The 274,380-nt window shown below is 40.4% G+C and overlaps 13 protein-coding genes, 3 long non-coding RNA genes and 2 other non-coding genes across 31 annotated transcripts; 12 read left to right on the top strand and 6 right to left on the bottom strand.

Annotated features, from left to right (window-relative positions):
• Nucleotides 1-10,457: 10,457 nt before the first annotated feature.
• On the top strand, nt 10,458-22,058 carry LOC116049075 (bromodomain-containing protein DDB_G0280777-like; the record flags this gene model as incomplete). The annotated part of the gene is made up of 6 exons (XM_035994256.1): nt 10,458-11,210; nt 16,005-16,055; nt 19,161-19,517; nt 21,650-21,714; nt 21,805-21,940; nt 22,044-22,058. Coding segments are annotated over 6 exons (1,377 nt in total), but the record flags the coding sequence as incomplete, so codon positions are not given.
• A 10,500-nt stretch (nt 22,059-32,558) lies between these two features.
• Nucleotides 32,559-43,387, top strand: LOC116049060. Its single transcript, XR_004104801.2, has 3 exons — nt 32,559-32,572; nt 35,883-35,887; nt 42,167-43,387. It is a non-coding gene; the product is annotated as an uncharacterized LOC116049060 (long non-coding RNA).
• On the top strand, nt 35,935-43,387 carry LOC116049050 (claudin domain-containing protein 1-like). Of its 2 annotated transcripts, XR_004895577.1 has the most exons (5): nt 35,935-36,733; nt 39,644-39,751; nt 39,987-40,124; nt 40,847-41,319; nt 41,396-43,387. XR_004895577.1 is itself a non-coding variant. In XM_031298440.2 (4 exons), the coding sequence occupies exons 1-4, from the start codon at nt 36,442-36,444 to the stop codon at nt 41,065-41,067; spliced, it is 759 nt and encodes a 252-aa protein (XP_031154300.1). In that variant the 5' UTR covers nt 35,935-36,441; the 3' UTR covers nt 41,068-43,387. The 2 variants fall into 2 exon arrangements, 1 of the variants encoding a protein (XP_031154300.1); XM_031298440.2 differs by having other exon boundaries at nt 40,847-43,387.
• LOC116049044 (N-acyl-aromatic-L-amino acid amidohydrolase (carboxylate-forming) B-like) lies at nt 42,976-46,552 on the bottom strand. Of its 2 annotated transcripts, none has more exons than XM_035994105.1 (7): nt 46,458-46,552; nt 45,507-45,757; nt 45,231-45,426; nt 44,986-45,079; nt 44,798-44,905; nt 44,563-44,675; nt 42,976-43,679 (listed from the first exon to the last, which is right to left on the bottom strand). In XM_035994105.1, exons 2-7 carry the CDS (start codon nt 45,755-45,757, stop codon nt 43,434-43,436), a joined length of 1,008 nt encoding a protein of 335 aa, XP_035849998.1. In that variant the 5' UTR covers nt 46,458-46,552; the 3' UTR covers nt 42,976-43,433. The 2 variants fall into 2 exon arrangements, with proteins under 2 accessions (XP_035849998.1, XP_031154293.1); XM_031298433.2 differs by having other exon boundaries at nt 46,106-46,534.
• Nucleotides 46,553-49,683: 3,131 nt separating this feature from the next.
• LOC116049074 (oxysterol-binding protein 1-like) lies at nt 49,684-55,130 on the bottom strand. The gene is made up of 9 exons (XM_035994255.1): nt 55,119-55,130; nt 54,016-54,120; nt 52,608-52,853; nt 51,518-51,638; nt 51,141-51,244; nt 50,660-50,755; nt 50,230-50,413; nt 49,940-50,057; nt 49,684-49,714 (listed from the first exon to the last, which is right to left on the bottom strand). The coding sequence occupies exons 1-9, from the start codon at nt 55,128-55,130 to the stop codon at nt 49,684-49,686; spliced, it is 1,017 nt and encodes a 338-aa protein (XP_035850148.1).
• LOC116049024 (oxysterol-binding protein 1-like) lies at nt 54,458-71,484 on the bottom strand. The gene is made up of 17 exons (XM_031298385.2): nt 71,114-71,484; nt 67,450-67,616; nt 66,934-67,142; nt 63,824-63,992; nt 63,272-63,383; nt 62,903-63,086; nt 62,488-62,605; nt 62,126-62,183; nt 61,690-61,854; nt 60,249-60,494; nt 59,146-59,266; nt 58,769-58,872; nt 58,288-58,383; nt 57,866-58,053; nt 56,738-56,973; nt 56,555-56,593; nt 54,458-56,451 (listed from the first exon to the last, which is right to left on the bottom strand). Exons 2-17 carry the CDS (start codon nt 67,578-67,580, stop codon nt 56,309-56,311), a joined length of 2,319 nt encoding a protein of 772 aa, XP_031154245.1. The 5' UTR covers nt 67,581-67,616; nt 71,114-71,484; the 3' UTR covers nt 54,458-56,308.
• Nucleotides 71,485-72,239: 755 nt separating this feature from the next.
• Nucleotides 72,240-72,328, bottom strand: trnar-ucu. Its single transcript is given in 2 exon segments — nt 72,240-72,275; nt 72,292-72,328. It is a non-coding gene; the product is annotated as a tRNA-Arg (tRNA).
• A 927-nt stretch (nt 72,329-73,255) lies between these two features.
• coro1b (coronin, actin binding protein, 1B) lies at nt 73,256-85,387 on the top strand. Of its 2 annotated transcripts, XR_004104794.2 has the most exons (13): nt 73,256-73,525; nt 73,635-73,779; nt 75,732-75,937; nt 76,213-76,335; nt 77,219-77,348; nt 81,835-82,016; nt 82,136-82,255; nt 82,520-82,624; nt 82,735-82,880; nt 83,217-83,274; nt 83,421-83,750; nt 83,846-84,334; nt 84,391-85,387. XR_004104794.2 is itself a non-coding variant. In XM_031298405.2 (12 exons), exons 3-12 carry the CDS (start codon nt 75,734-75,736, stop codon nt 83,966-83,968), a joined length of 1,521 nt encoding a protein of 506 aa, XP_031154265.1. In that variant the 5' UTR covers nt 73,256-73,525; nt 73,635-73,779; nt 75,732-75,733; the 3' UTR covers nt 83,969-85,387. The 2 variants fall into 2 exon arrangements, 1 of the variants encoding a protein (XP_031154265.1); XM_031298405.2 differs by having other exon boundaries at nt 83,846-85,387.
• Nucleotides 85,388-87,499: 2,112 nt separating this feature from the next.
• si:ch211-119e14.1 (sodium/potassium/calcium exchanger 1) lies at nt 87,500-91,425 on the top strand. Of its 4 annotated transcripts, none has more exons than XM_035993643.1 (4): nt 87,506-87,624; nt 88,057-88,138; nt 88,510-88,655; nt 89,855-91,425. In XM_035993643.1, exon 4 carries the CDS (start codon nt 89,857-89,859, stop codon nt 90,463-90,465), a length of 609 nt encoding a protein of 202 aa, XP_035849536.1. In that variant the 5' UTR covers nt 87,506-87,624; nt 88,057-88,138; nt 88,510-88,655; nt 89,855-89,856; the 3' UTR covers nt 90,466-91,425. The 4 variants fall into 4 exon arrangements, with proteins under 4 accessions (XP_035849537.1, XP_035849536.1, XP_031154303.1 ...); XM_031298443.2 differs by having other exon boundaries at nt 88,057-88,168; XM_031298444.2 differs by having other exon boundaries at nt 88,057-88,224.
• A 127-nt stretch (nt 91,426-91,552) lies between these two features.
• On the top strand, nt 91,553-91,624 carry trnaa-cgc. Its single transcript has one exon. It is a non-coding gene; the product is annotated as a tRNA-Ala (tRNA).
• A 298-nt stretch (nt 91,625-91,922) lies between these two features.
• On the top strand, nt 91,923-104,502 carry dtx4a (deltex 4, E3 ubiquitin ligase a). Its single transcript, XM_035993641.1, has 10 exons — nt 91,923-92,149; nt 92,365-92,500; nt 92,718-92,932; nt 94,620-95,805; nt 101,436-101,497; nt 101,822-101,983; nt 102,085-102,146; nt 102,242-102,562; nt 102,666-102,755; nt 102,856-104,502. Exons 3-10 carry the CDS (start codon nt 92,725-92,727, stop codon nt 103,084-103,086), a joined length of 2,322 nt encoding a protein of 773 aa, XP_035849534.1. The 5' UTR covers nt 91,923-92,149; nt 92,365-92,500; nt 92,718-92,724; the 3' UTR covers nt 103,087-104,502.
• Nucleotides 104,503-106,966: 2,464 nt separating this feature from the next.
• msantd1 (Myb/SANT-like DNA-binding domain containing 1) lies at nt 106,967-110,125 on the top strand. Its single transcript, XM_031298437.2, has 3 exons — nt 106,967-107,554; nt 107,649-107,942; nt 109,156-110,125. The coding sequence occupies exons 1-3, from the start codon at nt 107,301-107,303 to the stop codon at nt 109,445-109,447; spliced, it is 840 nt and encodes a 279-aa protein (XP_031154297.1). The 5' UTR covers nt 106,967-107,300; the 3' UTR covers nt 109,448-110,125.
• A 1,262-nt stretch (nt 110,126-111,387) lies between these two features.
• On the top strand, nt 111,388-156,281 carry LOC116049014 (regulator of G-protein signaling 12-like). Of its 4 annotated transcripts, none has more exons than XM_035993776.1 (19): nt 111,388-111,606; nt 112,688-114,560; nt 118,489-118,581; nt 136,397-136,418; nt 137,999-138,031; nt 139,680-139,849; nt 140,708-140,800; nt 141,710-141,853; nt 142,950-143,132; nt 143,257-143,407; nt 144,358-144,455; nt 144,711-144,896; nt 145,133-145,206; nt 145,324-145,450; nt 146,735-146,831; nt 147,140-147,198; nt 147,678-147,789; nt 147,987-148,538; nt 155,170-156,281. In XM_035993776.1, exons 2-19 carry the CDS (start codon nt 112,770-112,772, stop codon nt 155,454-155,456), a joined length of 4,272 nt encoding a protein of 1,423 aa, XP_035849669.1. In that variant the 5' UTR covers nt 111,388-111,606; nt 112,688-112,769; the 3' UTR covers nt 155,457-156,281. The 4 variants fall into 4 exon arrangements, with proteins under 4 accessions (XP_035849669.1, XP_035849668.1, XP_035849670.1 ...); XM_035993775.1 differs by having other exon boundaries at nt 147,137-147,198; XM_035993777.1 differs by lacking the exons at nt 111,388-111,606; nt 137,999-138,031 and having other exon boundaries at nt 112,770-114,560; nt 155,170-155,456.
• LOC116049069 lies at nt 156,020-157,643 on the bottom strand. Its single transcript, XR_004104809.1, has 2 exons — nt 157,514-157,643; nt 156,020-156,647 (listed from the first exon to the last, which is right to left on the bottom strand). It is a non-coding gene; the product is annotated as an uncharacterized LOC116049069 (long non-coding RNA).
• Nucleotides 157,644-157,650: 7 nt separating this feature from the next.
• Nucleotides 157,651-171,927, top strand: LOC116049029 (hepatocyte growth factor activator). 2 transcript variants are annotated; one of them, XM_031298400.2, is made up of 14 exons: nt 158,219-158,284; nt 158,384-158,447; nt 158,836-158,929; nt 162,255-162,328; nt 162,431-162,574; nt 163,251-163,382; nt 165,079-165,189; nt 165,578-165,752; nt 166,377-166,474; nt 167,606-167,870; nt 169,017-169,156; nt 169,532-169,672; nt 170,405-170,547; nt 171,608-171,927. In XM_031298400.2, the coding sequence occupies exons 1-14, from the start codon at nt 158,219-158,221 to the stop codon at nt 171,779-171,781; spliced, it is 1,821 nt and encodes a 606-aa protein (XP_031154260.2). In that variant the 3' UTR covers nt 171,782-171,927. The 2 variants fall into 2 exon arrangements, with proteins under 2 accessions (XP_035849672.1, XP_031154260.2); XM_035993779.1 differs by lacking the exons at nt 165,578-165,752; nt 166,377-166,474 and having other exon boundaries at nt 157,651-158,284.
• A 3,955-nt stretch (nt 171,928-175,882) lies between these two features.
• Nucleotides 175,883-211,088, top strand: LOC116049021 (protein Dok-7-like). Of its 4 annotated transcripts, none has more exons than XM_035994149.1 (13): nt 175,883-176,127; nt 176,239-176,284; nt 177,567-177,797; nt 183,155-183,355; nt 187,296-187,415; nt 192,815-192,919; nt 193,336-194,141; nt 196,774-196,822; nt 196,988-197,620; nt 199,244-199,332; nt 200,752-200,821; nt 207,491-207,670; nt 209,592-211,088. In XM_035994149.1, the coding sequence occupies exons 1-13, from the start codon at nt 176,074-176,076 to the stop codon at nt 209,726-209,728; spliced, it is 2,721 nt and encodes a 906-aa protein (XP_035850042.1). In that variant the 5' UTR covers nt 175,883-176,073; the 3' UTR covers nt 209,729-211,088. The 4 variants fall into 4 exon arrangements, with proteins under 4 accessions (XP_035850042.1, XP_035850041.1, XP_035850043.1 ...); XM_035994148.1 differs by having other exon boundaries at nt 192,821-192,919; nt 196,970-197,620; nt 209,592-211,087; XM_035994150.1 differs by having other exon boundaries at nt 197,012-197,620; nt 209,592-211,087.
• Nucleotides 201,731-207,805, bottom strand: LOC116049066. The gene is made up of 3 exons (XR_004104807.2): nt 207,753-207,805; nt 203,261-203,434; nt 201,731-202,499 (listed from the first exon to the last, which is right to left on the bottom strand). It is a non-coding gene; the product is annotated as an uncharacterized LOC116049066 (long non-coding RNA).
• A 37,766-nt stretch (nt 211,089-248,854) lies between the features above and the next one.
• Nucleotides 248,855-251,104, top strand: LOC116049034 (alpha-2 adrenergic receptor). The gene has a single exon (XM_031298407.2). The coding sequence runs from the start codon at nt 249,207-249,209 to the stop codon at nt 250,506-250,508; it is 1,302 nt and encodes a 433-aa protein (XP_031154267.1). The 5' UTR covers nt 248,855-249,206; the 3' UTR covers nt 250,509-251,104.
• Nucleotides 251,105-274,380: the final 23,276 nt, after the last annotated feature.

Below are 274,380 nucleotides of genomic sequence, written 5' to 3'. Positions count from 1 at the left end.
CTTCTCACAGAATGGAATGTGGAATGTAACATTATTCAAAACAGTGTCCATGCAAACATTATTGTTTTGTTCAATATGCAATTCTTTTTTTTCTGCATTTCTTTTTTTACCACTTAACTACAAATCTATATTCAGTTGTTTGTCATAACTTACTGTCACACTGGTCGAACCTCTTTCAACATTCACATACGTAGGTGGATTGCACCAGGACAAAAGAAGGGAGTGTGCCATTATATTAAGCCAAGAAACTGTCAGTGACAGCTGAAATTCTGTATGCAGAGATTTTGTTTTGTTCATCACTAAGAACATTTCTGAAAATCAGTTATGCGTCAGGTCATTAGCCTTTACTCTGTTCCAATATAAAAGCCTTAATGGCCTAGATGTGGACTGTCACAAGGTGAAAGGTTTGCAGTATCACAGATGTGAACAGGATTTAATTAAAATACATGGACCAAGTTTTAAACATTGAAAGCAGATAGCAATTCAGTGGAATATAAAGCCTTTATTGCTACTCTACAGAATACAACAACATTAGGAGCATTACTCCTGATCAGTGCAATAAAAGACAGGAAAAACATCACAAAGACAAACAAACATCACAAAGACAAAGAAACATCCCCAGCCGACAACACAGAATTGGATTCAAACATAAGTAAAATAAATAAATCCAATGTGATTTTGCACTAGAATAAGAGTTTGTATTGCACTAAAATAAATGTAAACATTTCACTGGTATGAATATAATTATTGCACCAGATTAAATGAGATTATTGAAAGACAAGTCATCATATTGCACGTGGGGTGCGTGATTCAATATTTTTAGGAGTTAAGTGTGCTTATGGCCTAGGGAAAAAAACTGTTCTTTAATCTGGTGGTTCGTACTTTGATGAACCTGTTGCGTCGTCCAGAGAGCAACAGGTCAAACAGGAAGTGTCTGATTTAGAAGAGTCCTTTAAAATGTTTTTTAGCTTTGCTAAGGCCACGAGAGCTGAAGATGTCTACCAGGGAAGGCAGAGGGCAGCCTGTGATTTTCTGTGTCATGTTGATGACCCTCTGAAGAGCTCTTCTGTCTGATGCTGAGCAGCCGGCGTACCACACTGAGATGCAGTGCGCCAGTACACTCTCGATGGAAGAGCGGTAGAAGGCCACCAGCAGCCTTTTTCCCAGCATGTTTTTCCTGAGCATTGTCAGGAAGTGTAGTTGCTGCTGTGCCTTCTTGACAACCTTTCAGTCAGCATCATTAAACCTGGAGCAAACACTGTGGCTACGGCTAGCTAGAGTAGATAGGAAGCTGACTGACCCATAATGGGCAAGTGTCAATTTAAGCAAAAGCTTCGATAAACTTGAATAAATTCATGATTTTACATTGGTTGAACCATCGATCCATTTAATGGCACTTATCCGAGTCCAGGTTGTGTTCATTAATTAATCTTATCATTAAGAATTATTCTTATATGCTACTGAAAAGTATTGAAAAAGTGTAATATGTCAAATAATTTAGGCTATTTCTTGCCTACTGGTTTTCCATCATTCTTTGGCCAGTATAATCAAAATGTTATTTAAGTTAATTGTGTGTGGTATTAAAAAAGGTCTTACAAAAAATAATGAACAAAAAAAACTTTGAATTTGGAAGAAAAATACAGGTAGACATTCACCATTAATTAAATATAGTGATTTCATACTGGGTGATATTAATGTCATGAACTGACACTTCAGAAGAATATGAGGAAATACCTAAGATACATATCCTTTTGATGTGTCTATATATATATATATATATATATATTATAAGATCTTAATTGATGGACAAATAATTTCAAATCCGGAACAGGTAAAATATTTAGGTGTCATATTGGAACCAAATTTAGGTTTTAAAAAACACATAAAAAAGTTATCAAATACAATTAGATTTAATATGGCACAGTTTAGATACATTCGAAATTCCCTTACAATTGAGGCCTCAGGGGCCTATCTAAATGCAATGATTGTTTCACATTTTCGTTACTGTATGACAAGTTGGTCACAGGCTACTAAAACTGCCCTCAGGCCACTTGGGTCATTATATAAATGCTCTCTAAAGAGTCATGATAAGAAAGGCAGACAATTCCATCACTGTCATATTCTTGTAAAATACAAATTTCTTAGCTTTGAAAATCTGATAATCCACACAAATCTGCGCTTGATGTATAAAATCCTTCATGACACCGCTGCTCCCCCACTAAAAGAATTCATATCTTTGGGCTCTGAAATAACGACTCGAGGAACTAGATCTACAGTGCGAGGTGAATGTAGGATCTCTAAACGCAGGACAACATTTGGAATAAATGCTTTTTCTTGTGTGGCAGCTCGTCAGTGGAATATGTTGCCTACAGAGCTGATAAGAAGCACAAACTTTTACACGTTTGCAAGACAGGTAAAGACATGGCTTTTGTCAAATCAAATTTGTACCCACATGTGACCGGATATATGTATGTGTGTGTATGTGTGTGTGAGTGTGTGTTCTGAGGTCTAAAAGAGTAGATTTGAGTGCATGAAAGGTTTAAATACGACCTTTTTTATATTATTTATTTGGTCAATGTAAATCTCACTATTCATGTATGTATGATGTATTATGTATTTTAGCTACGATCAGCCTGCCCAGGGACTACGGGTGAAAATTAGCTCTTGAGCTAAAACCTGGTACTATGCATCTCTCCTCTTGAGGTTAATGTTTATTGTACGCTGTTTCTCTAAATAAATAAAATAAATAAATAAATAAATATATATATATATATATATATATATATATATATATATATATATATATATATATATATATATATATACTGTATATACTGTTTTGTACTCATCTATTTTCATATTTACTATGATAATTCCAAATAACATGTACACTATTCGTTCAACATGTTTGAGATGCAATTCTTTTTTTTGTTCTTGCTTTTTATTTTGCTTCATTATCTTTTTGTTGGAAATCTATATTTATTTGTTTGTCATAACTTACTGTCACACTAGTGACCTCTTTAACATTCTTATAGGTGGATGCACCAGCAACCGGTTTCACAGGACACAAGAAGGGAGTGTGCCATTGTAGGCCTATACTGAGCCAAGAAACAAAACAAAAAAACAAATTGCTTAAATTCTGTATCCTGTTATTTGGTTTTTGTTCATCACTAAGGTGTCACAACATCTCTGACTGTCACCTATGAGTCACATCATTAGCCTTTCTTCTGTTCCAATATAAAGGCCCTAATAGATGCGGGTTGTCACAGAAGGTGAACGTTTTGGCAATACAACAGATGTATACTGGACTGAATTAAAAGACATTGAAAAAGTTTTAAACATTGAAAGCAGGTAGAAAGGGGGAATATATAACGTTTCATCTTAAATCTTTTGGGTAAGTACATTTTTAAGTCTATATGTAATGTTATCAGGAGATGTCTTTCACTTATAAACTAAAAGTGGGATTGGTGTGATAGTGAATTGTGTGTTCAGGAAGCAGTTTAATCCTTTTTTGTGAAGTTTCAGTCAGCATCATCAGAAATCATCATAATAAACATCATAATCATCATCATAAAATGGAATGTGGAGGAAAAATACAAGTAGACATTAATAATAATAACTTTTATATAGCACTTTTAAAAACAAAGTTTACAATCTGCTTTGACAGACAAGCAAAAGAGGTCAGTAAAATAACAGACAGCTAAACAGTGGGGCCAAAAAGCACAAAACAAGGTAATGAGACAAAAAAGCATACACGGTATAGAATAGAGATCAATAGCAATAACAGATACAGATCAAAAGTAACAATAAAATGAGACAATAAAAAGGGAATAAAAGGAGAGTAAAAAGAGACATCACATAAAAGCAAGTCTATGAAAATGAGTTTTCAGAAGTGTTTTCAAAAGAGTCCACCGATCCTGCGAGCCTCCTTGGGCAGGTCGTTCCAAATTCTAGGGGCCCTGATGGCAAAAGCACGGTCACCCTTAGATTTAAACCTCGACTTTGGAACGGCTAAAGGGGCCCTGCCCAAGGATCTAAGGCTGCGAACTGGCTCATACAGGGACAACATCTCTGCTGTGTAGCTAGGAGTCAGACCCATACCAGCTTTAACAGTCACCATTTATTAAATATAGTGATTTCATATTGGATCATATTGATGTCATTAAATGACAAGAATAATAAATAATAAATAAATTAAAAAATACAACTTTGATATGTTTCTTTAGATGTGTCCATATAAATATTATTATTTTCTACTTTCACTGGTCTGATAAGTCTGATAACTCCCAATATCATATATAATATTAGTTCAGTATTTTTAAATGCAATTCTTTTTTTCTTGCATTTCTTCCTGCACCATTACCACGACACTAGAAATCTATATTTAGGGCCCGAGCGCCGACAGCGGCGAAGGCCCTATTGAAACTGTAAACGATTTGCCGCGCAAATGCACGGTCGCAAGGAGCGGCGAACGCCGGTAACCCCGATGCGCGCAGAGGAGCGAGGGCCCGTCCATCGCTGCTTGCAGCTTTAATTATTATTTCACATTCACACTGGTCCAACTAGTTTTAACATTCACGTAGGTGGAATGCAGCAGGACAAAAGAAGGGAGTATGCCATGATAATAAGCAAAGAAACTGACAGATTAACAGCTGGAATTCTGTACCTGGATATTTAGTTTTGTTCATTGTTAAGGTGTAACAACATTTCTGAAAAATGTTTTATGTTTTAGTTTTAGCATTAAATTCTGAAGACTCAACATGGTTTATTTTTTGCATTTTTTAAACTTTTGAATTGGCTTCAGCAGACTGAAAGGAGGTGTTGTGAGAGGAAGTCATCAGAAGTTGTGAATTATTTGCAAATAGTGTTTTTAAATCCTGGCTGCAGATATTATGGCCAGTGTTAATTATCGGCCCATTTCCAAACTCTGCATCTTAGCCAAGGTTCTTGAAAAGCTGGTTTCAGAAAACACAGCACAGTAACTGCCTCCAAAGTGTTAAAGTGTGTTGTGGATCCCTTGGATTCCAAAGAATACTGTGCTGCACTGTACATAGATATTTCCAAAGCATCCAATACTGTAGATTACAGCATGTCAGAGGCTTTCAGATGTAGACTTCTTAGACCAGGCTGTTGCGTGGTTTGTAAACTACCTTTCAGGTTGTACGCAGTGTATGCAGCTTAATGGTCTCTTGTCCAGTTATTTTGAAGTCACCAAAGATGTGCTGCAAGGTTCAGTTTTAGCACCCACTCTCTTCACAATTTATGTTAGAAAAGTGGGTCAGAATGTTTCTGATGCATCTTTACAACTGTATTCTGATGACATAATTGTTTATTGTCTTGCAAACACTGCTGTCCTGGTCTTTGAACATCTGCATGCCATATTTGACAGTCACACTTGTTCCCTCTCAAACTGGTGTTAAATGCTATGGTACATTAGTTAACATTAGTTAATAATAAATAAATGTATTAAATATATTGTATTATTAATAAATAATAAACATTAAAGGACAATTCTGGCGCAAAATGAACCTAGGGGTTAATAACACATGATTACCGAGTCAACCGTTCTCTGGGATATGTTTTCATGCTAATCGAATGTGTCTCTAGTTTGAAACAAGATAGCGCCAACCACTGATTAGCTTTTAAAGCTATTCGTCAAGGGGGTAAGCCTCTCCTCGGACCGCAAACCTCCTATGGCGCCATTTTAATGCTACAAAGCGATCACCCCCCGTTAGCATTCCATTGACTGCCATTCATTTTGGCGCCACTTTGACAGCAAATAACTTTACATCTGAAGCGTTTAAAGACTTTATTTGTCCATTGTTTATTTCTAAAGAAACACGACAATGTATAAAAGGCTCCATTACCTTGTACCTCACGTTATGGCTCTGTAGCAGACGTTTTTATAAAAATAGGCTAACGATTGTGTCATAACCAGGCGACTTACTGTCGCATAGTAGAGAAATTACCATATAGTACAGGAGAAGCGCGCAGGCAGTTTCGTCTCACATTAGCTGTTTAAGTGTAATTACTAATGTTAACTAGCATTTTAGTTAGCATTAATTAGCCTGTGCCTATGTTATCTCCTTACATATACCTACGCTCTCCGTCTCTGAAATATTCGGAATGATTGAGATTTCTCTTGGCACAGCTACCAGAAGACTTACAACTTCCAGACACGTTGCTCACGGCACATTTACGTCGTCTCTCTCAGTTGGAGGCTGCGCAGTAACGCTCAGTGCTCACCGGAAAAGTGCTTCTAATGGCTTTCACTGGTCTCCATCCAGAGCAACGGGATCTGTTGGTCCATTCTTATATACAGTCTATGGTCGGGGCATGGGTAAAGTAAAAGGAAATCGCTATTTCTATACCACTAACAAGTAGGGTTGGGTATCGTTTGGATTTTTACGATTCCGATGACGAACCGGTACTTTTAAAACAATTCCGATTCTTAAACCAATTCTTGAAAAACTGAAAAATGACATCAAAGATGTAACATGTTTACTAGCAATCACGTGCAGTGAATGGTTAATATGCTTTTACATCCGTTTTGGTAAGCCTAGAGGGAAAATATGGCATTTTAAAAGTAGCCTACATTTACGGTAGCTAGCTAACGGTAGACTACAGAGAACGTGTGATATTTTTACATCCGTTTCGGAGCGACATAGGGAAAATATTTCAGTCGACACATTAAGTGGAACCGAAATAAGGAACAGAAATTTGCGTTCTAATCTGGTCCGATTCCTACCGGTTTTGTAGGAACCGGTTTACGGTACCCGACCCTACTAACAAGGCTATAAAAAGCACCACACTTCAACGATGAACACCGTGCAACCATGGAAGTATTACGACAACCAAGGAGATTTAATAATTATGTTGTGCTACTAGCTAGCTAGCTACTAACTAGCGCTAGCTAGCTGTTAGCCTGCAGTTTCGTGAACAAAGCTCATCCATGGCTTCAGCTCTCATCCACATTACAAGCTTTACAGCATACGGCCCTCGGATGTATCATAAGAGAGAACCATGGCGATGTAATCACTATGTCTGTAGTAACGTTATGTAGGCATATAGCTAGCTATGTATAGATCTTAATACAGCCATGCTAGCTACCCCTGATGTTAGCAACTAGCTAGCTAGCCGATAGCCCGCCAGTTTGGGAAACGCTAATGACGTTACATCCACGTAGCTAACAGGCTTTACAGCAGCTACATACATCCCTCGGATGTATCATAACTTCATAAGATAATACCATGGACGTATTCATAGAACACATGGTGAATTACAACCATTAGCTATATCCACTATTACAGCTAGCTACATGAGCTCGGGAGAACAGTCATATGAGCGGGCGGGCGCAGTCCCGCGGCTCAGCTCGCGTCCACTATGCGCGTTCATCATGCCAAATTTCATAATTCTGGATTCGCTTCTAGTGAATGTTAAAAATGTTAAAAATGTAACGTTTTAAACAAGGACCCTTTCAGTGTTCGGGCTGGTAAGTTGATATACCCAGAAACAAATTATCCGCTGAAATATAGATGTTTCTTTCGCCATGCAAAGTCTATGTGAAAAGTCTTTCTGGGCCATGGGGTGTAGTACCACCGTTATCCGCTAAGCCCATGGTGGCTTTTAGACTCGGCGCTCGTCCTGCTACGCCCTGCCATGCTCGGCTGTGCCCTGCTACGTCCTGTAAGGCCCTGCAGTGCCCTGCTATGCCATGAACTACTACAACTAGTATCTGGTCATTGTTCCATTATATTTATTTTGACTATTATTGCCATTGTTCATCACACCCCCAACCGGCACCGTCAGACACCGTCATGTTTCTTCCTAAAAGGAGCTTTTCCTTGCCACAACATGCTTGCTCTTGGGGGAATTACTGAAATTGTTGGGTCTTTGTAAATTATAGAGTGTGGTCTTAGACCTACTCTATCTGTAAAGTGTCCTGAGATAACTCTTGTTATTGAATTGAATAGCTCAAGCACGGCGTTCGTCATTTGACTGGTCATCACTGTTTTCCCAAGATGGCGCCTGCTTGTATACGTGAACGCTACTGTCTTTATAATCTATCTTTTTAATAAACTGTCTGTACACTTACAAAGTTCTCAATGCTTTGGTTTACATGTAGGGACCATCATTATGCTACCGTTGAAGTGTGGTGATATTTTGAGCCTTGTTAGTGGTATAGAAATAGCGATTTATTTTTTACTTTACCCATGCCTCGACTACTAGCTTTATAAGCTAATCAGCGGTTTGCGCTATCTTGTTTCAAGCTCGAGACACATTCGATTAGTATGAAAACTTATCCCAGAGAACAGTCGACTCTGTAATCATATGTTATTAACCCCTAGGTTCATTTTGCACCGGAATATTCCTTTAACTAACCATTATCAACACTTAAAGGGTAACTATCGTTTTTTTCAACCTGGGCCCAAATTGGTCCAGTATTGAGCGAGATCGCAATTAAGGGCCGGCGCGAACCAAGCTTCAATGTAACCTAACGGGGCAATTGTGGAGCCTTGCTTTTTGTCCAATAAAATTGATTTTTCTTTCTTATTGATCTCAGGACGTAACTTTTTATCCAAAGACAGCGGTGTGGAGAGTGAAACACGAAACGAGAAAAAGGCGTCCAGTCTGTTGTTTGGGAGTAGGCTACATAAATTATAGGCTCCTGTTATCTAAAAGATTTTCAATGTAATATTTTGTTACAGAGGACTTATTTTATTTATTTGTTCCAACTTCCAAGTGGCCTACGTTAGTCATAAATAAATGACGTAAATTTTTTTTATAAATGACTCATTCTTGACAAAAGGCAAAAGAGCTGTGTGCTTGCGCACATTTGAATAATGTCGGGCTGTAAACGGGTTCGGGCTTTTCAAAAGCTGTCAATCAAAATGTACTTGTCGGGCTCGGGCCGAATTCTGTCGAGCTCGGGCCTTGTCGGGCCTAACTTTTAAGGCCCAATTACAGCTCTAATCCAGATGTATTTATTTGCAGGATTGTAACATCAATCTCGTGCAATCAAAGTTTCATGGCCAAGCCCGGACCAAAGAAATGAAATTAACCAAAGTGAAATTTTTTTCTCCAAAAAAACATTATTGTAATATTGTTTTTAGTATTTTAGTGTTTAAAGTCTACTTGGTACTTCTGTTTAAATATTGTATACACTACATTACTAAAAGGTAAATAAAAAAAATGAAAATCGACAGAACCATTTTCTTAATTTTCATCAACTTCAAAGTGGTTATTGTGATTGTTGTATTTTGTCAAAACACCATATTACAATAATGAAAATGTGGTAAAGTATACGGAAACGATTATTTACACAAAATTGTAAGATTCATTTTTTCACAGTTTCAAAGTATAAAAATCTACAGTATACAGTTCAGGATAGACATAATTAGGTAAACAGATACTGTATTATAATTATTTGCATTAAACAATTTCCCTTTTGATGTTTTCTGTGCCATGAGTTATAAAGGCTAAACGAACTGCTATAATGACTACTGTCATTTGGAGATTGAGTACTGTGTGAACAGTTAAAAAGTCTAGTAGTAGTTACTGTAGTAAAAAAGCTGTCCACAAGTTGCTTCTGTTAATAAGTCTCTATATTGTTTAATTTCATAGACTCAAAAGAAGACAAGATGGCTGTCGTGCGGATCATATCAATGTTCCTGTTTCTTATGGGTAAGCGGAGCGATGTTTAACGGATTGCCTTTGAAAGGTCTTGATGGGAAATAACAGAAAAGGTGTAACTTAACGTGACACAAAATTAAGGGCAGTTCTTGCGCACACTGCATGAAATATTTGTTATAGAAAGACAGACTAAGTCTATTGCCACCTTTATATAATTTAGTTGATTCAGGCAAGCTCTGTTTTGCTAACTAATTTTTGTGTGTTAGCAGTGACCGCAAATTCTCAAGTACAGAACACAGCTGACCCAACAACAACCACAGAAGCAGCAACGACAACCACAGCTGCAGCAACGACAATCACAGATGCAGCAACGACAACCACAGCTGCCCCAACAACAACCACAGCTGCTCCAACGACAACCACAGCTGCCCCAACAACAACCACAGAAGCAGCGACAACCACAGCTGCAGCAATGACAACCACAGCTGCTCCAACAACAACCACAGCTGCCCCAACAACAACCACAGCTGCAGCAACGACAACCACAGCTGCTCCAACGACAACTACAGCTGCAGCAACAACAACCACAGCTGCTCCGACAACCACAGCTGCTCCAACAACAACCACAGCTGCCCCAACAACAACCACAGAAGCAGCAACGGCAACCACAGCTGCCCCAACAACAACCACAGAAGCAGCAACGACAACCACAGCTGCTCCAACGACAACCACTGCTGCAGCAATGACAACAACAGAAGCAGCAACGACAACCACAGCTGCTCCAACGACAACCACAGCTGCAGCAACGACAACCACAGCTGCCCCAACAACAACCACAGAAGCAGCAACGACAACCACAGCTGCAGCAACGACAACTACAGCTGCAGCAACAACAACCACAGCTGCTCCGACAACCACAGCTGCTCCAACAACAACCACAGCTGCCCCAACAACAACCACAGAAGCAGCAACAACCACAGCTGCTCCATCAACAACCACAGAAGCAGCAACGACAACCACAGCTGCAGCAACGACAACCACGGCTGTTCCAACAACAACCACAGCTGCTCCAACAACAACTACAGCTGCTCCAACAACAACCACAGCTGCTCCAACGACAACCACAACTGCAGAATCAACAACCACAGCTGCCCCAACAACAACCACAGCTGCAGCAACGACAACCACAGCTGCTCCAACAACAACCGCAGAAGCAGCAACGACAACCACAGCTGCTCCAACGACAACCACAGAAGCAGCAACGACAACCACAGCTGCAGCAACGACAACCACAGCTGCCCCAACAACAACCACAGCTGCAGCAACGACAACCACAGCTGCTCCAACAACAACCACAGCTGCAGCAACGACAACCGCAGCTGCCCCAACAACAACCACAGCTACAGCAACGACAACCACAGCTGCCCCAACAACAACCACAGTTGCTCCAACAACAACCACAGCTGCCCCATCAACAACCACAGAAGCAGCAACGACAACCACAGCGGCTCAACCGACAACCACAGCTGCAGCAACGACAACCACAGCTGCCCCAACAACAACCACAGAAGCAGCAACAACAACCACAGCTGCTCCAACGACAACCACAGCTGCAGCAACGACAACCACAGCTGCCCCAACAACAACCACAGAAGCAGCAACGACAACCACAGCTGCAGCAACGACAACCACAGCTGCTCCAACGACAACCACAGCTGCAGCAACGACAACCACAGCTGCTCCAACGACAACCACAGCTGCAGCAACAACAACCACAGCTGCTCCGACAACCACAGCTGCTCCAACAACAACCACAGCTGCCCCAACAACAACCACAGAAGCAGCAACGACAACCACAGCTGCTCCAACGACAACCACTGCTGCATCAACGACAACCACAGCTGCTCCAACGACAACCACAGCTGCAGCAACGACAACCACAGCTGCTCCAACGACAACCACAGCTGCAGCAACGACAACCACAGCTGCTCCAACGACAACCACAGCTGCAGCAACAACAACCACAGCTGCTCCGACAACCACAGCTGCTCCAACAACAACCACAGCTGCCCCAACAACAACCACAGAAGCAGTAACGGCAACCACAGCTGCCCCAACAACAACCACAGAAGCAGCAACGACAACCACAGCTGCTCCAACGACAACCACTGCTGCATCAACGACAACCACAGCTGCTACGACAACCACAGCTGCAGCAACAACAACCACAGCTGCCCCAACAACAACCGCAGAAGCAGCAACGACAACCACAGCTGCTCCAACGACAACCACAGCTGCTTCAACAACACCCACAGCTGCCCCAACAACAACCACAGAAGCAGCAACGCAAACCACAGCTGCAGCAACGACAACCACAGCTGCCCCAACAACAACCACAGAAGCAGCAACAACCACAGCTGCCCCATCAACAACCACAGAAGCAGCAACGACAACCACAGCTGCAGCAACGACAACCACGGCTGTTCCAACAACAACCACAGCTGCTCCAACAACAACTACAGCTGCTCCAACAACAACGACAGCTGCCCCAACAACAACCACAGCTGGTCCAACGACAACCACAACTGCAGCATCAACAACCACAGCTGCCCCAACAACAACCACAGCTGCAGCAACGACAACAACAGCTGCTCCAACAACAACCACAGCTGCCCCAACAACAACCACAGAAGCAGCAACGGCAACCACAGCTGCCCCAACAACAACCACAGAAGCAGCAACGACAACCACAGCTGCTCCAACGACAACCACTGCTGCATCAACGACAACCACAGCTGCTCCAACGACAACCACAGCTGCAGCAACGACAACCACAGCTGCTACGACAACCACAGCTGCAGCAACAACAACCACAGCTGCCCCAACAACAACCGCAGAAGCAGCAACGACAACCACAGCTGCTCCAACGACAACCACAGCTGCTTCAACAACACCCACAGCTGCCCCAACAACAACCACAGAAGCAGCAACGACAACCACAGCTGCAGCAACGACAACCACAGCTGCTCCAACGACAACCACAGCTGCAGCAACGACAACCACAGCTGCTCCAACGACAACCACAGCTGCAGCAACAACAACCACAGCTGCTCCGACAACCACAGCTGCTCCAACAACAACCACAGAAGCAGCAACGGCAACCACAGCTGCCCCAACAACAACCACAGAAGCAGCAACGACAACCACAGCTGCTCCAACGACAACCACTGCTGCATCAACGACAACCACAGCTGCTCCAACGACAACCACAGCTGCAGCAACGACAACCACAGCTGCTACGACAACCACAGCTGCAGCAACAACAACCACAGCTGCCCCAACAACAACAACCGCAGAAGCAGCAACGACAACCACAGCTGCTCCAACGACAACCACAGCTGCTTCAACAACACCCACAGCTGCCCCAACAACAACCACAGAAGCAGCAACGCAAACCACAGCTGCAGCAACGACAACCACAGCTGCCCCAACAACAACCACAGAAGCAGCAACAACCACAGCTGCCCCATCAACAACCACAGAAGCAGCAACGACAACCACAGCTGCAGCAACGACAACCACGGCTGTTCCAACAACAACCACAGCTGCTCCAACAACAACTACAGCTGCTCCAACAACAACCACAGCTGCCCCAACAACAACCACAGCTGGTCCAACGACAACCACAACTGCAGCATCAACAACCACAGCTGCCCCAACAACAACCACAGCTGCAGCAACGACAACCACAGCTGCTCCAACAACAACCGCAGAAGCAGCAACGACAACCACAGCTGCTCCAACGACAACCACAGCTGCTTCAACAACACCCACAGCTGCCCCAACAACAACCACAGAAGCAGCAACGCAAACCACAGCTGCAGCAACGACAACCACAGCTGCCCCAACAACAACCACAGAAGCAGCAACAACCACAGCTGCCCCATCAACAACCACAGAAGCAGCAACGACAACCACAGCTGCAGCAACGACAACCACGGCTGTTCCAACAACAACCACAGCTGCTCCAACAACAACTACAGCTGCTCCAACAACAACGACAGCTGCCCCAACAACAACCACAGCTGGTCCAACGACAACCACAACTGCAGCATCAACAACCACAGCTGCCCCAACAACAACCACAGCTGCAGCAACGACAACCACAGCTGCTCCAACAACAACCACAGCTGCCCCAACAACAACCACAGAAGCAGCAACGGCAACCACAGCTGCCCCAACAACAACCACAGAAGCAGCAACGACAACCACAGCTGCTCCAACGACAACCACTGCTGCATCAACGACAACCACAGCTGCTCCAACGACAACCACAGCTGCAGCAACGACAACCACAGCTGCTACGACAACCACAGCTGCAGCAACAACAACCACAGCTGCCCCAACAACAACCGCAGAAGCAGCAACGACAACCACAGCTGCTCCAACGACAACCACAGCTGCTTCAACAACACCCACAGCTGCCCCAACAACAACCACAGAAGCAGCAACGACAACCACAGCTGCAGCAACGACAACCACAGCTGCTCCAACGACAACCACAGCTGCAGCAACGACAACCACAGCTGCTCCAACGACAACCACAGCTGCAGCAACAACAACCACAGCTGCTCCGACAACCACAGCTGCTCCAACAACAACCACAGAAGCAGCAACGGCAACCACAGCTGCCCCAACAACAACCACAGAAGCAGCAACGACAACCACAGCTGCTCCAACGACAACCACTGCTGCATCAACGACAACCACAGCTGCTCCAACGACAACCACAGCTGCAGCAACGTCAACCACAGCTGCTACGACAACCACAGCTGCAGCAACAACAACCACAGCTGCCCCAACAACAACCGCAGAAGCAGCAACGACAACCACAGCTGCTCCAACGACAACCACAGCTGCTTCAACAACACCAACAGCTGCCCCAACAACAACCACAGAAGCAGCAACGCAAACCACAGCTGCAGCAACGACAACCACAGCTGCCCCAACAACAACCACAGAAGCAGCAACAACCACAGCTGCCCCATCAACAACCACAGAAGCAGCAACGACAACCACAGCTGCAGCAACGACAACCACGGCTGTTCCAACAACAACCACAGCTGCTCCAACAACAACTACAGCTGCTCCAACAACAACCACAGCTGCCCCAACAACAACCACAGCTGGTCCAACGACAACCACAACTGCAGCATCAACAACCACAGCTGCCCCAACAACAACCACAGCTGCAGCAACGACAACCACAGCTGCTCCAACAACAACCGCAGAAGCAGCAACGACAACCACAGCTGCTCCAACGACAACCACAGCTGCAGCAACAACAACCACAGCTGCTCCGACAACCACAGCTGCTCCAACAACAACCACAGAAGCAGCAACGACAACCACAGCTGCAGCAACGACAACCACAGCTGCTCCAACGACAACCACAGCTGCAGCAACGACAACCACAGCTGCATCAACGACAACCACAGCTGCTCCAACGACAACCACAGCTGCAGCAACGACAACCACAGCTGCTACGACAACCACAGCTGCAGCAACAACAACCACAGCTGCCCCAACAACAACCGCAGAAGCAGCAACGACAACCACAGCTGCTCCAACAACAACTACAGCTGCTCCAACAACAACCACAGCTGCCCCAACAACAACCACAGCTGGTCCAACGACAACCACAACTGCAGCATCAACAACCACAGCTGCCCCAACAACAACCACAGCTGCAGCAACGACAACCACAGCTGGTCCAACGACAACCACAACTGCAGCATCAACAACCACAGCTGCCCCAACAACAACCACAGCTGCAGCAACGACAACCACAGCTGCTCCAACAACAACCACAGCTGCCCCAACAACAACCACAGAAGCAGCAACGGCAACCACAGCTGCCCCAACAACAACCACAGAAGCAGCAACGACAACCACAGCTGCTCCAACGACAACCACTGCTGCATCAACGACAACCACAGCTGCTCCAACGACAACCACAGCTGCAGCAACGACAACCACAGCTGCTACGACAACCACAGCTGCAGCAACAACAACCACAGCTGCCCCAACAACAACCGCAGAAGCAGCAACGACAACCACAGCTGCTCCAACGACAACCACAGCTGCTTCAACAACACCCACAGCTGCCCCAACAACAACCACAGAAGCAGCAACGACAACCACAGCTGCAGCAACGACAACCACAGCTGCTCCAACGACAACCACAGCTGCAGCAACGACAACCACAGCTGCTCCAACGACAACCACAGCTGCAGCAACAACAACCACAGCTGCTCCGACAACCACAGCTGCTCCAACAACAACCACAGAAGCAGCAACGACAACCACAGCTGCAGCAACGACAACCACAGCTGCCCCAACAACAACCACAGCTGCCCCAACAACAACCACAGAAGCAGCAACGCAAACCACAGCTGCAGCAACGACAACCACAGCTGCCCCAACAACAACCACAGAAGCAGCAACAACCACAGCTGCCCCATCAACAACCACAGAAGCAGCAACGACAACCACAGCTGCAGCAACGACAACCACGGCTGTTCCAACAACAACCACAGCTGCTCCAACAACAACTACAGCTGCTCCAACAACAACCACAGCTGCCCCAACAACAACCACAGCTGGTCCAACGACAACCACAACTGCAGCATCAACAACCACAGCTGCCCCAACAACAACCACAGCTGCAGCAACGACAACCACAGCTGCTCCAACAACAACCGCAGAAGCAGCAACGACAACCACAGCTGCTCCAACGACAACCACAGCTGCAGCAACAACAACCACAGCTGCTCCGACAACCACAGCTGCTCCAACAACAACCACAGAAGCAGCAACGACAACCACAGCTGCAGCAACGACAACCACAGCTGCTCCAACGACAACCACAGCTGCAGCAACGACAACCACAGCTGCATCAACGACAACCACAGCTGCTCCAACGACAACCACAGCTGCAGCAACGACAACCACAGCTGCTACGACAACCACAGCTGCAGCAACAACAACCACAGCTGCCCCAACAACAACCGCAGAAGCAGCAACGACAACCACAGCTGCTCCAACAACAACTACAGCTGCTCCAACAACAACCACAGCTGCCCCAACAACAACCACAGCTGGTCCAACGACAACCACAACTGCAGCATCAACAACCACAGCTGCCCCAACAACAACCACAGCTGCAGCAACGACAACCACAGCTGGTCCAACGACAACCACAACTGCAGCATCAACAACCACAGCTGCCCCAACAACAACCACAGCTGCAGCAACAACAACCACAGCTGCTCCAACAACAACCACAGCTGCCCCAACAACAACCACAGAAGCAGCAACGGCAACCACAGCTGCCCCAACAACAACCACAGAAGCAGCAACGACAACCACAGCTGCTCCAACGACAACCACTGCTGCATCAACGACAACCACAGCTGCTCCAACGACAACCACAGCTGCAGCAACGACAACCACAGCTGCTACGACAACCACAGCTGCAGCAACAACAACCACAGCTGCCCCAACAACAACCGCAGAAGCAGCAACGACAACCACAGCTGCTCCAACGACAACCACAGCTGCTTCAACAACACCCACAGCTGCCCCAACAACAACCACAGAAGCAGCAACGACAACCACAGCTGCAGCAACGACAACCACAGCTGCTCCAACGACAACCACAGCTGCAGCAACGACAACCACAGCTGCTCCAACGACAACCACAGCTGCAGCAACAACAACCACAGCTGCTCCGACAACCACAGCTGCTCCAACAACAACCACAGAAGCAGCAACGACAACCACAGCTGCAGCAACGACAACCACAGCTGCTCCAACGACAACCACAGCTGCAGCAACGACAACCACAGCTGCTCCAACGACAACCACAGCTGCAGCAACAACAACCACAGCTGCTCCGACAACCACAGCTGCTCCAACAACAACCACAGAAGCAGCAACGGCAACCACAGCTGCCCCAACAACAACCACAGAAGCAGCAACGACAACCACAGCTGCTCCAACGACAACCACTGCTGCATCAACGACAACCACAGCTGCTCCAACGACAACCACAGCTGCAGCAACGTCAACCACAGCTGCTACGACAACCACAGCTGCAGCAACAACAACCACAGCTGCCCCAACAACAACCGCAGAAGCAGCAACGACAACCACAGCTGCTCCAACGACAACCACAGCTGCTTCAACAACACCCACAGCTGCCCCAACAACAACCACAGAAGCAGCAACGCAAACCACAGCTGCAGCAACGACAACCACAGCTGCCCCAACAACAACCACAGAAGCAGCAACAACCACAGCTGCCCCATCAACAACCACAGAAGCAGCAACGACAACCACAGCTGCAGCAACGACAACCACGGCTGTTCCAACAACAACCACAGCTGCTCCAACAACAACTACAGCTGCTCCAACAACAACCACAGCTGCCCCAACAACAACCACAGCTGGTCCAACGACAACCACAACTGCAGCATCAACAACCACAGCTGCCCCAACAACAACCACAGCTGCAGCAACGACAACCACAGCTGCTCCAACAACAACCGCAGAAGCAGCAACGACAACCACAGCTGCTCCAACGACAACCACAGCTGCAGCAACAACAACCACAGCTGCTCCGACAACCACAGCTGCTCCAACAACAACCACAGAAGCAGCAACGACAACCACAGCTGCAGCAACGACAACCACAGCTGCTCCAACGACAACCACAGCTGCAGCAACGACAACCACAGCTGCTCCAACGACAACCACAGCTGCAGCAACAACAACCACAGCTGCTCCGACAACCACAGCTGCTCCAACAACAACCACAGAAGCAGCAACGGCAACCACAGCTGCCCCAACAACAACCACAGAAGCAGCAACGACAACCACAGCTGCTCCAACGACAACCACTGCTGCATCAACGACAACCACAGCTGCTCCAACGACAACCACAGCTGCAGCAACGTCAACCACAGCTGCTACGACAACCACAGCTGCAGCAACAACAACCACAGCTGCCCCAACAACAACCGCAGAAGCAGCAACGACAACCACAGCTGCTCCAACGACAACCACAGCTGCTTCAACAACACCCACAGCTGCCCCAACAACAACCACAGAAGCAGCAACGCAAACCACAGCTGCAGCAACGACAACCACAGCTGCCCCAACAACAACCACAGAAGCAGCAACAACCACAGCTGCCCCATCAACAACCACAGAAGCAGCAACGACAACCACAGCTGCAGCAACGACAACCACGGCTGTTCCAACAACAACCACAGCTGCTCCAACAACAACTACAGCTGCTCCAACAACAACCACAGCTGCCCCAACAACAACCACAGCTGGTCCAACGACAACCACAACTGCAGCATCAACAACCACAGCTGCCCCAACAACAACCACAGCTGCAGCAACGACAACCACAGCTGCTCCAACGACAACCACAGCTGCTTCAACAACACCCACAGCTGCCCCAACAACAACCACAGAAGCAGCAACGCAAACCACAGCTACAGCAACGACAACCACAGCTGCCCCAACAACAACCACAGAAGCAGCAACAACCACAGCTGCCCCATCAACAACCACAGAAGCAGCAACGACAACCACAGCTGCAGCAACGACAACCACGGCTGTTCCAACAACAACCACAGCTGCTCCAACAACAACTACAGCTGCTCCAACAACAACCACAGCTGCCCCAACAACAACCACAGCTGGTCCAACGACAACCACAACTGCAGCATCAACAACCACAGCTGCAGCAACGACAACCACAGCTGCTCCAACAACAACCGCAGAAGCAGCAACGACAACCACAGCTGCTCCAACGACAACCACAGCTGCAGCAACGACTACCACAGCTGCTTCAACAACAACCACAGCTGCCCCAACAACAACCACAGCTGCAGCAACGACAACCGCAGCTGCCCCAACAACAACCACAGCTACAGCAACGACAACCACAGCTGCCCCAACAACAACCACAGCTGCTCCAACAACAACCACAGCTGCCCCATCAACAACCACAGAAGCAGCAACAACAACCACAGCTGCTCCAACGACAACCACAGCTGCAGCAACGACAACCACAGCCGCAGCTACAACAGCAGCACCAATAACAGCAGCACCAATAACAGCCGCATCTACGACAGCTGCACCTACGACAGCTGCACCTACAACAGCAGCACCAACAACAGCAGCACCTACGACAGCAGCACCAACAACAGCCGCACAAACAACAGCCGTGCCTATAACAGCAGCACCTACAACTGCTGCACCAACAACAGCAGCACCTACAACAGCAGCACCAACAACAGCCGCACCAACAACAGCCGTGCCTATAACAGCAGCACCAATCACTTTGGCCCCTGAACCAGTTTATAGCCTCTCAGTAGGCTTGACAGCAGTACCTTTTTCACCTGCCCTTACTGACCCCAACAGCAATGATTTCAAAACTCTTGCACAAAAAGTCATAAATACTGTGAGTGCATTTTCAAATGATACACTTGTCATTGATTGCGTCAGCGTTTTAAATGAGGATTGCATAGAATATTTTACCTAAAACTCAAATCTGTTAAGATTTGTATACATTACATTAATTACAGTGAAATTGTATGTACTTGAAAGCTACTTAAGGTCCCTCAATATTGTTTTCTTGCAGCTGACTGTGATTTACCTAAAACAATATGGAAGTTTTTTTAACAGATGCAAGGTGCAACAGTTCAGGTAAAAACATTTTTCTATAGTGGTTTATTGATTTGAATTAATATGCAGGGTTTTGATCTTGAAATTAGTATAATCTAATGTTAATAGTGTCCTGTGTAAATCGCACATGACACCAGGCAATACAAAAAACAGTCATATAATTTATTAACTCTTGTCCCGTTTGGTTTGTTGATACAGGGCCTTACCTTCACGAGCAAATGGAACTGAAGCAGTATTTGAGGTTGTGTTCAATAGCACTACTCCTATTGCAGATCTCCCACAGAATACTGAAGTTGCTAATGTCTTAGTAACAGCTGTGAGTAATCCCAACAATACCTTCGAAGTGAGCATAGATCCAGGATCAGTCATACTATTAGGTAAGTAACCATAAACGTTTCGCTCTTATGTAAAACCCCTTCATAAAGACAACTTCCGTGTTGTACAGTTCAATCCATGAAGGATGAGCTATTCTCTAAGCTACCTTGTATGCAGTCAGAATGCTTGTTATGTAAATAATGTGTCACTAACTTTAACATTTTATTTACATTGGCCACTTCAGGATTACATAAGATGCCAAACTATTTGTAAACATTTTATGATGGTTCTTATAAGTCTGTGAAACTGGCACCAAAGTCAGTTCGACAAGAAATCCTTTTCGTTTGGGCACCAATCATTTCTTTAAATATGTTTTTACAGCAGGTCCAGTTTCAAATGCAACTGCAGAACCTACAACTGCTGCGCCTACTACAGCTGCACCTACAACTACTGTATCCACTACTGCTCCACCTACAACTACTGTATCCACTACTGCTGCACCTACAACTACTGTATCCACTACTGCTGCACCTACAACTGTAGCACTCACAACAGCTAGGGTGTCTTTCAGATCTGTTAAAAGCACTTTTACAAACGACTTGCTGAATCCATCATCAACAGCTTTTAAAAATCGAGCTGCAATAATAAAGGGACAGGTAAGTCTCACCCTTAGAATGAAATATCCTTGTACACCTATTGAATTTCTTTATCAGAGAGTTCAAGCACTCACCAAAGAACTGAACAATCCCTTGACAGTCTACATATAAAAACGTCACTTGTTCAAATTTCCAGAAAGAATCGATGACAGAGACATTAAGGGGAATACGTTAGCAAGATAAAACTACACCTCCAGCTCACTGTACAACTCATATGTACACACACTTCACTGTTCAAAGTAAAAAGTCTTTAAATACAACGTATTTTGTTTCTGCAGCTTGAACCTGTCTTCCAAAGGACATTCTCTTCCTCCTTCAGGTCCTTGACAGTGGTGGCATTCAGGTAATTTAATTTATGTTCAGGTAATATAATTTAAGAATAGTGGACTTAATCTGATATTTAAAACTATATTATGTGTTTCTCTTTCTGCAGCAGTGGATCAGTCATCAACACCATGGACCTTAGCTTTGTAAGCACGTTTGCTCCTAATAACACTCAGATTGGAAGTGCTTTGATCAACGCAGCTTCAAGCGTCAATGGCTTCGACATTGAAGGCAGCTCCATCAACGTGAATGGCATCTGTAAGCAATACTGAGTGCTACTTGATCAAAACATTTTTTTAAAAGGTACACAACTGTTTGTTAAACTAATGTCCTTCTCCTCATTTACAGCTTCGGGTGGAGTAAGCCACAAAATCAGTCTCGTCACTGCATCCTGCCTGGTATTGTTGTCATGGCTACTGTAAAGCAAGCAATAGCATCCGTGTTGATTTCCAATTTAATTTCCAGCTTTGGATAAATTGACTATAAAATGTAACTTTGTTTTTAATTAAGCCCTGGGATGTCAAAAACAGTGATATAGCAATATTTAACTTAGAGACAGTTACTAATGCTGTCCTGTTTAGTCACTGCAAAAACTAAACAAGTACAAGTATTATCATATGGTGTACATGATATATATATATATATATATATATATATATATATACAAAACAATGCACTGTCAATGTTCTTATTTATACAAAGTGTATTTATGTAATCATGCATATCTGTAGTCTGTGGATTTCTTGTAGTTTGTACAATTTCTGATAAACTGTACAATGATCACAATACAAAGAAGAAAATAAATTGTCTCTTGTGTGATGTTTTGCAATGTATTTGAGTAAAGAGAAAGTTTATCAGGGCATGATGACAAAGACAAAGTTGGCAAAGAAGCCACTTCTGTTATCGTTAGAAATAAAGGTGCAGATTACTTGTGAATTTGTGACACAAATGCTTGTAAGGTAGTTTATGAGCTAAGTCTTAGCAAGACATACATTTTTAGTAAGAAAACAAAGACTTTGGGTTAGTATTATGGCGTACCACATCTTTAGTCCTTACAATCTTGACTATTATTTTTGAACAGCGACTACACCTGCTCAAAAAATCTTAACCATATACTAAACTGTAACTGTTCCTTCCACCCACAAAACAACCTTAAAAAATCCAAAACCCATTTTCCAACTACTTTTCAAAAAAAAAAAAAAAAAGGAACCAAAATATCCTAAAGAGATTCAATACAACAGTCAAAGGTGACATGTCACAAATTTGTGTTACAGCACCAACTTAAAGCGAGTCTATGTGACATCATGCTAAAGAATAACGTAGCAGTAGCACAAGTAGATATAGGTCATAAACCCAACGAGCTGGCTCGATACCGCAATAGGCCTATGCAGGCTTTGCTAACATTAGCCATACCAGACCAAGTGACACTTATCAGAAATATGAGTTTTAGCAACCTGGGAGAATTCTGCAGTCAAAAATCACACATGGGAGGTTTTAATTGGCTTAATTCAGATTTTTTTTTTTCTTTTTACTTAGAACAACAAAATAAACAGGCAAGGGATTCACTATTTCCTCACCAGAATGTTATTCCTGGCAGTGTAAAGAAGGTTTTGAAACAGCATTGAGACATTTGTGTTGGAAAATGCTATTTATATAAAATATAAGGTCCAACCAGGGTCAGCTAGCGTTTAAATAGTTACTGCATTCCAAATTCAATACTGGAGAGAGTCATCTCCCCTGCTCCCTCCTCCCCAGACTCGAAGTTTACAGTGATTGCCAGGTTGAGAACACAGCATCCAACAATGTTGATCAGCGGACTAGCTAAGTTAAATGCTGGCTATGTTGACAATCATAAAAGCCCATGCTCACGCGGAGCTCTGTTCCTGACTGATAAGCACCTTATCTCCGCTTAAATTTAATGCAACAAATGCTACTCGCCATCCTCTCTAACCGACTGACAGACACACTTTCTTGGTGTAAAATTACGGCATCAACTGCTAAAAACACCACTACTTCAGACAGACACACTTTCTTAGCTTAAAATTAAAGCAACCGGTGGCCAGGTTGGCTCAGTGGGTAGAATAGGCGCACATATACTTCGAGGCTTATGCCTCGACCAGAGCTCCAGGATTCGAGTCTGTGACGATTTCCTGTATGTCTTCCCCCTCTCTCTCCCCTTTCTCACCTAGCTGTCCTATCAATTAAAGTTGCTGTAGGTAGGATTGCGAAGATCCAGTACTTAGCCAAAAAAATTGAACATAGACAACTTCTCAGTCCCTCCCCCCTTAGCACTAAAGCTCAAATGGTCTCCTAAGCCCCTCCCCCCACAAGGGAGAATTAATAGGCTTGTTCGAGATGAACTACGCCTCGCCTGTAAAGTGGACGAGAGCAGGCGGCAGCAGCAGGGGGCGGTGAAAAAAATCCGCTGTCAAGTCGGACAGTTTCTGTTTCCAGCAGCCTTCAGGCTGAACAGGAAGTCACAGAAACACTGGTCCGATTCCGATTTAATGAAATGGTATCAGACCCATATATCATCTTGTACACAGTCTCCAGTTGTTTTAATTATGACAGAGTAGCTCTCAAAATGCTCTACATGCGATCTGTTGCTGGTTTTAATTAACAACACACTGTAGATGATCCGTAATCTGAACAGATTTAGTCTCTCTGATTTCTACACAACATGTGGTTTACAGAATAAGCCTTTAAATCAGACAAATAGCAGTTAAAACCCCTCCAATTCAAAATAAAAGAAAGTTTATGTAAAACATCATCATGTCGAGTCGATTCTGACCCAATCACCTGTTAGATCAGCTGAGAGGCCGGCATTTCCCAGCATGCCCTGGGTCCGCCTGGGTCTTGCAGTCAGTGAAAAGCAACTGCGCTGCCTGTGTCTCAGAGTCTCAGTGAGGTTATCGTTGCACACGTGTGCATGACATCAGAGCAAGCGGCGATCGCCGGTGATAGATTCTGCGCAGACCTGGCTCATCTCGAACGAGCCTAATGCATGTGCATGAGCAGTGATTGACATGCAGTTAGACACCCCCCCCCCCCTGGCCCTGATTGGTGCATCTGAGCAGGGAGCTATGGATTTTTGCAAATCGAACTACAGGCTGTAGTTGGTGCCAGAGGAGCCGGATTTTTTTTTAAATTACCTGCTTCATATAGTTCTAGGGTGACCAGATGAGAATGGGTAAAATTTGAGACAAGACGGGGACGAGACGGGGGGGGGGGGTAACATGAATTTCAAAACTCTGCACCAAAATGATTTTTTATTTTTATTCAGGAATTCAACTGTCTGTCATGTAAACCCTAAAATACAAATAAAAAATCATTAAAATCATGAACTCAAGTGTCATTATGAAACAAATAAAACAAACACAAAATGTTGGTCTGTACAGTTGTGCTGTTATAGTTACATGTAGTTTGCTGCTAGCATACAGCCTGACGTCTGACTCCCCCCCGTGTGAAATACCAAACCTTCCTACATACATTGCAAAACACTTTGTTTGCATCACGTAAAACTGCAGTAATCCAGGGGTATTTCCCTACCCAGTCCTCCCGGTACCTGCAGAAACATTTTTGCTTTTTAGCTACGTGTTCATCGGGCAGTGGTGGAGGAAGTACTGAATCTCGGTACTTAAGTAGAAGTACAAATAACCAGAGATATATTTACTTTAGTAAAAGTAAAAGTACAACAATGAAAACCCTACTTAAGGAAAAGTAAAAAGTACCTGATTTTAAATGTACTTTAAGTATTAAAAGTAAAAGTACTTGCATAACGATTTATTCTCTTAAAGTGCCCATATTATGAAAAAATCACTTTTTCTGGGATTTGGGGTGTTATTTTGTGTCTCTGGTGCTTCCACACACATACAAACTTTGAAAAAAATCCACCCATGCTGTTTAGAGTGAGATACAGTTTCTGAATGTGTCCTGCCTTCAGTCTCTGGGTGAGCTGTTCAAAATCGGCACGGCTTCTGACGTCACAAGCCGAAACGAGCAGGCTAACCGCAACCATTAGCTCGTAGTGTTAGTATGCTAACGCTATGGCTAACGCTAGCATGCTAACGCTAGCATGCTACCTCGTTCTCAATAGCAAAGCACTGCTACAACACACACAAGTTCACCATAATCTACAAAAGAACTACTTACATGTGCGCCCTCATTTAGAAGTCTCCCAGCTAATCCTGCCTTGTAACTGACCGAAGTTGTAGAAACAGCCTTTCTTTTACTGTCTATGGAACTAGCTAGCTGACATGATCTACATCTGAGCTACTGGGCATATGCAGTGCAATCAAAGATAGTACAGAAGAAGAAGAAGAAGAAGAAAAGAGGTCTCACTCTGTAGCTAAAACAGAGACCAGCTGAAAAGAGGATCTGCAGCAGTGAGAGAGAGCACTGCAGTAGAACACAAATATGGTGTTTTTTTGAAAATTAAACCATGTAAACTTATTCTGGTACAACCTTAAAATACAATTATGAACCTGAAAATGAGCATAATATGGCTGCTTTAATGTCTATATTCTAATAATTAAAAAAAAAAAAAAAAACAGTATGGGCTGTGGCATTTTAATTCAGTTAGTTTTAGGTTAATTTAATTGTGCTTACCATCTGTGGCCCAGTTTACATTCTGACATACAATTCTGGTTATCTATCAGGGTGATCTGCATGAAGCTCGACTTTGCATTATTTCCCAAGGGACAGTGAATGCTGCACACATTTATTTATCAAGAACACACGGGCTTGGACAACAAGTACGTGGCTTCACAGCTGAGGAGGAGGACCGGGAGCGTTTTTAAGATAAATATATGGGTTGTATATTAACCCTATGTGAACGGATGCTTCACATATGACCCAGCAAAGTATCGGGAGCAGCAGCAGTAACAGGAGCAGCGGTAGTACCGGGAGCGCTACGCGCCTGGCCAATAAATGCTATTGAAGGGCGGGTCTTGGCGTGGCCATAGTGGGATTCGTAATATCGGGAGCGGCACCGGGAGCTGGATAGCCGCTGCTGAAGGCTTCCCTGCGGACTGCAAACGTGTGACGGTCAGGAAGACGTTTTGGCACGGGAAAAAACTGATCAGAAAATGTAACGAAAATGTAACTGAACATTGTAGAAATGTAGTGGAGTAGAAAGTATAGATAATTGCTGCAAAATATAACGAAGTAAAAGTCAAAAGTATGCACTATTGATTGTACTTAAGTAAAGTACAGATACGTGAAAAATGTACTTAAGTACAATAACAAAGTATTTGTATTTGTACATTCCACCACTGTCATCGGTCCCGGGACACCAGCCTGAGCCTCCATTTCAACAATGAATTAAAGCTGCAAGCAGCGATGGACAGGCCCTCACGCCTGTGCGTGTGTCGGGGTTACTGGCGGACATCGCTCCTTGCAACCGTGCATTTGCGTGGCACTCAGACACTGCAAATCGTCACCAATGAGAAGGGAACTCCCTACTGAGTTCAATGATACCTCACACAAGACTCTACGTCATACAGTTAATTAGCTGTGAAAGGGGGCGTGGCCTAAGCATAGGGGTCAGGGCAAACCTTTACTAATAAAAAAAGGAAGTCTCTGCTGAGTTCATTGATACCTCACATAAGCCTCTACATTAAAGGGGTCACCAATTATGAAAGGGGGCGTGGCTTAAGCATAGGGTGCTTTTCAACTATCAAAATTCTCTGGATAACTTTTCGTCATGAGGGTCAACAGATACTACCTGCAAAGATATAATACCTGCCTATAAGACCTGCCCTAATAATAATAATCTGACCAAAAACAATAGGTTCCTTCGCATTTTCAGTGCAAGGCACCGTTGGGGCCTTGCACTTTCATGCTTGGGCCCTAATAATCTGACCAAAAACAATAGGTTCCTTCGCACTTTCAGTGCTCAAGCCCTAAAAATAAGTAAAATGAAAATTACAGCAACCACTAAAGTAGCTCAGTCCGTAGGGAATTGGGTTGGGAACCAGAGGGTTGCTGGTTCAAGTCCCTGTACGGATGGAGGCACAGAGGTGGAGAGATGCCAGTTCACCTTCTGGGCACACCAAATTACCTGTGGGTGTGTCGAGGCCTGTGTGTAGTGTGTAATTTCCCCATTGTGGATCAATAAAGAGTATAAATTATAAATTAAACTAGAACTGCAAGCAGTTGTGATGGGGCCCAAGCCACCCACGTCAGTCACCCCCGACGCCCTGGGGAGCGTGCGAAAGCGGAACCCGAAGCCAGGCAGCGGGGAGGCAAACGTCGGTAAATATCGAGAGGCACGAGCCGCGACGTCTGCGGTACGTTGCCGTTGCAAATGTAGCGGTCAACAGTTCATGCATATATACAGACTACCTTTAACAATTCTCTACAATAAACAATCTTCTTAATCCCCCTGACCGCAGGAGACAGCAGAGAGAAATGAGAGAGTAACGGAGAGGGGGGAGGCAGGTGTGGTTGTTGAAGGAGCAGGGGAGGTGGTCAAGTTGTTGCAAATGGCGTCATAGGTGCCGATTTATGTTTTCCTCCGTGGGTGCTTCGTGGGAAATTAAGTGTGAGCTGCAAGGTCTGTGGTACATTCCCATTGAAAATATGCCATTAACATTGATTGAGTAAAGGGGCCAAAACTCGTCTACGTTGATTATAGCACCCCCTAATGGCCAATATTCGCCAAATTTGGTACAGAGCCTCAGAGCAGCATGCCGAACGAGCACAAGTTTCGTGTTGATTGCATTTACTGTGGCAGAGATATTGCAATTGCAAAAATCCCATTTAAATGCATTGAGTTATAACAATAACAAATAAACGTTGCTTATAGCTTCCCCTAAAGGCCGATCTTCGCCATATTTGGCACAGAGCATCGTAGTGGGATGTTGAACAATGACCTCAACTTCTTTGCTGATAACATTTAATTTGGCCGAGATATGATATGTGTGTGGTAGATAGCTAGGAAAATTTGTTTGGTCGTCAAATGCGCATACTTTAAAGGGGTGATAGAATGATTAGGGTATTTTACACTGTTCCTTATGGTCTCCTACTAGGGTATGTAACATTGGTTGGGCTGAAAATTACCCAAATGCTATTTTATTAGGCTCTTAACTACCCTGTGAATATGGCTCTATTTGGAAGAAGAGCTTTTCTTCCAAATTTGGAATGCTCATAAATATTTAGATGAGCTGCGTGCTGATTGGTTTGAGCGAACCCCATAGAAACACATTGGAGACGAGACAGCAGCAGTATTGCCAACTTAGCGACTTTGTCACTAGATTTAGCGACTTTTCAGACCCACTTAGCGACTTTTTTTCAAAAAAGTGACTAGCAACAAATCTGGCGACTTTCTATAGAAAAGTCGTCAGTATTGTCCAGCGAGCACGCAAGGTATTTCTCTCCTGTAGCCGCCAAAACAGTCTTCTGTTCTGTGACTGAGGAGCAGCGGAGCGCACAGTGTGCAGGTAGTTAGTTAGAAGGGGAAGGGGACAGGGTGTGTGGGGGCCGATGTAGGTAGGAGAGACAGCGGGACGCGACGGGAGAAAGACGCCGCTGAGCTGGCCTGGACCTGGGCAAGCCAGCCTTCTTTGAGAATTCTTTATCGATCTTTTTCCCTCCCTTTGTAGAATTTCATTTTTTTTTTACTTCAAAGATAGGCTACCTAAGTAATAATTATAAGGTAAAATAAATTCCTATATTGAATTTGTGATTATTTGGCTAAAGAGTTCTATTTCTTTCTATCTACCTTGCTGACACAACCACTAAAGCCTGGTTCACACGGGACGATTTTAAAATTGTCGGCCGATTTTCCAATCCTGAGAGACTCCACACACGGCGATAAAAAATCACGGGTCTAACAGTTTTGGTCATACAGTGTGTGGTGCGCAGCACACGGCAAAATCAACACATCACACACAAATCGATTTGACTCCCAAGCATTCACAGGTCAGACGGGAAATCTCGCAAAATCCCTCGAGATCAAACGTGACTTCAGAGTAAACAATCATGGCGGACGAAGAGGATGCAGTGGCGATAGTTTGTAGTTTGTTTTTACCTGTGATAAAAACGTTATCACAGGTCGACGAGTTGGTCCTCCATCTCCGACGTCCACCGGACTTTCTGGTGCGCCATGCCGCCGGCTGTTTTGATTTTGTTTCCGGGTGCTTTCCTCGCCGCCTTGTCACCTCGCTTTCTGATTGGCTACACGCCACAGTCCACAGGCTGTGTGCTCGTTTGTCCCCGGGGGACACCACACACGAGGAGAAATCGGGCCAAAAAAAATCCAACATGTTGGATATCCCCGATTTGAGATCGGAGCGGTCCCGACGTCCTTCCGAGCAGACGAGAGCAGTCTTAACACACCACACACGGCAGGAATATCTGATCAGATTATTTTACGATAATCGGAGCATCCTTAAGATTGTTGGAAGGGGTGAATCGGGGCTAAAATCGGCCTAGTTATCCAACAAATGGCCGTATGACGTCATCTAGCGACTTTTAGCGACTTTTGGAGCTGGTGCTAACAACTTTCATTGGAAAAGAGTTGGCAACACTGGACAGCAGGTCTCATATTTCAGACACTGCAAAGTTATACATTGTTTGTCGGGCTATTTCGTTATTAAATTCACTTCTGAGACTTTTTTAAGCAATAAATCAACTATATAAAGCTCAAATATGGGCTGTTTTACGAAAATTTATGACTAATTGCAAATTTGGTAAGACGTGTCGGACTTAAGCTAGGAGCTCCACACAGTCTGACGAGAAAGCGGCAACCTCCATAGGCTACATGAGAGAGTGACGGTGAATGTGCTCAGAGCAGACAGCTGTCGGCTATCAGAGCTGAGAATACATCAGCAGTTTATTTGTTAAGTGGTAGTAAACGTACAGTGTAGGTTTCCATTTGTCTCTGAATAAATTCTCCAGAAAGAAAGTTCCCATGTCTTGCTTCTCAACATCACAACAAAACAAAAAGAGCCACGGCAGTAGAGGAGAGCAGCAGTCAGTTGAAAAAACTCCGACACAGAGAGAGGATACGAGAGGACGAGGAAGCCCGTCTACAAACCAATCAATTATAAGTATCTGGAGACGCAGCTCACGTATGTGATGACGACAGGACGTAGTTTTGTCACGTATAGATCTTTAGTGCGCTTGCATAACTGCAGTGTGAAACCAAAACTTACCGGATCAAATGTATATAATGTAACAAAAACATGAACCTTGGTCCGGACCTTGGTTCGGACTTTCATGTGTGAAAATGCCCTAAAAGCCACCATGGGCTTAGCGGATAACGGTGGTACTGCACCCCATGGCCCAGAAAGACTTTTCACATAGACTTTGCATAGCGAAAGAAACATCTATATATATATATATATATATATATATATATATATATTTAAATCCCACTTACAAATATGAAATTATATTTAATGCAAAAATATGAAGAAAAAATATATTCAACCTGTGTGTGCATGGTTAAAATTCTGAAGTGCAAAATAGTTCAGGCTACAGCACAAATATTTCCATTCATAGATAAGAATAATCAAGTCTAACCTCTTTTCGAAGTGCACTAGATTGATGCATTTAAATGTTAAAATAGACAAAATTTTCTTACAGGGGAGGATGCCCATGTGACCCCCCCCCCCTGGGGCAGTGTCCCCGTTTTAAGTTTTACAAAGATAAAAACATTACCTTTTTGGAGGTATTTATGCTTCTGAGCTGAAAATGTCCCCGGATTTTGTCTCAGAAATCTGGTCACCTTAATTTAGCTAGCTGTAATAATGGATATAGCTAATGATTGTAATTCACCATGTGTTCTATGAATACGTCCATGCTATGCTATGCTGTAAAGCCTGTTAGCTACGTGGATGTAACGTCATTAGCGTTACCCAAACTGGTGGGCTATCGGCTAGCTAGCTAGTTGCTAACATCAGGGGTAGCTAGCATGGCTGTATTAAGATCTATACATAGCTAGTTATATGCCTAGCTACATAACGTTACTACAGACATAGCTTTTGAGCACTCTCATTGGAATGTACGGGGCTTCCCGCCAAACACTGTATCCAGTTCTCTTAATACATCCATGGTATCAATGGGATTTTGAGCTATGTCCTATTTACCCACCGAACTGTCGTTATTCAACTATGACAAGGTAAAATCGGTTTTGCATTCTTTCACCCCTTTAACGTAGCAAAATTCCTTGAGTAACTTTTGGTCAGGTCCGTCTGGCGAAGCTACGTACCAGGTTTCGTGCTGATTCGTCGCACGGCCTATGACGAGTTCCAAAAAGTTGGTTTTGCGCATTGCACGATATTGCGAAAAAACTTTTAAGCGGAAATGGGCGTGGCCTATATCATGTGATTCAGCTTGATTCAAGGAACACGTGGATGTAAAAATTTGGTAGGTGTGGTCCATGGCCCATTGTCCATCTACCCTGTAAATTTAAAGTTGTTCACATTAGTGTAAGTGGTGAATCTAGACTTGGGTCCCATAGGCCACGCCCACTTTGACCCCTCAGTACCCCACTCTAGGGTTGGCCTCAAATCAGATGAGCCGTTCATGAGATATAAACTTTTTGTACTTGTACCGCCCCCTAGTGGCCAATTTTTGTAAACCACGTGGGTGACCTTCAGAGGGTCCCGGCAAACAAGAATCTAAAGTTTGGTGTTGATGTCATTTATTTTGGCCGTGATATGGCAAAGTTGGTGTTTTCATAGTTAGCTACACAAATTTGTTTGTGCGTAATATGCGCAATTTTTATCCTATCAAAATTCTTTTTATTAACTTTTTGTCAGGCCCATCTGGAGATGCTACCTGCAAAATTTCGTGCCGATCGGTCGCACGGTCTAGAAGGAGTTCGAAAAAGTTGTTTTTTGATAAATCGGGATTTTTCACGCATAAAAGTTTAGGCGGAAATGGGCGTGGCCTATATCACGTGATTCAGTTGGATCCAGGGAACACGTGGATACATGGTTTTTAAATGTCTGGTGTACGGTGTGGGAGTTATAGGGCCAAACCATGGATGTATTGGAACAAACGCGTTTTTTCTGCTATAGCGCCACCTAGTGGCGTAAGTGGGTCAATTGTTGCGCCTGAGGTCCTTGCGGAGTTTCGGACCAGTCCTGAAAATGGCAACCCCCCCACCATGTACGGTTTAGGCTGTAGTCGGAGTTTTAAGGGCCATTCACATTGTACGCGGCATGCGCTGCGCTCGCCGCTAGGTTGTCCTATTCCCAACTATATTTGTTGTGCTTGCTGCCGGGCTCAGCGCAAATTTACGTCATACATGCGCCAATATTTGAATGCACGTCACGTCTGCGTCCGGTGTTTACATCGGACGTGCAGTCGGCTACATGCGACATTGTGGATACACAGTAGTGATTTGGTGGAGACGATGTTTCTGTCTTTGAAACAAAAGAAAACCTTGGAACTTGTCCTGGTTGTGAGGAGAAGACGGAGGAAGGCAGCAAGAAGAAGGGTGTGGGTGCACGAGACCCTCAGGTCCAGAGAGCAGTTGGGGGCTGGTGAAGGAGCTCCGCTTTCACTGTGACCGGTTCCAGGGGTACTTTCAGCTCAACAGGGAGCAATTTGACAGTCTGCTGACGAGAGTAGGGCCTACGATACCCCGGATGCAACAACATTCCGAAAGCCCATTTCTACAACGGAGCGTCTGGCTATTTGTCTGTCCCTGACGTGTGGCTCCAGACAAGACAGTATGGAAAAGTACTTCCAAGTCTGCCTCTGCACCACTTTTTTGTCTCCTCTCCTTTATGTACCTGTCCCTTAGGTTCTTCCACCTTTTCTTACACTCCTCCTCTAAATAGATGAAGACGTGTGGATTATTTTCATTTCTAAATAAAATGTTGCATTTCAACACTATGTGTCATTGCATGTTTATATACTTAAGAGGTCTGCAGTCATTTCAGTTGGGTATAATAAAGCTAAGATATGAGCCTACATTCATACATGCATCATTCATTCTCTGGAAAACACTTTGTTTAATGCATATGTGCAATTAATTCCTCCAAAACTGGAGCTTACACACTTGGAAATGGGTAGTTATTCTGTGTAAAGGCCATATACCTACCTATATATCTACATATGTGAACTTCAATGAAAATTAACATGACTTGTGTCAATCAGTCCAAACATATTTTACATCATATAAACATACAAATACAATATTATTATTGTGTAATAACAACCGAGTATAAATTGTAATTTCCCCATTGGGGATCAATAAAGAGTATAAATTATTATTTTTTTTATAAAAAATACAAATATATCCTACAAATACCTGTATGGAGCTGTATAATCAACTTGGTATTTGGTTTTCGCAGCTCACAACAGTAGGCTACAGTTCTTCGCAGTTGCTTTGGCGTATTTCTCAGATCAGAGATGACAATAATGTGTAACATTGTCACATAGGGAATAGTGCTCCCTTTCCTGTGCATTGTTCATTAGACTATACTTACAGAGTGAACTGTTAAATATGGACAACAACACAAAGCAGACAGTCAGTTTGATTCATTGTTACTTGCTTTGGACATAAACAAAAGATTTCCAGAAAGATACACGATTTTTCAGGTCAGTCACTGTGCGGTGCAGTTTACACCAATTGTTTTAAGAAATGCACTCACTGTTGTGCAAATGCAATTATGATTTGACAAATGCATCAAAGTAACTGAGAAAAAATGTAACATAGGATTGTATTTCAGTGGAGACATATATGTTGATTTCACATAGCTAAAACCAACCTGAATGATTTAAATTAAGAGGCTACAATAACCTACACAGCTGGCATGCTTATTATGGTGAAATATGCTTCCACAGCATAGTTTTGCGTCCGAGGTCTCTGTACGAGCTCAAAGTTGTGTCGTAGCCTATACAGCTCTGTGAGATCGCTGGCGGCCAAAATCAACCTCTCGTCCATGTTCCGTTTGTGGATCCACGTGTGTTCGGTGTTTACTTTTTTTTCTTTTTATTCAGACACGTCACAGCGCAGCGCGGCTGCTCTTGCGCATGCCTCGGTCAAAGTTGAACCATGTTGAACTTTGACCGCGGCACGCGCAAGAGCGGCCAGCCGCAAAATGCCGCTTGCGCTGCGCTTTGCTCAGCGTAGCTCTTGCAGACTCGGACTTTGGACCACTAATTATAAAATGATCTCGCTGTCCTCTCTACCCGACTGACAGACACACTTTCTCGGCTTAAAATAACTGGTTTTGTCGGCTACAGCCACTGATAGGCTACACATTGTAAACAGCCGTGGCCCGCTTGCCTGGTCCTCCGGTAACGTTAACAGTTTTGGCGTTTTAGCATGGTGGCGTTAGCCAGGAGGACCAGTCGGGATAACTTTACTGGCTGTGTCTCAATTGTTTTTGCGGGTAACCGACTCTGGTACTATATAATTCAATGTGAGTACACAAATGTTGAAATGACATAAAATGCCAGTCTCCAGCTGTGATAAATAAGCCTGAAGCTTACCTGTTCAGGAAGAAATTAGCCAACTCAGAGTTCTTTTGGGCTCTAAGCTGGCTCCATCTTTCAAATACATATCCAATATTTACCCGGGGTTTGTTACGTTTCTGGCCATGCAACTGTTAGAAACATGCTGAGATTTTTTTGGGCCGGGTAGAATCTATCTCCGTTGATCCCGTTGTTTGTTTGCTGCTTCCATGGCTGTACTACAGCTGTAGCGAGCTGGGTTTACGTTTTTACAGGTATATCTGGCAACCCGACTGTCAAAATGGGCAGTTGAATACAAACTGATGACATAGTGTGGTCATTTATTGATTTAATACATAGGCTATTGGACCTTTAACTATTTAAAAAAAGACTACAGACAGAAAGACTGTAGTCTTTCTGTCTGTAGTCTTCAATCTAAGTTAGACTAGGCTACAGCTGTTTAACCAAGGTCTGGAACGAATAATGAAAAAGCCTAACCAAGCCTTTAATTGATATAGCCTAAATAGCTTAAAACGTTACAAATAGTTCTATAAAGCACAGCTAATCACACAGCAGAACCTCTCTAGCTGATCACAGAGCATGTTTTAGAATAACTGAGGTTAACAACTTAATCTTAATTATTTCTTTGAACAATTTGTCAAGATTTTATTTTGCTATTGCTGTGTTGCTGCTCATTTTGCTCCCAAAACGGTCTTGTGTTTTCTGCCCTCTCAGACGTCGATGGAATAAAAAGACACAGGCGAAAAGAAAAGGTTATTTTTATATCTGCTGATCAGCGGAACCGGAAGAGGAAAACGCATGGATTAGTGTGTTTACAACTCATATCATCCCGGGTGCACCCGGCATCACCCTGTCATCCAAAATAGAACCATGCAATTTGCATGTTCAGGCTGGTGCAGGATAGAACGTAGGCTACTAGACTATTTTATAATACATGCCTGTTACTGTACTTTCTTTGGTAAAGACTGAAGATTATTATTGCGAACTAGCTAGCCTATCTGTCGCAGCGTCAGGCCACCCACCATCTGTGGAAGTGGGACAAGGGAACAGATGGCGCATCTGAGCCGCCCTGCAGGGCTGCTGACGTTGACTGTTAGGACAGCACTGGAGATGAGTATCGGTCAATAAAATAAAAGGCTGTTGTTAGCTTTTGCACATAAGGCCAATTCTTTGCAGCCATTACAATGTCAGAGTGACTTGGATAAGAGTGTTTGACAAGCATTGCAGATTGACCAAATTGATGCGCGAGGACTCGACCACTGGCATCAACTTAATCCCATTTGACGTGTCTCCAGCTCGGTGAACAATGGTTGACAACCGCTACGCTACAGCTCTGGTCATCGCCTGTGTGCTGAGCATACTGGCCACCGTGTATCTTTCGGTGGCCATCGGGACGCAACACTGGTACCAGTACAGCAGCCCCACCGTGCGCGGAGAGGCCAACGTGTCCGAGCTGCGTTCCCTCTATGAGGAGTTCATGGACGGGGAGTTTGATGAGAAAACCTACAGCGACACCCTGTTCCGCCTCAACGGGACTGTGGGCCTCTGGTGGCGGTGTGTGCTCGTTCCTGCCAACGCACACTGGTACAAAGAGCCAGGTATGTTAACTGACCTAACCTGTCCAATGACACCGTATGTCACTTTTATACACAGGTGAGTCATGAGCTTCTGTCTCAGACGTTTCACACTGTAGCTGTTGTGTAACTATGAGTCCTACCTGGTCACAGGTAGATGCCACCAGATGTGGCTCATCCCCCAACAGATAGGAGCTGTATCACCCTTGGATTGTAGATAGCATCACTTTGTGCCTCTCGTGTATTATCATAGCTAGTCACAGAACTAAGCTGAATCGTTTAGTGTATGATCAGGGCTGGTTTGCCAACCAGGCAAACCAGACAGGGGCTCCAAAAGCCCCAGGTTTACTCCATCTCTGGTTAATTGCATTTCTTTTTCTTTCTTTTGCACCACTGAAGCACAATATCAACTATGAGTCACATCTTGTGGCACTGGTCTGGAAGAGGGTCCTTGTGTCAAAATCTAGTTTTATGGTCTGCTCTGCCCCTCTCCTTAGCTGGCAGGGTCAACCTAATCAAAATGACCATCCTCCCAAAGTTTCTCTACCTATTCCAACATACCCCTGTACTTCTCTCAAAGAAGTTTTTTGCCAAAGTAGATAAATGAATCTCTCATTTTCTTTGGGGTAATAAACCAGTGTGCATGCAGAAAAACATATTGCAGCTCCCTAAAAGGCCCGGGGGGCTAGCCCTCCCCGATTTTCTACATTACTACTGGGCTGCTAACATTCAAAAACTCCTATACTGGACAGTCGAATCTGCGGCCGACCAGCCAGCCTGGGTCCAAGTAGAATTTTCCTCCTCTAAAACCTCATTACAGTCATGGTTATGCTCCCAACTTCCAATGTCAGCTACTGACATTAGCGTTAACCCTGTAGTCATTCAATCGCTTAAAATATGGATGCAATTCAGAAAGCATTTTGGCCTGAAGCATCCCTCTATCCTTGCCCCTATAGCCCACAGTCATAGTTTCAAACCGTCTATTATGGATTCTGCCTTTCACCTCTGGAGTGACAGAGGTATCACGGCTATCAAAGACCTCTATGACAATGGCTCCTTCATGTCTTTCGCTGACCTGTCAGCCAAATTTCAACTTCCTTCTGCTCACCTTTTTCGCTTCTTTCAAATTAGGCATTTTGTACAAAGAAATTACCCTGACTTTCCAAATCTCCCCCCAGAGACTTTGGTAGACACGCTTCTCAAAGTAAACCCCAATCAGAGAGGGGCTATTTCTTATATCTTTAAAGCCCTTGATTCCACTCTCTCTAATTTCCCCCCAAAAACCAGAGATTTATGGGAGCAGGATTTTGGGGCATATTGAGGAAGACCAATGGAACCAGATTCTGGAGTTAGTCCATAACTCTTTCATCTGCGCACGGCACGGACTGATTCAATGTAAACTAACACATAGGACTTACTACACTAACCACAGATTATCTAAGTTCTACCCCAATGTTGCAGATGTCTGTCATAGGTGCAACCAATCTCCTGCAGACTTCATTCACATGTTTTGGTCATGTTCAAAGCTAGCAGACTTTTGGTTTAAAATATTTGACACTCTTCACACAGCCTACCATTGTGTAACTAACCCAAATCCTTTGTCTGCCCTTTTTGGTATATCACATGGCAGCACCCTAACAGCTGAAGCACAACATTCTTTGGCCTTCTGTACCCTGCTTGCTAGGCGACTGATCTTACTTAACTGGAAGCAGGCCTTACCTCCATCATATGACAGATGGATTAAGGAAGTCCTACATAATCTAAAACTTGAGAGGCTAAGGTTCTCCCTTAGAGGCTCTTTGAGGAGATTTGATAAAACTTGGAACCCCTTGCTTTCCATCATAGACTCCCTATATATCATGCCTGATGAGTGAAATGTTTATGTCCTCTGGATTTACAGTGTAACTAACCACCAATGCATTTTTTTTTTTGTATTGTGTTTGTTATCTAAGAGCGGGGGGCATCAGGGAGTGGGATCCCATGTAGGGGTCAGGGATAGTGTACTGTGGGGAGGTGAGGGGGAGTGTGGAAAAACTGAAAAAATGTGAGCACTGTTGCATATTTATAAGTACTGTTTCACATTGTGTACACTTTGTATGGTTGGTGCTCAATAAACATTTAAAAAAAAAAAAATCTAGTTTTAAGACTATTGTGTTAATTTGTAACATTCTCATAGTGCAGTGTTTTATCAATTGACTTTATTTTTTCTAATGCCTTGGGCAAGATAGTATTATTCAATTATAGGAGTACTGTAATGCTGTAGCCAACAATTACTTGCATTATAATTAGGTCTGACAGTTATTTATAACTAATTTATTGTTCAGTGTATAAAATGTTAGAAAATTGTGAGAAATGGCCATCATTATTCCCTGAAGCCCAAGTAAACATATTCAAATGGATGTTATTTGTCTTATCGAACCCCCAAAAAGTTTAATCATCATAGTAAACTGGGAAACTAGCAAATGTTCACATTTGAGAAGCTGGTACCAGTAAATTAAGGACATTTTTGATTTTAAAAATGACTTAAAGGGGGCACCCTGTTAGCTCACCTGTTTAAGCGTGCGCCCCATATACTGAGGCTCAGTCCTTACTGCAGTGGCCCATGTTCAAGTCCGACCCGCGGCCCTTTGCTGCATGTCATACCACCTCTCTATTACCCCTTTCCTGTCTACAAATAAAGGCCAAAAAGCTGAAAAATATTAATAAATGTCTTAAAGGATTAATCTATTATCACAATTGTTGCCAATTCAATTTCTCCCAATCTACTAATCATTTGATCACCTTAATGTAATGGCAATTAGCTGATTAAAAAAGTGTTTTGGTTGCAGTGAAATAGCATTTTAGCAGTCAGAACAGATAACAATAACAGTTTCCTTTATGCATGTTGCTATTGCAGTGAAATAAAAATTAAATAACGTACATAACCTTTTTCAGATGTCAAGATTATGCTAGAGTGTCGAAGCTTCACTCTACCTCAGCAGTTCACTCCAAAGTATAAAGAACCAGGCAACCACAACAGTGGAGAAGACATGCTGCGCACATGTAAGTTCAGTCACAACACATTTCCCCCTTTCTAAGTGATATAATGAAGCTGTAAGAACTAGCCTCTTCTCTGTGTAGTGCATTAATTATGACCAATATGTGGTGTTGAATAATACATTGCCCCCAATCAGGGCTGCTTCTTCTGTCATGCATAAGAAGGTGAGTAAATGAAGACTTAGTAACTGTGTTGCCCATGGACTCATACGTTTCTGTGTCTGTGTGCATGTGTGTATAGACTTGTGGAGGTGCCAGTTTCTGCTGCCACTGGTGTCCTTGGGTCTGGTGGTGTTGGCAGCCCTGACTGGGTTTTGTGCCTGCCTCTGCCGAAGCCTCACCCCCACCCTCGGCATAGGAGTACTTCACCTGCTGGCTGGTAAGACCTGTTCAGCTGCACCAAACCACTTGCTAGTAACTGGCAGATTTTACAATACAAGTGACCCAAGTGGTTAAATAAGCTTAAATAAGCTTGAGGTATCCCTTTGCTTTGGTGTTTAAGTCACAGGGGTTCCAGTTTGAATCCTAAAAGTAATGTTCAGAATGTAACCCATCCAAAACTAAACTAAATAGTCCGTTCAGGCATTAACATACAGAAAATCAAAACTGTGAGAAAAAAGTACTTTCCCTGAATCAATTAGGTGGAACACACCTGCTAAAAGAGCTAAGAGAACTGTATTCCTACAACCATGCTAGCTTTAACCTGACGCTGTGCTTTGAGCTAAATGCTAACGTCAGCATGCTATCATGCTCAAAAATAACAATGCTAACATGCTGATGTTAAGCAGGTATAATGTTCAACATGGTATAAACATATTACTAACATTTACAAATAAGTAATAAGCAGAAAGTAGAACTGAGGTTGATGGGAATGTCATTAGTTTTGTAGGTATTTTGTCATGAACAACAGTATGAGGCCAAGTGTGGGCTACATAATGTCAAATTCTACAACAACTAGACAATCAATTTGTTTGCACAGAGCCTTGTTGTTATTCCACAGTGCCAGTCAAGTCAGCAGGCAGCCACATGGTCACACCTTAACTTTAATCTTACTATTTATGGTGCACATCTGATAATCAGTTTGTTCTTTGTGCCCTGCAGGCCTCTGCACCTTAGCCACAGTGTGCTGCTACCTGGCGGGAATGGACCTGCTCCACAGGGTGTCGATGCTGCCTGATAAGGTGGATGGCTCTCTGGGATGGTCCCTCTACTTGGCTCTCATTTCCTCCCCGCTCCATATGATGGCCGCTGCGCTGCTGGTGTGGGCAGCACGCAGCCACAGTCAGAACTACTACCGTATGACTGCCTACCGGGTGGCATAGACTGAGATTCAGTTCTGGATCTTTGCCCTGTTTAAATTCATACCCCACTCTGTCACCAAGATGCATTTTATAATGTTCTCAAAGGAATGTGATGTGGGTTAATCTGTGCGTTTTGCCCTCTGATGGATTAAAGTGCATATAGTAATGATGACCCTGTCTGCTGCGTTAAAGGATTAAATTTGTATCTCTTTACGGGTTACGGGAATTGGTTTGCAAAAGGTCAACCAGAAAGATGTGTATAGTAGAACACATGTTTGCTTCAGAATAACTTAACACTAAGCTGTAAAGCATTAGCTCTGTCCCAGTTTCTTATTACACCTTCATTAAGTCCAGTTTCTGAATAAGAAGTGCGTTCACATTGAAAAAGTGAAAAGAAACAAAGTAATTGCTGACATTTAGGAATGCAGAAACATCATTAAAAAATAAATTAGACAGGAAAAACACGAGCAGGCAACACGATTAGACAAGATTTAAACAAATCCTTATAATAGCCAAATTTATTTGAAAGAGAAAATTAAGTCAACTGATTAAATTATTACAGAAACAGGTTCAACTTTGACCTATTTTTTATTATATTTTACTGTAGTTGTGCATGCACAGTTTCCTAAAACAATGAGGAATAATTACAGACATTTCATATGTTCTCTTATCTGCAGCTAGTTTCTTGCCCTGTCCGTTTTAATTGCTGTGTTCCCATTGTTCCTAATACAAAAATATAATAGCAGAAGCATAATAAGATCAGTTTAGAAACACAACGTTGTCTAGTTAAAGGCATTTGTGTTTGGGAGTTTCATCAATCTAATCCAAATTGTAATAGGAATTGTGATTAAAGTATGCAGTTTTTAGTATGCATGCTAAATTTGCAGGATTCCTGTTGTTGACTATATCCTACGATGTAATGTACAAAGCAAACGAATAAGATACTCACAACTGGATAAAATGTATTCAAATTGTGGACACCTGGGGATTTTTCTCTAAAAACAAAAACTATGAAATATTTTAAAACAACTCTTTAACTGGCACGAGTGTTTGAAAGTCAGATTTATTTGATGCTTAGAGATTATTACATACAGTAGTACATAATATATACTATATTAAGTCTGTGGTATGGCATTGGTACACACCTTTTGTTTTCCTGACCTCTTTTATTGCACCTCTGATCACACCCAGAATTACAGTTGCGTGTGGTGACACCTAATTACATTTATAATAACACAGCTGACGTAGGTGTACTGGCACTGAAGCAAGACAAAAACCGCGTAGGCATTCATAATATATTTATTTTGACAGGTTTGCTGTTGTGCAATAAGTCTTTTACTTTAGCTGCTTCAAAACACAGACTGGGACAGTGGGCATCAATGATTGAGAGTGACAATGAATATTATGTATATACGTTTCTGTTCTTGCAAAAAAGATTGACATCCCTTTTTTTTAACTTAAGTGACGTTTATTCATGGCCATTATTAGGGTCAGATTGTGTTTGTTTTATATTTCTTTACCCAATGAATTGTTTTCTTTGCTATTTTCAAGCATTACTAACATTTTGACTGATTCTTTAGGCTTTTGTAGAAAATATCAAAAAGTTATGCTTTAAACATTGTCATGGTTTTTAACCATTTCTTGTTTAGTTTAGTTGCCCTTACATGCTTATATACATTGGTTTCATTTTGTAAATATAGTTGTGTTTGTTATTATTTATTTGATTCATGTTTGTTCATTTATTTTTTATTCACTTGTTACAACCATTTCAATTCAACAGGAATTAATGGAAACAGTGTTTCCCTGTTAGGCATTATGAATGTAAATTAAAGGCCATATTGTGGTAATCTACAGTGTTCCTTTGCACTTAAATTATTTTGAACATATCCTGAATATTGCAGTAGTGGTCCATAGTGAATTTCTATTTTATGAAGATGTGTCCCAAAACAAAATAAATTTAGAAAAGAAAAACTATGCTATATATTTGCAGACATGTATAAATTACCACCAGTCTCACAGTTTCATAAAACTAAAGAATGTCTGTGAAATTATGCACTGTATGTGGTCTGATGGTCTGGCTTATGGTAAATTAGATTGTATTTTGCATATTCAGCCTTTTAAATCAAGAAATCGTTCTATCCCAGAATTCACTGTAGCGTAAATATAACAAATGTCCATGTATGACTGCTTTTGTGAATCTACAGTGATGTTCACTCTCCAGTTGTGAGCTGAAACAGTTAATAAATGTACACCTAAATATCGTGTGTGAGTGTAAGCGAGCGTACACGTGCGTGTTCCAAGCAACTGCTGTTGTTTCAATAAAAGCTTTTTGTAAAATTTATTTCAGTCACATCAGTCTCATCACGTTGTGTGTGTTAAGTCCATCCTCACTCCTCTTCTTCTGATGCAAATTCCTGTTTGTTAGCCTGTTGCTGCTGCTCTGTCTGCACCCGGATTGCAGGAATCATAACACGCCTTTTCCTTGCCAGGGAGAGAGCGATGCCCTTTTCGTAATATGCACATTCATTGATGAAGAAAGGATAAAGAGGTTCATTGCCTTTATACCTCAGAGTTTCGCCTGAGAAAGTCTGGAACAGTGGGTCTTCAGGGTGGAGCAGGCAGAAGTCTCGGTCCTGTGGGGAAAGACAGCCAATTAGGTTGATAGTTTATGAGCAACACCTGTGAGATTAAATATTTGCAAGGCAATCTCCACTTCTGTGTGTGAGGTTTAAAAGCAGCAGGGTAGAAAACAACAGGTCCAAACCAGCTGTATACTGCAGTTGTTGAAGCAGTGTTCATAAAAACTGCAAAATGATTAAAAGACCAGTTTTCAAAGGACAACCTTTTTAGGAAAGTTGCTCGAGTTAGATGAGCAGTCAGATATATATGGGAAGCCACTCTAATATCTGCATGCTAAATATGAAGCTAGAGCTAGCAGAAGATTAGCTGAGCATAAAGACTTAAAGCAGGGGGAAACAGCTAGTCTGTGTTTGCATTAGTGCTGACGGTGTGTGTGAAAATTAATATTGCCTCTAAAAGTTTACAATACTGTCAACTTTCCAATTCACCACTACAAGTTCCCCAGCGATTTAGAATTGCACTTTCATGAAACCTGAAAAAACAATTTGAAAACATGATCAGGGTTTTCTGTTTGATATACAAAGTAACCAGCCATTTAAATCCATAGTTAGTATTGGCCAGAAGGTCCTTTATGGTTGTGTGTCCTGATAAAAAAAAATTATTGAACTGCAGTGACACTTCAAACGTCACTGACTCACAGGATGACTGCCAAACAAATAAGTTTCAACAGAAACTACATTGTGAAATTTACAATGCTGGTTATTTATAGAAAGGCTGCAATACCAGTCACAGACGATGACAAAGCATTATTATCAGGCACTAACTTCAAACTCAATCTTTATTTAAATTCAGCTCAATTCAGCTTAGTAGCATTTCAATCTTAAGGGCATCTTCTTTTATAAAAGCTCGATGCCACAAATAGGTTTCAGAATGTACCTGGACTTGAGGATGAATGGCTGCTGTGATGTTTCGAGTCTCACTGTCTCTTGGGTAGTCAATGTGTTTGATCATAGTGAACACATCCACACATCCTCCTTCAAAAATAGTACCTGTAAATAAAAGAAGGGTTTAAAACAAGACCAAGAAGGACTTAAAAGATGCACAAATTTTGCAAAACTTGTGACATTTTGGAGTCAAATATACTTCATTGGTATTCTGATTTTAGTTGCACCTGAGTTGAAGATACGGACCCAATCGAGCATGTGCTGCACACCAACTTTCATTGCCGTATAGATGTTTGACCTCACCACACCGTGGGGCTGTGGGCCGATCTCCATGGCTGCAGGAAATGGATTTTAGATGACAAATATGATAGATTATCCAGCATTCAAATGTTTTTAGTAAAAATGAAAAACTTACCAAAGCCATGTTTTCCCACTGAATCAAGGGAATATGATTCTTTATTGGAGACATCAAAATGGATGTACCTCATTGGTACATCTGGCATCTGCCTCTGAAAACGACATGTCACTCTCAACTTTAGATTTCTGGCATTACCAAACTCAGTTCTTTGTTCCATTTAAGTGTTCTCGAACCTGGAAAAATTCTCAAACATGCAGGGTGAATTGATTTTACTTGAGTGAATGGGAACTGTTTGTGCTTGCCTGCAGATGTCTAAATATGTGCATGCAGATCCAGTCACAGTCAGAGTACGCGATGAAGCACAGGCCCATGTTGGCAGTGGTGTTGTGGAGGTCACAAACAAGATCCACCGCCTCTGGATTTCCTTTTGGACCCAGCGTGGCGTTCAGTTCCCTGGATCTGATTATCTCATAGGGGGCATCGTCTGGTATGGGACCACTGGGAGACAGAGAAACAATGTGAGCTCAACTCATCATCACAACCGTTACCAAGAGCATCATCAGCTCTCCTCGCCTTACTTGAGCTTGGCGTGGGTGAAGCAGCGGTTGAGGTCGGTGTCGACGTATCTGCGGCACTGCTGCATGGCCCGCGGGTTCGACAGCACCATCAGCACTGACAGGGGTTCTTCCTCCTCCTTCTCCATCACTTTCTTCTCTGCCTTCAGCAGCTCTCTCACTAAGTACACCCCAGACAGCTCGTTGCCATGTGTACCGCCGCACACAGCAACCCGGGGCAACCTTGGCAAACACACCACCTTGTCTACCTCCATCTGAGTGAGAGCAGGCAGAGATACAGTAGAGAAGGTGCAATCATTTGAGGATGTACGCAACAAAAAACAATATTTATTTAGTCCTCCTATATTACTGTATATTCTGCATCCTGTTTTGAGCAGCACATGCACAGATTGCTTTGCATGTTCTCTGATCATACACTATTTGTGTCTCTTTTTATTCCGTATGCATCAATGTCAAATGATATCAAATTGCACATGTATATTTGGTTTCCCCTTTTGTTTCACTTAGTGGGAGGTATCAGTTACTCCAGTGTGGATGTCACTGGGCACATTGTAGACAACAACTGCAACACAAAGCAGAGATATTGATTTGTGAAACCTTACCTCGCTGTTCTGGCTTGCTGGAAACTGTAAAGGGGCAGTTCCGGCTTTAAACCCTAGAAATGTAATGTACTCTAAAGCAGCACTGAGATTAAAAGTCTGTTTAAAGTCTCTTAACTCAAGGTAAAACAGGGTGAATGGTCAGCTCCACATTCACAATTAAGAGATGAAATGAATGACGAGGCATCGTACTGTACATCTTACCCAGTCTACCCTGTCCCTACCCTTTCTCTTCCCTCTCCCCCGCCGTTTACCCTCTTCCACCCTCTCCCAGGCTTTCATGCAGTTTCACTGATTCAGCATTCCCATCCCTCCCTCTGTACAGGCTGTAGCTGCCTGTTATGCAAACTCTCACCGTCTCTCTATCACCTCTTGTCCACTGCACTGCACTGTACTACACTGTATCGTAGGCAGGGTGTGTCCTGAGTGTGATGTGGTGCATCGGTTGCTTCCTTTCGTCCCAACCAGCTGTGAGGTCCGCCAAACTGTAAGCCCCTCCCAAACTCCCCATTTCTCTCTGCCCCATGTATAGGATGGTAGGTTCCAGTCTGCCTTTCAGAAAATTGGCTGAAAATAAATCTGCTGGCATGACACAGCAGGAGAGGCGCCTGTGGTGTGTACAGTGAAAGAAACAGTTCTTCTCGCAGGGAAAATAAATAGAGAACCAGCTGGTGATTTAAAAAGAACACAGATTTAATCTTAAACTGTAAATACAAGGAGGTTGACTGTGGAAGAAAAAGTTAGAATAACAGGTTTATACCATATAAAATCATCTATCCATGTATATGAGCTATTATTATTCTTTCTTTTTTCTTTTTTTTTACTTTAACTCATAACGTATTCAACCATTTTGATAAAGATGCCTTGAATAAATTTTTTTAATCTGACCAAGCTCGGTGAGGCTGTACTTTGAGCAAAATGCTAATGATATCAAAATGCTAACATGCATGTGTTTAGCAGGTATAATGTTTATCATGTTTATCACATTCACATCTATAGTTTAGTGTTAGCCTGCGAACATGTGCTAAAACACAAAGTACAGCTGAGGCTAATGGGAATGTCATTAGTTTTGCAGATATTTGGTCATAAATCAAAGTCTGCACCAAATCAAAGCTAGTATGGATAATAAAAATAAATCTGTCATGCTATCTATTGGACAAAATGTGTAACGGAGACACGGTAACGGCGTTAAGGCCTCAAACATATCTATGTCAGTAATGCAACTTCTTGGTGTTTAACGCTCAACATTAAGGTCAATACTGATTTAATTGTAATAAACTAATACTGGTCGATAAACTGGCCTGGCCCTGGATTTATCAGCCCGCCTTTAACTTTTACTTCATGCAGCTTTAATGCTTTCTATGTCTTTTGTTTTCCTAACTCTGAAAAGCACTATTTTGTTTAAAAAAAAGCTTTAAGGATCAAATATTTTAATATATTCATGACATTTGATGGTAAATTTAGCAATGTAACAATATCTGGCACAAATCAAATGGGCAATCACATTTTTAAACAGCATGTCATTAACTTTAAAGTCTGTGAAAATGCAAATTCAGTATATATTGAGTCAATATTAACTAGTTTACATATCAATAAATCAAGTGAACCACGAAACTGTTTCCATTGGGTTTTATTATTTTATTGACTTATCATTAGTTGTTATTGAATAAAACTGCACTAATGTGAGATTTTCTGTTGTTTTAAGAACATGTGCTTTGCCATTTTGCAGCTCTTTAGTCTTTTCCCAACTACTTCTTCAAAGTTTATAATGTTTGTACAAGAAACCAGCTACAAATGTCGGTGTCAAATCAACTCAGGTGTGATGTAAAAACAAGTGAGAGCAGGTTGCTCATTTCTAAGGCGAAGAGAAAGAGTGTTTAGGCCTTTAAGCCACATCAAAAATTTCACCATCATAATTTCCATCAGGCCTTTGTGAAGAAAAACAAATCTTCTAAGTATAAAAAATGACAGTGTGGAGGTTCAACCAGTATTTTGGACAATCATTACTTTTTTAAACACAGTATACTGCACAGTGGCAATACTGGATTTTTGATGCCAATAGTAATTTTTTAAAAACATTTACACATAACGTAAACCAAGTATCTTGATAAGGATCCTTTTTTGTCACCAATAAAAATAATGAGCAACTGCTATATCGGCCTGGCAAATTTATCGGTCTTAGTATTTTAGTAAGAAAGTACTGTTTGTATAATGAGTATATTGTATTATTGTATATTATATAATATAATATATATATATCTATATATATATAGATATATATAGCATGTCATTATGTCTTCTGTAATGTAGTAGATGCACAGCATCCTTGTCATGATTTGGGGCAGGCCAGGACCATTACGATAATATGTTCTATTAAAGGCAGGGTTGGTAATGTTGTAAAGCATTGAGCTCAGGCTCGTACACGGTTGGGGTAGAGTACGCGCAGCGGGGCAAGGAGGCATTTCATTGGTTCTTTCCAAGCAGACTGCAAGGCAGCGATTGCTGGCCGTTTTTGCAGGATTACAGCAGCTACAGATGACGGATCTTTTTTTGGGTTAACCATTTTTATGAATTTTCAGACAAGTGTGTTATGTGTGGTTTGTTTTTATGACAGAATAAAGCCAAACCAAACAATTACAGGTTATGTGCCACAAATATAAATAGGGATTATCAATGATCGTATTTCTGCTGTGTTGAGTGAAATGGGCTGATGTAGGAGCATATGCACAATATAACAGATTGTTATGGAAACAAAACAGGCAAATAAAGAAACCTAAATAAAGATCAGAGATATAATCCATCTATTCCTCCACTCTACGTCTATGAATGTTTTCTTAAAACAAACAAACACAACTTGTTAGAACTGGTCATCAATTAAAATGTCAATAGAGCTTTTAACCATACTGACTCTTACAGAATGTTGTTGAGCCAGTATTGCAGACAAGACAAACAGTTTTTGGATTGAACCCACGTCACAGGAGAATACTGGTGCCAGGAGTCTTTGATTTACTAAAGTTTCCTCGTCACACTGTTCTTTGCTTTTTACTGGCCATGCTAACACATTTCTTATGAGGTTACTCACAGGCATGGGAATCTTGGACAGCTCTTTGCCAATACAGTTCTTCATTATACTCCACAGGTTGAGAGAGTAGTTTGGCTTGTCTGGAATGCGTGTCCGCCTCTTCTTCAGGAGTATCAACTCCTGAGAGGGAGATTCCTGGTTCATCACGAGAGGCTCCTCATTAAGCTAAAAGGAAGATAATTATGTCAATAAAGAGCATAAAAGCTTCTGGAAATATGAAAGCTTTCAAAACAGGTTTACTGTTTTATTAAACATGTTTCTGATCTAATTTATTATGACTGTAGCACAATCATACCATTACTATTAAAATATCTGCCACCCTGCTGCAGCTTTCCCATAATACTGTGCATTTTTATCTATGATAATAAATGATGGTAAACAACATATTAATAAGGGTTTTAACAGTGAACCAGTCTTTGAACAGAATGAAACATACCGATTGATCATCAGGACACATTTCACTGTTCACAGGTTTGAAAAATAAAACAAAGAGGCACTGTCAGTGTTTGGAAGGTTTCTGGTTAAACAAACTGCCAGATAAACATACAAGGAAATGATTCAACTAACACTAACCAACACAATCAATTAGTGATTTCAGATATGAGGCCAGTGTCAGTAAACATCACCCGGAACAAGGAACTGGATTAAATAAATACAATTCCAAAAGAGACAATGACAGATGGAGGAAATTCACAATGTTAAAAGATTTCATTGCTGCATGTTGCTGCACGGGGTATGTGGGGTAAATGACTGACTTGTGGAAATGGGGATCTGCAGGTACAGTGATAAACTCAGGAGCCTCTTCCATGGCATCAAAGAACTCATTGTCGTCGTGCTCGTCGCTGGCCTCACCTTTTCCTGGCCCAGCAGAACCTTTTAACAAAGAAACAGTTCAGTCAGTGTAATATAGAGACTGAAAACCGATTCAGAGTTATAATTTACCCTTTTAAACTTGTAAACCTTTTCATGACAAGCATTTTCTCTTAAACGTTATATATATATATATATATATATATATATATATATATATATATATATATATATATAGGGTTCCTCCTCCAAACCTCTCTGGCTTTGAGGGTTTGATAGACCGTCTTCTGTTTGCCCTCGGTGCCATTCTCTCCTCCTCGGCTGCTCTGCATCACCCGGGAAAACTCCATCTTCTCATCCCACGTGCCCGACAGCACGTAGTGGGCCTTGCCATCCTTGTCCATCACCACACCTGTGACCTAGAGAGAGAGAGAGAGAGAGAGAGAGAGAGAGAGAGAGAGAGAGAGAGAGAGAGACTGGTCACAGGGTGGAGGGCAGGAATGTCTAACTGTAGTTTGGTTATTACTAAAACACTTCAGTGTAGATCTATTTTATACTACAGGAGCATATTTTTCTTTTTGCACAGAACCTGAAAACATTAATACAATAACAACACAATTAACATACAGAGAGGAATCTGTCAAGGGTCTTTGCATTTTTCTCACCTTCCTGGCCACATCTCTGGAGAAGTAGCTGTAAGGAGCAAACTTAAGGTGGCAGCGGTCTCCAGTGGTGTGGTTCACCACGTCAATCTCTCCTGACTGGCAGAGAGAAAGGGTTTTAAAGAAATCGCTGAGACTATGGAGACATTTTCATTTTTTAAGAAATAAAAGTATAAAATTCAATTTAGGGTTGGCAGTATGAGGATAAAACGCACTGTGGACGGACACATGGAAGTCTGGCACCGCTTTCAAAGGATTTTACTCTATTCGTCACCTCCACAAACAATATGTGTAGGGCAATGCAAAGCAGTATGCTCATAAGACCGCACAGACTACTGTGCTATCAACAATAAGAGAATAAAGCATTTTAAATATATGAATATTAAAATGCATACGTGTATACTGGGCCAGTGTGTCGGTGGGCTGTGCAACTCTTCAGTGTGTAAAAATGTACATGTCACAATTTTAACTCTGGCAGTCTCACCTGATCGATCCATAGCTTTCCTACAATGATGTTGTGCACTGTGGTGGTCACTTTCTTCCATGTGTAGTGATTGTTGCCCTTTTCAAAGATTGCGTGAATTGTGCCTGCGATGAAAGTGAGAATGCAGACAGCACAAGCAAATAAGCTTCATGTTACCAAACAAACCATTGCTTGTTATTCAATAGTATCCAACTGTTAACATTCCATACTCAAAAGGTGTGACTGCTACATTCCCTGATCTGGCAAAGGAACGATGTAATTATCTATTATCATTTGTGTTCCATAAATAACCGCAGTGTTTGCATCACATCCTGAATCTACACCATCAGAAGACTGCAAGGAATGCTTAAGAAGTTCTGAACTGCACCACCTCTTACCTAAAGGCATAATGGAGAGGTATTTTCCCCTAAATTTGCTGGCAACAGTGATTTCTTGTCTCAGGGTCCAGCCGCGATCAGAGATCGCATGATGCGCTGCTGCAGGGGGGTGGTGACTCACCTGAGAAAAAGGTAAAGACGTCAAGCGCACAATTTGTGTTTAAAAAAGAACAACACAAGAGGCGTCGAAATGTGGTCCTTGAGTGGTACTGCCTTGTAGGTTTGGATCCTTTCTAATAGTTACAATTCACATTTAGTGTCATATAGACCCATACATACTGACAGACCTGTCAACCATGCTGTTGTACTGCAGAGCATGAAAATCCCCATTGTAAAGCTCAAATCCAATTATAGCACTCATGTAAATTATAGTACTCTAATAGGATTTAATAGTTTCTCACACCTGCCTGATTTACTGCCCTAAACCACAATTCATTGGATTAGTTATTGAACTGGATATACGTGCTTGGTCTTTAGGAATAGAAACCTTTTTGCCAGTCTGATTTTCCAACATTCAGCCTCCATTCCGTTTCCTGCAATCGCCTTCTACAAATAATTTCTCGTCTCGGCTTTAAACATCCTTTATTTTTTTTCCCACCTTGCGCTTTAGAAAGAAAGAAAATGGAAGTTGCTTTGTCACTTTCCATGCCAGAGTATACACCAATATCAAAAAAAACACTAAGAATATACTTTCTTTGGCTTACGGTATTTTTAAGTTTTGCCACGACCACAATTATTTATTATAAAAAAAAAAAAGAGTGTGAATTGTTGCCACATAAAAATAGCTGGCACTATGCTATGCAACAGTTGTAATGGTTTTATTCAGCATTAACAGCTGTTTAACCACCACCACTCTTTTGACCCTCAATTATGATAACCCTGCTCTTCTATTCCTGATTTGATTAGATAACACACGACTGCTACTTCTCTGGAACATGTTCATCCCCAAATACATATATATACATAAATAGTCAGAAACTGACTCTCAAAATGCTGAGCCTATGGACTATCTATCTATCTTTTCATTCTTTGTTCAGTTTCACTTCCCCATTGGAAGGCCTCTATATCTGTGTGTTTCTTCTTGTCTCACCTGCTCACAGAGGGAGCGGTAGCCGCTCTCTCTCCGGCGGTCTAGCTCATACGTCTCTCCCAGCAGAGGGTTGAAGGGCTTGCCTGTGCGGTAGACGGTGGTCGAATAGGAGGACACGGAGAAGGCAGCCACGTAGCACATTTGCTCCAGCGAACTCTGGCACTTGGAGGCCTTATCCAGCAGCTCGTGGTACTCGAGGTCCTCCGACAACCGCTGCAGCATGGAAATGGGCTCGTTGAAGTTTACCTAGAGAGCCGAATGATTCGGATGTCTGATCATTTAAAGCGGCCATAACATTTAGTTTGAAATGTAAATTTTACACATAACGTAAACCAAGTATCTTGATGAGGATCCTTTTTTGTCACCAATAAAGATAATGAGTAAGAAAGTACTGTTTGTATAATGAGTATATTGTATTTTGTATATTATATATATCAGCATGTCATTATGTCTTGTGTAATGTAGTAGATGCACAGCATCCTTGTCATGATTTGGGGCAGGCCAGGACCATTATGATAATATGTTCTATTAAAGGCAGGGTTGGTAATGTTGAAAAGCTAGCAAGATTTGAAAGTAGCAATCATCGATACACACACACAAACGTGTACGAGCATCGCTGCGTCGGTGCTTCAAAGCAGAGCGGAGAAAGGACCGCAATTTCACTTCACGCCTCATGCACCGGTAAGCAAACACCCAATATTATCATACCAAATGTTTAAGACCAACATGACTCCTGGTAACGAAGCTGTGGCGACGACGCGCATTGAGCTCAGGCTCGTACACGGTTGGGGTAGAGTACGCGCAGCGGGGAAAGGAGGCATTTCATTGGTTCTTTCCAAGCAGACCGTGAGGCAGCGATTGCTGGCCGTTTTTGCAGGATTACAGCAGCTACAGATGACGGATCTTTTTTTGGGTTAACACTTTTTATGAATTTTCAGGCAAGTGTGTTATGTGTGGTTTGTTTTTATGACAGAATAAAGCCAAACCAAACAATTACAGGTTATGTGCCACAAATATAAATAGGGATTATCAATGATCGTATTTCTGCTGTGTTGAGTGAAATGGGCTGATGTAGGAGCATATGCACAATATAACAGATTGTTATGGAAACAAAACAGGGAAATAAAGAAACCTAAATAAAGATCAGAGATATAATCCATCTATTCCTCCACTCTACGTCTATGAATGTTTTCTTAAAACAAACAAACACAACTTGTTGGAACTGGTCACCAATGCAATCTGTCAATAGAATGTTATGCCAGTATTGCAGACATGACAAACAGTTTTTGGATTGAACCCACGTCACAAGAGAATACTGGTGCCAGGAGTCTTTGATTTAAGTTTCCTCGTCACGTTGTTCTTCGCTTTTTACTGGCCATGCTAACACATTTCTTGTGAGGTTACTCACAGGCATGGGAATCTTGGACAGCTCTTTGCCAATACAGTTCTTCATTATACTCCACAGGTTGAGGGAGTAGTTTGGCTTGTCTGGAACGTGTGGCCTCAAACATATCTATGTCAGTAATGCAACTTCTTGGTGTTTAACGTTCAACATTAACATCAATACTGATTTAACTGTAATAAGCTAATACCGGTCGATAAACTGGCCCGGCCCTGGATTTATCAGTCTACCTTTAACTTTTACTTTCTAACTCTGAAAAACACTATTTTGTTTAAAACATGCTTTAAGGATAACATATTTTAATATATTCATGACATTTGATGGTAAATTTAGCAATGTAACAATATCTGGCACAAATCAAATGGGCAATCACATTTTCAAATTCAGTATATATTGAGTCAATATTAACTAGTTTTCATATCAATAAATCAAGTGAACCACGAAGCTGTTTCCATTGGGTTTTATTATTTTATTGACAACATATGTCGTCCCGTCTGGAGCTCCTACTGAACATGAGGACAGAAATTCCCAAAGAATCGATTTGGCAAGTCTTTAATTGTGTTATCTAATTAATAATTAATGGAAATGTTGGAACATATGAAATTTAAAGAAGAGTGTGAAAAGCTATTTGTCTGACATCACAGCATTTGTTTATTATAGATTCTTTGTCTTTGTTAATACAAAGTACTGAACAATGTCATGTCTCCCCTCTCGGTTAAGTACGGAAACTCCCTTTTTTTCTGAAAATGAAGACAGTCCACTTCCAATGCGAGAAACCAAAAAATACAAGAAAAAAACTACCTTACAGTTATCAATACTATCTGAATTTCATTACATTTATAAATCATTGTTATTTTCAATGCTTTTAAACTCTTTGTTTCTTTATTCTTCATTTTTAAGTACACTTATAAACAAAATTATGCAATTCACACACGCTTGGCACACGCGCACACACACACACACACACATTATATCCCATTTTTTGGTGTCAAAATGTTCTTGCATATGTATGAACTCTTCAGCCAATACACAAAGGTTTATTTTCACCACTGCATTTACTTTTCTTCTTTTCTCATTTGTCTGTGTTCCTCTCAATACAAAAATCACACCACATATCCCATTCCATTTTTACTGCCATGTAACACAGTTACTATTCACTTATTTTATCTGCAAAATGGCTCAAACATAATTCCAATATTGTGAAAAGGGGTCATTTCATTAGTTATTGAATAAAACTGCACTAATGTGAGATTTTCTGTTGTTTTGAGAACATGTGCTTTGCCATTTTGCAGCTCTGTAGTCTTTTCCCAACTACTTCTTCAAAGTTTATGATGTTTGTACAAGAAACCAGCTACAAATGTCGGCGTCAAATCCACTCAGGTGTGATGTAAAAACAAGTGAGAGCAGGTTGCTCATTTCTAAGGCGAAGAGAAAGAGTGTTTAGGCCTTTGAGCCACATAAAAAATTTCACCATCATAATTTCCATCAGCCTTTGTGAAGAACAACAAATCTTCTAAGTATAAAAAAATGACAGTGTGGAGGTTCAACCAGTATTTTGGACAATCATTACTTTTTCTTTTTAAACACAGTATACTGCACAGTGGCAGTGTTGTAAAGTGATGGAAGAGCATATATGCAGTCATACACACAAGCACACTGGAACCTTCACTGCATTACATTAAGACACTAAATCAGAGAGATAAACAAGAAATCCTCACTTACGTCTTGAAGGCCACCAGTCAACATATTAATGAAATTATTTGAATCATAATTATATATAAATTTATATATTAACCAGGTCTTACCCTCTTTTTTTAGAGTTATTACCAAAGCACGCAATGCTGTGGATGGCAATAGAACACTACTGTTATCAGCATGAAAGCTCTTCTGCTCCTGATCGGAGAGGCTGCACAGACTTGAGCAGAGAGACTAAAAATGTTCTTACTAATGATTTTTTGGAAGCCCTGCCCATTTTATTTCCTCCCCCTTATTCTCAGCCTGACCCGAGTCAAAGCAGCACAAACATTTTCATTTCAGTCCTCTCACACGTGTTACAGCAACAAGGGGGTAGGTGCGAAGACGGGAACCAAAATGGGATGAGGGAAGCCGGAGGAAAACTCTGCTCCCCCTCTGGATCAGACAGCAGAGATCGTCCTGGAGATCTCTTAAAACAGAGAGCCACTGTTTTAAAACAGAGAGCCACAGCCGTCCAAGTGGGGGGGACAAGCCGGCCTTTGCAGTAGCTGTTCACTAGGCGGCTTCAATGGATCAGTCTCTTCAGGGGCAGTCAAAGCCGAGGTCAAAAGATGTCGGGACAGCCCTCCCAGCTGCCACGGTCCTTTGCTTCCCAGTAGCCTCCCTTATAGATATGTATTTGCTCACCTGTGATCCGGTCCTCACAGCGCTCGAACCAAAGTGCCTGGTAGCTGTCATGAGGTGCGCCTGAAAGAGAGAAAAATTGTGTTAACAAAAAAGACAAAAGAAAATAGAAGACTTAAACAGAAAAGCATGGCATTTGGCAGTTAAGTAGTAAAGGAGTACTTGCTTTTTAAGGACGGATCAGTAAGAGAGTCCTCATCGACAGCTGTTGGAGGAGAAAAGGGGGATCACAGAGATATATATATATATATATATATATATATATTTTTTTTTTTTTTACCCCTTTTAGATTTTCCCCATGCATGGTAGAGAGGAATACAGACAAAGTAAACACACACTAGACTCTCACCTTCTTCTGACTGGCTGGAGGTGCGCTGGCTGGCAGCTTCCCTCTCTCTCTCCCGCCGGACGCTGCGCTGCTTCTCCTCCAGCCGCTGCTTCTCCGAGTTGGCCTCTTCCCAGCGGCCGTCCTCCATCAGGCGCTGGTCAGGCCGGCGCCGGCTGTCAGTGGGCGCCACGCCCTCCTCAAGCTCGTTGAGGGTCAGCGCCAAGGCAGTGAAGTAGTACATGGTCTCTGCTCCCTCACTGTGTCAAAGATGAAAAACAGCAGCACTGAAAGTCAGAGGGCTTTATAGACCCATAATCAACATGCAATTCTGTCGTTACTGATGGGAAACTAGAACTGTATCGGACCATAACTTTTTTTAATGTAACTAACTTTTTAAGTAGCTTGTTGCTTGCCTCTTGCTGATTCTATTGAACTGCATCTTAAATTGTTTGTTTGCAGCCTTTTGTAAAGCACCTGAATTGTATGTATGAAAGGTGCTTTTAAAAAGAATAGTTTGTTGTTAATATTATAAAAAACATAATGGTAATTATTTTCTTATGGAGGAACACAAAATGAATACACATGCAAACAAGGAGATTAGTTTAAATACCACTGTGGACACTTAGGGCGCTTAGTCTACTCGGCTCGGCTCGACCGCGGTGTCCCGTCCACCTTTTTCCATTGCAGATTTAGTACCACCTCATGTGTGAGGCGAGCGTGGCTGGTCGTCATAGCGACGCCGCAGGAAACTGCCGTGGCCTAACGCGACACATGCACAGAACGTCGAAGGTGTGTTGTTTTTGATTCTCGGCATGTGGCTTTTGCCACAGCCAGAAGACACATTTTGTTTCAAAAGAAGCTGGAGGCAGCAAAAAAAAAAAAAAAAAACACAGCTGGCTAAACTATTTAAAAATGGCGGGTTTGTTCAGGACACACCTGTCTGTCGCTAGCAATGATGACGCAGTGATTAGTCACGATTCTCTCCGAACAATCAGTAGTCTGCAGGTTTTCACGTCACCTTTTGGTATCGCCTCAGCCTGCTTAGAACCTCGACAGTGGTGATACTAAAAAAAAAGTACCTGTTGGCAGGTACCAGGGATTTTTTTTCATAATGTCATGCACACCTAACCATGCAGTTATAAAACTCACGGTAAAGGGTTCCTCCTCCAAACCTCTCTGGCTTTGAGGGTTTGATAGACCGTCTTCTGTTTGCCCTCGGTGCCATTCTCTCCTCCTCGGCTGCTCTGCATCACCCGGGAAAACTCCATCTTCTCATCCCACGTGCCCGACAGCACGTAGTGGGCCTTGCCATCCTTGTCCATCACCACACCTGTGACCTAGAGAGAGAGAGAGAGAGAGAGAGAGAGAGAGAGAGAGAGAGACTGGTCACAGGGTGGAGGGCAGGAATGTCTAACTGTAGTTTGGTTATTACTAAAACACTTCAGTGTAGATCTATTTTATACTACAGGAGCATATTTTTCTTTTTGCACAGAACCTGAAAACATTAATACAATAACAACACAATTAACATACAGAGAGGAATCTGTCAAGGGTCTTTGCATTTTTCTCACCTTCCTGGCCACATCTCTGGAGAAGTAGCTGTAAGGAGCAAACTTAAGGTGGCAGCGGTCTCCAGTGGTGTGGTTCACCACGTCAATCTCTCCTGACTGGCAGAGAGAAAGGGTTTTAAAGAAATCGCTGAGACTATGGAGACATTTTCATTTTTTAAGAAATAAAAGTATAAAATTCAATTTAGGGTTGGCAGTATGAGGATAAAACGCACTGTGGACGGACACATGGAAGTCTGGCACCGCTTTCAAAGGATTTTACTCTATTCGTCACCTCCACAAACAATATGTGTAGGGCAATGCAAAGCAGTATGCTCATAAGACCGCACAGACTACTGTGCTATCAACAATAAGAGAATAAAGCATTTTAAATATATGAATATTAAAATGCATACGTGTATACTGGGCCAGTGTGTCGGTGGGCTGTGCAACTCTTCAGTGTGTAAAAATGTACATGTCACAATTTTAACTCTGGCAGTCTCACCTGATCGATCCATAGCTTTCCTACAATGATGTTGTGCACTGTGGTGGTCACTTTCTTCCATGTGTAGTGATTGTTGCCCTTTTCAAAGATTGCGTGAATTGTGCCTGCGATGAAAGTGAGAATGCAGACAGCACAAGCAAATAAGCTTCATGTTACCAAACAAACCATTGCTTGTTATTCAATAGTATCCAACTGTTAACATTCCATACTCAAAAGGTGTGACTGCTACATTCCCTGATCTGGCAAAGGAACGATGTAATTATCTATTATCATTTGTGTTCCATAAATAACCGCAGTGATTGCATCACATCCTGAATCTACACCATCAGAAGACTGCAAGGAATGCTTAAGAAGTTCTGAACTGCACCACCTCTTACCTAAAGGCATAATGGAGAGGTATTTTCCCCTAAATTTGCTGGCAACAGTGATTTCTTGTCTCAGGGTCCAGCCGCGATCAGAGATCGCATGATGCGCTGCTGCAGGGGGGTGGTGACTCACCTGAGAAAAAGGTAAAGACGTCAAGCGCACAATTTGTGTTTAAAAAAGAACAACACAAGAGGCGTCGAAATGTGGTCCTTGAGTGGTACTGCCTTGTAGGTTTGGATCCTTTCTAATAGTTACAATTCACATTTAGTGTCATATAGACCCATACATACTGACAGACCTGTCAACCATGCTGTTGTACTGCAGAGCATGAAAATCCCCATTGTAAAGCTCAAATCCAATTATAGCACTCATGTAAATTATAGTACTCTAATAGGATTTAATAGTTTCTCACACCTGCCTGATTTACTGCCCTAAACCACAATTCATTGGATTAGTTATTGAACTGGATATACGTGCTTGGTCTTTAGGAATAGAAACCTTTTTGCCAGTCTGATTTTCCAACATTCAGCCTCCATTCCGTTTCCTGCAATCGCCTTCTACAAATAATTTCTCGTCTCGGCTTTAAACATCCTTTATTTTTTTTCCCACCTTGCGCTTTAGAAAGAAAGAAAATGGAAGTTGCTTTGTCACTTTCCATGCCAGAGTATACACCAATATTAAAAAAAACACTAAGAATATACTTTCTTTGGCTTACGGTATTTTTAAGTTTTGCCACGACCACAATTATTTATTATAAAAAAAAAAAAATTAAAAAAAAAAGAGTGTGAATTGTTGCCACATAAAAATAGCTGGCACTATGCTATGCAACAGTTGTAATGGTTTTATTCAGCATTAACAGCTGTTTAACCACCACCACTCTTTTGACCCTCAATTATGATAACCCTGCTCTTCTATTCCTGATTTGATTAGATAACACACGACTGCTACTTCTCTGGAACATGTTCATCCCCAAATACATATATATACATAAATAGTCAGAAACTGACTCTCAAAATGCTGAGCCTATGGACTATCTATCTATCTTTTCATTCTTTGTTCAGTTTCACTTCCCCATTGGAAGGCCTCTATATCTGTGTGTTTCTTCTTGTCTCACCTGCTCACAGAGGGAGCGGTAGCCGCTCTCTCTCCGGCGGTCTAGCTCATACGTCTCTCCCAGCAGAGGGTTGAAGGGCTTGCCTGTGCGGTAGACGGTGGTCGAATAGGAGGACACGGAGAAGGCAGCCACGTAGCACATTTGCTCCAGCGAACTCTGGCACTTGGAGGCCTTATCCAGCAGCTCGTGGTACTCGAGGTCCTCCGACAACCGCTGCAGCATGGAAATGGGCTCGTTGAAGTTTACCTAGAGAGCCGAATGATTCGGATGTCTGATCATTTAAAGCGGCCATAACATTTAGTTTGAAATGTAAATTTTACACATAACGTAAACCAAGTATCTTGATGAGGATCCTTTTTTGTCACCAATAAAGATAATGAGTAAGAAAGTACTGTTTGTATAATGAGTATATTGTATTTTGTATATTATATATATCAGCATGTCATTATGTCTTGTGTAATGTAGTAGATGCACAGCATCCTTGTCATGATTTGGGGCAGGCCAGGACCATTATGATAATATGTTCTATTAAAGGCAGGGTTGGTAATGTTGAAAAGCTAGCAAGATTTGAAAGTAGCAATCATCGATACACACACACAAACGTGTACGAGCATCGCTGCGTCGGTGCTTCAAAGCAGAGCGGAGAAAGGACCGCAATTTCACTTCACGCCTCATGCACCGGTAAGCAAACACCCAATATTATCATACCAAATGTTTAAGACCAACATGACTCCTGGTAACGAAGCTGTGGCGACGACGCGCATTGAGCTCAGGCTCGTACACGGTTGGGGTAGAGTACGCGCAGCGGGGAAAGGAGGCATTTCATTGGTTCTTTCCAAGCAGACCGTGAGGCAGCGATTGCTGGCCGTTTTTGCAGGATTACAGCAGCTACAGATGACGGATCTTTTTTTGGGTTAACACTTTTTATGAATTTTCAGGCAAGTGTGTTATGTGTGGTTTGTTTTTATGACAGAATAAAGCCAAACCAAACAATTACAGGTTATGTGCCACAAATATAAATAGGGATTATCAATGATCGTATTTCTGCTGTGTTGAGTGAAATGGGCTGATGTAGGAGCATATGCACAATATAACAGATTGTTATGGAAACAAAACAGGCAAATAAAGAAACCTAAATAAAGATCAGAGATATAATCCATCTATTCCTCCACTCTACGTCTATGAATGTTTTCTTAAAACAAACAAACACAACTTGTTGGAACTGGTCATCAATTAAAATGTCAATAGAGCTTTTAACCATACTGACTCTTACAGAATGTTGTTGAGCCAGTATTGCAGACAAGACAAACAGTTTTTGGATTGAACCCACGTCACAGGAGAATACTGGTGCCAGGAGTCTTTGATTTACTAAAGTTTCCTCGTCACACTGTTCTTTGCTTTTTACTGGCCATGCTAACACATTTCTTGTGAGGTTACTCACAGGCATGGGAATCTTGGACAGCTCTTTGCCAATACAGTTCTTCATTATACTCCACAGGTTGAGGGAGTAGTTTGGCTTGTCTGGAATGCGTGTCCGCCTCTTCTTCAGGAGTATCAACTCCTGAGAGGGAGATTCCTGGTTCATCACGAGAGGCTCCTCATTAAGCTAAAAGGAAGATAATTATGTCAATAAAGAGCATAAAAGCTTCTGGAAATATGAAAGCTTTCAAAACAGGTTTACTGTTTTATTAAACATGTTTCTGATCTAATTTATTATGACTGTAGCACAATCATACCATTACTATTAAAATATCTGCCACCCTGCTGCAGCTTTCCCATAATACTGTGCATTTTTATCTATGATAATAAATGATGGTAAACAACATATTAATAAGGGTTTTAACAGTGAACCAGTCTTTGAACAGAATGAAACATACCGATTGATCATCAGGACACATTTCACTGTTGAAACCGCTGATATTACTGTTTGACCTTCTGTAAAGAGGTTTGAAAAATAAAACAAAGAGGCACTGTCAGTGTTTGGAAGGTTTCTGGTTAAACAAACTGCCAGATAAACATACAAGGAAATGATTCAACTAACACTAACCAACACAATCAATTAGTGATTTCAGATATGAGGCCAGTGTCAGTAAACATCACCCGGAACAAGGAACTGGATTAAATAAATACAATTCCAAAAGAGACAATGACAGATGGAGGAAATTCACAATGTTAAAAGATTTCATTGCTGCATGTTGCTGCACGAGCAGTAAATGGGTATGTGGGGTAAATGACTGACTTGTGGAAATGGGGATCTGCAGGTACAGTGATAAACTCAGGAGCCTCTTCCATGGCATCAAAGAACTCATTGTCGTCGTCCTCGTCGCTGGCCTCACCTTTTCCTGGCCCAGCAGAACCTTTTAACAAAGAAACAGTTCAGTCAGTGTAATATAGAGACTGAAAACCGATTCAGAGTTATAATTTACCCTTTTAAACTTGTAAACCTTTTCATGACAAGCATTTTCTCTTAAATATGAATATCTTGGAAACACAGCCCTCTTGCTGACAACAATTGTCAGGCAAACTACTATAGAAGCCCTGGAAGTTTCCAGAGTGCAAGGGAAGAAAAGGAGGGGTAAGTGGACAGAAGAATAAGTTGAGAAACTGACCATATCCTAACATGGGAAGTGGTCAGCGTCAGAGTCACATCTTACTTTTATTGTCTGCAGTAGCATTAGCCTGTGCAGCCCCTCTGAACGCTCGCTCCAGGTTGTTGTGCTGCTTGGCCAGCTGCTCTAAAGTCTCCTCCAGCCTTACCCGCTGGTCCCGCTCTGCTTGAAGGGCCTTCTGCCATCGCTTGCTGTGAGCCTGAGCCAGCGCAAGGAAGTCTCGGCATGCCTGAGGGTCAAAACCAAAACTATTGAAACCCAAGAGCCAATCAAAATATGCCATTTTGACCAGTTAATTTGGCCTGCACACAGTAGACTGCATGGAGTATAGAATTTACGAGACTCACTCACATTTACACATTATACATGAACAACAAAGCAGAAATAGATATACTGAGAGGAGGCGACACCTACATTAATCATGGCATTAGAGGTGATGCGGAACAGTGTGGCCCTCTCCGTCACCTGACGGATCTTATCCCCAGCCTCTCCAGTCAGACGCAGACTGTCCAGTTCTGATAAAGACCTGGAAATAATGATTAAAATATACAACATGAATAAACAGTTGGGACAATAAATCATCAAATCACATCACAGTGTAAAAGGCCATGAGCCTTTATAATAATGGGTTTATTATTATAAGTCATGCTGTTTTGTCTGTCAACTGCAGTACTTTTTATCTACCTAGTTTTTTGCAAATAGTGCAACACTACACTTAAACTCAGCCTGTAAATGTCAAAGCAAAAGTAACATGCAACAGTGATATGATATTCTGGACATAAGGATATTACTTCACGAAAGATTTTGAAATAGAGTTGTCATGAGAAACATGAGTATGTGCATGTTTTAGTCTTATGTGTTTTGGATTCTTCATTTCTTTGTTAAGATTGAAGAGACATGAGAAACTTTGGACTGCGTAAGCAAAAAGCAAAGCAAAAACAGAGCAACAGATTGTTAAAGCCTGACCTCTGGAGGGCAGAGCCATGCTTTGAAATTAGGTCATTGCATGTGCTCAGATCCTCCACCTTGCTGCCTAGCGTTCTGAGAGCAGACTGAACTTCTGAATTCTGTGTCCTGCCACCTTGTCCATGTGCCACCGGTGGCGATGATGGGGAAAAGTCATCCCCCGAGTCATCTGTTAATAATCAAAGCAACAGGAAAGCAAAAAACATCAGCTTTAAAAAAAATAAAAATATAACTTTCACAAAACCATACCATGTCTGCCACTCGCATTGCACTCTCTTAAAGGTGAACTCCGGCCAATTTTTACAGTAACCGTGATAACTATAAATATTCGAGATCTGTCGATAGAAAAAAAAAACGAGCCGACTTTTCCAACTCTTGTGAGGCTAGTTCTTCGTCTGTATACTCGGGTTCGAATAAATAAGGATGACCATCAAACTCAAAAGGCTCTTCCATGTGTTGTATATCTGCTATATTCTCCAGTTACGTTACTCCAAGCTTCTTCCCTTGTAAACAACTCCGCTCTTCACTCTTCACACACTACGCTCCGATCTGCACACTGCTGTTTACCTTTTCCTGCTACAACTGAATTCCCAGGAGACAGCGCGAGGCTACAGCTAGCCGTCTGTAACACTAGTCACAGACCCTAGTCATAACCACTACAGTGCTCAATTACCTATTTTTGAGGGGGAAATAAACTACAGTTTATTGCCACGAAGGCATGAACGGCTTTCTGGAGGACATGCACTAGGGGTGGAACGGTACACTGAAGTCACGGTTCGGTTCATACCTCGGTTCAGACATCACGGTTCGGTACAATGGAGGGAAAAGCATAACAAAAATGCAGAAGGCAATTTTTTTTATTGTGTATGTCTCAGGCTGTACCATCTAGTGTCATCCCGTCTCTCCCCTGAGCTAGCTGCAACAGCCTGAAGTGTATAAAGTAAGATGTAAACAGTAAACAATAAGTAGGCTACCCCACATCATCTCCAGACTCCATCTGGAACTTGTAAACAAAATAAGACAATCAGCTAGTAGTGTGATATGGGAGACAAGCGCTGCTCTCATATGTGAATGCACAGAGCAGGGGTGTTAAAAGAGCAGCTTCGGTTACACAGAGCAGTTGGCGAATTGTGGCGTTAGCTTCACACGCTAACAGCAAACAGCGAAGCTAACGGCGGAGCTAACAGCTAACGGCAGAGCTAAAAGCGGAGCTAACAGCGGAGCAAACAGCGAAGCAAATGGGCCTGGAAGCCATTTGTGGTTGAGGCAAGAAGGGATACAGCTACAGTACATCCGTGTTTGGTTGTATATGGAAGGGACTAGTTTGCTTCGTGTGGACTCACTCATTGACATATAGAGCTTATAAGGACTCACTGGACCGACTTGACATGTAGGCAGAGCTTGGGAGCTTCAGAGCCAAAGCCCATCTACGGAAAGCCGTTCCACTCCCTATTAAGCCCCATTGTACCTACTTTGGTTGCAGTTCCACCAGAGTTCCACTGGGGGTGATCACAGTCCAGTGCAAAATGAATGGGACCCTATGGAGCTAGACGGCTAAATTTGTCTCTTTCGCCTGATTGTCGTTGAGAAATCTCAGATTTGATTGTAGTTTTTGCAAGTTCAACATGGATTATAGGTCAAAAGTTGAATGAACGAGTACTTATGCCCTTTCGATTTGTTACAGGTTGAGTCGTTGTTGCCCATAACACGCTAGCATTCTGCTAATGAATGCTGATTGGTCAGTGAAGGACTGATTACGATCGGAGATCCCGCTTGATGGCATCCGAAGCAGAACCAGAATGCCAGAGTGAATATTTCGGTGTGGTCTTTAAAACATTAGCAAACCTCTTTCTAGCACGTGTATTGACAGGGAGTGTCTAACCTGTCAGCTGTGTTGTCGATGCCTCGAGAGAAAAAAGGAAGCGACTCAGAGCTTGCCGTAAAGCAGAATCTCTGGCCGTATATGTGTATGACGTCATTGACATTTTAAAAGGCATTTTAGAACAAAAAAGCCACTTTAAAAAAATCTAACACCCAGCAGTGTGTATTTTCTTAGCCTCCCCTTTCAAATGCAACATTCAAATTACTAGACAAAAAATTATATCCTGAGAAAAGTGGATTTTGAGGGGTATAGCTCCATAGAGTCCCATTCATTCTGCACTGGCCTGTGAGCGCCCCCTATTTGGAACTCTGGTGGAACTGCAACCAGTTCAGAAGCCGGAAGTAACGAGAGAGTGGAACTACTTCCCATATTAGAAATTCTTTGTTCAGAGCTAAGGCGGGGCTACAGATTAGGTGTCCCTGAGAAACGCGTATGTAACAGTAGTTCCACATTACATTAATTCATTTGCACGCAAGTTTTATTTATTTTTACACCGTGTATTCTCCGTGTAAATTCATGCACCGAACCGAGACGCCCGTACCGTTTCGGTTCAATACGAATACATGTACCGTTCCACCCCTAACATGCACCAGATCAGCGGCCGCTCCTTGGATTGTTGTCGGCTGCAGCAGGCGAGGAGGGCAGGGAGGAAGCAGAAGCAAGGACGCCGGCTGGGCCTGCTAGCCCGGCTAAGGAAACTACCACACCGATCGCCACTGCATAGCCTCCTGCTCACCAACACCAGATGAATCGCACACAAAATGGATATATATGCTACAAATAAACACAAGGAACTGCTGCATGATGATTATTACCGAAGCCTGGCTGAACACACTCACTCATCCCAGACGGCAGCTAAGAGCTAACAGGGTAGGTGAATTTAAACAATGTCTGAGTTGAAAACAAATCTTGTTGTCATGTAAGAGCCCTGTTCATGTTGCACAGACATTTTAATTGCATTTTGTGTCTCTTAAGAGGCACAAAGGCACTCTTTATCTTATGCCCCCATAATTGCCATTTTAGCTAACTGGGAGCTCTGGGCATTAGCTGCAGCAGCTCTGCGTTGCTAGCACCGATTCGGATCGTTTTTTTTTTCTATTGACAGGTCTCGAATATTTGTAGTTATAGGAGATTACCTTAAAAATTGGCCGGAGTTCTCCTTTACGTTTAAAGAGCAAGAAAACTGAATACAGTTTTTTTAATCTGGCCGTGTGTTTGTATGTTTTACCTGACTCTGCCTGCATGCAGGCGGCTTTAGCTTTAGCCAGTTCTAGGGCAGTTATCCAGCGCTGCCGTTCCACTTCACAGCTGGCCTTCAGGTGGTACGTCTGTGCCCCGCCATTGGAGATGACAAAGTTGCAGGCGTCATCCACAGTGATAGTTGCTGTGGCCAAGTTGATTGTGCCTCGACACGTGTGGCCCATTTCTGCCTGGGTCCTAATAATCACAGGTGTTTGATTTGACATTTTGGAAAACATTTAACTGAACAGAAAAAAGACAACATGTGCATCCCTTATGTTCCGTGATTACAATACTAGAACTAGGCTTTAATCTGTGAAGGAAAATTAACTAAAATAGGAAAGAAATATTGATAAGGTGAGGTTGACTGTTCCCTGCTTAATCTATCAGCTAGCCGAATGACATTAAACAGTAGTTACGGCAGATCAAGGCTAAGGGATTCCTCTGGTGACGTGATAAAGGCTATATTCTTCCTTCATTTTATCTATTTTACAGGAACGCTTACCTGTAGTATGACAACAGCCCATTGCTCAGGACAAACCACCTCCGCTGATAACCCTTGATGTAATTTGTCCACTTGAACACCCATCCTTTGTATGTGTCGCCAGCAGGAGTGGGAGTCTTGGGCTCCGACATCACAGCCCCCAAAATCAAGGGACAGATTTGAAGAACCTTAAAAAGAAAAATGAAAGTTCAAAATCTTAGAATTTACATCACAAGGCGTGTGCTCTCATGTAGGGCTGAACTGATTAAACAATTAGTAGGTCGCCACAACATTAACCAGCAATTATTTTGTTAACAGATTCATCGTTTAACTCACTCTTAAAGGTCCAATGTGTGGGAATTTCTCCCATCTAGCGTTGAGATCATATATCAAAATCAACTCTCTTGCGCCACGCAGTTCAAAGTACGTATTACAGCTACGGTAGCCTTCACGCTTCAAAAAGCCAGTCTCTTGCTCTTTTCAATATCCTTTTTCTTTTTCTGGGCGAAGAAGAAGACTCCTGTTCCTGAAATTTGGAATTTGAATACGTGTGGTCCTCAATGTTTCCTTCTTCAAACTTGGAAGAGCCGGTGCCGGGAAGCTGCGATACCCATTAGCAGCATTGGCATCACCTGTGAGTTTATCACAAGGGGGTAAGCCTCTCCTCGGACCGCAAACCTCCCATAGACTGTATATAAGAATGGACCAACAGATCCCGTTGCTCTGGACGGAGACCAGTGAAGGCTGTTACAAGCACTTTTCTGGTGATGGCTAGGGTTACTGCGCAGCCTCCAACTGAGAGACGACATAAATGTGCCATGAGCAACGTGTCTGAAAGTTGTAAGTCTTCTGGTAGCTGTGCCAAGAGAAATCTCAATCATTCCCAATCTTGCAGAGACGGCGAGCGTAGGTATATGTAAGGAGATAACATAAGCACAGGCTAATGATTGCTAACTAAAATGCTAGTTAACATTAGTAATTACACTTAAACAGCTAATGTGAGACGAAACTGCTTGCGCGCTTCTCCTATAATATACGGTAATTCCTCTACTATGCGAAAGTAAGTCGCAGTGTTATGACACAATCGTTAGCCTATTTTTATAAAAACGTCTGCTACGGAGCCATAACGTGAGATACAAGGTAATGGAGCCTTTTATACATTGTCGTGTTTCTTTAGAAATAAACAAATAGAAATAAACTCCCGTTAGCATTCCATTGACTGCCATTCATTTTGACGTCACTTTGACAGCGAATAACTTTACATCTGAAGCGTTTAAAGACTTTATTTGTCCATTGTTTATTTCTAAAGAAACACAACAATGTATAAAAGGCTCCATTACCTTGTATCTCACGTTATGGCTCCGTAGCAGACGTTTTTGTAAAAATAGGCTAACGATTGTGTCATAACCAGTCGACTTACTGTCGCATAGTAGAGGAATTACCGTATAGTACAGGAGAAGCTCGCAGGCAGTTTCGTCTCACATTAGCTGTTTAAGTGTAATTACTAATGTTAACTAGCATTTTAGTTAGCAATAATTAGCCTGTGCCTATGTTATCTCCTTACATATACCTACGCTCTCCGTCTCTGCAAGATTGGGAATGATTGAGATTTCTCTTGGCACAGCTACCAGAAGACTTACAACTTTCAGACAGGTTGCTCACGTCACATTTATGTCGTCTCTCTCAGTTGGAGGCTGCGCAGTAACGCTCAGCCATCACCAGAAAAGTGCTTCTAATATCCTTCACTGGTCTCCGTCCAGAGCAACGGGATCTGTTGGTCCATTCTTATATACAGTCTATGGTTTATCATGTGTGACAGCGAAAACGCAAAAGGCGGAGGAGTATGTCCTCTATGTCCCTTACCGGCTAACGTATTTCAAGATGGTGCATGAATATGGAGCGTCTCTTAATACATCCATGGTCTACCCCAGTTGATGCGGGTTGATGTAAAATTTCAAGCCAAAAGGAATACTTGGAATTGATGGTGGTGGTAAATATTCATGAAAAAGGACAAGTTTGTGAACAGGCAACACAGATTTTGAGAATGAACAACTAAACACGTTACACACTGGACCTTTTTAAGGAAACACTGCAACAATTTCCACAAATACACTTCTCTGAGCTTCTCAAAGGAGCATATTTGCTGGTTTTCTTGGTGATATGAATATTTATATTTTGGAATTTTGGACTTTGGGACATACAAGGCAAAGCATTTTCTCATATTTCCTGACATTTTGAGGCTGAAATTATTAAATGGGAGAATAATCAGCAGAATCATTAATAATGAAAATATTTGTCAGTCACAACCTTATTCTCATAAACCCAACATTTTATACTACACTACTATGATTCATTACTGGTGGTTAATATTGATCGTTCAGTGTGGTTTGACAGGTCAAAGATTAACCATAGAATCAATACAGATTCACTGCTGACACATTGTACTAACAAATCTAGTGTTTAAAATGGGATTAGAAATGCATAAAAGAGGGACTGACTTGTGATTAAAACACCTTAGTGTGATTCTGTCTTCTTAATTTGCCATTATTCATTTGCCACGAGGGCCCTTCGACTTTGGGACGAGCCAGGGGAGATAAGGCTCACAGAATCAGTTAACTCTTTTAAATCACTTCTTAAAATCCATATTTATCGACTTGCTTTCATCTGATGTCGTCTTTATATTTGACTTTTTCTCTTTATTTTAATTATTGATTTTATTGCTTTTACGGTTTTGTATTTGTCATACTTTTTTACTGTTTTGTTTTTATTTCTTCTTCTCTCTGTTTGCCTTCTTGTTTATATAACAACAAAACAGAAGTACTGCTACAGTCAAGAACATAATTAATAATAATAATAATAATTTCCCAACTGGGGATCAATGAAAAGTTTAAAGTATAAATAAAGAATATATATCTTAGAATAAAAAGTATGTAAAAGGATACAATAAGAAAATAACAAATATGTACAATACAACTGTTTTATAAATGGAAAGAAGGAAGGCTGTACAGTTTAGTGCTGGGTGTGCAAAAACTTTGATCAGGGGATGTGCAAAGGTTCACAGAATGTATAATATGTGCAATGGTCAGGGGTAATAGTCCAACATGTGTGCTAATGTAACGTGTCAATGTAACGTGTAGTGACTGAGGGTGGGGGGGTTAAGACTGTTTAGCTCTCTGTTGTTATATTGACCTCTGGATATCCTGCTTTTGCCTTGCTTTGTCTGTAACAGTACTTTGTAAACTCTGTTTTTAAAAGTCGCTATATAACTTAAGTAAATATGCTTATTAATTACCTATAAACTAAATAGTATCAATTGACACGCATACCAGGATTTAAAAAAAAAATGTGATTGTAATGACTCGATCAAGGAAATGTGACAGTTGTACAATACTTACAACAAAGAAACCTAGAAAATAACAACATAAAATGTATCAAACTCCTAACGTATTGATGAGCTTGACACAAGAAGCTAACCGACGTTAGCTACAGTTAGGCTACTGGGAGTCACGGTAATAACAGCCCCTAGAACAGGAGCTAAAGTAAAGAAAAACACAAATTCCACATGTTTGCGCGAAGTTTACCAACTGACATGGGCATATTTACAATAACGTTATGGTACAAGCAAGACAACGTAACGTTACGCTAAACAGCATGCTTTCAAACTCGCCGATGGCTAAATGTTTACCTTGACGTGTCCGAAATGTGAGATCAGGCAACCAGACACCCAGTGAAGTCACTGCTAACTTTGACACCCATACACTACTGTACCTAGCTAGCTGAAGAGGCTAACTAGCTAACTGACCAACACGGGCAGCTAATGATGAAAACAGCGTAACCGAAGACAACAGAAGCAGTGTGATTGTAAAATAAAGTGACACCAACGAGTTTCATCAGTATCACTCAATACTCGTGTTTTAAATGTTCATTCGACAGCTGCGTACACCGACAACAATCTAAACCTAGCTAGCTAGCTAGCTAGCTACATCTAACTAGCCTAACGTTAGCTTGTTGGTTACACCCGGTGCAACATAGAGATGGTCTCGTCTAGAAACACACAGCTAGGCATTGTGTTTTCGACGTATGGCCGGACGAAACTGTCTTTTTTGCCTTCAAAGTAATAGTACATTGTGTCAGTATTTGCCACTAAAAGTCATAATGTTCGTCTCAGTCAAAGGCCATCGAAATATACATTCTGTACTATATAGTTAACGTAATACATATATAATAATATTATATATATATATATATATATATATATATATATATATATATATATATATATATATATATATATATATATATATATACTACAGTAACACAGTACACTACAGTAATTTATATATATATATATATATATATATATATATATATATATATAATATATATATAAGAGTACACTACAGTAACAGTACACTACAGTAATTTATATATAAATTACTGTAGTGTACTGTGTTACTGTAGTGTACTCTTATTTTTATTCTAAGAATGTGATTTATTTTGAAGGATACAATCCAAAATCAACTTGATTGTATCTTGCTAACTTGACACATTCAGTTGATTCTTCTACTAACTAGCTAGCAACATGTACAACAAAAGTACATTAAACCTATTGAAAATGCTTTAACTAACGTTACAGATAGTAGCGAATGTTAATGATAGCTAGTACACTATGTTGATGTCAGTTGCAGGCTATGAGACTAACGAAAAACTGTAAATTGTTAGGTTTTCATAGTTTGGTCCCTACTTAAAAACGAAAAGGAGGATGTCTGTACTAGCTAAATGTCGAACCTGTTTTCGGTAATAGAAAAATGCGACTCCGGTGGGACTCGAACCCACAACCTTTGAATCACTTCAAATGTAACCTAGAAGTCCAATGCGCTATCCATTGCGCCACGGAGCCACCTGTTGCATTTTGTTGGGCCACCATATTTGAAGTACTACTAGATCGACTAAATATATTGTCAATTATTAATATTACTATAATACATCCATGCATTCGCTTCCCCCACTTCCACTCCACCGACTTCACAAAACTATTTCGTTTGGAAACAAATAATGAACAACATGACATGCATTGTGACATATTAAACACTAGGTGACGCTGAAGGGCCACGCACATTGGGCGGCTGTGACTCAGGAGCACTGAAAGGAAAGCATTTCGTCCTGTGAATGGCGATTCGATCCCCGTGTCAGCCGGTGTGTTTTTTATGTGTGTGAACACACGTTTAATCATAGAAATAAAATTAATCAACTTTAATCCAATAGAAATTTCTATGAGTTCATCATATTCAGCAGTGTAAAAGTCTTATTTACCACAATAAAATTGACCCTACTTATGGCGCTAGATAAGACTAATGAAAATGTACTAATACAAATTTTACATATTAAAAATTGGGAATCTGTATTAATGTATTAATGTGATGTGATGTGATTACAATGCATTGTTCTGAGCCCAATATTACCTGATTCTTTCTTACATTTTTCTTACAAATTAGGTTTTTGGGCAACATATTTTAGACTAAGTAAATATCTAGGAATTATCTTTCCAAAAGACATCTAACGCGTCCAGTGTGGGTATACGTTTTATCATAACCTTAACCATTGCGTAAACACCAAACACCGCATGGTTTCGAAGTGCATGCCTAACAATCTGTAATAAATTGTTCTTTTGGTATAGAAATTGTGGGGAAATGCGCTTTTGTTTCACGCATGTATGTATGGTGAAACCGGACACTTAAATTACTAAGGGTTTGTACATTAAACCAGCTAATTATTTCATACTCGCATGTGCGTACCCTACTGTATATAAAGAGGTGAGCACACATCCGGTCTGGCAGACAGGAATCTGGATGTAGACAAATGATCTCCCTCTTAACTCCGCTTGATTCCTGCGTGTCTTTGATACATCCTGCCATGAGCGGAAGTGTCTGGGATAATGCTGAATCCATCTCTTCCAATCAGTCGTTTGTAAAGAGAGACGAGGCGGACACCGTCTGAATTTCTTCCCACACCTTCACCATCAGCTTGGATCCATTCAGTCTCGCTGTGCACTATTTAATGTAGCCTAGCTATAACAGCACGGGACATGCGCTATCAGGTTAGGCTTTTACTACATCAGACATGCGTACCAATTGACAAACCAACATGAGAAAATTTGGTAATAATACGAATGGGTATTTAGTTCTAATGGACGTATTTTGTTATAGGTCTGCGCAATCGATGTGAACGCCTGCCTGGACACAGGAGAGGATTAAGTTACTGCTGCTGGCGGCGGATTATTTTATTGGCCTCCTCCTGTCACGCCCGAGTCTTTGGTGATCCTTTTTCCAATTAGGAGAGGCCGAAAGCCAGGTATGCTATTGTGCTCGAAAATGATAACCTTGCCTATTCATTGAAATGTCTCATTCTGGGGATAACTACGCATTACTGAACGCCCTTTGTTGCTCATGCCTTTACTCTTTGCAAAAGCCAACCACTATTCCTCGCATTGTGTGCAGACAACAATAGAAACCCCAACATAAACGGTGCAAAAAGTGCTGTGTGGATTTGGTAACAATAGTAGTGAAATAAAACCACCGTTATACAATAGCGTGACACTATTTAGTAACACAGATCTAAATACCTATGTTAGTGTTACAGTGGACTTTACAATAACAATAATTATACAAAGCTGCGTGGATGTGAAGCAGTTTTAGCCTCACAAGCTACTGGGAAAAGATGGAGACGACAGACAGCCTAGACTTGCTAAAATACAATTTGCTTTGACAACTGTGAAACATTAGGTAGATGGCATATAGAGTTACTGGCTCCCCTGCTTCAGCAGCTCTGACTTCCCAACCCCCTTTCCCTCACTGCCACAGCATGTTTTGCTTTCAGGCGGATCATGCCCTTTTGTCCACTGAAGCCTGGCTGTACTTTTCAGGACAGACCCGCAGTATTAATTTGCATGCTGTTTTGACATCACCTTTTCACTCACGCTGGCAACCTAAAGATGTTTAGGGGATTCGCTGAATAAACTGTATAATAACTGTATTTTCTGTCTTTCATTTTTTTAGGAATGGAAATGACTAAATCCTCAGTTAGCATGTGTGTATAGTTAGTTTTTTTTTTTTTTATTCAATTTACAAGTATTCAGTCATCACAGTTGGTAAACATAAAACTGCACATATGACATAATACGAAAGTAAGTATGAAAGTAATATTTTAAACAGAAACAAATAAAATCATAAATAAGTAAAGAAGTGACAGACTTGCAAACTTCATCAAAGGTATTGACAGCAGGAATTCTTAATTAAATAATTTTGAGCAGATATCAGTTTTAACACAGCTATTTAACAAACACCAAAAGTACAGCATGACGTCATCCAGTTACATGTATGCACAAATTAAAGAAAAACATAAATTTTAATATTACTGCTATATACTTTTAAATAACACATTTGTCTGTAAAAAATTATGTGAATAGTCAACTAAGCTTTTGTGCATCATCAATGTTTAAAAAAGTATTGTGTGGTTCCCAGTGAAGCAGATTTAGAAAATACAATTTTCCATACCAATAAGGTGGCATTTTGAAGAAACCAGCAGCAGTGCCTGTTAGGGCTGCTCAATTATTGAAAAAAAATCATAATCACGATTACTCAAAATTGAAATCACGATAACTCATCGACTTTTGGAAAGTTGTTGCATTTATTGAACTTAAAAAACAATGAAACCACCTTGAGCAACAAAATTTCCCTTTTTTACTTTTCCCCTTTTATACTTTTTGAATTCAGAACTCAAGACGAAATAAGAGTTTACTTACAAAACATAATGTGCAAGATAATTATTTTTCTTGATTACATTGTTTTAGTGATCGTTGGGAGCCAAAATCATAATCATGATTAAAATTTGATTAATTGCACACCCCTACCGCCTGTAATTGTAAATTTAACGGCCTTCAAATACTGAACTATCAAACAAATGTATTACAAAGTCATCTGCAGCTCATGTGTTTTACTTTGGCACAGGTAGTTAATTTCCCAGAGCCCAAATTGACATCAGTTTGACAACCAATAGTATTTACAATAGTATTAAACAAAGAAAACAAGCATTTTTTTTTACACATTTGAGAAGCTGGAACCAGAGAATGTCTTTTCAAGCATTTTTGCTTGATAAATAATTGACTTAAACTATTAATTGAATATCAAAATAGTTGAAGATTATTTAAAAGTCATGCTAAAAAGTACCACTTTGCTTTCTTGTTTTCTCAACTTTTTCAGATGCCACATACGTAATTCAGGTCTTGTTTTGTTTTTTCTCGACAGACATGTCTTTCCGGCGAGGTGTGGTCAGACAGAGCAAATTCCGCCACGTCTTCGCCCAGGCGTGGAAAGCTGAGCACTGCATCGACGATGTCAGGGTGTCCCGCGTGACGTGGGACACTTCCCTCTGTGCGGTCAACCCCAAATTCGTTGCGGTTATCATCGAAGCCGGCGGAGGAGGGGCCTTCCTCGTTGTTCCACTTAGCAAGGTTCAACATTACATTACATTCAGCATCAATTAAACAGTGGATCAATATTTTTTGAAAAGCATCTATCCGGTTTCCTATCTTGCACTCTGCTACTAAAAGCAAATACCTATGTCAGCAAGGCTTTGACGCCTCGCTCCATGTGTGCTAATGCATACGCAGCACTTTTACAGTTCCAAGACAAATAGTGGATAAAGGTTATACTCCTGTAATGTGTTAAAGTTTCTCTAGCCAGCTGTCACGCTGTCATGATCTTAACCTTTTGTTTTCTCCCACAGAGTGGCAGAATCGATCAGTCCTGTCCGACAGTGTGCGGCCATGCAGCACCGGTGCTGGACATCCAGTGGTCTCCTCATGACGACAACATCATTGCAAGTGCCTCAGAGGACTTCACAGTAAAAGTAGGTTATCTCTTTGACACGGGTCACCCGGACCCCATTTATGGAAACTAGGTCTCCAACACCTGCAGTCAATTTCTTTCTTTTTCAGTTAAAGGAAGTAACCTATTGTTGTTGCAATTAAAGAGCTGCTAGGGTATTAGTGTCCGATTATGTAAATGCTGTTTCAAAGCCAATTTTTATTCTGACAATAATAAGGCTAAGTGCTTAATCCAGGGAACCTTAAAGGAATAGTTTTGACATTTTTGGACACTCATGTCCGTGCAGGAAATATGAAGCTACAGCTATGAGAAGGTTAGCTTAGCTTGGAACAAACCCTGGAAGCAAGGTTAAACAGCCAGCCTGGCTCCATTCCTGTAAAGCACACTAATTCACACGTTATAGCTTGTTTATTGTGTAAAAAATAACAGTTTGTGGTTTTACGAGAGCTTATGTGCTGGACTAGTCAGGCAGGCTTTCTCCCTGCTACCAGTCTTTATGCTAAGCTAACCATCTCGTAGCTGTAGCTTCATATTGAACAGCCAGAGATGACTGGTATCAATCTTCTCATCTAACTCTTGTTAAGAAAGCGCATAAGAGTACTTATCAAAATGTTGAAGTATTCCAGAGCTTCTGTTAAAAGCCTCTATTTAGTTGAGTGTGATGGTTTTAAACTGGTTACAAACCCACAGTGTCTTCATGAGAGCAGAAATAAGGTCTAAATGAAGGCTTTCAACAGAACCTTTCTCCCTGCTCTGCCTGAAGATAGTTTAATTTTCTGTGGTCAAACACAATGTCAGCTATTCTATATCAATGGCAATGCATCACATAAAACATCAGTAGCTCTTTTGCACCTGAATGGATCACATATCACAAATAAATGTCTGCTGTGTCTGGTGGTTTGAAGGTGTGGCAGATCCCAGATGGGGGCCTGACGAGCCCAATGACTGAGGCCATTGTGACCCTCGAGGGACACAGTAAAAGAGTGGGAATCCTGGCTTGGCACCCAACTGCCTTCAATATCCTCTTGACTGCAGGTAAAGTCATTTATCACATTCCGGTGCCACATAATCGGTTGCAAAAGAACTGCTTGGATTGTGTGTGACTGCTGAAATATGACTTTAGACCCTGCTGTTTGACCTATGCCCTGTAGGGAGCTGTCAGGACAGACACAACAAGACCAATGTGGTTTCTATGTTTTACATAAAGTAAAATGAGTTTTATATATGAAATGATCCCTTTTTAACAAATACTGACTAACTATGACAAACATGGCTGCCAACAATACTTAGGTTATGTTAAAGGAGAACGTGATAAACCTGAACAATGATTACACTTTGTTGCAACGCTTCTAGATGTTGTTTAATTTTTTAAATAAATCATATGTGGATCCCAAAACACACAATTATACATTCACAAGCAGAGAAAGTAGACTTTGATGTACAAGACGTTTATCTCACATGACATTGTGAGCTTCTGTCTTCTGTTAAAACACGCTTTGTTTATTCCCTATATCTCAAGTAGCCACAGAGACAGATTGTTGAACTATAAAGATGTGTATTTAAAATTAGGCAAATAATGGAGGTAGCGGTGGCGTCAGGCTGCAGCAGGTCCAGTCTAACTAAAATGGAAGGAGTCTCTGTCTGTATAGTCTCACACTGCCAGACCTTCCTCCACGGCGCTGTGGAGGAGGGTCTGGCTAGTCCACACAGCATTCTGGGATGGGAGAAAAACATGCTTTGGTTTATTGGCATTTCTTTAAACCAATCACACTCGTCTTGGGCGGTGCTAAGTGCCGAGTGGAGCCACGGTGCCGCTGCAAAATAGCCTCGGGAAGGAACTTGTTTAGGTGTAACGTGCACGTTCAAAAGTTGTTTTAGTCGTGCAACAGAAAACTCAGATTGGACAGATAGTCTAGCTATCTGTCTGGATTTACCCTGCAGAGATCTGAGGAGCAGTTAACAATAGTCCTCATAAATTGACAGAGTTTAGAATGCCAACACAAAGAAAGCGGAAGGTAATGGGACATCTGAAATCGGACATCCGAAAAGAGTGACATCCGGCCAAATTTCCGGCAGAACGAGAGCAATCCCGGAAGTGGAATGTCGTGGATATGGACTACTGTCTTTATGTCTGTCCTTCGACTTCAAACTTGGTGGGTGTATTTCTGTGAACATTTTTATTTAGTAGGGCATTATGTACACAAACTGTATAGTGTATTGAGAGGGGTCCACTATTAACCGTTAACGCTGCCAGACGGCATGCTAGGTACAACTCGATCTCCGTCGCTAACTACAGTACATTCAAGACCAGATAAAGAGGAGAGACCGGAGATGTTGAAGCAACCTCAAACAGCAACGTAAACTGTTCAGAATGAGCGCTCTTGTTCCCGGAAATAGCCTAATCCCAGATAGCTAGCTGTCAGCAAATGACATGGATGCAACTATGTCATGGCAGGTGTATTGCTCAGGACCCAAGGAAGTGCAGTTAGATAAGGATAGTTGAGCGGTTAAAGCCTCTATAAACTTGATTTCAAATCTCAAGTCATTATCTGTAACAGCCACATTTGAAAAACCACCTCCACTGTATGGGTGAACCACTGTGTGGGTGTGGCTTGATCAGATTTTAATGACCGCGCTGGCAACATAGGGCTATAACCCCAACTGTGAAGAAGTAAATCCAGAGCTTCTCTTTTTAAAGACTCTAGTTGAGTGTGAGGGTTTTAAACTGGTTATAAACTAGGCCTGTACGATATTGAAAAAAACTTGCATTGCGATATTTTTTTTTCCCTGCAATATATATTGCGATATGAAAAAAAGACTAATTTTTACAAGATGACATAAATAGCCCTAATTAGAAATACTAAATCATTCTCAACTACTAGGGTGATTTTGTAGGGGAGTGCATCTACAAAGAAAATAAAAATGAAAAAGGAAATTTTCTTATGGGAACCAGTCTTTGTTGAACTTTAATGCTTTACAAATACCAAAGCAAGTAAGCGCTGTGATTACTCTTCTGAAGTGATTTTGGAGAGGGAAATTAGGTAGTCAATACACTGGTTGACTGACATGACACCATTGTATTCATATAATCTCAATCCAGGCTAAAGTGAATGATATTAATAATGCATGCATGTTGCTTCCTCTAAATTTCAGGTTGTGGTCGACTAGCGGGGCCTGCTTTGGTTGTTTGATAAATTGATTAAAATTGATCATGATTGTTGGTTTGCTGTGCATGCAGAGCCTGCATGTCACACTCTTGCAACAAACTGTGTATACAAGAGCACTTAAATTAGTGTAAATGACGTAATATCAGTAACAGACTGCTGTTGTAGATTAGTATTACGTTTCCAGCGTCGCAGCTCCGAACCATATCGTTATGCCGCGTTCTATTTACCTCGGAACTCGATTTTAACCAAGGGGGTAAGCTTCGCTTCAGAGCGCGAACCTCCTATGGTGCCATTTTGATGCTACAAAGCGATCACCCGACGTTAGCATTCCATTGACTGCCATTCATTTTGACGTCACTTTGACAGTGAATAACTTCACATCTGAAGAGTTTAAAGACTTTATTTGTCCATTGTTTATTTCTAAAGAAACACGACAATGTATAAAAGGCTCCATTACCTTGTATCTCACGTTATGGCTCCGTAGCAGACGTTTTTGTAAAAATAGGCTAACGATTGTGTCATAACCACGCGACTTACTGTCGCATAGTAGAGGAATTACCGTATAGTACAGGAGAAGCTCGCAGGCAGTTTCGACTTACATTAGCTGTTTAAGTTTAATTACTAATGTTAACTAGCATTTTAGTTAGCATTAATTAGCCTGTGCCTATGTTGTCTCCTTACATATACCTACGCTCTCCGTCTCTGCAAGATTGGGAATGATTGAGATTTCTCTTGGCACAGCTACCAGAAGACTTCCAACTTTCAGACACGTTGCTCACGTCACATTTACGTCGTCTCTCTCAGTTGGAGGCTGCGCAGTAACGCTCAGCGCTCACCGGAAAAGTGCTTCTAACGGCCTTCACTGGTCTCCGTCCAGAGCAACGGGATCTGTTGGTCCATGCTTATATACAGTCTATGATTTTTAACGAGGTAAAAGTCGTAAACACGCCCCCTGTCCTCGGATTTACGAGCTCGGAACTCGGACAACCTTGCAGTAGCCAGAGTTTAAAATCCAACATGGCTGCCCCCTGTATCAACAGTTGTGAAAAGCTGCAGTAACATAAAGTTATAAGCACTTCTGTCTTATTTGTGTCACTAAATCAGTCGTTCACACAGGCATGTCCAACTTCTATCTGTGGACATGTTGTTACGCTGTTTGCATGCACAAAAATGGGCGTAATGCGTTGTTATCAACTGGTATTGCTAACAATAGCTAAACGGGCTAGAGCTAATGAAAACAATGAAAATCCGACTTTTAAATAGAACGCTGTCTGTCATGACTCACATCGGGCAGTGACAAACACATTGAACTCGGGTATGACGTCATTCCCAGTTCCGGCTTCCGAGTTCCGAGGTAAATAGAACGCGGCATTAGTTGGGACAGACGCCTTGTTTCTTTAGGCTAACATTATGTTAGCTTTAGCCTGGCTGATAGCAGCTTTCTGTGGTGAAAAATGGCCCCGGAGATGTCGTGATAACGTTGCATTAATCAGGTGATTTAGTTTGTCTTTGCAGCGAACATAAAACACGGACTACTGTAGCTTCACTACCCATGGAAAAGCATGTGCATCACTGTGTCAGCGGCAGCTGCCGCTTACGGTACTTTTCTACACACTTGAAAATGGGAAGAGCCTCACTTCCCATAACAACCCCCCTCCGGACTAACGTTACGTCACATGACCACCTGTCTTAAAAGGGAAGGGTCGGCCGGTAACAATCATGGAAAAGGAGAACGGTGAAAGTTTACTTTTTTATCAAGCAGCAAAGAAGTTGTAGCGTCAACATCGCAACGTCCTGCGATGTGACTATCGCGCATGCGCACATCGCGATGTAGACGATGAAACAAAATATTGTACAGCCCTATTATAAACCCACGGTGTCTTCGTGAGAGCAGAAATTGGGTCTAAATGAAGCCTTTCAACAGCCGGTAACAGTCAAGTTTGAAATGTTGGAAAAAAACATTTGTTTGATCAGATTTTAATGACCGTGCTGGCAATCTAGAGAAATAACCCCAACTGTCATTTTTATTCAGATAGTCCTATTCTTAGATTGTGATTGGTGCTCAGAAGTACATGGCATCACCCTTTTCTAACTGAGCTCTGTCCACTTCAAACCAGAGAAACAAATGCAGAAATCCCTCGTGAAATAACCAGAATTGGTCAAACTTTGGGGGGAAATGTTGTTTTTTGTAGGACGCGATTGCTCGCGCGAAGTGAAGCTGATTGGGGGGAAAATAGGTTTTCAGGGCCTTGAAGTTAAGTGACTCATCCTTACAGTAAAGTAATCCTATTTTGGCCCTCTCCTAAAATTCTGTACTCAAGCTTCAAATGTATGTTGTGTCTTCCTCTCTCTAGGCTGTGATAATGTGATTTGTGTGTGGAATGTGGGCACGGGGGAGCTTGTGTACCAGCTGAGTGATGCCCACCCAGACTTGATCTACAGTGTCAGCTGGAACAAGGACGGCAGTGCTGTCTGCACTGTCTGCAAGGACAAGGCTCTGCGTGTCATCGACCCGCGACGGGGCACCATCCTCAAGGTTACTTCACTTTTTTTTGCTTTGTGTGCAGATGCATACAAAAGAAGTTATACTACACTACATCATGCAGGTACACATCCTCTTTTCTTGCTATGTTATGTCTCTTATTGTTCTCCCAGGTGAAAGAGAAGGTCCATGATGGCACCAGGCCAATGAGAGCTGTGTTCCTTTCAGATGGGAAGATTCTGACCACAGGCTTTAGCCGTATGAGTGAGAGACAGCTGGCATTGTGGGATACGGTAAGTCTTATGAATTACATTCATATTGAATGATTCTTGACTGCCTAACCCATAGCTACTTTCTTTCAATAACCTAAACCATGCTCTTTTTGTTATGTACAGACACTTTAGAAATGATAAAGTGTCACTGAACATAATCAGGTTTTGCAGATTTGTCCAATATCAGCATTTTGTGCGGTGGGTTAAGTGTACATATGTAAGCAATTACAAGTGATATTAAATCTCTGTCTTTTTTGCTTTTCTTTTCTTTTTCTTATTTTACAGAAGGATCTCTCTGAGCCAATGGCAGTACAGGAGATGGATACAAGTAATGGGGTTCTTTTACCCTTTTATGACCCTGACACGAACATGGTCTACCTGTGTGGAAAGGTATCAGGAAACACAGATTTACTAAAATCTTAAAATTAGTATCAATTCCCTTTTTTTTTTTTTTTTTTTGGTTCAATCGCCTTTTAATTAGATTGTCTTCTGGCTTTCAGGGTGACTGCACCATCCGTTATTTTGAAGTGACAGACGAATCCCCATATGTTCACTTCCTCAGCTTATACAGCAGCAAGGAGCCTCAGAGAGGTGCCGGCTTTCTTAGTAAAAGAGGTGTCGATGTCAACAAGTGTGAAATTGCCAGGTAAATATGTTTGGTCACGTTTTCCTTCCTTGATATTTAATTACTTTAAAAGATTTTTAAAGGGATGGTGATATATTCTATGTTTTTCTTATTGTCAAATAACTTTGAAAGAAAATAAATTGATCCCACTGAGTATTGCCTGTGTAGCCAAAGCCTCGTACAGATTATTGATCTGTGCCATAGAGCTCTATTGTTGTCCAAAAACTATTAAACACATAAAATAGCCATACCATTGTACTGGGTGACATGTTCCTTCATTACCCTGAACATGCTTATTATCACTGTACAGAATGTGCCAGCCTTTCAAGAGATTACTAATCTCCTGGTCTTCTGTAGGTTCTACAAACTGCATGAAAGGAAAGTGGAACCCATTTCTATGACTGTACCACGAAAGGTAAGCCAGGCACAGCATTTAAAAAAAGTAAAATCAATTTACATTACTTATTAGAAAAAGGAATTGAAAGCCTTCTGCATGCCCAGGAAGTCTTATCTATAAGCGTATCATTAAAACACTTTTCTGTCTCCATCTTGCCTCTCCAGTCAGATCTGTTTCAGGGAGACCTTTACCCAGATACAGCTGGCATGGAGCCGGCTCTCCTGGCTGATGAATGGATCGCTGGGCAGGATGCACCACCCCTGTTGGTCTCTCTGAGCGGCGGGTACTCAGCTCCCCCATCCAAGCACAGAGACACCCTCAGAAGCAAACCCAAGCTTGTCTCGCAGGACTCTGGGACTGGGGCTGCTCCGCCTTCAGTAGGCAATGCAGCAGCCACATCTAGCTCTGCCGCCAAGGAGATAGAAGAAGAGGTGCCACAGCCACGAGTTGCCACACGGGAGACAGATGGAAATACTGAGAGGCCGAAGAAAGAGGTGAGTTGGCAGAATGAGACATATTGACCGTACCAAATGTTTTTAATGCTCAAAGTTGTTTTCTGATTTGTTCCTTCTCTCCTCCCATCTTCCAGGATGATTTGTTGACTGAGTTGTTAGCAGAAATGAAGGCCTTGCGGGCTGTCGTCCTCGCTCAGAGCCAGAGAATCGAGTTGCTGGAGAGGCAGCTGGCTCGGATTGAGGATGGGGATGTATGAACAAGGCGGAGAACCACTACATTCAGGGGGCATTAGTACTTAATCCATAGACCATAGCCTAACTTGAATCAGCAGTACTTTGAGCTGTGTAAGTGGAAGAATGTAGTGCAGGGTAGCGACTAACTGAATCACAGTGGCTTACAGCCAGGTCAATTGTTGTGATGAAAACAAGACCACAATTTGTTTCTGTGATTGTTTTCCAGACTGCGGCTGAAAACGGGGTGTCATCTGCATAGAACGATTTTTGGCAGTGAGATAATGTTTTGTTTTTCATATGAAGGAGTATCGTAGCAGCTAATTGGTGGTGCATATAGTGCAGCTTTGCAAATTTTGCTAATTTTGAAGGGCTTTGAAGGTGTTACAATGGTACCATTGCCTCAAGTTAATGCACAAAGTAGTGATAAAAGCAAAAGTTGATTAAGGTTGACATACTATAGCAAAGTATAGTAAAAATGTGATTTTCTTTCTCTAAAGCACTCACAAATGTAACAGTTAGGGCTATTTATCAGGTAGTTGAAGCTGCTAAACTGTGATGTCATCAGACCCCCAATTGTTAATTCATTGCGTGACTTGTTCTTTGTTTTACTGCTTCGTTATATGTGTAAGGCTAACGGTAGGGAAATCTTTTGGTACACAAATCATGACCTTGACAGTGAGAATTATGTGACGGATAGCTGATGAGAGTCTAGTTGAATATTTGTGTATTGTAATTCTGTGTCGTCTTTGCAGTCAATGAAAAGGTAACACTTGTGATTTTTGCGTGATTTACCTAATGGTTTTAGGAGAGAGCTGCGGCAGATATTTGTCCACATTATCATTAGGATACAAATATGCAGAAATATTTGCCTCTTTCTTTTGAATATCTGGAAAGGCTGCAGTATTTTGTGCCCCCTAAAGATCCAGGATATTAGGTTTAGTCGTCACTACTTGCTGTAAGAGTTGTTTGGTGGACACAGAGCTGTAAGAGTTGTTTGGTGGACACAGAGCCCAAGTTGAGCTATATACAGTACATGCAAATATAACCTAACACTAGTTACAGTGCAGTCTTACTAAATCACACTAGTGTTTGCAGCCACGAGAAAGAGGAAGTTACGATGAAATGGGGAACATTTTCTACAGTTTGCAATTGCATTTATATTGGTGTTAAAAGATGAAAACATCTTTTTTTAGATTTTTTTTTTATTTTCATTTTGTGTTTTTTGCCATTACATTAAGAGGCATTTTTCTGTTAACCTCTCCATCAGTCAATGATTGTGTAACAATGGTACATTCCACATCAAGCTTATCCCTTTTAATTACTTTTGTGATTTATATTTCTTTATGCACTGACCTCTTAACACTAACTGTAAAACCAGTAGCAGGTTAAAGGAGACTAAATTGTGAAAACTTAATAAACATTCATTCCTCCTTTTGTATTAATGGAATGGCTTTTTATTTACACTAAAATGTTCTGATCTTGATTTCTGGTATTTGTGATAATTACTAAGTGTAGTTATGTTTGGATAGTGTACACACAGGAGTGTGTTGACTGTAAGCCAAGCAACTGCTGCCTACTCCCAATTTAATAGACATATGCGCAGCGCACACACAAAACACTTTGCCTCAATAAAGGAAAATGCAACACCCTGTAGATTTCTCACATTTTATATTGTCTGAATTTCTCGTATTTTACTATTGCTATAAATGTTCTTAAAATGTCTCAAACTGTATAGGGGCCAGTTAAATTGACTGAGTGACGATGAGGCCCTACAAATGACACTCTGTCACGTCAGAAACGACAATGAAGAGATGTCTGTAGATTTCAGAGAAGTGAAAGACAAAACATGTTTGGAGTTTAATATTGGCACAGCAGTCTCCATTAGTTGGAACTCTCGCCTTTTAGTAGGTCATCTAAACAAACTGAGCAACCAACCAAGAAGCCTGCGTGAAAGACGAGGAACCACTTCAGGTCAACTAATAGCATAACAGAATAATCTGTGGTCTGACAAAAAGAAAACTGAACTCCGCAGACTATGCAAAGCATTACATCGTGGCACCCTAGCCACCATCAGGCATACAAGTGGCTGATGGTGGTATCATAATTGATGGTGGCGCTGTAGTTTAGATTAGGGCGCTAATACAACCAGACAATCACTTTGTCCAGCAATCAATACTGAAACTGCTAAAGGGAAATCCCAGAACTCAGTCCAAGTTAAAACCTATTGAGTGGGACCTAAAGATAGCTGGAGCAATTCTCCAACTCTACCTGTATCAAGTCAAGTCAACTTTATTGTCAATTCTGCAATATGTGCCAGACATACAGAGCAATTGAAAATACGTTTCTCTCCGACCCACGGTGCAAAAAGGACACATACAAGTATAATATAAAAAAAGATGAGACATATATACAAATAAGATGAAGAAAGATAAGTTATGTATACAATTAAAAACATAAGTAATATGTACAATACAATAATACATTCTAAATAGTGCAAATGTAAGGCAAAATCAAACAGTAGAGAAAACTAAAGATAAAGATATTGAAATGGGCAATAGAATAGAAGGTAGAGTTCCTGAATGTCTTTATTATAAAGTGGCCAGTGCTGAGTCAGGGGGGGGTCAGAGTCCAGAGTTCTTGGGGGCAAAGGGGAGGGTGTTGAGCTTCCTGACACCCTGTATATTGTTTTTTTTTTTTTAACCAAAAACATTTTGTGACTCGGCGGGTATTCTCCATCTCAATCTGTGACTGATGTTTATGTCCTCAACTGGGTAACGCGATGTAAATTGACTGTAGAGATTTGGTACGGCTGTCTTTGTATGCTAGGGGCTGTGGCTGCCTGGCCCCCGGAGTGAAAACAGGATGTGGTCAACTTGTTTCACATTAAGAAGCCGAGAACATTGTTTGGAATTGATCTGTTTTTTTCTGATAGGTTCAAATCTGTAGAATATAATAATAACCTTAATGTTTTGCATAAATCAAAGAATCATTAGGATCTTTAGTTCTTGGGATTGTCTTGGACTCATGTAACACTATTAGACCCCTCTTTTTCAGTGTAATGTTAAAAGATACATATCTTCCACTTTATAAAACCTCAGTTGCCCTTATGGGAGTCAATGTGTTATCGACAACCCGCTGACATATCTGTATGCTTGTGCTAGGTTGAAATGTGTCACAGGAAATAAATATACTGTACATGTATTTCCTGTGAGTAAATTGTAGTCGACAAAGAGTATGAATGTTCCCCAAATGCACTTAATATATGTTGCATAATGTCACCTGCACCTGTGCTGCAGGCTGAAAGTGACACAAGTCAACTTTGCAGGAAAAAATTCAAATGTGTATGTCTTCCTCTTTCCATAAATAAATAGCACATTTTCCTATCTGTGCTTTCCACCACACCCTGCTTGACATTGTCTTTAATCTGTGTTCTCACCCCCTTCAGCCTCCACCTACCTCAAAGGGCTGCAGCGAGCTTTCTTCACCACATTTCATGCATCACCCACCCCTTCTCTCGTTTTCTCTCTGTCTCCTCTCTCACACACACACACACACACACACACACACGCACACACACATGCTGTTACACAGTTCAAAAGTACCTTAAATTACACAAGTGAGTCTCTTTACAGTGTTCATGTTCTGGCACCACTAACTTTTTCTTCTGCTCACAACTTTGGTAAGTGTTTCCTGCCTTTTTTAATAGTTTGCCTCTTTACTCGTTTTTGCTGCACACATTTATGTCTATTCTTAATTAATCATAATACGAATGCCTCATGGTTTGTCTGCTCTTCTGTGTTTATTACAGCTCTGTATATACATATTTTGGAGTTAAGATACTTGAATATTTGACTTAATAGACTTTATGTTTTAAATGGTTGTATAATTACAGTATTGAAGGCATTCATTTACCACCTAGGTCAGTTATCCTCATGCATTTCAGTGTTTATAGCATGTTAAGTTCACTTATTTCACATCCATATTTTAATTTTTTTACTAAACATTATGTTGTAATGCTTTATGTCCGATCTCTAGGAGTCTAATTAAGCATGACTAAAAAGTTCCCTCCCATGGCAGGTTGACTGATGCTGTTCAATTATCATTTTGACAGGAAACCAGCAACGCTGCGAGCGGTCTGCTAGCTTCCTGTCACCCCAGACAATGCACACAGTTTACAGTCAAACAAGATAAAGGCAATACATACTTCCTGTTTCATCTGCAGCGTACGTTTGTATATTGCAATTAAGAACCATTGGTTACATTTCAGCTAGCGTTGATGGTGACTTTTTTTTATTACAATTGTGTCAGGATTAGATGTCTGTATTGAAGTAATATATTGTAATGTTAAAATTGAGCAGCTTCCAAAATATAATACCACCATGGAGTGGATTTTTAAAACAGAATTATTGTAATTTCTTGGTAATCTGCTTAATTCTGAGTGTGTAAAACCTGAAATACCACAGCAAAATTAAATTGCATGGATAATCTTTTATGTTAGGCCATCTAAAGGTTTGGCTGGAAGCACCATGGACTGTTTTTAGTTTTCTAATTTTCTTTCTTCTAGATCCTGAATATACATTTCCAATGGATCTCCTTCTGATGAAAACTTCACAACTGCTTTAAAGTACGAGTTTGACTGCACAATTCTGCCTGAAACTGTGACACCAAGCCAGTGGGACCTTTCTACTCAACAGAGACTTTTCTAAAGCGGTAAAGTACATTTCTAAATCTAATCTGTCTCTGTTTTGTGGGATTTACAGCTTGATAACTGAAAGGATTTCTGGTGCTCTTGGAAAGAAATAGCAAAGGATTGAGGCCTGGTTCAAACAGCCCACATAATGTTCAGCATCTGTGTCAACCTGTTTTATGATGCCTCCAGTAAAATGTGGATTTATTTGCTGGAATCATCTAATAAAAGGGCTACTCTATTTTAAAAAAATCATATGACCTGTAAGAAAATACACTTATTCACTTTTATGCTAGATGAGAGGCTTGATACCACTCTCATGTCTGTACGGTATATATATATATATATATATATATATATATATATATATATATATATATATATATACATACATATATATATATATATATATATATATATATATATATATATATATATATACTCACTGTATAAAATAGTGTAAATATCAAGAGCATCCAGCCAGCCTAGCTTAGCATTAAGACTGGAAACAGGTAAACAGCAAGTCTGTTCAAGTTTAAAAACAAAAATTTGGAGTTTTACGGGTGGTTATGTGTTAGAATATTTTTTACTGAGCCTGGAGCCTTTGGACAGAGCTAGGCTAGTCGTTTCTCCGTTTCCAGTCTTTATGCTAAGCTAAGCTAACCAGCTACTTTGGCTACATATGCTGCCTTTAGGCTCGTGTTTAGCGTGTTCAAGAGTTCAAGAGTCCATATGAATACCCCCCTCTTGTTGTATTCACAACCTCCAAGTTAACGAGTTGTGTTTTCAGAAATGGCTGAGGCCATGGAAGTAAATTTTTCGGTGGATGGTTATTCAATATATTGTAATTTTAGTCTTATAGAGTATAGCTACTAAGTAACTGTTAATTTATACAAAAAGATGTCACCTTTGTCTTCTAATTTCTTGTTCCTCTGCATGGAGTTGAAATACAACGTGAGTCTACATTTCTTGGAAAAAAAGCAAAGAATGACAAGTGACCATGTTGCCGTTTCTTAGCAGCGGCGTTCTCACAACGTAACCACTTGAACGCCAAGCATAAATGGCAAACTATTTCTTCAAGAGACAGTGCCACTGAATAGACTCCAAAAATAACAAATAAATCCCAATGTGGATGATCCACTTTGGGATATATTTGTTGTTTTTGGAGTCCATCCACAGTGGATGGGACCATCCTAACCCCTTTTCTCTCTTTTCACTTCAGGCATGACTGACCCTGAGAACACCGGCATGGCACCCTCCAATCAGACTGTGCTGATCCTTTTTTTCTGCCTAATCGGCTTAATTTCATTGTTGATCTTCTTGTACAAGAAGTTGAACAGGGAGGCCAATGGAGAATATACTGTGCGCCGCTTGGTGTATAAGGAAGGAGGGATCAGGGACCGGGTGAGAGGTACAGCTTTAGCTCTAGGGACACGTTTCGGAGTCCAGCTGTGGCCTCAAAGTGATTCCGGGGAGGATGAAGAGGAAATGCAGGAAGTCCGATTTGAGGCTGTACAGTCGGATGAGGGTGGTAGCCAGGGGAGTTACAGCGAGGGAGATGACCAGGAGGAGGAGGAGAAGTCTGGAAAAGGAGGTGACACTTCAGATGATAACTCAAGTCTGGAGGGTTCGGAGGCAGGGGGGCAAGCCAGGCCAACAGATCAGGAAGAGGCAAAGGGAGACACAGAGGAGAAAGTGGGAGATGAGGAAGGTAAAGGTGAAGCAAGTGGAGGGGCTGGACTGTTGATAGATCTAAAGCCATTCTCTGGTAGTGCCATCTGGTCTGAGGAAGAGGGAGGTGAGGGCAAGGACAGTGATATGACTGCACTGTGAAAACAGAATTTAAAAAGAAACATTAATGAGTCATGAGTCCAAATTCCCTAATTAGCTGTTAAAATATGTTTTTCTGTAAATTTTATTTCCCAACATAAATGTGTAAATGCTGTTCTACACTGTGTTGGCCTAAAAGTACCGGAGCCACCCTATAAAACAAACAAGTTTCCATTTGCAGGTTGCTAAAACCTCATTAATTCTCACTAAAAAACATTTGTCCTCAATGGTAGCTATGGCTCTGGTCTTAATTCCACTTCCTGTTAAAAAAGGTGATTGATGAATGAAGTCGTTGTAAATATGCAGGAGTAGCCTACACTGGATTGGATTTTGAATGTTTGTGTAAGAGTTTACCTTACCTAAAGTAAACCCATATCAGTAAAACTGGTCAAATTAAATGTTTTATTACTGTGTCAGCGTATTTCATGCTGTATATTGTGGACTGTGGCATATGTTTTTTTACTGCTTTAAATGTGTTTGTCTAATTTACATGAAACTTCAAAACAGATAAACAAGACAGATTTGACTGTTTTTGTATTGTTCTTAATGTCAAAACAATTAGTCGATTGAATGATTGTTCGATCCCCAGAAAAGTTAAGTCATTTTTAAGCAAAGAAAACAAAATGTAAAAGGTTCCAGCTTCTCAAATGTGAACTGATGATGAGTCAAACTTTCCTCAAGTTAGTTAAGGTAGGCTACTGTTAGTTAGCCTACCTTGCGTAATGTGTAGTAAAAGTAGATCAGTAGAAATCATTATGTTGAATGTACTGCAAAACTATGACATTAAGCTCTATATATAGCTGTTAAAGGATGTAATTATGATACCATGAAATGAAACTACAATAAAGTTTCTAACTCAAAACCATTGACATAGGCTACATGTTTAATGAATATATTGTATTGAAAGGCAGTTCATGAACGGTTTTTTTTTTGAGACGTTGTACACTGTAAAAAAAAATTAATAAAAAAAAGAAGAAACTTTTTCTCGTTGGTATTGACTTCTTTGTTGAGACATGCATGATACATGACATGATCAACCTCGATGACGGAAGAACATTCAAAATAAGTTGTTGTACTTCCGTTGACCAATGGGGATGTAGCTCAGTGGTAGAGCGCATGCTTCGCATGTATGAGGTCCCGGGTTCAATCCCCGGCATCTCCACGCTTTTTAGATATCGGACTATAAAACATGTAACAAGATAGAAAACTATGTAAAGCTGCGAAGAAATGAATATAAAAACATTTCGAAATACAATTTATTCTAGCGATACAGTTAACAAAGAGCGTGTGAGATGATCACAGAAGGAAATTCGTGATTGGCCAGACGGAACACTTGCTCAAATGGGATTGGATGTGAGAGGTCTTCAAAGAGCGTGAGTGTGGGAGTGTTCACACCATTGACATATATATATAAAAGGTTCACACACGCGAATGTCAAACGTATTTTTCACCGGCCAAATTATCTTTAGTGTGAGATCCACTCGATCGAGACATTATGAACCAATAAGTAGACTAAGCCCGATTTAAAGTAAACATAACTGTAGTGACACAGCATCAAAGCAATTATGTAACCAGAAATCCGGGATTGTACCTCAAGACTGAAGACATTCTCACAGTGACAGATGGAACATTAAAGCATCCAAACTGTTCTACAAAGCAGTAATTTAACTGGAGACAATCTAACCCGGTAAATATTATTTGCTTTCAGGAATCTGATCTTCCCTAACAGATAGCACAGATTTGGTTAAAAAAAAAAAAAAAAAAAAAGAAGAAGAAAAGAGCAACCTTGCATTGCAACAATAAGAGCCAGTCTGTCACAGTAACCTACTTTAAGAGTGCCGCACCACCGTGAGCATCCAAGTTGCATTTTCTCCTCTCACCCTAACTTGATTGTGATTTCAGTAGACGTCACTCATCTGCATAGGGAGTAAAATGCAACCATCCTGCAAGGCTTTTGCGCCCTGAAACTCTCTGTAGCCTCGTCGTGTGATAAAAGGACCTACTAATTGCTGCATAACCGAAACTACAAACATGGAAGGTACAGTTTGCATGTAGTGTCATGCCAAATATATATATTTATATGCACAGATAGGAAACACATCTGGGTTGCAAACTGCCCAAGATGGATGCAGCGCCGCTGTGCGCAGGGATGCACGGCGGAGCAGCAGCAGGGTGTCTTTAAATGCCCACCATCCCCGCGGTTTCGGTTTTATTTATGCCACCCTATTGTCAGTTGTATTTTTTCACCTTTGCAGGAGTAGGATGTTACTAGCATCCGCTGTAGTTGTATGGGAATGGCTGAACGAGCACGGACGCTGGCGGCCCTACAGCCCGGCTGTCTGTCATCACATCGAGGCAGTCATCCGGAGCGACCCGCGGTGTGGTAGTGTTGTCCTCGGCCAGGTGGACTCTCGCCTCTCGCCCTACATCATCGATTTGCATTCCATGCACCAGTTCCGACAAGACACAGGTGAGAAGCAGAGAGGAGAGAGACACAGGGCGGAGGGTGTATACGGTGTAGCCGGGCCTGATGGAGGCCTTTTTATTGCTCATGTGTCTACTTTATCTTTGCAAGCCCTTATGTTGATTCTGCTCCAGAAGTTGATGCCCTGTGGAAGTGTTTTGCTGCAAAGTGGCTTCTTATTTCTCCAGCAATGACATCAGTGCTATTATTTTTATTGTGGATCCGTAAATCTTGTTTCCCATATTTTACACCTTTCCTGTATTATGTTAGCCTACATTATATTTAAATGACAGGGAGAGATGCTGTGTGTGTGTGTGTGTGTGTGTGTGTGTGTGTGTGTGTGTGTGTGTGTGTGTGTGTGTGTGTGTGTGTGTGTGTGTGTGTGTGTGTGTGATTTTAAAAGGTGTCAGTGGTGAAGTTGGACCTTTGTGTGTTTGCATGTGGCACCTAGGCCACAGCTGAAGTGTCCAGTCATAGCCACAGATTCATTTTATTTTTTACTGCAAACACTGTCATCAGCACCATTGCCTTTTATAGCAGAATATGGGCATAAGACACCATCCTTCACAAGTTAAAGCTTCATGAAAGAGAGGCAAGCAGAGCAGTAAGACAAAGCCAGGAATTGTCAGTTGTCAGATGTCTAACTTTGGCAGAGAACCCAACACCCCCCCACCCCCCCTCTCAACATTGGCTGACAAAAACCTTTGTGAAGTTTGTTTTCCAAATCCAGCAGAAACTGAAATAGGGGTGCTGTCTAAATATTAGATAGTGAGGAGGAAGGGGGGGGGGGTGTTCAGGAGTCTGAGGTCATTGTTAAAATGAGGTTGATGGGAGCAGATCTAATGAATGAACTCCCTTGTTGTCTTGTTAAATGTCTAGGCCTACTGTACCACACACACACACACACACACACACACACACACACACACTGTATGGTACACATTCAAACTGTTTCTATATGAGTTGTGTCATATATGAGATTATTTTTGTTCTTTACTTCGGAAATGTTTTGATATATGTTTGATCCTACATGTATTTCAAATGTTTAATTTTACAGTATACTGTAAAAAGTACATGAAGTGCATTTTACAGTTCTGACAAAACTGCCTTGTGATCCCAAAAAGGTTTCATCTCTCACTTCTAGATTCAAGCTCACTCATCTTTGAGAAATCTTTGCACCCCTTTGTGTTTCAGACACAGGGTTTGATATGTGAATGCTTTACAGTATAAGAACTCTGTAGAGTTTCTCTGGACACCCTGGGAAAGCAAACACAGCCAGCTTTGGGTCGGATCAAGGCTGCCAGCCAATCAGAATTCAGAACACCGTGTGCTGTTTCCAGGGGCAACCTGTTTGCCCAAATTCTTAGCAAGCAAACACAGACATGTTGAATTTGTTAAGGTTGCAATCTACTTGTCCACAGTAAATACGACAGTCAGCCACTTACCTCCTATTGCAGCCACCAAGTGTCATGATAGTAGTTCAGGCTTAAAAGAGAAAGATGATCAGACTTTATAGTTACAGTAGAAGTCTTGCACATGTAAAAATCAAGCAGTAAATCTGTCCAAAGTGCTATTCATGGTAATAATCCAAATGCAATATGACTGTATTACTAGCAGTTGTTGCACCTTTTTCAAATTGTAATACTGTGCATGAATCTTTTGCATTTTTCTGACCTCCTAATTACTGCCTTAGGTACCCTTCGACCGGTACGACGTAGCTTCTACGACCCCACCTCAGCGCCAGGCCAGGGCTGGTTGTGGGAGTGGGAGAACGACACTGGCAGTTGGACGGCCTACGACACGGAGGTGGGCATCGCAATCCAGGCAGCACGCGATCGTCAGCAGCCCTGGCTTGACCTGGCGCCGCTGGGTTTCTGCTACCTTATTGACTTTGAAAGCATGACCCAAATCAACGGGCAGACACAGCGCTGCCGCCGCATCCAGCGCCGCTCCGACCTGGCTTACCCGCTGGTGTCCGGGCCCCTGCCCAAATCCCACCACGCCTGGGGGCCCATGTCCATGCCCAGCCATGGAGGACTGCTTGGTGTGGATGTATCTGGAGTGGGCATGGGGATGCGGATGAGCAGCAGTGGGACTGGAAACGGCAGCGCATATCCCAGTGGGGCACTCCCTGCCTCATCCATCACCTCCTTGGGACAGCCCTGCGCCTGTCAGCAGTGTATGTTGGTGCTAAGTGTCAAAGCAGGCGCCATGTCTGCTCACACTCTAGGTCGACGACCGCCACAGACCAAACCACCTAGTCCCAAAATCAGCAGTTACCCTGTCCCAGGAGGGTCGTACTCACTAACCCTCCCTCGACCTCCTTCCCTGTCACGGTCATTTTCCCCCCACAGGACGTCCATAGTTGGGGCGACAGGTGGCTTTAGTCTAGGTGGTATGGGTGGTGCAGGAGGTGTTGGAATCGTCGGTGGTAGTGGTGTTGGCAGTGCCAGCTTTGGTTATGGAGGAGGCTTCACCCACTCACTTTCCCTCCTTGGCTCAGCCACCGCCGCCTTGTCCATTTCCTCCACCCGTCCCCCTCCTCCACCTCTCCCTCCTCCCCCTCCCCCACCACCTCCTCCTCCACCCTCCAGCACACTCTCATCTGCTGCCACCTCTCCCCCTCACCCCTCCACCTCGTCCTCCCTCTCTGCTTCCTGTTCTGCGCCTACAGTGCCCGCTCCAGGCCCACCTATCATCTCCACAGCCGCCTCCACCTGCACGCCCTCGCCTTCTGCCCGCGTCCTTGGTCCAGTGTCTTCATCTGGTGCTGCTGCCTGCGCAGCCCCTCTGCCACCCCGGTCCAGCCTAGCAGGGCTGAGCCGACCTGCACTGCAGCGTATCGCCATGGCTCAGTCACGTGCCCTTATCGCCTCTGGGTGAGTACACAACCACTGTATGTATATGAGTTCGCTCAAAATATTCATTTACAGTCAAAAGGGTTCTATCATCCAAGAAAATGTAAGAAACCTGCTGGAAATGTATGTATGAAATGTAATGTGTATGGATTTCCAATGGAGCATATTAAAGCAAGCTTTACATTCCTACAAAAACCACCCATCCAAAGAATTCAAAATTGTTACTTAGTACACAGTTTCAGTTTAGTCCCACATTAAAATCTTCTTCCACACAACTATTTAAAAAGGCTTTTATATTTATGTAAATGAAAAAAACAGGGTGTAGTGCTCATTGACTGTAAATGCAATACTGAATTGGTTAAATGATTAGCTTGAAGCTTAAAGCTGCAATAATCAATATTGTCATATTAACAGTGGATCAAATGACTATGTGCAACATAAAAAGGGTCGGTCAAATTGAGAATTATCACCCACTAGCAGCAGCAGACAGCTGCTTTCAGTGCAACACCAAACAAAATCCACTGTCAGCTACCTGCCCAGCACCAAACAGTTAGTGACAAGCTGGTGAGCATTAAGGCTAAAAAGACAACTTACATAATATAAGAATACAAACATATGTATAAACACATGTTGACAGACAAAACACGGAAAAGATGGACAAATTGTAAAATGATATTATAAAAAGTATATAAGCAGTGGGCAGTTTGAATGCCAGCTAGTTTAGGACATTTTAATGGTCACTTAATGTTTGTGGCATTCAAATGACATCTTCACAGAGACTACATCCCTTATCAATATACTGTATGAAACTAAATGAGACCAACTGAACAGGATTTATAAGACAATCAATTTAGACAGGACATTATAATTAGTTTGAACCCTCATTACACAGTGTCTGACATCAGCGCTCATTAGCATTCATGAGCCTTTAATCTTTGTGACAAAGTCCATCGGGCTTGTTCATTTCAATGGAAATACAATGAAAAGCATTCACATTGAACAAGCTGAGCTCTCACAAGTGTTTCACATTCCAGACATTTATCATGCAACCCCTTAATGATGGATTTATTTTACACACACACACACACACACACACACACACATACATTTACATAATTTGTATATTTTTCATGCAAACAATTTTTCGCTCGGGGGCCTCAAAAAATCAGAAAAGTCTGGAAAATACTTTATGGTTATGTGTGTGTAAGCACTTGGCTTTGTTAACCGTGGCAACCAGGGGCTTGTTTCACAAAGCAGGTTAACTGATGTCTGGATAACTTTGAAAATATGAAACATGGGCTGATTGTAAAAAAGGCACGCTGTGGGTTTTACTTAGCAAACTACATCTGGAACGGGTCTGTAACATCTGGGATGCCCCCATCGTTATGGAATGATTGATATTTCCATCAGTGGTCTTCTTGTCCTCAGATTTCTCTTTGAGTTTGAGCACAATCACAACAAAAAAAAATTTGAGAAGTTTTCAGATGTCTTCTTATGGGCCTTTAATCACAGTATGTGGAGGGGTGTATCTTCATTCTAGACACAGTGCTAATAAAAGTGCTGCTAGCTGTGTCACCAGTTATACTGGCAGATGTTATTCACTGGGAAATTAGGTTAAATGTTTGGTGACAGAAGCAACACATTTTGTCTGTGCTCACTTTAAATCTAAGTTTCAGACGTGTAGGGAACGAGAAGTGTGATGTGGAAACTTGAAGCCTCCAGTGCACAAAATAATCTGAGAATGAACTTTACTATGAAGTAGGAGACATCTTGTTTGTAGTAATATTTCTAGATTATGGACTTTGTATTGGGAGAGAAGGAGTAGGTTTTATTTTAAGATTTTTTACTAGTTATTTAACTTTTTCGTAGAATATCAGACTAGATTATTATTCAAAGTATTTATGGACGTCCTCAAACATGTCTAAAGATTCACAACATTTGTTAGCATCAGTGTTAATGAATGATGGAAGTATCCAGGTCCCATAGCCAGAGGGCGCTGGTTAGCAATATACATATGTTGTCAGTGTAGTAAAGAGGTTCCGAGAAGACTTTCGGACCAAGAGCACTGCTGTTCCTATTTTATCATTCCTTTTTCTGTTTTAGCGCCTTGTTGTGAGCATGCTACACATTTTTAGCATCTACATTTTACCAGATTCCAATTAAATAGCCTATCTTTTTGTAACATTTCCCTCCCAATCATTAAGTCTCATTGAAAGAGATGTTTCTGGGGTGCTCTAGATTGTTGTTATGCAGTTGCTTCAAATATAACATGCAAGAAATTCCCACATTGGTCAAACACATGCAGTCATTTTATTTGTGTTTGATAGCAGGTCTGCATGCAACTTCTTGTACTGTGATCAAACATTGAAAAATGACCACATGCTGTGGAGAATTTCCATGTTAGCAAACCCAACATCGCCCCAGCAGAGAACCCCAGCTTTCTGGATCCTGGCATTAGCAATCCAGCTAAGCTTCAGATTAATACCAAATACCACAGGCTTAATATTCATGCTTCAGTAATCTGCATATTTGTCAGGTGAGCTGTGTGACTGACCCATTCTTTCAACCCATCAGGTGAGAGCACCTGCTGCTAAAACAGCCAACGTCCCAGATCAAGAGTCTCTCTGATCCCATCAGCCTCTGATTCTTGCTCACTCCACAGCTCGCTCATCTTCTCTCCTTCTATGTGTCTAAGCTCCACTTAGTGCTCCTGCTGTCCTCATTTTATTGCTTTATCCCCAAATTCATAAGTGCACCACATGGGTACTGGAGCAGTGGAGAGAACACCTCCCTAAAGCTCTACCCAGTGGTAGAGTTCAATCATGGAAGTACATGTGGGTAATTAGGCTTACATTTTTGTTTTGAGCCACTTAAAGAAGAAAACAATTGGGGGAAAAAGTGGATTATTGACATTTCGAAGCATTTCTTCATCAGTTGACATTATGTTTTAGCAGTATGACCTCGCCAGACTGTCCGACGGCGTCGTTGGTGTGTCAGGGCCTATAGTCCACACACCTGCTGTGATACTTTCTCCTCTCACTGCGCTGGGTCCCTGGGTTTGATTTCTGTCTGTCACTGACACAAAACCTACACGTGTGTGTGTGTGTGTGTGTGTGTGTGTGTGTGTGTGTGTGTGTGTGTGTGTGTGTGTGTGTGTGTGTGTGTGTGTGTGTGTGTGTGTGTGTGTGTGTGTGTGTGGCGCAATATGCTGCATCTTGTATGTTTCTATCATCCAGCGGTCCAGATGGCGGCTGCTCTAATGCCACTAGATTAGCTGGGATTAAAGAAACAGGACGAACTGACTCTTGTTTCCCATCCTTTCTCTGCCTCAATGTCAGTCAGCCAGCATGTTTTTGTGACTTTGTGAGTCATGTATGGCACACACACAGGAAGCTGACAGTACAGCTTAGACACTTTGTTGGCAAACAAGCAAATATAGTAACAGAGTAGAGTGTAAGCATATTGTCAGGTAAAGGAACAGACTGTAAATTGTTCTGTGTCATGGTTGCATCATTTATAAGGACTCTTCCCGCTAGTGAAAACACTGTGCAGAAATGTGTTACTGTTTTTGTTTATACCAGAACAAAACATTCAACCTTAAAGCCTACACTTCAATCTACATGCCTATGTTACCTTATTGTTACCCTAAGAACAAGTTCGGTAAAATGAGATTTTCTATATATGATAACTGATCAACTGTCAAATAATAGCTGGACAGATCATTTTATTTAATATTTCAAAAGGAGATTTCTTCTTTTTTTCAGGTATTGCTTCCTTTGGGTTGTAAAAGAGCATTATCTGACATCACGCACCCTCTGCTTTGAATTTAATTGGGTTAAAAAAATCAAAAGCACCCTGCTAGTCATCATATCAATTAGAGGTTTTAGTTATAGACATAATCTATGGTAAAGTATAAAATATATATAATAGTAGTACAGTGTGCTTTATATAATATGAGAAAAATACTCACAAAAAGATAGATGCATTAAGTAGAAATACAAACAAACTTGTTTTGAAGGTTTTAAAATACATACTAAATGAACTGTAATCAATACTGTAGGGGGAGAAAGACAGTAAATTATTTTTAGGGAAGGATTTTTTTTTTTTAATAATGATGTATGCGCAGTTTTAAAATATATTTTATTTTTTCCCATTTCACAAATCAAGAGGAAAGACTAAATGGCAAGAATAAAGTAACAGTAAGACAAAATATTTAAAACACACATACATAAAAGAAGAAGAATGACCAAAAACATAGAATAAAAGGCATGAGGGTGGGTAGTCCTCATGGAAAAAATGAATTAACTAAATAGATGAAAGAGAAACAGATACAAATACCTTTACTAGGTAGTCGAGTAGCAAAGGCCCAAAACACATAAGTGTAGCTGGCCATTTGAATGATAAAAAGCATCTGTTTAGACATTTCTTTCCCCCGATTAGTGCTTGTGGGTGGCAATATGAAAGCCTTCTTTGTTGTTAGCATGGTGCACATTCTAAATAAATCTATAGGGACTGTAGGTTGTAATGCAAACATTACAGTTACAGTCAAAGTGATCACATAGCACAGCAAAGTTTTGAAATAACCCTGGCCAAATCCAAGGTTAGGATTTTATGATAGCAGGTGTAAGAGAAAGAAAGAAAGAAAGAGACGGGAAAGATGCTTTATTGGTCAATCAACAAAGGCAATTGTACACAAGGCAAATTAACACAAGGCAGTTGAAATGTATCTCTTGGCAGTGGCAGTGTGTTAGTAGGCTACGTCAACGAGTCGTATGTGCTCGTGTCTGTCAGCCTTATGGCAGCCAGTGTGACGTGGTAACTGACAGGTAATCCCTCCTGTGACGGATCTCTGCCCTAGAGTTTAGTCAACAGATAGAAACAGGTGGATTAGCCCTATAAAAGGAGGAAGGAGACGTGACACTGGCATACAACCATAGGAAGTGAGAGACAGGGACAGACGAGTGCCAGAGCAAGTCAACTGAAGCGACAAGTGGAAATTATTGCGGCAATATCTTGAGTTTGTCTTTGGTGCTTTCAAGCAGGAAAAATGACTATTATCAGAATTGGCAGTCCGTAAGTACACACCTGTTTTACCTGTTAATGAGCGGAGATATAGTACAGCAGTGGTTAAGGATGGTTTGACATTTCATTAAAATAAGGGAAAGTTTACTACTGTCTTAAATATTTTAATCAACAGATTTAGAGGGACTGACACTTTGGATAATCCACAGATCTGGTTGGCAGCAGTTTCATGTAGGAACTATTTTCTTTCTAGTATAGTTGTACACAAAGATAGCAAATAGCAAAATATCTGGTTTGCTTTAATTTGCCTTGTTTAATGCTGCCATACACATCCTAATCTTAAGTCTTACGTAGCAGGAAGTCCTAGCTGGCAATTATAGGACAGTAAGTCAAGTTGTGATGAGCAACGCCTGTTTGTTTCTCTACATAACTCGGCAAAAGCTCCTTATCCTGCTGACTGAGGTGAACAAGAAGCTAGCATATGCTGCCTGTCACTCCACCTGTTTACTTGTGACTCATCAGATTCTGACGCCATGAATCTGGGCTGAGGTGACCGGACAAGTTGCATGTCTGCTTTTAGTATGTCAGCAATCTGTAGATTCATATTTAATTATTTTCTTGTGTTTCAGAGTGCCAACTGTTCCAGTGAAGAACCTGAATGGATCAAGCCCTGTACACCCTGCGCTGGCAGGTACATTATTTCTCATTATCTTTAAATCGATCAGAAGTACTTTCTCTAAAATAGGTCTAAAATTCAGCTTTTAAGACTTTGAAGAGGCATCTTGTTTGTTAAGGTTTGTTGTACTTTACAGCTCTTTAAATAAATGTTTAAGTGGCACTGATGTACTTCCGTACAGACACCACAGTTATCATTTTTTACATGACTAGACTTATTCCACTGACCATACCTTATGAGTATGGTTAATAGATAATTCCCTGGATAAAGAGCTCATCACGCGCTGAGTAAATCTCAAATACAGTGTCTAACACCCCCCCCTCTGCTGGCTGTATCCAGGCATTACAGGCATCCTGATGAGCGCAGCAGGACTTCCTGTCTGCCTGACCCGCCCTCCCAAGTTGGTGCTTCATCCTCCACCGGTCAGCAAGAGTGACATCAAGCCCGTCTCCGGTCTGGGCCACTGCTGTCGCAAGACCACAAAGAAACAGGCTCGTAAAGGTGGGTTTGATGATAACTTCTGCTTCATGTTTTTCCCCCATATGCAGTCACCTGCATTTTGGTCTTAAACATATCATCATACTTTGTGTTCCGTCACGTAGGGAAGACCCCTGAGGAGGTGGTGAAGAGGTACCTTCAGAAAGTCCGCAATCCCCCAGAGGAGGTGTGTTCTGCTTTATGATTATTTTGATTTCATTCTTTTGAAAACACCTGTTTTCAATGGCTAAACAACATCCTTCGTACTTGTTTCGTACTCAGGACTGCACCATCTGCATGGAGGCCCTGGCCGGACCATCGGGCTACAAAGGCCCAGGCGTGGGTGGCATCTCCCGAGCCGAGTCCGTGGGCCGCCTGGCACAGTGTGGTCACCAGTACCACCTCCAATGCCTTGTTGCTATGTACAACAATGGCAACAAGGACGGTAGCCTGCAGTGTCCCACCTGCAAGACCATCTACGGAGTCAAAACCGGCAACCAGCCCCCGGGCAAGATGGAGTACCATGTCATCCCCCACTCGCTACCCGGCCATCCGGACTGCAAAACCATCCGGATAATTTATAACATCCCTCCTGGCATTCAGGTAAAGTCTCACCCATGCTTACATGACACTAGCTTCTAAATGATGAATACAGGAAGCGTTATTGGTTTTGCTTGGATAATGTAATTGCTGACTTGCTGTTTAGGGCCCAGAGCACCCAAATCCAGGCAAACCCTTCACTGCCCGCGGGTTCCCCAGGCACTGCTACCTCCCTGACAGCGAGAAGGGACGCAAGGTAAATGAGAACTTTTCTCTATTGTCGAACTTCCTGTATGGTTTGAAGTTAATGTGACTGGATAAAGCGTCATCTTTTCTTTCTTCATCTCTTCGTCCAGGTTCTGAGGCTTCTACTGGTAGCGTGGGACCGCCGGCTCATTTTCTCTGTGGGTACATCCAGCACCACAGGCGAGTCAGATACAGTCATCTGGAACGAGGTGCACCACAAGACGGAGTTCGGCTCCAACCTGACGGGCCACGGCTACCCCGACCCCGGCCACTTGGACAACGTTCTGGAGGAGCTCAAGGCTCAGGGCATCACCGAGGAGGAGTGCCTACCGAGAGACTGAACGGAGACATTCACACACAATCCTGGGAAGGGATCCAAAGCTGGACAGAGGAATTATTTTCAAAGTCTGATTAAAAAAATGTATTGAAACAACTTTAACCACCAGAGATGGAAAACAACTTCTAAAAGCAAAACTCTTTGCTGAGAATAAAATGTCTTCTATGACTGCATGAGTCAGTTTCGATACGTGGGAAATAATGTTTTTCTCCAGATGCAGTGTCAAGATCGCATATGATATTCAGTGAGACATTTGAGACCACTGTGCACATACAAGTAAGTGTTAGATTTAAAAAAAAATTTAAAAAATCTATACTGTGAGACTTCATATCAAGAATGTAATTAAGTGAATTTTGCTGAATTGAAGTGTTTACCACGCCTACTACTGCTGCTGCTATGTGGAACTAAAAGGAGGTTAAACTGGAGAAAAGAAGTGGAGGTCTGTACGTTTTGTCAAGTGTTAGTCCACAAGCAGAAGGAACTTGTCACTGCAGATAAATATTTCAAGTGTATAACTGGATATCTGAGCATGAATATTTGCTGACCTCTAGTGGTACTTTTCCAGAACTACATTCCTTTTTAGGTTTGATTTTTATTCAATTGTATTGTTGTAAATTATGAATACTTGATATATTATATGATATTGATTCCATTCTATCATGTTTTTTTATAATTTAATTTTGTTTTATATGGTGTTTCTTTGCATTGTTTATGGGTGTGGCGTGACTGAGATGTGGGGTGAAGTTAAGATGAACTGCTGGTGTACCAGAGTTTGCCTGACACTTTATATGCCATATACCAGCCCCCTTTCTTTAAAAAAAAAAAATCATTTTCAGTATTTTGTATTTGATAGGTTCAGAAACTGACATTCCTTAATTGTTCTGCCCTCAGAGCATGGGTGCATTTAATAGCTTTCTATGTCTTCTTGTATCTGCGTTAATGTTAAGGACTGATAGAGGAAAAGCTACTATGGATTACACCATTCCCCCCTGGAGGAGTAGATTCCCAAAAAGCTAGGATTGGACCTCCTGCTTGAGCTCAGACTTGCACAGAGCTTTCTACTTAGTATCAAAAAGAACCAGACAGCTTATATCTACTGTATAATTGTGTAGGATACACACACCAGCCTCAAATGCTCTAATCACACTACAAAATGTGCTCACCAATTGTTTTTGTCACATTACGTTTTTGTCATGAGCAGGTGCAGAAGATTATCTCTGGATCCAAAATGGTCAAGTCAGTTTGCATTTAGTCCGTTGTGGACTGGTGTATTATGAGGTACGTGTACGGTATGTGTTGACATACTGATGTAGGCCAACATTAAAAGCATTTATACTTTATAATACTTTATGTATGCACTGTACTGTATGTATGTGTTTTATGTGCACAAATTTGCATTAAACATTTTTCTAAGGTTCAATGAGATAACAGAACTTTATGCCACTTTACTCCTTCATTTTATGTAAGGTTGATTATGTGATGTTTCTTTAAGTCCATAAATGTGCCAGCCTTTATTACTTTAAAGTAAGACTATGTAACTTTTGATAAACAGCAGACACTGTGGCCACCAGTGGCAAATACAAGATCATAGTAAATGCTAAAACATTGTTTAACAGTAGCACAAGTAGAGAAGAATCCATTTGCTAACGTCTTCTAACATTAGCCACCAAACACTACTGGTCATACCAGACTAAAAGTTTTTTTTTTTTAAAGCTGGTTCACCTCATCCCTATGGGTTTAGTGTTTTAGTCATTGTCTGTTCAGCTATTGCAGTTTTGCTGTGAAACCACATTTTCATTTGATTTAAGCCTTTGTATAAATATTCATGGAAAGATTAAATAAACTGATGACAATGAATGCAGGTATTAGTTACAGTATGCAGCACAGGATATATGAAATACAAGCAACTTGCATACAGTAAAGTGCAGCGGGACTATTAAATTGAAAAATTAGAGAAGACATATTTTTTCTTGTGTGTTCACTGTTCTATGTTATACTCGGTTATTTGAATTTGTCATCCTGCAGTAACACACTGAGATCATATATTTCCACTGCTTGTATTGAAGATTACCTACTGTATATTTTCAGAAAGATAAAATCATGTGTTCTATCAAATCATGGCAACACTGTGCAGTTCCTCTATGTACTTTCCATAAAGAATTATAGCCATGGCCATCTTAAAACTACAGTGGTCGCATTCACTTTTTGCAAAGATTACTGTGTTATAGAGACATTTTCTTCCATTATGTGAAATTTATAAAAGGCTCTTGGAAAATAGATCCTGGTTAGTCTTGTCAAGTTAGTTAAATTATACAATGTTGTGTGATTTTATAGATCACCCACATTACTTCAAGAAATGAGCGGCGCGTAACCAGTTTATCTGTAGATTAGTCTGGCTCCTGGATTAGTGGTCTGGATTACTTCCACCTTAATGAATGAGAAAATGTACGGAGATAGTTAAACACAATTATAGTGGTCCCCAGCAAGAGGATTTAGTCACGATGTTGAAATACGCAAGGGTTAGTATGTCAGTGACTATTTATTTAAACATATGTATTTAAGTCTCACTTAATGTCTTATTTAAGACAATGTGAAATACGTGGAAAAAAAAGACCTACCCTGCTTAACTCTGAGCCAAAGGCAACAATCACAACCCTGCAAAAAAAAAAAAGTTACCTTCAGGAAGTCAGTAAAGCGATAAATATGAACCCATACCCAAAAGACCAATCAAATGTATTTACTTTTTGAGACACAGTCCTTTATGCACACTGGAGGCAACAGTGGAAAAACAATCACACACAAAAAACCTTTCACACCAACTTTCATTTGCCCTTCAACTTCTGTAATGGTGGAGCTTAAAACGTTTGTCTTAAGTGACAGATGTGATGGATTGGGCAAAGCGGCCAATTTAGTATGAAAATGCACCGGCCGCCTGTCAGGTTACTGCGGAGCAGATGGGTTAAGGGTCTAATCAGGCCAGAACTGAGTTAAGCCGGACTGACAACAACTAATGGCACCTTTGAAGATGAAGTGAGGGTGGGCTTGTGTTTTAGTGCATTACCACATCTGCACATTTTGGGGAGGCAAAAGTAAATAAGTGGAAGACAAATCAGGAGGTGAAATGCTCCATGGAAAAGGGGATTGGGTTTTTACTGTCTGTGTATTTGTGTAAAAGACAGTGTGGTTTTGATGGACTAAATATTCTTTTTTTTAAAAAAGGTGGTAACAGGCAGGTAGAAAGAAAGGGAGCAAGAGACAAGGGGAAATAAATGCACAGAATATGGTAGATTAGGGTGCTTGAGATGGGAGTAGACAAAGATCCGCCCCTTACTGAGAACTAAATGGGGGAGGGGTCTCCAACTGGTCAGAGAAACCCTTTCTGCAGGGGTCCATTGTCTACAACCCCAGGCTGCAAATAGAAAGCTGATTACAGATTACAGAGCAGTCAGCATTTTGTATTCGGTTGCAGGGGTGCCTATGGTTGATCACCACATGTTGCATTTTGTCTGATGTGTCTCCCCCCTGTTATTTCCCCCGAACACAGTGTTTCCCAGTTTTTCAGTGAAAGGTTTTTGCTTTTGCCTTTTAGGTCTACACTGCAGACTGGAAATATTTTCTCTCTTCTACATCATGCCAGATAAAGCTAATCCTCCCTCTCCCCTTCTCAAAATGATTTGTCTATTATTAAAAGCTTTTAAATGGAGCAGTGTGTTGGCTGACGACCAAATCCATTGCCTTGTTGCCAGGGAAACATACCCTCAGCTCTCCTTTTTTTCTCTCCCCAGAGGCTCATATTTCAAAGCTGTCAGCAATCTCATGCACTCACACTGCTGCCTTTCAGCTAAAAGCTTTTTGTGCTACCAGTGGAGCAGTGTGGAAGGGAATGGAGGTGGATGGGAGTGGTTAGAGGAGAGGGAGGGAAAATAAAGTACCACCTTCGCCGTTACCAAGGCAACTTGATGTCACGGTGACATCACACACCACTAAAAGCTTTTAACCGGATTCCTCTCCCGCCTTAGGCCCCATTTTGAGTCCTCTTTCAGCTAGGCTAGGGGGAAGGGCACAGGCAGGACGGTGTGTGTGCCTGCTTGCATGTATCACTCCCTCACTGCAGATTCATCACAGCTCTTAGCACAGTAAAAGACTTTCAAATTCACCCACTAAAGATCCTGTTTCTGCAAACCCAGCCAGCACAGGCCAAGAGAAAGCATTTAAAAAATGGCAACAGAGGACGGTTTCAGCTACCTCATGGCAGGTCACAGTGAGAAACACAGGCGGGCCCCGAACTGGACCGACGGTGAAATGAAAGCCCTCCTGTACGTGTGGGAGGAACACCACAACGAACTGAAGATGAGCAAGAGGAACGCCAAGGTTTACGAAAAGATGTCCCAGAGGTTTTTCCAGCTGACTGGAGAGCAGCGTTTCAAAGAGGAGATCAAGATGAAAATCACCAACATGTCATTTCAGTACAGGCAAGTGCACCAGATCCAAATGTCCAATTACAGGTATGACTTCAAACTCCAGCTGTTGCTGCATGACTTTAAACATCTATTGTTGATCCAACAGGCGACTGAAAACTGTAGCTGGTGAAAGTGGGGAGACGCCGGACTGGCCGTATTATAAGGCCATTGAGAAGATCCTCTCCAAGCCGCTGGAGAACGGGCGGGTGACCTCTTTGGAGTTTCAGGCCTCTGTTGCAGGTCCCTCCACTTCCTCCCAGTCTACAGACAATCTGGTGCCCCAGTCAGAGGAGGGCATGCTGGGATTTCTGCCAGAGTACACAGGCTCCTCAGATGAGATGGAGATAAAACAAGAGCTGGACTCTTTGAGCTCTGACAGTGAGCACACACTGGGCTCCAGGTAAAAGGAACTAGACGAGACATATATTGTGTTGGTGTGTGTATGTCACTGATGAAGGTAATAACAGTTTGACAAACTGACCTTTATATTCTATTGTGTCAGGGAAGCAATCCACCTAAAGTTGTTCAGTTTCAGCTGACTAAATGTCTAAATTTACTTGATCATGTTGTATAATAATAGTAATAATAATAATAATAATAATAATAATAATGATATTGTCAAGAAATCAAAATTAGTTTCTAGAATACATGTTTTTAGGATATGCATTCAAATTAATAATATATTAATGTTGTGTCAATGATAATATATATTTTTGAAGAAGAGAATGCCAAAAGGTAAAACATTTGGCAAAAACTCAAGGTCAGCTTTCAGCCCACAAGTTGCTCAGTTGTCATAGAGCTGGTTAGGGTGGTCCAAAACTAAGATGACAGTTACTCTGCTAAGCTAGGCTATAGTTACCTTTTTAGCAGAAGTAGTTTACTGTTTGGTTTGGTGTTTAATTGTATTTTGTAGTAATGAATACTTGGGGGGAAAGTAAGTACATTTACCTAGACGTGGATATCTTCAGCTAGCTTTAGCTTTTGGCTCTCTTGCTTTTGCTTAACTGTGTAGTTGACTGTTTGGTTCAGTGTTTAGCTGTGTTTAGTAGCTGGTAGCTTTAAATTCTATACAATGTTTTTTTTATTATACTGTACATATATGACATAACATATACTTTATATCTATCTGGTTCATCTGATCTTAATATTTTGACTTAATATGCAGTTACTGCATTTTGGGTTCTATATACAAGTGCCAATTCAATTATTATTATTTTTTTTGATATAGATAGATTTTTCGCATTTTTGACCTTTATTTGGTAGGACAGATGAAGACAGGAAAAGGGGAGAGAGGGGGAACGACATGCAGCAAAGGGCCGCAGGTTGGACTTGAACCCGGACCGCTGCAGCAAGGACTAAGCCCCTGTACATGGGGCGCACGCTCAACCAGCCAAGCCACTAGGGCACCCCAACCAATTCAATTAGTTTATTAAGCCTTTTTCATTATAATAATTATAATACTTTTGGTACTGTATGATTCTGGCTTTGGGAGAGGTTGCTGATGTAAACTAACAATTAGATTGAAGGACTAACAATTAGCTCTTGCACCCAGAGGTGATCTGATCTATTACAAGTCACTGCCTGCTCTAAAAGGCCCATTCTCTGTTCTCCAGCTCTCACCCTACTTCAGCCAGAAAAAGACATGCCAACAAGCACCTGTCCATGAAGAGAAAGAAACTGCGGGTGATGCAGGCCATGTTCCAGCAACAAAAAAGGTCGAGCCGGGCCATAGAGGAGACATGCAGGGAGGTCCGTCGAGTCATGCACCAACAGAACCTCCTCCAGGTCCAGTGTCTGCAGCTGCAGGAACGTATGATGAATCTTCTGGAGAAGATGATCCAGCCTCCCTCCGCCATGTCAGCATCATGGAGTCAGAGTGGGGTCAAAGATCCAGTGAAGCCATGACATGTGAGAGTTATAGTTGTCTGGGAGAGATTATGGTCTTGCCTCACCTATGTTGAAGCAAGAATAAAGCATATTTATTTTGGATTTCAGTTCGACATGGAACATTTTTAAGGTTTATCGTGTTGCATAGCCTATGTCACAGTGTAGCTCCTATAGTGCAGAGGTGGCATATAGAGGTACAAAAATATACTGTTACGGTTTTTTAAGGTGTCATCAGCCTGAATATCATTAATGGAAGATTACCATTATTAATGACCATTATGACATATGCTGGCATTTTAGCATCTAATGTGCGTCAGGCCCCATTGTGAGCTTTCATTGTAGGGATAGCTGTATCAGCTGTCACTAAGGGAACAACAGGCTTGCAAAAACAGTTATTTTGTCACTTCATTTTTTCACTGTGCCAGGATAATTACAAATTGCAACGTTTGATGCCAAAACAGGACAATTTGCATTATGAACCAGAAGATGAGGCAATAATCCCTACTGTTATTGATGTAATTGGAAGGAATCTGGCAACAAATGGCAACATAACCAACACGAATTGCAGCCCTCATGTCCTTTTTGTGCTCAATAGCAGCACAGCCAGTATTGACAAAAACATGCTGGCCTACCATATCCCACGTATGAGACAGAATTGCTTATAACCTTAATTATACATTATACAATACTGATGTGGCTGTACAGAAAACAAACCGCAATACATGAGCTTCTTATAATGAAGGTACTTCCAGCTTTCAACTGATGATAACTTTCAAGGTGAATCTTATTTAGTTAATAAATAAAAATCAGACAAATATTGAGTCCATTGACTCATTCTCAAATTGTGCGTCACTGTGACCACACAGATTGGCTCTCTGCCTGTACACTAATTGAACTGACTACCGACAAACAATAACATATAGTTTAATCATAGGTGGCATTGTGCTTTTAGCATTAGATAGAAATGCAAACTGCGAGACAGAAACAGAAAACTTTTTCTTTTACTTTAACATGCAAAAATGTCCTGTTCTTATTTGCATTTCTGCTGAATAAAACAACACACAGTCTCTTATTTATTGTCTTTTAATTGTTACTGCAGAGGAATTATTGAAAGGCAAAATACACAGAAGGTAAGGCCTGAAAGAGCCAAATGTTAAGGCATTTGCCGTTGTGTCTATTTTAAAAGGATGTGGAGGGGATTAAGTTAGTTCCATCAAACACTACACAAACTCCATGGAAGTCACTGCTTCATGAAAAAGCAATACTGTTTGTTCGAGATGTAAACCAAATATTACTACCTGTTATCTTGATGTTATCAAAAACTACATAAAAAAACTAAACAATTGCTTCATGGCAAGTAGCAGTAGACTATTTATAATTATTTATCTTTCAGCAAATGACTGTCAGTCATTTCCTCTTTTCTGCAAAGGTGTAGGCTGAACATGTGTAGTAAAACCATGTCCGTTGCAGCCCTTTGCCCCGAGTGGTATTGACACACAGTCAAGTGCTGCTGCTCCAGTGTGGAAGAGCCAGGGGGCGATCTACATGCACATTGTTTAAGGAATACTGCAGTAATAGCGAAACCATATGGGTAAGACTTACATTTATATATGTATAATAAACTTGTGTTTTTATTAGAACGCATCTGTAAATGCGTGAGTGTTTGCTGTTCGTTTTAAAATGCAACATGTTCCACCGTGGCATGTTTCCGGGATAATTATATATCTTACAAAGTGGTTTCAATCCCAGTTTTCCTACATTTAAATGGCGTTGTTTACTTAAAAAAAAACTCTATGCGTTTAATGTGATTTACTTAAGCGCAAAATAAAGACCGTCAACTGTCATCAATATTAGCCAATAGCGTCGCTCCAATCGTTTGAATATTGAATGTGACAGGCGTGGTGATTGGCCAGAAAGGGACGTCACATGTTCTAGAGACGTTACGCTGTCATGGTTACAATGAAAGACGCTTTGTGATCTCCGCCGCGGGTGAATGAGTGGAGGGCGGTTGTGGTGCTCTCGAGCGTTGCCATATGGACTACTGAATCACAACCGGGAAAAATTGCTTTGAATTATTAAAAAATGGACGTGTAATGTGAAAATGGAAACGTTTGGACGTGTAGTAGCGTGAATGTAATCGCTGGCAGTTTTTGTGGAACTTTTTACCCCTGGAAAAGGTAACTTAAAAAGTTATTCCTCACATAGCCTCGTTGTGGTGATAGTTTCAGATAAATTAAGTGCGAGCGTAACATTGGTTCAAACCTATGATTTAAACTATTTTTTTTTTTAAATAACTGGTACAAAATAAATAAGCCACAGGTCTTCGTCAGGTGTTTCCGGTTATGAAAGTGTTTAACTTGTGTGGTTAGTAGAGTACTGGAGCATTTAAAAACATTGGTTGACCGAAACTAAAGAGTCTGGTTGTGATTAAAGTGTTGTTGGTGAGTAGGGAGCCAGCTGGCATTCTGTTTTGGGGGAGTGGGTGGAGGGGTGGATACTTTTCAAGCTGTGTTTGGGCATAAAAGATGTCTGTCTAATCTCTGACAGATAATTGCTTAAATAAGATTGATAGTAGTGTTTAATTTGATTTATAATTTACTTTAGTTGGAGTAAAAAAACACCCCGCCTCTTATTTTTTGTTTGCTTTAAAGTATGTATTATAAAGTGTATTTGTAATTCTGTTTTTATCAAATGGTCTCAACAAAAAATAAGTATTATTTAAGTATAAAATAATAACAACATGATTAAACTGTGTAATGTAGAGCTGAAAAAATTAGTCGATTAATCAATTTGTTGATCACCAGGAAATTATCTACAATTTTGATGATTGATTAATTGTTAAGGTCAGTTTTGGAGCAGAAGAGCCTAAATTAGCTGGTAACAGCCTCTCAAAAGTGAATATGTCCTGCTTTATTTAGTCTCAAATGGCTTTCTCAAAGCTTTTGCTGTTTAGACATAATATCAGGAAACTGTGATGGGTGTTTTTCACTATTTTGACAAGACCATACTTAATTCATTGGCAAAGAATTTGACAGATTAAGCAATAATGAAATAAGTGTTGCAGCCCTAGTATAATGCTTCATATTTGTATTTCACCGCAACATGTCTCCGGTGAAAGCTGATTGACAACTGAATTATTCTGCAATTCTGTGTGATAATCTGGTGATAATTCTGTTCTTATGTAGTATAATTTCATGTATGGAAAACAAATTGCTTTTCAATTGTCTTCCTGATTTTGCCCACTTTGTGTAACTGTAGGATGACAACAACACAATAGTGTTGGCAACTTGCAAGTGTTTCGGTTCCCACACACTGGATCTCACAGCGCCCTACAACAAAGATGAGGATACAGGGACAGCCTGAGGGCGCAAGGAGGCGTCTGGATTTAAATGCAGTCGGTGAGCTGAGGGGTGTGGAAGTCATCCGTGGTCGGGCAGGATATGGATTTACTATTTCAGGGCAGAGGCCATGTCTGTTGAGTGGCATCCTGGAGGGAAGCCCTGCTGACCTGGTGGGACTCAAACAGGGGGATCACATCATGGCCATCAACGGAACTGACGTGTCCACTGCTTTGCATGAGACTGTGGTGCAGTTGATTGGCAGCTGCAAAGGACCCTTGCGGTTGGTGGTGCATGCTGCAAGCCGAATCATGGGGAACCCCATTCTTAATGATGCAAAATTTGGGATTGGCCAGAAAAATTGTATTTTCCAAAAGGCAGGTGTTCTCCGCACTATCTCATATGATTCAAGCAATTCCTCCTTTAACTCAAATCATGCTATCAGCAACAAACAGAGGCCGGTGTCAGAGCCTGATATGTCACAATGGTCACAACAGTGGAACTCTTTAGCTGAGCAGCAAAATGAGGAAACTTCCAAAGTGGGGGACACAGACTCTGTGTTTACAGACACAGAAGAAGCCAATTCAGACTGGAGTATGTTAAACATGACCTTGGTGGTGGGCTACCTGAGCTCCACAGAGCTGATTTTAAACACTACAGAATCGGAGGAGGACTGTTTAAAAGCCATTCGGGAGCGAATACGATTGTTGGGAACAGAGCAGAATACTCATACTCTGGTGATGATGAAGATCATGTTTGACTGCATCCGACTTTGTGACGACGCAGGAGCTGTTTTGGCAGCCTTTCCTGCTGAGAACCTGGTTTTAGGGGCTGTGTGTGCTGAAGACCCTCGTTTTTTATGCCTGGTCACTACAGCACATGTAATCAATGGCCGTGTACCAGAGGATGGTCCTCTGCGGGCCTCCTGCCATGTTTTCTTCATCGACCCAGAGCTGGGAAACCACGAGGACCACGTAGGCATTGCAGGACGCTTTGGCTTCGACTGCACTCCAGATCCAGATGCCTTGGGCTGCCTGGAATTTCCCCAGACTCCACCAGACGTCCTTCACTTTGTCACAGTCCTGTACAGTGACATGGGGGAGGCTGTGGAGAGGCTTCGCGTCAAACTGGACATGGAGGCTCAGCAGCAAGCCAAGGAGAACGACAGCACAGGCAAGCAAGGCAGCGCCAGCAGCAATGGGGACAGTGGAATTGGAAATGCGTCGCCCCCTGAGGAGAAAGCGGACAGGGATTTCCCTTCTGCAATCCGAAACCACCCTGGGGCCCACCTCCCCAGCTGTCCATGGGATTATCCCATGGCTGAAGACCTCACCCCAATAAACCTCTCCAAGAAGGGCCAAAACCTGAATCCAGAGAACAGTGCCAGCACACATTCCCTTTCAGAGTCACTACCTGGCCCTGATTCTCTTCATAGCTTTTATGGAGGTCCCCCACCCAGGCTGGAGTTCCAGTTTAAGCCCCCACCACCTCCTCTGCCTTTGGGTAAAAAAGCAAGTGTCTTTGGAGACCCTCTCAGAGGTAGCCAAAGGTGGTTCTCAAAGCCAAAGTGGCCTAAAGTCCTGAGTGGTGAACCGGACCCTCAGGTGACCAACAACTGGGCCTCCAGTGTTAGCGTTAGCACTGGCACAAATAACCTGCCCCCCCCCATGAGCCAGATCCCCTCAGACAGGTACTGCTCAGCAGAGGTCATGATGCTCCCTCCCAGAGAGGAATGGACCAAAAAGCTTCTTGAACAGAGAGAGAAACAGCGGAAAGATGGTGGTACCAAAAATGTAAGTAAGACACTTTTCCAAAAAAAACTAAAATCTGCAGCATTTAAAACATGTAGTCTGGTTGTGACCAGTTCAACTAAACAATAGGCCTATGTCACACTTCCTGCTTCCGGAACGCGGAGTAGGGAATAAGAACTTCCGGTCAACAGTCCCTTTCTCCATAAGGATTTAGATTATCAGCCATAATGTCTAAACCATCTGAGGTAGACTGACCACGAGCTACATGGTTGTGAAACGAAAGTTTCTGCTCCTGTAGAAGCTAGGAGTCTGTATGAAATCAACCTTGTTTTAAAGTGTTCATATTATGCTTTTTGCCTTTTTCCCTTTCCTTTATTATGTTATATATCTTTTTGTGCATGTTATAGGTTTACAAAGTGAAAAAGCCCAAAGTCCACCCCAAAGGGACTTACCATCTCCAACAGGAAACACTGTTCACAAACTGCTCCAAACAGCTCTATTGTAGTCCAGCCTTTACTTCCGTGACAAACGTGTCACTTTGTAACACACGATATAATGCTCGCCTAGTGCTAACATGGCACTCTCTCATACTCAAGGGGGTAAGCGAGCCTCCGCAAAGCGTACCTTCTATGGGGCCATTTTGATGCTAATAAGCCATCACCTGCCGTTAGCATTCCATTGACTGCCATTCATTTTGGTGTCACTTTGACAGCGAATAACTTTACATCTGAAGCGTTTAAAGACTTTATTTGTCCATTGTTTATTTCTAAAGAAACACGACAATGTATAAAAGGCTCCATTACCTTGTACCTCACGTTATGGCTCCGTAGCAGATGTTTTTGTAAAAATAGGCTAACAATTGTGTCATAACCACGCGACTTTCTGTCACATAGTAGACAAATTACCGTATAGTCAGGAGAAGCTCGCAGACAGTTTTGACTTACATTAGCTGTTTAAGTTTAATTAATTAATTAATTACTAATGTTAACTAGCATTTTAGTTAGCAATAATTACCCTGTGCCTATGTTATCTCCTTACATATACCTACGCTCTCCATCTCTGCAAGATTCAGAAAGATTGAGATTTCTCTTGGCACAGCTACCAGAAGACTTCCAACTTTCAGACACGTTGCTCACGTCACATTTACGTCGTCTCTCTCAGTTGGAGACTGCGCAGTAACGCTCAGCCATCACCAGAAAAGTGCTTCTAATAGACTTCACTGGTCTCTGTGGGAAGTCTACGGCGTCGCTTTGTCCATTAATTTTACTGTCTATGCCCATGCTCTGCAACTGACAAGCTAGCAGTACTTACTGCATGTGCGACTCCCAACAAAGATGGAACAGAAGTGAGATGTCTCACTCTGTAGCTTAAACAGAGAGCTCAACACACAGGGTGAAAAGAGGAGCTGCAGCAATGTGCAGTACAACAAAAATATGGTGATTTCTGAAAATTAAACCACATAAACCTATTCTGGTAAAACCTCTAAATGCTCTGCTTTCTTATGGAGAAAAACTACACTACCCACAATCCTAAGCCATATCTCTGATTGGTCCAACTGGCTGTTACCATAGAAACGTTTACCGTACCCGCGAAACCGCGAACGGCTAGAGCGAGCTTCTACCATTGAAGTCTATGATAGTTTCTGTACACAGTCTTGTACCTTTTGCCTTTTTTGCCGTTTTCAAAATGTTTTTTACTTTGAGAGTGTTCATTTATAATCCGAACCACATCGTCGTAGGTGACTTCAGGCAGGTTGCGGAGAGACTTGGTCCAGCAGTATCTATCAGGGTCCGCCATTGTAAAAAGCTAACCGGAAGAGCCGTATCCCCACTCAGAGACGTTCTTCCGGTCTTCAATTGTTGCGTGACATAGGCCTATTCTTTTTCATTTATTTGTCTTGTATTTTATTTTTAGAAGCCTGAAGAGGTGAAAAAAAATGTGATAATTAATTAGAACAAAGGCAAAGTTTTGGGAAGTCTGACAAGATAAATATAATTTTGTACAGCAGAAATATATATTATTCTGTCTGAATGAAGTGTCTTAGTGACATTAACTGGTCAGTCGATGCCGTTTTTGTTACTGCTTTGCAACAGTGAGGGGAACCAGCTTACAAAACACAACAGTAGATGCTCTGCCATCTTTGCTGCAATTTGAATATGTGAAAAGGTATGGATTGCTAATGTTTTCTAAAACATTTTACCCAATGGCTATTTACGTTACCTGAAAACTTGGTTTTGTTTATTTTTTTATAGGTAATATCGGATTTTTAATACTAGTGCAAAGTTTTGCTCACATATACTGTTTCCTCGCAGATAATTTCTTAGCCATGTGTTAATGAGATATCCTTACGTGACATTAAATAGTTCCATTGTAAGCACAGTCCCACTAAGACATCTGTTTCTGTACTTCATTCATGTTTAACACCGCTACACAGGAAGTATTAAATGGTCACATGGAGTTGAGTTTCCAGACACTGAGAGGGTGTGAGTAAGCCTGAGTTTGGTGGCACCTAAAATGAAATACAATACCACTTTTTCAAGAGTCAATTGGTGTTGAGTGTGAATTGAAATATCCGAAAGCACCTGTTTTAAGTGAATGCAGTCATTGTCATAAACATGCAGAGAGGGAAACTGATTTTTTTTTTTTTTTTACATTACTGTCCTCTCTGCCCACAAGATGGCCCTGTGTATCCATATAGTCCCAAAAATGAGGCTCCCTCAGGAAATCGATTATGTGTATGCATTATCTTTGAATTTATTTATTTATTTCAGCCATGGGGATCAATGCAGTTAGTTGACATGTAGGCAAAAATGTTTTTGTTACCGGTAGCTAAAAATAAAATTCTGGGCATTTTAGGTTATGTCCAAGTCAGCTACAAAATGTATAGTTTTTGAACTTCCCCTTTACAGCATTTATTAGTGTTTTCAACCTTATTTTAGCAAAGTATTTAGCTGTGTTTATAAATCAGAAGCAGATTGTGTTCTTGTCCCCCCAGCCTGCATTAGATCAGAAAGGAGACCATCTTGCACAGGAAGCCAAGCAAATTACAGGGTAGAGACCATGTCATGCACTGGTGATTATCTGCAATTTTTAAACTCTCGTTCAAACATTAGACACAGCCTCTCCAATCATAAGAATAGGGGTGGCTGGTGAAACTTTTCTAAAGTGATAGGCAGAAAACCATGGTGGTTCCGTCTGATCTCTTATGGTCTTGTGGTTTGACAGTTAGTGAGATTAGTGCTTTTGCCTCGGTACTTTTGAAACAGGGCTGTAGTATTTCAGGTTAACTTTAAATCTGCATGTTGTCAGACAGAACTGCGTGTCATGATGACCCCCGTTATATGTAAATGCAGAAGCTTTAGTAGGGAAATCTGTCAAATCTAGTAGAAAATCTCTGAGCTTTCCAGACAATCTACTTCAACTGACTAACCTCAAAGTCACCGCTCACTGGTCATTTTTGGTAATAGTGTTGTCATTTTCTCATACACTTCATGAATAACTATCATCTTTGGGTCTTAAGACAAAAAGTGCACACAAAGACTTTATGTCTTGGAATATCATTTCATTAATTCAGAGTCATAACACATTCTTAATGTTTTAAATTTAACTTTTAAGTGGATGAAAAAGGATACAGCAAACTAATATGTGATGTATGCATATAATTTCTTCTTTTATTTGAATTGAACAACTGTTTATTACAACTTCTCTTTTTTACCTTTTTAGTTTTTCAAACATTTAGCAAGATGCATTTTCAAGGCATTTCAAGACTATTAATTACAATACAATTGAATTGAATTACAGTAACTTGGACTCAGTATTGTTGGCTGACAGTCCATTAGTTCACATAAGCCGTATGCAAGATCAAAACCAGAATAAATTACAAATAGTACAAGGATAAGGGTGTTGATTATGCTGTCTATAGTATTGGTAGTTGTGTTTTTGCTAATCTGTTTCTTCTTTATTCTCATAGGGCTCCAGGTTTTGGGGTATGGGTGTTGCCCGTGCCTCTAAACGCCGCTCTGCCAAACGTCTCAGCCTGGCGCGATCACTGGACGACCTTGAGGTAGGCAAAAAGTTTAGTTTTTTTCATTGGTTTTCTTAGAGATTTAATTCCATTTTTCTCATTTAATTTGAACCAGAAAATTCAAGCTTTTAATTTGATTCCTTTTGCCATTGTTTGTCTGTGACAAAAGTTGCTTAAAAATGGAAAATCATCAGTGGTTTTTAGTGGTCTGCTACACTAATGTAGACATTCAGTTGAACCATTCCCCTTTCTCATTCTGCTCCACTTTCAGTTCTTTTTTAACCTTTCATTTCCGTTGCCTTGAACTCTGCGTTTGCTGCTACACTTGTGGCCCGGGGTGGCTCACAAAGTGGTCTTTGTGTGGGCCAGAGGCGGGTCCTGTTTGTTTGGCCTCGCTAATGAGCACTGCTGCACGACTGAATGTCATGCTCACATTTTCTCATATTAATGTTGCTGAGGAACTCTCTGCATGCATGCATTACTCATACACACTGATTTACATTCACACAAAAAAAAACATGCACACTGGTCCTACATCTCAAGATTGCTCTGAAAGCACAAAGACAGACACAGAAACAAACCAAAAAGTGGTATACTGTATTGTATGTCCACACATTAGACAACAGTCACACCTGCAGACCACACTTTGTACTCAAAGAGGCACACCGCCACACAGATCCCCTTAGGATTGTCCCAACACACACTAAACAGTACTGTTGTTGAAAAGCCCTAGGTTCTGAGCAGGTCTGCTCTAGATGTACAGCCACAGGATTAAAGATGGCTATAAAGGTTACGACAGCTGCAGTGCATAGCACAACTTTTATGCTTTCTTTCATAGTTGATTTATGTAATGGATCGCCCACCTTATCCTTACTGTATCTTGTAAAGCAAACTTTTAAACAAGTTGTAAATCATGTATGTTTTGTTTGGTTTGTGTGCTCCAAGTCAGCTAATGTGCAGTGATCTCCTCACTTTGTTTTTCTGTTGGTTTGGTGATGTGTTTCATTATATTTAGTTGCTATGGTTATGGCATCCCAGCAGTTGCAAATTAGTTTGCATCTATCAATAGTATAATTACTTTTGAGTTCACAATCATCCCTAACAACTGATGCAGCTGCATTGGTATATAAAAAGTTTAGGATGTAAAGAACTGAGAAGCTTCAGACTGCTTTAATCAGTTTTCTATTTTGCACTTATAATGTGGAACTATTTTTCATGGGACATAATAACATTGGCTAGACAGAAAGCTGGCTGCTTTTTTTTTTACTTGTAGTATTGTATGGAGTTCTCTTTCTTAAACCTTGAGTTTGCTTTGTTACACAGTGTTTTGTGCACATGTATTAATACCTGGACTTGACACCTACAGGAGCTGCTATGCCACAAACAGTTTTTCTAAGTGTAATGTCAAAAACACTGGCCTCTCATGTGCGAAAATCATGGATAACATGATGTCTGTACATTATCCAATTGAATTGAATGATCAAGCTCTGGCATGTTGAAGTAAGCTGAGTTTGGTTTGGCATATGTATTATGGAAAATAGAATGCGGTTGCCTGTATAATGACAGTTTGTGTTAGATTAAACAAGACTTGGATGATTGGGAGGCTGGAATTATTGAGTTATGAGAGTGAATTTTTCATTGTTCGCCATACATTGTGTAGAACTGGCTTTAAAAACGCATTAGCTGTTCTGCTTCGAACCTTTCATTGTCAAGTGGTTTTGTAAATCTGCATGTTTTTAGATGGATCGCTTCAATTTGCTTCTCAAAGAATAATAACATATATATATATATGTCCCAATCGGGATATTTTTACTGTTGAAAAATAAACGTGTCTGTGCTTTCTGGTGGACACTATAAGTAACTATGTAATGGTGACACTGTTTCTAAATTACCCCAAATGTATCTGTGGCATTTCTGTGCTGTAATGTCAGCAGAGAAACACACTGATATATCTCTGATTAGCTAATATCACTCTACTTCCTATGAAATAACATCAGAGAAATCAGAAAATCAGTTGTCATGGTGCATCTAGCTCATAGGTATTCAGACTGCATCTAATCAACAACAGTAATTTACCCCATGGTAGGCCTATACATTTCAGGTATTAACACCATAGGGATGTTTTATGGTTGTCAAAGGCAATTAGATCCTCACCTAGCACTTGCCCCTGGGCTCTTGTTTCAAGGGCGGAGCTTCACCCTGGGTTCATGGTCAGAGATCTGATGTTGCACTTCTAAAAGCCCCTGCCACAGCAAATCAAAGCCCATCCGATGGCATTACCAAGTGTGTCCTTATAAAGACATGTGCAAAAGTTGGTGTTTTTACTTCCGCAAAAGATTTGGAGAACGTCTCTATGAATAGCCTGTACATCAGACTGGAGAGACAGACTAGAAAGTGAAGCCTGAGAACTTCTGTTGTCTTCTTTCTGCTCTACTTCAAAGATAGCACAGATAAGAAACGATTAACCTATCAAGCCTATGAGCTGCACTGAGCTGTTGACCTTAGATGACTCCTTGCTTCTACGTATTCAGTGGCAGTAGTGCAGGTATGAACTTGAGGGGTTGAAGTGTTTGGTTTCTGCGGCTCTCTCTAACTTTGAATGTTGTTGTGAAGGATGTTCTAAGGGACTGTTCTCATGGCAGGTTTAGCAAAAATAAATGATAAGCTCTCAGTCAGTGCATGCATCTGGACTCACAAGGACACCGTGAGACTATTTTGGAGTTCACCATCAGTGCTAAGGGCAGACCCCTGTGGATAACCCCTGTATGTAGCTTTACTGCATGTTGTGGATGAGCCCATCACAAATTGGACGCGTGTGGCCGTGTTGCTTTTTCCATGGTCGGTGGTGTGCGTCACAGTGGCTATAGGAATGAGCAATTGCTTGTTATTTTATTTCACAGTACAAAGGCTCTAACACGTAGCTTTTGCAACTCGTGCATCAGTTCAAAACAGCATATATGTAATCCCGTGCTTTTTAAAACGTTTCAGTGTTTTGTGTCTTTTTGGTTTAGTAGAGGGGGAAACTGCTGTACAATTCTGTGTTTGTGCCGATTCATCTTTCCTGCATCTTGTGATGAAGGGTGTTTTGATGCACGCTAAGCTTTTGTTGTCAGATCCCCTTATGTTTGGGCATGTCGAAGAATGTGCTGCTTTGTACCTCCTTGTCATTTATTTCCACACAGAGCTCGTCGGAGCCCTGCCGCAAATGTACCCAAATCCCACCGCACCAATCCACCACTATGAGCCTATTTCTTACTCATCATAGACTCCTTGTTTCTAGCTCCAAACAGATGCTTGGCGCCTGCGACACTCTGTAGATGACAACACGTTCAACTTTGCAGAGGTGACACCATTAGCAGGCTGCTGTGCTCACGTTCACACTGACTCTGTCTTCTGCAGTGCTGCTGCGTGTTTAAATATCTGCTAATGTGAGTTAGTGAAAGCACATTGTTTTTTTTTCAGACATACAGGTGCCTGCTGGGAAATTCGGGGCACCTCTTTTGCTCCATGAGTGTGAAGTTTCTCCTCTCCTTCTAGGTGTGGAGACATTAGTAGCTCTTGTTTGCACGCCTGTGGGTAATAGATCTATCTTGTGGGCGTAGCAAAAACCAAGAGAAGGCATAAAGACACTGAGAGGGAAAGAGGAGGAATTTACAGGAGAGAGAGAGAGAGAGAGAGAGAGAGAGAGAGAGAGAGAGAGAGAGAGAGAGAGAGAGAGACTGGCAGCAGAGGAAGAGAGAGGGAGCTTTTGAACTCCCAATAGCTGTCAGGATTTGCGGCTCTCCTGCACGCTCTCTCCTCCCCCGTTGAGCTCCGTCTCTCTGCACTGCAAACACCGACTCACACACACAGCGCGGAGCTCCAGCGGATGGACTGGTTTACACACACCAGGCGTGTGGAGCAGCGCTGAGGACGAGCCAAACGCACGCACACAGCGCCATACATGGAGCAAACTTTGACTCTCAACTCTGTAAGTGTTGTCATGAAATCCCGGAGTCTTCATTATTTTGTCTGTCCTCACTTCTCTTCTGTTTTGGTGGTGCCATCTTCCCTGCCACCGTTACTACTCCGTCTTTGGGCTCTTTGTAGCTCCTGTTGTAGCCTTTGAGCGGCATACAGTGGTTAGCTTGTGTGGTCTGTCAGAGGAATGTTTTGACCAGTGCCAGCTGAACTCTCATGTGCTGTATGACACACACTGCGCTGCTCTATATAGCAAAATGTGGTGTAGCATCTATATCAGGATGCACGCTGACTTTAAATTAGATGTTATGCTAAAAGGGTTTTGTGAAGTGACCCAAGATTATTCTTGTAAAGTGGACATCAAGGGTCGCTTCATGGGCCTTTGAATGAAGTGTGCTCTGTTGTGCTCGCCCTGAGAAGTGACCATTTCTGCAATCGCTTGGTGACATTGGGAGAAGTTAGATCAGAGGTTGTTGTTGTCAGATAGAATTAAATCTTAATTGGACGTTCTCTTGCATCATGTAATAATTTAGTTTGAACTTGAAATGGTTGCCTGTGGTTTGGCCGTGCCCATATTTCCTTTGTGCAGGCATGTCCCTGCTCTGATTCACTAGCCCTCTCATTCACATATCTCAAAATGAAAACATCTTTTTGATGCTCATGACTACTGCATGATCTTTGTTGCTAATACAATATGTTTTAAAGAAACAACCATACAGCATATCCAAGCAAAAAAACTATATTCACTTACAAGTTGAACCAGGATTATTATTATTATTAGAATAGCTGCTACAATGAGATTCTATACTTTATTATATAAATTATAATTTCTTTTTTTGGTGTGGGTGTTATCATTTGAGAAGATGCGCAGGAATAGTGTGTTCCTGGGGATTAGCTGTAGAGGCAGGAGAACACGACACACTTTTCTCTGTCTGACATGGCCAGCTCTGGAGTGTGGGTGGACAGTTGCGCTCACGAAATGGGTCCTTAGGCGAACATTATAGGATGCAAAGACTAAACAGTCTGACATTTGCTAAATGTCTCCACTATGATTCCTTCTTTTCCTCTCTCCTCTCGCAAGAGGTTTTATTGCAATTACACAGACTTCTCTTTCCAAACCCACCGACTGGAAAAACAATATATTAACACAACAAAACCTGAGTGGAAGTTGAACTGTCCAGCTGCTTGGAGTATGAATATGCAACAGCCAATAACCAGATGACCAGATGTGGCTGTGGTTGCTGAGTTTGCTGTTTGACCAAACTGTGACCACGGAAAATACCCGCTGCCTCGCCATCTTTTGGACGGAGACGCACCGCAGCTCCACTCTTGGCTCTATCGACATTCAGGATTATGATGTATTTTTCAGCTTTTCATCATCCTTTTGTTGATTGGCTATAGGAAAGAGTGTCTGAACCAGGACGTCTATGGATGTGACACACAACTTCTGGAGGTGATTCATTGCCCACACACTGTTTACCTTCCTCAATCGTACTATTATTACATTTCTCTGCTTCATTGAAAGGGAATCGACTGCCAAGGGTGTGGAGGTTACTTAACAAGCAACGGTTTCAGAAGTGCCAAAGTCTTGTATCACCTCCCTGGTAACAGTTTAGACATGTCTGGGATACAGTGGGCTCATCGCCTGCTCAACTCTCACACCTGTTGCTTAGACGACGCCAGGGCGCGTTTGCTTCATGTCTTTGAGACATTGAGCAAGACGGATTGTCTTGTTTGAACTAGAGAGGATTGCAAGGGGGCTCGGAAAGTGAATGTAGTTGGTATCTTTTTGACCTTGTGTTGGCATAAGACACGGCAGGACCAGGCCAAAGCCTTGTCTACCTCACACTGTGGAAGTCATAAACATGGATTGTTGGGGCGGCCAAGTTAGCCTTCCTGTGATATTGTGAGGGATTGGCCTGGCGCTCTACTTTGGCAGTCTAAATACTAACTTTCCCTCATGAACTATTTATACAACATCTTCATCCTGTGGTCAACATCCAGAAATATAATATCTGTTTATATAGCTTGGTTATTGCATGACCTCACTGCTTTAGGTTGAGTAAAATACTCTACATTGTTCACGTTTTGTTGACGTGTCATGGTATTTCTAAAGGCAGTAGTTTAAGAGGTTGCCCTGAAATGCAAATTATGCGGTGCTAAATGAGTGTCATATTATGAAATACATGCTTAAGCAAAAGGTGACCATCACATTTAGTAGTACATATGATAAAGACAAAAAAGGAAACGTTTAAGGAAAGATGCAGATATTCATTGTGTAGACAAAGTGTCACAAGTCTCAAATGAAACCTTTCTGCCATGTTTTTGCCACTGTGAGCATTTACATGAACTGCAATGCCAAATACCCATAGAGAAATGCCATCCCATAGACCTTAGCCTAGAGCGATCAATTTAAGCCAACCTTGACTTCCCTGCATGACCCAAAGGATTAACAGTGGGGTGTTAGGTAGGATTTAACACAGGAAGTAAACAATTATGACAGTTCCTTGTCATTGGCAACATATAGCCTTGTACACTTCCAGGAGGCAGGTATTGATTCATATCATGGCCTTATCTTCACACAACAAATGTAACCAAGCACTTAGACTTTTTAAAACACTGTACGCTCTGTGTAAGTGAACTTTGGCGTAAAAACCTCACAGTGTCGGGTTTCAGGTTGGAAAGTCCATTTCTGGTGTTTTTTATGGAAAAGAAAGAGAGCAGTAATAGGGTGTGGTGGTATCTTATGTGGTTTACCCACCTCAAGCCCTCTAGGCTCATATGAGCGCAGCCCTTTCTCTATGATAATAAATTGAGATGGGAGGGGTCGTGGTCACTGGTTCTAGTTTCCATCTCTGAAGTTATTTTTGTTTAGCTGTGCCTTGTGAAGCAAATGTATTTTGTTGGTCATTTTGTTTAGCATTTCCTCCAACCTTCCATTTTGTTACTTCAATGCAATAAACATAGATATTACAACAACAAAGGAAGTTAACGACATGTATCCTGGCATGCTTTTAGGCTTCACAGTAAGCTACAGGTCCAGTGCCATGGGCTGTACAGGTTTAGGCCGAGTTAAGAAGATCAGAATTTACATTGTCGGCATAAGTTGGGAAAGACAAATTCTGATATTGGTTAAAGCGCCACATTCCTGAATTCTGCGAGAAGTAGGGCAGCAGAGGGAAAAAGGTAAACGTCTCCAACCAGAGGAATGCTACTACTCCTTTCAGCTTTTTTTTATCAGCAACAAGTGGTGAACACACACATGCACACCGGCAGCACTGCACAAATCATACTAATGCCACTTTAAACCAGATTGGAGCAGAGCCGTACCCATCTGCTGTGGCTAACCAGTTGGAGTTGGGGAACCGGCAGTAGATTACTGCCGATCAAGGGGATTAAGAGAAGAATCACATTGTGGCGATGGACTCTGTTTACATGCAAATCACCAGTGTCTTCAACCCATTTGTTAGCTGAGGGGGATTACACTTAAAAGATGCCTCGGCACAAGTCTGGACCCTCATGGCTCAGAGCCGTGGGCCCGACATGTATCCACCCAGCATCAATGTTTGATTGAAGATCTTTGTTTATTTGTTTAAAAGAACCCCCACAGATTAGTGTTTAGATTATACTCATGGTTGAATCACAAAGTGTTGGCTTTCCATTTATATTGTGGAATATAGTCTCTTCTGTTTTCATTGATAACAGGACAAGATTTTACATCTGAATTTATACACTGTGGGAAAATTCTTATGGTTTATCTGAGCCTTAAATTCTTTTCTATATCAATATCTACAATGCTAGTTGGGTAAGATAATGACCTTTGTTTCTTCCCCCCCCTGTATCTGTTTGTTTGTAAGATTTAAGAAAAAATATATAGAGATTTGGCTAAATTTAGGAGGAAATAAATCCCGTTGCCGAAGCACTTGTGAAAGGTGGATTCTCTTAATTTAGATTTTTCCATGAGACAAATCTTTTTTTATGTTTTGTTTTGCAATAGCAATAACACCGTTACACTTTGTTTAAAAATGAAACCCCAAATGCCCAAATCATGTCTTCTACGGTCACCTTTTTTATAAAAAAAAATCAAAATCAAATTAAGTTATATCCCAGAACATGTGAAACTAAATTAGATCATAAGTGAAGTTGAATTACTCCACTGGCATCATTTCTGAGGCTCTCTCATGGCAAAAATAGGATTTCTAAACAGAGCGTGACCGTAAGTCGCATATTAAGATATGCTATGAAAATACGTTGTCTGAAGTGACTCGATATAGAGTTTCACAGCCCTTGATCTATGGACATAATGCAGATAGGAAATCTAAGGGGAGGCTAATTGTGTTCATGTTGTTTACCATTTCTGGCCCCCTAGCGTCACATAATTATGCTGACCTCATCAGATCCTTGCTAATGTAATAGAGTGTCTGGCAGATTTGCTGTGACAAGATTTCCCACAGTAAAAACACTGGATCCTTCTTTAACCTCCTAAAATTACCCAGCCGGCTGTCTGTCTACACTATCACTTAGACACATATTGTCAGAGGAATTTCATAATTCTCTAAACCAGTCTCTCTCTCTCTCCCCCCCGCCCCCCCACCACACTCCTTGCTTGGTTGGGAAAGAAATGGCTTTTCCATCTTATCAGTCACCACACCCTCGCCCCTTTCTCTCTCAAAAGGAAGTTGCCTCCATACAAGGCTCTCTCTTGATGTTATTGTCAGGGAATAGTTTGTCCTCTGCCACAGATAGCAGGCCGAGATACATTTCTGTCATTGCTATAGATTGCCTGGTGGAGAACTTGACATGCAATTAGTTATGTCTTGTGACAAGCAGTGCTCGCTGTCGCTGTAAGGCCTCTTCAGAAAAGCTTTACAAATTGATTAAATCAAGTGGAGGCTCAGAACGCACGTGAAGGCTATTTACTTTGTGGCAGCAGACTCTTCGGTAAACAAAACTGAAGCAAGACATAGAAAAATGCTTTTCCTGAGGGCATTTTGGTTTGAAGAGTTCCATGATTTTGCTCTTGTTATGTGCTTGTAGATCACCTGGCTGCAGTGAACACAAAGGGCAAAAGTAGACCTGAAGGGCTGTAGTAGACTGTTGAGTATCCTGTGATTTTGTGACCACAGTTATGAATGACTCAGCTTAGCACCAAGAATAGCTTCTAATTACTGCACGGCTGATTTTATCTGCACATGAAATTCTGTCTTGCAATTCTTGCATAACATGTACATTATATTATTATCTGAATAGCAGAGTGTTTTAAATCAATGTCCCGATTTGTACAAACAGGAAATGAAACACGTGCACAGGTGAACATCAACTGCTTTGGAGAGCAACTGCCAATTTAAATTTGGAAAGAGAAAACAAGAGATTTAATACTTTATTTTATATTTTTGAGATGTTCCTGGAGCTGTATCAACCCTTTTTGCAATTAGTTTTTTTTTTTCAGCTATGAGTAGCTCGTCTATCAATTTTGTGTTTTACATTGTGGGACATTAGTGTCCATCAAAAGCACAATCAAAAATGAAGTTGAGATGTACTAAAAAAAAATCAGTTTGAAGTAGTATATACTGTAAAATAGAACACAGCTTCTTTCTCTTTCTTGAGGCGTCAGTATGCGTCAAATGAAGTCCTCATCTGGTGAACTTTAGCTCTGCGGCAAACAACGCGCTCCCTTCAAGTAATTGAGACTGACCGATGGCAGATTTGGGAAGGTTGTGTCTGACAATTTTTTCTAACTTTCTAAGATCTACAATTTCACAGTCGTGCTCACTAGGCCAATGGGTGTGCAAAGGTGGTGAAGTATTCAGAAGTTGATCTTCGATCTCAACATCTCTTTTTTTCAATCTTCATATGGAGCTAGAACAGTGACAGTAACCTGTGGTATTGAAAACAAAAATTGGCATTGAAACAACAAATATTGGCACTGAAAAATGTTGAACTGAAATATAAAACACAAACATCAAAAAGTTATAATCTCACAATGCTGTTATTTTATTTCACTTTGACATTTTTTTTTGCATTATGATAGGTTTTTCAATGTCAATCTACATTTTTTCTTGATGTCTGTCTTTTTTCATTGACAGTTTGTTTTTTACGCTGTCAGAATTTTTACAATGTCACTAGTTTTCAGTTTCAACTTTCTGTCACTGTTTTGGCGTAGAGGGGAGGGACAAAGAGGGCGTGGTTTACGGGTAATTTGCATAGGCTACTGGCGAGAGACCGCCATTGACATATATAAAATGGACCAACAGATCCCGTTGCTCTGGACGGAGACCAGTGAAGGCCATTAGAAGCACTTTTCCGGTGATGGCTGAGCGTTACTGCGCAGCCTCCAACTGAGCTCGAAGACGTAAATGTGACGTGAGCAACGTGTCTGAAAGTTGGAAGTCTTCTGGTAGCTGTGCCAAGAGAAATCTCAATCATTCCCAATCTTGCAGAGACGGAGAGCGTAGGTATATGTAAGGAGATAACATAGGCACAGGCTAATTATTGCTAACTAAAATGCTAGTCAACATTAGTAATTACACTTAAACAGCTAATGTGAGACGAAACTGCCTGCGCGCTTCTCCTGTACTATATGGTAATTTCTCTACTGTGCGACAGTAAGTCGTGTGGTTATGACACAATCGTTAGCCTATTTTTACAAAAGCGTCTGCTACGGAGCCATAACGTGAGGTACAAGGTAATGGAGCCTTTTATACATTGTCGTGTTTCTTTAGAAATAAACAATGGACAAATAAAGTCTTTAAACGCATCAGATGTTATTCACTGTCAAAGTCGCGCCCAAATGAATGGCAGTCAATGGAATGCTAACGGGAGGTGATGGCTTGGTAGCATTAAAAAGGACAGGCTTACCCCCTTGGAGACCGCACCTTCACAGGAATCCTCACAGATGTGTTATTACCCATATCTGCAATGGCTTACACAAGTTCACCTGGATCCTCCAAATCTCAAGTAAGTCTGTTTATCTCTGCCATTTTTTTCCACATAGAAGTGGGCTGGTTCAGTGTTAACTTTTAATGTAGGCCTAAGCTGTGCTGTTTTGGCAGAGGTTAGCACACGTCAGCTAACTTGTGGCTAATTGTAGCTAAGTCTCCCGCCGGGGATGTCAATCTATCTTCTATAATCTAGTATTTATAGTTACAGTAATTCCTGTCCTTAAGGAGTCCTAATGCCAGTGTTATTGCTGGTGCACAACAAGGCTTGACTTGCTTGCGTCTCTCATTTGCTCCGTCAGGGATGTTTCTAGGCAAATCATACACTCAACACGTTCACTGACATCTCCTAAAACTGGGAAAACACAGTTACTGACAAACTGCCTTAGCTGAAAATGACAGTTAACAATATTTTTTAACTGTTTAACTGATAGTGTTAATCGGTCAAAAATAGTATTGGTTAATGGTTTACTTGGACATCAATGTATAAACTTGCCTGTAAACAAAAACAAGTATTTCTGTAGTATTTCTGGATTAAAGGCATAACTTTTACATTTCTCATCCGATTTCACTAAATTGTGTATAATTACAGTCATCTTCGACTGGGAGGCAATTTATGGAGAGACTGCTGAGAAGGCTTCATGAATTTCTGCAACGTCAGCCTGTGAATTTTGACTATTTACACTTTCACAGTGTTTTACACTTACACTGTTTTAAGTCATGAAATGGGACTTGTACCCTTTTGCACAGGCCAGTAGACATTAACCCTCATATGCATTATCATTGTATTTACTGTAATTTGTTATGCAATATAGAGTCAAATTCTTACTTGAATATATGTATTTGTTATTCATTGAAACGGTACAGCTTTAACTGTTTTGCTGGAGTCCATGTACTGTAAATGCATATAATTTCAAAAACTGTTTAGGATTAAAATCAGTATTACATATAAAGTGGTATTTGTCATGTTAAAATAACAAAATTATTTTCCTGTGTTATCCTGCCATTGTGTATGTGTGAAGCATCACATAGTTAAGTGCAGTCTTGTAAAGCTATCCGCTATTGTCCTCGGAGGGAGTCATACGGTTAATGGCTGCCCTCAGTTCCGCCATAGTCTGTGGCCCCAGAGGGCATTGGATGGGTGGTAAAATTACTCCACTGGCAGACTCTTCTGTCTCTATGTCATGGTCCCCCTCCAAGAAAAATCTTGTATATCCTGTAATTGACAAGTAATGTTAAAAGACTCTGCAGTTGCTTTTAGAATACTTCACAAAACAATTACACTTTTTTTTTGTGCACTTTAGGTGTGCATTTAATTTACATAATAAATATCCAAAACAAAATTAAAAAAGGTTTAATTGAACATGTTTAAGCTGCACAGGGTCCTGGAGAAGTCTGGGAAAGTGTCAAGGTCCCACTGGAGACGTGGTACAAATATATATAGTGGGTATACAAAATAAATGCAGACTGATGGAGGGATCTAGCAAGCAATCCTCTTAAAGACTGACACATCATGGCACAAGCGCTCCACCCTACAAGATAAATACCAAAACTCAATCAGTGCACTATTAATATCACTTTAAACCCCAAGTGGGCTAGCTGATGTGGTATTAGCTAGCGTTAGCACTCGTTCAGCTAACCTCTGCCAAAACAGCACAGCTTACATTAAAAGTTAACACTAAACCAGCCCGCTTCTATGTGAATTTTTTTTTTAAATAGATAAAACAGACTATGGAGGTTCCAGGTGAACTTGTGGAAGCCATTGCAGATATGCGGTTCTAACACATCTGTGAGGATTCCTGTGGAGGTGCGGTCTCTTGCCAGTATGCAAATTACCCATAAACCTATCATAATACAAAATAAATGTCAAAGTGAAATAAAATAATAGCATCGTGAAAACTTTTTCATGTTTGTGTTTTATATTTCAGTTCAACATTTTTCAGTGCCAATATTTGTTGTTTCAATGCCAATTTTTATTTTCAATACCGCAGGTTACTGTCACTGTTCTAGCTCCATATATTCACACTTCTGACACTTTTTGTGTGTGTAACTGGATGCAACAAAGGAAAGCCTTTGAAGAGAGGCTGTCCAGCGTGCGTTGTTTTATCTTATATTCAGTACCTTTGGACTAGGGCTGGGCGATACGGAGAAAATCAAATATCACAATATTTTTGACCAAATACCTCGATATCGATACCGCAACGATGTTGTAGTGTTGACTATTGGTGCTTTCACAAAATATTTACTTAATGAGATTTTTGATAAATAATCATCCGTAATGTGGATATAATGACTAAGTGGGTAAAGGCAAATAATAGAACACTTACAACAGTCTGGTAAGTTCAGAAAATGACATCACTTTACTGTAATGCAGCCTTTAAAACCAGGAAAAGACAACACTTATGCCATATTACGATATTACGATATCCAAAATCTAAGACGATATCTAGTCTCATATCACGATATCGATATAATATCGATATATTGCCCAGCTCTACTTTGGACACATTGTAAAACCTAGTGTGTTTGAAGCATACTGAAGCCTTTTCTGTCCCTCCTTCTTTTTTCGAATCATCAACATAGCCATGCACATATGGGAAAAACCTCCAGTTTCCAATGTGATAGACCATGTGAAAATCCAATTAAACAGGACAAATCTACCATGAAAGCCACGCTGTTATTAAACACTGTGTCACGTCTATTATTTACGGCAGAATTAAGTCCAAAGAATGCTAGATCGTGTGCCACGGGAAAACCTCCGAAAAAGCCACCAATGTTTTAGGAATAATAGTCTGTCCAAAAACAGTGGGCATGCTGTAGAGATTTGCCAGAAATGTGGAGGCACAGTGCTGCATCGGAGACCAGGAGTGATGCCAGAATATAACCCAATTTTCTTTTGCTGGTACATGAGCTAAATTGCTCGCAGAAAACACCAATTGACGTGATTAACTGTGAAAGAGTAAGAATGGTACTCTGTGACAGCGGATAATGAAGCTCAGAGTTCAGCTTGTGTGCTACCAAACTTTTGTTTTGATTAAACAAAATTCATCTGGTTTCCATTTAAAATGACTGGGTATTTCTTCTCTCTTTCAAGTAAAGAGAGAGTGCCCCAACTGGAAACAAAAGAGGGGGGAAGGCCAATGTGGTTTTGACATGGCCAGTGTGTGTGTTTTTGTGAGGGGAATAAAGAGTGGGTTAATTCATCTGATTCCTTCCTGCCACTATGGCAGAGGCTGTATGTATTGGCGGGCGTATTGCCATGGCAACAGCTGCGGAGTAAGGAAATCTTTCTTTCCTTCTTCTCACCCTCCTCTTCTCTCTTTCTGTCCAGTACCTTGTCAAATTTCTGCCTCTCTCTCTCTCTCTCTCTCTCTCTCTCTCCCTCCCTCCCTCCCTCTCTTCCCCTCTCTCCGACTTGTACAGACATGGTTTGCAGAGTTTTGGGTGGAGAATGTTCAGGTATGCGTTCACACACACACACACATAATCTGTCTGTGTGCTGCTGGCGTAGCAGACTAGGGAACAATGAGTCTCAAAAAGAGACTTTCCTTCAAGAGGACCTGGAACTTCAACACTGTAAGTAAACTGTGGTTTGCCGAGCGAGCCTCCTATTCCTCCTCTGTATGAAGCGGGGAGACTCCTTTCGTTCAGTCAGCTGCTTTTCTCATTAATCTCCCTCTTTGTCGCTTGTCTCTCTCTCACTCAGAACAGCTGTTTGAAGCGGCGGGGACTCTTGGGTGTTTGTTTGCGGGGTGCTAGAATCAGCTTTGACTTGTGTAAAAGTTTAGAAGTTTTTTTTTTTATTTAACTGTGGGGAAGTGTTGAGCAGAATACATCTCAACCCAGTTTTTGAGGGCAGGAACATGCCTAAACAAGCCCAAAAGATAAAAGAAATCACTTCTTAAAAGATCAGAAATACTCTGTGAGAGGTGTTAATGGGTGGTATTGACATTTGTGTGAGTATGGCTTATCCTTCAACTGATTTAACCGGTCAAAGTGTATTTTTGTCGTGGTGACTCACCTCAGATCACACATAAACCTGTCTTGGTGGGATCATCTACGTTCCTTCAGTATGTGTGGTGTCTCGGGATGCCAGACTGTATGGCGTGCCATAGTAAAGCTGGGAGAGCGTTTTCCAACTGGAGCCAAATCCTGCTCTGTTTGAAGCCAGGCTACTCGCTGTGACTTGAATTGGGATTTTGTCCATTTGCTTGATAACAACCTAACGTGGACAGCTTTCAGAGGGATTCCAGCTGGGAAATGGGATCTCTCCTTATATGAAAAGGATCAAAGAGTTGCTGGAGTACCGCAGAGCCACCCATGGTGGACCAGCTCGTCACCAGAGGTGTCCATACAGGAAGGGAGTGTGTTGACAAGAGGTAATGGTGTTCCTGGCTCATCACTTCTTGTAGGGGACTTGTGGGCAAGGAAGTAATAACAAGTGGTGTGTGTGGTCTAACCCCTGCAGCCTCATACAAACAAACATACACACACCACCCTCTGCATATTTGTCAGCCCTACCTGGTCAACTTTTACAAGTGTGACGTGTGACCGTGATGTCGTTTTTACTTGAAAGTCCTTGATTAGTTGATCAACAAATTATTGCCGACAATAATTTTGATAATGCATTTATGATTAAGGTCGTCCATGCAAAAAAACACAAATATTTGTTGTTTCCAGCTTCTCAAATGTGGAGATTTGCTATTTTTCTCAGTTTTATATAATTGTAAACTGAGTTTGGGTTTGGACAAAACAAGCCATTTTGAACAGGTTACATTAGACTCAATAAACTTGTTATTTTATTGCCCAAAAATAATCTATTATTTGAAAAAAATAATAAGTATAATAAGAATTTGAAGTAAATCTAATAAATGATGTGTTGCAGCTGGTCACACTAGCAGCAAGATTTTGCATTCGTTTAGACGCTTCAGCCTGCTTACGCAACTTTGTCATCAATATCATATTTGTCATCAACATAATTGTCCTCTGACACGAGCATGCTTTAAAAGATGATACGGTATATTACATCAACTGTGTGTCAAGAGATTCATTATGATTTATTGTAACTCTCCCACTCGTATCACATGTCTGGGAATAAGAGGAAGTTCAACTTAAAAGAAGTGGATGTCATCATATTTGTCACCTTCAGAAGAAAAATCTCTCTATGTATATGTTTTAAAAGTAGTGTTGACTCTCAAAGAACGGATAGTAGTGAATACACCAATTCACAGTTTTAAAGTTTCAGCCTGGAGACCTCGTGTTTGTCCAAAACCGAAGTTTACGTCACATTGTCTGATGTCTGTCTCGTTCTTTAAAATGAGCCGCACTCTATATATTTAAGGTCTGAGGTTGAGCTGTTTTTAGACCCAAAGGGACAGACAGATGGAGTGGGTGTTCTCTCTTTTCTCTCTCTTCTGTTTCAGCTTCGTGTTGGTCCTCATCCTACCCGCCCATGATTACTGTACACATGCTAGCCACCACAGAAGGGGTGGCTTTTGGGTGTTGACTATATGGGGTTGGACCCAGCAGCAGCAGAGTTGTAAAGAGACTGTGACAGACAATTAGTGGTTTAGTGGTCGATGTCTGATAGAGCTTTTACATGTGGTCACTCCCAAAATAGAACGAAGCGTCACGTCAGTGCACATGACCGCGGTTACATCCCCTGCCTTCAGACGATCACTTGCATAACAACAACAAAAACTAAAAAGAATGGGCCAGTCCTCAATATGTCTGAGCTTGTTCTATGGCTGATCGATCAAGCTGAAAACTACTAATTAAATCCACAGCCAATTTAGAAATGATATTGTGAATAAAATCAGACAGGAAAATCACTTATCCTGTCTCATCAGGGTGCATCATTTCTGTTTGTTTTCATTGTTCTCTAATATTGCAGCTTTATAGTCCAATATTATGCAATTTCACCAAAGTACAAACTATATGTACTGCTTAAACCAAGGCACCAGCCTGGTAATAAGAGCCTTGTTTAGACGTATTATCAGCCTTGGATATTCACACTTTGAAGTGGCAGCTCAGAAAACACTCTTCTGGAAATAGTCTCCCCTTTTCAGATGAATCCTCCAACGCACCGATTTTTCGAGTGTTCTTGGACCAATCCCTAAGATGCGCCTCTCATATCCTCCCCTGCATTTAAATATATTTGGGACAGCACCTTTACAGTTTGGGCTACTAATCTCTCTTTATTAGCCAAACCAAAATTATGCTAACCGGTTTTAGAGAAGCCCAATGCTGAGGCAGTGATTTCAGATAGAAGTATTGTCAAATGAATATTTGTTGATCTTTCATCAGACATGTGTGGTGTTTAATTTAGATTTAGTCCTTGGCTATAATTGCACACAATTATAGAAAGTTGTCGCCGTGAAATTTCCATGACCCACCAGGGGTGCTTTTGCTGTTTGCCTTTTATTCAGGGGCATCTACACATGCATACACCACTTGTTCCTTGAATTAGCAAGTGAAAAGAGGACCATTATGGCCAGTGATGGCTTCTCAAGTAGCCCTGCATTGATGAGCTCTGATCTTTGTGTATGCAGGAATGTGTGTGTGTGTGTGTGTGTGTGTGTGTGTGTGTGTGTGTGTGTGTGTGTGTGTGTGTGTGTGAGTGTGTGTGAGTGTGTGTGAGTGTGTGTGAGTGAGATGAAGGGTGAAGGGTGAAGGGTGGGTCCTGGTGTGGAGGTGTGAACAGCTGTATGCGGTAGAGGCCTGGGGTCCACCCACTTAAAAATTAATGGTCTTGTGTAAGGACCCAAGATCCAACCCTTTCCTAGTAGCACACACAAACACACACTCTCTCACACTTACAAATCACAAAGACACACACCTCAGAGCGACTGGTGGGATGCCTGAAGAGACACTGCTATCTTCAGTCTCTGGTCTCAGGCAGCACAGGAGGTCATGAGGGCAGCCTCTCACTCATGTCTCTCTTTGTTCTCTTTCAGTCTGCTGCTTCTTCAGATGGTGGTGAGTACAATTCCTTTATTGCTACTTTTAAACACTATTCTGTAAGAAAAATAAAACATCTGAACATTTTATATGAAATGTAGAAAATAATGTCAGCTATGTAAGTGAAACTCTGAATTAAATCACAAGAGTAACAAGAATCAAAGGCTTCTTCTTTATCATCACTTTTTACTAACCCAGTAACACTTTTTGATCTTGTCCAGCTTGCAGTGCTTTGTCCAGCTTAGTCAGTGTCTGCGCTTTTATTTCTCATTTTCTGCTCCACCCTTAACACAGAACTTTGTAGTTGCTCAATAAAATGGTCTAATAAAAACACTTAGCGAGGATGATGTAGTCACTGTAGGCAGCATGCCTCGTTAACAAAGGTTTGCTGAGTGTTTTGGGTTACAGTCAGGGCTAGCGTGGATGCTTTCTGGTCCTCCCTTTCATAGCAGTTTTCAATAACATTTGCTAACAGGCTGACCGAGGCTGCGGTGAGGAGTGCAGCTCCTTTCACTGTGGATGTGCATCAGACATACACAGCTGTTTGCTTTCTAAAGCCATCTCATTACCTGAACAGCACACATTGTGGTAAACACGTCTCCCAAAGCCTCTGTCCTAATGCATTAAACCAAGTACAAACAAATGGCTTGTCAGCAAACTTTAGAAAGGGACTTTTGATGGCACAGGGAAAAAAACAGCCATTTGGGCTTATTGTAAAAAAACAACAACCAATCCCTCAGTTTCTAATGTCCTTCTTAATAATGCCGTATGTCCTTCTTTTCGGCTGGATGTCCGTTACCTTCTGCTTTCTTTGTGTTGGAATTTTAAACTCCGGCCAATTTATGAGGACTATGGTTAACTGCTCCTCAGATCTCTGCAGGGTAAATCCAGACAGCTAGCTAGACCATCTGTCCAATCTGAGTTTTCTGTTGCACGACTAAAACAACTTTTGAACGTACATACGTTCCACCAAACAAGTTGCTTCCAGAGGCTTTTTGGCAGCCACACCATGACAATTGTGATTGGTTTAAAGACATGCCAGTAAATCAGAGCATGCTTCTCTCCCCTCCCAGAATGCTGTGTGGACTAGCCAGACCCTCCTTTGCAGCGCTGTGGAGGAGGGTCTGGCAATGCGAGACTACTCAGATTGTAATATTTAACGTAATACCTATGCAATTTTATTGACACATCTTCTCAGTCAGTTGGAATGATTTCTAATATACTAGGATGTACTGTATGTGTTATAAGGTCATGTAGAGGCCACCTTAGTAATAATCTGATAGACCTCCCTGTAAGGCTGTTTGTGACGTCATATACTATTTACAGGACTTTTATTTCACCACAGTTGAACTACACCTATTTGTAAATCCACCCTATTTCTGTGCAGGCGTATTGGTAAGATGAAGATATGCAGCACTGTACCTTACTTGACCAAGCTAACGTTTCTGTTCTCAACAGCAAAGATAAATTCTGTTAATACCAGTTGCCCACGCCACCCAGTTGACTCTCAGCAGAATGACCACAGCTATGTATCTGTAACAAATCTCACTGTGACCCTTTTGTTTTGACTGTGCGCTTCCTGCCTGCCCGGCCCACAGCTCTAAAGTGGCCATCTGCTGCCATGATAGCAGGTACTATGGGTGCCGAAGCCCCCACTCTAGTTGACTAGCAGCTCCCGGATCCTTACAGACTCTGTCTCTCTCTTTGTGTCTCTTTAATCAGCCATGTCTCCTGTCTTTCTTCTTCTTTTATTCTGCCCCTTCTCCTCGCTGCCCCCTCTTTGCTCCTCTCAGACCAACTGAGTGACATCTGCTGTCTTCGAATGTAAACAGATCTGTTAGCTTTGTGCTCCACGCTTTCCACGTAACACATTTGAACTTTGACATTACACTTATTGTGTCACATTAACTGGTGAGAGGTGTAGCAAAGGGTACAGCAAAAAGCCTTTAGCTTTCCTTTCAAATCTTGACCCTTGACCTTTACCTTCTTTATTTTCTGTTTGTATATTTATGTTTGGTGCAGATATAAGGCACCCATAGAAATAAAATGGATTCTGGAGACATTTTATTTCTAAGAGGGCACCTTTTGCCCTCCCCATTGTGCCATATAATTTCATGACACCTTATTCTCTCTTAACTCTAACAGGATCAAGACTTTCATTAAATTGCTCAAAATATATTTGTTTTTCTCGTTTTCCTGCAATTTCCAAAAGCCAAACATGTACTCTTGAGGAAATTTTGTTGAAAAGATTGTAGTGAGATTTTTAGGTGTAGTTGTTGACTTAGTTAAATTAGCACTAGACCCGAATCTGATGTTGTTCCTATGTTAAAAATGTGCTGTTTATTGTGCTTTCTGGTCTACACGTTTACCAAAAATCATAGACATGTCTACTTTTGTGAGGCCCTTTTCAGGATGTGTACCAATACAAGATATGTTTTCTTTATGGTTTCTTTAAGGATGTCTAGGAACATATTTATAAAAGCTCGGTTCTCCTCCATAAATTGAATTAAAGGACAATTCCGGCGCAAAACAAACCTAGGGATTAGTAAGCGATGTGTACCCACTCGATCGTTCTCTGGGACATGTTTTCATGCTAATCAAATGTGTTGGTAGCTTGACACAAGCTAGCACGGACCGCTGATTAGCTTACAACGCTAGTATTTGGGGCACAGGGAAAGTAAAAACAAATCGCTATTTATACCACTAAAAAGGCTCAAAATATCACCACTTATAAAGACAGTCGCGTTCTCGTATACAGGCGGCCGCCGTCTTGGGAACTTCTGTCTTTCTAAACTATCTTTTTAATAAACTGTCTGTACACTTACAAAGTTCTCAATGCTTCGGTTAACATTTAGGGACCCTCATTTTGCTACCGTTGAAGCGCGGTGATATTTTGAGCCTTTTTAGTGGTATAAAATAGAGATTTACTTTCCCTGTGCCCCAAATACTAGCATTGTAAGCTAATCGGTGGTCCACGCTAGCTTGTTTCAAGCTACAATCGCATTCGATTAGCATGAAAACATGTCCCAGAGAACGATCGAGTGGGTACACATATCTGTTAACCTCTAGGTTCATTTTGCACCGGAATTGTCCTTTAACTCTCAAAAAGGTAAAATTGTCATGAGGAAGAAAAGCACACAAAAATGCTCAAATCTGCAGGAATATTTGGAAGGTTGAAAGGGCACATGGGAGAATGGCTCTAACATTCCCTCTGGCTGGAATTACCCTTTAACATTAGAGCCTTCTAACCCCTTGCATTTTGCTCTCTCCATCATGCAGACTATAGTGGAGTCCAGTTGCAGGGATGCTGCAGCCAGAGCAGCCTGAACAGTAATGGCAGTCTTCCAGGAGCAGGCAGCCTGCGAGGGGTTTCGGAGCAGCGCGTGGCCAGCTGGGCCGCCTGCTTTGAACGCCTCCTCCAGGATCCAGTGGGCGTGCGCTATTTCTCGGTAAGAAAATGAAAAAGTTTCTCAGGTTGATTGAATGCAGTCAGACTTAACCAAAAGTGTTGTGAAAAACAGCTGACATGGAGCGTCTTGGTCCTTCAGATTTAAAAGTAGAACAAAGTGGGTGAGCAGTACGGTTGTGTGTTGTTTAGATTTAATCGATTCTGCTTATTAATTCTGTTTTTTTTTCATGGCATTTGAGAAGGAAAGAAAAGAAAAATATATCAGAAGTGATAAAGAAAAGTATTCTTTTTAGTTTAACGCTTGTTTGCTGATCATCGACCATTATGACATGAAAAACTCATGCATTCTTGTACAGTGCTTTTTCATGTTAGACCACCTTCCTTTGGGCATTCAATTATTATCAATTATTATTCATTAAATTCTTTTGTTTCACTGCTTTTTTTTGTAAATCTTGACCCATGTGTTACCACTATATGGCTCGAATCACATTAAATCCAGATTATACGACCGAATTGAAAAGCACATTTCTTAACAAATCCTAGCTTTATATAGATTCGGGAATAGGTTCAAGTTCAGAACCAGTTCTCAAAACTGAATACAGGCACCTCATTTATGTTACCTCCCACATAAAAGATGTGTCTTTGAATTTAGCCCACGACACTTTCAGAAGGCTCAACATGAAGTTCTGGCGTACCACAACCCGCTCGCTCCTCACCTTCCATCACTGATCAGAGCTGCGCTGTGCGCCTACACTGTCCTGCGCCCACACTTACACCAATCTTGTTCACACCATTACACCCAATAATTTATTTTCTCACTACTGGTCTCAACAACAGTAGCACTGGAAAGAAAGAGTTTGAGATCATATAGAAACTCTTGTACTGTGTGACTCCACAGGAATTCCTCAAGAAAGAATTCAGTGAGGAGAATATCTTGTTCTGGCAGGCCTGTGAATACTTCAGTCATGTCCCTGCAACTGATAAAAAGCAGGTAAGTCCAAAGTATGAAGCACATCCCATTGCTGAAAACATATACACTGATTGGAATGGTTCCAAACCCATTTGTTTTATATCCACTTAAAATGAAAGAAACTCTATGTGTGACCTCTCCTCACAGAAATTATATAATTTGAATATTTTTAGAGGCTTGAATGGATTAAGAAAAAAAAAAATAATTTGTGAAAATACTACAAATAAATAATTTGTGAAAATAATAAAGTTTTGGGATTCTCTGTTCTCTTATTAATCAGTTCTGACCCCTCATATTTAACTTGAGACCCCTTTGTGGGTCCTGACCTTCAGGTTTGGAACCACTATTAGGGTCAATCCACATTAAATGACATTTTGATTGCTTATATAATTTTGTGCAAAACACATTAATAAAATAGTATATGAGAAGACATGTAGCAACATCATTATCTCGAGTTGTTCTTGAACAGGGTTTCCGCGGGGTCTTGAAAAGTCTTAAAAAGTCTAAAATTTCAAAAATTTTAGGCCTTAAAAAGTCTTAAATTAAATTGTACTTTAGGTCTTAAATAATTTTAAACTGGTCATAATTTTCCTATGTCCATGCAACACTACCTCATTATGCTCATTTTTTAAAAATTATGTAGTGTTGTAGTTCGTTCTTTCGCTAGTCCAAATATAATTTCACTGTATTACAACTACAAATGAGACCAACATGTAACTTATATTGCAGCCAATCAGCTTTCGTGTTATTGGTGCAAGTCTCTTTCGGATTGTACCACAGACATAAAACAAATATTATTCTTCAGCTATGGGGAAGTGCAAACTTCCATAATGGTCTTAAAAAGATCTTAAAAAGTCATAAGTTTGACTTGGTGAAATCTGCAGAAACTCTTATGAAATTGTGCATCATCAAACCCCTCTTCTCCTGCAGCTGTCCCAGAGAGCTGGAGAGATCTACAACAGCTTCCTGTCCAGCAAGGCTACCATGCCGGTCAACATCGACAGCCAAGCCCAACTGGCTGACGACGTCCTCACCTCCCCACGGCCCGACATGTTCAAGACGCAGCAGCTCCAGGTACCAACAAGGCAGTAGTAGTACTGGGCTCATCCTATTGGTTGGTACAGGGTTTCCACGGGGTCTTAAAACATCTTAAATTTTGAAATCAAAATTTTAGGCCTTAAAAAGTCTTAAATTCGCTAAAGTATTGTGTTCTAGGTCTTAAATAATTTTAAACAGGCCTTCATTTTGCTACGTCCATGTAACGCTACCTCTAATGCTCATTGAAATGCTCCCGCAGCAAAATGGAATAGAATGTTTTTTTTTATTCTGTAGTATTGTAGTTCTTTCTTTCGCTAATCCAAATATAATTTACTATATTATGACTACAAATAAATGAGCGGAGGTGCTCTGCGTCCTCCACACGCTGACTAGACACCAGTCCTATAATGAGACGATGTTACCAGACTCTGACATCTGACTTTTTTTTTGGATTGTTTTGAAGTTGTGACATAGGTCTTAAATTTCATTCATTATGGTCTTAAAAAGGTCTCAAAAGGTCTTAAATTTGACTTGGTGAAAGCTGCAGAAACCCTGTGCTAAATAACATGTTGCTTCCACAATTATTTAAATAGTTCATGTCTTTGGTTAATTTAGACTTTCTCATATTTAAATGATTCAGTTGTAACGTTTCAACACTGAAGATCAAGACATTTTTCCTGACACTAGGGGGTTTTGTTCTCATCTAGTCACTTTGCACAAGCATATTGGGTTTTTTCGGTGGCCATCTGGGTTTGTTTACGAAAGGGCTTTGAGCCTTTACCAGAGAGATAAACACAAACTGGCATACACCCACAGAGAATGTAGCGCATACTGCACACACAGACACATAGACATGCAGTTAGAGATCTGTATATTTTCAGCCTGCACACGAGCATGATAAAATGGTAACCGTAAAGACACCTGTCATAACATCAGCTGTAACCATATGTTAACACTGGTAGTTTCTTCTGTCTTGTTTCTGTCTATGTTTCATTTTCTCTTCCTCACTCCCTTATTTTTGAACATAACTGCTGTTTTGTGTATCTCACCTTGTCCTCTCCCATCACTTTCACTGTTATTTAAAAAATAATTTTAATTTGACTTACACCACTCTTTTACTTCACATCTACAGATCTTCAACCTGATGAAGTTTGACAGTTATTCGCGATTCCTCAAGTCCTCCCTTTACCAAGAGTGCATGCGTGCTGAGGTGGATGGCCGGCCCCTGCCGGACCCCTACCAGATTCCCTGCAGCCCCGCGCCCTCGAAACACAGTGCCAGCTCGGACCGCTCTACCCTCTCCACTCCCAAAAAGGTGCCACTATTTCTTTTTGACTGTATCACAGCAGCTGGTCATGGAAATAAAACAGTGTTGACACAGTGCTCATCCGTCGTGTACGGCAGGTAAAATCTTAGTTTTTTTTGTTCTCCATCAACAGGAGGCCAGAAAGCAGAAGTCCGGGAGGTCACTGAATGAAGAGAACAAGGATGAGAGCGCTGACAAGAAACGCAGCATCTTCTTTTCGTGGTCCCGCAACAGGAGCTTTGGGAAGGGCCCAAAGAAGAAGGACATTGGAGACATTAACCTCGGTAAGAAATTGATTAACAAGCCCGTTGCCTTCTGGCTACAGAGATCCTCCACAGTTTAAAACTTTTGCAACAAAAGCGTCCAAAGTACTGATGTGTCCTTGAACAAGACACCAATTCACTGCCAGCTCCAGGGTTACCATGAGCTATATGCGGGGGTGGCATGTAGAAACCCAGCTGCCCCGCAGTCATCCAAGTATTATACACACACACACACACACACACACACACACACACACACACACACACAGTGCACTGGTACACTAGCAAAAACATACTTGTTGCAACCCTGGCATTTTGACACATCAAAGCGAGTTATCCACAAAGGGCCAAAGTTTTAAAGGTGGTAAAATACAAAAATGATGTTGATATGATGATGATGTAAAACTTTTGTTATGGATTTTGATTATTATAATATCAAATTACTGTATAAAGTTTCTTATTTAAAGGCTGTGGTTGACTAAAATGTCTTTTTCTAATTTTTTTTTTTTTAGACTTTCAAGCTTTCTGAAATACACAAGTAATGAATTCCTCATTTTTTGGTTTGTAAATATCCTCTGAAAGCACAAGTAGTCATACAAGTATACACAATATTGCAGATAGCACAATTGTCGGTCAAAACATCGGAATAGCTATCGTCTAAATTATCTCTATTTCAATCATGTGAACTTCCTTTCTTGCATTTCACACCGGTGCTTTAACATAAATGTCTAACATAAAACCCCTTTTTGTCTACTCATACGCTTCTTTGATGAGTCATGACAAACACCTTTTTTTGCCTGCCAATATGTTGTGGTGTCGAACTATGATCACAAATCAAAAACGCTGTTTTTAGTCTTGCTATAGCTTGACGCCATCTTGGTGTTACTTATTGTAAGTGTCATTTAATGCAAGTAGTGCGCAAATGTCTCTTATCTGCATGAATTCATCATCCTCTGGGCTGTTTTGTGCAGACTACTGGGGCAGTAATGGGCGGAGGGAGTCCCAGGGCTCCTTGTCGTCCGGTACCAGTCTGGAGATGGCCACTTCCTGCTCTGCTGGCAAGATTGAGGTAAGATTTGTCTGGACAGATCCCAATGGCAACACAGAGCCCAGTGTCTGGTGAAGCCATCATAATAGGCCTAAATTATTATTATTTTTATTTGTCAGCCCACTCGTTGTTTATGTATGGCATAAATCAGAGAGTAAAGAAAAACTAACTACAAATACAACTGAATCTGTTTATTAACACTGGAAAGCCATAAACCAGTCCTTGTTAAAGTAAGCCTTTTACTCTTTTTTTTTCTCTCCAATCATTTATCCTTAGTCTGATAACCGTCACTCAGTATGGGAGCGTTCCCCTAAACATTGCACCGTGATGCTGTCCAACGGTTCCTGCTCTTCTGTCAGTCTTCGGCCCGGTGCCTCCATAAGAGAAGTCCTCCACGATCTCTGTCAGAGCATTAGCGTCAACATGGCTGCTGTTGACCTCTTCCTGGTGGGAGGGGAGAAGGTAAAGGGAGGCAGATGCCGCTAACAAATGACAAATGCTAAAAATTGCTGCTAATAGATCAGAGAGCAGAATACTGCTGCAAGCACCTCTTGAATGAATTCAACCAAAGTGAATTGAAAAGATTACAGAGGAGTGAAGTGGACAATATGTCTTTTAGTTACTGTGTAAAGAGTTTACAGTATGGAGTGTTTTGGGCTTCATGTGTTGCTAATGTGTAGTTTCATTTTTCCTCCCAGCCTTTGGTGTTGGACCAAGACTGCATGACCCTCAGCTCACGAGACTTGAGAGTGGAGAAGCGGACCTTGTTTAGGTATTAATAATAAATCAAAGTTTGCTTGAATCTGTCAATTTCCTTTGAATATCACATTGTCTGTCTATGCTTTTATGTCTGTGCTGACATTTACTTGTGCTCTTTCTCTGCTCCTAGATTGGACCTGGTACCCATTAACCGCTCCGTGGGGCTTAAAGCTAAACCTACCAAACCAGTCACTGAGGTCCTGCGCCCCGTGGTGGCCAAATATGGCCTTCACCTCAGCGATCTTGTGGCCAAAGTAGTAAGTCGTCCCCGGTGGCTACAATGCCTTAATCTTTTTGAAGTTCCTGTGTGTCCAGGGAGCAGCCTGTGCAGTGTGTGACAGTGCCACAGGGTGGAGTATCATGGTTAGGGGAGGGAAGCGACCGCATCCTTTTCCATCTCTACATGGTGGTTAGCACTCTGACTCAGCCCAGCCTCTGAAGATGGAGCACCAGGGCTATAATTAAGAATGACGACACTCCTCAAACATGCCAACTCTTTACTCCTCCCCTTAACCCCTGCCAGATGATTTATTTTAGTCCCGTGGGTTTCCAGGCATTATAACTGTATTATACAGTAGACCCGGAGCCGAAAGATGGTTTATAAATCAAGCAAAGGCTCGTGAACTCAAATATCAGCCGTGTGCTCAATATGCTAAGAGAAATTGTAACATCTTTAGTAGGGGTGGGAAAAAAAATTGATTCTTAGATGCATCGCGATTCTCTCTAGAGCGATTCGATGCTCGATTCTGATAAGTTAATAATCGATTATATATATATATATATATATATATATATATATATATATATATATATATATATATATACATATAAACATTTTTAAATGTGTTGATTTGTATTTAAAAGTTACTGTTTCCAGACAAGTACAAATCAAAAATCAGAAAGCCTGAAAGAGGATGGAATGATGGACAACAACTTAGAGTTTAGGCAAGAGTGCAGAAAAAAAACACACATAAAAATGGCCAAAAGGAAAAAATAAATACATTTTGTATATATACACATGATCTAATAAGACATACATGAAATAAATAGGCAAAACACATATAGGCTGTTCATCTACTTTATCACATGACATCTGACCACCTCATGTTTCGTGTTCTAAGAAGCCAATGATCCACCTTTAAACATGACTGAGCCTCTGACATGGAAGATTACTGAGAGAGAAGGTGACTTTCACGAGCATGTTTAAGGCTTAAGCATGGAATGACTACAAAATAAAAACCTCAGTAGACAAAACATTTCATTAAAACTTGCGTGTGACAAATACTGTATATGTCAAAAATCTAAGATTTGTCTAGCTGCTTTGTCTGGGAAGCAAACTCAGATTTATATGGATATTTTTTTAAATCACGCATGGAAATTTACATTAAAAAGCTGTTCGATAATCGGTTTAGAATCGAATCGTTGGCCTCTGAATCGGAATCGGATCGTGAGGTGCGTCGATTCCCACCCCTAATCTTTAGACTTCTGCACAACCGGTGAAAATAAAAACGCGCTGACCATCAAATTGTGTTTTGTTTAAGAGCGGAGAAACTGAGCCTTTGGACCTGGGTGCTCCCATATCGAGTTTGGATGGCCTCCGAGTTGTTTTGGACCGAATCGACCCAGCTTCAGGAAAAGGTAAGACCATCAAATACACTGTAACCCAATATTAAATACTTAATTTTACAATGCGTTGTTTTTCCCACTGGAATCTGTAATCTGTTTGTGTACTGACTGGGTTGCCCTTTCTAAACCGGACGCCATAAATGTAACTGCCAATTGTAAATCATGTCCACCTCTGTTATTCCATTGATTAACATATTCAAGCTTTGAAGAACATGTCTCTTACGTCTAAAGTGTCCGCTCCTCTCTTCTTTGTCTCACTTTCTCCTCATCAATTTCTCAACCTGATGAATTTTTCATGTACATCTCTCTCTTTCAAGTAGACAAATCCAAGTCGTCCTCCCTAAAAAACCACCCTCCAACCAGGAGTTTTTCTGCTACAGTAAGTACTCACGACATCTTTGTTCTCCTACAACATGTTGCTTATAAAGTCCAGTGTGTGATGTTTTGTCCTTTTTCTATTGCTGCGCTGCTTCTGCAACATTCAGTATCATTTATTAGCGGCCCACATTCATATTTATTAACATTTACAATCTTTGACAAGCTTTAAATTGGTGGAGTTCCTGATTTGTTTGTATTCTTTTCCCTAACACTGCCTGTGGCTAACTTGCTTGCTCATATTTTCCATGCTTGAGTTATTGCACGTATGTAGGCAGATAGCACTTGGTCTAGATGCTAGCTAGCAAGGTCAGTTAAGATACAGAGCCAACAAATGAGACGAGGGTCTCAGTAAATCTGGACACTCTGCTCAGTAGGGTGCTTGACAGCTCATGCTTGGCCTCCCCCTTACGATCCCCCCCCCTCCCCTCCCCCCATCCCTCCATCCCCTAACAGAGTGCATTGTTATTGTTGCATCTGCAGGGAGATGAGAGGTCAACACCAAAGGACTTTTCTGTGAGAGCAAGTGGACCAGACACAGCACTCCCAGGGGAAAAGAGAAAACAGAAAAAGATTAATATAGATGAAGCTGAAGGTAAATCCCTCTTTTCCTTCTTTCTTTTTCTCTCTCTCTTTTTTGACTTATTGGTGGATGTCTTAGCTTTGCTTTGCCTCGGGACTAACTGTCAGCTGCTACGCTGCATGTTAAACCTTAACTAATGCTTTTCTTCTTCAAGGTGTTCATCAACTTGGAAAGTTTAATCGAGGGAACTTGTTTGATCTGTTTTGCAGAATTCTTTGAGCTGCTGAGCCGGGCGCAGAGCACCCGAGCCAACGACCAGCGCGGGCTCCTAAACAAAGAAGACCTGGTGCTTCCCGAATTCCTACGACTAACCCCTCCCAGCTCCTCCTGCTCCGTCTCCTCTGACCTGGCATGCTCCACTCCTGACCGCCGGGAGAATGGCGTCTCCTCGCGGGGGGCCCTCACCGCCAGCCTTCGTTCGGAGAGCCTGGACTCCTCCCTCAGCTCCAGCGCCAATGGACACTCCGGGACCAGGCGGTGCCTGATGCCCCCTCCTCGCCACCAAACTTTTGGCACCTACCTGTCCCCCATCCCCCGGCCCTCAGACACCCGGCCAAATCTCCGCACCGTGGAGGAGGACACCCACAACGACTTGACCCTCGTGGGCGAGGGCGACATCAGCAGCCCCAACAGCACCCTGCTGCCTTCATCACCGTCCCTCATGGCGTCTTTCGACAGCAGCCTGCCTGAAGCCAACTTCACCCCGCCACCACCCTTCTCCAAGTCTCAAGACGCAGCTGGAGAGGGAAAGTCCAGTTCAGGTATTTCTACAGTGTAACAAACCAGTGCTCCGTGTGTTTGCGTGTGTGTGTCGTATGTGCATGTGTGCGCTCTATCCCTGGTGGTCTAAACCCGACCACCTTCGTGATTGAACTCCCTCTACACTGACTCTGATGCACTTTAATGACAAATTGATACTGACTCTTTTTCAGTTTGCCGTTCATTTAAACAGATTTGTTTCATTAAACTTAGCATGTGTGTGTGATTGATCTTAATTACACTCAGATCATCTTGTAAATAGGGATGTGTATATTTTGTTCAGTGAGTAACGTTTACTTGGATGTCACTTCCCACGCCACAAATTGTTGGGTTTCGCCACATGACTGGGATGAGTTAATTCCAGGGAAATATTTGAATAATATTTGTTTTGTAGTTTTGGGTGCATGAGAATGCTGATGTAACTGATTGCAGAGCTTATAAATATTAATAATATATGCATAGTGCATACAGATCCATGATCAATATTTGACAGTACTGTAGTCAGTGAATGTTGTGCTGAAGATTGTAATTCAGAACAACCGAACAATTGAACGTGATGACATTAGCAGCTGTGTTTCCTGGCATCATGGGGTCATTATGTACAATTAGAAAACATCGTAGCAAACCAGACCCATGTGATTGTTTTACAGTGTTGGACCTGCGAATGCCAAACAACTCTCTCCATCCCACCATCTCGAGTTAAGAGCAATTCAACAATGTCAAAAAGCTTCTTCTATTTTAACACAACTCTTTAAAACCGGTGAGTCATTAAACGATGTCAGCTCCTGCTGTAGCAATTTGAGCAATCGGGAAAATAATTAGTCAGTGGAGGACTAAGTGCTCCTTAGTGCTGGTGACATTGTTGAATTGCCTTGTCATTCTTTATCTGGGCCATTCACTCCTTCTCTAGATGCCTGTTGTAGATAATCACTGTCAATAAACTATGTACCTGTGATTGAGTAGATCTAATAAATGTTAGAATTGGAAATCACTCTTGTCTGTCTTTTTACATGTTTGTGAGCTCAGTTCTCCCCCCTCCGCCTCGCCCCCTCTGCATGCCCCCCTCCCCCCCGTTCTCCTTCAGCTCTGTCTCATGTCGTCTTGTGGCTTCCTCCTCTCATCTGCGCCCACTCCTTTGTGTACTTTTGTGCGTGCGCTCGTTTCAGGGTGTCGCTGCTCGCTTTGTGTGTTCTGCTCAGATTGCTCAGTGTGGCGTGTTTGTGCGGTGTCGTTAAACATTGCTTGGTCTACCTGCTTGGTGTATTGTTGTTTGATGGGGTCACTGCTCGTGTGTGTGTGTGTGTGTGTGTGTGTGTGTGTGTGTGTGTGTGTAGCTCTAGCGTGGCATTGTGGATCTTTTTTGAGTCTGTCTTCTTTCAAACTTGGGTTTTAAAAGCTTGGCGTTGTTTGTGCTGGAGTGTTGGCTTATTGTGTATGATTATAATCATCTCGCAGATGGATTTCATTTCTTTAATTTCCCGTCCATGTCATTTCCCCCCACTCCTCCACTCCTGTATGTTTCTGAGATTTTTAAGGTAAACAATCAAGTGGTGAATTGATTTGTATTGGTGATGGGTTTTTTTCCTACAGTAGACATTTTCAGAGTTGTCAGAAAAATAAAGCCAAAAGCTGTCTGTGTTTGGATATCCAATTAGAGGAGATGTTTTGATTCTTGAATTTAAAGAAAATCCCAGGAAACCTTCTTTGAAACCGTGTGAACTCTACAGAAAGGGAAGATTATCACGCTCAACATGTTTTCCAACAACAAAGCTGGTGATGTGGCGAGTATCTTGCACTTCAAAGCACTTTACGGAAGGTGCACAAACATGTTCTCTCTGACCTTACTGCCTTAGCCAAGCTTTAATCTAAGGTGATATGTACACAATATGATGAGGAAGGCGCGCAGCTCCTCCACAGGCTCTCTCCTCTTTTCTGGTTGCTAAGTGCATCAGCCTGATTCTTCCCACCACTGGGCGCCATGGTAACCTTATCCATGAGTTGACTGAGCTACAGATATAAACTGTCAGTGCTGGTTTTCATCTATTTCTCTCTCTTTCTCCCACCTGCTAAACTAAAAAACCATTGAGACATAGCTATGATTCAATATACCCATATTTCTAACACTGTTTGCCACACGCCTCCACCTTTTAGAGACTTTATGAAGTTGTTACTTTTAATTCTGGTGGAAAGTCACGCTCACGGGCTTAATATTGTGTAAGAGACAAACACCCACTGAATAAGTCAGAGGTCATCAGTGCAAACAAGTTAACAGTGGTTCAGTAGCAATTATGCTCTTTTACTGTGCCAATCTGCTTGATTTTGTCCCTCTCCAGTTTGTGTATTACTGTTAAACTGACGCCCTCTGCTGTTCCGAGGGAATAAATAATTGCTGCTGAGGTGGATCAACATGTTCCTCAGACATCATTACCACTATGCCATAAATAATAAAGTACTAAAGAAAGGAAGAGGATGAAGTCCAGCTGCTTACTCTTCTTCGCATGAGATGATGTGGATAAAAGAAATACTTTTTTATTTTTATTTGGGGACTTTATTGTTTCCTCTTCTGCAAATTCACCAAAGGGAGACACTGAAATTTGTTTATAGATTTTAGGGGGTACAATTTCTCTTTCACTAAAAAACAATATACCCTGACATCAGTATAAGCATTTGCATCTAAAACAGTGGGTCTATTGTACCAAAAGTACTTCTGGTCTTGTAGGTAGTTGCATTTATTGGGCATATCACGTATAAATTACCCGCTGATTAGACTGTTAAAATGAAAACCAGCAGGCCTCTGGTCTGTATCCAGAAGACCAGAACTGAGAATTGCTGCCCAATGTTATCAGGATAATTTCCTAATCATGGCTGTAATCACTTCTCCCTGTCTGGCAAGTGTTGGGTCCCTGGGCTTGGTTGGTAGGAATTAGGATGTCCACTAGGGGGTGACGTCACACAGTGTAACTCCATTGATATGACTGATTTGAACTCAATGCCTGGTGTTTTTAGTTTAGTCAGAAAAGCTAAGAAATAAGCCAGAATTTGTAGAAATGATTAATTCAGAAAGTTCATGTGGAAATTGCTTCCTTTTCCCTCTCTGCAGTGGGAGTTAATGGGACATCTACCCTAAGGCCAGGCTATCTACAAGTGCTCTGTAATGACTCAGCAGTACACCTGAGGGACCATATGGCTCAGTTTTCCTTTAGACCCGTTTCACTTTCTTCCCCCTTGTGTGTCCGCTCCAAGCTGGCAGCCTCTGACCCTGGGCCAGCCTTATCATCCATCTGTCGGTCGGAGGAGGAGGGCTCGGCTCAGATCTCTGGCAGTCAGCCTCAGTGAGGACTGTTCGCTGGGTTCGTTCCAGTCTGGCTGTTCTGTCTCAGCTCCCGGCTGCTGCCATGTCTGTGGACAGGACTCGCCACAGGAGGCGTGGCTGTGTTAAACGGGCTGTGTCAGGACATCACGTTTACACGTCACAGGAGAGTCGGCAAGCTTGAACATTGAAAACATGTTTGAAAAAGGTGTATGGGTAAATAATAATAAAGGCCTGAAGGAAAATACTTATTCTAGTGAGGCGCTGGGTTATGGAGAAGGCAAGATGTACAGAAACAGTGATACATAGAATTTAAAAAAAAGATTGTATTGGTGGTGTTAGCTCAGTTGGTAGAGCAGGCACACATATATAGAGGTTTACTCCTCGACGCAGCGGGTGCAGGTTTGACTCCGACCTGCGGCCCTTTGCTGCATGTCATTCCCCTCCTCTCTCTCTCCGCTTTCATGTCTTCAGCTGTCCTGTGAAAGTAAAGGCCTAAAAATACCCCAAAAAAATAATCTAAAAAAAAAAAAAAAAAGATTATATTGGAGGACCCCCTCCTTGCAAAGACATGAGTAAGCACAATCAGGCATTTGAGTCATTTATTGTAAAATAAATGTTTTTGTGGTGGTATGGTGGCTCAATGGTTACATTAGGACTCCTCTGGGTATCAACATCCTAAAGTTAACCTTTAACCCCTTGTCAAATTTATTTTTTATTAACTATTTATAGATATGCACATGAGGCAAAAAGAGATTTTTACTTTCACATATACTTTCATATGTATATTTTTTTAAATACATGTTGAACGCCTGAAGAGATAAAACTATCACTAAACTACCAGTATTTCACAGGAAAATTATAAACTAATGCAATTATAAACTAATTTTAGATCATAAAGGATTTTTTCATACTGCCTAAAATCATCTCCCGACCCTTATGATCTATCGTGTGACTCCTTAGGGGGTTCTGGTACCCAGGTTGGGAGAGGATGGATTGAGGAATACATTTATGACTGTAAGATTCGTAAGAAATTCTACAAAGCCCAATTCATCAAAATGCATCATCTAGCAGCTCTGCATACCAGCACTAACACATCACATCCTGTGGAAAACCCTGTGATGGAGATTTATGTTGATATATAATCAATTATATCTAATTCTAATCAATGTCACGCCACATTTGCCAAACACACAAGTATCCTTGAACTTCAGAGAAGACCATGACAGTTGTTAAAGTCCTTGAAAATGTTTCGTGTTCACCTTGGTGGTTCAAGTTGTGCCGTAGTCAGTTGCTGAGGTTTTGTATAAGGTCAGCTGTTGGAGCTCACAGGCTGTGTTTACATCTGAGCTGAACAGCAGTGAATCACAGTCAGCAGAGTTAGGAGAGTGTTGTATCTGAGTCACTCGGGCCTCTGTGTTTAGAGTCTGTGGGACCACAGGGATCACATGAGAAGTAGAGAGTTTATCAGTCACCATAAAAGTAATGCCAGCCTCCTGGTGTTTAGCCCCCCAAGTGTGCATGAGAAGAGGGAAATGTTGGAGTCCCTGTGCCCAACACACCCTTCTTAAATGTGAGTTTAACATTTCATTTACTTATGTTCAGGGCCTTCTGATGAGGTCATGCAGCTCTGAATTGTTTGAAATGAAGCACAAGTGGTAATGTTGAAATATACAACATGTGACAACAAGTCAGTGAATTAATACACTACCGGTCAAAAGTTTGGGGTCACTTAGAAATTTTCATTTCACTCCATTATAGACAGAATACCAGCCTAGATCAGTTGCATTGTTTTTTTTAACCAGGGCAGCAGTTTTCAGATTAGATTATGGGTTTACATAATTGCAAAAGGGTTCTCCAATGTTTTCTCAGTTAGTTTTTTTAAAAATGATATCAGATTAGTAAACAGAATGTGCCTTTGGAACACTGGATGAATGGTTGCTGATAATGGGCAATGTAGATATTGCATTAAAGATCAGCCACCCACTCAGATCAGCTGGTATTCTGTCTATAATGGAGTGGAATGGAAATTTGTAAGTGACCCCAAACTTTTGACCGGTAGTGTACGTTTAATCCAGTTGCAATTTCATTCAGATCTTTCCCATGATTTGGCAAAATGAGTTCAGTAAGTTTGAGCTGAAGCCGTTATGTCATCAAGTTTGTCTTGACAACAGCTGTCCAGATTACACAACTATACAGTTGTCAGATTACACAAACATATTAAGCTGGCGTGTTCATTTGAGCGCTGTAGAGTTAAACTTCATGTGCAGTGTGCCCCCAAGCCACAAGGTTTTGGTTTCTTAGATCCTCTGAAATCTCATACAGTTGTGTGCTCAGCATCTGGTCATCATGCAGTCTAATGTGAAGGCAATGTCAGTCGCCTGCAGATCCACATGAGTCAAAGTTGCACAGAGATGGAACAATTCTTTTGTATCTATGTTTAGTCATTGTTATATAAAAATACATATTTTTGACAACCATATTTAAAATGAAGATTGTTTGCCTGTTGTAATTTACTTATTTTTAGCTGCAGTGATCAATATTCTTATATAAACAATGGCTCAAATTACTGTGAAATGTGAAAGGGGTCACTCAGTGACAAACCCACAGAAAATTATCTGAACGATATAATGTTGCTTGTGTCTACTGGATGTGTAAATAGGTAACTATTTGATTATAAGGTGATAGATAGTATGTCAATACGTTTTTTGCTGCCCCCAAGTGGCCAAAACAATCAATGAATGCAGCTTTAAAGGCACACTGTAGCCTCTTTCTTACCAAGTAGTTACAGGAACGTAGTTATAGGAACAGTCCACTTCTATACAGTTCTACTAACTACTCTCCCCCAAAACCGTTTTTCTTCCATTTGTATTCACACTGGCCAAGTGGCCATAGGAACTGACCTTTTGTTATTATAATCACAGCCATCTAACCACCACTATGCGGAAAAGAGAAAAGACCCTGCCCTAAAGTAGGAGCTGAAAGAGTTACAGGAACTGTGGCCAGAGGAACTTAATAATCCCCAAATTGGTCCAGTCGGAACAGGAGAAAAAAAGGGTTCTAGGAACGTTATGTTCTAGGAACTGCAAAAATCCCTCCGGTCGGAAAGCGGCATATGTAACTATGGAACTACAGCCGCGCGAGCTGTAGTTCCAATGAGGCAACCTGTAGGGGGACCGAAGAGGGAAAAGTTACATAGTATGCCTTTAAGTGTTTGCCTCTGCAATTTCTCATGACATAAATATTCAAATATACCTCTTGGCTGTCCATAATACATCAACTAATCTTAAATCTCCAATGTCTTTCTTTTCTCCCGTGCACAGAGGGAGGAACAGAGTCAAGCTCTGACACCAAATCCCCCGCCGACAGAGCCGACGCTGCACAGACGCTTCAGGAGGTGATGGATGTGGAGGGGGTTCATCTAGAGGAGGGAACGCTGGAAAAATCCCTGGGAGAGGACTCTGAGCTCAGCTTGAGCTTCCACGGCTACGTGGCTGAGCTGCGGCAGTGCCAGAGCAAGCTGAGGAATGCCCAGATGCCCCAGAACGGCCGCAACCCACCAGAGGGCAAGGACTGCAAGACAGACCTTTACAAGGCCACAATTGTCTAAAGGGAACCCCCACTGCTGCACTTTTTAAGCCTGAGGCACTGTCTTTTGAAAGGGAATTAGTGAAATGCTGGGCTGCATGTACACTCCAAAAAAAAAATCAATATTATGGTAATACACATTGTATATTTGTTACAATTTCTGGCGTCTTCTTGTTGATTTTTAGTACTGGTTGTAATTTTTGGACAGTGATGTGTTTTTGTTTTTGTTATGGTTTAGTTTAATAATGAAGTGTAAAGCAGTTTGATTATGAGCCATGTTAGACCAAGGACAACCATGGAAGACGCCTGATATGAACTTTTGGGTGCTAGTTTCTAATTATAGGCATACATTACAAACAGTTTCTAAGTTGTAATCAATGGGTTTATTATAGATCCTAACTTAATAATAAGCCATAAAAATGAACTAAAGAGCTAACTAAAAAGTAAGTTATGTTAGTAAACAATATGTACAAGCCAAGGGATTAACCATTAATTAAACTATTAATTACAATTTAATGACTCAGCTGAGGAAGACTGTGAGATGCAGTTGAAAGCTCCAAAAAGTGAAGCTTGATTTAAAAAATCTTGTCAAACTACTGTTGCCCTGTTAGAAAGTGCTACCCACTTTTGTTGGACCATACATTACACGGGACTGTTTTAGGATCAAAAGGGAGGCAAATCAAAATTTTCTTGCATATTTAACTATTTCCTGTATATATCTTCTTCCTATGTTTTACAGATGATACATGACGGTACCTTTGTTTCTTGTACTTTCTGCTTTTGTGGTTTTGAGGTTGTCCATATGTTGAATGATTAAAAAGCTTTGATGGCTGTAATTCCAACAAAACTGAAACTTTTCTTTTGTAGCCTACATAGATTAATTCTGGTATTTCTGACAGCAGGGAAATCCTTACCATCCCTAACCTGTAAGCCCCCTTGTAAAAACAAAAACAAAACAAAACTTTAAATACTCCTCTGTTTTAGTTTCTAACCCCAAGTCAAGACATTTACAGCCCTGAATGCTCCTACTTGCAATATTTGACCAAGGCCCAGCCAAATGTATTTGCCAAGTATGTCCAAATTGTCAATAATTAACAGCATAGTTGTCTTAGTTGAACAATTCCTCTTTGAAAACACACTACCTTCACCTGGGGATTTGTTGCCAATGTGGACGTGCTGTTTAGTCATCCAGCCTCCTCTTCTAGCTGAGCATCTGGAGAGAGATTATTACAGATGGTGAAAATTAGAGGTTAGATTATGGGACTGGAGATCTTGTCTTGGCACAGCATGTCATTGCTGGAATGCTGACAACACATGGGGCCTGTAAGTGGTTGGTTGGGCTATTCACTTTTATACTTTATTTTTATTTTTAAGTACTGTCATTATTGAATTCTTCATTACAGTACTTCCCTCCAGATCCCTGATACACCCCCAGTTTGGATGTAACGTTATTTTATCTTAAAAAACTTGAGATATAACTCATGTGAATGTTTTCATTTCTAGACTGCTGACACTATGTATCATGGGGCTATTAGGGGAGAGCACTTTTAACCTGTTTTAGGACTTTTAAAAATCCCGAGTACCCTGGTGTGACATTAGCTACTTTTGCCTGGGTCACATCCTCTGACAGATAGTTAGTTACGATTGTTATCAACACATTGCAGGGGAAACTTAACCAACCAATGTTTTCTAACTTTAGTTAGCTTATCGCAATTTAAGCTAACTTCTAAGCATGTTAAAATGAAAATGGCACAAAACGTTACTCTCTGTGGAATTAATTATTAAGTTATCATGATGGTAACATTAACAGTTTTAGCCTGAGTTAGCTAGATAATACGATTTAATTGCCATTTCGAGTTTAAAATCAATTTACTTCAAATCGCTGAGGAAATATAGCTAACGCTAACGTTAGCATCTCAGTCTGGAAGTGAATTAACGTCGACGTTAGCTGAAGATAGCGTTAGGCTAACACTAGCTAACTAATGAGATTGATTTCAGAATTAAAATCGCTACTTTTCATGCTCTAATGTAGCTAAGTGTTGTAGTTATATGTGCCGTTATTGTATTGTGTTATAATACCGTAAATTGCTGGGTTGAATTAGCTAATGTTATTTCTCAGTTTAGGAACCTTATTCTAAACCCTTACAGCTGTGTGGTAATAATAATAATAATAGTAACCCTCGGGTTCAAGTGGTCTGAGATAAAACTAGACCTCCTCTTGGCTGTTTCCAAGCTTTAGTTAATATAGCCTGTGACGGACGACTTTGGCCATTGGCCAATCACAGATCATTTCAGAGAGACATCTTTATTAACTATAAATCAGAACAACCAGACATCACAGCTGAAACAGTTAAACAAGTTTATATTACCCAGGCAAAAAGTAACTTCACGCTGGACGGTTCCAGAGGCTGGAAAGGAGGGATTTTGCAGCACCATCTCCCGGCCCGGCCGCCGCCTCTGCCTCTGGAAAGTTTTGGTCTGTCCTCTCTCCGTGGATAACTTGCAATGATAAACCGTGGGCGTCTGCAGAGAAGGTTTTTACAGGGAACACCAGCCGGGGTATAGGATGCCTCAGAGATAGACAAGCCTAATGACGCAACAGGTTTACTCAATACAGTTTAGAAATTGTGAGGGACAGGATAATACTTGCAGGGTTTCCCACGTTTCCTATGACCAAAAGCAGGCTACAAGGACTCGGAAACTGACAGATATAACGTGACACAGGCACACAGACCCTCTTCCGACTTCTGGAAACAAGCTTCTCCGGACACCAGAGACCAACAGATGCAAACTTTCATTATGGCATACCTTATATTACTTTTTTTACCTTTTGTTTTCAGTACACGGGCGGTAAGTTTAAACCATCCTACTCACCTCCGTGCATCTTTTTTTTTCAATATTACGGAAAAAGCCAGATAAAGTGCAATAATTTCTCTCCCCTGATTTCAGCGCATATTAATAGCTGGATATGAAACGGTCATCTCCAAAGAGCCATACAAGGAGAGCCGGAAAGGTAGGTTTTACCTCTGTCCTGTGTTTAATTTAGAGGAGAAAAGAGGGAGGGAGGGGGATGAACATTGGACTGGCTCTGAATGTGATATATTTTCAGCTGTAGTAATAGAAAGTTGTTGGTGCAATATAAATCTAAAGCATGTGGGAGCTAGAGCGTGTATAGGTCTGTAACCTGCCTTATAACAGCATGATTAAACTTCCTGAGGAGAGGATCATGGATTTACTGTCCTCTGATCAGATATGTACAGTATGAGGAGTCGTTGTGTGTGAGGTACAGGGGGAAACTGCACAGATGTTTTTCAGACAGTTTCTGATTTCACTCTTTTCTTGTTTTGCCCATCTGTGTTCATTGAGAATCACTAACATGCTGTGTTTTGCTCTGTTGCCAGTTCTTACTACAATGGGAGAAGAATGCAAGTTCCCGTTTCGTCAGGGTGGAAGGATTCATCATCACTGCCTCACCATCCTATCCTCAAAACCATGGTGAGTCCCTATTAGCCTGCCCGCTCTAGACAAAGTCTTGACAGGTGGAAGTGCTGTCTTGTCATATTTGGTTTTGTTCATACATTCCACACACCTTGTCTACGTCACGCTCACACAGACCGCAGGTGTTAAGTCACAGGTGAGGTAATGAGCTAATTTTCTTCAATAACTTGCTCATTGCTGAATCGTATGTGGGCCTTGTAATGGATGAAACTAGAATACCGCTGTTATTATAAACAGCCGTTTGTTTTTTAAAGGTGACATAAGATAGAATGTAGAAAATCTTAAACTGTGACTATGGCTGTAGTCTGTAACACATTTACTACTTCCTACAGTTAATCCCAATGGTGAATAAACAGCTGTCACATTTAAACCCCCGTGGTGCTTTTTTATTACTTTAGGTTGTGACATAGCAGCAAAATCCTCTTTTTATTTTTATTTTAGGATTAAAAAAAAACTTCCTGAAGGGCTTTCCAGTCATCAGTCCTTGGAATTGAGACAATAAGGGTGGGTGCCAGCAAGTTGAAGTAACATGAATGCAATTATATATGGCACAACATCTCTGGTCCACCTACACATAAAGTTACTGCAATAAGACTGCATGTTTTTGTGATGTGCTCAGTGTTAAGATATGTTTGTCATGAATTGCAGAGTCAGTGTTGCAGAAGTATGCTGATGTTTCTTGGATTGAAGTAGTGGATGACTGACAGAGTTAGTGAGTGTCGGTTGGTTATGGTTTAGAGAGATTATCCTTTTTTTCTCAGAATGAAACTGGCCTCAAAAATGCAGCATTTCCATCACAGAGAAATTGTTAGAGCAGCTTGTTTGTAGTTGTAGGTTTGAAATGTGTCATTTTGGGGTGGATAAACCCCTCTCTCATATGGTATAGTAGTTTTATGTGACAATATCAGTATAGTACATTTCAGAAAAATCAATTGTGAAACTGTTAATGGATAAAATAACCAGATAGTAACGTCTGTTTTTCCCTTATAAAAAAACTAAAGCTATTTTCTCATATGAACTCCAGACAATGTCCGACGAATCAGGGGCAGACATTGTCCGAAGTTGCCCATTCACATGTATCACACAGCATGGGGCTTGTCTGTATTTTTTATTTTTTTTAAGTGCTCGTGCCGCCCTCCATGTGTCATGAAAAAATGCCGCCCTGGGCGGCTGCCCGCTTCGCCCGTGCCAAAAAACGCTACTGCCAACAGAAGTTCCCGAATCTCGTCGTCTCTCCAATGAAACATTTTCGTTGGCGTCTTTGTGTAAATGACCCTTCTTCTTCACCCTCGGATGTTTGTTTTCCTCCAGTTTCGCATCAGCTGCATGATAGAAACACGCCCACTCGCTCGCTGTGAATTCTCCAGACATTGACCTGCTCTATTCACGTACGGGATCAATCGGACATTACACAGATGTGATGATGGTGCACAAGGAAACGTCAGGTCATGAAAGTGGTACAGTAACAATTCATCCTCGGGGGGGACGTGAATGCCTGTACCAAATGTCATGGCAGTCAGTCCAAGTGGCAAACTGACCGCCTCAGATAGCCATCTATAAAGCAATATTGCTAGCTTGGCTTAAAGGGGCTCTAAGCGATGTTGGATGACGTTACTCCTTGTTAACGTTCAAAGTATTTTCAAACAAAACGAAGACTAGCTCGCTCCGCCCTCCTCCTCATCCCGTTCCCTCCCTTCTGTGCTTCAGCGCAACCCCCCCCCAAATCCTTCTTGTCCGTTATTGGCTGAACACTGGAACACGGTTTGTGTATGTTTGCATGGTCCAGGGGCCCGTTTCAGAAAGCAGGTTTAGTGAAAACTCTGAGTTTGTTAACCCTCAGATGAGGGAAACTCTGGGTTTTCCGTTTCAGAAAGAGAGGTAACTTAACCTTAGAGTCAGTTACTATGGTAACTGAGTCTGTAACCCTAACCTGGTCGGGAGCAGGTTTTCTTCAAGAAACCCCGAGTTTCTCTCAGTCTCCTCCCTGAGACTGAGAGAAACTCTGGGTATTACTTCACAGAGAGTTTACGTCGGGAGATGATATTGAGTCCCGACTAAATGTATTTTCATTTCCACATTTTTTCACAGACCTACAAATATGTAGGTAGGCTACCTTATCCGTCCTCATATCACCAACATCCACCATCGTGGACATGCTTTAACATCCCAGCAGATTCTTTGTGTCGCATTACGTTTTTTGCAAACGGCATTTTTCTTTATTGGTGATGTGGATCATACTGTAATAGTAAAGCCACTGTAGCCGTCAGAAAAGTGTGACTCGCTCTGAAACGTTTTTTAAATGTTTTTTGTAGTAAACCAGTGAGAGTCATTAAAAAGAAATAAATTATTATACATTATAGTTCTGTTAATGATCATGGTGCTGCAGCCTCAGAATGGGATATAGTAGCCTAGGCCAAGCTTACTTTTTCGCCCGCAGGATTGCACCCAAATGAAATTATAGGTGTAATACAATTCCAGTTTTCATCAGTAATATTATAAGTTAACTGTGATTAAATATGAAATTAATACACTGTTAATGCTTACGCATTGACTCGAGCAGCAATTTTCTCCCACAGCAATTCTCTCTCTGTTGCAGCAGAAACGCTGTCTTGCTTTTTTAACTAAATACATGTTCAAACTCGTTGTATGTGCACATGAGTATTTCCGCCGACCAGTTTGTTTGTGGTTGTTACCATGGTGAATCGTAGTATCATGGCTCCATTCATGTTGCCTTTTTCTTGTGGTGGTGCACACGCGTGAACATACTTGGAGTTGATTGAACCAACTCAAATCAGTTGTTCTGAAACCGAAAACTCAGAGTTTCCCATCTCAGGGTAAATCAACTCAGACATCAGGGTTAGACTCAGAGTTTGTTAAACCTCCTTCCTGAAACGGACCCCTGGTTGGACCACTTTGTTTTTGTTGGCATGTGTGGACCCTAGGCTGTCTACAGAGACCGCGTTTTTTTACAGTGTGTTTAGGGGACCGGCAGCTCGCGGATAGTGAGGAGATGTTTGCTGTATGTGACAAACAATGCTGTAGCCTAAAAAACGCGTGACATCGCTTAGAGTACCTTTAAAATCAAAAATTTCCATGAAGCAGTCCTACGCATTGATTTGCTCACAATGGCCTCATACATCCTGAGTTGTTAAAGGGAGAGATACCACAGAATAAACGATATGACACAACATCTGACAGTTGACAAACTTCTCACGGTATTATAGTCGTATTGCCCAACCCTAATTTAATTGCAAATGTTTCCCGTTTGTAATCCAGGTGACATACTGATGACTGTATAATATTTCTGTCTCTTCTGTTGTAGGTGCTCCCTCACACATAATTTTGATCGGGATCGGCGGTGGGGCTTCTGTGCACCAGAGAAAACTCAGCCAGATGGTTAGTTTACTGAACACAGTGCATTTCGGATAGTACAGTGTTTTATCATAATACTGTAATGTTTATCCTCTAACTGTGTTCTTCCCTGTTGATGTGTTTCAGTTTTTGTCCACACATCACGTAGAATCCCAGATCCATGTCGGGTGAATCCATGTCGGCATGGAGGCGTCTGCACGCTGATCCCACAAAGACACTCGTTTGAGTGCTCCTGTCCTGAGAGCTTCACTGGGAGACTCTGTGAGCAGAGTACGTCCATTATTATTATTTTATGAATGACAAGTATAATACTACTGTTGTGTTATGTGTGTCCTCCATTCAAACTTTTAAAATGTTTTTAAAAGGAGTTATTGTGTTCATATCATACTGCACATTAGGCTGCCTACTGTCAATCACCTGACAGCCACAGAAGAAGAAAACTTGTCAACTTACAAGACAGTGAGATGCATTTAAGAGCTTTGGAAAAAGCTGATAAGTAGACCTTAAGCGAGATTATTATGTCACACAATTTGGGGAAAAGCCTATATATGTTATTTGAAAAATATTTCATGTGACATGCTTTGCAATAATAATTAAGTGAAATCTTATTTGTCCAACATCAAATTTATTATTTCCAAGATCAAGAATTACATTTCATGCTCTACTGCGTCCCTCTGCGTCTTATTTCCCTTAAAGAAGTTTTGCCTTTGGTTTCAAAGAAGTCTGTTATGAGTCATTTGCAAAGAGGTTTCACTCTACAGTCAATGCCATTTAAAGTGCTCACAATCAAACCTAAACAAAACCAAAGCAACACAAAAATGGATCCACTTTGAATGCATCTTGCACGACTCAGCCATCAAACTTTGCTCTACACGCTCCATTGAGCTCTTCAATCTCCTCTCGGATTTCAACCTATTGCCTTTTATGTGTTTTGTCGGCTTTTCAGAGAAGTGCTATGAAACCGTACACCTGCGCCATTATGACATCGGAGAGTCTTGGGGACGAATTCACCTCCGTAATGTGGAACAGTGCACATGTGTGGCAGGGGAAAACCTGTGTGAAAGAGTTCAATACACAAGTAAGATGTGCTTTCAGCTGTTGTTGTGCTTCAATTGTGTCTTGTTTTTGCTCTGGGGTCTGCTTTTGTTAAGATGATGAGAGAGAAAACCAATAAGGGGATGTATTTACAATACCTTAAACACTAATGCACTTCCACAAACTGTTGAACAGATTGTCAGTTAAGTGAACTTTGTTTACTCTACATGTAGTTAGAATTCGCTAAATTGCACTAGACGCTGTGCATTTGTTAATACTTCAGATCATGTACACCTGATATATTAAACTAAACTACTACTACTAGACTAAAAATGGAGAATAGTGCAATCTAAGGAAAAAAAACCTCTTTAGGTATTTTTGATTGATGTGAGCCTCAAAAGATACAAGTATCAGGTCTCCTCCCAGCCCAGAGACATGCTTTTTCTCTTTGATTTCAGCTCCATAGTTACAAGACTAACCTTGCCATGGAAGAAAAGACAGATTATATGACTCACTGTGACTCAGGAATGGTGTTTTAGGACACGCCCCATGGGTCCATAAGGTGCTTTCATCTCAATGGGGGGCGTTCATTGGCATTTAACAGATTGCCTAGCATAAAAGAGGGAATCAGTGAGGTAGTTCCATGCTCACTGAGCTGAAACAGTTTTTTGTCATGATGGTAGGGGCTTATCTGACAGTGGAACAACATCTGTCCTTAAAGCTGAATGTCCTTTGACTTGGCTTTCAAATGAAATTTGACTATATTTTCATTTTGTACTGAGATCAAAATTTTCTTTTGGCTCATTCAATTTCAACTCCTCAACAGGCCTGTGATCTTTAGATTAGCCCAATGCACATGTGACGTCACTATTCTCCAGCATATTTCACAGGTGTTGCAATAGATCTTAAGGGAATACTCAGATATACTATTTGTACACACAGGACCAGTTTGCACTGTACTTTTTGGATTTCACTTGTGGGATTTTTGTTTGTTTAACCTGCATTAATTGATTTTCTTCCCACTTGAGGGCAGCACAGCATGCTGAAGATATAACATTGACACACAGTGTTATTACCTTATAAAGTTGACATGTTGGCAATCTGTTTCTTATTTACACAACAAGAAGACTAATTACTGAGGGAAATATCTGGCTCTTTAGCATACAGTCTATGCTCTTTAGCAGCTAAATGCTCCGATATTCACCAGCTAGTTGCTAACTTTGTCTGTCTGGTGTTTGGTGCTGGGCAGGTAGTGTACAGTCATTTCATCAGAAATTGTTTGTTGAAAACAGCTGCCTGCTGCATTAGGAAAACAACGCTATGAGAGCAGTGTGAGTAAAGAGCCAGATATTTCCCTCAGGAGTGGGTAGAGAGAAAAACAAGAGTGAATATTGGACATTCATTAGGCCAAATCACTTATTGCATGTTTAAACCATTTATAAAACATTACATTACATAACATGTCATTTAGCTGACGCTTTTATCCAAAGCGGCTTGCAACTGCTACTGTATGTCAGAGGTTGCATGCCTCTGGAGCAAGTATGGGTTAAGTGTCTTGCTCAGGGACACATTGGTTGATGTATCGCAGTGAGAAATGAACCCAGATCTCCCACACCAAAGGCATGTGTCATATCCACTGCGCCATCACCACCCAAAACAGACATATTCTGTTATGTAGCTTACTAATATACACTATGTGTGGTGTTAAGATGTGACCTGGTTTGCCTTTATGTGTCCAGTGTGCCGTTCAAACCCTTGTCAGAATGACGGAACGTGTCGCCTGATCACATCCACGAACAAGGAAGTGTGTAACTGCAGACGTGGCTACAGCGGTCCATACTGTAGCTTAGGTGAGAAAAAGCAGGACTGTAGTGACAGGTAGTGATGTTCTTTATGTGTGCCCTCCTTTTTGTCATGTATACATGTTTATGCAGTGCATGTTCATGCACGAGTGTGTGTGATAATGGTTTGATTAATGATGGCAGGTGAAGACATGAGCAAGCTGCTATACTTGTACTACTGAATTGTTGTAACTGTTGCTAATGCATACAGAGAGTTTTTTAGGACTTGTTCTGACTGGTTTTAGTGTGTAGGATAGAGATCTGTCATCACACTAGCAGAAATTGTCTGATTGCATTCCAATTATTTACATTCTTGTGATATACTGCGGAATCGATGATTGGGACATTTGTTTTGCGTGCTTCCGTCTGTGGTTTGTGTGTATGCATGTGTGTGCAGAGCCAGAGACAGAGTGCTACAACAGCAGGGGCACAGATTACAGAGGGCTAGTGGGCACCACGGTGTCTGGCGCCCGGTGTGTGGCGTGGAACTCAGACCTGCTGTATGACGAGCTCCATGTGGGCACGGTGGATGCCTCGTCCCTCAGGGGCCTTGGGGAACATGCCTACTGCAGGTGTGTGTTGAGACATCCTGCTATATTGGGTAGCAACATGACAAATAAAAGCTACTTCTAGTTATGCCACGAGTAGATTTTGTGTCAATATTGCAGTTGCTACGGTACCAACTGGCTTATCTGGAAGGCCAGATTTCCTTATACTTTTCCCCACAAATTCTACTTTGTAGAATTACTACTGCAGTATCCAACTTCTTACCCTGATCTGGCCAAGCTGCCTGCTAGTCCTAGCTCTTATCTGTAAAGTTCATGTGCCAACATTTGTTGCTCATGTGGATGAGTCTTCAGACGAAGTCTACTCAGAGGCAACTATAAAACCAGCCTGGGCCTTAAAGAAGCACATGGTGAATCTCCTCCTCCACATTTGCTCTTCTTCCATTTATTACTGCTTTCCTCAGTCGTCGTCGTTGCTATGACTACCGAGCAGCCATATGGCATGCCCACAGCAAATGGCATGTGCCCCAAAATGTCCTAAGAAAAACCCATTTCAAGGCACAATTACACAAGTTTGTGCGTCAGACTGTAAGCCATTTAGCTACTGTATTGAACTGAGTAATGTGTGGTGTTCTAAACAATGGTGCCATACCTACACACCCTCTGTCCGCTGTGTTTCTGTGTGTGCAGAAACCCAGATGAAGACAAGATGCCGTGGTGCTACACACTAAATGACGCCACCATCTCCTGGGAGTACTGTGACGTCCCCTCCTGTGTTATGTCTGTGTGTGAGTAAATGCGGCAGAGGAAAGGAATTTTGTAGTCTTTTTTTGTCGTGAGTGGGCCAGTGTATTCTGGCCTAACGTCTGTTGAAACATTTTGGCAGGCCAGATTAGAAATCATAGGGCATTAAAGAACCTAATGCATCTGTAATTAATTTGTAATGTAGTTAGTTTCATCACTGACCGGGTGTATTGATATACTTTGATGCTTAAAGCTAGGAGCGTGATATATTTGTTAGGTTGGCTAGACATATTGTCAAAACAGTTTGATTTTGCTTTCATCATTTGCTTCCACTGTTAATAAATTCTGGGCACTGCTGAATTATTTGCTCTGGTCTTTCTATTTATGGCCTTGGTTGTTATTGGTCTTGTTGTTTAGGTGAATCAAAACCCCAAAAAACTTTGTCTTCATTTGTACCTTATCAAGGATGGCATATTCGTTTAGCTGTCCTTATTATAGATCCCTATTTGAACGTTAAACTCATCATTATAAAGTATGAAAAGCTAAGACTGTTTACCAAGGCCACTCGCTGTATAATTCCATATCTTCATTCTCTCAGCTTTGATTATATTACACAGTCAGCAAAACATTCCAAAGAGCTCAACACCTCATTCAATGTCTCCACTTTTAATTAAAAGACCAGTGTTTGTGATAAAAACAGAAAACAGAAAGCTGAGAATACAGCTAATCTCTGTTGAGTCACGCTGCTCTGAAAAGTTGAATTCAGCCAAGTTGACTGGTTTTGGCAGAGCGCTTTTAAAAACGTGGGCTATGTGAGATAAGGGGAAATAAGGCATGACTCACCCTGCATCAACATGTCAGGTGCAGTCAAATGTTTATGTGTTGAGTAGGATTTAACACAATGTCATGATGCCAGGGGTATGCACAGAATCCACAAGCTTCTCCCATCTGCTGTGTCCTCCTCAATATATGATTTTAAGGATGAGGTTGCTCTGTAACATTATTCAGCAGAGGTATATTTAGGTAGTGTGTTAGCAAAATATTCTAGCTGTTAGACCAGTTTGTAGTAAGTTTGTTGTAGTTCTAGTTCTTGTTTAAAAAAAATGTAGCTTATAGTAGCAGTTATGCCTTTAAGTTTGAAATAATCATGCACTTTTACTTGTTTCCTCATGCAGCTTCTTCACGAAGGATTGTCCCATTTAATGGCCTGCCCGGCATTAAAAAACCTCTGCTCTCTATGCCTCCCAAAAAGCATGTGTGTGGAAAAAAGAACAAGAAAAGGTTACAGATAGCCAGGGGGCGGATATTGGGCGGAATCTCAGCTCTGCCAGGTAATCACCCCTGGATGGCAGCCATTTACATCGGACAGTCAGACTTCTGCGCCGGCACCATGGTCTCCTCTTGCTGGATTGTCTCTGCGGCTCACTGCTTCTTCCGCAAGTACGTCATGAACCCACTTCAGCTGCAATGGATGCTGATATTTGTATTTATGTCACTGCAGTGAAGGCAAAGGTGTTGTAGCCCTTTTGAGTCAACATACTGTACATAATGTAACTTTCACCAAGTGCCTCTGAAACTTTAAACTGAAACTCTAAAACTCTAAAAATAAATGTTATGTCCTTGGGAGCCATTTTCAGCCCGTCTGTAAAAGGCTGAAAACACTCAGTTTGAGTCAGCAATGTAAGAAACATAATCCTTCAGAAAACATGCATATATATCAGAGGGGGAGTGTTATTTTACATTCTTTTTTTTTTTACCTCAGCTGAACAAGAGGTCGCAACTTAAGAGGCACGGGATTCAAAGACTCCTCAGCATCACAGCTTTATGAACACACTATATTTAGACAAGCATCCAGTTCGAGGAAAACCTAAAAACGTCTCACGCACATGCTGTGCATACATTTACATGCATGTGCATACATGTCAGCAAACAGGCATCTGTTGTCATTGTACAAGTTCAAAGATCTTAAGCTAAAACGTTAACATCATTGAATTGGACATCACTAGCTGTGTGAAAAGCCATCTTACTTGTGTTTTAGAAGGATACAGTAAATGATCTCTGCAAGGCTTTCTTTTAAACATACTGTTAACTGCTAAACTGTTTTAGAATCAGCTGGGATTTGATTAAACTAATTAAAGCAGAGCAAGAGGCCACAGTGTTGTACCCACAGTACAAACACGTCAAACATAATGAACAACATACTGAAGATTTAGCTATTATTAGAGTCTTGGGTCTAAAAGTGTTCATATTTATCATCAGGGGAAGTCAACGGATCATTAAATCAGGTCCAAGACGGAAAGGGTTCATCCTCTGGGGAGCATACATGTACAAGATACGTTTAATGGAAATCTGCCCATTAGATTTTGATATTTCTTGTACAAACATGGCCATTTTAGAATGGTGATGCTAAAAAAAAAAGGTTCTGGTATCCCGGGATTCATCCTCTGTGGATCACAGTTCAAGGACATACAGCTGGTAGTTGTCGAGGTAACTTGGCTGACAGATGGACACGAGTATTAGGAGTACGTACTTACACATACCATACCATACAGCACCATGGACTGATAATAGTGTGTCTTCCCTTAGCCCCCTGAAGTCTCAGCTTCGAGTGGTGCTCGGTCAGCAGAGCTTCAACGTCACGGGTCCCAACACCAGGACATTCGGAGTGGAGCAGTACATCTTTCCTAAACAGTTCTCAGTGTTTAATCCAACACTACATGATATTGGTAAGCATTAAATACACACACACACACACACACACACACACACACATACACACCAGTGACTCATAAACTAGAGGACCTCCTGTCCCCATTCAGAAGCACACATACTCACTTAAGGGCCCACTCTGTGCACAGCTGTGCATCACTGAGCAGCTGTGTCCCTGTGCTCCCCCACATGAACACATACACATACACATACATACACACACACACACACACACACACACACACACACACACACACACACACACACACACACTCACTGACTTTAGGGTCTGGGGTTTTCATTGGGCAGCGGAGTCTCCAAGTCTACCACTTGTTTCATCGTTTTTTGTTGTCTCTTTGCCCGTTTCATAACATTACATTTCTGTTTGGCAGTTCTGATCAAACTGGCGAAGCAGGACGGGAAGTGTGTGAAGAGAACCCCGTTCATCAGACCCATCTGTCTCCCAGACAAAAGCATGACGTTTCCTGATGGGTACTGTTGTACTATTAGCGGCTGGGGACACATGCATGAGAGTGAGTGATGAGGAAATCATGGCAGTAATGTGTCATCATGACAACACCTATCTACATTCATACACTGGAACAGACTGTATTTTTTGGGGCTTTTCTTTTGGGCATGCATCTCTACCCCATCCTTGCTGTTGGCTAGTTGGTTTGTGTACAACACACAGAGTGGGGGTAAACAGGCAAGAGGCTGTGTGTTGCCAACTGCGGCAAAAAAAACCATTTGAGATGCATATTCTGAATGCGCTGTATACATGTCCAAAAGATTTTCCTAAAACCTGAAAAATATGGGTACATCCCACATCTTTTAATTGGAAAATTCTACATTTGAAATAAGGTCTAATTTGGAATATCCAAATGGAATATGCTGTTTAAATGACCCATATCAAATTCGGAATAAAAGTGGAATATTAGTGTGCATGTAGACATAGTCGCTGATGACAGTGTAAGTTGTTCCACCCTAACAGATAACAAAGCTAACAGGAGAATGTGAAAGATGTCAATCAAGCACAGTCAGTTCACAGCCACGCAGTTCTGAGAATCAGGCAACATAAGTGGCCACACCATGTGGGTGAACTATCAGTGTATTGGGCCCTAAATACAACTAACTGAAAAATCAAAAATAATAGTAAACATTTAGGGCTTTCTTTTTTGTGTCTTGGGGGGATTTGGCCAAGGCCCTGTTCAGGTTAAAAAGGTTTTCTTGTAACGTAATACGTTATTTGTGCTTTATTTTGACAGAGGCACAGGGTTACTCTAGTCTGCAGGAGGGTGGAGTGAGGCTGATTCCTCATGACACTTGTAGGAAGCCAAATGTTTATGGCAACCATGTCACTGCTGACATGATTTGTGCAGGGCTCAACGGCTGTGTCGACGCCTGCCAGGTAGGAAAACATTTTGAGACGAACAGTGATTATTAAATCCAAGACTGCCGAGGGGATGGTTATGTCCTACTATTAGAAAAAAAATAATAATCTTTTCAAATTCATTTTATTACACAAAGTCAAGGGATACGTACACACACACACACACACACACACACACACACACACACATATACAGTACATACACACACACACACATAACCATATACATACACTTCAATACAAAAGTGTCCAGTTATGCAAAAAACAAAAACGTATTTACATCCCAACATTAATTGACCTACGTCGACTTCCAATGTTTTAACTCAAGCCTGCACCCTGATTCAAAGTATACACCCACTTTCAAGAATGTAATTCTGTTCTTTATTCCTATTAACATCCATTTAAACAACCCACTAATATCGCACAAACAAAGCATCTTAGCTAGCTCATTTAATCTGACATTATTGGCATTTTAGTTAGGTGTCAGATTAAGTGTGTCGACCATAACCCATTACCTCTTTTACTCTTCACTCTCAACAGGTTATGTGTTAGCAAGCTAAAATGATCTTAATGTAAGAATTACTTTGTTTTAATTTACTGATCCATACACACCAAACAAGGCTAGGTTGAATTAAAACTTACGAGAGCTGGAGCATACAGCTCTTATTTTAGTTTTTGTCTTATTGCTCTGGAGTATTGGAAATTACAACTGATCTCAAAGTGTTCTGGGCAAAATAGACTGCCAGAGCCCACATAGTTGTTGACCTCCCTTGACTCTGAAAGGGTTGATATCAGAAGACTTGAGATATCAGAGTAATGGAATAGCACAAAGATGGCAGCAGGGATTCCCCTAAAGTGCAAGGGTCTGAAAACTGCAGAGATGTCTGCAGTGCCAGACTAACTACTTAAACTGCGGTGTAAAACATTCAAGCTCCTTCTTCTTAAATTAAATGTCACAGTTATCTGTTTACGTCATGGGTAGGATGCAATTTTTTAGTAATATATTAGGTTCCAAGTGGGTGACTTAGCTGTTTGTGCGACTCCACTTTGATGTGCCTGTATGTTTATGTTTCCCCAGGGTGACTCCGGGGGCCCTCTGGCTTGTTCGAGGGATGATGTCAGCTTCCTGTATGGGATCATCAGCTGGGGAGAGGGCTGCGGCCGCACTCAAAAACCTGGTGTTTACACTAAAGTTGGGAACTATATCGATTGGATCAATTCAGTGATCAGACACAAACCCAAGGCTTCATAAAGGGACATTACCTGGACATTAGTTTTTAATATATGAAATATTGTACTATATTGTATTTTGTTTTTATTTGTAATGCTTGTGGAAGTTTATAGGTTATATTTTTTAACTGTGAAACATGTTGTGACTGAATAAACCTTTACTGACTTGATAAAGCCTTTTATTTATATATATAAAATAATGGTCGTAGCATTAGTGATGTGAGTGAGTTTTTTTGAAGCAGAGTTTGCATTTTGGATGTTGCCATCTTGGCATTTTGGAGCCAGAAGAGTGACATATTTGGACAAAAGTCGTGTATGGTCCGTATGGTCTCAATGACGCTGCGGTCTGCGGTAAACTAAACGCTTTTCAACCGGCTGACACGAGTCATCCAGCGGGAAACCGCGGACCTCCGGGCAGTGCACTCACGCCGTTTATCTGCATGTACACAGAGCTGGTTAAAAATCAACAAACTTTTCCTTGATTTGCAGCTAACGTTAGTGCTAGCTAGCTAGCTTTGGTGCTTCCGAACGCTGGACAAAACATTTTTTGGCGATCAACTTGTTCCAATCAACTTTGATAAAGTAAAAACCATAGACTGTAGCTATGGACCAACAGATCCCGTTGCTCTGGACGGAGACCATAGACTGTATATAAGAATAGACCAACAGATCCCGTCGCTCTGGACGGAGACCAGTGAAGGCCTTTAGAAGCACTTTTCTGGTGAGCGCTGAGTGTTACTGCACAGCCTCCAACTGAGAGAAACAACGTAAATGTGACGTGAGCAACGTGTCTGAAAGTTGGAAGTCTTCTGGTAGCTGTGCCAAGAGAAATCTCAATAATTCCCAATCTTGCAGAGAAGGAGAGCGTAGGTATATGTAAGGAGATAACATGGACACAGGCTAATTATTGCTAACTAAAATGCTAGTTAACATAAGTAATTAAACTTAAACAGCTAATGTAAGTCCAAACTGCCTGCGAGCTTCTCCTGTACTATACGGTAATTCCTCTACTACGCGACAGTAAGTCGCGTGGTTATGACACAATCGTTAGCCTATTTTTACAAAAACGTATACTACGGAGCCATAACGTGAGGTACAAGGTAATGGAGCCTTTTATACATTGTCGTGTTTCTTTAGAAATAAACAATGGACAAATAAAGTCTTTAAACGCTTCAGATGTAAAGTTATTCGCTGTCAAAGTGACGTCAAAATGAATGGCAGTCAATGGGATGCTAACGGGGGGGTGATCGCTTTGTAGCATTAAAATGGCGCCATAGGAGGTTCGCGGTCCGAGGAGAAGCTTACCCCCTTTGTCGGTACACGATCCGATCTGCCTGCACGATCCGTTCTGCACATGCGCAAAATGTTCGCGCATGCGCGGTTGTACGAGGATTTACGACACTGCACGATCTGTTCCACGCTTCCGGTCGACAGCCAAGCTAACGTTAGTTTAGCTAACAGCTAATTTGGCTAACCGCTAGCTGATTGTAGCGGTCTGCCGTTAGCCTCCACAGGCAAGCTAACGTTAGTTTAGCTAACAGCTAATTCAGCTAACTGCTAGCTGAGACAGCATGTAATAACTTTAAAAGACCCTCAAAATAAAACTTGAAAATAAACGTTGACATATATAACACCTAACATATATAACAGCTGTTACGTCAGTTCTACTTTACTTGTGCTCATTTAAAATACAATCACTCAATACTTGTCTTTATTGTTATTACTGTGAAGTCTTAATTTAGCTGTAGCCTGCTTTTCCCATTACGTTTGAGTTAACGTTATTTTAGACTGAATCTAGCTGTCAGCTAGCGGTTAGCCGAATTAGCTGTTAGCTAAACTAACGTTAGCTTCCCGGTGGAGGCTAGCCATAGGCTAGCGTGGAACAGATCGTGCAGGTCGTATCCTCGGTAAAACAGTATTATCTTGCGCATGTGCAGAACGGATCGTGCAGGCAGAACGGATCGTGTACCGACACCCTTGACGGAGACCAGTGAAGGCTGTCGGTACACGATCCGTTCTGCCTGCACGATCCGTTCTGCACATGCGCAAAATGTTTGCGCATGCGCGGTTGTACGAGGATTTACGACACTGCACGATCTGTTCCACGCTTCCGGTCGACAGCCAAGCTAACGTTAGTTTAGCTAACAGCTAATTCGGCTAACTGCTAGCTGAGACAGCATGTAATAACTTTAAAAGACCCTCAAAATAAAACTTGAAAATAAACGTTGACATATATAACAGCTGTTACGTCAGTTCTACTTTACTTGTGCTCATTTAAAATACAATCACTCAATACTTGTCTTTATTGTTATTACTGTGAAGTCTTAATTTAGCTGTAGCCTGCTTTTCCCATTACGTTTGAGTTAACGTTATTTTAGACTGAATCTAGCTGTCAGCTAGCGGTTAGCCGAATTAGCTGTTAGCTAAACTAACGTTAGCTTCCCGGTGGAGGCTAGCCATAGGCTAGCGTGGAACAGATCGTGCAGGTCGTATGGATACGTAAAACAGTATTATCTTGCGCATGTGCAGAACGGATCGTGCAGGCAGAACGGATCGTGTACCGACAAAGGCCATTAGAAGCACTTTTCCGGTGAGCGCTGAGCGTTACTGCGCAGCCTCCAACTGAGAGAGACGACATAAATGTGACGTGAGCAACCTGTCTGAAAGTTGTAAGTCTTCTGGTAGCTGTGCCAAGAGAAATCTCAATCATTCAGAATATTGCAGAGACGGAGAGCGTAGGTATATGTAAGGAGATAACATGGACACAGGCTAATTATTGCTAACTAAAATGCTAGTTAACATTAGTAATTAAACTTAAACAGCTAATGTAAGTCGAAACTGCCTGCGAGCTTCTCCTGTACTATACGGTAATTCCTCTACTATGACAGTAAGTCCCGTGGTTATGACACAATCGTTAGCCTATTTTTACAAAAACGTCTGCTACGGAGCCATAACATGAGGTACAAGGTAATGGAGCCTTTTATACATTGTCGTGTTTCTTTAGAAATAAACAATGGACAAATAAAGTCTTCAAACACTTCAGATGTAAAGTTATTCGCTGTCAAAGTGACGCCAAAATGAATGGCAGTCAATGGAATGCTAACGGTGGGTGAGTGCTTGTTAGCATCAAAATGGCGCCATAGGAGGTACGCGTTGTGAGGAGAAGCTTACCCCCTTGAGGTAAATTTTAAGATGTAAACACGGACAACACCGAAAGCAAATTCACGACTATTATAAATGTACACAATTGGGCAATGGTTAGCATTGCTAAGCCTCTGTCCCCCGGGTCAACGTGTAGCCACGTCCTGAAGCATCCCTGCTTAGCTGCTTTATCGTCAATTTTGAAATAAATGGGACCATAATTTACTAAATGAATCATGCTGTATTGAAGAAGACTTAAAACTAGCGGTTAATAACATATTGGGAAAATGCTTACTGAAGTAATAAATCAAATGAGAAGGTGGGTCAATTTCCCATAGACTTATATGCAATCAGACTTCTTTTTGGAGCCAGTGGGAGTCGCTGTTGGAAATTAGATAAACAGTAGAATGCACTTCCGCACTGGCTTTACTGTTCAGGCCCAGGAAAATCCGATACATCCATGAGGAAAATATAAAGAAGGACGAGTCATAATTGTGCCAAGCCTGTAGCTTTCGACATGTATTTGATTGTAATAGAGCATCTTTAGTTGCCAAGAGTTATTTTTTCAGTGCTGAAGCTTTAACTTCATTCCGCTTATTTGACACTTCAACTTCATTCAGTGCTTACTTTACCTGAGATTTCAACTTTATTCAGCACTTCATTCACTTCCATTTTATCTGTTTCCACTTCTTTTAGTATTTCAACTACTATAATTCAACATTCAAGCATATTATACCTTTGATTTTACACACTATGAGGCCAAGAGGCCTTTTATGAATATAAACTTCTGCAGAATGTATTTCAAATACACATTTACACAATTGAAGCCACTTCCACTTTTTTTCAATTTTCAGGAGTACTTTGCGACATACTTCCCGTGTTATGAAATAACCATAAATAACACACAAAACTGTGTATATTTCTTCGTTTGTAAAGATACTATGGAATGTTGTATGAGAATGTGATTGTTTCCTCCAGTAGCAGGTGGTGTAAACCAGTCCAGGTGGCAACATGGTCGGCTGGCTGGTCCACAGACAGACAGATACTGGTCATGCCATTTTCCGTGCCTTGCTGGGGGCGAGTTTGCGCCCCACAAGCATAGAGAGCAGCTATTTTGAAAGTGACCCCTCATTCAGGCAGCGACTGTGCAGCTGTCAGGAACCATGACTGAAGATGACGGATTCTGTTGTCGTGGAGGGATATGCCAGACTCCGAGATGGAAAAAAGGTGTTTAGTGTGACTAAATTTGCTGACGGATATGGCTGAAGTAATTCAACGCACTTTCATCTGTGCTTAAAAAAAGTTTGTCTCTAACGTTACGTTTGCTTTCTTCCACAGTGGAAAACTAGGTGGCTCGTTCTTCGCAAGCCGTCGCCTGTAGCAGGTAAAAAAAACACCGTTTACTACCGGTCAGTTTTACACATTTCACATTTGTTTCTTACTGCGAGTTATCTATGAAATGTGTGTTAACAAATTAATGCGCATGTTAGCTGCGCCAGATTAAAATAAGCTAACATTAGCTTGTTGAACATATCAGGTGCTTCCCTGCATGTGTTGTTGTAACTTGCATGGACCCTTCCTGTGTTGATGAGGCCGTTTGTGTTCGTATATTCAGAACGTGGGCCTTGTATATGCGCTCAAATAAGGGTCAAACAGATTTAGAGCTTGTAAAATAAAGTAGAAAACGAGTTTCAAAACCTGTAGTTGTATTTCAACCATTTATAAACCTGTGACAAGACTACATGATAAACTCAAGTAATAGAAAAAGTTTTTTTTGTAGACAACAAGCTAATATTTGTGGGGAAACAGCGAGGTTACACAAAGTCTGAGAGAAAACATCTCTTTTTGTGAAGATCTGAGTATACAGATTCAAAGCAGGAGGTACAAATATATTTTTAAACGAGTACATTTAAAGTGCAACTGTTTGCAATGATTTCGGCTGCAAAAGCGGGGTTAAAATTCGTTTAGGTCATTTTAAATGTGCGTTCACGTGTAGTCATTTGTTGATTTGAATTTCACAGTTTGCTTTGAGTCTGTAACGTTACTTATGCCTTTGTGTAACCCGTTCTCTTACATCCATGGTGTAACCTCACTGTTATCATTTGTGCACAATTCGATTTTGATATTCTCAAATCAAATGTCTACACATTCACAAGCTTTCATTTTTCATGCAGAGATTTTCTAAGGATGCAAAAGCATCTGAACTTGATTCCACAAACTCAGAATCTTTCTTTGGATATCTGGTGCTGGACAGCTTAACATACTCCACAGGTTAGACTGAGGTTGAGTGCTGCTCCTCTTCATCTTTGATGTCAGTGTTATCACAGCTGTCTGCGCTCATGCCTCAGTTATGTGGGTAAAGAAGTGTGTGTGTGAAGGAGTGAGATGCACAAACACACAGTGTTGTTATGTCAGTTGACACTAATTGTTTGAAGGTGCCAAAAAACTACAGGACACTCCAACAGCTACTGTGTGTCAGAATACATCTTACTAGTACTTGACAGTGTAATTAATTATGGATTTAACTGTGTTTCCAGTTATTTCAGGTAACTGTTGCGTAATACAAAAATGTAATGTAAAGTGCAGTTTAACTGTGCAAATACATCTACTGATGCTGCTGGACGCATCTTCAGTGATGTTCATACCATCTCATTCTGACTCTCCAGACTGCCTCGTGCTGCTGGTTTTTAAAGACAAGTCTGAAAAAGCGCAGGGCAACAAGGAGAGGGCCAGTGTCATCTTGGAGGAGATCTGCGGTCTGGACATAGGACAGTGGTATGAAGGTGTTGCTTTTACTCTGGCCATCCTCTGCCTGAACCAGGCTGCTCTACTGGGCTTCGACAGCAAGGAGGCCCTGCAGGCGTGGGACGCTCGCCTACGATACAGCCTCGGAGAAGGTAAGGAGATCACTCTGTGCTTTGGTTTCAATGTCCTTCTGATGTGTCACAAGTGAATTAGTTCATGAATATAGCCGGGGCCCTTATTTATGAAAGCCTTAGAGGTGATCAGCCGTATCACAGGAAGAGTGTTGCTGCAGCATTTTTGAAAAAAGCCACAGTTTCTGGACTGATGATTCATTTAATCAAGGTAACAGCATGGTACAGATTCATAAAGTAATTCATAAAGTAATTCCTGGCTTTCATAATAACAAGATACATGCATGCGTCAGTTATAAATTCATGTTTATGCTTCTTTTAACTTGGCGAGATGCAGTTGGTTGCTGACATATTTGGGACGTTTTAGTTGAGGTTATGGATGATGTTCTAAACTACTGTTTGCCTTTAAGGCTACCTAAATTTACACTACTGATACATTACACATAAACGGTTACAGACCATCCCATATTACATGGTACCTGCTCGACTCGCCTCGACTCTACTCGCCTTTTTTGGTTTTCCATTACGAAACAAAGTCCCTAACAGACAGGTGTGTCCTGAACAAACCCGCCATTTTTAAATAGTTTAGCCAGTTTTTTAAATAGTTTAGCCAGTTTTTTTAAATAGTTTAGCCAGGTTTTTTTTGCTGCCTCCAGCTTCTTTTGAAACAATTTTTTTCTTCTGGCTGCAGCAACAGCCACATGCCGAGAATCAAAAACAACACACCTTCGACGTTCTGTGTGTGTGTGTCGCGTTAGGTCACGGCAGTTTCCTGCGGTGTCGCTATGACGACCAGCCACGCTCGCCTCACGCATGAGGCGGTACGAAATCTGCAATGGAAAAAGGTGGACAGGACACTGCGGTAGATACCATGTAATGGAAAAACGCCAATATGTCATCACCCCGTCACCTGCTTTTGCTTCATCCTACCTACCTAAAACAAATCAGTTTGCATGATGAGTGCTAATTAGAGGTCGACCGATATGGGTTTTCTCTGGCTGATGCCGATGCCGATCTTTAGAAATCAGGGTCAGCCGATTGCCGATTAATGCTGCCGATTTATTTTGGCCGATATGTGCTTGTTTTTAAACCTCTATTTGAAAGATAAAATGTAACACTAATATACACAGAATTTCTCAACAAAAACATTTATTGAACACTTCACCAATCTACACTTGTAGCCTATACTTCATTTAAAAATGTATATTGTAAAAACATACTGTAGCCTATATTGTATAAATAATGTATGAAAAATATATAAAATAAACGAAACAGGTAAGAAGAAAATAAACATTGTCAAATAAACCTTTCAATGAAAAAGTGCACTTAGCAGCATTTATTAAACTTCTGAGAATACAAATCTGCTTCACACAAAGTGACATGTTATTATTAATCTCAACACTATTTCCTCCTAACTCCTGTTGAATCACATAAGACTAGGGCTCTCTAAAGTCAGTTCTTGTTCACCTTGTTTGTTAGATCATTGTTCATTTGTAAGTGTTTTATCTGTGTTTTGGGGACCCTACTGTTAGCCTACATGTCCTGTTGCACTCATTAGGATCTTATCCGAGCAGATTTCTGTCATTCAAACAACTCTTAGTTGTAATTTAAAACTCATCCAGCCAATTTAATAAAATTAAGGGTTTTATTCGTGCTCAAGTCCATAGATGCAGTTAATGGATAGCCTACAGGAACGGAGAACTGAAGGCTCTGTTAGCAACGATTAGCTCCGTTAGCGGTTAGCTCCAGTTAACTCCGTTATAGGATTGGATGAGACTGCCACGGACAGGGGTAACAACCAGACTCTGATAAATGATATTCGGGGAGCTTCCACAGCGGTGTGGCCGCGGTGTTTTGTACGGTTTTATTAGTACAGTTAATCCCAAGGCAAGAACACCAGCAACATGCTACTGCTAACGGTAGCGTCTGAACCTGAAGTGGCTGCGCGAGACACACTGCGCAAGAATTCACGAGGGGAGGTGGTCTGGGCGCGCTGTAAAAAATGTCGCCTATTTATGTTTTTAACACTAGGCTGCCCGCAGATGCGCCTGCTTATTAATCGGCTTGATATTGGCCGATGCCGATTATGTAAAAAATTGCCAAAAATCGGCCGGCCGATTAATCGGTCGACCTCTAGTGCTAATGGTAATGATCTTTTAGTAGATCACGTCATGCGATCAACTTATTTGTCGGGTATGGTCATTTTAAAACTTTAAAAGTTGGTTGCAAGTTTTTTTTGTTACTAAGACTGATGGCATGATGGTTATTTACTATTTCTGACATCATAGAATTAAAAGTTAATTTATACCTAAGCGTTGAGACTCAATGTGTATACAATCCATTGTGTGGATCTATTGTTTAAGTTATATAAGTGATAAACATAAGATCTAATAATAGCGTTGGACTGTTCAGCTGGTGGCTGGGGTCCAGCTGAATTTTAAAGCAGTCACTAATGACTGTTGGACCTGATTGTGTGCTAGAGGACATTGTGCTAGAAGACAAATTGCATCGCAGTTAGGAGTGTAATTGTACACAAAAATCGAAGTTCAGTATGTAGTCCTACCTCAGTTTTGGGATCAGGGTTTGGTATGTTTTTGGGAAGTAGAAAAAAATGCAGTAAATGTATTTTTTATTTTTGAGTATAAACATTCAACAGTGGCTAAAATTCACAAACATTATAAACATTCAACAGTTAAGCAGGGTGTCCGCAGGGTTTAAAAAGTATTAAAAGGTAGTAAATCAAATTAGTAAAAATTAAGGCCATTAAAAGGTATTTATCGCCATTTTATGAGGTATTCATTTTTTGAATGTTTTTTCAACTATGAGTTGTCCATTTGTTTTATTATGTCTATTTATTTAAGTTGATCTTGTAAAGTTTGTGTGATATTATATCCTATCCCGTATTTTAGCCTGACAAGCCAGACCCACATCAAGATGTTGGGTCTGGGAACTCACCATTGGCAGGGCTCAATCCGATGGGCGGGATAAACGGTTGTCTTTCAACCAACCAGAGCAACGAAGAAGGTAGCGGAGCTAGTTGACAGATTAAACTTTTGCCGTATCCGGTCGGCAAAACTCCGGGGGTGTTGAACATCAAAAAGTAACGTCACCTGAAAACAGCGTGTAGTTTCTTTTTAGCATCTCGCATCACACTTTCAGTCACTATGACCACTACTACGGTCAGAAACATTGTGCCAAAATATGACTTCGCTGTCAACGGGCTTATCTACCTTACCGTTACCTTGAAACCATCCAGCAAATAGACGGTACCGTAGGGTGCCGTTACCTGAAACCGGCGATTTAACGTCACCGCTCATTTTACTCACAGTTTAACAACAAAATGCTGAGTGAACATTACTAGCTATGTTTTTCATGTTGGTTCTGAGCGGTATGCACCCCCACTAACCTGGAAAATGGTTGATTACTAAATCTAACACCCTCAGGAGGAGGCAGAAAGAAAAAGAGGAACTGGCGCAAGTTGATAAACTTGTGGAAGAAAAAGCAATTCAATTGAAGCACTTAACCATGAGATCACAGGTTCACTTAGTTTCAAATGGTTCTAATGGCATCACAAGTTCAGACAGTGAATGCTTGTCTGTGTCTGTTTTCTTGTATTTCACTTGCCTCATGGAATATTTTCCATGTGTACTTATTTGTGCATAAGGTGTCTGTACATACAGTACAGTCTCAGAGTCTCAGTCTATTCTGTTGACTTTCCCTATCTGCATCGTTCTATTGGCCAAGAGGGTGTAGTTTTATAAATCTCAAACTCCGTTTAATGGTTAGAAAATATGTTGCCGTATAAACCTGCAACTCAATGGCGTGTTGGTTTTAAAAAATATTGAGAAGGTATTAAAAATGGTATTAAAAGGTATTGAATTTACCTCCAGGATTTCTGTATATACCCTGTTAAGGCACTCAAATATTGGCATATTATCAATCAGAAAAATAAATAACACAAATGTCAGTCATTTTTCATAATAAGACTGACCTGTTGATAATTCCTGAACTGCAGCTTTTGCTCATTCATACACAACAGACTAACTGTTTTTTTGTTTCGTTAAGCTAATCGACACATTTGGGTGATGCCGTAGTAAATGTTTGAAGTTTATGCACACATATACTCTACTTCAGTTAAACAATGTCGGCACACAGTTTTAAATAAATTGTTGTCCATTGAGCTTGACTAACCCGGCTAACCGGACTAAGCCAACTATCACGCTACAGCTGATGGAGAACAACCAGTGCACTGCTAAAACTCTGAGTAAAACTTGCGCTCCAGAATGTCTGTGTAGTAGACAGAGACTATTTGACGTGTTGAGTCACAGGGCGTACCTAACCAATATCGCATACCAAATTAAATGTCCTGCACTGACGAATACACGTACTGTTAAAGCCATAATCGCATTTGTTCTTTCCAATCTGGCGTGTGTGCATCTGAAAATATACGCATCTGCTTGCTTGTATAGATGCGCCTGTGTCTGTGTTCTAAGAGAGCTAGATAAAATTGTGTGTTGTCCTTGAATTTGTGTGAGTGTGTCCAAGCCAGCAGAAATGTCACCTGCTAGGCTGTGGGCCACTGTGTGTTGTGTGTGTGTGTGTGTGTGTGTGTGACACCCTATGAATCTTTCTTAACCTGAGTCAACGCCTCTATCAATCTCACCTGGCGAAGTTTGTTGAGCTCAGTAAAAGTCTTAGGCTTTGTGCGGATGGGAAACTCCACACTCGCGCGCGTTGAATGAAGTTCCACAAACTCAGGGGCAGAAACACAAATGCAGTGTTCATACTTTGTTCTAATTTTACATCCAGCTTTCCTCATTGGTTTCTCGTTATCAACAGAACACAGACTCAGTTACACAGATGTTCATTAGAGGCTTTGATTGATTGCATTGGGCTTTAGATCTGAGCCTGCTGGGTTCAGAGCTCAGCTCGCTGATCTCATTCTCTGTGTGCAGCTGTTTTTCCCTTTTTTTTTTATTGCTGAATGAAATAAAATCCGTGCTGAAGTAATTATTTTGTAAGGACAGTGTGTTTTCTATCCCCTGTGAAACTGTCTGTTCTATCTATCTATTGCCTATCTGCAACTATTTTCAACCTGGACTCTCAGGCAGCTGGATTCACATTTGCATGATTTCAACTGTATTTTACATTCCTGCACACCTCCTTACAGTGAAAATCAATACAATACAAAGAACTTTTGATACTTTTTAGACAGACTTTACTGGTCCAGTAGAAAAGTATTGGAGCGCCATTTCCAGAAAAGAAGCCAGTCTCTCTACTGAGGAGAATGTATTGAAAAGATGAGATGGTTAAATGATGCTTGAAGTTTCTGTTGTTGGCCTTTCTTCATTGTTCTATTGGGTTCTCTGTTTTCTTAGTTCACAGATTCAGTGTTGGAGTCTTACCAGGGACCAAGTTGGAGAGTGGACCTGCAACTTTTCATTTGTGCAACAACCTACTGGCTCTTGCCAGGGATGTCCCTCCCGTTATTATCGGCCACTGGAACCTTCCAGACCTGCGCAGATATGGGCCTGTACCCAATGGATTTGTGTTCGAGGGAGGAACAAGATGTGGTTATTGTAAGTTTACTGCTCTTTATGTTGTTGCTTTTATGCTACATTTCGATGGGTTTAGTTTAGGTAAATTGGCCATTTAGCTATTATGTGACTCCATAAACTGGTATTTTGTGTTTGGCAGATGGTTCTTCAAGACATGAAACTGCACTCTTGTGTTTAGGAAGCATGAGGGCAACTAAAGGAACAGTTGCATGTTTAATACAATACCAGAAAAAAACATTTACTGGTTGACAAACATTTCAGGATTAGAAAACAGAAACTCAACAGCAAAATTGAGACAGAAAAATAAATAAAAGCAAGGCTAAAACAACAAAATAAGAGAAAAAGAGCGGACTATATCTTCATCATTTAAGGACAATGTCTCTGGAGTTAAATTGGGTCGCATCATTAGAGGCTAACAGCTCATTAAATAAGCATCTGAGCTGTGCTTTTCTTATGTCTTTCTCAAACAGACCAAATAATCACAGGCTGTGATTGCAGATGATTAATTTGTAGCTTTCATTCAACAGTTTCTGTAAAAGAGAGGCTCCTTCTCAGTACAATAATGTAAGGAGCAACTCTGAGTTAAATACATGCTTTACATGTAGGAAGAGGGAAAATGCTTTTGTGTAATTTTTTTCTGGGGCTGCTTTTCATGGTTTCAATTAGTTCCAATTAAGAGAAATTTTAATAGCATATAATTAAGTTTAAGACTAGTGTTTTTATTTTATTTTTTTATCTCCACACTCTTATGTGATGGGATCAAGTACCCCTGGTGTCAGTTGACATTCATACTACTCCTACTTGGAGTGGCAGAAGCTGGGCGTTTTAACCCTTTATCCATTACTAGGGATGTAACGGTATGAAAATTTAACCTCACCGTTATAGTGACCAAAATTATCACGGTTTTTGGTATTATCGCGGTATTTTTAAGTGTGTTCAATATGTTCAGAAAGCACTGATAGGCCTACACAAGCGGAAATAGTTTCAAAAGTGTAACAGTGTTTATTATATTACAAAAATATAGGAAATAGGCTTGTAAAAACTATTGAAAACAGGCTGCTGAAACACTGGCCCGCTGTAGGGTGTCTGGTGAGAACTTGAACCAGAGATGTCTGACTTTGAGATCCAGGAAGATTTATTTACATCTCCAACATGAAGTTAACTATGAAGTTGTATTTGACGTTACATGTGAAGTTGGATGTGGTTCTGAAATATAAGCAAATAATAATGCACATTAATAAGCATCTGACTTAGCATCTGACTTACTATGAACGTTATTTACCAAAACTAAATATCCTTTTTATTTATTTATTTATTTATTTGTATTTGTTTATTTTGGCTAACTACTGCATATTAGCTTTAGCTTGGCTGGTAGCAGCTTTCTGGCAACTCTGCAGTGAAAATGGCCATGAGACGTCGTGATAACGTTGCATTATGCAGGTGATTTACTTCATCCTTAAAACACTGACTACTGTAGGTTCACTACCCATCGAAAAGCATGTTCTTCATTGTGTCTGCCGCTTACGGTACTTTTCTACACACGGGAGAGCCTTACTTCCGAACAAACCCGTCGAGTCGGATAGTCGTCACATAAACACGTTGCCCACATGGCCACCTGTCTTAAAGGAGAAGGGTCGGCCGGTAACAATCACGGTAAAAGGACAACGGTAAAAGTTTACTTTCAATTAAGCAGCAAAAAGTTAAGTTATGTAGCGTTAACATTGCACATGTGCGCATCACGATGTAGACGATGAAACAAAATACCATGCAGCCCTAATTCAAAGTCTCATATTTGTAATCCCATTTGGGTCTTATTGGTAATTTGATTTACCTAGATGAGTAATGGCGAGCATATGATGTAAACAGCAGTCGCATATTTTTCACTTGTTCTCATTAGTGTTTTGTCCTCTCCGACTCCCTGGATTGTGCATCCAAAAAACAGCTGCTTCATGACAACGAGAAAGCTGCTGGAGGGAATTATTCGGTCTGTGCAGGCTCACCCCTGCTGTGCCCAATTCCACATCATGCGTCACTCCATAGAAGTTGCTTTTGAGAAACAGTAGTTAACCCCTTAGCTCCGTTATAATAGCCCGAGCTGTGTCTGTCCCTGTGATTGGGCAAACCACAGTTTACACCTTGGAACAGACATGAAACCATTAAAGCAGAGACGGGTGTATGTCATCACCTGGAGGGGACAGAGACAGACATGAGGGAAACGCCAGAGACATCCGAGCGTTACGGACACATGATAACCCCGCTGGAAAAATGACACTCACTGTATGTGGTGTGCGATTTATTTAGCTTCATTAAATCTTCAGCAGTGCATCTCGCATAATACGAAGACGGTCACATCTTCATGCACAGAAAAAGAAGAAAGGGAAATGTGTGTGAATGTGAACGTGCATCGAAATGTTTGTTGAAGGGCGTGCATTCCTGTGACATGTAATCTCTCAGCACAGTTGATTCACAGCAGAAAAAGAAGTGGTGTAACGGTGTCAAACCTCTCGCTTCTGGTTGAAGCTGCATTTGTCCGACCTTTTGTGTACGTGCTGCTTGATAGTTTGTCCTCAATTATTTTAGTTTTTCAGAAGGAAATGCGACCAAATTAGTAGGAGTGATGGAGAGAAGTGTTTCTTTTGAGTATTTATTGTGTGCTGTGTGTATATAAAAGACTTATCAAACTTGATATAGCGGCTAAAATGATTAGTCAGATGGACAATAATAGAAGGAAAATGAAAGCAAAAATTTGGAAAATCAACTGGATGGATACTTGCAGGAGTCAAGTCGCACATGTATGACAAAATAATATAGTGTATATAGTGTAATAATATATAATAGTTTACTATTAATTATGAAATTCATGTGTTTTAGAAGTTTAAGCTGGCAGTGGTTCCAAAGATTTGTGAGTTTTTCTCAGTTGAGAATAGAAAGAAATTGTGCAGTTTGCTCAAACTTCCCCTTTAAAGTTTGCCTGCTTGGATGACTTTGCTGTTGTGAAAATAGAAAGGCCAGCCTTCGCTCTTGTCAAGCTAATTTACACTTCCCACTTATCGAACACAATTTAAATTCTGTTACTTTGTAATGCCGCTGTGTGTTATCACTTTGTAGACGAGAGACCAGAAGGGTCCTCTTGAGTTGTTTTTGTTCCTACTCAGAATCTTTGCTGTAAACTTAATGAGCCCTGCCACCTGTCCTTTGTTTTGCTTTGTGTTTTTTTTTGTACTCAAGCTTTTGGCAGTGCACCTGATGTTCAGTCACCTGCTATCAAAAGCGACACACAAGTAGAAGTGGTTCCTTTTTTTAAAAAAAAAAAAAAAGATTTGAAGAGATTAAATTCAGCCTTAGAGTCTAACCAAATTAGTTTCTGTGCCAGAGTAGAGTACAATATAAGATGAAATGAATTAAACTTATTAGATCTACATCAGCAGGCAATACATCTTCAATTTCGACTGGTGCAGCCTTTACTGCTGACCTCTGAACCAGCTCACTGCGAGGGGAGTGTTGGGAATGTGATTGAGGACTGCCTTGACCTGGGTGGTCTCAGGGACAGGGTGACACAACCCCCCTTTAATCGTGACACCTTGTAACGGTCAGCCAATTGTGTTGTCAGAGGGAGGTCAAGAGACCTGTGGGGAGCATGACCTTTAACCTTTGCATTCTTATAGCACCTTTGATGACATTCTCAATGGATGTGTGACATACTGGTAGCAGTAAAAAGGACATATGAAATGTATAATAGCATCCACAACCAGCGCTGAGTGTCAAACCTCAATACTTTTCTGGAACAACATGTGTGTATAGTATCAAAAACTGAATGCTAGGTCAGATCTGTCCACAGCAAATCTATCTTTCTTATTCATTACCTCCTGTACTAATTACAGTGTATTTCTATTTGGCCTTGTGGCAGATATTTCAGTCCTGAAAAATCTAGCATGGCACTAATCAAGTCTGCTTTTTACAGGGGCCGGTGTTTTTTTGCTCGCATCTGCTGAGGGCGAGCAGATCAGCTTTCTATTCGACTGCATCGTCAGAGGCATCTCCCCCACCAGAGGCCCTTTTGGACTGCGGCCAGTTTTGCCAGGTCAGTACCAGAGGTGTTTAAAGCTGCTTAGCTGGAAAGGACTGGAAAACCAACTGTGCGCTACAGAGACAGTTTAGTTGTAAGGGCTATTATTTAAAGAGACAAGGTGGATCTCTAAGTGATGCATTATTTCAATAATGAATAGCCTCGCTGTTACCAAGGAGTATGAACAAACACTTAAGTCAACACTTACCATTTAAATTGTAGCAAACGGTGCATAGCTCCCCTCCTGTGCCTCCAGGTATTATCATAGCTGTTAAGTGTGTTGCCTTCCTGGCATCCAACCATTTTTGGCAGAATGAGTCAGAGGATTTGTCCGTGGATGGATGTGCTTTGATGTGACTAAATTATGACTGACAGCTGTGTTTTATGTAATTGGATAATCCTCTGAAGCAATTTATAATTTTAGTCTTTTTAGGGTCGCCTTAAACATCAGTAAGAGGATAACTTATGTACTAACTGTACTAACTGTGATTATGATGATTGGCAGCAAATTCAATTGTAGTCTATGTATAGTTGAGAGTGTAGTGCTACTGGTGGGCAAGCTGGAGGATGGGCCAAGTTCCAAATAGCCATTAGGTTTTTTTTGTACTCGTATTACAGCATGGTCATCTGACTTTAATTTGTCAAAGATGCCAAGCACGCTGGTTCATCATCATGATCTCCATTTGGGAATATTTGAATACTAAAGTATTCATTTTTCAAAATGATTAAATACTTACTGTGCAACAGTGAAGTTTTGTCTGTATAATGAGCCCTGACCTCTAGCAAGTCCACCCTCAGCTCCTCTGCTCTCCTGTTGTTCTGCCACCTGTTGTGAAGGCCTGACAGTATCTGCTTAGTTTCTTTGCTATAAAAAAGTTTATTTAATTTTAGTGCTGAAAAAAAAGAATCCCCAATAATTTAAATAATCTATTGATCATTAGTAATTTATCAAGCAAAAACGTTTTCTACCTCCAGCTTATCAATTGTAAGGATTTGCTGCTTTTTCTTTGTGTTGTGTAGGGGTTTGGACTGACAATTTGAAAACACTAATGTACCGTCCTACAGAAATGTTGTGGACTTGGGTATCTTCAAACTCTTATTTTCAAATGTCTCTCGTCTCTCCAGCCATCATATACTGTCCAAAAAATAGATTTTTTTAAAATAGATTGTCTCAGATACAAAGAATCATATATCCCTATACCTTATCTATCTGATTGCTCTTAGTTCTGTTATTTTAACACATTTGCATGCTAGATCTAATATTTCTAAAGCTGTTAAACATTATCTGCTCTCCTGCTGTCCACTTTAACACCTTCGATTTTCCACACTAGCGGTTTTATTTAAAAAAAAAAAAAAAATCTCACCCAGTGTGCAACTTAACAGGAAATGTGGACCGGGCAGCTGTGGGGTCTCGTGGATATTCTTGTTCTCACACATCTCGCTGTTCAATCACAGGTTGAGCTCATACTCCTATTATTGTGGTGCGTAGTAGAATAAATAGCAGAGAGGATGTCTGAGGGAGAGCAATGGGTCAAAGTCACAGTTCACACAAGCGGAGCAGCCAAAGCCTTCTAATCACTCCGGGCATGTATGTAACCTCATCCACAGGATTCCACTGCTGCCTCCCCCCTTCATTTCATACTCAATTACCCACTGCTCCACTTCCCCCTCCCTCTTATTTTATACTCTTATTTCTCTCTGCAGCCGTACTTGTGTCTGTTGTTCTCAGTTGTGGTTCACCTCTCAGTCCTTGTCTGTGCCTCTGTCCTACACAGCTCCTGACTAAATCTCTCTGCCTCTGTTTTGATTAAGTGCTGTTATGTTCCCATGCTCACTTATCCGTTTGCCACCTTGTGTGCTGTACTGTTTCCACCTCACCTCTTTCGCCTTTCACTCTCCTGCTCTGTTTACTCTCCAGGATACAAACTTTATTCCCATGGGGAGCATTTTAAACATATTACTAGAATGTTCATCTAGGAAATTTGCGTAGCTACCCAGTGGATGACATTATAGGGAATGAAGATTACAATAGCTGCTTTAAGATAAAGTGGATAATGTATATGATTATGATTGTTTCCAATCTTTATGCTAAGCTAAGCTACCTGGCTGCTGGCTGTAGTTGTATATTTAGCATGCAGATCAATGTCAAACCATTCTTTTAAAATGCATTTTTTATAAACTAAGAATGTGTGATTGGTTGTTAGAATCCTTTTCTGTATTTGTAAATAGTTGGAGTGCAATAAGTGCTGTTGGTGTCCGTTCAGAGACATGAGATAAATGTAGGGAGGACTGTTCTTTGACCAAATTAGAATTTTCTGGCTACTCTAACTGGCAAAGGGGAGGAGGGGTTAGTGGAGCTTAGCTGGGATGAGCAGGTTGCAAAAAAATACAGCGTGTGATAGGCTGCGACACCTGTCAGTGAGGCAGCTATTAACCCACTTCTTTCTCATCTCTTTGGCTGTGCTCCATTTGGTCGTGCTGGTGTGTTGCTTGTTACGTAGCGCCAATGGCAGGGAAACGTGTCATATGAGACGGAGCCATCACAACTGATGTCAAATATTTCTGTCAGTTTGTATTGTTTACGGTGATGCTGGTACACTTTACACACCAAGCCACCAAGACACTAGAACTGTAATCATTTAAAAAAAATGTTCTCACATTATTGTCATATTAAAATGAAAGGATGTTTTCAGAAAGAAAAACATCTAGAATTAATGTAATGCATTCGTTTTTTTAAATGTACAAATATTTTAGATCTTAGTTTAAAACATTGAAGTCTTTTTTGAATCAGTTTTGATGGTGAGTTTAGCTCTAAACTAGACTGCAGGAGTAGGTCTTCTCAGGCCAAATACATTTCCAAGTTCTATCTCTTTGAATTTTTAAGATGCATTGTTAAAGCCAATTACTTCATGTCCTGTGGTTCTGTCATTAAGGTCCAAGAATTTTGGACTGAGGTACATGATAACCTATGTCTGATTGCAGGGAGATGGGTCAATCCTAAAGTCCGAAAGTACCTGAGCTGTATGACTAAATGTTAGTACAAACAACATCATCCAGCTAGAGACAGGATTTCAAAAGTTAAGAAGTGAGATTCATATAATCAACATGTAACTATGAGGGAAACCAGTGGCAAGACTCACTGAAGTCCTCTTGTACAGGGTGTTTAAAAGTGTAAAAAAAAATCATTTTAAACAGGTCTTAATTTTCCTATGTCTATGGTTTTTTTTTATTTTTTATTCTGTGGTGTTGAGACCAACATGCAACTTAAATTGCAGCCAATCTAGACACCAGTCCTATAATGCCAATGAGGAAATCAGGATATTATTTCTGGACTCTGACATCTGACTTTGTTTTTAATGTTGTGATATAGGTCTTAAATTTCATTCATAATGGTCTTAAAAAGTCTTACATTTGACTTAGTGAAACCCTGTTGTAGCCCAATCTATTATTTTTTTAATTTGAGGACACTGACTGTTGTATACTGTAAATACTCCACATGTAGGATGTGATCTCAACCATTTGCAGAGTTCCGGTTTATTTACCACATTACTGCTTCAGGCTCAAAATCAATCCAGTGTTAGAGTTGACCTTGGTGGGCCAAGGTACAGTACATAAGATCCTTGAACAGCACTAACAATCTTGCTACCAGCAGCAAAGCGCGTACCAATAGAGCCACGCGGCAGCGCTATTAATAAACCTTGTAGTGTTGCACAAATACTGCAAGGTGTTCCCCTGTGTGACCCTTTCCTGTGCTTTCCCAAAAGCCAGTTACACTCACAGGCCAAATAATAGTACACAACACTCCTGCCAAGGTGTGTGTTAGTTATTCTTTTTACTAACATCTTGTGGTTGACATTTCCTGATGCTACAGTTTTCACGAGTGAGGCCCTTGAGGTTTTAAAGTGTCTCTTCTTGTTTGTACGGAGTTGTTGTTGGATGTGTTTTCACAGCTGTGCTTGTCTCACCACAGTGCAGAATCCTCAGCTGCGTCACATTTGATCCCACATCTCAGTGACCGTAGCAAGACTCACGAAACTTACTTTGTTGTGACTAGTTAGTTTGATGACGTGTGTGTGTGTGTCCCTGTCTCACACACACACACACACACACACACACACACACACAGTACTGTGCAAAAGTTTTAGGCAGGTATGAAAAAATGCTGTAAACTAAGAATGCTTTCAAAAATTGAAGTGTTAATAGTTTATTTTCATCAATTAACCAAATGCAGTGAATGAACAGAAGAGAAATCTAAATCAAATCGATATTTGGTGTGACCACCCTTTGCCTTCAAGACAGCATCAATTCTTCTAGGTACACTTGCACAAAGTTTTTGAAGGAACTCGGCTGGTAGGTTGTTCCAAACATCTTGGAGAACTAACCACAGATCTTCTGTGGATGTAGGCTTCCTCAAATCCTTCTGTCTCTTCATGTTATCCCAGACAGACTCGATGATGCTGAGATCAGGGCTCTGTGGGGGCCATGCCATCACTTCCAGGACTTCTTGTTCTTCTTTACGCTGAAGATAGTTGTTAATGACCTTGGCTGTATGTTTGGGGTCGTTGTCCTGCTGCAGAATAAATTTGGGGCCAATCATACGCCTCCCTGATGGTATTGCATGATGGATAAGTATCTGCCTGTATTTCTCAGCATTGAGGACACCATTAATCCTGACCAAATCTCCAACTCCATTTGCAGAAATGCAGCCCCAAACTTGCTTCACTGTTGCCTGCAGACACTCATTATTGTACCGCTCTACAGCCTTCCGGCGAACAACCTGCCTTATGCTACAGCCAAATATTTCAAATTTTGACTCATCAGTCCAGAGCACCTGCTGTCATTTTTCTGCACCCCAGTTCCTATGTTTTCGTGCATAGTTGAGTTGCTTGGCCTTGTTTCTATGTCGGAGGTATGGCTTTTTGGCTGCAACTCTTCCATGAAGACCACTTCTGGCCTGACTTCTCCGGACAGTAGATGGGTGTACCTGAGTCCCACTGGTTTCTGCCAGTTCTGAGCTGATGGCACTGCTGGACATCTTCCGATTTCGAAGGGAAATAAGCTTGATGTGTTTTTCAACTGCTGCACTAAGTTTCCTTGGCCGACCACTGCGTCTACGATCCTCAACGTTCCCTGACTTTTTGCAAGTGTACCTATAAGAATTGATGCTGGTTTGAAGGCAAAGGGTAGTAACACCAAATATTGATGTGATTTAGATGTTTTTTTGGTCGCTCACTTTGCATTTTGTAAATTGATAAAAATAATCATTATTTATATTTTTGAAAGTTTACAGCATTTTTTCCACACTTGCCTAAGACTTTTGCACAGGTGTGTGTGTGTGTGTATGTATATATATATATATATATATATATATACATCTCTCTCTCTCTCTCTCCTTTTTGTGGGTTATTCTTCAGATGCAGATCCCAGTGCCAGTCAGACGAATTCGGAGGAGAGGTTGAATCACGAGGCCCAGGAGCTAGAGAAACGATTGAGCATGCTCTCTCACAGGAGCAGCACAGGTATAGCATGTTACTGTACTGCTGTGCTCAGATTTAAAGTAGAAAAAAAAAGGTGAAACTGCAGCTTAAAGTTTGCCCATTTTACAAATCTTCCTCCTCTGAATGTGTATCTTTCATTATATAACTACAGCAAAGCACCCATAATTATTCTTTTCCTGCAGTGATGATGATCCCTCTTCACCACCTAATGGTATAAATGATACATTGGCTTTTAATAATGCTGCACTTAGATTTAAATCAAGTTTGCAGGTTGACATTTCTCTCACAGGTGATTTATTGTTTCTATTATGTGGTGTGGTGGAAGAAAAACAGGCATAATGATATTATGATGCTTTTAATGTTGTGTTCTTTAATGTTTTCTTCAAAGCTGTTGATTAAATTCATTAAAGTCTCATTAATGTTGTCTTTGTTGGCAGTCTCGTCCTCGTACAGCCAGTCTGCTGGGGGAGACGACCACAGCATATCCGGTTCCTCCGACACATCAGACACCAGCCAGTCAGACTGCAGTATTGGCAGCCGCGTAGCCATTTGGACTGAGCCGTCCTCCAACCCATCTGAAAACATCAGCCATGTGGGAGCTAAAGCGGCATTTCAGAGCTTTGAGAAGCTTTCCGTCAACCAGGGAGGTGGAAACCGGCCTGCTGTCAAGCCCCCTCGACAGCTTCAGGAGATCGGCCGTCAGAGCTCGTCTGACAGCGGCATCGCCACTGGCAGCCATTCCTCTTACACTGGGAGTTTCTCCTCCTACACAGGCAGCCTGGATATCACCCATGGGGAGGACTTTGGGTCTGTTTTCAGCTTGCCTCCTCACTTGGCTCAAGACCTGAGCCCTTGTATTTGCACCACTGTCCCTGGACATGAATACCAAGTACCGACATCACTTAGGTATCTCTACGACAGCCCCAGGAGTCTGTTACAGGAGGGAAGTGAGGGTGTCAAAGACAATGAACCCTCCACCCCAACTAAGGACACACCTGCCTCTTCAGGCTTCACAACAGACTCCGCGAAGGGGGAGAAAATCAGCGCCATGACCTCTGATGCTCACTCAGAAACTACTGAAAGACAGTCAGTGAGTGAACACTTACAAGGCCCCTCAGAGAAGAGTAAGAAAACCAAGGTGCCGCCCTCAAGTGAACACCCAGACTCCTGTCACATCTGCAGCTCTCTCACATCTGTCTCCAAAACCATTGTGACAATCTGCTCAGTTTGTGGTGGATTTAAGGTAAGTAGAAAAATATCTTTGTCAGAAACAGACCGAACTGGGTTAAGCTCAGATATACTGTAAGTGCAGTTCTATTCTTGTTGGCCATCTGTTTGCCTCAAAACTTCAACCTAAACTTCAACCTAAAAAAAGGCATCCTCCGTGTATGCAGATGAAGTGTCTCCTGAGCGTTCTCTGTTGTATAACGCCCTGTCATACAGTAGCAGCTTGTGTGAGCAGGCCTCATCATCACGGTATCATCTGTTCTGTAGTTTGCTGTCAATTTGACCTTTGCTGTACCGTGCAGGGTGGCGCTCTGCGTAAGACAACCAACAGTCCATCTGTCTAACAAGTTAGCATTACAGCAGCCAATTGAGGATGACACTGTCATTGTATCCAGCAGGTTTACCTTGTGGGTGACTTGCAGTTCTTCTCTTTTCACTCATTTACCTCCTATTTGAATTGAGTGTTTTCTTTTTTATGAGAAGTACATGTAAACTTTTGAAGATTCAATAATTTATTACCATATTAACTGCAGTTGATTTTGGAATTTGTTTCGGTGCTCTCAACAAGGACAAAACATATGATAACATAGTACACAGAAAACACACTGCCACAATTATGATAGACAATACAATAAATGCAATAGTGCAACCAAAGGGCTCATGTCCTTATAGTGACAAGAAGAAAAATAAGCTTCTAGTAAAAACTTCTCAATATGAGATAGAATATGCATAGAGCTTTTTTCCTTGGCTTGGCAATCATGGAGTAGGTAGTGATTTTTTTCTTCAGTTGGATTCATCTTTGTTTAATGATTACAATTATACCAATCACAATTTACCAAAAGCCCAAGTTTACATATTCAAATCGATTGTGTTGTCCAGCCAACAATCCAAAACCCAAAGATATCTAGTTAAATATTATTATAATTAAATCATAGATGTCTGAGAAAATAAGCACATATTTACATTTGTGTTGCTGGAACCAGAGAATGTTTGGCGTTTTGCTTAAAAAATGACTTAATCCACGAGCAAAACAGTTGACGCTTACATTTTCTTACAGTTAACTATTCCATGAACTGACTAATTGTTTCAGCTTTACTTAGTTTTCTCCGTTGTTGAGTTTTAAGTTGCTGTAAGTGAAGAAAGACATGGTGTGATCAGTTTTTGCCCTTTTGATTTGGATATGGATCCTGCTTGGCTGTGATAGTCTTATATACACCAGTTTTATTCTCATGATTTCTTCTTCATGTCTGTGATGATTCTCAGTAGAAACCTGCAGCATATTATCAAATATGTTATTGCACTCTTTAAGGCTGAGCTCGAACTATAATTTAAATTTCTTGGGAAATCCCTATCATTTGAACATCCAGATGCAAGCTCAGTAAAAAGCCTGGTCTCTCCATGTCAGGTTTTTTGAATACTCTTAACATATAGCTCCACCTGCTGGTAGTGCATTTAGGTAGAACGCAAATTGCATTTGATTACCTGAACAAAATGTTCTCTTTCTCTTTGTTTCCCTTCAGTCAGTCCTCAGTAAACTAAACAAGAGAGTTTATTGGCCACAAGTGTGTGTGTGTGTGTGTGTGTGTGTGTGTGTGTGTGTGTGTGTGTGTGTGTGTGTGTGTGTTTATCACCCTCTGCCTGAGCAACACAATCCACCCATGTAGTGTTTATTGGCTCACAGTTAAAGGGCCAGTTCAAAAGAGAACATCAAACCATAACTAAATATGTGCCTCTTCACATTTTGGAGTATTTCAATGCATTAAGATAGTTTTTATCAGAATGAATTGTGCTATAATTGCAGTCACACTGTTGTGAACAGATTTCAAAAGGTTCAGTCTGGCTGGTTTGACAAGTGAGGAGTATGGAATAAATAAATAATAAAAACAAGAAAAGTCAAGTGTGCCATATGCTCTGTGTGATGGATGCCATGGACATGGATTCCTCACAACTTTGAAATATACATTTATTGAAGTTATAAAACCTAAACAGTCCACTGTGGTGAGCGTTAAAAGGATAAGTCTGGCGATATTTTATATTTTTGTTGTCAACAAATCTTATGAAAAGACAATGAATTGATCTTAATACTGAATTGATCTTAATACTAACTAGTTTTGCATGTGTAGCCAAAGCCTGATATTTCTTGTTCCTCTGTGCCTTAGAGTGCCATTGTTGTAACTGTATTTTATTTTTGGTCAATTCCATACATTATACTGTCCTGCTGCTGTAAAAATACTCACTCGGTTAAAAAAAACCTGCAGCTGAAAGTAGTCCCCAACAAATGCACTTTTTCCTCCTGTTTGTGTAAAATTTGCTCAACACCCCAGCTTTTCAAGGAAATGATGTAGTCTTTAAAAATAAAAAAGAAGTATATATTTGTGACCCATCTTCAGTGGAAACCCTTAGGCTTCTGACTGAAAAACAAAGTCAGGAAGTATTGAGAGACGGATTAACGCACTGTTGGTTTTCATCTTTTATGGGATTGTTGGCAATTAAAAAAAAAAAAAAAAATACAGATCATTGCCAGCCTTTTCCTTTTGAAATGCCTCATATTTTGAAACCAGGCAAAGAATATGTTGTTGCTTATTCATCTAATTAAGCCAGTTTGCATTAAGAAAATAATTTGTGTAATCTTCTATTTCATCTCACAGGGGACACAGTACATCCCTGCAAGTGGTGCAGTGATCCCTGCCATACCAGGTAAGTGTAATCAGTTGAAATATTGTATGCACACTGCATGCATTGATTCTTGCATTGATGCATGTTTAAGAGAAAAACATTCATAATTTGCTGTAGCAGCCACAGCATGCTGATTTGATTTGGGACAAAAATCAAAGTGTGTTGAAGGTTTCTTTTTGCCTCCAGAACAACATATTTTCAATCCATCAGATCAAAGTGTTGACAAGTCACCATGCAGACCCTGCATTGCCATTGAATACAATATTGCCGTAAAAAACATTCTGGCGAAACCCTGTGCCTCTCCTGGCTCTGGGAGCATTGACAGCTCAGAGAAGCCAACAGTGAGGACAAGTGAGAATTCACCGCTGCCAAAAAAAGGAAGAGAGAAATTATCCAGTCTCTTAGCTGATTTGTTAGGCTTTCCAAGCGCAGATAGGCAGCCAGAGGCCAAGACTAAGAGACTGAACCTGTATGAGTCAATGAGCCCTAGATTTGGAAATGAGCTCAAATCTCCAGCAACAGGCACCTGTGTACCAATACAGGATTTACAGCAAGACAGAAGATCTGCCATTTATGAAAACTGTTTGAAGTGTCAAGGGGAGCACTGCCACCCTCCTCCACGGGTCGTACCCGCTGAAATATACAGGAACATTTCCACTTTACACACCTTTCCAACTGGGCTGAACCTGAAGAACAGCCAAGAAAAGGAAGTAGATTCTAATGAGGAACTGCTCTATCAAGCTCCCAGTGATGGATCACAGAGCGTGGACGGCCAGTGTCATTATGAGGAGATGGATGGTTGGACAGGGACCGGTGAAGGTAAGAGGCCTCTTCTCCAGTTTCCTCTTCAACTCACAACAAAGCTTCTACGATTCCTTTGGTGTCCTTTTCCTCTTCAGTCCTTGGACATGGATCTTTCTCTTTGTTTCCATCCTGTTGTTCTTGCTCTGAATAAAAAAAGCACACTTTCTTCCTGGCTTCTTCTATTTAATCAACCGCTTGTTTTCTCTGTGTACTCTGTGGTGTTTCCTTGTGTGTTAAACATAGAGGGGATTGAAGTTGTGTACCACTTTATTTCCCTGTCAAAGGGTTTATAAGTTGTAAGTAATACTTTATTCATGGTTAAGAAATCCTTTACTGATGACTTCTAAAAGAGTTTTAAGCCAGTTTTTGGGTTGCCAGGTTGTGAATAACGTATTTGCCTTAAAATTACTTAACATTTTAAAAGGGCTTACTAACAATAGTTAGTTATTGTTAGTTATAGTTAGTAACAATTTATTAAGCATTTATTTGATGACAAACATTATTACAACAGCCAACAGCATTATTACTAAATTTAAAGGATTAACACCAGCCATAGGATGTTTTTTCTGCAAACCTGGTACCCTTAAACATTTTATTAATGGCATAACTGAACTATGAATCATTAGTAAAGTAGTTATTTAGTAGCCACTAATAACGTATCTGTTACAACTTGGGGTGCCTTACTTGAAAGTGGCACCAAAGACAGTAAATTGGCCAAAATTCTGTTTTATTTTTGTTTTTAAGGATTACTTTAATTTGTAATTGGGAGAAAATAAACTGTTAAAAAAAATTGTTAGCACCCTCTAGTGGACAAACTGTGTAATGGTGACACTGTTTATGAAGTGCCTTAAACATACAGTATCTTTAGAATTTCTGTTCTAAAATGGTGTTTTTTGTCTTTTTGCCTGATGTACAGTCAGTTGGCAGTTTATTAGTTACACCTAGCTAAAATGAATGTCGTCCAATTCAACAATTTGAAAGTTGGAGCGATAAATCTGCCTATACCAGCTGATATTCGCTTAATACAGATCTTTATCTTTATACATGTCGACCAAGTAACAAGAAATTGCAGTGCATGTTGCTGTCACATAGTTTGTAAGGAATTGAAATTAAAAATCCACAACGAGTCGGGCTATATCGGCAACACCAATATATCTGTAATAAGCTAAATTGTCTGTTAATATCATCAATGCTAGTGTATAAGTCTGGCTCTGATAGAAAGCCTTTCTACAATATAAAACTGAAAGAATCCGCGATAACGGTGTTCAGTGCTTAGGTTGGGTTGCACATTTGCCGAGGACACTAAACTCTGTCTGCTGCATGTTGAACCTCTTTGTGATGTCTGTCCCTTGCACGTTATCAATCCAGCTCTTATTTCCAGTACAAGCAATGCTATTTCCCCCTGTGTAATAGTTAGTAGTATTGTGAGATGATGAATCAGTCCGCTGTTATTTGTTCCCTCCACTGGATCTGGACAAATTCATACATTTATACCCAGAGAGCACCGTGTCTGATTTGATTCACAAAATGGATTAAAGAAGCACAATGTGGGATTATTATTTACATCATGGCTATTGGCACTAGAAACTGCAGTTTAATTTCTTATAATTAAAACACCATATTTTTCTCTCCCAACAGACAAACGGTCTCATAGTAAAGAGGAAAGACGCAGAGCTGATCCTGCTTATGAGATCATGGAGAGTCGGGCGCCGGAGAGGAACCCTGAGGTAGGCCAATCCAAAACATTCTAATCTGCTTTATGCTATCATCCGTTTACACATTTTAACTGCGTAACTCATTGTGCTCTGAGTTCAGCTAAACATTTTGTCTGATAACCTGGTAATACCTATTGCTTGAGTATTATCTGAAATTGAACAATCAGTATTTCATAGTTTTTAACTTGTCTAGTTAGTTATCCGGTAAGCAGTTGTCTAGATTGTCTCAGTGATGTTCTGAAATCATAACATTAACTTACTTAATGGGCAGTCTCTTATGCTTTGAGCTTTAATGTGAGTGTGTGTGTGTGTGTGATTGTGTGCATTGTTCTCTGAGGTGTTTGTTTAGCGAAAAGGAAGAAAGGTCCTGCAGCAGTAGATTTGTTGCACAGCTTTGTATTAGACTGCATTAGTTTTAACTAGGTGTATACGTAAACTGGCAACTGAGTATGTATCACGATTAATTGACACGTTTACCTCCATAATGAAAAATGAAACCGTCAGTACATATTTCCTTTCTTGCTTTGGCAAGTTTTGAACTGGAACATGGGCCTACCGGTTGAATCGGTCCTTGATTGTTGTAGCTCCGTTTTTAAATGGATAATTTGATATTTTCTGAAATGTAATTATTCACTTTCTTTCCAAGCGTTAGATGAGAAGTTGATACCACTCTCATGCACGTAACTTCTTTTAAAACCATAAAATGATTGTTTTTAAATTACTGTTTGTTTATGAGTGGCATCCATCTGTTTATGAGTGGCATCAATCTCCTCATCTATCTTATGGAAAGAAAGTGAATAAGTATTGAACAACATATGTGGAATACAGATAATTTATTTATACAAAATTGCCAGTTATCAGTTTATTGTCCAGCCTTGCATCACAGGACGGGATGCTGTAGAACATTCATTTAATCTCTCTCCTGTCCTGATATGGAACATGAATATTTAAAAAAAAGAACACGGCTGGAAGATGCACCAATAAACAGTAATCAGCGGATTCCCATTACAGATATGCCCTTTTATGTACTAGTGTCATTCATTCTCAGCATGATGATGGTCCCGTCAAGGAATCCCTCTTAGTGTGCACAGTGGCCTCTCAATGAGACTGAAAGCAAAATGGCTGCACTCCACCTCCAATTTTACTCCACAATAGCTGTGCTTACAGTGGCTGTCTGGAATCGGAGATTACATGGCTGCAATTCAATAGGCATGGATCCATAACGATGAGGTGTTGCAGACAGTGTTTCGACATGTAAGATGCAGCCCTGAGCTCTCAGTAAATCCTTAATATCGGCCTCTGTCTCTACATACTCCTGCTGTGTCCACAGAGCTGTTGAGGAGAAAGACATAGTCACACTTCTTATGTAATAAACGTATAGTCGCGTACTGCATATTCTAATCAGCAGTGCTTACTGTCTGTGTCTTGCAGGCAGAAGAAAAAAGCAAGTACGCACTGATGGGCAGTTCTGGTCAGCAGAGGTTCCTTCAAGAGACTGAAGGTGAGTAACCATGACATCAAGTGATGAGCATAACCAGGTTGTTTTTCTCATCCAAGCCAGTTAAACAAATGCAGGTTGTTGGTTCTGTAGCTGCACAAATAAATGGAACATTTTCAGGTTTCTTATAATAACCAGGACCCACTTCTAAAAAGTGAATTAAATATGAGTCATGCACCTGAATAAGCAATGCTATAAACACATCACCTGTTGCTTGGTGTGCATGAAAAAATAAATTAAATGAGGCTCATTCAGTGTCTGAAATAGCAGATTGACACAAGGTATTGCATCCACAGGAGCGATGTTAGGAACAGACACGTACTCCACACATGTTTGCTTGACTTTATTCAGGGTAATGGACTGTGACGTTGGCAGGAAGTTGTTTTCATAAAGACATACATAGCATGTTGTGCTGCATATAGACTCATAATATCTGGAGCTCTTCATACGTTCAAACTTAGCCTTGTATAAGAGAAGGGGAGAATTACACATCACTAAATTAAAAGCAGATTGCCCCATACAAACAAGTTGTTTCTAAATATTTACACCTAGTTACTGCCAGGTGTAACTGCTGCGGAGCTAACTTACTAATATATAACCCGTTAAGATTGAAGAGTGAAATGTATTATGGTTGACAGATCTTACCAGACGCTTGATCAAAATGCTGTTTTATAATTATGTAAAATGAAACTTCACAAAAATGACACAATCCACCCTAACCTATAAAACGTTAAGTGTAATTATATTTTTCCTACTCCTTCTAAACTGCATGAATACTACGAACATAACCCGCTGTTTCACTGCCTGCCCAGCTGTACAAACGGCCCGCGGCTTGCGTGAAAATAGACCTGGTGCGTATCTTCAGCGGAGCAGAAAGCTGCTTACCGCACGCTTCTTGGACCGCGCGGAATATAAAGCATTGACTTGAACGGCTGCGGCGCCTCCGGAATGCAGCGCAGACGCGCCCGGTGGAAAATGGGGGTTAAAGAATGTTTTAAGACAGAATATTTTTTTGATCCCATTGGGCGGAAAAATCTTTTAGAATTGTTTTTTTTCTTTCTTTTTTTTAAAGGTCGGCAGGGATTTTTCTTGCTATCTTACTTTGTTTTACAAATCTGTAAATTTACGATAATGAGAGTACATCAGAGGGACAGACTGGGGCTAAATAGTGGAATTAGTTTAAATTGTGTTAATGTATGTAATGCAAACCTGTAAAGCACATACAGGAATGAGTCACATACATTATTCGTGTTGCCATTAATGTAATTTAGAATAAAGGACTGCATTTTATGTAATGCCATAAACATGAGTTACATAAGAACCAATTGCGTCACGAGAAAACACACAGATGTCTAAACAAACAGAGTGAAGTGGCGTGTGACAGGATACCTGCCCTGATGGTGAGGTGAAAGGGACCGTTGACAGGAGACGTTTGGCAACTTCAGCATTCCACACGCAGAAACATGCCTTCATTCTAATGCACACCTGCTCTAGGAGGTCCCAGCAGCTGTCACACTGTGGCACCAAACCCATCAGTCATGTACCAACACACACATGGCTGGGCTCCTCATGTCATCTTCCCCATCATCCTGCCTCAGCAGGCAGTTAATGGACGGTGAGGTGCAGGAGGCGGCCAAATCCAGAGGCTCAGGTTTACGTGAGGATGCAGGCTCGATGGCAGCTGAAATGAGTGAAAGATTTTCGTGGGATGTTATAGTGGTTTGGTAACACTTTCATGAAACAGTGCAGTTAGCAGCAACGATGGATTTTGGTTCCATATTGAGACATCTCTTCAGGATGAAGGTTTTTAGTGGGATATTTCCCTGTGGCATTACTATAACTACTATGCTTGATGTCACTAAAACAGCAATTTTGCAGATTCATTGTATGTCACTTTGACAGTTTGTGACCAAGAGTGTATTGGACCCATTTTGGGTTTGTACAAGATCAGTTTTGAGGTATGCCAGATTTTTCAGTAAATCCCTGCTGAAGGTTATTAGAGAGAGATGTTGGTCCAACTGTATGGTCATTTTGTCCACCCCATTTAATGTGGCTAGGCTAAATAACAGAAACACCAGTCTTTATAATGCAATACAGCTTAGCAGCAGGAGCTAAATGAGTTGAATCAACACCTCTCTAAAACAGTTTCAACACAAACTGAACATTCTAGCCTTCATTAAGGTAGGATTAATTGCAGGACTGTTGTATTAGACGCCATTACTTTGAGCTAGGTGTACCTAATAAACTGACGACTGAGTGTAGGACCACCATTTGTACTGACGACCAAAGATGTCACCATGTTTCTCGAAGTGTAAATGGGCCTTTAGTCTCAGTTGCATGGTTCAGTCTGGTAGTTTCCTCACTTGTTGCGGTGTACCGAGTAGCTCTTGTATGTATATATCGTCTAATTTGATCAGCGTTTGGGAATTGGGTAACACTCACCAACCACTGCAGAGACCCTGGCAGTGGTATCTTTGGCTTGGTTATGCGATTTGATGACCACAATTTCTGGTGGGAAGCCAGAGAGGGAGCATGGCTTTTGTCTCTACACCAGTGTCTCCTGCTGACTGGCCTGGGATAGTATTGTCCCGGTAAAGTCCTCTTTGACCGGTAAAACTGGGGAGAAAGAGGGAAAAAATTGTACGTGAGAAATTTATCTCTTAAGTCACAACTCCTTTGGGTTCAGTCAGACATGCTTTCACCTCCACCTTAATGTCTGCCTGCTGGAATAACGTGAAAAGCAGCTAGAACTGGTCCGCGTTTCCCCTCAAAGTGCGTTCCGGTCACTACGCTCAGCCAGGTATTGTCTCCAACATCTCCCCTAGAGGTTTCGCAGAGTGTTATGGAAAAGTCCCTCAGCCTTGGAGCTGTGGGCAAACCCACTGTTGTAATGGCAGCCATTATAAACCACCACATTTCTGCGAGGGCTGCTTGGTGTCTGATCAATTAGGGATCAGGCCTCTTAGACGTTGCCAAAGGCTGCACCCACCAAGACTCTGCTGGCGTCTAATGGCTTCTCGCTGATTGTACGAGTGTCCCCTGGGGTTGATTTTTCGGAGCTGCTGGTAATTGCCGCTGCCTGCTGCCATTTGGGAACAGTCAATAGCAGGGGAAATCTTACTTGTGCCCAAATGTTACGCATTACACAGCCTCTTAACAAAATGTACAGCGCTGTATCTACATGATAGTGTAATAACACAGCTGTAGCAATACTGATACATATGAAGCTATTACACAAAAAAAAATTTTACGCAACATTTCATAGTTTCACAATATGATTCTGACACAAGACAGTGAGTTATTTACGTTTAGTTGTATAGTCTTCTAGAGATAGCCTCATTAGTGTTTTGAGCAGTAAATGCCCTCAGCTGAACTGCTTCCTGGTGTTGTACACCGACTGCTGCTGGGATTATTTTACACACAAATCAAGTTAAACGATCAGTTTTCTGTGATCTAGATATTCTCTTTAATCTTCAAACATATGCAGTCTTGCAGTAACTGACAAATTTCAGCAGTGTTTATGTTGCTACACTATACATGGTGTTTGTTTTGGTAGGAAGTGGTAGGGCTCAAGAGGAGTATCTTAGTATATTGGTTAATGACTGTTCATTTGGCACTGATAGGCACTGTATGGGGTAGTGTAGCCTCACACCCATGAATAAGTGAGTTAGTGTGAAATTGTTAATAAGCTACATTTATTAATCGGTATTTTTTTCTTTCTCCATAAACACACAATCTTGACTGACTGGTTGGGCTCTAGTTGTTCATCCATTAATAGGACAAGTAGTAGCTTGGTGATTTGTAACTGTAGTGGCAAGCAGCAATGAAATGATTAGTCAAGGAGTTAGAAAATGAATCTGCAACTAATTATACTGCAAGCTAAAATGCTTATCTTTTGGTTTGTTGTAGGACATCTTTGTTAACTGCTGGAAGAGCTCAGAGCTGTGAGATGATGATGATGATGATGATTTTGAATGCATGATTCTCAAGAACAGTCTGAATGTAGATGAACTCATTTTAGCAGTGTGTCCGTTTATTTGGTTTTCCTTTATCTCAGTGCAGGACAAATTGAGTACATCTTGCTTTCCATTACTAGTCTCTTTTCATTGTGAGAACAGAATAATTCAGGTTATGCATATTTCTAAAATATCTGTGAGTGTACTCTCCTCCTGTTTTTGAAGGTTGTAGCTATCTTTGCTGGTCTCACAGAACTTAAAATAGGACACATTTTATGCGGTTGTTCTGAAACTATCAGTAATACACTGAGCTAAACAGCATCGACTCTGCACCTCTTTATCATGAGTGGCTTTTAGGTTTATGACGGGTAAAGCAGACAGGGCTTCCTGTTTTCACTGGAAACCATCTATCAAGCACAATGGATGCACTTTAGGCAACACTGTGGCAATACTTTGTGTGTTTTGACAGGAAAAGCTTTTTGGTTGAAATGGGTTGAGGTGACATTTCTTGTTAGCTTTACTTGAAACCTATTTTCTGCTGACTGCATGATTTGATCAGTTGCATAGATTCTTGAAGCATGAGCTGTTTTTACTCTTAAAGCAACACGAGAGAACTTTTCCCGCTTCGGTCCCCCTACAGGTTGGAAGAGGAATTGTCCATTACATTACATTATGAGAGTTTGCCAGATCGGGTAGCGGATCTGTAGTTCGAATGAACTGGACAATGTAATGTAATGGACAGTTCCGCTTCCAACCTGTAGGGGGACAGAAGCGGGAAAGTTCTCTAGTGTTGCTTTAATACAATACTGATTGTGTTCAGCTCAAAGTTAGGCTGTAGTCAGGTTGCCATTAAACAGCTTTTTTGGTTGTTGGTACATTTGTCTTATTGTCCAATTGCACAAATACTTTTTAAAAGTGTTTTACCAAGTTTAAATGGAGAAATCGGCCAATGATTTGTACCTCTGTTGGTGTGGTGAATATTGGGAAGCAAACAGTTTGTGGATTTTGTGTTAATGGCAAGGTTGTTCTTTTGAAAATACTTTTAAAAGTTTGTTTTTTTATGTGAATCAAATTAGGCTGCCAACTTAGTTTTGTGGGTGCTCCTATTTGGGTTTTAGTTAAAAAATAAAACTTGGTTAAGCAATAATTTGATAAAGAAAAACATGAAATTTGGGTCTGTAAATTCACCAGAATTTTTTTCACATGCTCAATGAATTGGATATTGAGCGCTGATAGTAGAATTAAAATGGCAATAGGTTACGGTTTTACTGACTCATAGTCATTACTTAAAATGACCATAATGCATCCTATAATTTATCCCAGGGGCCTATCAACTAATTATGTAGAATTAGCCTCTGGAGGTAATGGCAATTGGGTCGAGTACACTGTGTGCCAGTGTAGCTGCTGATCCCAGATCTACTGCTGTGCTTTACTGTTGAGAAGAATATAGTGACGTTAATGCACATCTGTCATTTAAATGACTCTAATTAACATTAGGCTGTTGATAAGGACCGTTTCCTCAAGAGTTACTAACCCTGGAGGGGGAAATCTTCTGGCTTTTGATGAAGGTTATAATGACAGTGTTAAAATAACACCAGCCATATCATTGATGATTTCATTATTATCTTTTGAGGTCATAATGACAAAAAAACAAATCCCCTCCTTTCAAATAAGTGTTAGAGTAAGGCTGGTGTTATTTTATCTTTAACAACAAATGTATCCTACTTTGTATTGTCTATGTAGCCACAGCCTGGTAGAAGTTATTCTTCTGCCTTTGTTGTCTAAAAACTTAGAAACATGAAGAGCCACACTGACGCAATACAGTGACATATTGTTTGTTACAATGAACACAGCCAATCCCTCAGCAAAAGACTGTAAAATTACTGGCTATATAAATAGTCATCCAAATGCAACCGCATGCCTCTTTTCTGCATCTAAAATGTTTTTCGGATGACAAAGGAGTTTTTTGGCAGTATAATCAGTCTGTGGCTATAAAGTATGTACAGTGGCACTCATAAGTTTATGAACCCATGCTAAAGTTGACTAAAAAGAGGAATAAAAAAAAAAAAAAATCATCTTTTGGAAATTGATCTTAATGCCTTAATTTAAAAAATGAGGAAAAATTTAATTAAAACAACATTTAAGGACACCACTTTTCTTTGTTAAATGAATAATGCATTGTAAATAAATAAATGTTCTTCCTTAAAATACAGGGGGCATAAGTAAGTACACCCCTATGTTAAATTCCCATAGAGGCAGACAGATTTTTATTTTTAAAGGCCAGTTATTTCATGGATCCAGGATACTATGCATCCTGATAAAGTTCCCTTGGCCTTTGGAATTAAAATATCCCCACATCATCACATACCCTTCACCATACCTAGAGATTGGCATGGGGTACTTTCCATAAAATGATCTCTCAATGCAAATCAAACCAGCTATTAGGCTAACTGAAATAAAACCATGCCAATCTCTAGGTATGGTGAAGGGTATGTGATGATCAATTTCCAAAAGATGATTTTTTTTATTCCTCTTTTTAGTCAACTTTAGCATGGGTTCATAAACTTATGAGTGCCACTGTATATAGAAGATGAACTACTTTTTGGTCTCTTCTGGGATTCTTTTGATAAAAGTGTTCACACCTTTAAAAGAAGCAAATGACACAAACAAACAAAACTGGTCGAGCTTAATTAACACGTTGCTTTTGTATTGACAGGGGCAGTTTTCGTTTTCCCCCCAGAGGCTCCGCTTCCTGAAAGGCCTCGCAGTGAAGGTGTGACGTATGTGAATATTCCTGTTAGTCCCACATCCAAGAAGCAGCTGAACTACATGGAGCTGGAGTTGCAGGAGCCAGGTCCGGGCCCCCGAGGGACTGTCACACACCCCCCTCCTCAGAGTAAGGCATGCATAACGTTTAACAAGTAAAAGTTCTGATTTACAAACGGCTTCTCTCTAAAGCAATACTGACTGGTTTTTACCTCATTCAGACAGCCGCCATGTTGAATATTCAGGGTGGCAAAATCCACTGTTACTGTCGTGCAACAAGACGCATCAGATAATCTTTGTCACTTTAAAGATTCACTACTGAAACTCAGAAAAAACTCAGGTAGTGTAGGCACAAGTACAGCACTAGAGGGTAGTTGTTATATTACAGTAGTGTCAATGACATTGCATTTATCCTGTTTTAACTGATAATATTCTGCCATATTTTATATACTTGAGCAGACACACAAAAGTCCTTTGCTATTATTAGAAACATTATTAAATCCTACTATTAATGCACTGTCCGACTGTATAAATCGGTGCATTCATGTACTAAAGCACTGCCCAAATAGACATGCTGTAAATGCCAATTATCATCATCATAAGTTTGAAAATCATGAATGCGTTTTCAGATCCAGTCAATTTTCATTTATTTATATAGTCCAAAATCACACATCCCATCAGAAAATCATGAAAGATTCATTTCTGATGAGGATGTTTATTGGATTAGATGTAAGCTGGGGTTTTTTTTAATGCAAAGGTTTGAATTCAAAAGAAAACCCAGTCTTGCCCTTATGTTCTCATCTTTGTTCACACAGTGTACAAGGTTTTCTCATTTGTGCTCATGTTTCTGATCTATGCATCTGTGTGGAAAAGCTATAGTTAAACAAAATGTTCAAATCCTGCAGACAGATGTGAAAGAGCCAACTTAAAACTAATCAGGATATCAATGTCAAGTGAAGATGAAATGTCGCTCTAGATAACACGATTGTTCTGTAATTTTAATTTCACTTGGTCAGAGTTAACGATTGAGCGTATTTCATGTCTCACTGAAAGACAGCTGAGTCCTTGTCATCGGAGACGCCCTAGTGAGCTGTAATTGACAGACAAGTCAGCTATCCGCGTCATTGCCCTCAGGAATACGAAGGCCGCTCAGGCTCTGACATGAAAGAGGTTAACATCTGATAGCAACAATACAGTTAATATTCCGGCGTGCGGCCTCATTAATCTGTCACTTATCTCGCCACTGAAAGAGGTCAAAGGGCATTCAGATCACAGCTGTGAATTCACTGGCTCAAATGGGATTCTCCTCCAGGGACTATTGATGTGTTGTTAGGAGCTAGTTGTGATTTCCTCAATTTTATGAGACTGTATCCTGAATCCAAAACCCCAAAACATTCAGTTTACTATTATAGAAGACTGCTAAAGCAAATATTCACAACTGAGATGCTAGAACCTGTGATTTTTTTTATTTCGTATTACTAAAAACAAGTAACTGATTATCCACATGAAGAATAAGATTAATTCAACATTTTGGAAAAATGCTTATTTGCTTCGTTCATGAAGATTACATGTGAAAATTAATACCGTTTTCATGTCTCTATGCTAAATATGACGCTTCAGCCAATTCGCTTAGCATAAAGACACGGGGAAACCGCTAAAGCGCCCGCCCTTTCCACACCGTTTCCTGTGACTGCTTCTCAGATGGTTCTGTGTAACAAAACCATCTGGTGCGTCAGGTTACTACAATGCAGCAGACTTTTTTTATGTCCCTTTGTTACATACAGGAGGTTGTTAGGCTTGAGTTTGTGGTAGAGAGGCAGTGATTAATGAATACATAGTTTTATAATATTGCTCTATGATGGAGCCAGATTTGCTTTCATTGAAAAAAATATACCTATACTTTTCTGTCAATCCACTAATCGTTTCAGCTCTATTTGCTACCAAAAGCGGCTGGCTTTGCTGTAACAAGCCAAAGTGTTGAATATCAAAATATTAGTTAGTTATATGACTTACCTCAGGTTAAAAGAAGGTCTGTTTTTGCGTTTTGACAGGAAAGAGCTCCACCAAGTACGCCCAGATCGACATCACTGCCACAGAGACGGCCCACAAAGTCGGCACCCAGCATGCCCTGGGTCGGCAGGAGGGCCTGCACACTCTGGAGCTGAGAAGAAAGGGGACGCTACACTGATTTCTTCATCTGTAAACTACATAAAACTCTGAAGTTAGAAGGAAACGTCTCTCTGAAGGAGTTTTCAGTCACTTCATCCAGTCTACACATAAACAAATCCCAGAAAATGTTGTCTACCCCAATGTCCATTTCAGACTTGCTTCTGTAATCACAAAGCCACTTGAAAATGGAGCCTCCTCAGAAAGGTTTTGCACAGGATCAGGAGCAACATTTCAGACTTGGTCATCTCATTAAATGGCATTATGTCAGTGCCGGAGCCTCAGGCTAACTTGGAGGAAGATATGCCAGTCCTGAGCTGAGTCACTGGCCCCGATAAACCCCCAGAGCAGAGGCATTTTACAGCCCACTCAGACCATCCCTAATAATAAATGCTGTTTTTGTCCTTGTTTGGGAGAACGAGGCAGGAGAGGAAGCAGACATGTTTATTCTCACAAGGAGTTCACACATTTATTTCTCAGCAAAAACCACATCAGTAATTCCACATGTAGTTGCACAAAACTCACTTTTTAGCATATTCATATTTGGGGAACTTCCTATCCAGTCTTACTCAGAATGCTGCAAATTTCAGGCTCAATGTTTAAAATAAATTGTAGAAATAAGAACAGTATAATCAGTGCTTCTGCATAATACTTCCACATTGTGCATGGTGACTTTTTTGCCTGGGTGTAACTAATGGATTGGTGTTTATCATGTGAACAGAATCTCAATGCTGCTATTGTTTTATTGCTTTACGGTTCATATAAAATAGGATTTACTCTGAAAAGTCCTCATAAATAATGCAACAATCACTCTGCAACAACAAATGTATCCCAGAACTGACTGCCTGGCACTCATTGCCATCGTTTGTCGAAGTTTTCTTTTTTTACTCACTAAAGTGGTTAAAATACTTTTATTATTGTGTGTACACATAAGCATTTTTATTAAAACTGCAATTTTGGAAAAAAGTATTTAGTATGCCTTTTGTAGAGCTATTTAAGGAGCCCATTTTAGTCAATATATTGTTTTAGTCTCATACTTTACTGAATTACACTTTTGATATCTGTAAATAAATTTTTTCCATTTAGGTGATGTGGATTGATATAAAATATACATGTAAAGACTATGTAGGTACAGGAAAGATGTATGGAAAGAATTAACGGACAGTGCCTACTTCCTGAGGCGCTAATTTTTCTTGTCATAATATTTTCTTGTAAATTATTTAACTACTGCTTTGATGTGCACGTTAAGTTTTTCTAGAGCTACAGTAGATCATATATAGGACTTTCCCCCCATGTACAGTTGTAAACCAGTTTGGTATAATATTACATAAAGCAGCCTTACAATTGTTTTGTTTGTTTTCATTTAACACTAAGCATTTTAATGTAGACTGATGTACAGTATGAAGGCAATTAGCACTGATCACATTATCCAAATATATAAAACATTTTGAACCTTTGACCTATGGAGTATGTCACTCTGCCATTATAGATTTGTAAAGTGTAAAAAAATTACAAAAAAAGTTATAGTATGATGATGCCATAAGAAATATCATAAAAAGTGAAAGTATGCCATGAGAAATATAACAAGTCATAGTATACCATAAAACATGTATGTCATAAAAATATTTTTAAAAAGTCTAGCTCTTTTCTTATTTTCAGCTTTAATTTGACTCTGAGCAACTGCATCTGAAAAATTTCCCTGAGGGCATCAATAAAGTATTCTGATTCTGATGCCATAAGAAATATAAAAACAGTCGAGGTATGCCATAAAAAATGTCAAAAAAGTTGAAGTATAGTATGCCATGAAAAAAGTCACAAAAACGTGTATATAGTATGTCGAAATACTCAAAAAAGTCATAGTATAGTATGTCGAAAAAATGCACAAAAAACGTCATATTATAGTATGTCGAAAAAAATGCACAAAAACATAGTATAGTATGTCAAAAAGTCATAAAAACATCATAGTATAGTATGTCAAAAAAGTCAAAAACGTCACAGTATAGTAAATCGAAAAAATTACATAAAAACGTCATAGTAGAATATGTCAAAAAAAAAGTCATAGTATAGTATTTCTAAAAAAGTAACAAAAACGTCATAGTATAGTATAGCAAAAAAAGTCAGTGTGTATGTCTAAAAAAAGTCACTAATACGTCATAGTATGTCGAAAAAAAGTAATCGTATAGTATGTCGAAAAACTCATAAAAAAGTCATAGTATAGTATGTCGAAAATAGTCACAAAATGTCATAGTATAGTATGTTGAAAAAAGTCATAGTATAGCATGTTGAAAAAGGCACAAAAAGGTCATAGTATAGTATGTCGAAAATAGTCACAAAAACGTCATACTATAGTATGTCTAAATAATCATAAAAAGTCATAGTATAGTATGTCATAAAAAATGCCATAAAAAGTCATTTTAGTAAGTCATAAAAAATTACATAAAAAAGCCATAGTATAATACGTCATTAAAACATAAAAATGTTATAGTATAGTTTGCCATAACAAATGTCATAAAAAAGTCATAAAAAAGCCATAGTATAGTATGTCCTCAAAATGTTATAAAATCATAGTATAGTACGTCACAAAATTAAAAACAAAAGTCATATAGTATAATATGTCGAAAAAAGGCACAAAAACGTCATTGTATGTCGAATAAAGTCACAAAAACATTATAGTATAATATACTGTGTTCCAAATTATTATGCAAATGATATTTTACGCGGATTTTCCTAAATAGTTGATGCAAATGTCAGTATAATTTTCAAGTCACCAACCGTTAGAGTTATAAGTCGAATTTCATTGAACAAACCACCCAATGAAAACAGTATTTTTTTCAAAAATAAAAAACTCAAAATGCACTGTTCCAAATTATTATGCACAACAGAGTTTCAAAACATTTTATAGGTTGTAAAGAACTGACAATGGTCATTTGCTGAATTTGCAGCATTAGGAGGTCATATTTACTGAACTCAAAAGCTATTTCAATCAAACACATCTTAACAAAAAACGTCACAGTATATGTGGTGAAAAAAGTCATGGTATATGTCGAAACAAAAATGACAAAAACGTCATAGTATGTCAAAAAACTCATAAAAAAGTAATAGTATAGTATGTCAAAAAAAGTCATAGTATAGTATGTCGAAAAAAGGCACAAAAACATCATAGTATAGTATGTCGAAAAAAGTCATAGTATTGTATGTCGAAAAAATGCACAAAAAACGTTATAGTCTAGTTTGTTAAAAAAAGTCACAGTATAGTATGTCAAAGAATGTATAAAAACGTCATGTATAGTATGTTGAAAAAAAGTCATGGTATAGTATTTTTTTTGAAGTCACAAAAACATCATAGTATAATATGTCAAAAAAAGGCATACTACTATAGTATGTAATAAAAAAATGTCATAAAAAAGTCATAGTAGGATGTCATAAAATATTACATAAAAAAGGCCCAAACACTTCATAGTATAGTATGGCGAAAAAAAGTCATAGTATAGTTTGTCTAAAAAAGGCCCAAAAACGTCATACTATAGTATGTCGAAAAAAGTCATAAAAAAGTCATAGTATGTCGAAAAAGTCATAGTATAATATGTAAAAAACAGTTACAAAAACGTCATAGTATAGTATGTTGAAAAAAAGTCATTGTATAGTATGTCGAAAAACTCATTAAAAAGTCATAGTATAGTATGTCGAAAAAAGGCACAAAAATGTCATAGTATGTCGAAAAAAGTCACAAAAACATCATAGCATAGTATGTCGAAAAACTCAAAAAAGTCATAGTATAGTATGTCGAAAATAGTCACAAAAACGTCATAGTATAGTATGTCGTAAAACTCCAAAAAAGTCATAGTATAGTATGTCAAAAAAGTCATAGTACAGTATGTCAAAAAAAGGCACAAAAACGTCATAGTATATTATGTCAAAAAATAGTCATCGTATAGTATGTCGAAAAAAGTAATAAAAAAGTCATAGTACAGTATGTCAAAAAAAGGCACAAAAACGTCATAGTATATTATGTCAAAAAAAAGTCATCGTATAGTATGTCGAAAAAAGTAATAAAAAAGTCGCTGTATAGTATGTCGAAAAAGTCCCCGTATAGTATGTCGGAAAAATGCACAAAAAAGGTCATAGTATAGTATGTTGAAAAACTCATAAAAAAGTCATAGTAGAATATGTAAAACAAAATACATAGAAAAAACATAGTATAGTATATCGAAAAAAGTCATAGTATAGTATCTCGAAAAAAAGTCATAGTATACTATGTCTAAAAAAAGTCACAAAAAAGTCACAGTATAGTATGTCGAAAACAGTTAGAAAAACTTCATAGTACAGTATGTCGAAAAAAGTCACGAAAATGTCATGTATAGTATGTCATAAACTAAAAAAGTCATAGTATAGTATGTCCAAAAAGTCATAAAAACGTCATAGTATAGTATGTCGAAGTGTCATAAAAAAGTCATAGTAGAATATGTCGAAAATAGTCACAAAAGCGTCATAGTATAGTATGTCGTAAAACTCAAAAAAGTCATAGTATAGTATGTTGAAAAAATGCACAAAAACTTCATAGTATAGTATGTTGTAAAACTCAAAAAAGTCATAGTATAGTATGTCAAAAAAGTCATAGTACAGTATGTCAAAAAAAGGCATAAAAACGTCATAGTATATTATGTCGAAAAAAGTCATAGTACAGTATGTCGAAAAAATGCACAAAAAACGTCACAGTATAGTGTGTTGAAAAAAGTCATAGTATAGTATGTCAAAAAAGTCATAAAAACGTCATAGTATAGTATGTCGAAAAAGTCATAAAAAACTCATAGTAGAATATGTCAAAAAAAGTCATAGTATAGTATGTCAAAAAAGTCACAAAAATGTCATAGTACAGTATGTCAAAAAAAGTCATAGTATAGTATGTCGAAAAAGTCATAAAAACGCCATAGTATAGTATGTCCAAAATGTCAAAAAAGTCATAGTATAGTATGTCAAAAAAGTCATAAAGACGTCATAGTACAGTATGTCGAAAAAAAGTCATGAAAATGTCATAGTATGGTGAAAAAAGACAGTATAGTATGTCTAAAAAAGTAACAAAAACGTCATAGTATAGTATGGCAAACAAATCATAGTATAGTATGTCTAAAAAAGTCACATAAATGTCATAGTATAGTATTTCTAAAAAAGTAACAAAAACGTCATAGTATAGTATGGCAAAAAAAAGTCATAGTATGTATGTCTAAAAAAAGTCACAAATACGTCATAGTATGTCGAAAAAAAGTAATCATATAGTATGTCAAAAATAGTCACAAAAACGTCATAGTATAGTATGGCAAAAAAGTCATAGCATAATATGTTGAAAAAAGGCACAAAAACATCATAGTATAGTATGTCAACAAAAGTCATAAAAACATAGTATATTATGTCGAAAAAAACTCATGGTATAGTACAGGGATCTTCAACAGGGGGTCCGGGACCCCTAGGGGGTCCTCAGAGTCAATGCAGGGGGGCCTCCAAATTGTTGTTAATTTTTTAAAGTTTTTTCAAAAATGTAAAAAGTCTTAACATGAATCCAACATATTATTAGCAAATATAAATCCCCACTGCTTACTGGCCTATAGTCAAGGTAGGTCACTAAGGCCATCCACATATGTTTGCCACATGTATGTTTAACATTAAACCATGATTTAAAAAACCAAGCCAACAATTATTAGGCTATTTAAATAGCTTAGTGTTCTATGCAAAAAAACGCATGTATAGAGGCTTTAGGCCGCTCTACAAGTTATTGTAGGCCCAGTTTAATATGCAACTTAATTCTATACAATATATTTAGTAAGGGGTCCCTGATCCATCTCTCTTTCAGATAAGGGGTCCTTGGCTAAAAAACATTGAAGACCCCTGGTATAGTATGTCGAAAAAGTCACAAAAACGTCATAGTATAGAATGTCGAAAAAGTCATAAAAAGGTCATCGTATAGTATGTCGAAAAAAGTCATAGTATAGTATGTCCAAAAAGTCACAAAAACGTGATAGTATAGTATGTCATAAAAAATTACATTAAAAAGCTGTAGTTAATATGCCATAAAACATAAAAATCATAGTATAGTTTGCCATAAAAAAATTCATAAAAATGTCACAGTATATGTCATAAACAAGTCATAAAAAAGCCATAGTATAGTATGTCTTAAAAATGTCAAAAAAGTCATAGTATAGTATGCCATAAACAATGGCATAAAAAAGTCATAGTATAGTTTGCCATAAAAAATGTCATCAAAAAGTCAGAACAGTATGTCATAAAAAGTCATAGTATAATATGTCATAAAAAATATTAAAAAAGTCAGTTTGCCATAGAAAATGTCATAAAAAAGTCATAGTATAGTATGCCATAAGAAATGTCAAAAAAGTAGTACAGTACGTCATGAAAAATGACATAAAAAGTCATAGTACAGTATGTCATGAAAAATGACATAAAAAGTCATAGTACAGTATGTCATGAAAAATGAAAAAAAGACATAAAAAGTCATAGTATAGTATGTCAAAAAATATTTTTTAAAAAGTCATAGTATAGTATGCCATAAAAAAATGTCAAAAAGTCAGTATAGTATACAGTATATTAATCTCACTTTACATCTACTTACGTTTTTTTATTTCTTGCACTGTAGCTGTTACCTTATAAACTTATTGACTAGCTCTTGTCTTACTCTTATTAATTAGTGGCCCCTCACGAGTGACGCTGGAATTACGTCCTGTCATCAATGCTAGGCTATAAGCAAATGTTAGCAATTTGTCGGTTGACAACTCAGCAATTTAATGTGGAGATGAAAAAAATTATTTTGTTTTATGTGTGCACTTTTCCTGGGCGACCCGCAATCATATGCTGGCTCTCTGAATTGTCACTCCATCATCCAAACTTTGAGCCTAGACATCTAGACGCACCCTAGCGGCAGCAAATGTAATTTGCAGCCAGGGTCAGTCTAGCAACTCTCCGTTGGCTTGCGAGCTGGAAAAAACAAACTCTGGCCGGGCCAATCACATCGTGTGTAGAGTCAGTGGGCGGGCTTATGGCTGCTGCTGCTGCTGCTGCTGGCGAAGAGCAGTCTTTAGAATCAGCTTTGACTCTGGAAGACTTGGAGTTAAGCTTTTCTTTGAGAAAAGAACAAAGAACGGCACTGAAGTCATTCTTAAAAAGGAAGATGTGTTCGGAGTTTTGCCGACTAGATACGGCAAAAGTTTAATCAATCAACTAGCTCTGCTACCTTCTTCGTTGCTCTGGTTGGTTGTAGCGCGATCCTATTGCGTCCAGTGGGAATTTGACAGACAACTGTTTATCCCGCCCCTTGGACTGAGCCCTGCCAATGGTGAGTTCCCAGACCCAACATCTTGATGTGGGTCTGGCTTGTCTACTAAACTTTGAGAACCTCTGGTTTACAGTAGTTGTGCCTTGGCTGCAGAGCTTGTATGGACGTTGCCACGGGACCAGTGCTGGCAAGCAGAGACTCAGTTTGTATCTGCAACCAAAACATATTTGCAGGAAAGGATCTGGGAGCCCCAGCTTGGCAGTGTGAAAGCTTTTGAAGAGAAACACTGTGCACATTATTTTCACAGTGTGTTACAGATCAGGCTGAAGAAGGTCCATATTAAAAGCTTTCACACATATTCCACATATTTTCAAGATGGTGATGTATAAGTCTGCCAGCTATCAGAGCAAACATGATTTGCATTGAGTTGTCACACAGTCACTCGCACTACTGACATAAACTTCACTGACCTCGAACAAATCCACAGACTAGCGATTCTTGCGATTTCTTGGAAACTAATTTACTCCTAACATTTAGCCAAAAAGAGCGGAGGAATAAAGCATAATTGGCTGTCTCTGTGGTCGGATATTGATTTAAATAAATTAATGTTAATGCCATCAAGAAAATGGTGGCGTGGCAGTAGCTAAATTAACAATGCAAATCCACAGACAGCTTGTGTGTAATTGCAGTACCTCATTTGTATGCAAGAAACAGTTTTAATCTCCCCAACTAACAGTGAATACAACACAGGTCTCGTTCAGGACTACTATCCAGCTACCAGTACTGTAGACTCTTGTCAGAGTGTCAAGAGCAGGCAGGCCTTGGATTGCCATGTGCAAGGCCTGCATTAAAGTTTTAGTGCGCAACTTTTCGATATTGATGAACGTCCGTTACATTCAAGCCATTGCCAAATGAGTTGCTACAAAGCTAATGAAGACTATCAGCTCCACACAACTCTCTCTGTATGACTATGTTCAGAAGATTGTGTCGTCCGGTGGCTTCCTGCGCAGAAGCTCGAGTGAAGATAATTACCTATTCTGAAAAGAACATCATGTTTTTTTAATCCTCCGTGTCCTCCTTGGCTACTAGTAACTGCGTGGAGGAGGGGTGGGGGTGCATGCACATTCACGTAAGGCTTGTATCATGTGGACGCGCCGACAGTTTTGTTGTCATTACTTAGAATTCATCATGGGGGCGACAGAAACTACGCACTATAGCTTTAAGTTTAAATATAAGTCTATTGAGACTTAAAGTGACTTAAAGTGTTCTTCTGCTTTTTGGCATTTCCCCTTTCCTTTATTGTGTTATATATCTTTTTTATGTGCATGTAATAGGCTTCAAAAGTGAAAAAGCCCAAAGTCCACCCCAAAGGGACTAACCATCTCCAACAGAAAACACTGTTCACAAACTGCTCCAAACAGCTCTATTGTAGTCCAGCCTTTACTTCCGTGACAAACGTGCGTCACTTTGTAACACGTTATAATGCTCGCCTAGCTGCTAGCGTGGCACGCCCTCACACCCTGCTTCTGATTAGCTAGCAGTGCTTACCTAGGTACTGTGCATGTGCGACTCCCAACAAAGATGGAACAGAAGTGGGATGCCTCATTCTGTAGCTAAAACAGAGAGCTTTTAACACCACACTTAATCAAACAAGTTCTGCACACTCTAGCTTTATCACATCTTGACTATTGCCCAATGATATGGTCAAGTGCTGCAAAGAAAGATCTAGGAAAAGTGCAGCTGGTTCAGAACAGAGCAGCTCGTCTTGCCCTTCAATGTCCAATTAGGTCTAATGTAAACAACATGCATGTTAAACTCTCCTGGTTGAAAGTTGCAGAGAGACTTTCAGCATCACTTTTTTCATCAGCTTTTGTTAGAAACATGAATGAATTAAAAATTCCTAATTGTTTGTATAGTCAACTTACATTTAGCTGTAACACACATAAATACTCCACTAGACATGCCACTAGAGGTCTTTTTAAAGTTCCTAGAGCCTGAACACAATCAATGCAACGTACAGTATTGTATCGAGGGATGGTTGCTTGGAACTCACTTCCAGCAGAGATTGCCAAAGCACCTAATATATCAAGTTTTAGTAATTTAGTTCCAGCATACATGGAAAGGAAAATGTATATCTGCAAGAAAAAGAATACTAGCTATACTGCTGTTATTTTTATATTCTATGACTGTTTTGTCTGAAAATGTCTTTTTTTTTTTTTTTTTTGTAGTTTTGTTTGTTTTGTCTGAAAATGCAGTTTTATGTTCTGTGTGGACCCCAGGAAGAGTAGCTGATGTTCTGCATCAGCTAATGGGGATCCTAATAAAATCAAATCAAATGCAGCAATGTGTAGTACAACAAAAATATGGTGTTTTTGAAAATAAAACCATGTAAACCTATTCTGATATAACCTCTAAATACAATTATGAACCTGAAAATGAGCATAAAATCAGCACTTTAATGTGAGACTGGCTTTGACAAGTCTACAGATTTAACTTGGGGTTCACTTTGACAAGATTTGAGATTTGACTTGAGACTCACTCACACGTTTTGAAACTTGATAGGCAACTTGCTTTGACAAGACTTGAACTTAAACGTCCGTACTGACTTGAGACTTGCCTGTTTTTCCATAAAAGACTTAAAAACAGCTCTGCCATCTACACCTTCCTATACAGTAAGCATTTAAACTTCCTACTGTTCACCTACCTGTTCACCTACCATTATAGACAAGCTGCTGTTTTCAGATTTACGGGTGCACTGAGTTCAAAGAACAAAGTCTGTAGAGGTAGCGTATAAAGATCCGAGGCCATTCAGTTCTGTTCTTTGTACTGGTTCAATTATCGGAAATTTCCTTCTCCCTGTCGCCTCTAAGAAAATTACATCTTCTGAATAAGTAACTGGTGCTTGCAAATCAAACTGATTTGCTTTGTCAATCTTATACTTGTCAGAAAACAAAGTCAAATAACTCAATCTGTTTCATTATTCATGCAAGGTAATTTTCCCCCCTGTTCTTTTTGGTACTTCATCACTGATCCCTGACTAAATTTCATTAATTATGCAGGAACCATGAGAGTATTTTTCAACTTTTCAGACAACAGCACTTTGAGTCTAGAAAGGAAATACCTGCCACAAAGCGCATTAATAATTCTCAGAGAACATTAAATACATTGTTTGTTCAGTGTGCAGCATCTGATGTCCAGTGACTATAACTTGACCATTTACTTCACTCCTGCGGTTTTTATAGGATAAGGAGGGAGCACCTTAAGTCAACATTTTAAGCCACACTCCAGTCTATAGGCACAATTTACAATAACAATTCCCTCAAACTGAAGCAGAGGAAAAACAAAGTTAGTCAGTTTGATACAATATTCATGGTTTATATAAGTGTATGGGCCCATAAAGCTTCAAGCTATATTGTCAACTCTGACTGCAACAAAGCTATTCCATCAGTAAAATCCGCAGTTGAAACATAAAATAAATACCTAATGTCATTGCATGCTCACAATTTCTTTAAATAATCAGTCTCGAACTGCAGCAAAGATGGTGGATTACCTTGTGCAAATTCGTTACACAAAATGTCAATTGTCAGACAACTTGAACATAATTCACTGAACTGAAGCAATATCACTTCTTAAATGTTTATACATACAACTTTCCACCTCCACATCATGCGCTGTTTTGCCCAAGACTAACCGTCTTTAATTCATCCAACATGTAATCACAAAAAAAAAAAACATTTTTCCACTGACTATCGATCTGCCAATTGTCCTTGTTGTCCTCACTACATGATGTTATTCATGCCACTATTTTCGTCATTTTTCAATCAATTCTCATTCTGTGTGGTGCACAGCAATGAATTAGATTACTGCAGCACATGTTCTCCAGGTAGTGTCTGGCAGAGCAACAGAGAGCATAAAGGACACCGAAATGAGTCATTTGTAGGGTAAATGTCTTTACTTGCCTTTAAAAACACTATGCCTGGGGTATTCAATTCAAATTCAAAGAGGTCCAGCTACTAAAATCCCCTACCCTTGTTTGAATTGCATCCCAAAGTCTACCAACAACGTGCATTTCCATACGATTTCAACAATATTTATTGTGAATTTTCAAAGTAGGATACTTTTAGCATACATACTTGTATGGCACTTGTTTGGAAAACAAATAGCTATCTGTACGATACATACAGTTAATCCTGGCACAATGAACTTAAGGTCTACATTTCAAGTAAAAGGAAAAAAGGCTTTTTAAGGTGTGTAGTACTACTTTGGTTAGACCAGGGAAAACAGTTTTGGACAGTCTGTTGTATCATGCTGGTATCTCTCTGACGTCTCTCTTACGCTGCTGTTCTCTAGCGAACTGTCTATGCACGGTAAACAATTGATTGGATTGGCTCAATTGAGTGAAGCTATTGCTGCATTAACTGGATTAGCTGTGACCGTCAGAAAAAATCCAAGCTCTCTGAAGTTTCTATTCTCATTCATTTATCAAAAATTGGTCACGGATCCAGACAGAACCATCCCTCGGTCCAGGTATGGACAACGGTCCGCCATTCAGCGATGCCCGCACTAAACTAATAATGATATCAGATATTTCACAAAGGCGAGACTGGCTCATGAGTGGAATCATATCGAACAGCTCACAAGCACGTAACGTCACATGTTGAGTATGGCTTTACTAAGTGTTGAACAACGGTCTTTTAACTCGCGCACTGATGCTTGAACCTACAACCTCATGGCTTCTAAGTAAATGCTATGCTTCCCCAAATGCTGAGCGGTTTATCTGTCGGAAGTGATTTGTTGAAAATGGTCAAAGCCTGCAGGGTTTAGTAGCATTTCCAAACGGCAACCCAATAAACTCCAGTGCTGACCTTTTTTGCTCTGGTCATTGGGCCCTAGTCATTGGCCTTGTTCGGCCCAACTCAATTAAGACCCCTAATGTCTCACACAAACACACAAAGAGCCTCTTGCAGTCAGTGCCCACAAGGCATCTCAAGAGGAAATGCCTTAATCTTGTTTTTCTATCCCCCCTGTGCAGCTTTTATTCTCTTTGGGCTGCAGCTGTTTGGTTGCCTAATGCTTTCGCCTTTATTTCTGTTTTACTTTCACTTTCAAATGTGTTCATATGCTGATAATAGTCTATTATAATTTGCTTATTACATTACAGTTGGTGGTTTATGGACAGTAAAGGATACAAACATCATCATTATCTCCACACAAACTCACTGCTGAATATGGTGGAGACTGAAAGCGCGCATGCACACGCATACATACATCAGTGACGGTACATTAGCTCTCTCGCTCTCTCAATATGTACATTGACACATCCTAATGATGTGTTCTTCTTGCTGAGTACTGAGTGTTCACTGTCTTTAACCTTTTTAACCCCGCTCCACCCCCCCATTTATATATATATATATATATATAAATAAATAGGTCTATAAATCTTGATAAAAGGTTTGGTTCATTTCAGTTTCTATCTAAGTAAAAGACAACTAACTGCCATCCTCAGTCTACACAGACAGGCAAATTATAAGAAAGTTGAAAAAGGAGACTAACAATATTTGGAAAGGTTTTCTTGAGCTAAATGTTCTGTATTGGTCCGAATAACACCACAACATAAAAGGACATTTGGATGCGATAACTCTAGCCAACAAATTCGCTCTCTCATTTCTCAATCTCTCATCGGTTAAACTGCTCCAGGCTGTGCTCCTAATCTGAAGTTATGATTCACTCACTTGCTTTGGGCGAGATGATCATGGTGTAAAATATTGATTTAGCTCAGACGAGTAACATATTTGAGCTTTTAAAATGAATCATATCGCTGCAAGAGTAATGCGAAATGGACCAACGGCTGCCGCATTTTACTGTGTAAAACATAAGGGAATATTTTAGTAAAAGCGCTTAGTTTCTGACCTCCCTCTTTCTCTGTGACACATGGAGTGAGCTGTACTGCTGCTGTAGTAAGCCTTGTTTGGGTGTGAGTTACGTAATGCACCAAATGGGGACCTTTTTTTTGTATCTGTTGGCAATTAACAACAATGAATGTCCATCCAAACACAAACACTTCAGCTTGATCATTTGATGCTCATCTGCTGTGGAAAACAACAGAAACTGTGAAGTGGCTCAGGGAACAAGTGCAACAACCATGATCCACTTAGTGACATCATTACCTCGGCACTAAAGCACAGCTTTAGTTTTTTCCACCTTTGCCTCATCTATAGCACTATTGATTTCCATTTGTCCTTTGTTTAGACAAAAGGGAGTGCTAATGGCTAAACATGATGATCCTGCTCCTATTACCTTTCTATATTTTACCATTAGCGCATCTCACCTAACCTCACTTAAACCTCGCCTTGCTGTTTTTGTCTTAATGTTATCCTCAGTTACCTCTACTATCTGTGTTTCACAGGCTGACAAAGATGCATGAGAAAAGCTGCTTTAAAACGCAGAACAGTTATCACAGAGAGGGCTGTGAGACACAGCGTGACTCAACACAGCACGATACAAATGATCCTTGAAATGACTTGCTGATTTTTGGAAAATAAGTTATCACTTTTTCAAAAGGGATGCGTGGTGAAGCCTGAAGACAAATCGGAAAAGTGATGATGATTTTTAGTGACATCTGACTACTCCTTGCTTTTTCAGTCCTGTGGCTTTGCTACAGTATGTGCTGAATGCTATTTTTATTTCAGTTGCTTCCCCTCATTAGAATAAACATTTTAATAGTAATACAATTATGTCAAGATGTTTTGATACAGGAATTAGCAGTTAAACAAAAATGGTTGAAAGCTTGATAAACATTTAAGCAACTTTCCTCTGCTTTTTCTAGTTCCTACTTGGACTTTAAAGACTGCGGATGTTCCTGTATAGCACGCAGATACACCCAGATATAAATACATGACAGACTAATATTGACAGAAGTGTCACATTCAGCATTTAAATTGTGCACAAAAGGCACTTTTTCACAGGAAATTCTGGTCAATTTTCACTTAAGCGCTACAAATTAACATGGTAACGATAGTATTATTATATTATTCCAAATAAATTGTCTTCTTTTGGTGACATGACATCACATTTATCACATCTGAAGTGAATTGTGGCTCCCAGAGACACTCCTACTGCACATGAGTCATTTTGTGCTCTGTAGTGGACATGTGGGCACTTAGCACACCCTAAAGCAAGACCCTGACATCCTGAAATGAGGAGGCCTGATCATCATCCATAGATGCTATGAGGTGAGAGAGGGTGAGATACAGCATCAACAGACAGGACCGGAGCAGAGGCCTTGGTGCTGTGTTACATTAACTCTGACACATACTGACCAAGTGTGACCAGCACAGAAAAACACACTGTTTGTTTAGGGAGACTGGGTGGACTTCAACAGACTTTTTTGTAATGCTATGGTTAAAAAATGTCGGTAGTTTCGGTATTATATTCTTCCTATTCTGCTGTGGGAGGGCTTCATAGCCCCAGCAGTCTATAAGCTGTCTCTTTGCATGGGTGATTATTACTTGGTATCATTATAGAGTTATCAAAGATAGTTATGTAAGAAATGCTACTCTAAAGCGTAGAGTGTGATGGGGTTGAAAGTTGAGAAAATCATCTACCTTTGTCGTGGGACTTCTTCAGGCTAACAGCTTCAGCTGCCCCGTTGGGCTTCTCAGTAAACTGAAGGGTATCCCGGCACATCTGTGCGGAGCAGAAAACATGGCCTTCGATTAGCTCTTCAAGGCAGAATCAACTGAAACTCAACACACCCAAAGACTTGACATTTTGGAGATGAGTCACAAGGTTTCAGCGGTGTGGGCTGTGAAAATAGATAACCATTGCTCAGCAACATGTTGGTCAGATTACATCTGTGTAGTCAGTGCCTGTTACATGTGTGCAGATACTGTAAAACTCCTGTACAAATCTGACATTGTTATGAGGATGCCACTAATCTAGGAGGGAAAGCACTTTTATCAGTCTGTTTGCACTTTTGTCTGTTTAATATGCGAGACAGGTTCACTCATCTCATTTGGTAGCTGCTCTCTTGACTTTTGGGAAATATACTAATTGGCTTTCTTGTCTTGTCAGTAGATGATAAGATAGATACCACTCTTTTAAGTCTGTATGGTAAATATGAAGCTACAGCCAGGAGATGGTTAGCTTAGATTATCATACATTCTTCTTCTAAATTGAAGCGGAGAGAGACAGCTAGTCTGGCTCTCTTCAAAAGTAAAATTAAATCACCAAGATACAATGTGTTAATTACCGAGCTTTAGAGGCGCCGATAGGTGGATTTTTTAACTTTGGAGTGAGCCAGGCTAGCTGTCTGTGCTTCTAGTCTTTAATGCTAAACTAACTGTCCCCTGGCTGTAGATGTCGAACAGATACATCACAAATGTCTATGGTGTCATTTAAAACCTTTCAGAAAAAGCAGCCAAAACCCCTAGAAAACAAGCAGACCTGCTCAACAGTTTCATATCCATTCTTTGGACTTTAGTTTGTTATTATAAAAACAATAAACTAGACTATGGTGTATGGATAATGGTGTGTAATTTTACCACATTGCAATACACCCACAGCAAAACATCAGTACTTTTTTTTTTGCTAAATGTTGTGCTCCTTTGATAATTGAACATGCTCCCTCACTTGGAGGAAATGACTGAACAAATGGTATAAATGCAGGTAGAGCTATATCAAAAATACTATTGAGTACTTAAGGTAAAGCCTTTTTGTCAGTCACTTTGGTTCTACTTCTGTAATTAATTCAAACATAGATGCATTAAGAAAGTGCGTCATTACCTATCAGAATTGGAAATAATGGAAGTTAATGGAGTGGTAAGTAGATATTTAACATTTTCTTTTAATTTATTGCTAGTTCCTTTTATATATTCTGAAGCTTAGAGCAAAATAGAGAAACTGAAATAAATGAATAAATCAGTGTCTTCAGTTGAAAAACAGAATGAAGCACCAGTAAACTTATATGTAGGAAGGGTAGTAGACGATACAGCAGTCCTTCCAGAAAAAGGCAAAGTTTTTTTGTGATTGTTGCGTGCAAAAATCCTTGATTATGCGGCACGTTTTCTTAAAAAATGCAATGGAATATGCGGGATATTTATGCAATTTTATGCGATGAAATTGCGAGAACTTGCAAAAATTGCGGTTTCATCATGGCTTCATCAATTTGAAAAACTGACGCCCCCGCATAAATATGCGGACTTTGGCTGATTATGCATTGAATTATGCAATCGCATAATCGCGTTTTTCTGGAGGGACTGATACAGAAACACAGTGTGAACCCATCGTAATTGTCACACAATCATGGGGACATTGCTTTTAAGACTAGCATCAGGAGCTCAGTGCTGCTTTTCTTTAAATAACAATTTATTCAAACTTGCAGTGTTTTAAAAGCCACTTTAATCTCTCGTCTTTTCTCTTCACTTGCACACAAGAGCGGACGAGTGGGAGTTGTCACAACATGCCACCTCAAACAAACAGATTTGAATTATGGACCTACGCAATGAGATGGCACCTCTGACAGTTTTTAATAAACGCTCTCATGCATAATGGAACAATTATAGTTTGATGCAGGGTTTCACAAAAGGATATTGACATGGCATGTTGATATAGGATAATGGGTCTTCACTTATAGTAGCCATATTGACGAGGTGCAATAGTAAAAAAAAAAGACCGACAGAACTGTTGATCCATGAGAGATATAGTTAATATGTCTTATAAAATAAAACTGTAATGAGCGTCTATGGAGAGCAGCATCCATTGTTATGTCACCATGCCTCCACAACTAATGGCATTTTTTAATGGCAGCAATGCAAAGCTTACACATTAGGGTGGTATGTGAGTGAGTGTTTTTTTCTTTATTCCAACCTGTGATATGTCATCGTTAACAAAGTGTACTATTAAGTTTTTTCAAGCACAATACCATATCAATGCCTCAAGTATAGAGCTATAGAGCCAGGATGTGGCTAGGTTAGCTTGGCATAAAGACTGGAAGCAACGGGAAAACTAACTAAGCTCTCTCCAGGGTTCAAAAATCCACCTACCAGCACCTCTCAAACTCATTAATTAACAGGTGTCATGTTTGTTTGAGGTGGGTTAATGAAATGCTTTAAGTATTTTAAAGATATCTCTAAGGGATTTTCCCTTTATTTAGAATAGCTGAGGAAAGACAGGAAATGTGACATGCAGCAACGGGCCCTGGGTTGGATTCAAACCCAGGCCGCTGGCGAGGACTGAGCCTACCTAGGGTAGCCTGGGGTAGCTCTACCAGGTGAGCAAGAGGCCACTACTGCTTTAAGTATTTCTTGTGGGAATAAAGCAGCTCCAATTAAACAAAAAAAGCTTTTCTAAAAAAGACCAAACGCTACAATTAGGAGGCTCGGTCAGATCGAGATGCTTTGATTTTTGGTTTGGTTACACACTCCTGGGAAATAACCTGACCTATGAAAAAAGTGCCTCCTCAAAGAAAGAAAACTACAGAGAGAGCAAAGAAAAGGCAAAGTCATTAAAAAGCAATTACCAGACTTAGCAGTGTAATTAAGACACCAGGCTTTAGGACTACACAAGTCACTTGCTGCTCTGCTTTGTGATCAACAATACCACTATAATAATACCAGTTCCCAGGTGTGTTTGTGCATGTGAATTTGAATGTAATGTATGTGTATGGGGCAATGTGTCATGATATTATAATTGCAAAGTTTGGTGGCTGTTTTCCAATCTGCTTATAAAGTGGGAATCAGATAACCGCAGGCTTCCTGGCTGTCCTGACAGAGGCTTGATAATGGATTGAAGAGGGGGACAGAATCGATACGGCTGTCCCCACTCTGGGCCAGGAAACCATCACTGGAGAACACACTGTAAAGTACAAGGGATCACCTGACTTGCACGGGCCTGTCAGTAACCTTAATGCTTTCAGATTCAAGCAATCTGTCAATAGCAATCAGGAGCCATTACTAAAAGTGGGCAGTAATTATTCTTGCAAAATCTTAAGATCCGGGGTTGTATCAGGGATCTGCACTACTTTGTAACTGGAGACCAAAGTCCTTGAATAGATTTGTGGACATTGTACATGTTCTGCCTCATTTTTCACTATTGCATTATCTCAGCATCTATTGCAAGCATGCATCTGTTCAGAAGGCAATTTCAAACATTTTAAAGATTCTGGAATAGTTCTTGCCTTTGAAAGGAGGTCAATATTGTTTATAGAAAGGTTTTTTCATATCTTAATTTCCAAGGACAAAATGTTAAATAGCTAAATAAATACGTATGACCAGTAAAATGTGCTGTATAAACTGAAAGCACAAAAAAGTAAAAAAAAAAAAAAAAAGTCTTCTGGTAGCTGTGCCAAGAGAAATTTCAATCATTCCCAATCTTGCAGAGACGGAGAGTGTAGGTAAATGTTAGGAGATAACATGGACACAGGCTAATTATTGCTAACTAAAATGCTAGTTAACATTAGTAATTAAACTTAAACAGCTAATGTAAGTTGAAACTGCCTGCGAGCTTCTCCTATAATATACGGTAATTCCTCTACTATGTGACAGAAAGTCGCGTGGTTATGAAACAATCGTTAGCCTATTTTTACAAAAACGTCTGCTACGAAGCCATAACGTGAGATACAAGGTAATGGAGCCTTTTATACATTGTCGTGTTTCTTTAGAAATAAACAATGGACAAACGCTTCAGATGTAAAGTTATTCGCTGTCAAAGTGACGTCAAAATGAATGGCAGTCAATGGAATGCTAATGAGCGTTTGGTAGCATCAAAATGGCGCCATAGAAGGTTCGAGTTCTGAAGAGAGGCTTACCCATAGACTGTATATAAGAATGGACCAACAGATCCCGTTGCTCTGGACGGAGACCAGCGAAGGCCATTAGAAGCACTTTTCCGGTGATGGCTGAGCGTTACTGCGCAGCTGCAAACTGAGAGAGACGACGTAAATGTGCCATGAGCAATGTGTCTGAAAGTTGTAAGTCTTCTGGTAGCTGTGCCAATAGAAATCTCAATCATTCCGAATATTGCAGAGACGGAGAGTGTAGGTATATGTAAGGAGATAACATAGGCACAGGCTAATTATTGCTAACTAAAATGCTAGTTAACATTAGTAATTACACTTAAACAGCTAATGTGAGACGAAACTGCCTGCGCGCTTCTCCTGTACTATACGGTAATTCCTCTACTATGAGACAGTAAGTCGCGTGGTTATGACACAAACGTTAGCCTATTTTTACAAAAACATCTACTACGGAGCCATAACGTGAGGTACAAGGTAATGGAGTCTTTTATACATTGTCGTGTTTCTTTAGAAATAAACAATGGACAAATAAAGTCTTCAAACACTTCAGATGTAAAGTTATTCGCTGTCAAAGTGGCGCCAAAATGAATGGCAGTCAATGGAATGCTAACGGGAGGTGATGGCTTATTAGCATCAAAATGGCGCCATAGGAAGTTCGCGGTCCGAGGAGAAGCTTACCCTCTTGGGCTTACCCCCTTGGTTCCTGCTGGAGAAGAAGGTTTCTTCTTCTACTGTCTGTCTGTATACAGCGCGCAAACTTTATGCGCATGCTCCGCCTCTTCTTCTCAGTTTTTGGTGAATTTCTGTAGCAGAAACAGCGCCACCTATAGGCCTGGAATATGAAGTAGCGTATATTCTTGAAACGATGCCATGGAAGATGGGGAAAAAAAGATTGTTTTGGTACGTGTGGATGTGGCCTAAATTGTCGTGCAGAGAGCATGTTTGAAATACAGCACTTCTCTATGGATGTACTGTCTGATTTTATGTTTATTTTTGACTAAATAATTAAGCCCATCATTAGTTGTTTATATGTGCAGATGAAAACTATATTACACTGAAATAGTTTAAGATAAACTCGAAGTTTTCATTAAATTGTGAAGTCAGGCTAGACACGCTGAGTCAGTGTTCAATAAGTCAAAGATGTTATCAGGTAATACCCTCTCAAGAGTAATTAGATCTATGGGTGAAGTCTGACTTTCATTTTAAAATTGTGTTAGATTTAGTTAAATACTGTAGAATAAATGTGGTTGCAGTCTCATCAAATTAGAGTCAGAAGTGTTTTCTTACTTTCCCTTGACATTATCTGACCTCTGCTCTTCCAGTATAAAAAATACAACTATTATTAGTTATTCCTTACTCAATTGTTGTTATCCTTAGAGACGCAACCCAAGGCCAAGAGTTCAGAGTCTAACTGAATGAGATGCAACAAACACACAATACAGAAAACACCAGAGTGTCCCATCAAGGAGTCAAATTCACCAGTTACCAATTCTAGTTTTCAGGGTGAGTTAATGTTGGCATCAAGTCGGCACCTTCCTTCACTGGACGAAGGTTAAGCAGTGTTTCCCGTCACCCAGGAAACCCCCTCCTCTGTTTCCACTGACATGTTAAAGGTTCATCCTCTATACGTTATACACTGCATCAGCATCCTACAAACTACAATGTATACATTTAAACAAACCAAAAACAATCCATACGCAATGACGATTAAGAAAAACTATTCATATTTTCTGGTCTGCCATCTCTCTGGGTGGTTGGTAAGTTTATACAATTAAAACTACTTAATAAGGTAAAAGATCAAGGTGAAAAAAAAACAATTGTTTTCAACATTTTGAAGCCATCAAACACTGATCATAAAAAGACAACTATTACATCCACCCCTTGAATAAATTAGCAGTACTTAGTGCTGGGAGATTTCCATGTGTGTAGGTTGCAAATTAGGTATCCTTTGCTTGCCCTTTGTTTAGCAAGTAGTGATAAACCTGAAACAGAAGGGGAGCTTTCAAGGCGACAATGCGCTTGGCAGTTTGGAGGAGCATCCAGGGACAGGCGCAGATGCAGCAACTCTTCAAAGAGTGACCTTTGACCCTCTTTTAACCCAACCCATCTCTCAAGAGTCCTCGAGGCAAACATAAAAGCAGCAAGACGGGAGACATCAAGGAAAACAATGACTATGCTTTGGCTTTGAAGGATTTGGTTATGCTTTGTCATTTTTTATGCTGAAGCTCGTTAGGAATCAGATTGTAGTGCTGTTAGAACAAGAGGAAGATTTGGGGTTTTTGTTGCCGTTTGTGTAGTATTGGACAATTTTTGTGCAATCAACAGAGAAAATTTAGATTTAAAATTTAAATTTAGATTCAAACAAGCAATGGCTATCTTCAAAAGATAATATTTCAGTTTTTAAGAATATACTGTACACAATGAGGTAAATATTTAGTTAAAGAGAAACTCCAAGCCTGTAGCATTGGTAAGCTTATCATAGGAGCTTAGCTTATAAAAGAAGTGAAACATTCTGGAAACTATTGTGGCCGCTTGTAAACACATCTGCCAAAAACTTCTGATGTTTTTAATCTTTAGAGAAAGCCACCCAAGAGCAGACGGACACTTGTCCCTTCTGCAAGAGAGCAAGGAAAGCTTTTGACTGTTGATCCTCGGGCTTAGTGGTATGACTTATCTTTGCTCAGACATGGTTTAGCACTTAAGTTTAACTGTTGTTTGTACCAGGGAGGGTTTAGATAATTGTTAAGGGAAAAAGCACATGAACCTCAAACTATAGCTCCCAGAGGCTAAAGCAGCTGCAAAAACAGTTTGAGGTATTGTAAGGCTATTGATTTTGATAGAGTTGGGTGTTTTTGACACCAGAACATTGTTAAAGACAAATAGTTTGAGAAATACTTGGGAGTTGAGTGCTTAGTTAAATTAATTGACATGGTGTAATAGTCCTGGGTAGCTAGACCCAAGGTATGTACATGTACAGTATTTAAAGGTGCAATATGTAATACTGACAGCTAGTGTTTAAAATACTGCAGTACAAATTCAAAATACTGGAGAGAGTCAACTCCCTCGGCCCCTCCTCCTTGAAGTTCACGTTGGTTGCCAGGCTGAGACCACAGCATTCAATGTTGCTAGATGCTTGTCTCACATAGCCAGACATACTTCACAGCACACTGAAGTAGCTAACGTTAGAGGCTGGCTATATTGACAGTCATAAAAGCCCATGCTCATGCGGAGCTCTGTACCCAACTGACAGACACACTTTTTCGGCTTAGAATTACTGTAGGAACTGCTAAAAACACCACAACCTCGCCATCCTCTCCACCCAACTGACAGACACACCTTTTTGGCATAGAATTAGCCAACGTTACTGTAGGAACCGCTAAAAACACCACAACCTCGCAGTCCTCTCCACCCAACTGATAGACACACTTCCTTGGCTTAGTATTATGGCAGGAACCGTTGGTATCTCCGTTGATCCCGTTCGTTTGTTTGCTGCTTCCATGGCTGTACTAACGTTACAGCTGTAGCGCGCTGGGTTTAATTTTTCACACTGGCTGTCAAACTAGGCAATTGATAACATCACACAGGCCAAAACACAAACAGACATTCCGTCACGGAACGGAAAATTCAAAAGGAGAAAATACTGGCTTATACGAGCATTGTTGTCAGAAAAGATAGTATTTCAACTTAGCATGCTTCCTTGTCGTACAAACTAGTTATTTTTCTAGCATAACCCGGCCCTTAAACTGCACTTACTGTTACCACCAGTACCAACAGTGTAGCTAAATCAACCAGGACTGAATACTTAAGGATTACAACTTTAAAGTAGCACATTTTTCAGCACCATGAAATATAGGAGGGAACTTCTTAATCTTCTTCACATGAGCAGACACAGCTCAAAGTGCTCATGTTGGCAAGACATGTAATTAAATTATTGACTTGTTTTATTTGCATCCCTGTTTGCAAACACAGCTCATCCTCCACGCTATACCTGGGAGCACATGAACCGACTTGTGTGAAAAGTATGATAAAATTCTGCCATTTCTCCCCAAAAAGTAATAACTTTTAGCAAGCTGGGGCAATGAAGTGAAATCAACATAATTTTTTTGAGTGTGTAGAGGCAGAGGAAAAAGCTTGTGATCCCACAGTAATTCACCTTTATGAATGTCTAAAAGAAAACCCTTCATTTCTTAGTAGGAAGTCTAAGTCAATAACCATTTTGTCATGTACTGTGCTTCAGAGTATTTAGGAAAGATATCCATTGAGAAATTGCACGTTGGTCGAGGTTATGTATAGTAGTGATTCTGAATTTGCTTTCCCGGAATATTAACTGACATTTCAGGGAGTCAACAGTTATCTTCATTTCTGAGCTTGGCCTTTCAATGGCTTGACATTTATCCCGCACTTGATTGGTTGAAGGAGAGTGAGTACTCTAACCTCTTATGCACTCCCTACCTATCCCTTGTTCTCCTTATCTCTTTCAATTAAGGACTCTGCCTTTAGGGCTGCCTAGAAAATGCTCTGAGGCTTTAAAGCAACTTGGTGGACTCACAAAGGGCACAAATTCACAATTCATGGCACTTCCGCCCGCATTAAAGGGCTTCAACACACAATTACATGTTGTTTGGGCAAATCAAGCAGAGACAGGGACTCACACAATGTTAAAAATGATGATATGAAAATAATGTAAAGAGGATTTATTCTTAAAACCTTTGAGCCTCATCATTGTGATGTTTGGTTTCAATTAAATTCAGAGAAGATGAAATTATGCAATGTGCCTTATGATTTATAACAGGCCTAATCAACTAATACTCAACTGACTGTGTCTCTCTTATCAGGCCTGATGCATGCAGAATACATTTGTTATCAAGGAGTTTTCACGACAACATGGAGTTAGAAAAGAAATGATTCCATTTCTTACATTTTACCATGAAACAAAGCCATGAAAACAGAGTGTCTATTTGCACCCCCGGTACGAATAGCCTAAGCCACACAGCTGAGCTATTCACACCCTGTGACGTAACAACAAAAACACGTTGCTCGCGTGCACCCAAATCATGGCCGACATTCATCTTCCTTGACAGCAGAAACTGGCATATTAAGAAAGTTTTGTCTCTAAAGTTTATAACAATAGAATTTCTAGTGGAAAATGGATACTACAGTTGCGCTTTCTGTCTTCAATGAAAGCATACAACCGTTAGTTTGTTAGTACCTATTTTTGTATACAGTATGGTTACCTAGCAACCAAGGCTTAAAGACACCAAGTGGTCAACGGTTGTACTACATTCCACAAAAACTGCTAGATGAGTGGACCTGTGAGCTATGGCCCAGGAGTCTGGGGTTTGATTCCTCAATGAAGAGATCTTGTTTCTTTAATTTTGGATTGGATAATTTGCATTCCATTGCGCAAGTCAGGGCCCGCCCCCCCAGGTCGAGAACCACACAAGTGTATGTATCAACATCTCTCTGAAGTGTGCGAAATATTGGACACTGCAACGATTTTATTTAGGCCACAGAGCAATATTCCAATAAGGTGTAATACATGAGCAGTATGGATAACTGTGTGTAAATATAGGGTAGCCTACGCCAGGGTACGAATATCATCCACTTCTAATTTATGCACTGGTACGAATAGCATACATTGATAATCATACCCTGTAACAACAAACGCGTTGCACATGCCAAGAAAATTGGCGGACAGACGCTTTTATCCAAAGTGACATACATATAAAAATGCCAGCTTATGTAAAATTATAATTACTTAAGTAAAGAATAGATGAGAATACAAATAAAGATGTTAATATGAAATAAACCCTCTGTTGCTGCGGCAACGGTTAAAGATACAGTCTGTGAGACTGTGACAAACATCAATCAAAAATAAGATTGATCTGATGATATTTCTCTCTGGATGAAACTGTCTGCATCATTCATTAAAAGAACATTGAGGATTCTGGAAGATGTTGTTACTAATAGAACCTGCGAACATCCAGATCAATATGAAAGGAGCTAGGTAAGGGGTTAAATAGGGGGTGCAAATAGCATACATTGATACCAGATGGGGTATTAACAGAACACATTGCTGTGTACACCGGACGAATAGCATTCACTTCTAATCGCACCAGGGTACGAATAGCATACATTGATATTTGTACCAGACTGGGTATTAATAGAACACATTGCTGTGTGCACCGGGGTACGAATAGCATTCACTTTTAATTGCACCAGGGTACAAATAGCATACACTGCTAATTGTACCAGGGGCACAAATAGCCACACCTTTCAAAAAAACATACTCAAATCCAGCCTTATTACAACTACTGTAAGGTTCTTTTAATTTTCTGTAGTATGTTCTTATCTAAAATGTCAAACTGTCCATATCAAACAGATCATTGCACTTGGAAGTACGTTTTGAATAAGCATATGTCTGATGGTGCAGTGCAGCCTTGAGGGAAGGATGTCTCTGCTCGCTGAATTGATTCAAGCAAGCAGCTTACTGCGACTGAACAGATAGCATTGTGCAGACATCAGAGGGATGGCACTGATTCATTATTTCATTTTCACGCAGCATCAGACATTATTTGCACAGATGTTCAGATGATCCAGTGATGTGTGGCATTGCTGAACCGCTCACAGCTCAATGAACTGATAAGTGCCACTATAAAGCCGTGAGCCTTGTTTGCATTACCCTCTGTTCCTGCCCACAGTGAAAGAATAATGTCATTGTATGACACTGACCACTCCTCCACTCGCCCCAGATCTTCAATTATTTTATGGAAATCGTCTGTTGTCGTATGTTTCTTCTCAGGAAAACGTATCTCTCTCCCTACAATGAGTAACTCACAAGGCGAGAAGAGTTAGAGTGTAATTACATTTGATTGTTGCTTGAAGATTACAGCAGTGTTGTAATGTGTAAGTAATATTTAAAAACCTCACTGGCACTGACAGTGTGTCTTCATCTTTATAGTGGATCTGCAGTGCCAGAATATACCCTTTGACCTAATACATTAAAAGATCTTCAATTGCAAGTAGACACACGTAAGAATGTACTGTGAACTTCTTTTCAACTGATGACTATATGTCTGCAACTCCTTCACTCTGTGCGCATTGATTAAAGACACAAACCCCAAAAAAATCTTAATACATGCACTATATAGCAGCAACAACAGAATCAAAGTTATTCATGTATTCTAAAGTGGTTACATTGTCCTCACAATAAATGACCATTGGCTAAAGCCTGTCCCCTCAGTTAATGACTGTTGCTATACATGTCAAGGGCCCCTGTTCTCACTTGTCCCATATGCAGTTTATAATGTTAAAGTTGGCAGATTTACCATCGTAATTCTTAGTAAGCAATATGTTTTTCATTTCAGACAGAGATAGACAAAAGCAGGTGTCTCATTTTTAGTCAGTAGGCCTCAATTTTGCCGTCTAAAATGACAACTGTCGCCGCCAGATTTTGTTAGCGAAGCTCGCCAACTAATTAAGCTAACGTTAACTCCATGAGTTGGTTGAAAACATTTCCCATTGACTCTTTCATATTACTAACTATAACACCATAAACAACATCTTAAATAAAAAGGTAAAAAGTCCATATCCTCACCAGTTCCATGTGGCAAGAAAGAAAACAGTGTCTTGTACTGCAGTTACAACTCTTTTTGGCTGCTTAGTTACATACTTGTTTGCATTTTTTTTTACAATACACTTTCACTTTAAATGTTAAAGGCAAGGGCTTTTCAGATGAGGACTTAACATTGTACCTGACAAAGGTAACGTTATATCTGTAACGAGTTTGGCTCTGTTCGGTTACTACCAAGCTAGTTAGCTGGACATGCTCACGATTTGAAACTCAAATGCTAAATCAGTTCCTTACAATTTTGCTCTTGTGGTTTTGAAAAGGCTGTTTGGGGAATGGTTTAGTGAATGGTAAATGATGGGTAAAAATTACATTAAAACACTGTAAGATACCTATATTCCTAACTATAATTAATTGAGAAAACTGATTTTCTACATATGAGTCAAACTAAATTATGTGTCGATATACCTCAAATTAAAAAGAAAAATTGCAGACAACAACTATATATCTGTGTCCACATGAAACATAAACATGCATTTATTGGAATATACCTCCATCATCACTACCACCCGTTGCTGTTTTTTCAGATCACTGATGGTATTCAATAAGGCACGTGAAAACCATCTGACCACACGCTGAACTGCACTCGCACCATCTCCATCGTTCCGCCTTGCCTCACTCCTAGATAATCTGAGGAAGATAATATGAGCTGATTTTCTTTGGAACCCATTTCATGCCCAATGGATTGAAATGATGAAGCGCTCTGATACTGAAGCTGTCGGTAACATTAAAGTCCACAGGTCCAGTCTAGGTTCGCAGTGAATTTCCCGTGAGGACTTAAAATGTTATGTTCTTGAACAATCACATATGTCTGCCTGCAGAAGTGTAAAAGAGTTTGAGATTTTTAAGAGTTAATTACTATACTGACCAAGAGCAAAATCTCATTACGTTTTACATCTATTTTATTCACTGCATGCTAAAGCAGGATATTTTTATCTCTATCACTCAATCCTTACCTGCCTGTCACAGTTAATTGATGGGCAGACACAGGCAGGTATGACTGATTTATAACGTACAGTTAAATGACAAATGGGTGTATCATACAGAAACATAATACACACATTTTGTATTGCATAAAAAGGGATTCTTCAGGTTGACTAAAGAATCTGGAGCTTCTGATATGTTTACATTTTTAAATCGGGAAACTAACTGCATACTGTATTGTTGTGAGTACTAGGTTTATCAAGGGCGGTGGGTAATGTAGGATTGGGAATTATTGGGTAGGCTTAAGCTTAATTCCTTCCTAACAGACTGCTGTCCTTGGTATTGTATTGTGCACACAATTAGGCATAAGTTAAAGAATACAAACGTCTGTGTCTTCCTTGTTGTGCCTGTATTAGCCTACTGTTTGTGGCTAATACAGTCACTATGACCACCGTTCTCCTACTTTTGTGTTCTTTTACGTTTTGTGAATTGGCCTCAACAGGTGTGTGACCGTGGATCAGTCTGGCTTGTTGAGAGACCAAACCTTTCCATTCATCTTATTTGAATATTTTAAGCGCAATCCATGGCAAAAGAAAATGCGCATCTGCATGAGTTTCCAATCACTGCTGTGGTTAATAATTTAATGGCCATTATAATCCAGTAATCTCTAAACAGCTGTGGGATCAAAACATAAGGTCGTCAGGGCAATGTTAAGGAAAAATATCCTAGTTAAAAATATGAATACTTTAATAGGTCATAGGCTATGCGAATCCACCTCTCTCCCACATTAGCCTACCCAAACCTCAACCTCACCCACCATCTATGAGGTTTATGATGCACATTTGAGTGTGTAAACCTGCATCAATTAATCTTTTTCCATTCTAAGGCTAAGAAAACACTGGTAAATATTGTGGCGAATTTGATAATGTCAGGTAGTCGCTACCTTTTTTTTCTAACTTTTCTGTCTGCCGTTTAATTCTGGGCAGGTAGCGTACAGTAGGTTTATCAGAGCTTTTTCACTTAAATCAGCTGCAGCTCGAAATGAGAGCAGTTAGAGCGAACCAAACAGTATGGTGGCGGGCAGTAAAACCAAAACAATGAGCTGAAAGATGCTAAAACGCTTCTCAGAATTGATGGTAATCAGAGTCAGGTGATAATTATCTGTGGGTTCGTCACTAAAAGTCATTTGATCCATTGTTTATATAAAAAAACGTTGATAAGTGCAGCTTTAATGTCTTTAAACTAGGCAGCAACAACAAAGAAACTATACTACATACATTCAAGAAAAAAGTTTTACATTTCTTAGCACAGAGGCAAGATTATCTCAGCTTCTTTATTGTTTGGTAAAATTAATTTTAGGTCTTAATATTAAGTGAAATGACTTGTAGAGTGGATTTATTTATTTTTATCCTGCAGTAAATCCACACTGCCATTCTCTTTGCTTAATCTATCAGAGATTCAAAATGAGCACTTTTTATCTTCTCTGTTCCCATGCTGAGCACAGCTTAAGATGAGTGACATGAACGTTTCAGAAGGTCATGACGGCAAAGCAGAAGCGGCATATGGTTAAGTGTCCTAAGATATAAAAATCTGTGCCTGATCAATTATTCATTGAGTCTTGCTTATTATTTCTTGGGAAAATATAAAAGTAGCTATGCAAGCAAACACTCCTTACTTTAGCTTACATGTTGCTGTGTATATTGACAAATGCGATGCTTTATTAATCCCCAAATAATAAATTATAATAATGTATTAATTGATGGACCTTTAAAAAAGAGGAAATCTCTTTTGGCACGACTACCTCAGCAGCGAGGTCTCACTCAGGGACACTTAAGCAGAGCAGATACTTGCTTTAAAACCTAAATAAAAAGGATTTGCAAATATCACATATTTTGAAGGTGTTGTTTCTAATTAGGAGCATTTGATATAGATCAAATTATTGAAAAAGATAGAGAACAAAACAAGAACACTGATGCCCAAAGAGTCCCCGAAGCACTTGCCTATTACTGTGATACTCATACACCATGACTCACACTTGTGCAAAAAGGACAATTTGTATCTGTTTGATTGAATTAGAAAATTCATGCATAATACACGGACAATCATGGCTGGCTTAATCTCTTTAGGCGTATGATAAGTTAATAAAATAATTCAAAATTCTTAACAATGTTTTTATGAAGTAGAACTCAACAACACCGTATTAGTAACAACATACAATTTACAGGCAAACCGTATGGACAACAAGGAGAAGAAAAACTGACCACTGAAATCAATGTGTTCAATGACAAAATCTATTGGTCAGCCATGACATATTTATAGATGATGCCATGGTTACAGTAATGCACAAGGACACTGGCAGCCAACTGAAAATGAAATACTAATCATGGTTGTGAAATACGGTCTAAGACCTCACTTCTTTGCTTTACATTTTAGTATAACGCAATAATATGTTATCCTTAAAAACAAATATTTAACAACGATCTACGCTCCCGGCGTTCAGAACAACTAACTGACAAATCAATGCGATATGGATCTTCTTTAAGGTATAGGTAATTTTGCATTAATATGATATCAATACTCACTGTATGGGATTTAAATGACGTATCTTTTAGTCTTTTGGAAACTCTTAAGAAACTGCCTATAAATTCAAATTTGAGCTGAAACAATTACTCAATTAATCAATCATTTGATTGACCAACTTAACTGGCAACCATTCTGATCATTGATCGACCATTTAAATTATTTTTTAAGCCAAAAGGCTTACAGGTTTTAAACTCTCAAATGTGACGGTTAGCTTCTTTAGTTTGTCTTACATATAGTAAAATAAATATAGTATAAATACATTTATATACTAACTTTATTTTGTATAAATAAATATAATTAACTAAATATCTTCATGTTTTGGACTGTTGGACAAACAAATAAAAAGCCTTGAAAACATTATTTGTTTTGACCTGTGTGTTGTAAAGCCTTTGCTGAGGGGAAATACCTGTAAGGCTTCTTTTGAATGTGAAATAAAATCAATTTAGGATATCCTTGGGTGCACGATGGATTGGAGTGTCTGACAAGTTCTTTTTATGTATAGGAATATTTACATGTATACGAATATGTTGTAAGATTTCACTTTTGTTTACTCAGTGCTTATGAATTTAGTGTAACATATAGGAGTATATGAAGAGGAATATGTATATTTGTTTGCAAGAAAGAATATTGTTATACTATTCTTATATTTATTTAATGTGGTTGTTTTGTCTGAAAATGTCTTATCTGTTGTCATGTTTTATGTGGACCCCAGGAAGAGTAGCTGATGTTCTGCATCAGCTAATGGGGATCTGACTTTGTGACTGACATTGTTTTAGAGAGACAAAGCTGCAGTTGAAGGGCGCTGATAGGCTTATACTTTTCTGTGTCAGACGACATTGCAAAGAATGTACTACTACTGAGGAGGGAACTGCTCATTTTAGTCATGTCTCTGCCAGAGTCACATGATTGAAGATTGGGAGCTTTTCACATCATTCTATTAAGAACAACAAATGGAAGGCAGAAAATGTCTACAGCTGCTTTGTGAAGGATCTTAAAGAAGAGGGGAGAGCTAGTTGAAATGCCAAGAAAATGTGCATAAATCATGTGAGTGCTCTGCTCGTCCCTGACATTACAGATGCAAGGTATTGTACTAAAATTCACTGCAATATTTCTGCTGGGAAATCCTGCTCACTTATAAGATCTCTTCATTATTATTGATCAAACCAAAGTAGCACCTGTTGTACTACATTTACCAAACCCTTCATTTGTCTGCTGTAGCTCTTCACAATCTTCCCTGAGTGCATTCTTACTCACATACAGCTCATCCAGAAAGCTGCAGCGTTCCTAAAATCTCCAACGTAACCCTCTGTCAACACACTCTTCACTGGCTGCTTAGTTTGAAGCACTGATTGCTCGACCCAAGGCACAGCATTGTCACAACACAAGATGCTACATTTAGATTATTACTAACAATAATTTCGATTTACCGGCAGTTTTTCTTGGTTAATCAATCAATTACTGATCAGTCTATAAAAAAGATTGCAAACCGTGAAAAATTCCCATCACAATATTTTAAACCTGTCCAAAACGCAATCATACCCAATTTGCTATAAAGTAAGACCAAGAAAATCAGCAAATTCTCACATTTGTAAATCTAATAAAATCATAAATGACTTAGTCAAAATACTTGCAGATTAAATTGCTGTCGATCGACTTATCAAAAGCAACTTATATTTTTCACATGGATCACGAGCAATTTGAGATTAAATAGATCAAACCTTGAACTCTACAATTAATGGCCAGCCCTCTCTACCAACCAACAGCTTTTCAGTTATGTTAGTTTGTGTTATTCTAATTTAACACAACCTTCTTAAAAAATAGAACTATTTGATCACAAAACTGAAGCCAAAAAGTAGTGTATACATATCCCAATATCCCGTGCAAAAAGGCAAAAACATGATCAGGTCTTAAAACTAGATTTTGAGAAGAGTAATAATGCAGGGCCTGCATTGGCTTATATTGCACTTTAGTGGTGCAACTTCTCCACAAAGTTTGAAATTAATTAAATTACCAAAAACCAATTGACACGCAGTGAACACATCCTCATACTCGACCCATATTTGGCATGGCTGTTATTAAACACCCATCACAGTACAGAGCAATGCTGAATACCCTGCAATGATGCATTAAATCAACCGTCGCTTATTAGTTTTGTTGGCTGCTGGGCAGGTGACTCGTTGATCATCTAGAATAGTAATCGACAGAAGTGATGAATAAGTAAAAGTCTTGTTCCTCAGAGATTTTGTGGTGTTGTGAAATATTGCTTTGCTGGAGGAAGTAAGATAGTGTTACACTTTCAATAAATAATGAATTGGAATGCTTACTCATTATTATAATGCAACTTTAATGTGTAATGGTTAATCTAATCAGGAATATTTAATGCTAGAGAGAAATACTTTGATTATGAAACCAAGTTTGGAGGAGCTTTAATTCCAGAGAGATTAGTTTTGCGTTTTCTATTAAAGAGCCTCTATCCAAACCTAAATAAGTGAGAATACCAGAGTCAACACTTTTATATGTTAGAGTGATAATGTTGATGTTTCTGGACTGGACTGCCTTTGCCTTCGTCTGGCTCCAATTTGTGAAAACAGGCGTACTGTATCCTTAAACAGATGATGATTAAAAGGACATTTTGGAGGGGCTCCAGGTCTAACACAGATGCTTCTCAGTGACAGGCCTTCAAAATGTCCAAGTGTTGACAGTCGGAGCAGCAGCTGCCCCTAAAGCTGACATGAATTTGACTTGACACTACCTGCACATTGTGTCTGTTATCACTTACAATTACAGTTTGTTGAAATTAGCTAAAGCACATTTCACACCATATCTCTGACCAAATGAGAACAATTCCTAATATTCTGTATATGTGTGTGCATGTGTCTTGCTATACTGTATGTGTACATACAACTCTTCTGGTCGGTGAAAGCCGTAATGGAGAGGCTACTTAAAATTCAATAAAGAAGAGTTGTGGCGCACTTAATGTGACCCATGACTGTGTGTGTGGGGTCAGCAGCTAATTGAATCAGTACATTGTCAGCAGTAAATGTAACACAAGGCAGACTAAGAGGATTTTGTCAGCTGGGGGACATTTCATAAACATTTAATGCATCACTAATGCTCTGAATACTAATTATGATCTACAAAAACATTTTCATATGTTGACACAGAATACATTTAGCTGTCGATCAATATGCCTTTTTCATGCGACAACCTTTGGAGAAAGAGGAATCAGCCATATCTGTAAAAAGTTTCTTCCAAACACTTTGTCATATATGTTTTACCCCTTATACATGTATTCATATTCGTATTAGGTTACTATTGGAAAACCATTACCAAACCAAACTGAATTTAATAGATTATTATAGAAATCAGGTTTTAAATGTCACCCAGTGGCCCCCAGACACTTGTATTAATGTATTAATCATCTATTTTTAGGTAGCATATTGCAATGTCCAAAGTATATACCAGGCATTAACAAGGCTTAAAGTGCTCATATTATGCTCATTTTCAGGTTCATAATTGTATGTAGAGGTTGTACCAGAATAGGTTTACATGGTTTAATTTTCAAAAAACACCATATTTTTGTTGTACTGCACATTGCTGCAGCTCCTCTTTTTAACCTGTGTGTTGAGCTCTCTGTTTTAGCTACAGAGTGAGGCATCTCACTTCTGTTCCATCTTTGTTGGGAGTCGCACATGCACAGTACCTAGGACAACTACCCAGTCAGAAGCAATACATCCATGGTCAGAAGCAGAGTATGAGGGCATGACATGCTAGCAGCTAGGCGAGCATTATAATGTGTGTTTGGAGCAGTTTGTGAACAGTGTTTTCTGTTGGAGATGGTAAGTCCATTTGGGGTGGACTTTGGGCTTTTTCACTTTGTAAACCTATAACATGCACAAAAAAAATATATAACACGATAAAGGAAAGGGAAAAAGCCAAAAAGCATGATATGAGCACTTTAAGACACTCACAAGGTAATGCTATCAGTTTATAAAAATGGACATTATCAGTTGTTGTCTTTACCATACTGTAGATGTGGGTTAGCAGGGCCCTATTCCACCTAATAAGTCGGGCGTCTGTGTAAAGAGGAGTCAGGGTGGACGGTCGGGTCGACTTTATACCTGAGACTGCTGTTTGTTTAATGTTTCCAACGACAGTTTTAGTGCATGACCACAATCATTCCACAACCTTACCCAAGTGTTTATTATTGTAACTATGACGACTCAACGAGGTAGTCATTTTAACCCAGACAATGATCTTTCCCTCAACCTAACCAAGTCGTGTTTTGTGGCTAAACCTAACCAAAACTTCAAACTTTTTGGGTGTTTTTGGTTAATTGTCCACTGCTGTTTCCAAGGTCAAGAATGAACTTTGAAAATCAATATATTAAGACAATAAAATTAACATCCCTCCCATTTATAATCAATCCCAGGACAATAATGTAACATTCTGTCCCAAAATAGTTTCTTGTCATTATTTCGCCCTCATGTGAGCCGGATCTGTCTTTTGGTTTATCTGATCACTGCAAAGCCCCGCAAGTTCTGAAAGGTGATCTTTTTATGATCTTGTGAGCACCAGATAGTAACTTGTAGTCATATTTGTTTGGGGGCTTGATGATTGAGAATCCTGCCCAAACCCTCAGCCATTACCTTAGTGAATGGTTTATCCTGACAGAATTGTACTGTTCGACAGTAAACTGTCCATTTTCAACATTAATTATATTGTATCACTCAACATGTGGCGGGAGCTTTCATCGTTTACACATTTTAGCCTTGTAAAGGAAGTTACGCTATCCTAAAGAGGAGCTGCTTGTGCTGCAATGCTATTACATAATTTTGGACTTAAGGCCTTAATTTACACATCTAGCTGAGCATTGTAACATAAGGAAAATACCTGACTCAAATATGAAGGCGTCGACACATGGAAATACTTTGCTTGACGGAGGAACCGCCAAATACACTGTATGACTTGTCCGATGTTAATTAAGCGTAGAGGAAGGATGCATCTTGCTCCAGAATAACCAAAAAGGTATTTTGATTCATGTGGAGGATGCAGACAAGCAAATAAATGTCTAATGTGGGTTGTTAGACTTGCCACCCATTATGATTGGGCAACAAAGGGGTTCATGCTGAGCCTTCACTCAGCCGGTCTCCCTCTCACGGTTTCTTTGTCATGCCTCGCAAGTGCTTTTTGTGCTCAATTAACAAGACGGTACTAACTCCTCAGCAGCGTTCTGCAGAGACTGTTTGTTCATTCAGTTCTCCTGGACCGGCTGCTCACCACTCGACACTGCTGCCACTATAAACCCTATCTTCTGTACAAGGAGACATTTCTACTTCTTTCCAATTACATGCGTGCTGATGCATCCTGTTTTGTAAAGATGGTCGTGGTGAAGAAACACTGCTTAAAGTTTAAAAGCTGCTTTGTAAATTGTAATCTTGTTTCTAAAGATGAAATGGTGATTGAGTATATAGTAGTGTATATATTGTCCTTGTTTTCACTATTAACATATGCACTCCAGTAACAGACCTTCACTCACACATAAAGGACACAGCAGAACTGATTGCAAGCCGCTGACCACAGGGAACCTTTAGTTTTTTACCTTAAGTGCTACAGAGCCTTATGGGTCCCCGTTTTGTTCATCTTGTGCAAACACGAGGGCGTACACATGCGCACACACAGGTGACTCGACACATAATCCTGCTAATGGTTTCACACTATTCCACTAATCTACAGGTGGCAGTAACAAGAAACGCAGCGATGCACCAGCAAAGGAGGCTGCTAGCCAGTAAACATTGCATTTTTTTTTTGCAAATATTTGATGAGGAAGAAATGCATACAATTTGTTGGACCTCAGGGATACACACATCATGATTCAGTCTGCTCTCAGACAAGGAAAAAAAAAGTACCCTGACCTCATTTCCACAACAATTCACTGACATTTCTGTCTATACAACCAAATACCAAAACAGTTAAACCAAACAGGCCACCGCAATTACACCTAAGATCCAAGAAACCACAGACAAAAAGGCACAAAAGAAGACCATTCCTACTGTGGCGATACATACTGACAGTGGAGACCAATAAGAGCAGAGCAGTAATTACAGCTGAAAGCAGAAGCATCATTTGCCATCCACGAGTTCTTTATGAATTGTCTGCAATGGCTCATCTTACCTCCTGCACTGCTCTTGCAAACAATTCTTGTGTTGCCAGGTTTGGTTTTGTGTGTCAGTTGGTATATCACGAGAATATAGAATACAGTATAGACTGAGAGAAGCTTTCAATCAATTGAAGAAAACACATCAGAGTGTAGCAACATAAATGACTTTTCTGCAGTCATTCTGCAACTCTGCAACAGATACTGAACTGCTGAAGAAGACACTGAACTATGATGGTTTGCTAAAGCTTCAAAATTGTATCTAAAAGTCAACGCTAACCCTCTTTTTAATTATTAAACCTATTGGACTCTGTTTACAGCACTAGTTAAGTCAGGTTTTTTTATGAATTTAGCCCAAAATCACATGTGAAAAATGTAATGGTGAAAAAGGAAGAAACTTCAAGAGGGATCCCTCCAGGGTGAACATGCTCTGCTCGTCAGTATTAGTAATGAAAAATACAGTTAACAAACATTACAGTATGGAGAAAGTGAAGGACAAACGTGCATAGTCTGTTATAGTTCAGTGTCTTCTTCAGCAGTTCAGTATCTGTTGCAGAGGGAGGTGAGAGTATGACTCACTGTCTTACCTCATCCTGAAGCTTGTCCAGGGAGTTGAACCAGTGACCTTTTCAGTTACCAGCCTGCATCTTACAGCTCCCAGCAGCTTCCATACCACTGCAGCAGCAGACCTGCAGGTCCAGGTTCACTTCCACAAATTCAGAGTTGCAGAATGACTGCAGAAAAGTCATTTATGTTGCTACACACGGATGTGTTTTCTTCAATTATTGATTGAAAGCTTCTCTCAGTCTATACTGTATTCTATATTCTCGTGATATACCAACTGACACACAAAACCAAACCTGGCAACACAAGAATTGTTTGCAAGAGCAGTGCAGGAGGTAAGATAAGCCATCGCAGACAATTCATAAAGAACTCGTGGATGGCAAATGATGCTTCTGCTTTCAGCTGTAATTACTGCTCTGCTCTTATTGGTCTCCACTGTCAGTATGTATCACCACAGTAGGAATGGTCTTCTTTTGTGCCTTTTATGTTCCTTTACAAGCTTTGTCTGTGGTTTCTTGGATCTAAGGTGTAATTGCTGTGTCCTGTTTGGATGCATGCATGCAAGAGAAGAAGAAATAAAGGGGGACAAGCTTTGCGCAAAAACCAAGGTGACTTCTCCCTTTGGTGCTTTCCTCTATCTTCAATCTAACTGTAGTTATTGGCTAGCTACATCAGACTTGCTTTGACATATGAAGCAACAATTTGCCACAGCTTTTATGGTGATGAGATGGTGTATTATATTGTAGAAGATAGCCTAAACCAAACTGAGCCAAATATCCTAATATTTCATAATTGTGCTGCCAATGCCTATTTAATAAAGTTGTTTATGTGAATATTAACACTGGGTTATTCCCCAGAGATATTGATAATTTTATGTCGTTTGAAAATGTTGAACTGGGAAACCTTTTTATACATTTTCACCATCTTTTTCACATTACTGTATTAGAAGCTAAGTCTTACCATCTGGTTACATTTACGTTGGATTTTCAAGGATCACATTTAATATATTGTGTCTTCTCAAATTCACCTCTGCCTCACGGATAACCTTCAATAAAAATGAAATGTCTTTGAATGACTAATGCTATTAATTGAGATTTGCAGGGATCATGAAAGATCAACCATTGAAGAGTCACTTCATTTAAGTCTTGTTAAAATATACATTTTAATGCACATGCACTTTCAACCTAGTTAAGCATAGATGTCATTTTGAACATTTGTTATGAAACAGGTGTGAAATGCATGTTTAGCTCTTGACTGTTGAAAATAAAAAAGTGGCTACTTGACTTCCATCAAAGGCATGTGCAGTGCGCTGTTCCGCACAGTGGAGAACAGCTATGGTAGTGTGAAAATATGATTATCAAAGCCTCTCCTATCACTGTTTTATAGGGGGAAAAAAACACAATTTTACATCTCGCCTGATGAGCTCAAATCCAAAACCACAATAAGCCTTCTTATCTCTTCAACTTCTCTAAACTCACCCCCATCACACTCTTCTGCTACTCCTTCACTCTCCTCCTTAAATCTGCTGCCACGTAAACACATACAACTCCAAAAATGAAATCCTGCATGTGTCTGTCAGGTTTTTCTTCACGTATTTCGGTTTGTTATATATACTCCATTCTCGAGTAGAAATAAATAGAGAAATTATAAGAACAAATAGAAATAACAAATAAAATAGAATGAGAAATATGTAAACAGAATACGAAGTATATAAACAAAATAGAAGAAATATGTAAAAATCAAATACAAGTTTGTGCATTACACTAAAATGTATAGCACCATACACATACACGTGTGTAAAATAGACATGAAATATGTAAAAACAAATATGAATACTATAATATACACAACAGTGTAAACAATAATGTAAATAATAATAGTGCTGATAAATGGGATTTATTGTGCAGTAAAAATAATTTCAGTATTAATGTAAGCCAGTATTGCACAGTTGATTATTGCAGTATTAACAGAATATTGCACAGTTGAAGATATAAATAATTATTATTGACAAGAAGGAGAAAGAGAAAACTAATGTATCCCTCATTTTGACTCGTACAATTTGGGAATGCTTGTTTACAATACAAAATAACTTATTAATAATATGGAAATTTAGATAATTTGGGCTAAGATACAGCCTTGTCCCGAGCCTTATCATATCCCAACAATATGAAACTAATGCTGTGTGGCGGGGGCGGGGCAGGAGTAGGTGAGTTTTATGAGAACAACTCATGGGGCATCATTAGGAGCGAGAGCGCACCATGTTGAAGGAAGGAGAGCTGCGGCTGGACGGAACTCAACTCCTGACAATCAGGAGGCGCGTGACAAGACTATGAAGGGGCGCAGGGGGGGATTCTTTTTTATTTATATAAGTTATCTTGAGATATGATCAACTGGTTCCAAATAACCCCCAAAGACTCCGTGAAGTGGAAATCTCGTATCCATGTCAGGTTGGTAAATTGGCCGCGGAGCTGCGCGTTTTTTATGGACTCCTCAGCCATTAAAGGGATGGATGTAAATTCATACCGAAATCCAGCCACTCCAGGGTATACATAAAGCGCACACAGTCGGGATGGATTCATTTAATGCCAGCGGAATGGACGCGTTCACGGTGGTCCATCTGAATTCCTCCTGGAGTCTGGACAGTGGATATTCTTTAGCAGCCATAGCCAGCATTGCTGCTCTTGTAAGTTTTCTCATTCTCTTTACGGTTGTTGGGAATATTCTGGTGGTTATTGCGGTGTTGACGAGCAGGGCGCTGAAAGCCCCACAGAACCTTTTTCTGGTGTCTCTGGCCACCGCTGACATCCTAGTCGCCACTTTGGTGATGCCGTTTTCTCTGGCGAATGAACTAATGGGCTACTGGTATTTTGGAAAAGTGTGGTGCGGTATTTATCTGGCTTTGGATGTTTTGTTCTGCACTTCGTCTATTGTTCATCTGTGCGCAATTAGCCTGGACCGCTACTGGTCCGTTACGCAGGCTGTAGAGTACAACCTGAAGCGGACTCCCAAACGCGTCAAGTGCATCATCGTAATTGTGTGGCTTATATCTGCTTTCATCTCGTCTCCGCCGCTCATATCTATAGACAGCAACAATGATATCAGCTCTCAGCCTCAGTGCGAGCTGAATGATGACACTTGGTACATCCTCTCCTCCAGCATCGCGTCCTTCTTCGCTCCGTGCTTAATTATGGTGCTGGTGTATATCAGAATATACCAGGTGGCCAAAACCAGAACCAGAACCATGTCGGGAAAAAATCCCAGGCCAGATGGTGTTGAACAAACTGAGAATGGACTGAGCAAAGCCACCTCCCCTTTCCATGGCGAGAGAGAGAACGGTCACTGTCAGTGCCCGCCTACGCCCAGCCAACGCACCGTCACCATCGGGCAACAGACTGAGAATGCTGACATGGAGGAGAGCTCCTCCTCAGAGGGCAAGGGTCACAAACCCCAGCAGGAGGACCACCAAAAAGCCAAGAAGGCCAGCCAAAAGAAAATCTCCCTCTCCAAAAAGTCCACTCGCATCTCCAGGGTCAGTAACAAATCTAAGGAGCTCTTCGCCTCCAGGAGGAGACGTCGCCGGAGCTCCTTAGCCAGGAAAAAGGTCTCTCAAGCCAGGGAAAAGAGGTTTACATTTGTCCTGGCTGTGGTCATGGGGGTGTTTGTTTTGTGCTGGTTCCCCTTTTTCTTCAGCTACAGCCTGTACGGTGTGTGCAGGGACTCCTGTAAAATCCCAGACCCGCTCTTTAAATTCTTCTTCTGGATTGGCTACTGTAACAGCTCCCTCAACCCTGCCATCTACACCATCTTCAACCGGGACTTCAGGCATGCCTTCCAGAAGATCCTCTGCAAGTCTTGGAAAAAGTCCTTTTAGAGCAGAACTGCTGCGCCACCCTGACTATCTTAAAGGAAATATCGACGTGAAAAAAGAAGCCCGTTTTGTCTATTACTGCCACTTGTTACTTGCTGTTATGTCTCATTGTCCTATTGTAATTCAGTCATGGCAGTGCACACCATCAACCACCTCCTGGGTGTCTCTACAAGCTTCAACATAAAGTGTTTCCATTACAGGCATTCCCAGTCTGAAAAGTGAGCACCACTGTTCTTTTATCCCTACTTATATGTGCTGTAATGTTTTTATAGTGTATCATCATTGGTCAAGCTCTTAATACATTCACAAAAGATACACACATGGCTGGATTTTTCAGCTTGGGGGCCCCAGGGCAAAAATCTGCTCTAAGGCCCCGCTCTTAATTCCCCCCACTCACTCTGTGCAATGGCTGCAATCATTTTTGGGATGGAATATTACTTGGCAAAAGATTTTCTGAGTGGTAACATTAATGTATGCAACATACCTAAGCACAAAACTGAAATACTGAAGGTTTTATAACTTGATTTCGACAAAGGGATCCTTTTCCAGACAGAGTCTTAAGCTGTTGTAGGCCATTTGTTTTTGGTGTCGTTGGGCAAAAATTCCATAATAATCTTTCACCATGTTGTAATTCAGGTGGTCTGAGAGAAAACGTCTGCACCTCCTCTTGGCTGTTTTCAGGCTTTAGAAAATCTAGCCAAAGGTAATTTCAAAGGTAATTTCAGAGAGAGAGAGAGAGAGAGAGAGAGAGAGAGAGATAGAGAGAGCGCATTCCTATTGGCTGTTCTGCACATATATATGCCTGTGCGACACAGAGGGAAGAGGGAGAGCTGCAGGCAGTGGTGGAATGTAACTAAGTACATTTACTCAAGTACTGTATTTAAGTACAAATTTGAGGTACTTGTACTTTACTTGAGTCTTTTCTTTTCATGCCACTTTCTACTTCTACTCCACTACATTTCAGAGAGAAATATTGTACTTTCTAGTCCACTACTTAATCTGACAGCTTTAGTTACTTAACAAATTAGGAGTTTTGCACACAAAACACATGTAGTTTATCAAATACAATGTTTTATTATAAGTTAAACTACCCAACAACAGGCCTACAAGTACAGCTGAAATGATTAGACGATTAAACACTTAGTTGATTGACAGAACGTTTTGATTGTTTCCAGTTTCTAAAATGTGTGGATTTTTCTGCATTGAGTACTTTTACTTGTAATACTTCAAGTACATTTTCCTGATGATACTTACATACTTTTACTTAAGTAACATTTGCAATGCAGGACTTTTACTAGTAACAGTATTTTTACAGTGTGGTATTAGTGCTTTTACTTAAGTAAAGGATCTGGATACTTCTCCCACCACTGGCTGCAGGAAGAGGTCCCACTCTACTTCAAATCCTGCTTTATACCCACTGCAGCTTTAACTGAATAGTTGACATTTTAGGGAAAAATGCTTATTCGCTTACTTGCCGCGAGTTAGATGAAGAGATAACCCCATCATTACTGTGCGAATATGTAGCTGGAGCAAGCGGCTGGTAAGCCTAGCTTAGAATAAAAAGGGGGAAAACAGCTAGCCTGAGTCTCAGCCTCATAGCATATCTAAAACTCACTCTATACCTTGTTTGTTAAATCCATATGAAAACCGAAGCGTAAAAACAAGAATTCAAAGTTTTACGTACTTGTCTTGGACTCCATAAAGTTACTTTTCTTGTAAAACCGTTAACTGTTGTTTTTTTTGACATATTCAAGATATAATGTACTTTAGAGGTTTTGCTAGGTGGATTTTGTTACCTCCAAACAGAGCCTGGCTAACTGTTTCCAGGTGTACAGCCTTTATGCTAAGCTAAGATAGCTGACTGCTAGCTCCAGCTATATTACAGTACAGACATTAGAGTAGTAACAATCTTCTCATTTAACTCTCAGCAAGAAAGCGATGTGTATTACCCAAAATTTCAAACCATTCTTATGAGCTTAGGTGATAAAGCAGACCCCAATCTTAAAGGTCCCATGATATGCTGCTTTTTGGATGCTTTTATAAAGGCCTTAGTGGTCCCCTAATACTGTCTCTTTCCCGAAATTCAGCCTTGGTGCAGAATTACAGCCACTAGAGCCAGTCCCACAATGAGCTTTCCTTAGTATGTGCCATTTCTGTGTCTATAGCTTTAAATGCTATTGAGGAGGAGAGGGGGGGGCAAGGTGGAGGGTGGGGGTGTGGCCTTGACCAACTGCCACTTTGCAAGCCATGATGTCTCTCTCTCTCTCTCATGGGTGGGCCAAATTCTCTGGGTGGGCAAAGCAGAGAAAGGGGAGGTAACCTTCCTCCTTATGATGTCATAAGGAGGAGGAGATTTCATCTGAGCTTTCATTTTCTCAAAGGCAGAGCAGGATACCCAGGGCTCGGTTTACACCTATCACCATTTCTAGCCACTAGGGGACCATAGGCAGGCTGGGAACGGAGGAACGCATATTAATGTTAAAAAACCCCATAAAGTGAAATTTTCATGCCATGGGACCTTTAAGGCCCCTTATCACGTCAGTATTGTGCTTTAGTTCTGCATAATTGTGAAAAAGTTTCAATTTAGTTAGCACAAACCAGTTCACACTCTCACACACACTCTCTCTCACACACACACACACACACACACACACACACACACACACACACACACACACACACACACACACACTCCAACCTCTTTGGGGGGGGGGTTTGACCCTCAGGTAGGATAACATTTGACCATGTAGTTTCATTTTTTGTGTTTGCCACGATGCTGTTGGCCATGTCGGCTTTTACACCTTTTGCTGAGCATCTCTACCGTAATAGACTCTATAACAGTAAGAGTGAAGGAATAATAAATTAGCTGTGTCCCTTAGTACCTGGGTGCTTTGAGCGTTATAACAGAGATGACAAAAGGCAAAGCACAACAGCAGACTAAATCACTTAAGAGTCTTTGCTCTGATCTCTGACTGGACCGTAAAAATTTAAGACAGCACTGAGAAGGGCTGACACTCCAGACTATAAGCTAATTATTGTGACCATGAACTACTGTAGAGTATTATGAAACAAAAGCATTTTTTTTTTTTTTGCATTTTTATATTTCAAGAAACTACCTCCCTGTTTAGTTTGTCGTTTGTTTTCAAATTTACATTTTGCAGTACACAAGTGCAGTACACATCTTTCCTCTGCTTAAACTGTCTGCTGTCGTAAGAAAATAAAAGATGAAGTCTTATAATGTGAACTTTTGTGTGATGTTGTGATAAGGAGCCCCTTTGATGGTCATGCAGATGTGCATCAAATGCTTAAGTAGCAATCATAGAGTTATCAAATGTTTATTTTTAATGGAAAGACAGTCACAGAGGCAGAGGCCAAGTACTCGAACAGCTTTAATTTCAAGGTGATCATTCAAATCTGGTGGGTTATGACGTGCTTTGCTTTTAAATTCATTGTACAGTGGTTTAGTGTAGATTAGTGTAGAAAGTGTAGATTAATCACCGTTAACATTCAACATGTTAACTAAACCCAATTTAGCAGTTTACATTTCAGCTGAAAGAGAAATTATCCATTTATGCAAAGCCAGTGAGATCTGACATGTGGTTTCACTGTGTTGTGCAAAATTAAACAATCACGACCAGATTAGTAACTATATAAGAGCTCATTATCTCTATTAGCGGATGTTTGGATATTTTTAAGCCCAAACATTGTTACACTCTCAGCAGTGTGAGTTTGGACTTATCTTATCATGTATCATGGGATCCAGATTGATTTCAAAGAAGAAGAAAAAAGGGTTCAGTCCCTCTAATGGACAGTGGCCATGCCTGTTTCAGGGTGTTTGTGACCTTTCAGCACAACAGGTTTGATGTTGGGTCTGGCTGGCTCATACTCTAATATTCCCCTGTGGGCAGGACTGAGGTGAACCTGCATTCCCCATACCAGACTCATGTTGTTTTCCTCCTACTTTTCTGCTGTGGGTGAGCACAGCCAAAAGCCATGAGTGACGTGTTCTGAGTCCATCTGCTGTTGTTCCAACTGCAGTTATAACAAAAAAAAAAAAAAAAAGAACACAGCATCCCAGTCTTTCTAATTGTTTGAATAACGACAATAAACAGGTAGGTGTAAAGTGGCTGATGGAAAACAGCAGGCAAATACCTCTGTCACCAGTCCGTGAATATTGATTTTAGCCAAACTGCACTACCAGACAAAATTTTGCTTTTTCTCACCGTCAAAACCAAAAGAAAGTGTCACTTTATGTTCAAATTGTGCTAAATCCTTGCAAATTTTTAACCCAAAAGGTAAACGTTTTTTCTCATAAGGTCAAAGAAAGATGAATCAGATTAGGTGTCCTGTTCTCCCGATGTCCTTTTACAGATTTATAGATTTGGTAAGGACAGGGCTTTCTTCACCGTGATAAATAAAATGTATTAGGCGGCACATTAACCCCTGCGGTTCTCAGGAGTCAGAAAAACTAAACAGTGGTTCACCAGGGTTTGTGATCAATTGCAGTGACTCAACGATAACTTTGCCAGGTGCAGAATTTTTATGGCTATGGAATTTATTGAAAAGTCAGCACTAAAAGAGCAATTCACAAAATCTGCCTCCTAGCTTCTTTAAGATAATCATATGGTAAATATGTTTAAATAGAAATGGAATTATTTTTATCGATTCACCTCTTGCGCTGGCTTGCATTTGTTTTGAAAAAATGTTTTTTTTAATTAAACAACCATTAACTTTGAACTAAAGATCTCTTTGATAACCACTATGAATAGCAACTAGGGGTGTAGGAATATCTTCTGAGTGAAAGCTTTGAGTGTTACAACAGCTTTTCTCAGGCAGATGTCACCATCCCCTTTTGTCTGGAAGGTACACAGAAACAAAGGCACAGCATTTATAACAAATCAAGAGGTCTACTCTGATAAATTAGCATAGTAAGTGTTTTTCAGTTGCTTTTTAGATATACTTGTTGAAAATGCATACTTGTTTGAGAGTAAACAGCATTGATGCTCTCCTCTCCTCAATATACTTCAATCAAAAGCAGAAGAGGTTTCTCATGTCATCATTAAACCTGGCAAATTGTGTGAAATATGAAAGATGTCAGAGGCAGAACCCTTGTGGTAATGACGACGCCACACCTGACTGCCTTCAATTTTCTGCCAGACCTCAGACCCTGGCAATGGGAAAATATGGGCCGGCTATCGTGAGATTGCAACAGCAATACCATCCCAAAACAGCTATTTGGTGGCTGAGACCTTAAAAAATATAAAAGGTTCAGTCCAGATTTATGTGGTTACCTTTGAAAGCACATTTCAAAGTTTACCTTGGATTTTTACACTCTTTTAACCGTGGATACATAAAAGCCAACAAGTCCTCCAAACCATAAGATGATAAAGGTTGTTTATTCCTCCCCTCTAATACGACCCATAGGAGGGTTTCATAAATTAGCGCTTGCAGGAAATTTGACCCACAGGAGTGTTTTCCGTCCTCATATCTGAACCAGAGAACGTAACGCTTGCGGTTTTAAACACGTGTTAACGTTGTGAAACACAAAACTAGGAAAAAAAGGTTGTGGTTTGGGTTAAAATCAGTCATTTCTTACATTACTTCACTTCCTGCCTGTTACAGTCGTTTGTTTGTTTTCCTCACTCTCGTTTTCAAGCTAAACAGCCAATCAGATGAATTGGAAGTTCGGCCGATGGCCAACGTGAGGCGACGCTGCAGGACACACCACACAAACTAGGCCGACGGTCGGCTGGTTGGTGTGTCAGGGACTTGAGAATCTATGCAGCTGTAAAAGTTGAAGACAAACTTGATCAGGAGACGTTTTCAAGATAATGACAATATTATTTTAATATTATAAATAATCTACAAAGCATCTTCTGTGTGAAGAAGGGTGTGTAGGTAGTGAATCATAAACTGATGAAAACCATTTCAGACTTTCAGACCTACATTCTGAAAGTGTTAATAATGCAGTCATTTATGATGCTTGTTATTTAACATGTGATTAGTATTTGATGTAATGCGCTCAAGTTTGCTGAACCAGCATTAAAGCATTATGATGCCTAGGCATCATATCTAAATCTAAATTTCAGTGTGTGATGAATTATGCCATCTGTTGACTTTAGACAATCATCCATCACAGTGTAGCTGTCACACATAATGATGGAGAGCACCTCAGTCGCTGTTCACTCACAGCTGAGCTTACTGGCTGTCCTGCCAAACGGCACGGATACGAGAAAGTGTGATTGACTCAACTAGAAACAGAACACCTGCCTCAGATTTTCTTTTCAATTTTACTTTAGCATTTTTTTTTAAACAGGAGCTCGAGTCACGTCCCTGGTTTTCTGTATCTGTTTTCTGCATATACGCAGTGCACTTAAGTGTTAAAGTGCTGTTTATTGTACAGAGAGCTTGACCGGAAACAAGTGGGAACATGTGCAAATGATTCCAGTGTAAATATCACAGTCATGTTTCTTCAATTTGAATCATCATTTTAAACGATAAGGCTAGTGATATTCTATATTTTTGTTGTTTTCAACCAAACACATGAACTGACCAAAACCAACATGTTAGTCTGTCCATCCCTACCCCTCCCAAGTCTGTTTGTTCCTGCAGAACTGAAGACATAATAACATCTTTAAAAACATTTTTAGAAAAAGCGGATTCAATTACTGAAACAGCTGGGCACTATTTTTTTTTTTTATATAATTGTTACTAAGACTATGAATGAATAGGTTTACAGTATATATTTTTACATGTTAAATATAAACCCTCATAGGTTTACAAGGCACTACTTTCATTACATACAACAAATAGAAAGCAAGCAAACACATGGTACAGTTCGTGTCAAAGAATAGATACAAATTTTACTAAGTATTCCACCTTGTAGGTGAACATGCGCTGTAATCTACATTTATTTGTCAAACAGACTGGGAAGGGAGTAAATCGTGCATTTTTTTGGGACTATTTTAATTGGAGGAGTGATACACATTTTGTGTTAGAGCAGCAGGATAGAGTAAAATGTACTTAAAAGTATCAAAAGTTAAAGTATTAAATGCAGAAAAATGCCCGATGCGAATTTTGTTATAGGTTAGATTATTTAATCACCTTTGCTGATGCATTAATGTTTAAGTAGCATTTTACTCTTGTAGCTGGGTGAGGGGGAACTCATTTGAACTATTTTATATACTGTTGGGTAGCTAAATATGTATAACAATGCTTCATTTGATTAAATGGTGCAATAATTCCCTCCGAAATGTAATGTAGAATCAGTAGAAAATGACATGAAAAAAAATCAAGAAAAGTACAATCTTCAAATTAACAGTTTTACAGAAGCGTTTCATTGGCTTGTTGAACTGGAAAGTTGTAGCTGTACACACTCCAACTACCCAACGCAAGGTTATTTATCTCTTCATTTAGGCTGCACTGTTTTTATTATCTTGTGTTCATAGGGAACAACACTGAGGTACAAAAGAACAGGCGGACCCTAAACACCCCATAAGTCACTTTTATTGTTTTGTTTGCTTCAGTAGCCTAAGCTCATCCAGCCTCGGGGAAGACATGAAGGCAAACGGCATGGCTGAGGTTGACTCTTGTGCATCACGTCTATTGCAAAACCAGCTACCGCTGCTCAAATACAATCATATACTGTATAATGAGTAATTGTCCCATGTTAACAGTTTCCAACTTTGTGGCAAAGCCTTTTTGTCAAATCAAATTCACAATTATAATTATAGCCCGGAACTTAAAGCCTTAGGGCACAGTGTGAATTTGGTGATAATTACTTCTGCAGGGCGTGAGAGGGCACAGAAAAACAAGATGTCATTTACATTTGCAGTATGACTTCATTAGGCAATGGTTTCATGTGTTAAAAGTATAGGCGCTAAAGCAACAACAAAACATAAATTCAAAGCCCACTGCAGGAACCAACATTTCATTTATAGGCATATGCTGATTAAATACAACATCATCATGCCCTGCAATACATGCACTAGCCAATGTGTGTGTGCTTACGGATTTTGAATATTTTTGCACTGAAACTGCCAACGGATCGCATCTTTTATCTTCTACCATTCCTCATCTCTAAAGCTGCATGAGGTGACGCGATGAGAGCAGTGAGAGTGAACCAAAACAGTTTTCTATTCTGTCATAGAAAGAACCATGTTAGAGACTTAACCTCTTGAGAGTTTAGGGCTGCTAACCATTCTCAGTCCTCTCTCCCAAGGACAAAGGAGCTTAAAAGAGTAGCATGAAGTCAAAGCTCATTCATAACCACTGCGGGCAGTTTAGGTAACCCCAACTGGGGAAAACTGAAAATAGTAGTATAAATAATAGTAGTACAAATGGTTAGGAGATTTGAGGTAACTAGATCAGTCATTAAGCAAAGAAAATAGAAGCCTCAAAATGAACTTCTAAGAGATAATTAAAACACAGAGATATAAATACTGTACAAAAAGGAGCCACAGCAAGAAATAAATGAATCTTTAAAAAAGGCAACACACATTTTAGACAATTGAATGTCACAGAGCAATTTTATACTGACAAAAAACAACATGGAAAAACAATGTTCCACAGTATAAAAAGTGTACAGTTATGCTAGCAGCTCTTTGAGGACCAACTTAGGCAAAGCAGTGCTAGCATAATCAGAATGACTATGCTAATGCTGATAGAAAGTATAATGTTTACCAATGTTTATTCACATCTGATTTAATGTGTTAGCATGCTAACATTTGCTAATAAGCACTAACCCAAATGAACTGAAACATGAGGCTGAGGGTTAGGGTTAGGTTTGGGGGTAAATCTCTTTAAATCGTTGGCAAAAATTTAGTAAAACACTGAAGTTATATTAAAGGGGAACTAAGCCCATTTTCCAAATTTATACATGTTATTCCTATGGTCTAAGACAGTCCAAAATATTAGTAAACACGAACAACTCTCTCCCAAATCCCCAAACTAGGAGTGCTAAAACTCAAATTTGTGATGCCATCACGTAAGTGTGGAACTGTTCCACGACAATGAATTGCAAAATGTTTTATAGATGACACTGAGCGACTCAGGGGAATGAATGGGATGCATATGGGAATATTTTCTGTTTCAAAACTGAGAACACTTCAATAGAATAAAGCTAATTTGGGTATTAAAAAAAATTATAATAAAATAAAATTAGTCTCCCATTTATTGTCTATGGAGCAGCTCCAGACTTTCTACTTAATGACATCACACGTTTGAGACTTCTCTGATTTCTGGCTTTGAAAGAGAGTAGCTCATGCTCACAGATATTGATTGAACTTTCCTAGGCCATAGAAATAACATAATTGGAATTCTTAATTTAGGTGGTGTTCCCCTTCAAAATAGAATGAAGCGATTGCGTATTTCTCCTCCAGAATTACATCACTGTGAATGTGGTGAATTATTTTTGAACAGCATTTAAACCATTATGTTACACAACATAAATGAGTAATTATTTTGTAAAACTAATTTAAATTTAGGTCTCAAAAATCCTGGCCTCTACTCAAACACTTGAGGAAGGGTAGGTTGCACTAGACAGTCCTTCCAGAAAAATGCGGAGTTTTTTTGTGATTGTTGCGGGCAAAAATCCTTGATTATGCGGCACGTTTTCTTAATAAAATGCGATGGAATATGCAGGATATTTATGCAATTTTATGCGATGAAATTGCGGGAACTTGCAAAAACTGCAGTTTCATCATGGCTTCATCGCGGGGTTTGCAGCTTTTCGATGATGTTCACGTCGCGTAATTACGTCACTTCATAACATTCCCATGGCAACAGGCAAAAATGGCTGCTCTTGTGTGAAGTAAACGCAACATTTTTCAACTTTCTGCTAAGATATATGTGACTTTTTTGCAACGAAAATGCAGGGATTATGAAATCATGCAAGCCCCGCATATTTTGCGCGGAATTCTGCAATTTATGCGGCAAAAGTGCAACATATTTGAAAAAATGCGGCCCCCGCATAAATATGCGGACTTTGGCTGATTATGCATTGAATTATGCGATCGCATAATCGCGTTTTTCTGGAGGAACTGACTAGGGGAATTTGGATGACTCACCTTCCAAAAATCAGTTATGACCCTTTATAAGTATCTCTACATGCCAAGTGTGTTTTTTGCTAAAAGTCTTGCAATTTCAATCTCAAGTGCGAGGGGGTGGAGAGAAATGGGACGCAGCACACGATTAGATTTTAACAATGTACTTTAGTGTCAGCTTTCTAAAGTAGCTCCTTTTCAAGTTTTAACAGCTTTATAACAGCATAACAAGACTGTGACATGACTTATTTTTCATGTGAACAAAAGCGTTGATAGATGAGCTGTGGTGGCCTCCATCAGAGACGTCATCTTTGCAAAAACAGTTTGAACAGTGTTCATGGGCTTCCCACTGTTGTTTCTGCGGGGGCTCTTTCTCTCCGTCACCCACACAGAGAGAGAAGTCTCATCCTGCCACAGCTGACTAAGTGGAACTGGGGCTGCAGTTTGATCACTGGATTTGTTTCAGCACCTGCAGGCCCAGCGATTTGACTTTGGTGTACCAGTTTTTGCCAGCAGGAGGACAGCGAGTCCAAGAAACAAAAAGGGTGAGTACTGAAGAAAAACACGAGCCCTCACAATTAGTTTTGTAGATGTCAGCCAAATGAAATTAGCCTGAAACTTAATGTTTGTTAATCATGGTATTAGTTTCCTTGTTAACTCTGTTAACTCACTATCAACTGTTGACTTCTGTGTGCTCTCCAAGATTATTTCCAACATGTTACGTCAAAGAAAATGCTTTGACGAAAGCGTTAATTTTTTCACATCATTCAGATAGCGGCAAATAAACTGCAAATGAGTTTAGACGGCAAGCGAGGTCTTAAGTCAGATGGGACTACAGAGGAATAATTGATATAGCATTTTTTCCCAGCAACTGCTCCAACCCAAATTGAATATTACAGGCCAGGTCATCGGGGAAATCAGCAGAGCCTAGCCTTATATTCCAAGTTTCTGGGTTGAAGGCTAAAATTATAATTATTAAAACTTGTTTTACTTATTTTTTATACTCTTTACTGATCATGGGGAAATTACAATTTACACTCTGTTGGTATTACACACAGGCCTGAAATACCCACATGCTCAGGTCCTTTACATGCACTAATGGAGAGATGTCAGAGTGAGTGGGCTGCGACTGCTGATCAGGCGCCCTGAGTGGGGTTCAGTGCCTTGCTCAAGAGCACCTTGACAGTGCCCAGGAGGTGAACTGCCATTTCTCCAGCTCTGTACCTCGGTTCGTACGGGGACTTGAACCAGCGACCCTCCGGTTCCCAACCCAACTCCCTACGGACTGACCTACTGCCACCACGTTTAATTTCCTTCTAGATGATCATTCATAGTGATTCTTGTTTAAATTACATTTTAGATGCTCCCACAGATGCTGGGTTTCTGAAGCTGAAACTTACAGCACTGATGTCAGTGGAGGAAGATACCCCATGCTTTAACCGGTATCAATCACAGCTTAAGTCAACATCCACTCGGTCATATTTACCATTCACCTGCCATCATTTGTGATTTAACACTGATTCTTATGCGTGCACCCACAGATACGCCTTGCTAAACACGGACAAGGGATTGTAAACAGCAATGTATTTTGCTAAATGTCACTTTCACCATCATCCTTCACAGGATTATTCAATTTAATAAGATTGCACTTTTAATCTTTCTATAAGATGGACACCAGTCTTTATTTAAGGCAATCCTCAGGCTTGATTTAACAAAGATTGTTATTTTCAACTCAAGTCAAGTTTTTAAAAGAAAGACGTATATATAACTTGATTAGGTCATGGAACAGTTGGTCGCTAGTTAGTCATTGTATCTAAATTTTGAGCAATTCTGTGCACCATATAGAGCTCAACAGTCCCGCTCACAGTGGGTTCCGTAAGTAAAAATACAATGCAATTTCTCCATTGACAAATTGGAGTATAAGCCATAAAATCGTAACCGTCGATGATAGACTTAAAACCAGCTACGACATGACTAAGCGATTGTATATGCTCATACAGATGCCAAAAGTTTATGGGGCACCAACCTTGTTTGCGATGTCTTGGATAAGTACTCCATTACCCACAATCCTGAACAATCCCACAATCCCACAGTGATGCCTCTGATTGGTGGAACTCATGCTAGTGAGGAGGGGGAGCTGCGGGGAGCTGCCTGCATGATCCGTCATGCGCATGCCCAAGATGATAATCCTGTTTTACGAGGATTGACGACACTGCACGGAACACGATCGGTTCCACGCTTCTGTCGTTAGCCTCCACCGGGAAGCTAACGTTAGTTTAGCTAACAGCTAATTCACACAGTTGTTATATAGTTTAACGGATATTTTCAGGGTTAATTTTGAAGGTCTTTTAAAGTTATTACATGCTGTCTCAGCTAGCGGTTAGCCGAATTAGCTGTTAGCTAAACTAACATAGTTTCCTTTATTCAGTGGTGTGCGGTGGTTTATGGAATGAGTAGTTCCTTCGCTCGATAATGAAACTACGTACACAGTCTTGTACCTTTGACTTTTTTTGGATTTTCTGTTCGTTTTTTCAGTCGAAATTATATGTTGTATGCTTATGAGTCACGTCGTAGCTGGTTAGCCTACGGATTTTTCCAGACATCAATGTGAGAAATGAATGGGAAATTTACTTCCGGAACCCAAGGTCTCTCGGAGGAAGGGCGGGACTGTTGAGCTCTATTCTAGTGGATAAACCCAGTGCATGCTGGGATAGCCTTCACACCCTCAACCTTTGAGCCAAAGTTTCAACTTCCCTAATTGGCAAAGCTGTGATTCCTGAAATTACAGTGGTCTCCTTTTTAACAAGAAAGGCTGGCTTAAGTTTAGCAAAGAATTTAAGTACTAAATAGTATCAGTAAAACATGCAGTATTCTGTCTAAGGTCGACAGATCATTCTTGATTTTGGCAGCAGTTGACAAAAAAATCTCAAACTTCATCTTTTAAGCCAACATGGACAAGGAGTCCTGGATATGCTCCGAATCATGCAGAGTTTGAACATCCACAGCTCATCACAACAGAACAAACTTCACCTGCTGATGAAGCTTGTGTAATGTGGTCGAAAGCTACATTATAAGCAAGTAAATAGCTTTAGTTCAGGTTGTTTTGTCCACAATCTTCTATTGCAGTTCATAAGCACTACCACGGTGTCAGTGCAGGGCTGCCTTAATTCATTTTGTCACTGTTTTTCTGTATGGGAAGTATGGGAAAGTTATACAGGACATGACGACTAAATATTCAAATTCAAGTTAAAGTTGACTCTATACAAACACAGACAGCACTTGGACGCCAAGTCTGTCATACAAAATGTTTAAGGAAAAAGTGCTTGAAATGATGTTGATTACAAGCAACATTTTGGTCCTTAGACCTTTATCAGGTAAAATTCAACTCAGGACCAAAATGACATTAATACAATGAGGACAAGTGACTATGAGGTTTTTTTTTTTTTTTTTTTTTTTTTAAATCACCTGTCAAATTTAGTTGAGCCTTTAAAACACGCAATTTGCATATAAATATAAACAAGTTTTAATCTGCAAGATGGTGTGTTTAGCATATATATATATATATATATATATATATATATATATATATATATATATATATATATATATATCTATCTATCTATCTATCTATCTATATCTATCTATCAAGGACGTTCTCAAGCAACATTTGTTGCTAAGCTGACTTTTTGCATGCATTAAATCACATCTAGTTTTACACATATTCTATAAGAGATGTCCAGAGGGAAGCAAAGTGTTTATTTAACAGAGGAGTGAAGATTTTCCTTTGTTACAATTGAACTGTAAGAAAAGCAGCATAAAACGTCAATAGTTGTGACATTATTGAAGACAGAATAAGAACACCCTCAGTTTGCAAATATCCTTGAGCTTTCAAAAAATTGACAAAAGTTGACCAAGAACAACACAGATGGAGAGTGAAAGCCCAAAGTCCACAAAGTAAAGTGTCAGGGAGAGTTTGCAAAGGTAGAAAGTTGACTCACTCAAAAGTTAGAATACTGCCAATAGCTGACTGTAGTATTGTTCAGTGTGTTCAGTCTTTCATGCTGCCGTCTCTTGGTAACTAAAGGAGACGTACAAAAGCTAAAGAAGATGAAGAAGAAGACCGTCATGCACAAGTCTTACTTGCTAGCTGCCTTTTATAAAGGTTTTAAAAAGGTCTGTTCGGTTAAAAATGGTCTCATCAGCATGTGACTGTCATGTTATACTCACGCAATTGAAATGTCACCCAGAGATTAGGTGTGATCTAACTTAACCTCTTTCATACTGGACTGTATTCTGTGCACAGTTGTTTTTTTTTAATATTTAAATTGCATATAAAAAAGAAACCCAGCCTCTCCTTCAAAATCCCTGTATCTCTTGTAATTCTTTGTGCTGCATTTCCTCATTTCTCCCACGCTGCGGCAGAAGGCAGCGGAGATAACAATTGTATTTCTGAATCCTTTAAAAGACAAAAAAATGTATGTCGCAGTTTTTTCCTGATTGGCTGTCAGTCAACAATACAGAAGGTTCCCGCTGCGTCTTTTCATTGCATACCTATCCAGCTTTTGTAGTCTCAGTTCTAAAATTGTATGCACATCCTTTCTGCCTTGTGAGTTCTTGTGTATTCACACTGCGGGCTCCACCTGCACACTGTGATGAATCATTGAATGAAAAGCCAAATTTCAGTGCTGTGACAGCTGTGTTTATTGCAGGAGGCTTTTGATGTCTGAGACCCAATTTTTGTACAAATTCTGCCAAAGCCAAGGTGAGAAGTGGGTTAAATGTAATGAGATTAAAACGACCTTGCCCTGATATTCTTTTGATAAATGTCTTGTAAGATAAGATTAGACTGAATAATACCTATTCTATAATGTCTTTATCCACCTTGCATTTCTACGACTGAGCACTGAAAGTGTTAATTAGATACCAGGTTATCACAAGCCATTATACGCAAGAAAGAAAACTACATCAGGTAATAATTATATCTTTTCTATTCTCCAGAGGCTCTTCTTTAAATAAATCTCAAAGAATAATTACAACATCAATTGCAATTTATCGGAGGACTCCCGTGAAGAAAGCAACAAATCCCCAAGCACAAGTGTACATCTGGAAGGCATTGGCCATATTGTTAATGGATGCATGAAAGTGAGCGCGAAAACCCCTGAGGCCTTCCAGAATGCGGTGTTCCAAAGCTCTTTAATTACTTGGAAGGCTGAAACTTAGCAGATGGAGTGGGCAAGACAAATGAGTCCCTTAGTCATGACCTACAAAGCTCTGTTTATCGGCAGGAGAACCTTGTAGACGTGTGGTGTGATGTTGGAACCAGAGCCATTAAAAGTGACCCAGAATATCAGACCTCATGGTAACAACATTGGAGCTTATCATATTTGGGTCTATGTATAGGTTTAGGAGTCAACTTAGTTAATTCCTAGGAAATGACTATTTTCTACCAACATTTAGGAGAGCTTGTTGCGGAAGTTTCTTTTGCAGCAGGAGTGGATTTAGAAAGTTAAAGAGTGAAACAAATAAAGACAATTGAGAATTAAGCCAAGTTTGGCTTTTGTCATTTATTTATATTTGCAAATATATATAAACAATTTCACAAAAAGCACGATAGCTCCTGTGTGGAAAAGTCTCCTCCTCGAACGAGGAGAGGTACACAGCTTATATGCCTCTTGAGAGGGATAGAAAGACATGCCCCCTGCCTAAACATGACTCAGCATTCCTGACAATAAAAAACACAGGAGACCATCTAAAACACAGAGACATCCTGGAGTCTAATCCCCTTTACAACACTTTCACCCCGAGGTTATATCCCGTTTATCTCAACTGCCCTGGGAGGACAGAAAGTGTCAAACGACATAGTTTAGGGTGACCCTGTACCTTATCTGTTGAAAAAGAACAGTGCTTCACATCATGTCCCTAGACTTTATGGCTTCTACTAAAACAGAAATAAAACAAGAATATAAAAAATCATGTTTAAATGAAATTTTCCCATTACAAGCTCAAGAGGTGTCTTAACCTGTTAACAGCTACAAGGAGATATCAGTCAGGCAAAGACATTCTGTGGGAAGAGAGATGTTTCGGAAAAAGCAACAATTCTGGAAGAAATTAATCAAATTTTACAGCTCCTCACATAACGCACAAACTTATTAATTTCTAATGATTAATAACTCATTTTAAAAAGTCGCTATTAATGTGCAGTTTCATCTGCTACTTCAGCACCACAGCCAGTGCCATGATTTATCAATACACGGTTACTGTTGGCTACTGATATTTCAGAGCATTGGTCAGTGCCATAGATTTTAACTTGCACAAACCCCTCTTTTTATTAATTTAGCTAACAATGGGGATTGCACTGCACTCCCTCTCAGTCAGTCTTTTCTACACCTTCACATGGGGCGGTAGCTGGTAAGATGAGTTTTACTTTGCACCTTATTTCTTGATAACATGTTTGATATTTGAATGATAGCTTTACTTATCTAGTTACTTTATGATGAACATGTGAGAATATTGATTTTAAGTTCTAATTTCTATTTGTTTTCTATAGATTCTCCAACCCATGTGTATCTGTTCTGTCCTGTTCTGTTCTGTTGGTATCCATTATCATTTGCCTCACCACCTTTTGTTGACTAAATCTTCATTGAATGGACTGAACTTCTCTGTGGCTTAATCATAATAATAATTTAATAATTTATTGATCCCCAGTGGGGAAATTACAATTTACACTCTGTTGTTAGAAATCACTACACACAGGCCTGATATACACACACATGCTCAGGACCTATTCATGCACAAATGGAGAGATGTCAAAGTGAGTGGGCTGCCAGTGCTGGACCAGCGCCCTGGGCGGTTGGGGTACAGTGCCTTGCTCAAGAGCACCTGGATCAACCTCTAAAACTGAACCCTCCTTAACAACCCTTGACCACAAATTCTGTGACTTTCTGAGAGTTTAATAAAACCGTAACGTCACGTTTTGTTCTATAAGTGACCCTTCTCTTTGCTGAGGGTATATGATATGATATTATATTTGCGTGTCATGTCACTAAGTGGCCCATCCCACAAAGAATTACATGACACCAATACAGCAGAAATTTCATCCACAGCTTCTGGTCCAATGTCCACACACAACATACTCTACTTTGAACAACATAAAGAGTAAAGAAAATGTATTACAGCAGCCACAACACAATAGTGTAACCCATAAATTGTCAAAGTAGAACTAAACATTTCATACATAAAATAATCTAGAGTCAGCTATATATGTGGGATGCTTCAAAAATAAAAATAAAAACCTGAGGTAAAAGTGTTTTAAATCTTACTTTCAATGCAACAAAAAAAAAAGTAATATACAAGTATAGAAAATGGCTGAACTTCCAGAACACGCTGTTAAACAAGTGCACTGGCTAACGATGCAACATCAACTGTCATCAACCATTACAAAAGAATAATCCCTATAAAAACTGACAAGAGCCATAAACAGAAGATAAAACACAAGCTATTGTACATGCTCAGTGCACAAGATAGAAATTCCCCACTGAAGTGTTGAACAATCATAGGCGTCCTGTCGCTCAGCAGCTTTGATAATACAGTAACTCTTTGTATAACACGAGTACTTACATGATCACCATTTTCACCTGATTGCTTTCATTTTTAGAGGATCTGAGAGGAAAACCCGAGGTTCAGCAAGTGCTTACGTTTACTGCTTGGTCCTCACCTGCTTGGTTATCACTCCCTCTCAGCGGTCTTCATTAGACTGATTAATGCGTCTGTTAATGGCATCATTGTGTTGCTGTTATCATCGATATCATCAGGTGATTGCGCTGCTTTCTGAGTCAATAAAGTGAATTTCAGTTTGCTCTGGCTTGCAAGCTAATAAAGATGGGACTAAAACAGAAGGTTTGTCTTGCTGCTGATTATCCACCATTTCTCATCACGGCGGAATTAAGAGATGAGAGGCCACACAGCTACAACTGCTGCACCAACCGTAACGTCATGACTCTCTAAGCCTTCCATTCCCTCTGTAAAGTAACCTGGTTTTCTATGTGCACTTCTCGAATCGAAGTCTGTCACTGTTGTAAGGAAAGTACATCCCCCATTTGCATGCTTTGTTGCTGTTCAGTGTAGGGAAGCTCATTGTCAGGGATTTTATATTGTTCGTAGCCTCTGGAGAGCTGCTTTTATTTCTACACCTGCCTCAGCTGTAGTTGATATCTCTGACAATCCTCACTCCTCACCGAGTGCTTCCTGCAAAGGTCAACTAAAGTAAGACAGGGTTGGTTTAGTGGTTTAGTTTAGTAGATACAAGTATAGATTCTCGATTTGAAACAAGAATATATTTGCCATAGATTCCGACACCTACTGCACTGAACACATGTTGATGCTCAGAGATTTGGATTTGCATTTGACTTTGGTCCCATTTTATCCACAATGTCATCGTTTCTACAGAAACCTAACTTCTTATGATAATACATCAAATAGTTTCAAGACTTTTAACTCTTAACAAAAAATGTCAACCATGTTGTTTTTGTTTTCATGTCAACCGTATTGTATAATCTTGAAGTCAGTACAGGTGACATAACATGACATTAAGATATTTCCAGCAAAGATACAGGGAAGTTCGCAGGAAACATTCCATTTATCAACAACATAAAAGGTAAACATCAAGCTATAAGTATCAGTCCTTCAAATTAAAAGAGCAAGGCTGTCTCTCTAGACTTGTTGTCTTACACAAGCTGTAAACCATCAAACAGGGGGAAAATCCATAAGAAAAGAGGCTGTTGTGGTTTTGGACATTTCTGTTAGGTTTCAGTATTTTACTTTGTATTTTGTTCTATTTCTGTTACCTGTATTATTGATTTCTGTATGTTCCCTGTGTTTGTATATTTATTCTGTATTTGTTACCTGTTTGGATATTTCTTTTGCCTTGTTTGTAGATTTCTGTATGTATCTTGTTTTGTATATTTCTGTTGTGTATATTTGTATATTTACTTATTTCCCTGTTCATTGTGTAGTTTCTGTTTACCCTGTTTTGACTGTTCTGTTCTGTGTATATTTCTGTTTCCTGTATTATTTTGATAGTCTGTTTTCTGTCTTGTCTTGTCTAGTTTTACTTTTTGTGTTCCCGCCTTTGTTGATTGTCCTGCCCGCCCTGATGTGTTTCACCTGTTGTATCACCTGTCCCTTATTTGTTCATTACCTCATGTATTTAACCTCTGTGTTCCCTTTGTCTCTTGTCAGATCATTTTGCATCCGTTTGTGTCCTGTCCCTGCTAGTCTGCGTCTTGTTTCCTTGCCCGCCCAGTTTGTTTTTCCTCATGCCTGTCCTCAGTTGTGCCCCCCTGGATTCCCTGTTCTGGTTTTTCCTCTTCCTTGGATGTTTTTTGCCTGCTGCTTCAGGACTCCTTTTGTTGCTGTGGTTTTTGTTCTTGCACAATAAATCCTACTCAATCTTCTCCTGCCGGCCTGCCTGCCTGATCTCTCTGCATTTGGGTCCACTATTTCCTGAATACGTAATAGAGGCACCGATACCAATAGCTCTACTAAAAGAAGAAGCCTCAAAGAAAGAGTACACTGCAGCCACGAGTAAGGAATTCCACTGGCTCAACTGGAACACACTAAGGCTTGCTCATAATCATAGTATAAGAGCACCAGGAAAGGATTTTAACTTACACATTAATCAGAATAACAATAACTCTCATTATCTACTTCCCTGCTCTTCAGAATGTGACTGCAGTGTATGTGTTGGTATGCATATAACAACATGCTCACTGGTGCTGCACGCAGAGTAGAAAACAGAAGTCTTTTGTTGGATTCATAAGCGCATCTGTGATAAGTTTAAGGTCTTTGACAGGTACGCTGGCCACCTGCGGCCTCCCCGCACTGTCGGAGTCAGGTTGACGGGAACACACATATGCAGCTGGCAGACCCATGCCTCTTTAGCAGGAAAAGGCTAGCAGACAGAGCACAGTTAGGCTGTGAGCCGCTGCACCATCTGGGAGGCTGATAAGCAGGTAAAATGGCACTGTGGTATCGTGCTCCCTGAAGATCAATGGTGGAGGAAACTGAAGCGGCTGGGATGTACCATGACAAGTCTCCAATTTACCTGCACAGAATGCAAATAATGCAGAAGGAGGAGTGATGGATCATGAAGAATCTGAGGCGTATACATATCCTATGTACAATCACACATGCTGGGTTAGGTTTCTAAATCATGTATTTTGTGCCACATGAACTATCATTCAAAAGCATGGCCGTCTGCGTCTAAAACAAACCCCGCAAAGTTACATGTAGCACAAAAAGGTTTCTACACTTGTTCTGGGCTGCTCTATTAGAACTGGCACCAAAAAGCTCCATTCCAGCCTCTCATGGCTCACCATTGAGCAAAGGATACCTTCAAGTAGGGTTGCACAACATATCGTTTTTTTTATCGTCATCGCAATATCAACTTGCGCAATATACACATCGCAAAAGGCTACAACTTATCACAATAGACACTCAGTTTTTTTTGTGTGAGTTGAAAGACAATATCAGCAGAAAACTGCACATAAAAAAGTAACTAATCCTTTTTTTAAGTGGTGCCTTTTATATTCAATGTTCAATAAAAGAATGTTGGAAATGATTTCCTTTATTGTTTTAAATTCAACAAGCGATTTGTTGTAATTAGCAGAATACTAAGAGCAGCAGAAATGCAGAACTGAGCACACTTTCATATCTGTTTATTTATCGCAATTAATATGGTTATGGCGATATTCAACAACGTTACCGCTTATTGCAAATATCCTCATATTGTGCAGCCCACCCTCAAACATGGCCATATTGTTCACCATTTACTCAAAGATGCCAACATTTCTATTCGACAAAAATAGTTTACTGCAATAACACATACTGTATAACCACAACACCAGATTTGCCGGTAACAGTCCTATTGTGGTACCCAGCCCAAGGACTAACTGCCATTTACAGATCCATAACAAACTGGAATCATTTACCCCTTTATATCTGTATAATGGTATAGTGGTATAACTTGGTGCTAGTTTTTTTAATATTCCTGTTTCGCTTCATACGAGTGGTATAATTCTCCTTTTTTAACATCATCTATTTATGGATTTTTAATTAGTCTTCTACTGTACCCAATTGTATACAGTGTTGACAGCATAACTTTGAATTATGAATGTAATTTTATGTTAACGTATTATTAAAAAGTGGTCTGGGATTACCTCCACACGGCTCTCACAGACTCACATGCACTAACATGCACGGGCAGCCGGAGCGGCAATCAAAACAAACAGAGAAGCTCAGATCACAACACACACAGAGAGAAAGAGTGTGAAATAATGTTCTGCTTAGGACGCCGTTACTACACTATATATTTACATAGCAACTATTTACTTCTATATTAATGTTCTGAATATTGAATAGAGCCCCTTTAATGTTCATCATGTATGTGTTATGTATTGTGTGTCAGGTGTGTCACTATCATTGTCATGTTAAGCTGATAGCCATGACATCAGCTAATGGGCATCCTTTAAATAAACAAATAAGCCAATAGTCATACAGCACACACAGTATCAGTGGGGCATTCTGAAAGGTGATAAGTGCACATGTACAAAGCTAACTCTGCAGAGCCTACTTTGTTCTGTGCTTACTGCATCTGTGTCTTGTTAAATAAGATGTTTTGTGTTGGAGAACTAAAAGAATTTCTATACTCGGCTACTGAAGAAGACAGAAACTGGAGACAATGCAAATGGGTCTAAGAGGAGGAGGCATATGGAGGAAATATTTATTCATAATTCAAATTGAAAGTCCAAAGAGAAATTGAAAGTCCAAAGAGAAAACGAAGCGAGATCAATTAATTTTCCATTGATCAAATTAAAAATATTATTATTTTTTTTAAATTTTCCATTTGGCTTTTCCATTTGGATTTAATATTTGGCTTTTGAATTTAAATTTAACATTGGCTTTTCCATTTGGATTTAATATTTGGCTTTTGAATTTAAATTTAACATTGGCTTTTCCATTTGGATTTAATATTTGGCTTTTGAATTTCAATTTAACATTGGCTTTTAATTTGGATTTAATATTTGGCTTTTCGATTTCAATTTAACATTGGATTTTCATTTGGATTTAATATTTGGCTTTTGAATTTACATTTAACATTGGCTTTTCATTTGGACTTCACATATGTCAATGTAAATGAGGAGGCGTGGCCCAAAGGCTGGTGGGAGGGTCTGAAACGAAAGGGGTGCAGAGGCACCTTATGAACAGCAGGGGGAGCTGACTGCTGGGGAGCACACTGTTGAGGAGCATCTGTCTGCAGCTTGGCCACCAGGCTGGCTTATCCTCTTATTTCACATGATAGAAACTGATGATGTAGGCTAAACACAAACGACATTTCATGCAACAACAGTGAAGTTTTCATGTAGATACTATAATTGGGCCCGTGTTAGTGAGGACTAGATTAGGACTGTATTTAAAGCTGATTCTGGTTTCCAACTTCGCACCAGGTGTGTCTGTTTAAAACACGGACGGAGACAACTTCTCTCTTCTGATGTTTTATTTAATTAAGCAACAGTACAAACATGGGTGCGTCCGAACTGCGACCTCTCCTTTTTTATTTCTCTCACTTTTTTCTCTGGGTGGTGCGCGTGGTGTGAGGTGCATGTCCGCGCTATTCTCCAACACGTACTCACAACAATCACTCCTGATTGATGGCCTTTTGTACAGTCTGTGTACTTTTTCATTCATTTGATTTCCGATTTTGAAACGATATCCAAATTTGAAAAATGGGTCATTTTAAACCTTGTTAATATTGATGACAATGTGTTCGAACGTAAAACGAGCCATATTTCAGGAAATAAACTTGTCCATGATTCTATTGAGAGACTTCCAGCTGACAGCGGTGTCTGTGAGCATCACTGGTCGGCCAGCAGGGAGGCGATCCCGGCCGCCACCAGCTGGCTGTCCCGTCAGACTGAAGCTTCTGACAACATCGGAGAAAATGTGCAGTTGGCCATCAAGGCCAAAAAGTTTATATCTCATGAACCGCTCTTCCGATTTTTACAAAATTTGTTGGGTACCATCTAGGGCCAACCCTTGAGTGGGGTACTGACGGGTCAAAGTGGGCGTGGCCTACGGGACCCAAGTCTAAATTTACTACTTACGCTAACAACTTTAAATTTATAGGGTAGATAGACAATGGGTCATGGATCACACCTACCAAAAATTACACATGTGGACCACTAGGTGGCGCTATAATGTTTTTTTGCTTTTAACTCCCACATTACACATCGCACATTAGAAATTCTTATATCCACATCTTCCTTGAATCAAGCTGAATCACATGATGTAGGCCACGCCCATTTCCGCCCAAAAGTTTTTTCGCAATATCGCGCAATACCAACTTTTTCGAACTCGTCCTAGGCCGTGCGACGGATCAGCACGAAAACTGGTGCGTAGCATCTCCAGATGGACGTGACCGAAAGTTACCCAAGGAATTTTGCTACGTTAAAGTATGTGCATTTGATGACCAAACTAATTTTCCTAGCTAGCTACCACACACATATCATATCATATCTCGGCCAAATTAAATGTTATCAGCAAATAACTTGAGATCTTTGTTCAACATCACACTACAATGCTCTGTACCAAATTTGGCAAAGATCGCCCTTCAGGGGGCGCTATAAGAAACCTTTATTTGTGTTGGCCAATAACTCAATGCATTTGAATGGGGAATTTGCAATTGCAATATCTCTGCCACAGTACATGCAATCAACACGAAACTTGTGGTGCTCGTTCGGCATGCTGCTCTGAGGGTCTCTACCAAATTTGGCGAA

Source organism: Sander lucioperca, chromosome 17 (genome assembly GCF_008315115.2).
Source record: "Sander lucioperca isolate FBNREF2018 chromosome 17, SLUC_FBN_1.2, whole genome shotgun sequence".
Taxonomy (NCBI): Eukaryota; Metazoa; Chordata; class Actinopteri; order Perciformes; family Percidae; genus Sander; species Sander lucioperca.
This window is presented reverse-complemented; position numbering and strand designations above follow the sequence as displayed.

What these genes read in the sequence shown, in the direction of transcription:
- LOC116049050 (XM_031298440.2), top strand. Translation starts at nt 36,442, where the DNA reads ATGGTTGACAACCGCTACGCTACAGCTCTGGTCATCGCCTGTGTGCTG. An exon ending in ACACTGGTACAAAGAGCCAG is followed by an intron (nt 36,734 to 39,643) that starts GTATGTTAACTG and finishes AACCTTTTTCAG; the next exon opens with ATGTCAAGATTATGCTAGAG. An exon ending in AGAAGACATGCTGCGCACAT is followed by an intron (nt 39,752 to 39,986) that starts GTAAGTTCAGTC and finishes ATGTGTGTATAG; the next exon opens with ACTTGTGGAGGTGCCAGTTT.
- LOC116049044 (XM_035994105.1), bottom strand. Translation starts at nt 45,757, where the DNA reads ATGGAGGTAGACAAGGTGGTGTGTTTGCCAAGGTTGCCCCGGGTTGCT. An exon ending in AGTGGGAAAACATGGCTTTG is followed by an intron (nt 44,906 to 44,985) that starts GTAAGTTTTTCA and finishes CATTTCCTGCAG; the next exon opens with CCATGGAGATCGGCCCACAG. An exon ending in GGTCCGTATCTTCAACTCAG is followed by an intron (nt 44,676 to 44,797) that starts GTGCAACTAAAA and finishes TTTTATTTACAG; the next exon opens with GTACTATTTTTGAAGGAGGA.
- LOC116049074 (XM_035994255.1), bottom strand. An exon ending in ACCGCTCCCTCTGTGAGCAG is followed by an intron (nt 51,639 to 52,607) that starts GTGAGACAAGAA and finishes CCTTTTTCTCAG; the next exon opens with GTGAGTCACCACCCCCCTGC. An exon ending in CCAGAGATGTGGCCAGGAAG is followed by an intron (nt 50,414 to 50,659) that starts GTGAGAAAAATG and finishes CTCTCTCTCTAG; the next exon opens with GTCACAGGTGTGGTGATGGA.
- LOC116049024 (XM_031298385.2), bottom strand. Translation starts at nt 67,580, where the DNA reads ATGTCGGAGCCCAAGACTCCCACTCCTGCTGGCGACACATACAAAGGA. An exon ending in TGCTACTGCAGACAATAAAA is followed by an intron (nt 62,606 to 62,902) that starts GTAAGATGTGAC and finishes CTTTGTTAAAAG; the next exon opens with GTTCTGCTGGGCCAGGAAAA. An exon ending in CTCCAGCCAGTCAGAAGAAG is followed by an intron (nt 56,594 to 56,737) that starts GTGAGAGTCTAG and finishes CTCCTCCAACAG; the next exon opens with CTGTCGATGAGGACTCTCTT.
- coro1b (XM_031298405.2), top strand. Translation starts at nt 75,734, where the DNA reads ATGTCTTTCCGGCGAGGTGTGGTCAGACAGAGCAAATTCCGCCACGTC. An exon ending in AGCTGGCATTGTGGGATACG is followed by an intron (nt 82,256 to 82,519) that starts GTAAGTCTTATG and finishes CTTATTTTACAG; the next exon opens with AAGGATCTCTCTGAGCCAAT. An exon ending in AACAAGTGTGAAATTGCCAG is followed by an intron (nt 82,881 to 83,216) that starts GTAAATATGTTT and finishes GGTCTTCTGTAG; the next exon opens with GTTCTACAAACTGCATGAAA.
- si:ch211-119e14.1 (XM_035993644.1), top strand. Translation starts at nt 89,857, where the DNA reads ATGACTGACCCTGAGAACACCGGCATGGCACCCTCCAATCAGACTGTG.
- dtx4a (XM_035993641.1), top strand. Translation starts at nt 92,725, where the DNA reads ATGTTACTAGCATCCGCTGTAGTTGTATGGGAATGGCTGAACGAGCAC. An exon ending in CCAGTTCCGACAAGACACAG is followed by an intron (nt 92,933 to 94,619) that starts GTGAGAAGCAGA and finishes TTACTGCCTTAG; the next exon opens with GTACCCTTCGACCGGTACGA. An exon ending in TCCGCAATCCCCCAGAGGAG is followed by an intron (nt 102,147 to 102,241) that starts GTGTGTTCTGCT and finishes TTTCGTACTCAG; the next exon opens with GACTGCACCATCTGCATGGA.
- msantd1 (XM_031298437.2), top strand. Translation starts at nt 107,301, where the DNA reads ATGGCAACAGAGGACGGTTTCAGCTACCTCATGGCAGGTCACAGTGAG. An exon ending in AACATGTCATTTCAGTACAG is followed by an intron (nt 107,555 to 107,648) that starts GCAAGTGCACCA and finishes TTGATCCAACAG; the next exon opens with GCGACTGAAAACTGTAGCTG. An exon ending in GAGCACACACTGGGCTCCAG is followed by an intron (nt 107,943 to 109,155) that starts GTAAAAGGAACT and finishes TCTGTTCTCCAG; the next exon opens with CTCTCACCCTACTTCAGCCA.
- LOC116049014 (XM_035993775.1), top strand. Translation starts at nt 112,770, where the DNA reads ATGAGGATACAGGGACAGCCTGAGGGCGCAAGGAGGCGTCTGGATTTA. An exon ending in CCCTCTCCACTCCCAAAAAG is followed by an intron (nt 143,133 to 143,256) that starts GTGCCACTATTT and finishes CTCCATCAACAG; the next exon opens with GAGGCCAGAAAGCAGAAGTC. An exon ending in GCTCTGCTGGCAAGATTGAG is followed by an intron (nt 144,456 to 144,710) that starts GTAAGATTTGTC and finishes ATTTATCCTTAG; the next exon opens with TCTGATAACCGTCACTCAGT.
- LOC116049029 (XM_031298400.2), top strand. Translation starts at nt 158,219, where the DNA reads ATGCAAACTTTCATTATGGCATACCTTATATTACTTTTTTTACCTTTT. An exon ending in TTGTTTTCAGTACACGGGCG is followed by an intron (nt 158,285 to 158,383) that starts GTAAGTTTAAAC and finishes CCCTGATTTCAG; the next exon opens with CGCATATTAATAGCTGGATA. An exon ending in CGGTCCATACTGTAGCTTAG is followed by an intron (nt 165,190 to 165,577) that starts GTGAGAAAAAGC and finishes ATGTGTGTGCAG; the next exon opens with AGCCAGAGACAGAGTGCTAC.
- LOC116049021 (XM_035994148.1), top strand. Translation starts at nt 176,074, where the DNA reads ATGACGGATTCTGTTGTCGTGGAGGGATATGCCAGACTCCGAGATGGA. An exon ending in ACTGCGGCCAGTTTTGCCAG is followed by an intron (nt 187,416 to 192,820) that starts GTCAGTACCAGA and finishes CTTCAGATGCAG; the next exon opens with ATCCCAGTGCCAGTCAGACG. An exon ending in CGCCGGAGAGGAACCCTGAG is followed by an intron (nt 199,333 to 200,751) that starts GTAGGCCAATCC and finishes TGTGTCTTGCAG; the next exon opens with GCAGAAGAAAAAAGCAAGTA.
- LOC116049034 (XM_031298407.2), top strand. Translation starts at nt 249,207, where the DNA reads ATGGATTCATTTAATGCCAGCGGAATGGACGCGTTCACGGTGGTCCAT.